At 40.7% G+C, this 288,358-nt stretch overlaps 1 protein-coding gene across 35 annotated transcripts; it reads left to right on the plus strand.

Annotated features, from left to right (window-relative positions):
* Positions 1–40,678: 40,678 nt before the first annotated feature.
* MAP4K4 (mitogen-activated protein kinase kinase kinase kinase 4) lies at positions 40,679–226,597 on the plus strand. Of its 35 annotated transcripts, none has more exons than XM_028103810.2 (32): positions 40,679–40,920; positions 41,272–41,337; positions 123,167–123,223; positions 156,579–156,704; positions 157,928–158,038; positions 162,024–162,114; positions 164,175–164,305; positions 166,811–166,865; positions 168,342–168,420; positions 171,822–171,997; positions 174,359–174,431; positions 175,868–176,078; positions 188,797–188,958; positions 191,779–191,865; positions 192,441–192,653; positions 193,617–193,778; positions 196,348–196,581; positions 197,533–197,639; positions 199,101–199,252; positions 199,925–200,022; positions 201,920–202,095; positions 202,589–202,709; positions 203,806–203,997; positions 206,068–206,185; positions 206,509–206,679; positions 212,343–212,486; positions 218,575–218,709; positions 221,131–221,231; positions 222,806–222,979; positions 223,514–223,673; positions 224,411–224,550; positions 226,255–226,597. In XM_028103810.2, exons 1-32 carry the CDS (start codon positions 40,864–40,866, stop codon positions 226,336–226,338), a joined length of 4,164 nt encoding a protein of 1,387 aa, XP_027959611.1. In that variant the 5' UTR covers positions 40,679–40,863; the 3' UTR covers positions 226,339–226,597. The 35 variants fall into 35 exon arrangements, with proteins under 35 accessions (XP_027959611.1, XP_087882695.1, XP_087882699.1 ...); XM_088026569.1 differs by having other exon boundaries at positions 199,104–199,252; XM_088026573.1 differs by having other exon boundaries at positions 192,534–192,653; positions 199,104–199,252.
* The last annotated feature ends 61,761 nt before the right edge of the window (positions 226,598–288,358 follow it).

Raw genomic sequence — 288,358 nt, forward strand, 5'->3', positions numbered from 1 at the left:
CTTAGTGCTGTCTTCCACGGAACCAGGCCCTACTCTGTGAAAGAGCAATTCTAACCATTTCCTCCTAAATCCTTATTTCAACATTCTAGAATGTCCCTCAATAAAGATGCTCATTTTCTTCTTTTTTTTTCTTTGTTCTCACAATAGTTTAAAGAAAGCTTGTAGGAAGGTTACCCCTTCCTCTGGTAGCAGGGCTGAATCCTGATAACCAAGAGGGGGCCATCATGCGACTGGTGGCTTTGATTGAGTAAAACATCATTCTAGCAAACATTTTGGGAACCACTGAGACTGTGGGCAACAGATGTTCAGAGATGCAGTTAGCCAGGATGGTTCTCTTCCAATCTGTTCGATAGATATTTATTAAGCAGTTAATATGTCCCAGGCACAGGGGATAACAAAGATGAATGACCTGGTCCTTAACCTCTAGGCATCTGCAGTTTGGGGGAAGAGATGTTGTGGCAAATCATATTAATGTCTACCATTATTTGGGTCTTCTCTGGGCTCAGATGCTATGCCAGTATAGTTTCAATCATACTCTACAATCCTGCAAGATAGGTTTTGTTAGTTTCTTTCCCTGGATAAAGAAGCAGAGGCCTCAGGGAGCACAGAAGAGATACACAGAGCCCAGGAGAGCCCAGGTAGAGGCTGCAGTAGGATCTGTCTAACCAGTGAACTGGAAGGGTACATGAGGCCCATAGTGAGGAGCAAAAGAGTGCACAGAAGCTGGGAGTTATGATAAAACAGAGAGGACTGTAAGAGGCAGGCGGAAAGGTAGGCAAACAGCCCTGAGACGTGAGAGGTCTATAGGGAGAGAGTCCCAAATCCATGAAGCTGGACAGATGGAGAAGGCAGCACTTGTGACCAGGAAAGAAGCAAGAGCTATGCTTCCAGGGCAGAGATGGTATGAGCTCAGTCTTCTTTTATTCAGTGTACATCTGTCAGCCATCTTGAAGCTTCAGGAGGACAAACACAAGAAAGACATAAAAGGAGCACGCTAATCTACTTTCCTGGAAGGGTGATACTCCACTGGGAGTGACTTGGCAGAATCACTTCATGTCAAGCAGAGCACACTGTGTGTTTGCCACAGACCAAATACTCCAGGGGAGGGAGTGGGCCAGTGGGCTGGTCAAATTTGCACTGGTCCAAGAGGTTTATTTACCTTTTCCCCCATTTCCCAAAAGCCCTGCTGGTAGCAGTTGAACTTGATCTGTGACATAGGGCGAGACACACTTCCTGCAGATGCTTACTGACTCATCTACATAATGTGCAGGGTTGGACATGCTAATTTCCAAGGTCCCTCCCTGCTCTCAATGTCCACAAACTTAAGTCAGCATTTTGAGAAGACAAATTCTTATACCTCTTCACCCCTATTTGATGAGCTATTTTTATTGCAATAGTCAAACTTTACATGTGGAAAGAAGTATCCAAAGCCCTAAGCATATTGTTACACAAGGGGAAAAAAATTATCCTAAGCCCTAAATGTATTGACAGAATATAGAAAGGTGGGTGTTGAAGATCTTAAAAGTGGCAAGTGTCAAAATGCAGGTTTTAACCTGGGTTCTATCACCTATTGGCTACTGAGCTTTAGACCCACTCTTCCCAAACCCCAGTTTCTACATCTGCCAATTGTAGGAAAGCATCTTACTGTGTAGAGTTGTTGCAAGGATCAAATAAGATGATAAATACAAAAGAGGCTTTAGAAAGACAAAAAGCTAGACAAATGTATGTTAGGAATAGAATTTCCAGTATTAAATTCCTGATGGTCCAAGATTGGGCTGGCAGGCAAAAGACAAGAGGAAATGTATTATGGGAAAACAAGGCCAATTATGGATCAGGGCCCAGTAAAGTGGGGGAAAGAGCTTGCTGACAAAATAAGAATCGGAAAAAAAGGGTGATTTGATTTCATTTGAGAAGGGAGAGAGTAATTGGGAGCAGTAAGAGTACTTCAGAGGAAAGACAGAACCTCATTAAGCAGGTTCTTCTTTATGTAAACGTATCTCCTCCTATGGGAAACCAAGCACCAGGGGCACAAGTGCTGGAGTTCATGTTGCTTCTCAGATTGCTCACCTTGGGATCATCTGGCTGCCCCAACCATGGCATTCAAGGATGAGGAGACAGACCAGGGAAGAAGAGATGATTTACCTGAGGTCACAGGAGTGGGAGCAAACTCAAAGGGCCTAGTGAAGGGAACTCCATCAGAGAGTGAAAGGTGCATTCATTGCCTGAGCTGGAGTCTGGCACTGTGCAGAAGGCAGACCTCACCTAATTCTAAAGGGTAGTACAGGGTCCTACCAGGAAAGGATTTTAACCTTCAAGAGGAGATTTAAGGGGCGCCTGGGTGGCTCAATTGGTTAAGCGACTGCCTTCGGCTCAGGTCATGATCCTGGAGTCCCAGGATCGAGTCCTGCATTGGGCTCCCTGCTAGGCGGGGAGTCTGCCTCTCCCTCTGACCCTCTTCCCTCTCGTGCTCTCTACCTCTCATTCTCTCTCTCAAATAAATAAATAAAATCTTTAAAAAAAAAATAGACTCTTGCATGCAAAGCAGGCCAGAACCAACAGGACACAGATGTATATCTTATGTTGTATCAAGCTAGGTTCAAGGATAACAATGTAAGTTTATATATTACCTACCTCTATACAGTACCATACAGTACTACATGGTAGATTCCTCATGTTATGGTAAAGTAATTTTGTACTCTGTAAAGCTTCTCTGGGCATAGGATGTGCAAATGAGCCACTAACAACTGGTTTGTTGTCATCCCCATTAAAATGGTGGAAATTATTATTTTGTCAAATCATTACATCTATCATGTACTCAGGGCCTTCCATGTGTTCTGTGCTGTGCCAGTATGTATATAACTTCCAATCTGCACAATGACCCAGTTACGTAGGTATTTGCAGATGAGTAAACTGATGTTCAGAAAAGTTAGGTAATTTGCCTGAGGTCACACAGCTGGTAAGTGGCAGAGCCAAGGTTTAAACCCAGTTACGCCTGGCTCCAGAGCCCAGCCAATGTTATTCATAACTACTAGTGCTTGGTGCTCTAGGACAAAGTGATGGCAGAGAAGCAAAGAAGCAACTGCAAGAGTCAAAACTCTGAGTGGTCTATGTAGCAAAATCATTAAATCAACCAAAAGTTTAAACTTAAGTCAGCAATCAAAATCATTATTTCTGCACTGCACCTAACTACTATTGTATTTAGTTCAAGACAGCACTTCCTCAGTTTGGCAAAGACAGCAAGTCTGCCAAGATAGCAGGAAGTCCCATTAACACGGGATCTCAAAGTAGATGAGGATCCATGTCTGTGGGGTGTTGAGCATGCCACAGGAAAATATTTACTCTCGGGTAGCATTAGCTGAGTCAATTCAGCAGGGACTTTTTGAGCATCAACACTTACTAAATCCTATATATACTACCTGGGAAGGGGTGTGACATGGGACCTGCAGGTGACATGTAAGAAGACAACATCATTATATTTGACTAATGCTTATTAAGTGTCTTGGGACTCTTTTTAAAGATAATCTTTATTAGCTGACTCCATAATGTCATCCAGCCAGGTCATATTACAGAAATGATTTAAAGAAGCCCTATTTCTATCACATGACTTAAAGATCTAGAAGAGAAAGAAAGAAAGGAAGAAATTCAAGTGATAAACTTGGAGACATGAATCATTACCTTAGGCAAGATGAAGGAGAAATGGAGTGGCCCAAGGCAGAGCAGTTGTGCCTCCAAGTTGCTATTATGGGGACGTCCAGAGGTACAGGCCACAGTTGGGAGCTACCTACATCCCTTGCTGTCTCCAAGGGCACTCCCCCATCCCCTCGCAAATGTCAGGAACCCCGGAAACGAGGTGGCAGGGAAGCCAAGCTGGAAATATTCTAGTAGGGTAGTACCCTATTTCAGGAACCTGTCCCTTTAAAATTATTCGTTAATAAAAATAATAACATTTATTAATAGCTACTGAGAGCCAGGCACGGTGGCAGTATCTACAGATACTATTTCTCTCTCTCTCTCTTTTACCAACTACCTTGTGAAGTAGATTTTAATATCTGATTTTTGGACATGAAAAAAAACAGAAACTCTGTAAGGTTAACTTGGCTGAGTTTACATATCTAGGATTTTCACCCTTACTTTTCTAATTCTAGGGCCCAAGCACTCCCCTCCATCTCATACAACCATTGTGTTTTTAAGCCAACCAACATTTACTGAATCTTCACTCTGAACAGTCAGAAACTGTTGTGGAGGAATTCAAGAAAGCAACAAATGTACGTCTGGACAGCAGAAAGCTTAAGATCTAGAACAGCAGACAGATTCACACCAGAAAAATAACATCACTACAAGGCACTAAAGAGATAATTAAATGCATGAAAAGAGGGCCTGGTGGCTTGCACTTGGGGAGTGTTACCCTAGGCAGAGAGGGAGTGACGCAGTTCATTCCTGAACTGGTCTTAGAGGAGTGAATAAAAATTAGCTGGAAACAGGCAGGGTTACATATGTTCTAGCAGAAGATTTCCCACAGTAAACTTCCTTGTTCCAGAGAAAGGACTACAATCCTGGTACTTGTGAAGTCTGGGGAGAAGCAGCACGAGCATTCTGGAGACATTTTGAAAGATTTGCTACTTCATTTTAGTTAAAAAAAAAAGTACTGAGGCAAAACTTACATAGAGTGAAATGCACAGATCTTAAGTAGAAATTCAGTGATTTTGATAAATATATACGCTTGTGTAATCACTCTAATCCAAGTATAGACCATATATGTTACCCCAGAAACTTCCTTCATGCCCCTTCTCAATCGCCACTCCCTGCCTCCATAGGCAACCTTGGTTTTGATCCTATATCCATAGATTAGAACTTCATATGAAAAGAATTGTATCTTGTGTGTTATTTTGTGTCTAACTTCTTTTGTGCTGCATAATGCTTTTGAGGTTAGTTCATGCTGTTGCCTGTATTAATTGTTCATTTCTTTTTACTTCTGAGTAGTATTGTATGGATGTTTCGTTTATTCATTTTTCTTTTGTGATGGATATCTGGGTTGTTTCCAGTTTGGGGCTACTATAAATGAAATCACTATGAACATGATTGTTACCCCAGTATCATTTAAAAATCCATTCTCTAGTCTCTTCTCTCTCTCTCCTTTATTTTGTGAGAATTCAGATGACATCCTGCCTTAGACTCTAAAAGACCTAGAGCTCAAGCCCCTTCCCTGTTAGAATAATCACACACACGAAAGCCTTCATGTTCAGATCTACCCATACCAAATAAGAAAGTCAGTATGTGTACTTTGTTTATAAAGATGATTTTAAAAAGATTTTATGAATTTATTTATTTGAGAGAGTGAGAGAGAAAGAAAGAGAGCATGTGTGTGAGCAGGGAGAGGGGTGAGGGGAGGGGCAGAGGGAAAGAGAGAGAGAGAATCCCAAGCGGACTCTACAATGAGACACAGGGCTCGATCTCATGACCTTGAGATCATGACCTGAGCTGAAATCAAGAGTCAGATGCTCAATTGACAGCACTACCCAGGAGCCCCTGTTTATAAAGAGTTTTGATAAACTTGGATAAAATTATTTGCAAGAAGTTATGGAAATACAGTTTTACAGTTCACAACTCATGGAAATTTTTAGCTGCCCCACATTTTAACTACTCTGTGTCTTCCTGAGCAATGTTATAGTAACAATTTCCCCAATATATACACAAGGATGTCCCACCCACTCATCTGTGAACCTATGCTGTTAAGAATGAAAGAAGTAAAAAGAAAATGGAAGCAACATTTCTTTCTCTTTCTTCCATTTGCAACAAATTTGGAGTCAATGAGGTTAATAAACTAGTTAGTAACAAGAAGAAATCTGACCTAGAATCAGAATTCTTTCCATATACTACTTTGGCATTCCCTCTGCAAACCCCCAACTCAACACTAGTTGGCACCCTGCAGATTGTGAGTGCTGAAGACTGAACACCTTTGTGATGTGACCATCATACCACCCCTCATTCATTCACATCCAAGGTGGTTTTTCCTGTCATTTGACGTCCACGTTTGAAGACCTCTCTCATTACCAAGATTCCTGATTCATTTAGAAAGGCCTCTAGAGGAATATCTAGTTAAGTATGGTAGACTGAGTCATGTATTTGTTTCTATTCTCTCCCAAATCTTCCACAAAATAACAGACATGAGTCTAAAAGAAAGAAATAGAGAAAGAAAGAGAGGGAGAAAGAGAGAAAGAAAGAAAATGAAAGAAAGAAAGAAAGAAAGAGAAGCAAACAAACCTACAAGGACACTGAACAAGAGAGGAAATGACAGTAACAGAATTTTGGAGCCTGGAAATCAGATGGGCTTTTGCTGACACATTTTGTACCCTTGAGAAAGCTAAAATCTAAGCTAGCAGAGGAAGAAATTCAGAGGTAGACTGACTTCCAGCAGAAAGCTAGAAAGAGGGGCAACCTGGGTGGCTCAGTCATTAAGCGTCTGCCTTTGGCTCAGGTCATGATCCCAGGGTCCTGGGATCGAGCCCCGCATCCTGCTCCCTGCTCTGCGGGAAGCCTGCTTCTCCCTCTCCCACTCCCCCTGCTTGTGTTTCTGCTCTTGCTATCTCTCCCACCATCAAATAAATAAATAAAATCTTTAAAAAAAAAAAGCTAGAAAGACTCAAGAACTAGAGGCAATAGTACCTTTCAAAGTGGGAGTCCGAGTGAGACTAAAAACAGGTATATACAGTTTAAAGTCACTTTCAGAACTAGTTACACTTGAATTTCCCCTCTATCCTAAGCAACTAGGCAATTGTCCCAACCTTCACTCTCTGGGGAGGAGGAGCTAGAGAGATTCTGGCCCTAAGGACAGCAGGAATGGTGGAGAATGGTGTTACCATACTGAAAAAAGGGAATTAAGTGAAGGTCAACTCTTGGGAGAGTGACATCTCTTATCCCTTCTCCAATCTGACTCCAAGGACACAGACAGCCAGGCTTGTGTCTCCCAGGAGGAAAAGGAGGACTTCCTCCTACTCTTTACATTTGGAGATTTCCCAATAAAACATCTGTCAGATGACCCAATAATGAAGCCTAGCAATCAATAAGCATCACAATCCCACACAGAATTTCCACTCTCAATTGTAAATGGGTCACCAGACTTGAGAAAGTCTAATATGAACTACAAGGGTCAAAACAAAAGGAATTGGGGGTGGGAGGTAGGGAGAAATAGGCAAATAACAGAAGAAAACATATATAATTAATATCCTTACAGAGATAAGTAAAGATATTGCATCCAAGAGACAAGAACAAGAGGTTATAAAAGAAATTTTTAAGAAGGGAGTCCTCAGGAATTAAAAATACGTAGAATTCAATAAAAGGGTTAGAAAAGAATGGTAGTCATCTATATCACAGTCATAGAACAGAGAGAAAAATTTAAAAAGTTGGAAAAAATTTTAAATATTAGTGAATAAATCAAGATGGTCTGATATCTGGAAGGGCATTTGAGAATGAACAAACAGAAAAAGCAAGGAAAGGAAATAAACCAGTCACAGGAAACAGTTTCCTGGAATGGAAGGATGTGCATATACAGATGGGGAGGGTTCACCAAGTGCCCAGAGCAATGGAGGAGCAGCAATGCAAAGGCCACGTGAAATTTCAGAACAGCAAGGACAACAGAATATCTTAAAGGTTGTCAATGATAAAAAAAAAATTAAAAAAAAAAGACACAGTCGAAACCTTAGGAACAGATTAGGAATCAGAGAGGCTCAGACTCCTCCTAAGTGACAAGGATAATAATACACCTTTGAAATTCTATGGGAAATTATTTCAAAATCAAAATTCTACCAAACTGCAGTGGAGGGTGAGAGTAGAATAAAATTTGTAAAACTTAGTCTTACTTTTCAACTCCCATAGTTTTTGTTGTTGTTATTTTTGTTTGTTTGTTTGTTAAGGAATGCTGTGCTCTACCGAAATGAGGAAGTGATCTAAACAGAAGCAAAGATGGGATCCAGGAATAGGTACTCGAACTCAGCTGAGAGAGAAGGGTGTCTGTCCCATGCTGATGGGGACATCCTGTGTGACTTCAGAGAAGCAGGCCTGGAGTGCTACCAGTTCAAGTTGAAACAGGAGGATAAAGGGTTACAGGAGGTATGGCCCCACGGGGGAAAATGAAATTGATAAATTACCTATCATATTTAAACATATTGAGAGGCAATTTACATTCTGGGAGATTAGTGATTGGCACATGAAATCTAAATAGAAAAATTAAGGCTGTTCTTCTCTTAAGAAAGCAAAACAAACAAACAAAAAAGACTGAACAAGAAAGAAAAAAAATTATAGTATATTACATGACTAAGCTTCCAGTAATATTTCCAAAGTCATAATAATATAAATACTAGATACTAATTTGTACTGCATACAAAAGCAGAATATATTTATATGGGGAGGGAAAGTGTAATGTATGTGAGCTAATTCTTCTCTTCCACAGAAGAGAGACAAAAGATAAAATCAAAGTCGAAAAATAAATAGGACCATATGCAAGTTATTTTAAAAATATGGAGGCAAAAATAAAAAATAAACAGCTAAACTAATTGGAACTGGGAACCTCTTAAAGTGGTAATCAAGGGTGAGGAGGCTGGCATCGGGGCTCCTGCTTTTGTTACAAGCTTATAAAATGATTTCACTTTTTATTTTTAAAAGTGATTTCACTTTTTAATGTATGCATATAACCTAAAAATGAGAATTTTCTAAAGAAAAGAAAAAAGATATGGGCTTCTGGAAATCTTTGGTGTCCAGAGACATGAGCACATTGAGTAACACAGGATGTGATGCATATAAAAACCTCTGATCCCACCGGACACAGCCACCCACAAGTCCCCAGGGTGGCATCTCGGCTTATTTAAGGACTTCCACCTATCTCTGGTTCCTCCTTCAAAGTTGTTGTACGGGTCACTAAAGGCAGATTGATTTCTCTTTGGCAGTTTATACGCAGTAACCAGGATGCATGCTATAGCTACAGGATTTAGTGTGTGAAAGAAATGCATAGGTTGCCAGGCGAATGAACTACATGTTATATTTAGCTGGGAAGATAACATATCCCTAATGTTTGGATTTATCAAAACAAATTCCAGATGGCAGGCAAGCCATAGAGAGAGGGGCCATCTGGTAAGTTAAAGAAGGGTTCATTTTTTTTAAAAGGTGAAATGTAGTAAATGTCAAAACTTCCTATGGTTAAAATATCTATCTGTTGCTTATGACTGGAGGAGCACTCCTGAGCCACATGTTTTATATGTGCTAATTTAAATATCTATGACATTATGCTCTTTCAAATACCTGAGTGATTTTTTTTAATGATTCAAAAAACACTTACTGAGGGGCACCTGGGTGGCTCAGTCGGTTAATCGGCTGCCTTTGGCTCACGTCATGATTCCAGGGTCCTGGGATCGAGCCCTGCGTTGGGCTCCCTGCTCAGCGGGAAGCCTGCTTCTCCCTCTCCCTCTGCCTGCCACTCTGCCTATCTGTGCTCTCTCTCTCTGTCTCTGTCAAATAAATAAATAAAATCTTAAAAAAACCCAACACTTATTGTATATAATAAGATTTCATTGTATACCTGCTAAATGTATATTGTATGATGGCAGCCGGAGGCATTAATAAAACCATTTAACAGAGTCTACAATTACACAAATTCTTTGAAAGCATAAACCTGAAACAATTTTTTTTCAAAATGATTTAAGATGTTGCTGCCATTTTTGATTTAGCTCAGCAGCGCTATTTTTAGTGTATTTTTCTGTTTGACAGAATGTTTCTTGCACATATTTTCTTCTCTCTCCATTCCCATTGCTCCCTCTGAAACTAATCATTACATGCCTGTATTTATTCACCAGTTTCCCACCCCCTCCCCCTGGCCCCACTTGCATACAACTTCCAGCTTAATCTTCTTTAAACATTGCTCTGTTTATATAACTTCCTGGCTCAAAAAACAGTCAATACCTCTCCAATGTCCAGAATATAATGTGCAGGCTTCCACTCACTGACACCCCCACCTTCCCCATGCTACCCCCTCCTCCCCTGTCCCCAGGCTTCAGCCAGGCCATCACCCCCCAAGAAATGGAGCTCTGCCCCTACCTCAGTGCCTCTGGTGGGGGCCCTGATTCTCTCTGCTGGGCCTAATAGCCTTCTCCTCCATGAGCTGAATCCAAGATGCCATGGTCAGCATGAAGGTGAAAAGTGCTCTAACACAGAGAGGCTTCTGTGGCCGAGGCCACCTCCAGCAGAGCTTCCAGGGGTGATATCATAGCCTAGATCTTATGTGATGGAAAATGTTGGTCATCCACCATGGTGGCTCCCCAAAAATGTCCTTATCCTCATTCCTGGAACCTGTGAATATATGACCTCACATGGCAAAAGACTTTGCAGATGTGATAGAATTAAGGAATCTGAGACAGAGGATTTTATTCTGGATTATCTCAATGGACCCAATGTAATCACAAGAGTCCTTATAAGAGGGAGGCAGAAGGATCAGAGTCAGAGAAGATGATGTGATGACAGAGGCAGACATCAGAGAGAAAGAGAAATTTTGAAGGTGCTAAATTGTTGGATTTGATGATGGAGGGAAGGGACCATGAACCAAAGAATGGAGGCAGCCTCTAGAAGCTGGAAAAGGAAAGGAATGGATTCTCCCCTAGATTCTCCAGAAGGATCCAGTCCTGCCTACACCTTAACTTTAGCCTAATAAGACTGATTGGGACTTTTGACCTCCAGAACTGTAAGATAATAAATTTGTGTTGTTTTAAGCTACTGAATTTGTGGTAATTTGTTCTGGGAGCTAATACAGCTTCTTTGCAGGCTCTCCTGGTTCCAGCTCCAATAATTCTGGCCTCCGCTCATCTCTCTCTTGGCCCATATTGAAGTCCCAGCAAGTTTAGGTTGATACTAGCGTAGGTTAAAACCTACATTAACCACTAGTCACATGTGGCTATTTATATTTAAGCTTAACTGAAATAAAACATTCAGTTCCTCTGTTATACTAGCTGCATTTCAAGTGTTTACCAGCCACATGTGGCTAATGGCTACAGAACTGGATAGTGAAGATAGAGAATAATTCCATCATCACAGAAAGTTCTACTGGTTAGTGCTTGCTATAATAATATGCTGTGGACCACTAATTTTTATAAGCCACCGAACTCTTGATTCAGTCTGGTTTTACCTTTCTCCCAGAGGTCTGAGATAAATGGTATAGGTCCCTTGGGCTTTCAGGCTATGGAAACAGGGCTTAGAAGTGACTGGAGTGAGCACACGTGGGCGAGTGTGCATCCTGAAATGCTCCCACTGCCTGGGTCAGGGGCGGAGTCTTGAACAAAGCCAGGGAGGTCCCTCCAGGTCTGCCCCCAGTGCTAGGTCTTGGCCCTGCCAGGGGCTGCCACCTGACCTCAGGGAGCACATCTGGTCTTTTGAATTGCTTAGGAAGTCTGTCCTTGTAGTTGATGATACAAATATTCTTCATTATTTTCTTCTAATAAACTCAGAGTTCTTATTTAAAACTTTCTTTAACTCATCTGAAATTTTTGTGTATGATGTAAGGTTGTGATCGAAGTTTATTTTCTCCAATGGATAGCAAATGTCTTTATCATTCCCCCTCTCCCCCATTTTGAAATGTCACTTTGGTCCTACAATAAATTCCCAAGTATAAATAGATGTTTTTCTATTTAGCCCTAAATGACTGTCATCCTACCTTAAATGTTATAGTTTTGCAGTCTATTTTGCCATCAAACAGGGAAATTCCCCTTTCATTGTCCTGATTTTTCAATATTTTGTTTATTCTTGTTGTTTCCTCTTCCTGATGCACTTCAGCATCAGTTTGCCAAGTTTCACCTAAATATCCAGCTTGAAATTTTTTTGGAATTATTTTGAATGTAGACAAATGAGAACACTGACATCTTAAAAATATCGAGTCTCTTGATTTAAGAACAAGATTTGCTGCCACTTATTTAGGTGTTTATTTTTTACTTTTTAAAAAGTATTATTCTTGTTTTCATTTCGTTGTTAGTCAATTCTAAGGCTTTTGTTGTTGCTAATGTGAAAGTTTCCATCCCATGGATTTTTAAATTGCTTAACGTTTTTATACAGGAAACTGTGGATTTTTGTGTATTGCTCTTACCAAACCCTTTTTCTATTTTAATAGTTTTTCTGCTGATTCTCTGGGATTTTCTAGATAGACTATCATACCGCCTACAAACCAAGACAGTTTTTCCTCTTTTGTTCTTGGTATCTCTATCTCTTCCTTCTTTTCCTGGATTCATTTAGTGGAATATCCAGCATGATGTTAAATAGTAGTATCCCTGTATCTTCCTGGCTTTTTAAAGGGAATACTATTAACTCACCATTATGAATAATGTTTACTGAGGAAATTTCTTTCTTTCTTTAATTTGCTCAAAAGGGATGTTGAAATTTAAACCAAATATTGTTTTACATTTGAAACAATTATTTTTTTCTTTAAATTGTAAATGTTGAATTCTAATAATAGATTTCTTAATATTGAACTAGGCTTGTATTTCTGGAATAAGCCCTACTTAGCCAAATACTTTAGAACTAATTTTTAAATACACTGGTAAATTTCATGTTAGTATTTTGTTCGTACTCTTCTTTCAGGATTTTTGCATCTATATTTTTAAATGATGTTTCTTTATAGTTTATTTATTATTTATTATTTGAGTCTTGTCCAGTCAGGTTCATATTAGCTTTGTAGAAGATTTGGGAAGCTTTTTATCTTTTTCTAGCCTCTGGAACCTTTAAATGTCCTAAGTCTGGAGGAACGTCGCTGTAACTGAGACCAGCTGCTTTTTTTTCCCCTTAAATTTTTTTAATGTTACGTTAATCACCATACATTACATCATTAGTTTTTGATGTAGTGTTCCATGATTCATCGTTTGTGCATAACACCCACTGCTCCATGCAGAACATGCCCTCTTTAATACCCATCACCAGGCTAACCCATCCCGCCACACCCCTCCCCTCTAGAACCCTAAGTTTGTTTTTCAGAGTCCATCGTCTCTCAAGGTTCACCTCGCCCTCCGATTTACTCCCCTTCATTCTTCCCCTCCTGCTATCTTCTTTTTTTTTTCCTTAACATATATTGCATTATTTGTTTCAGAGGTACAGATCTGTGATTCAGCAGTCTTGCACAATTCACAGCGCTCACCATAGCACATACCCTCCCCAATGTCTATCACTCAGCCACCCCATCCCTCCCACACCCCCCACCACTCCAGCAACCCTCAGTTTGTTTCCTGAGATTAAGAATTCCTCATATCAATGACGCCATATGATACATGTCTTTCTCTGATTGACTTATTTCACTCAGCATAATACGCTCCAGTTCCATCCATGTCGTTGCAAATGGCAAGATCTCATTCCTTTTGATGGCTGCATAATATTCCATTGTCTATATATACCACATCTTCTTTATCCATTCATCTGTCGAAGGACACCTTGGCTCTTTCCAGTTTCGCTATTGTGGACATTGCTGCTGTAAACATTGGGGTGCATGTACCCCTTTGGATCCCTACATTTGTAACTTTGTGGTAAATACCCAGTAGTACAATTGCTGGATCGTATGGTAGCTCTATTTTAAGCTTTTTGAGGAACCTCCATACTGTTTTCCAGAGTGGTTGCACCAGCTTGCATTCCCACCAACAGTGTAGGAGGGTTCCCCTTTCTCCACATCCCCGCCAACACCTGTCGTTTCCTGACTTGTTAATTTTAGCCATTCTGACTGGCGTGAGGTGGTATCTCATTGAGGTTTTGATTTGGATTTCCCTGATGCCGAGCGATGTTGAGCACTTTTTCATGTGTCTGTTGGCCATCTGGATGTCTTCTTTGGAAAAATGTCTGTTCATGTCTTCTGCCCATTTCTTGACTGGATATTTGTTCTTTGGGTGTTGAGTTTGAGAAGTTCTTTATAGATTTTGGATACTAGCCCTTTATCTGGTATGTCATTTGCAAATATCTTCTCCCATTCTGTCGTTTGTCTTTGGTTTTGTAGACTGTTTCTTTTGCTGTGCAAAAGCTTTTTATCTTGATGAAATCCCAATAGTTCCTTTTTGCCCTTGCTTCCCTTGCCTTTGGCGATGTTTCTAGGAAGAAGTTGCTGCGGCTGAGGTCGAAGAGGTTGCTGCCTGTGATCTCCTTTAGGATTTTGATGGACTCCTGTCTCACATTGAGGTCTTTCAACCATTTGGAGTCTATTTTTGTGTGTGGTGTAAGGAAATGGTCCAGTTTCATTCTTCTGCATGTGGCTGTCCAATTTTCCCAACTGTTTCCCATTTGTTGAGGAGACTGTCTTTTTTCCATTGGACATTCTTTCCTGCTTTGTCAAAGATGAGTCGCCCATAGAGTTGAGGGTCCATTTCTGGGCTCTCTATTCTGTTCCATCGATCTATGTGTCTGTTTTTGTGCCAGTACCATACTGTCTTGAGGATGACAGCTTTGTAATAGAGCTGGAAGTCCGGAATTGTGATGCTGCCATCTTTGCTTTTCTTTTTCAACATTCCTCTGGCTATTCGGGGTCTTTTCTGGTTTCATATAAATTTTAGGATGATTTGTTCCATTTCTTTGAAAAAAGTGGATGATATTTTGATGGGGATTGCATTGAATGTGTAGATTGCTCTAGGTAGCATTGACATCTTCACAATATTTGTTCTTCCAATCCAAGAGCATGGAACGTTTTTCCATTTCTTTGTGTCTTCCTCAATTTCTTTCATGAGTACTTTATAGTTTTCTGAGTACAGATCCTTTGCCTCTTTGGTTAGATTTATTGCTAGGTATCTTATGGTTTTGGGTGCCATTGTAAATGGGATAGACTCCTTAATTTCTCTCTCTTCTGTCTTGTTGTTGGTGTATAGGAATGCCACCGATTCCTGTGCATTGATTTTATATCCTGCCACTTGACTGAATTCCTGTATGAGTTCTAGCAGTTTTGGGGTGGAGTCTTTTGGGTTTTCCACATACAGTGTCATATCATCTGCAAAGAGTGAGAGTTTGACTTCCTCTTGGCCGATTTGGATGCCTTTGATTTCTTTTTGTTGTCTGATTGCTGTGGCTAGGACTTCTAATACTATGTTGAATAGCAGTGGTGATAGTGGACATCCCTGTCACGTTCCTGACCTTAGGGGGAAAGCTCTCAGCTTTTCCCCATTGAGAATGATATTCGCTGTAGGTTTCTCATAGATGGCTTTTATGATATTGAGGTAGGTACCCTCTATCCCTATACTCTGAAGAGTTTTGATCAAGAAAGGATGCTGTACTTTGTCAAATGCTTTTTCTGCATCTATTGAGAGGATCATATGAATCTTGTTCTTTCTTTTGTTAATATATTGTATCACGTTGATTGATTTGTGGATGTTGAGCCAACCTTGCAGCCCAGGGATAAATCCCACTTGGTCATGGTGAATAATCCTTTTAATGTACTGTTGGATCCTATTGGCTAGTATTTTGGTGAGAATTTTTGCATCCATGTTCATCAAGGATATTGGCCTGTAATTCTCCTTTTTGATGGGGTCTTTGTCTGGTTTGGAGATCAAGGTAATGGTGGCCTCATAAAATGAGTTTGGAAGTTTTCCTTCCATTTCTATTTTTTGGAACAGTTTCAGGAGAATAGGTATTAATTCCTCTTTAAATGTTTGGTAGAATTCCCCTGGGAAGCCATCTGGCCCTGGGCTTTTGTTTGTTGGGAGATTTTGGATGACTGCTTCAATTTCCTTAGTGGTTATAGGTCTGTTCAGGTTTTCTATTTCTTCCTGGTCCAGTTTTGGTAGTTGATACATCTCTAGGAATGCATCCATTCCTTCCAGGTTATCGAATTTGCTGGCATATAGTTGCTCATACTATGTTCTTATAATTGTTTGTATTTCTTTCGTGTTGGTTGTGATCTCTCCTCTTTCATTCATGCTTTTGTTGATTTGGGTCATTTCTCTTTTCTTTTTGATAAGTCTGGCCAGGGGTTTATCAATGTTAATTCTTTCAAAGAACCAGCTCCTAGTTTCGTTGATCTGTTCTACTGTTCTTTTGGTTTCTATTTCATTGATTTCTGCTCTGATCTTTATTATTTCTCTTCTCCTGCTGGGTTTAGGCCTTATTTGCTGTTTTTTCTCCAGCTCCTTCAGGTGTAGGGTTAGGTTGTGTATTTGAGACCTTTCTTGTTTCTTGAGAAAGGCTTGTATTGCTATATACTTTCCTCTTAGACTGCCTTTGCTGCATCCCAAAGATTTTGTGTTTTCATTTTCATTGGTTTCCATGAATTTTTTAAATTCTTCTTTAATTTCCTGGTCGACCCATTCATTCTTCAGTAGGATGCTCTTTAGCCTCCATGTATTTGAGTTCTTTCTGACTTTCCTCTTGTGATTGAGTTCTAGTTTCAAAGCATTGTGGTCTGAAAATATGCAGGGAATAATCCCAGTCTTTTGGTACCGGTTGAGACCTGATTTGTGACCTAGGATGTGATCTATTCTGGAGAATGTTCCATGGGCACTAGAGAAGAATGTGTATTCCATTGCTTTGGGATGGAATGTTCTGAATATGTCTGTGAAGTCCATTTGGTCCAGTGTGTCATTTAAAGTCTTTATTTCCTTGTTGATCTTTTGCTTAGATGATCTATCCATTTCAGTCAGGGGGATGTTAAAGTCCCCCACTATTATTGTATTGTTGTCAATGTGTTTCTTTGCTTTTGTTATTAATTGGCTTATGTAATTGACTGCTCCCATGTTAGGGGCATAGATATTTACAATTGTTAGATCTTCTTGTTGGATAGACCCTTTAAGTAGGATATAGTGTCCTTCCTCATCTCTTACTACAGTCTTTGGTTTACAATCTAATTTGTCTGATAGAAGGATTGCCACCCCAGCTTTCTTTTGGTGTCCATTAGCATGGTAAATGGTTTTCCACCCCCTCACTTTCAATCTAGGGTGTCTTTGTGTCTAAAATGAGTCTCTTGCAGACAGCATATCGATGGGTCTTGTTTTTTAATCCAGTCTGATAGCCTGTGTCTTTTAATTGGGGCATTCAGCCCATTTACATTCAGGGTAATTATTGAAAGATATGAATTTAGTGCCATTGTATTGCCTGTAAGGTGACTGTGACTGTATATTGTCTGTGTTCCTTTCTGGTCTATGCTGCTTTTAGGCTCTCTCTGCTTAGAGGACCCCTTTCAATATTTCTTGGAGGGCTGGTTTCATGTTTGCAAATTCCTTTAGTTTTTGTTTGTCCTGGAAGCTTTTTATCTCTCCTTCTATTTTCAATGAGAACCTAGCTGGATATAGTATTCTTGGCTGCATATTTTTCTCGTTTAGTGCTCTGAAGATATCATGCCAGTCCTTTCTGGCCTGCCAGGTCTCTGTGGATAGGTCTGTTGCCAATCTAATGTTTCTACCATTGTAGGTTACATATCTCTTCTCCCGAGCTGCTTTCAGGATTTTCTCTTTGTCTCTGAGACTCGTAAGTTTTACTATTAGATGTCGGTGTATTGACCTATTTTTTTTTTTTTATTTTGAGAGGGGTTCTCTGTGCCTCCTGGATTTTGATGCCTGTTTCCTTCCCCACATTAGGGAAGTTCTCTACTATAATTTGCTCCAATATACCTTCTACCCCACTCTCTCTTTCTTCTTCTTCTGGAATCCTAATTATTCTAATGTTGTTTCGTCTTATCGTATCGCTTATATCTCAAATTCTGTCTTCATGATCCAGTAGTTGTTTATCTTTTTCTAAGCTTCTTTATTTTCCATCATTTGGTCTTCTATATCGCTGATTCTCTCTTCTGCCTCATTTATCCTAGCAGTTAGTGCCCCCATTTTTTATTGCACCTCATTAATAGCCTTTTTGATTTCAACTTGGTTAGATTTTAGTTCTTTTATTTCTCCAGGAAGGGTTTCTCTAATAAGTTCCATGCTTTTTTCAAGCCCAACTAGTATCTTTAAAAATCATGATTCTGAACTCTAGTTCCGACATCGTACTAACGTCCGTATTGAGTAGGTCCCTGGCAGACGGTACTACCTCTTGTTCTTTTTGTTGAGGTGATATTTTTCCCTGGTGGAAGAGCAGTCACCTGACTGTGCCATGGATCACGGTTTATGGCAACCCCAAACTGAGAGCCCCCTCCTCAGCTCCATCTCTGCAGCCGGCTTCCCCGCTTCAATACCTGGGAGCTCTGCCGCACTCAGACACCCCCGGTCTTTCTGTGACCCCAAGGTTCCTGAGACCACACTGTCCTGGGGGGTTCCACCCCCTGCTTAGCCACTGGAGTGACGTCCCTCAGTGGAGCCGACTTCTAAAAGTTCCGATTTTGTGCTCCACGGCTCTATCACTTGCCAGAAGCGGTGGATGGAGGGCCCCTCCCCTGCCGTTTATCCTCCTGAATATCGCCTCAGATTCACTTCTCCGCACGTCCTACCTTCCAGAAAGTGGTCGCTTTTCTGTTCAGAGTTGTTGCTATTCTTTTCTTCGATCTCCTGTTGGGTTTGTAGGTGTTCAGAATGGTTTGATCCCTATCTAGCTGAATTCCTGAAACCTGATGAAATCCACGTCTCCTACTCCTCCGCCATCTTGCTCTGCCCCCGAGACCAGTTGCTTTTTAAGGAGAAATCTTTCACTAACTTTAATTTCTTCTATAGTGACTAGTTTATTCTGTTTTCTATCTCTTTAAAGTCACTTTGGTTCCCATGTTCGTTGCAACATTCATAATAGCGAAAATGTGGAAACAACCCAAGTGTCCATCAACAGATAAATGAATAAACAAAATGTGGTATTTACACTCAATGAGATATTCACCTATTTAAAGAAAAAGTTGTGATACATGCTACAGCATGGATGAATTGAAAATATGCTAAATGAAATAAGTCAGTTACAAAGAAACAAACAGTGTCTGATTCTATTTTTTTTTAAGATTCCATTAATTTATTTGAGAGAGAGAGAGAGAGAGAAAGCATGAGTTCAAGCTGGGGGCATGCAGGGAGAGGGAGAGAATCTCCAGCAGACTCCGTCCTCAGCGTGGAGCCTGAAGCTGGCTTGATGCAGAGCTTTATCTCAGGACCCCGAGATCATGACCTGAGCTGAAATCAAGCGGGGGTGATCCAACCAATGAGCCATGCAAGCATCCCTGATTCTACTTTTATGAAATATCTAGAATAGGCAAACTGAGAGACAGAAAGCACATCAGTAGTTACCAGGGACTAGGAGAGAAGGGGAATGGGGAGTTATTGCTTAATGGTTATGGAGTTTCTCTTTGGGGTGATGGAAAGATTTAGAAACAGATAGTGATGAGAGTTCACAACAGTATGAATGTAATTAATGCCTCTGAATTGTACGCTTAAAATGGTTAAAATGACATATTTTATGTTATCTATATTTTATCATAATAAAATTTTTTTAACCCACATAAAGTGCTTTTTGTTTAAAAAAGAGTCATTTGGGGTAATTTAGATTTTCCTAGAATATCTTGCTTTTCTCTAGATCATTACATCTGTTGGTATGAATTTTTAGTTTTGTCTTTTCCTTAATTTTATATCTTTCCTTTTCTATTGTTCAGGCTTGCCAACAGCTTATTTATTTTATTGTTTTTTCCCCCTCTTCCTCACAAGAAATAGCTTTTGGTTTTATTGATGAAATATGTTGGTTTTTTTTTTCCTTTCCAATTAATTCTTCCTATCATCTTTGTAAGGTTCTTTTTCAAGAGTCATTTCATTGTCCTTTTTAGCTTCTGTTTTTGTTGTGTAGTCCATCCACTGCCCTTTATTTCAAAATAACTCACAATTTTAGTGAAAAAAAATTTTTTTTATCCTAGGGGTTAAACATTTTAAACAATTTATAACAAATTGATTTTTTTTGGCCACCCTTTGGTTGTTGCTTCTTTCTTTTTTTAAGACTTTATTTTTTTGAGGGAGAGAGAGCACAAGCAGGGGAAACAGCAGAGGAACAGGGAGAAGTAGGCTCCCTGCTGAGCAGGAAGCCTGATGCAGGTTTGGGTTCTATCCCAGAGTCCTGGGATCATGACCCAAGCTGAAAGTAGACACTCAACTGACTGAGGCACCCAGGCGCCTCTGTTGTTGCTTATTTCTAATTTTATTGCCTCACAGCCAGAGAATGTATCCTGTGCATATGATTTGTACATTTTAAACTGTATTGAGATTTTTCTATGTGGCCTGATTCACAGGGTGTTCTGAGGTTAACAGAATGCATATGAATATATACATATGTATGTATATGTAAATATGTGTTATTCAATAGTTAATTCTATTATTCAAATCTCCCACATACATACAGAATTAATCTTTTGTCTGTTTAATTTTTCAATTTCTGAGAAAAGTATCTTAAATTGTCCCACTAAGATTATTAACTTTCAAATTTTTTTGCACATTTGCATATAAAGTTGTGTTAAGAGGGCAAAGATCTATGACAATTTGTTTTCATGGCAGATAGTACCTTTTATCCTTATGAAATACCTTTTCTCATTCTGTCTAATACTTTAGCCTTAAATCCTATTTTGTCTGGTATTAATATTGCCATTCTTACTGTCTTTAAATTATGTTTTAATCTCTATAGCTTTTAATTTAAATGAGTATATGGTTTTTAAAATAACTTTACAAGACTTATAATAAAATGAACTTGACTCATCTCTCCCACTGATTTTTCTCTCCTTAGAGACAACCACTTATTACTCTTTTCATTGTTTCTTCTGATAATTGCTTCTACATTTCTAAGTAATAACTTTTCTCATTGCTATCTCTTGCTTTTTCAGTTTTAGGTTTTATCTATTTCCTGTTGTGGAACGTTATTACTTAGCTCCCTTACATCACTCCATCACATTCCCACTTCCATTCCCCACATTCTCCCAACATAGTTATAATTTTTGATTAGATCAATATTCAATATTCATAATGATAGCTATGAGAGTTACTTAGTATATTTTGATTATATATCCTTTTAGGTATAACTTTCTATTTTCCTTGGAGTTAATAAACTTTCCCCTTTGCTTGGCCAAGCATGTATCACTAACCCACTCCCAAATTTTCACCAGGAGTGTACATTTCCCATCCATATCACACAGTCTTTTCTCTGCCCGCTGGTGCCATTGGTTGATCTCAAGACCTACTGCAACACTGTCCTCCTTGGACTTCTATGTCCCCTCATCCCGAGCAACCCTCGGATCATTCTCCTGTGTGTTTATTCTCTAGTAAATCCTATCTTTCTTTTCTTTGTTTTTTACTCCCTTGTTTGGTGGACCATATCCAAAGCTTCTTAGGACATGATACATGAGGGTAGCCTGTCAGAAAATGTCTTTATTCTACTCTTACATTCAATTGATAGTTTGTAGATGTATGTAGAATTCTAGGTTGAAAATCAGTTTTCCTCAGGATTTTGAAAGCATTGCTAGTTTCTAGTCTTGCTGTTGAGACATGTGATGCCAGTGTGATTCCCACTCCTTTGTGACCTGTTTTGCTTCCTGGAATCTTTAAGGATCTTTCTTTTGTCCTGAGTGCTCTGAAATTTCACAAAGAGTTGCCTTGGTATGCATCTCTTTTCATCCACTATGCTGGGGGTTAGTTGGTGCTCTCCACTTAGAGACTCATGTCATTTATTTCAGGAAGATCTCTTTTGAGTTGATAACTTGGTAATTTCTTCTCCTTCATTTTCTCTTGGAAGTTCCAATTTCTCAGGATAATGAGACTGCTAAACTGATGCACTGATCCTCTATCATTTCTAGTCCATTTTCATCCTCTTTCTTACTCATGCTCATTATTCCTTCTGCTTCCTGGGAGACTTTCCCTGATTTATTTTCTTATCCTTTCACTGAGTTTTTCATATGCACTATTATTTTAAACTTCCAAGACAACTTTTGAATGTTCCTTTGTTTTAGTCTATTGGTCTCTTTTTTCATAGATACAGTTACCTTTTTTTACTTGTCTGGAAACAGCTTTATTTTGCTTCTGAAGTGTCTTGTACTTATACATTGTTTCTGTCTCCCCAAAATTTCATTTTTCTCTTTTGTTGATTTTTGTTTTGTTTTCTGCTTGTATGTGGAAGCTTTCTTTGAATATCTGGCAATCCCTAGGTGATTTTTCATAGTCAGGAGTAAGTCACTTAAGAGCTTATTGGAAGCTCCCTATGAGTGGGTGCGGCTTGTGTCCTAGTGTGTACACTATAAGGAGATCTGGCAGGGCAGTATAGTTGGAGGACCCCCATTATTAATATTTGAAGGTCTTTCTCTTAGAATAGTCAGATTCCTGAGAGATCGTCGCCAATGCCTGCAGTAATAGTGCAGACTACCATCGTTCTTGGAGCCAAATGGAGGAAGGAGATCAGGGGTTTATACTTTATACTACTTTATAGTAGCATTTCCCTTAAGCTTACTGAGTCCAGGCTTAATCTAGTTCATTCTCTCTCTAGTCTTCTGTGGAGGTGGGGAGGATAGTTGGAGATCTAACTACATCACAGATGAACTTCAATCAATAATCCCATTTTTAGTCTCATATACACCCCACCTTCCATACTCAGAGTGGTGCCTCCTACTCTTGAAACTTTCTGGCACATAGTTACTTACTTCTGGGTTTCTCCCCCACAGCCAAACAAGTATGAGCTTTAAAAAAAAAATCATTTATCAATTAGCTATCTAACTGCTTTCCTTTTCCTGAGATGTTGTTTCATGTCTTTGTCCTTATGGGTCTATGTCTATATATTAAAAAAATTCCCTTTACTATATCTTTAGTGGGTTTTTGGGTTTCTTCAATCCATTATATTTAACTCAATGTTCTCTATTTATTTTTACCAGCATTTGCTTGCCCTACCTTAGACCATTCCTGTATTTTCCAACTATTTTGTTTCAGGTGTCTCTTACAGTAATAATAAGAGCTAACATTTCTTGAGCACACTATTTGTTAGCTAATTTACATATATTATACATGCATTGAGGTACAGATACCACACATGCATTATCTCATTTAATACTCATAAAACACTATGAAGTAGGTAGTATGCATTATTCTTATGCTCACTTTACATATACCTAGTAAATGGTGTACCCAAGATGGAAATCCAGAGTCTATACTACTGAACTAACCACTGTAGTACTAGTAAAGGCACCTAGTTTTTTTAATCCATTAGTGTCTGTCCTTTAATAGGGAAATTTCAACCCATCACATTTATTGGGATAATTAATATAGATGAAATATATTTTTACTATCTGTGGTAAATTATTACAGAAATGATAATTATATTATTACAAATTTAATAATATTATTGCAAAAATAATATTATTTGCAGAAATTCACTCTCTTTTTCATCTCTGATATTGGGTTTATACATGTCCTTTGTTTTAGCCAACTGAATATCGGTGGCCTAGGGGTGCCTGGGTGGCTTAGTCATTAAGTGTCTGCCTTCGGCTAAGGTCATGATCCCAGGGTCCTGGGATCGAGCCCCACTTTGGGCTCCCTGCTCAGCAGGAAGCTTGCTTCTCCCTCTCCCACTCCCCCTGCTTGTGTTCCCTTTCTCGCTGTTATCTCTCTCTGTCAAATAAATAAATAAAATCTTTAAAAAAAAAGAATATAGGTGGCCTCTCTCTCCTTTTCCCTCTGCCATGAACACAGATATGTCTCAGATAAGGCTGATCCTTCATTCCAGGTCCTACAATAAGAAAAAACATGGAACAGACCTATATCCTCAAATAGAACCATACCCAAGCTATGGCCATCACATAATGTGAGCTGGAAATGAATATTTACTGTCATAAGCTACTGAAAAAATTTTTTAAAAGATTTATTTGTCAGAGAGAGAGAGAGAGAGCACAAGCAGGGGGTAGTGATGGGCAGACGGAGAAGCAGGCTCCCCGCTGAGCAGGGAGCCTGAGGCGGGACTCGATCCCAGGACCCTGGGATCATGACCTGAGCTGAAGGCAGTTGCTTAACTGACTGAGCCACCCAGACACCCTGCTACTGAAATTTTTGGTCTGTTTGATACAGCATCTTTTATCTTCTAAATCCATAAAAACTTTTCTTTTGCTGAAGTATATTCTTCAGTATTATCTTTCTAACAGGTCTTTAGGAACATAAACATTCTTAATCTTTGAATGCCTAAATATGTCTTTATTTTGACCTCCCACTTGAACATTAGTTCGGCTGGGTATAAAATTTAAAATTTGAAGTAATTCTCATTCAGAATTTTGAAATTAGTTTTTAGTTTTTTGCCCCATCCCCACCCTATGTCTATTGTTTCTAATGCCGACTTGAGTTTCATTCCTTTCTAGATAACCTGCTTTAATTTCTAGAAGTTTTAGGAATTTCTCTTTATTCTTGAAGCTTTAAAATTTTAAGATGACATTTCTGGATTATTTTTCCTTTTTTTCTTGCTCAACACAAAGTGGACTCTTAAATCTGAAAATTCATATTTTTCCATTAGTTCTGGGAAATTTTTTTGAATTATTTATTTGACTATTTCTTCCTTTCTTTTGTCTGTGTTACCTTTAGATCTCCTGTAGGAAAAAATGTGCAATTCTTTTCCATGCCTTAGGCTTTCTGTCTCATGATTGACAATTATTACTTTATCCGTTAGAACTATATTGAAGGAGAATTTCTTGGTTGATTTTATACTTTCAGCTGAATCCATTCTTCTATGTATCCCAATTATTTAAGTTTTCATTTCATAAATTATTACTAGGTATTAAAGTCAGGATTCAAATCCAGAGCCTGTGCTATTAACTACTACATTACAAGTAAATGGTATTTTTTCTTTAACCTAATTGGAGTCTTTGTTCTATAATAAATAAATTTTAACCCACCTACATTTATTGAGATAATTGATATGCACAAATGTACTCTTATCATCTTGATTTAAGGACATGAAAATCTTTAAAATTTCTCTGAGGATATAATTTATAAAGTACTTTTCTCCTTTCCTATGTTAAGGCTATTTACTCAGGGTTGTTGTGGGTTTTTTTTTTCCCAACGTGATTTTGATGAAAGGCATCAAAAGTGTTGCTTTTCCACAAATAACTAGGTTAATCTTGGCTATTTGCATTTATATTTGAGATTCTTTCTTCATCTGTCATTGAATGTTTTGCTTTTTTTAAAGATTTTATTTATCTATTTGAGAGAGAGAGAGAGAGAGAGAATGAGCAGGAGGAGGGAGAGGGAGAGGGAGAAGCAATTCCCGCTGAGTAGGAAGCCCAACATGAGGCTTGATCTTGGGACCCTGAGATCATGACCTGAGCTGAAGGCAGATGCTTAACCGACTGAGCCACCCAGGCACCCCTGTCATTGAATGTTTTGATTAGAATAGTTTGCCTCCTTCTGATTGTAAAGAAGGATCAGCATTTGGGATTAGACTGGCATGAGAAGCTTGTCTTCTGGACCTCTCTCCCTCCTAGGAGTTCATTTGTTCTCTGGAGCCCTAGCCACATTACCTAGTTTGTGGGTCTCCTGTGCCAAATTTCCCACTTAGGAGAAGTGTTCTAGTACTTCGGAAGCAAATATGGAATCAGCTCTTTCCACCTCTTTCTTATGTCCTCCAATGTCCCTATGAAGGTCTGGAGGCCCTTCAGACTCCACCTGTATCCTCCTGAACCCCACCATAGTGAATATTTCCCTTTTGAAAGCAGTTCACTGTTGAAAACAGTTCTATTAACCTGGGGACATATGCTGCTGTTACCACTGGATGTGCACAGTGAAAGAAGGGGAAGGGAAAAGACTGCTCCAAATATAGTTATTTAACTTAGTGCCTTCACATTTGTTTGGAAGTCCAGGCCTGTTCTTTGTAATCTTTTATGCTGAGTGTTGAGAAATTTTAGAATTGCTTTTGTGGCCCTGAATTTTAAACAGGATTTTCCTTTTCTTATTTTGCCACCAATGCAGTCCTATTCACCCTTTGTCTTCTAGGAATTCCTAAAATTTCTGGAGTATGAAAATTTCTTATGTTTTTTTGTGTTACCAGAGTTCTGTTTAAGTTATTTAATGGAGGCAAGGATAAATCATATCTTCAGTTCTTCAGTTAGCCAACTTGATTTAGTACTTCATTTTAAAAATACGTTTTTTAGTCTCTTAAACAAAGTAAGGAAAGGGAAAGAGGATACATTTGTGTGTAAATTGCTTCCTCACAGCCACTTCCAATGGGTTTAAGTGAGGGAACTTTATCATCAGTCTCATAGTCCACACCCACTGGAGACTATGATGTCTTGCCAAATCAGTTAACTTTTTGAATTTCTTGGTACACTCCCCCTTTTACTTTTATGTCTTTACTTGCTCTTCTCCCTCAACCCACCTTTCACCTAACTTGAATATTCAGAGTTGTCAAGCAGTCTATTTTCTCTTATATAGAAAATCATCTAAGACATCAGTTTGCGGGGTGCCTGGGTGGCTCAGTCGTTAAGTGTCATCTGCCTTCAGTTCGGATCATGATCCCAGGGTCCTGGGACTGAGCCCTGCATCGGGCTCCCTGCTCGGTGGGAAGCCTGCTTCTTCCTCTCCCACTCCCCCTGCTTGTGTTTTCTCTCACTGTCTCTCTCTGTCAAATAAATATATAAAATCTTTTTAAAAAAAGATATTAGTTTGCATTAAAATGTTAGGAATTTAACATGTTTTCCCTACCAGTAACATGTATACTTTGAAAATGAATGAAAGAAAGCAACGCTAGCAGTGCTCACCCTAAGGGGTTGCTATGGGCTGAATGTGCCCTCTAAAATTCATGTTGAAATCCTAATGCCCAATGTGATGGTATTAGGAGGCGGGGTCTTTGGAAGGCAATTAGGTCATGAGGGTGAAGCCCTCATGAATGGGATTAGTGCCTTTACAAAAAGACATGCTAGAGCTTGCTTCTGCTCTCTCTGCACTTTCTGCCTTGAGAATACCATGAGAAATCAGCTGTCCGCAATCTAGATGAGGTCCTCATCAGAACCTGACCATGCTGGTGCCCTGATCTGACTTCCAGACTCCAGAACTGTGAGAAATAAATTTCTGTGGTTTATAAGCTATGCGGTCAATGGTAGATAGCCCTGCCTTCTACAAATCGGATCCTTCAGCAGCTCTGTTCAAGTGTGCAATGTGAACTGTTGACAGTCATTTATTGTTTCTTAGTCCTTTATAGTAAAAGATAGTAATAATGTTTATTATTACTATTTTGAGCAAAAGTCAGTGAGGTCCCTTGGATATTTGTTGGGGGTAGCTGGTTGGGTAGTTATAAAGAGGCACCTTTGGAAAAATGAAGGGTATGATGGATGAGGGTACAAGGGAGGGATTTCATTTTTACTTCAATGTCTTCTGACTTTTCTATAGAAATGATGTAAAGACAACAAGAATTTCTGAAATCCCTCCTCCCTGCTTTGTGATCTCTCTTTTAAGGAAGTTTCCTGGAAGGAGATAACTCCATTGTGCACACCTGTGGCTGGGAGGATTAATCCACACCAAAGTGGCCAATCTATAGAGCAGTGTCAAATCACTGAGGTATGCACATGAAACAGGATAATTATTTCTGACAACTGCCCCCAATAATTGGATCCCCCTTACATTGGGTGGCAAGGACCTTAATGTCTTGTCCAGATTCCATGCCTTTCCTGCCATTTTGGGGGTTTTTAACAACTCCCTTGATTTTCATTCAATTGCTCTGGTAAGCTTGGATTAGAGTACTCTGATCTATCCTCCCTAATTTGAGGTTCTTTCTTTATACTTCACCATTTTGATTCCTGTCAAACACAGCAGTGTTTTTGTTTTAAGTTGAGGTATAACTCACACTAATCTTAAGTGTACACCATGATGAAATTTTACATTTGTACACAACCGAACAGCCAGATCAAGTTATGAAATGCTAGCCATTACCAGCTAACCTAATGGTTTTACTATTATTAAGTTTAGAATGAGTGAACGTAGCACTATAGTGTCCGTGATATAAAATGAAAGAAAGTTGCACAATCCCATCACAGTTTAGAATTAGAAAAGTCAGGATAACAGATTTGCTATAATATTGCTATCTTTGCATGCTCTTTCTAGAGCCATCTATGTAGGAACACCATGAAAAATATATTTTTAATGTTAAACATGTTTTAATATGCAAATTAAAACATAAAATATTAAAGCCTCCATGTTATCCACACTTTATCACTCATCTTCCCCATAAGAGTCAATTTCAGGGTTCAACATGCTCTTCTCTAAATTCTCCTGGGTGTCCACCATGGTTACTTTAGAGTCACAGAGTCACATAAAACCCACATAGTAGCCAAGTCCCTAAAGAGCTACAGCTACAATTTACTTCTTTTACAAATTATCTCATGCTTCCTATTCTTGCCCCAGTTTAACACTGTATAAGAGAAGCGTCTGGTAAAGTTTATATTGTTGTGTGTTTGTAACATTAAATACATCTGAAATAAATAGGCAAACCTGGAACTACTCTCTAGGTTTTGTTTTTCTTCATTTTTAGTGAATTTAAGTACACATCACACATGATAATCCCTGGCTTTCTGGTTTTGACATTCCAAAATGGCACACGGGCTCACACTTTGGGTTGAGGCCGTTTGCCTTTGTTCAAACCAACAAACTGGACATTGTCTTTGCAGTTATTTAGAGCTCTAAATAGTTGTCAAGAATGTGTAACCAGACATGTGATTGCCCAAAGTGCCCTTTTTCAGACCCCATGTTAACTAAGTGCATTCCCCTCATTTCTCACATTTGCCAGGCTTGTCAGTTTCTCAAGCTTGCTAGCCCAAAAGCTCAGTACTATCTGTGTTTAGGACAGCATCTATGCAGCTGGAATTTAGCAAATGTAGAAAAATAAAGATAATTACTTGTAGAGCAAGTTCAATATAATAGCAAGTATTTCCACTTGTCAAGTGACAGAATCTTTTACATAGAAGCTTTTCTCTTGAGGAGAGGCAGCCTGATATAGGAGAGCAGGACAAGCCAGACATCGTCTAGGCTTCTCTGCATGAAGTGGTGTGACCTTGAGTAAGTCCCCTCACCTAAATCTGGCCATGATTCTCTGCAAGATGCCAATGGTCATAAAGCTGTATCATTTCAAGGCTGTGACAAAGATCAGAGGAAATAGTGAGCAGGAACACACTTTGTTAACTAGTAAATGTCCTGCAATCTTTGCAACTTGCTTTACTTACTGAGAAGCAGTAGTTTCATACTTCTCAGGGATCACTGAACTTACAGCCTTGAACAGGCAGTGTACATCCTCTGTTCCAGCCCTTCTCTGGTAGTCCATGGGTCCTTCTTGGACTCCACTAGGAAACATCGGGAGGCTACCCATAAGGTATGTCTTGAGAAGTAATAGGTGGTCTACATTTCCCCACGATATCTCCTGTACTAGAGCCTGTTACTGGAACTTGAAATACTCACCTTCAAACCTTCCCATCTCAGAATTTGGCAAAGCCTTTTTGGAGAGAGTTTGACAAAATATACCAAGAACTTTACAAATGTTCATAGTCTTTGATTTTTCAATTCCACTCCTAGGAATTTAACTTAAGGAAATACTAGCATGTGTGATATTTAAAACAGTGACTGATTAGAAATAATGTAACTACACAAGATTGGTTAAATAAATCATATTACAGTCAACACAGCTATTAAAAATTAGATTGTAAGAGAATATTTAATGATGTTGAAATGTGCATAACATATGAAGTGAAAAGAAGCAGGTCACCAAACTGCACAATTCTAATTATATTAAACACACGCGCACACAGGCGCACACCCACACACATGCCTATGAAAACAAAGTACATATATTTTAATTATTGTTGGTAAGGATTATAGGTGAATTTGTATTTTTTCTCTGTATTTTCTTCAATGAATATATGTATATTTATAATCAAAAGAATGTAATTTTTAAAAATCCCTCTTTTGCATTAGAGAATTAGATCTTCCAAAACTTAAGTTACCTAAAATTTACTGGTCAAAAGCATGAGTTGTCCACGTGAATCTGGTGTTTAATCCTGGATTTGCTACTTTCTAAAGGTGCAATCACGGCCAAATTACTTAACGTTTCTGCGTTTAGTTTTCTCGTTGATGACAAGGGGACAACAAAAGTACTTGCTACACAGGGTCATGCAAGGCTTAAATAATACAGATAAAGTGCTGAAGTATAGTGCCTGGCACATGGTGAGCACCCAGAAAGTAGCAGCAGCAGGAGAGCCCTGCATTCTGCCGCACTCTCCCCCTGTGACATCAGCACAGGCAGTGAGTCAGTCTGATTTGTGGCTGCCTTCTTGCAGAGTACAGAAGGGATGTTGGGAGGGGAAAAGGTTGAGGACCCAGGGGCCAGAGCTGGAGGGCACCTTCTTCCCATCTGGCTGGGTCAGCCCTGCCAAGAGTCCTGTGCACTCAGTGGGGAGAAGCGATATTCTTTTGTATCCTGATAAAATCTTCATGAGAAAAAAGGGCCCCACTTTAACTTTTCTGACATAAATTGTTCAGAGTAGCCCAATACCAGCTGCTGGAGGAACGACATATTCTAATTTCCTGACTTGTACACAGTAAAGTTGCATTGTATTGACAGAGCCTTGCATTTAATTTCCTTAGCTTTTTAGACACAAACAAAGCATTCCTAACCAGAAAATGGAAATAAAAGGGAATAACTGCACAATGGAATACACATGCTGATTTGAATATCTCATTGAGTCTCATAAATACTCATTAAAATAAATGCATGGATGTAACAAGGGAAATAAATATTTTTGCTTCCAAAGGCATGCAGCAGCAATATAATCATATTTAGAAAATATAAAAAAAGTCATCCTTTTTTTATCCATGCCACAATATATTCCCTTAGGTACAGTATTACGTCAAGGAATTCTGTCAAACTTAGCAAAAGACAGCATCTTTTCAAAAAATTAAATAAACGTGCTTAATTTTCAATTAAAAAAAAAAGAAGCCTCTCCAAAAGCTAGTGAAACAAAAGCAAAAATGAACTTTTGGGACTTCATCAAGATAAAAAGCTTCTGCAGAGCAAAGGAAACAGTCAACAAAACGAAGAGGCAACCCACAGAATGGGAGAAGATATTTGCAAATGACACTACAGATAAAGGGCTGGTATCCAAGATCTATAAAGAACTTCTCAAACTCAACACCCAAAAAACAAATAATCAAGTCAAAAAGTGGGCAGAAGATATGAAAAGACACTTCTCTGAAGAAGACATACAAATGGCTAACAGACACATGAAAAAATGTTCATCATTAGCCATCAGGGAAATTCAAATCAAAACCACATTGAGATACCACCTTACACCAGTTAGAATGGCAAAAATGGACAGGGAAAGAAACAACAAATGTTGGAGAGGTTGTGGAGAAAGGGGAACCCTCTTACACTGTTGGTGGGAATGCAAGTTGGTACAACCACTTTGGAAAACAGTGTGGAGGTTCCTCAAAAATTTAAAAATAGAGTTACCCTATGACCCAGCAATTGCACTCCTGGGTATTTACCCCAAAGACACAGATGTAGTGAAAAGAAGGGCCATATGCACCCCAATGTTCATAGTGGCAATGTCCACAATAGCCAAACTGTGGAAAGAGCCGAGATGCCCTTCAACAGATGAATGGATAAAGAAGATGTGGTCCATATATACAATGGAATATTACTCAGCCATCAGAAAGGATGAATACCCAACTTTTACCTCAACATGGATGGGACTGGAGGAGATTATGCTAAGTGAAATAAGTCAAGCAGAGAAAGTCAATTATCATATGGTTTCACTTATTTGTGGAACATAAGGAACAGCATGGAGGACACTAGGAGAAGGAAGGGAAAAATGGGGGGGGAATCGGAGGGAGAGATGAACCATGAGAGACTATGGACTCTGAGAAACAAACTGAGGGTTCTAGAGGGGAGGGGAGTGGGGGGATTGGTTAGCCCAGTGATGGGTATTAAGGAGGGCACGTACTGCATGGAGCACTGGGTGTTATACGAAAACAATGGATCGTGGATCACCACATCAAAAACTAATGATGTATTGTATGGTGACTAACATAACATAATAAAATTAAAAAAAAAGAAAAAAAATAAAAATAAAAAAAAAAAGCTATTTCTAGCAACACAGTGGGGGAAAGTCACAAAGAATAGTTCAAAGCCAGTAAGACACTACTTAAAAAATATAGCTTATTTACAAATATCCCAACCAAACTGGGGATAACTCTATGCCGAAAAATATTCCTTTTGGCTTTACAACAAGCAAAATTAATTTCTATTTGGACCATTTCCTCTTTAGCTTTTTTCTGTTTTTTTTTTTTTTTTTCTGTCTGTAATATATTTGTAAAGAGGTCTAAGAAATTTGTTTACAGTCTAACTTAGGATAATTCTTTATGGTGATTTGCAAGCTGAAGTCATTTATTATAACATCAGTCTATCTGAAAATTACAGTGTAAATGAAAGCAACTTGTAGCTAATGGTTAGAAGGAAGTTTTGTGTGATTTTTAAATTTTATGGGTTTTACACAGTGCTACGAACTCAGTGTGTGCCTAATAAATACATGTTAGATAAGGAGAGGGATGGCAAGAGAGCAGGTGAAGAAGTCATAGTAAAAACTATCAAAACCACCACTTTTCTAAACTATCCATGTGCTAAAATGGAAACCACCAAATTAGGGTCAGAAAGAATAATGGTCTTTAACTTCTATAAGAAACATCAGAATGGTTAAATTACTGTTATAGGTTGAATTGTGTCCTCCCAAAGAAAGACATGCTGAATCCCTAAACCCCAGTACCTCAGAATGTGTCCTTATGTGGAAGCAGGGTTGTTGAAGATATAATTAGTTAAGATACAGTCATACTGGAGTAGGTGGACCCTTAATCCAATATGACTGGAGTCCTTATGAGAAGATGGCCATGTGAAGACACAAAGGAAACGCCATGTGATTGGAGCTATGCAACTGTGAGCCAAGGAATGCCAAAAATTGCCATTAAACTACCAGAAGTCAGGAAGAGGCAGGGAAGGACTGACTCTCCTACAGGTTTCAGAGGGAGCGTTGCCTACCAACACCTTGACTTCAGACTTCTGGCCTCCAGATTGTGAGACAATACATTTCTGTTGTTTTAAGCCACCCAGCTTATGGTACTTTGTTAGGGCAGCCCTAGGAAACTAATCCAATCACTTTATTTCATTTTCTTTTACAATGTCAGTTTATATTTTTTAATTCCTAAAATAAGGTATGTTTGTAGAGAGAATTTGTAGAACATGTCTTGGAAGAAGGAAAAAATATCATTCACAGTTTTGCCAGCCAAAGAGTACTAAAATTTGATGTATTTCCTCCCAATTTTTCCTTTAAATAGTTTTTAACTTTTGTGCAGCTATGACTATAATCTCATACCAACTTATAGTGATATTTTCAATTAGCGCAATAACATACATTTCTATATTACTACAAACTTTTGGTAAACATCCTTGAAATTTGTCAATATAAGCAGTGTTGCCCAGATTATTTTTGGGCAACTCTATTTTATTATTCTAATGTTTTCATTTTTTCAGTCATTCTATTGGATCTGACTCTAAGAAATTAAAAATCATCTCATCAATTCTCTCTACATTGTGCTGTATGAGAAATTGGAGGTAGGTTATTTAGTAAAAAAACAGGCCATCAAGTAGACCCTAATAGATCATGATCATACTTAAGACAGGAATTCTCAGATCTATGTATAAGAGGTAGTATGAGAGTGAAGCATTTGATAATTAGTGAACTGGTTAGTGACTACTTGGTCTCATGACACCAGGCTGTGACAGTATAGACTGTGGTAGAACCAGAATCTGGTTTCCTGATTCCCACTCCTGCATCATTTCCACTCAGTTCATGGCCATGATTTAAAAATGCCTTAAGTGCTGCTTTGTTTTGAGCTCAGCATAAATCTACCTAACAGATATCTGTGTCATGTGATCATAGAAATCTTGGTTCTAGGTATACCTTAGCTTGTGATTTGCAAACTTTTCTCAGCCATGGAAACCTTATCTTCATAAACTGTTATTCATATTCCCCATTTATAAAACATAGAAAAGCAGAACCCGTGTGATGACAGGGAGGGCCAGGCAACAAGCTCAGCAGTCCTATTACCAATTCCCTAACCGTCCCTTGGGATCCAGGCAGCCCCTGAACTGCCTCCAGGAAACCCCAGGGCTTAGGGAAACACCTTTTGTAAAAGAGAACACATCGTCTAGTTCTTCATCCACTCCATGTGTAAAATGGCTATACAGAAAGGGAGTTTCTTAAGGTCTGTTGTGTGTAAAGAATTAAGTTATGAAAAATAGCTTTTCAATTTTTCCTAGGCCTAGTTCTCTCTTCTGAATGACTGTCTTGTTCCCAGTTCCTGGAAATTTCAAAATGGGTGGTGACATTTATAAGTTGGTTTATGTTGTTGCCATATCCAGAGCATTCCCTCTTCAATTCCTCTTGCCATCTATTGGCACTCCACTTCCTCTGCATTTTCTCCTCTCTATATAACTGAAAAGCTAAGTTGTGAATTCTAAAAATCATTTTTGTGTAACTCTTTCTCCACAAGTACTATTATAAATCTGAATACAGGTAGGCAGCTAATAATGGTAAGTTCAAATGCAATAAAAGATGCGATTCTGTGAGAATAAGTGGTCTTTCCTTTTTGTGACTCTGAGTGGCATGTCTAGGAGCGATAAACACTTTATGCTGATCTAGATACACATTCTTGTCCAGCTCGTCCTCTCCCCAACACCAGGGTCCGCGCTCCCAACTAACCTCACGGATCTGCCTGTAGCCAAGGATTAGGAGAAATCCAGGTGATCCATGTCAGTCATGGCTGGCCTCTTGATCTGGTCCTGATGATATTTCCTGAGTTAGTTGGCCACTAAATATAGAATATACACAGATAAGAAGATAAAGATGATAATTATATTTATTCAAAAGAATAGGAAAGGCCTCAAATTTTGTAATTCATAAATATGGCATTTACAGTTCATAGTTTATCATTGGTAGGTCACCACTTAACCTTTTATTATAGAGCATATTTTAGAAGATTTTGAGAGTGGAATCACTATAATCAACTGAGAACTGCAAATCAATAGCACTGGCCAACTTGCATATCACCAATGGAGACTTGTGGTTCATTCATTTTTAAAGGGATAAACTTGATTATGATTGAACTCCTCTTCAGTGGAGGTTCTGATGCATATTGGCCAGGATCTGATGCATCATATTCAAACTCATGATCCTATTTCAGTTGTGAGATATTAAATGGCTGAGCATTAGAGAGGCCCATTGATTTAGTCACTTCCTGAGATTTTGCTGTATAGAGACTTAGGACACAAATATGTGATCAGTAAAAGTCTGTTATCTCTTTAGCTAGCAGGCCTACCTTGGCCTTTTGTTGGCAGAGCCTGATTCCACTCACTCAACCATCTATCAAAACCAGACATACTTGACAACTATTTAACGTCCCCACCCGACTTCCTATGGCTTGCATCTTGATTTCTAAAGCTAGGGCTATCTCTGACCTCATTTTTGAGGTCCCTTGAGGATTTTGTAGGTAAAGGACTTTTCACAGTGGAGCTTGTTTGAAGCAATCCTTACATGCAAAATACAAATTTACAAAAAGGATAAGTTAAGAGACAGTAATCCCCTTCATAAAACATTTCAAATAGGTGTTCTATAAAAAGCAAGTTCCTCTGCGTTTAAAATATTGTTCCGTTTTTTTAAAAATATGTTTACCAGAAACTTTTCCATGAACACATAAAGTAAGAGGAATCTACATTTTCTTTTTCTAGCTAGCTAGGGACATCTAGCCCAGTTGCCCAGGGTGAAAACCTGCTCATTAACACACTCCTCATTGGCTCATCTCCATGTTTCACTTTTCCTTCTCTTTCACTTGGGCTTCCTGCAATCATCTCTTAAATAAACTACCTGCACCAAATCTTTGTGTCAGGATCTCCTTTTGGGAGGTCTGAGCTAAGACGACTTCCTCATCACAGAAGTGACAGCATTGATAGCCCTGGTAGCTAGGGTAGGATGTTTGTCTTGCTTCTGGTCTGCTTCTTCTTTTGTTGCCCATTTGATCTGCTTCTGCATCCCTCGCCTTCCAGCCTGTTGTGCACTAGAGTACTTGCTTCCTTTTAATTCAACTGATAATGCCGGTCAAAAAAGATTCTTATTCTCTCTACCAATGCTCAAAGATGGCTTTTAAATGACTGAGCTTTGCTGCCAAATCTACAAGTATCCACATGTTCCATGAACTTCCGTTGCTCATATCAACCCCTTTCCACTCTGGCTAAGAGGTATGAGCAGATGTAGGGCTGAGGCCTGGGTTATATAAATGAGAGTCTCTAAGGTCCTAAGAGGATCTTTCAGTCATTTCCATCCAACCCCCTAATCTCACATGTTAGAACACTGAGGGGCAGAGAGGGTGAGCATTTGCTCAACAACTTGTCCATCAGAGAAGAGGAACTCAGATCTCTGACCCCTAAGCCAGGCTTTCCCCTCTCTGAGATTTTCCTGAACACATTCCACCACTGCTTCCTTTGCTTGACTCAATTCCCCCTGCTCACCTCCCTACTTCCAACATTTATTTTCAGGCGTCCTAAGTCCTCACTAACCCTGAGCTCTTAAGTTAATTCATGCAGTCCAGTGTCACAGATCTGCTGCCCTCCTTGCCCTTCCTCATACTGTTAAAAATTGCCACCAATATTTTTGCAACAAAGGAAAAACTAGGAAATAAGTAAAGTGACGTACAGTGGTTGTCATTGACAACTTCTTGCATAATTGAGCTCCCCTCGGGATTTCTGTGACTGGGTGAGATAATTGCCCACTGGCCCATTGTACCCTGGGAAGATGCACACTTATATCCCACAGCCAGCTAAACACATAAGCATCTAACCTGCCACTGGGGCTCTTGGAAGCCAAGGCTAGGCTGCTCCTTCCTTGACTTGACTGATAATTTGGCTTCTGTTTTTGACTCCACCTCACGCATGCCTCAGCTGGGTCTCCCGGTCCCACCTAACCAGTCTAGATTTATCTCTCGGGGTTCTCTGAAATGAGTCCTCTGGCCCAGTGTGGCCAGTTTCCTCATTTTCAACTTCACATTCTTTGTCTAAGCAAGCTATCTTTTCCTCCAGCCTAAAATGCCAAAGTAGCATCTATTTTCCAAATTATTATCTTGATTATCTTTTTGGGTGGGTTTGTGTTCTCAGATAGATTCTTAAGGACAAGGGCCATGACTTAAGTCTACTTCCTGATATTATGTATTGCACATGGCTTGTTATGGACTGAATGTTTGTGTCCCCCTTATATTGAAACCCTAAGCCTCAGCATGGCTGTATCTGGAGATGGGGTCTCTAAGGAAATAATTAAGTTTAAATTCATAAGGTCATAAAGGTGAGGCCCTGATAGAATAGGGTAGGTGTCCTTAGAAGATGAGACACCAGATGGCTTCCCCCATTCCCCCCCCCACCCCGGGTACTAGCACTGAGAAAAACCCATGTGAGGACAATAGTGAAAAGGTGGCTATCTGCAAGACAGGGAGACAGCTCTCACCAGAAAACAAATCAGCTGGAACATTGATCTTGGATTTCTAGCCTCCAGAACTACGGGAAAATAAATCTCTGTTATTGAAGCCACACAGTCTATGGGATTTTATTATGGCAGCCTGGGCTAACATAGGGCTGCTGATTGAGAAAATGGTCCTTACCCTTGGATCTCAAGCAGAGTTACAAGCTGGGCAGGTGTCACTGCTTCTGCGTGAAAAGATAACTAACTTCCCACAGAGTCCAAAACTAAACCTTCTTTTGTCACCACCACTCAACAACTCCTATCCTTTCCTCTGTGCCTGACAGTATCCTCCCAAGTGTGAACAAAGCTCTGGGCCACCAGCAAATCTTTTACCCCCTTGTCTACACTGACTCTGGCATCCCATCAGATGCCAAGTCTTAAGAGAGTCTAATAGCCCAAGACCTTGTATCTCCTTTCTCCAGGCCTTATTCCTTTGGCCTGTGCTCTTGAGATGGCCCCTTCATGGCTCTTCTAACCTCTGATCTTCATCTCGTAAACAGAAGACGAAACAGAGGCTCAGAATTTAAACATGTTCAAGGTTGCACAACTGATAGAACTAGGTTCAAACCTAGTTCCGTTTTGCCTCAAATCTAGCATACTTTCCACTAGACCTGTTTAATGTTCTTTCTATACAGCCAGAATTTATAATGTTCTGCCTTTAACTATAGATACTTGTGAAACTGTCTTATACCCATTATCAAATTGTAAGTTCTTTGAGAGTAGCTGGCTTCATCTTCCTTATATCTTGGGCAATGGCTAAGTCTGTGTCTTGTGCTCTGTAAGGCACTTCAAGAAAAGGTCCTGAATTGAAAATGAGAAGTAACTGTCACAATGATAACATGGGCAATAGCAGTTTAGGAGAGATTCAGAGAAAGCTTCTAGGAAAAAGAAGAGTTGGTTTCTGAGTTGAGCTTGAGGTGATGGAGAATCTGGCCAGGCAGAGAAGAAGGCAGTGGTCTGAGTTGGGCCTCAATATCATGAGTGAACCTGTAGAGGGAGGTTGGCTTGGGGTGGGGGGCAGGGGGCGGAAGGGGCTGCATTTCTGCATTGGGTTCAGCTGTGCACACCAAGCAAGTCAATTAACTTCTTTAAACATTGGTTTCTTAATGTGTAAAGTGGGAAAAATAAAAGTACCTACCATTCGGGGTTAATGTGAAGAATAATGAGATAATGTACATAAAGGACTTAGCACATTTTTGGGACGGAATATGTGTTATCTATTATTAATAATAAATACTATTAAAATACTATTAGTAGTAATATGGTCTGAAATTTCACATGCTTACCAACCTAGCTCTATGAGTAAATAATTATTTACACACAGATAATGCCATTGCTGTGAATACATTAAAAAACAAAATCATTTAAAAGTACTACTAAATTTAGAGCAACATGTTGGTTACCATGATTTTCCTAATCAAAGGATTCCAGGAGTCCCTTACAAGGGATTCTCATAGTTGAAAATCTTGGAAACCAAACCGTTGAGAGGCAGGAGAGTGCTAAACATATTCTGGGTAAAAGATTAACTTGGCTGAATCAGAATCCTGGATTTTCAGAGTAGGCTGACCTAGTGAGAATCCCTGCTCTACTTCCAGGCTGTGCTTTTAAGAAATTTAGGCACATTTCTTATCTTTCAGTTCTTTGGTTTCCTTATCCTTAAAATGTGGATACTAATACACAAGGGCTACAGGACAGGTTAAATTGGGTACTGTACATAAAGCAAGAACTGGTAGATGATGATGACGGTGATGTTTGTGAAGCCTAATTGTGAAGGGCCTTAGATTTTTATCCTGTAAGGCTCTTGTTCCCCAAGTGTGATCCCTGTAACAGCAACGTTAGCATCATCTGACAACTTGTTAGAAATTCATATTCTCAGGCCTATCCCCAGACCTGCTGAACTCTGGAGATGGGGTCAGCAATCAGTGCTTTTACAATCCTTCCTGGTGATTCTGATGCACTTCGGTTTGAAAACCTGGTGTGAGGTAATAGGGAGCCATTGAAAGTTTTTGTACAGTGGAGGGATGTGATAAAAATGACTGTTGTGCACAGACAATATATTCCTTTTAACAGGATCAAATTACCTAACTACCGACAAGCTTCCAAAGTTGCTGGCAGAAGCCCGTTCATCGATCCTTAACGATCTCCAGGCACAGAACGGGGAGTTAGCACTTAGGGCTCCAAACACAGTGCTCACCTACTGAGGGAGGTAAGGAAGAGAGCGCTGTTTTGGGTACTGTTTCCACCGAAAGCCTTGGGACCCGGCGGCCAGGTGATGCTCATCGAATTCCGCACCTACAAGCCTGTCACAAACGTAGCCTGCAAGATAGAGAGGAAAAGAAAACCGTGTAGGGAAACCGGAAATGAGGGTCTTAGGGGTATAGAATCTGATGGTGGGGGAAAGGGATGGGATACGCGGGGGGTGAGGGGAAAGGGAGGCCCCTTGTCGCTGGGGGTGGCTACACCCCCTCCGCGTCCTTTTAGAGCCCGGGCGCGGCCGGCCGGCCGGCGGGGCGCGATGGAGCCCCTCCCGAAGACAAGGGTCCCTCCGCCTCCGTGCGTTTGCGGCCAGGGTCCGGGTCACTTCTGCTCCCTTTATTGTTAGTGCGAGATGGGGCGTTTCCTCACCCTCGGCACCTCACCGGGGACGTCCCGGTCCGTCTCATCCCTACTCTAGCCCTTTCCGCGAGCGCCCCGCCGGCCGCCCGCCGCGTCCCGGCCACTGTGTGCGCTGCCCGCCGGCCGGCCATTGTTCGGGCCCCACCCCTGCTGAATATTCACGCCGCGCGGGCGGCTCGCCCCGCGCCCTCCCCAGCGGGGCTCGGGCTGGGAGTGCGTTTCCGCTCGTTTTTCCTGCCGGGGAAGGAGAGGGGGAGCTGTTTTCTCTCTCCTCAGAATATATTTTCGGTGTCCCGTTTCTCCTCCTCCCTCAGCGCCGCCGCCGCCGCCCCCTCCCTCCCCGCCTCCCTCCCCGCCTCCGCCCCCGCCTCCCGGGTTATCTTTGTCTCGCTGCCTCGCGCTCACTCGCTCAACTCTCGGCGGCGCCGCGGCCCCACGCTCCGGGCCCGTCCTCCAGGCGCGCGGCGCGGGGCGCGGGGCGCGGGCGCCGGGGCCTGAGGCGGCGGGCGACGCCCGGGGGCCTGACGGCCGCCCCGCGCCATGGTGTGAACGCCGCCGCCCCGCGCACGCTCCGTCCGCCCTCCGCGCGCGGCCCGGGCCGGCCGAGAACCGCGACCAGCCCGCCGCCGCCGCCGCCGCCCCTGGCCTCGCAAGGCGGAGTCCCCGCCGCCCGCTCCCGTGCGAGGAGGCACCGTCGGCGGCCTGGCCTGTGACGGAATAAATAGAGAAACAGATAATATTACTGGTACTATTTTGTTTGGTGGCAAAAAGGAAAAATGGCGAACGACTCCCCTGCAAAAAGTCTGGTGGACATCGACCTCTCCTCCCTGCGGGTGAGTGGCCACGACGGGCCCCGCCGCGGGCGCGCCGGGAGCGGGGAGCCGGGGCCGCGCCCTGGCCCTCCGGGCGCTCGGGCGCCGCCGCGGGCAGAGCCTCGGGCGCGGCGGCCCCTTTGTCTGCCTGCGTCGGCATGTGCCGGGCGGCGGGGCGCGACCCTCCGCCGACGCCCCCGCCCCGCCGCGCCCCGCGTCCCCCGCGCCCCGGGCGCGGCCTCGGGCGCTGGGGGACCGCGCGGGGCGAAGCCTGCCGGGTTTGCAGTCGCCCTTTATCTCCAACTGCCCCGCTTTATTTATTCATTGTTGTGCTGCTTTTAAAATTCTAACCCCTCCCCTCCTCTTCTCTAGGATCCTGCTGGGATTTTTGAGCTGGTGGAAGTGGTTGGAAATGGCACCTATGGACAAGTCTATAAGGTCGGTGTGAGGCGCCGTCTTTGTTTCCCGTGGCACGTTGAAACTTCTTGTTGGGGGACGAGGAGAAGGGTGATAAACACGCTGCTGACTGGAGGCCACGCCACTTGGCCAAACTTGGGAAAGGGGTTTCGCCTTGCAGTCCCTCTGTTTTTAAACAGGAGTTTATATTCAGGCTGGCCTTAAAAGACCTCATTTCCTGGCTTTGAGATAAGGAAAATAAGCTACACTCTTAGGCATGCACTTTTCTTCAGTAAAATGGGAAAACATTTTTCCATAAGGCAACCTTAATTCTTTCGTTTTGCCCAGTTCCAGCCTTCTGAGTTTGTGTGTCTTAATTAAAATTCAGTATAGGCAGGCCTGGCCTATGATTATCCTAAACCACTGCCTTGGCCGTCTTGAAAATTGTCCTCGTGTTGCCTCGTCTTAATGTTTGCAAAGTGCTCAAGGTGAGGAGTTTGGTGTTAACCTGGGACTGCTGCTTAACTTTATCATACATGCTGCTGATGGATACATACATATTTTGGGGAAACAGGGAGGGGTGTGTGTTTGGGCACCAGGAGCAGGAAGAATTACAGCATGAGGATTATAAAATCTGAATTCCAGGAATAACCTGTTTGACAGGTGTGTAATAGAAACAGATGAGGGAGAGCCAGGAGTCAAGAGGATGCCCAGATTTCACACCCACCCCAGGCCTGTCTCTTTTTTTAACGCCTGCCCCCCAACGGTAAATCAAAATAACAAATCTGGAGACTATGAGTCTACTCTGAGTAGCTAACACCTGATGTGACTAACAGTACTGTTCATTTTATTCAGAGCACATTCTAGAGCTTCTGAAAGAGCTGTGGGTAATGGAGGCGCAGGCCTTGAAGATTTGAAACAGAATGTTAAATTTCCCCTGTCCTGATTTATTTCTTATTGGTAAACCTTTTCTAAAAGTAATCTGCGCTGGTGGTGTTTTCTGGCTGTTAGTGAATACAAGGGGCTAGAAAAAAAATATGAACAGGGCTTTGTGGTTCACCATGAAGAATTGTCATTGTCTCATTAGAAATGGAGGGAGGGGGTTGGAAGCTGACTGTAGACATTTTCTTAGGCCAAATTAAGTGTGGATCCTTTTGTCTCTTTTATACTTTATGAATAGGGTTTATCTGTCCCTTGAACGCCTCTCCCCAGCTCCAACTTCCCCTGGCCTGGGCTGTGTACCGGCCTGTGCTCTGAACTTGAGTCAGTATTCTTAGGTGATCTCAAGTGAATTAGCATGTGTTTTGTTGGTTAACTGTTGGGGCCGGGGCCAGATTTTTGAATTTGAAAGGAAGCCCTGTTAACTCAGCCTGCTGGGCTCAACTGAATTTGGAAGCCTTTGGAAAATTTTGGAAAAGATTGTGTTGCAACTCACTGAGTGGCCTGGTAACTGGCTCTAAGACATTCTCCCCAGCCCCAGTGTTTGTTTAAGCCCCAGTTGGTTTTTTCTAACCCAGTTTTTCTGGCCAAATCTAAGTGGTGAGTGTACTCTTCCAAGTGAGTTAGCCGAAGCTTGTTTTTGACCTGGTTACACAGTAGTTGGATTGTTTGTATCTTCCTCGGTCAGCATGGATGGATGTGAAGGGTAGTGTAAAGTGAACTAGAAGCCAACAGTCCATTTTTAAACCATAAGAAGAAAGAAAGAATGAAACCTGAATGTTTATTAAGTGGCTTTAAGAGGTGGGCGTTCTTTATGGTAACAGTTTGGGCAGGTTCATTGTTAAATTTTTCCCCCCCTCTTCATTTCCTTTGGTTCCATTCCCTCCTTCCCCCAAGCTTTTGAAATAGATTTGCTGAGCGGTGCAGTTGGGAAGCATTTGGGATACTGGCCGTGACACAGCTCTCTGACTACAAAGTCTGTACACTTGAGAAGAAATTCTCAAATTATGCAAACCTAACAAATTAAGAAATCTTTGCAAAAGTGGCATACACACATACAAAATAGTGCCTGAGATTTTGCTCACCAGCAGTTCTATTTTATTCTGTAAGATTTCAAGCATACACAAGGAGAGAGAGTAGATCACCCGATTTAACAATTAATCAGCACATGACTGATCCGGTTTCATTTATAGTCTTTCTCCATTAGTATTTTAAGGTTAAAGCCTAGAAACCATTTCAACCATAAATACTTCAGGATGTATTGTTTTTGTTTTTCAGATAATCACAGTGCCATTCTGACACCTAAAAAGTTAATTCCATAGTATCAAATATTCAGTCTTAAGGTTTTCCTGATTTTTCATAGATGTTTTCTTACATCACAATATGAACTGATACTGGGAAGTTCAGTCTTGGTAGATGATAGAAATAGGAGAAGCATTTAACATCTCCATTTGAGTCTCCCTTTTAATGTCTAACTTCTAGAATGATTTATATTATGCAGAGGAGTTTATTTAGGATTTGTTGGCGTGATTTCCATGTGGTGGTTTTGGGATTAGATTATTAATATTAGCATTTATTTATTACTAAACATCCACTAGTGTGAATAGCATCTGAGTTGGGAAAATATTTGTGATAACTTGTTTATAAAGAAGCTTGTTTATAAAGAAGCTTTTTTCTTAACATAAATTCAGGTAAAATACCTTTAAGCTGAACAACCTGTAGCCCTCCTTTGTTTCATTGCTGTATCTTCTATTTTCTGTTTTTTCTATGAGCTTTTATTTTTTAGTGATTGTGGTTGCTTATATTGAGAAGGCTGTATTTATGTGAGGCAAGTGTGTAAAAAGGGAGTTTTCTGGGTTTTGCTGTTTATGAAAGTGACTTTTTTAGGGGGTAGTTTATAATTTTCTCTATGACAAAATTGGTAAATAGTCTGGGTATAGTTGAACAGTATATAACTCTTTAAGTATTTTTTAAAAAATATTTTTAAGGATTTTATTTATTTATTTGACAGACAGAGGGAACACAAGCAGGGGGGGTGGGGGAGGGAGAAGCAGGCTCCCCGTCTAGCAGGGAGCCCGATACGGGCTCGATCTCAGGACCCTGGGATCATGACCTGAGCAGAAGGCAGACGCCAACGACTGAGCCACCCAGGCACCCCCGCGAACAGTATATAACTATCTTAGAGAAAAGAGTTGAAACACAGAATATGTCCTATTCAGAGAAATATATTTTTTGCATTAGGTTTCTTAGGGATCACTGGGAAGAATTGCTCATAAATTAAAACTTAAGAAAAATATTGTGAATTTCAGTTTACAAGGTTTCATTCAGAATACCACCTGTTTATAGAAAAGTGTTTATAAGGTGATCTTGTGCATGTTAAGTAAATCTAGTGAATTTTAATTATTTTCATCAAAGGGGGACAGTGACTATTTAAAAACAAAACCAGAAAAAATAAGGTTTGTTTTTGTGTTATATTGGGTTTTATTATTTTTATATTGTATATAATATTTTTAATATTTGACCATTTTTCTTTTTTCCTTGGGGTTATGGTTACCCTGTTAGTTTGTATTTTGTGAGCATACAGTGACTGGTGTTCCATATGTCTTGACTAGGAGAAGGAAAATCCTACATCTGGAAAGGTACTGTAGGTCATGAGAGGGGAAGTTAGGGAGTTTAGAATCCAGCAGGTGCAATGTCTGGGGTCAGGACTTGCTCACAGGAAGGATGGATGCCTTTTTGGAGGACTGAGCATCTTGACCCTGTCTGACCCTGTCTTTGGGAGAAAGGTAGGCTGTAAACCTTGGAAGCTGAGGAGGAGAGTACTCTGGGCCTAAAGGTCATAAGCAGAAGCAACACTGAGAGTTTGTTGCCATTTAGGGCATGGTGCTAAGGCTGTCCCCCTCATTTACTGAAGAAAGGGGGGGAGAGGTATATGTGACAGAAGGGCTGAGGGTGACCTCTTTGGGAATGACAGGAGGTTTAGGGAGTAGTGGGCATCTGGGGAGAGATGATTTGTTCGTGAGTTAAGGAGAGATGAGCATTGAAGGGTCATTGAAAATTTTGTCGGGTTTGGAGACCCCTGGGAGTAAGAAACCTGATGAGATGATCTTGGCGGAAGGAGCAGGTAAGATGGGTGGCCTAGGACAGTGGGCCAGAGGCAAGGAGGTAAAGGCCGGGGCAGTGTAGTGGCAGCGGAGGTAGAGAGGAGTGTTGGGCTGGATTCTGGGACATTCTTCCTTGCTGAGGTCAACCTGCTAAATTCAGTCATTCTCTGCAGGTTTTGGTGTGGCCCTTTAAATGGGTACACTGCCCACTGGATTAGGAAGAGCCTTGGGATCTGTGAAAGTGCTAAAATTACTTTCGATTGCTCAGCAATAAAGTGCTGTATAAATTGTGTGGCTTTTAAAAATCATTAGTCTAACATTTTGGATCAAACAAACTTTTTTGAGGGGCTTCTCTAAATGTTATCCCTTAAGTGTAGCATCTCTTTTTCTTAACTGTGGAGGTAAAGACATCCAGTGGGGCAAAATAAATTTTGAGGAACTAAGTGTTTTCATTACAAGGAGGATTGACTTGCCACTGAATGGCATGTACAGACTTGTTCTGAGACATAGGGCTCCTTCATGCTAGAAGAATTCTGGACTTGGGTAAGGTGGGAGGAAGCCAACCCCATTGAACATGTATTGGTGTGTAGCTCTCCTAAAAGATACCAGCCCTAAATTTCCCACACTTTTCAATTAAATTAAATCATAAAATAAAAGCCTAACAAAATCCAACCACCAGATAAAATCCTACTCATGGTGGTTTTAAAATTTCTTATTGCTTGAAACTTTGTAATAAATATTCATTTGCATAGCTGCAAACTTGTAGTTTTGTCTTTTTTTTTTTTAACCAGTTTTGGATATATACGTATTTCTGCATATTTAGATAATCCAAAAGTATTATCTGGGGGCACTTTTGGTGCAGTGTGTGTGTTGGTAGATTTTGTGGACTGATACTAGCAGGGCAAAGACTTTGAAGTAATACATCCTACTTTTGAAATAATGCATCCCTGAACAAGTGTGCTAATAAGCCAAGGAATAATCATCTAAGGCGTTTCATTCCCAGGGAACTAAAAATATTATAAACTGGAGATGGATGCTTTTACATGAATTTCATCCATGGTTTTTTATTTTGTTTCTTTGCTTTATTAGTAAATACTTGGTCATCTTGCTTAAGCCAAGAGATTGCCTGCAGTTAAGGCATCAGATGTTTTCCATCTCTTGAGCTGTTTTAAGTTTATGATCCCTGTGCTTCCTATCATTAGTATCAGTGCTTTCATTTTTCTATATTCCATCATTTTTTAAAAATTGGTAGAGAGCAATAGGATATTTAAATAACTGCACAAGTGTACTGCTTTCAGGCCCGGTTTGTCCAGACACTGAAGCACAACTGTTGACCAGAGGGCAGCCCTAATATGTGATAACCTGGAAGGTTCACTCTCCATCTTATATATGGGTCTATTATGGACCTTGTACACAAGTGCAGACCCCATGACAGTTGACTGTATTAGAGGCAAGGGCTTATTCCACAGTAAGTTCTTAAAATCAAACAGTATTTATTTCGAATTTCTGATAATTTTAAGGGTTGAAACAATTTTAGGTCACCATCTTGTGAAATCAGTGCTTTAAAAACTTTCATAGATAGTGATCACAGATCATCTGATTAACTACTTGCAGGTAATTGCTTTGAATAGTTACTACAAACAGATTTTTCATCAATTCAAGTTGTTTTCTTACAATACTAGCGTGAATTACCAGTGTTAAAGTGTTAAAATATATTTAATATTTAATTTGGGACCAGTTTATGATCAGGGGTAGAGATTTCCAAGTGCTTATTTAGCTTTTGGAAGATTTGGTTGGCAGTTATTTTGCTTTCATAACATAATAACACCAGAGTTGAATCAAGATAAATATTTTGGACATATGGAGGGATGGCTAGGAGGAGAAGGGAGAAGGCCAGGTGATATATTGCCAGTGACCAGTGTGGCAGCCATATGCTCTTAGGTTTTATAGTGCTATACGACTGTTCACTGGACAGAATATGATATTCTGTTAGGCTGATTCAGTAATAAAAGTCCACTGGCATTATTCAGAAGAGAAGTGATGTGGGAGGCACTGAGTTGGGAGGCAGTTTTTTCATTATTTATTTGACAGAGATACACAGCGAGAGAGGGAACACAAGCAGGGGGAGTGGGAGAAGGAGAAGCAGGCTTCCCGCCAAGCGGGGAGCCCGATGTGGGGCTCGATCTCAGGAGTCTGGGACCATAATCTGAGCCGAAGGCAGACGCTTAACGACAGAGCCACCCAGGCGCCCCTGGAGGCAGTTTTTTCTATGAGAGTTTTAAAAGAAAGGGTAGAATGATAAGTTGTAGGACTTTTGGAAACCCTGACATCTGTGTGGCATTATGAGGAACTTAGAACTAAGTTGGGGAGACAAAATGCAAAACGATTAACGATACAGGCCTGGTTTCATGCCACTTCCAGTTCTCATTGCGCTCTTGCCCAAGCTGGGCCCTGGGCACTGCTCTGCATGTTGGGTATGTATACAGTGGTGAATGAAGCAGGCAGTTGGCTTACCCTCAAGGAACTCAGGAAGGACGGGGGGATGGGCACAAAATGCCAAGCATGTGATATGCACTCTAAATCCAGTAATGCCTCTGTCTCCCCAGGTCCTCCGCCCAGCATACTTGCATTCAGACACAGCACATGCACTAGGGCATGAACTGGCTCAGACTTCAAGTGCGCTTTTTCAGCCTCAGAGGGCTTCTTTGTCCTGTAAAATACAGTACAAACAAATGACTAGAAAAGTGAAAGGAGAAAGTAGACACACAAAATACCAGCCTAAGTCTTTTTATTATTAGAATGAAAAGCCATAATGTTACATTGTTAAATTGCTATAAAAATTTTTACTGTTTTTCTCGATTTCTTGAAATTACCTCCTTGTGTACCCTAGTCAGCAGACCACACTTTGAGGAGCACTGAACTGGCAGGATTGATTCTGGGCTCAGGGCTCTTCATGAACCTTTGGGTTGATCTGCTGCATCAGCAAGCTGGAGAATTGGGGCCATTGTCCAAGCCTAGCAGGTGTCCTCCCACCCTGGAGAAGGAGGGAGCCCAGAGCACATGCTGCCCACAGCTTGGTGCTTAATTTGCCTTTGAGCCCTGGGGCATTGTAACTATCTCAGATAGGGCCCGATGCTGACAAATTATCCTATTAAATTTAAATAATGGAAAAAACCGCACGCTTTTACATTATGACTTAAAAAGTTTATTTTCATTTTATGATAAATAGGGCTTTAAACCTATCAGAGTTATGAATGCATGTGGTTGCAGCCAAATGATACTGAAGTTCTCCTATCAGACCTTGGAGTTTTCCTGTTCCCAAGAGGGCATCTATTTTCAGTTTTTAGTTGCCATCTCTGAAATTTACTTCCGTATTTTTAAATTCTGTGCCCGTGGCTATTTCTTGGTTTATCAGTTTTATGTGTTTGTTGACTTCTTGTAATAGTAGTTACAGTTGTTGAACTATGGTTTTTGAACTTCTGTAGTAGTCGAAGATTAGCTCTTAAACTCACCTCCTCTCTTAAATGAGTATGTATATCATAATTTTGGGTTAAGGTGATAATTGTTTATATTATCGTGACTATGTAAATACCATTTATCTCTGAGCCATGCAGTCTAATATATTTCCTTTTTTAAACATCCCTTCCCCCTTACATTGACATACTTCTTCATTCGCTTAGTTTTCTGTATGCCTGTGATTACTTTCTCCCCCATATGCCCTAAAAAATACATCAAATGCCCAGCAAAGTTAATCCTTTATCAACAGTTTTTCCAAACGCTTAAATACATCAGATGATTTTTTGTTTCGGATAACCTATTGATTCTACTTTTTTTTTTTCCTCTCAGGAGGTACCTCAGAGCTGGCCAGGTATGGTTGCCCCTTAGACCTGGTGCATAACTGTTCCCTTGGATCATTTCTGTTTCCTGGATATGATAGTCTTTTTGGATTTGCTACCTTATTTTTCTGAAGCACATCCTCTAGTAGCTTTATAAGAAAGGGTGCATGGCATGTAAAGGTTTGAAGTCCTTGGATGGCTGAAAATGTCTTTATTTTTCTTTTGCATTGGATTTTTATGTAATCTGGTGGAAAATATTCTAGGTTAAACATCCATTTTTCCCTTGGAATTTTAAGACATTGCTCTTTTGAGTGTGATCTGTTTTAAACTTATTTAGAGAAGCTTATAGGATTTTCTGTTTATTCCTGGTGTTCTTAGATTTTATGAGTATCCTTCATTGTCATTCACTGTTCTGAGTACTTAATTAATTCTTTTTATCTGGAGATGTCCTTTTTTCCCCTGGGAAATATTTTTGTTCTCCCCTCCAACTTCTCTGTTTTCTCTTTCTGGAAGTTCTCTTAGTCACCTCTTCAGTTTATTTTCTTATCATCTCCTCTACTTTTTTTTAGGGGGCGTGCTTTTGCTCTATTATTATGAGATGTCTTTGACTTACACATTTCAGTATTTCTTAACTTTATCATATTTTTAATTTATATGAGCAGCCCTCTTTCATACCTTTTTTTGGTTTTTAACTGCATGTAATTTGTGGATATATGTCATCTATCTGAGGGTATTGAGTATAGGTTTTTTTTGTTACGTTGGTTTTGTTGTTTTCTTGTGCTTGTGGATTTTCTTCCTGTTTTTTCCAGATTTTATTTTTCCTGTTTATTTTGGTCTCTTTTTGATACTAAAGATTTTCCTTAAGTGCCCGGAGATTCGTGACTCTGCTCATATTTAAGAGTAAGGCACTAGAAGTGAATTGGAGGCTCAGTGTGTATGGGCCGGTGGCTGTTGACTGGTGGTACTTCAGTGTAGGGAGGGCAGGTGGGGAACAGTATGTTCCCCATCCATGGGGATGGGGAACCCCATCTCTTGATACCTGTAGATCTTTGCGGTCAGTTTCGCTAAGAAGAACACTCAGCGGCCTTTCCTGCCTAGGGCCTATCCATCTGTTTATTGGACTTCTGGGGTTCAGGGTGGAGGAATGAGGCTGGAGTTCCTGCAGTCTAATATCTTAAGTTTTCAAGCCTGTGCCCAGCACTATGTCTCAAGTCCTCTCATCTGGAGCATTTGTCCTTCAGTTTCTTCAGAGACTAAACCTCTGGTTTCTTATGTGTATGGTGTGATATGAAATAGTCACCAGACTGTGAGATTGAGAAAGAGGTTCTGGGGTATTCAGTCACTAATACCAGTGCTCTGGATTTTAATAGTCATATACTTTATACTTCGTGATACCAGTTGCTTCCAAATGATGATCTTCTCAGGGTTCTGTGGGGGTATATTGCCTCACTTGGTGTCCTGAAGCGGGCACTTAGGTTGTAATGTTTTCCTCTTTACTAAGTGAATTACTTCTCCTTCCATTTTTAGCTGTCAAAACCTGATAGAAATGATTTTGCTCTCGTCTCTTCCCCTTTATCTCTTTATTCTTCTGTTTACCTTACAGTCATTTTGATGGGAATTAACCCTCATGACTCATGTGATCAGTCCACCAGATTAGAAGTTAACTAGTTGTTTTATCTTTGATTTTAAACTTATCTTTGATTTTAAAACTACAGTTTACTGAGGTATTTGCTACTTTTCGTCCAGAACAACAGCAGCAACAACGCTATTGAAAACAGTGCCTTAGTGCATGACCTCTGGACTGATACTTGATTTGGGAGATGCCAGCCCAGGGAGATGATGATGAGGAGGGAAAGTGAGGCAAGGTGCAGAGCAGTGCACTGTTACATGTGTCATGAGGCTTGCTGCTTGCTGAAGAGATAGAATTTTGTTCAGTGGGTTTGTTTGGGTTTTTTTGACAGCTTTCTTGAGGTACATTTTAATATATCATGAAATTCACCCATTTCAAGCTTAGATTTCAGTGATTTTTAGTAAATTTGCCTAGTGGTACAACCATCACCACAGGTCAGTATTAGGATACTTTCATACCCTAGCAGCGTCCCTCATACGCTTTTACAGTTAATCCCTTTTCCAGCCCAGAGCCCTAGACAACCACTTATCTATTTTCTGCCTCTATAAATTTGCCTTTTTTGAACATTTCATATAAATGGAATCATACAGTGTATAGTCTCTGGCATCTGTTTACTTTTACTTTGCATAATGCTTTTGAGGTTCATCCTCACTAGTAAGTATGGTATTTGTTCCTTTTTATTGCTGAATGGTTTTCCATTGTATGGATAATGCTGTCTGTTCACCAGTTGATAGGTGTTCTTGGGGTTTCTAGTTTCTGGCTGTTGTGAGTAATGCATTCAGCAGGTGTTTTGGCCTGGCACCCTGGACTTGTTCAGAAGAGCTATGCAATGGGATTGCACCTTGGAACCTCATGTAGAATGGGGTAGGGATTTACCCGCCTGGGTCTTCCCATTTCTCAGCGGTATAGCCAAACACCTCCTATGACCCTGTGTGTCTCTCTGCTTCCCTGAAGCCTGTACCTTCCCCACTCTCATTATTAGTCATCCCTGGGTTTAAGTCATTTCTTTAAACATGAGTACAGTTTCTTATCTCTGTAAAGACAAACTGTTCACTATCAGTGAGGTCATTGGTAACAAGAACCAGGCTAAACCAGTTTTTCCTTCTCACTGTTTTTTGGGGGGATTCCAATGTGCAATAGCCAGCCCATTTGCCATGTGATGCTAAAGACAGGAGTGTTCTTTTATCTTGGGCAGAAGCTATTGACTCACCATGATTAAAACAAAACAAAACAAAACAAAACAATCTATTATCTTTGGCCAGAGGATGTATACCAAATTAAATATAAGTGATTTGTTATGTCATATGGGGAGAATATGAGTAATCATGTGATTTGCTTCATGTGTACCTTTTAGAGTATTTTTCTCATTTTTTCTACATACTTTTATGATATCTTTTATTAGGGATTTATGCATTAAAATAAAATTAAACTTAATAATGTATATTTTTTGGAAATTCTTGGAGCTTTCATTCTTATCTCCTTATGATGGTAACAGAATACTGTTGACTACCAGACCCTTCCTCCCCCTGCCCCCTCCCCCTGCCCCCACCCCCGCCCCAATCAGGTTTTCTGAGACTCTGTGTGTAACTGCTGTGTAGTTTTATGATTATTCTGTTTTGAGATCTCAGGTCAAAGACTGAATATTACTTGAGTTTGGGCTGTACCTCTCAGGGACATACAATTTATTATTAGGGATCCCAGGTTAGGCACTGAGTATTGCCTGAGATTGAGGATGTGCATTTAAGTGATGCACAGTTCATTGGATGTATTCATTCACCTGCTAAGGGCATGCTTTAATTCCAGGGTCTTTCCTCTTTGAACTTTGCATATTAGAGCATTCTAGCCTTTCTATATACATATAGTCTTTCATCCATTCTTGTTGCTCCTTCCCTTAATTCACAGGAAAACTTGTGCATGTTTACTTTTTACCCTTCAGTGATTTGAGGGCTCAGTATCTGTTTTGTGTTTCATTGCCTGTAGGTAATTTTGAGCCTGCTCTGCTAGGCATGATTCCTTTCAATCATTTATTACTCAAGTACTTAAGGCATACAGGGTATGTGCCAGGCACCATGCGGGGCTTGCTCACTGGTGACAATGAACAAGGAGAGCAGTTAGTCAGCTTATGTTCTTGTGGAGCACATTGCAAGCAAGCAATTTTAAGAAGATGATAATTGCAGATGGGGAAGAGCAGGGCTTATGGGAGTGTATAGCTAAGCTGGATCTGATAAAGTAGATATGGTTATATATACAATGAAGTTTTATAATTTAAATTCAGATTCTCTGGGTGAGGCAAGATGGGTGAGGAGCAAAGAACGGTGGGCTTACTTTGCCATGGAGCTGATGACTCATCATCTTGGTTAATAGAACTTTGAATAAAGATAGGAAGGGGTGTGTTCCATTGATTATGGTAATTGCTGGGCCCTTTTAGTTTGCCTTGAGCCATCTGTTTCTTGGGAGGCCTTGCATCGTACATCTGCTGCTGTTTTTGGTTTTCATTATTGTTTTGCATATTTAACCCCTGTTACAGTTAGGGGTTATCAGCTTATCCATTTAGCACCCTCAACATCCCCATACGAGAGGGAGGGTGGAGAAGGGGCTCTCATCGGACCTCTCAGTATCTTGTGAGCAGCGTCTGGAATAATATCTGGAATATTTGGTGAATGGATGGCCCAGAGTAGGCCACATTGTGCGCTACACTATACATGTAAGAGAGACTACTTTATTCAGCTGCTGGTCCTCCCCTTGATCTTAAGGCTGAAAACAACCTCTGTAAAATAGGAACAGTGGTGTGCAGCTTTGTGATATTCAAATAGTTATAAGCAAGTTTCTGGAGTTTGGCTTATACAAGGAAATGATTTAAAAGATGAAGTTTTGGGGCACCTGGGTGGCTCATTCGTTAAGCGTCTGCCTGGTCATGATCCCAGGGTCCTGGGATCGAGCCCCACATCGGGCTCTCTGCTCAGCAGGAAGCCTGCTTCTCCCTCTCCCACTCCCTCTCTCGCTGTGTCTCTAAATCTTTAAAAAAAAAAAAAAAAGTTTTGCATTTCTTTTCAGGTGTTATGTATTTGCTTTTTGATAATATAGACAAAAGATAATTTTCTTTTCCAGAGCCTCCTCAGTAAAATGGTTTTGTGGGCTTTTTTTGAAAATAATTTAATAGCAAGTGAAATATTTCTAACCTTTCTCTAATCATACTGGAAAAAAGGACTTTTGAAATTATTGATGCTGTCAAGGTGTGAAATTCTTTTTATTTTATTTAAGCAAGGCCTCTGTCAGTCATCAGCCCCAAGATTGAATTAGACGTTTTATTAGTTTCCTATTCAATTAGCTGAAAATATATATTCCCTTTTTTACTTATTATATGAAAAAGTGATTTAAAATCCTAAATTTTATATGTAATTTTTTTCCTTGACCTTTAATTTTATTCTCTGTTTCATTTCTTTCTGGCTCTCAGTATTGAGGACTTGGTCTCATTGGTGGCTTGTCTTTTTCCCTTTTTGCTGCTTTCTTTTGGAATAATTGAGGGTTTTTATGATTCCGTTTTCTGGTTTTTTAACTTTAAACTTTATTTGTATTGTTTTATAGGTTGCTTTAAGGTTTATAGTACACACTTTTCACCTATCACAGTTTACCTTCAAGTGATAGGTACTTCATGTATAATATAAGAACATTATAGTAATACCACTTTCATTCTCCTTCCTGGCCTTATAGTATTTTTGTTATACATTTTACTTTTATATATGTTATAAGTCTTAACATATGTTGGTGTTGTTTTTGTTTTAAACAGTCAACTATCTTTTGTTATTTATTTATTTATTTTTGTCAACTCTCTTTTAAAAAAGATATAAATAGTAAGAATAAAACCCTTATACTTGTACCGATGTGGTTAACATTTCTGGTACTCTTCATTCCTTGTGTAGATCTGTATTTCTCTCTGGTACCATTTTCCTTCTGTCTGAAGGACTTTATTTTTTTTTGTAGTACTGGTCTGTTGGTGATGCATTCTTTCAGGTTTGTATGTCTAAAACTTTTTTTGAGCCTCCATTTTTGGAAGATATTTTTGCTCCGTATAAAATTCTCGGTTGCTGGGTTCTTTTCTCTTCTTTTCTTTCTTTCAGATGTTACTCCATAGTCTTCTCACTTGCATTGTTTCTACTGAGAAATCTGCTGTCCTTGTTATGTTCCTTTGTGTGTATATATACGTGTCATTTTTTTCTGATTTTTAAGATTTTCCCTTTACCCCTGGTTTTGGGTGGCTTGATTGTGATGTGTCTTGATGTACTTTCTTCACATTTCTTGTGGTTGTGGTTTGTGAATTTCTTGGATCAGTGGGTTTGGAGGTTTCGTCAAATTTGGAAAATCTTTGGCTAGTATTTCTTCTGTTTTGTTTTGTTTTCCACCTCCCTTCTCTCTTCTTAGGCTTGGGAACTCCCATTACATGTTTACAAGTCCACTTGAAGTTGTCTCACAGCTGCATTTTCTTTTTTCCTTTTGGGCTTCATTTTGGCTGGTTTCTTCTGCCATGCTGTTAATTAAGTTTTCTTCTTACTGTTGATTCTGCCATTAATCCCATCCAGTGTATTTTTCATCTCAGACGTTGTGTTTTTCATCTTGAGAAGATTTGGGTCTTTAAAAAATATTTTTGAGGTCTTAACTTTTCAAACATATGGGATATAGTTATAATACCTATTTTAATGTCCTTGTCTGTAATTCTAACATCTGTGTCAGTATTGAATTAGTTTCAATAGATTTTTCTCATTTTCATTATGTGTTTCTGTCTGATAACCTTTGAGTGGCTGCCAAACATTATAAATTTTACCTTGTTGGGTGCTGGTATTTTTGTATTCCTATAAAGTATCCTTGAGCTCTTTCCTGGGGGTGCATTTAAATTACGTGGGAATAATTTGGTCCTTTTGTGTCTTAAAGATTTTTGTCCAGGAGTTCTGGAGCAGTGGTCAGTCTGTTGCTAATTACACCCCACTGCTTAGGCAAGTCCTTTCTGATACTGCTTAATTCCCCATGATACATGAGTTTTTCCGTTTGTTTTGTGGAACAAGTACTTTTCCCATCGCTGTGTGAGCACCTGCATTGTTCCTTCTAATCCTTTTGAATAGTTTTCTTTTTTCTCTCTCAGCCTTTGGTAGTTTTCTTAAGATCAGCTGGAGTTTGGCTGAGTATGTAGGGATCCCTCTGCAGAGCTTGGGAGTTCTCTTTTTTTGTATGTGCAGCTCTCATCTCCGGTACCCTCACCTGGAACTCTAGGTACCTTGGTCTACCTAGAGTCCATGCTTCTTCTCCTCAGCTAAGGGGGTCTGCTGGGCTCTGCTTGGGTTTCCTCTCCTTGTGCCATGCCCTAAAACTTTGTAAAGGGAGTAAGTCCAGGCAGTCCTATGGCTTACCTCATTTGTTTCGTGTCTCTCAGGGATCACTATCCTTCATTGCTTCATGTCTAGTTTCTTGAAAACCAAAATTTTCATGAATTATGTATGGGTTTGTTTTGGTTGTTTTCAATAGAAAGGTAATTCCAGTTCCTGTTAACTCCATCTTGGCCAGAAGTGGAAGTCCAGTGATAGGTCTAGTATGTCTGTCTATTCACTGTTCATTCATTGTGAAACATCAGCAACATGGCAAACTGTGGAAACAACTCTTCTCCATCTTCTCATAGGTATAGTGGGGCATAGGAGGGGAACAACATTGAACAATGGATTTTAAAAACATCATTTAAAAAAAAATTATTGAGATACCGTTCACATACCATTTAATTCACCCATTTAAAGTGTACAATTCAGTAGCTTTTAGCATATTCACAGAGTTGTGCAGTCATAGCCACATTTTAGAACACCTTCATCACTTTAAAAAGAAACCCATTACCACAATCCTCCTATGACTACCTCTCTCACTTCCCTCACCTAATGCCAGAGGTTACCCCTAATTATTTTCTGTCTTTATGAATTTAGTTATTCTAGACATTTCATATAAATGGAAAGAAAACAGTATGTGTTTTGTGACTGGCTTAATTCACTTAGCATGTTTTCAAGGTTCATCCGTGTTGTATGCGTTGGTACTTCATTTCTTTTTATTGCAGAGTAATATTCCATTGTATAGATATATCACATTTTATCTCTTAATCAATTGATGGGCATGTGGATTGTTTTTACTTTTGGGCTTTTAGGAATAATGCTGCTATGAATATTTTTATACAAGTTTTTGTGTAGACTGTTTTTATATCTCTTGGGTATATATCTGGGAGTGGAATTACTTGGTCCTATGAACTCTGTCTGACCTTTACAGGACCTGCTAGACTATTTTCAAAGAAACTGTAATAGTTTACATTCCCACCAGCAGTGTATGAAGGTTTCAGTTTCTTCACTTCCTTTCCAATACTTGTAATTATCTGTGTTTTTGATTGTAGCCATCCTGATGATACCTCATTTTGGTGTTTTTAATGTGCATTTCTCTGATGACTAAGGATATTCAGGATCTTTTCATATGCTTGTTCACCATGTGAATTTCTTCTTTGGAGAAATGGTTATTCAGATCCTTTGCACATTTTAAAATTGTGTTGTTATTTTAATATTTGAGTTTTAAGAGTTTTTTTTTTTTTAATGTATTCTGGATACAAGTCCTTTGCCAGAACTTGTTTTTCTCCCGTTCTTTGAGTTGCCTGTTTTCCTTTCTTGACGTTCTCCTTTGAAGCACAATAGCTTTTAATTTTGAGTAAGTCCAATTTGTCTGTTTCGTTGCTTGTGCTTTTGGTGTCATATCTAAGAAACCACTGCTTAAGCCAAGGTTATGAAGATTTACTTCTGTGTTTTCTTTTAAGCTTTACAGTTTTAGCTCTTATATTTTAGTTCTTTGATCTGTTTTGAATTGATTTTTGTACATGATGAGAAGCAGGGATACAATTTCATTCATTTGCATGTGAATATCCAGTTATCCCAGCACCATTTGTTGAAAGGACTATTTTCCCATTCATTTGTTTTGGTACACTTGTTGAAAACCACTTGACCTTGAATTGGAGGGTTTCTGAGCTCTTTGAAATTTCTGGACTCTTAATTCTCTTGATCTCTGTTTATACTATGCTAATACCACACTGTCTTGACTACTGTAGCTTTGTAGTAAGTTTTGAAATTGGGAAGTGAGTCCTCCAGCTTTGTTCTTCAAAGTACCTATTGATTTTGTTAATCTTTTTACTAATGACTGACCCCTTAGCACATACTTGGAAGGAGGAAGCTTTTTTTGTGATTGCCAGACATTTTGTAAATTGGAATGTACTCCTCTCATGATTAAAAGCTTTAATGTTTTGCAGACTAATATCTATTCATACATATGTCTATTACCATACAGATAGTAGGGTTCCCTACTCCAAAGCACATATTTGTGAGAGAGCATCTAAGAGATACTCCTGAATCCTTTTACTCCTGCAAGTGCATTAAGGAATAAACTGATGATGATTCTTCCAGAATCTTAATGACCCTATAAATTAAATATCGTATAGCACAAAAGAGGAAAAAAAAAATCTAAGGAACCAAGCCAAGATACCTAGATGTAAAATAAATCTACCTAGATTATTTTATCATTTCTTACAAAAATTTCACGGTAAAAAGTTTATATACGTAGGTAGCATACCTATCATTTATCAGGAAAGTATAGGGAAATAATATTCTTTAAGGAAGATCAAAGACCCTGGCCCTGAACCACTAAGTAGTAGTTTGTCTTGAACTTCAGTGATTGATTAATCAGAAATTTCTGTGAAACCAAAATCTTTTTTATGCTTAAAATACTTCATCTAAGAGGAAAAATTTGCTTTGCTAACCAGATATTCCAGTATGATGATGGTAAATGAAAAAAGTTCCTAACTCCCATCACCCTCTTCACTAAAAGTAACAAATACTCAAGGAGCTTTCCATTTCAATTGTAGTCCTGAAACTCAACTGACCTTGTGATAAGAGCAAGTTGTTTAATCTCTTTGTTTAAGAACCTCCCTCATAAAAAGAACCTCCCTCATAAAATACAGGTAAGTCTCAGATCCAAGCCCAGAGCATTGTTTCACGAAACACTGGTGACTTTAAGGCACTTTGGAAATCTGATGGTGCTGTATAAATGCTAAATTGTCAAGTCTTGTCAGTATTATACCCTCAAAATATGGTTTTCATTGAACTTTTTCAACTGTTTGTTTATAAATATTAGCAAGAGGAACTACCTAGAACACAGATTTCATCCAGCCAACCTGTTCAGACTAAATTACAGGGAAGGAAGATTTTGCTAAAATACACTTCCTCTGCTTGTGTAGAAACCTTTGTTGAGAAATGATCTTTAACTGAGAAAATTATGTCATCTCTGTGCAACATATTTATACTTAAGAAACATAATTGTCTTTTCATTTCAAAAGAGGTTCTTGGAAGAAAGCAGCAAGAAAGCCCCTCTCCCCTAAAAAGTATAAGAAATATGTTCTACAGCTATTTTATATAACTAATCATAAGGGCTCATTTTTGCTTTCATCAGCAAACTATGGGAAAACTATCCTTCTGTGAAGTTCATACTGGTATCAACCAAGCCCTAATAAAAATGGGAATTAAAACTCCTTTTCAGATCATTTGCAGAACTCATTTGAACATTCTGATAATTACTTCCATGTGTGCTCATTGACTGTGCGGGCTCGGGGGAGGCTTGAAGTTACCTAGTCCAAACTTTGGTAAAAGAATGGATTTAAGATTTATTCTAAAGAGGCTGTAGAGGTCACAGAGCCATCAGTCACAGAAATGAGACTAAAACCTAACTTCTCCTTGTTAAAAATAAGTTAAGAAAATTGCTTGCCACCCAGCATTTCTTCCACGAATTCCTCAATAATTTTTTATTTTTCAGAGAATGTGGTAAAAACATAAGGCCATAAGAACTATAAGAACAGATGTATGTGAACAACATGCCTGTATTTGCTTGAGTTGCCATAGCAAAATACCACAGATTGGGTGGCCTAAACAATAGAAATTTATTTTTTCACAGTTTTAATGGCTAGAAGTCTAAGATCAAGGTGTCCATAGGTTTGGTTTCTCCTGAGGCCTCTCCTCTCACCTAGGTTTGCAGATGGCTGCCATCTCGCTGTGTCCTCACATGGTCTCTCCTCTGTGTGTATCCCTGGTGTCTCTTTGTGTCCAAATTTCCCCCTTTTATAAGGCTACCAGTTGACTCTTAATAGCCTCATTTTAACCTCATCAACTCTTGAGAAGTGTGGTCTCTAAATATAGTCACATTCTGAGGTATGGCAGGGGTGGGGGTGGGTGTTAGGGCTTCAACATACAAATTTTGGGGGTGGGGTGAGGGAATGGCACAGGTTAGTTCATAACAATACCATAATGTGTTTTTTTTTTCCACAGTAAAGACACAAGATAAGTGTGATATAAGGTAATGTTTTATTAACTAGTAAATTAAGACTTTCATTTAAAAACTAAAATTGCATGTGGTCTTCTGAGATACACATACAGCATATTTATTCAACACAGAAATACTACAGACTTGATTTGAGATGATGGAGGTACAGATTAGCAAAAAAGACAGTCTGTGTTTTCATGGAGTTTAAGAAGACAAAAAATATATCAGGTGGTGATAAATGAATGCCTTTTTCATTTGGCCTTTGCTGGGTAACAAACTGCCCCTAAAACAACCATCATTTTATTTGCTTGTGATTCTGTGGGTCAGCAGTTTGGACTGGGGCCAGGCTCTGCATGGTATTCTTTGGCTGGTCTCTCCTAAGGCCCCTCAGGCAGCTGCAGTCACCTGTCGGCTCACTGGGAGCTGGGAGCTGGGAGCTATGAGCTATGAGCTACGCAGTGAAGACAGGGGCTGGCAAACATTTTAAGCACCCTGTTGTTTTCTTTGATCACTGTTTTCTCTTTCATGTCTCAGTTGTGTCTCTTCCTTCCGTTCTTCAATAAGGAATATTAAAAAGGTTTTGGATATTGTGGAAGATTCCATTTGGTGGGGCTTGAGATGGAGATATAATGCTGACCTTTTAAAATATCTTTATTTTTATTATTTTTTAAAGGTTTTAAGTAATCTCTACACCCATCGTGGGGCTTGAACTTCCAACCCCGAGATCAAGAGTTGTATGCTCTACCTACTGAGCCAGCCAGGCACCCCTAAAATATCTTTATTTTACAAAAAACTTCTCATCGCCATTAATTGCAGTGTTATCACATGTCCTGTTTTACAGTTAGGAGTTAGGATTTTTCATCCATTTATTGGATAGGATGACAGTAGCAAAATGATTAATAAGTCAAAGTTTGCTTTGGTTTTAGGTGCTCAAATGCCTCAATTCCTGTATGGCAATGCTAGACCTGCTTTTCTTAGCTCAACAGGAAATAGAGTAGGGCTTGGACCAGAGGAAGTCATGCATACCCAGCTTGCAGTTTGTGGGCTTCTCATTGGTGGTTAGGAGAGTAAGTGAAGTTTATTTCCTTCCCAAAAATGTTGATTATGAAGAGGAAATGAGATCTGTCTACAGGTAAACTAACCAGATTGTATCTGCTGCGTATGTGTCAAGATAGAATTTGAAGATGAGTTCCAGTTCTTAGGACAAATAAAAGAAACAGTGGGATTGAGGTTGAAGTGTCTGAGGTTAAGGCTCTTGTACATTAACTCTTAATTTTTTTATGTGTCGGGAAAAGAACGAACTCCTTACATAAATTATCGGTTACTTCTAAAATTCATAGCTTTCTCTCATTAGAGGAAAAGTTGGCATAGGCTCCATTATGGGGTCATTTTTTAGTTTCAGTTGGTCGGACGTATGGGGAATGAATATCTGGGGTATGCCATAGGCAGCATGCTTTGTTTGAGAGTTGAGGGTGTTTCCACAGTGATTTTGGTGGGTTTAGAAAAGAACTAAGATGAGCTAAGCTCAGTGAGGACTCATTTAGCCTTTGGTAATGTTGTTATATAAATTCATGAAAATTGAGAGGTGAAGACTTAGAATAGAAAAAATGTTGATATGGGAGGCTGGACTGATTTGTGCAAGATTTGGAATCTACATGCTGTAATTGAGTAAGTGAAGAGAGGGCACACCTTGACAGTGTGTTAAAAAAATAAGTTATCTCAAGTTCTGACTCACATCTTTTACATACATTTCCTCATTTTTATCTTTATTTTATGTCTGCATAGAGAGGTTAAGTAATTTGCCTATAGTCACATAGCTAGTAAGCAGTGGAGAAACCAGATTTTAAGGCCTTTCAAGTCTTGACTTGTAAGTTTAGCACTGACCCATTTGCCAGACTTTCCCAGGATATTGACAAGTTGAGTGGATGGGCAGGATGTTTCTAGGCAGAGAGAGGTAGGAGGGTTGGGAACCCTGGGTGACAATTGGAAGAGGGAGGGGAGGGAGTTAGGGTGGGGTTGAACAGCAAAGGAGGGCAGATGTTGCCAGCCCTGGTTTTCCTTTATCCCCCTCATTTTTCTGTGCCTGGTTCAGTGCCTCTCAAACTTGAATGCTCGCTCGAGTCTACTGGGGGCTTGTTGAAGTGCAGGCTGCAATTCACCAGGTCTGGGATGGGGCCTGAGAGTATACATTTCTAATATGCTCCCAGATGGTGCTAAAGTAATTTCACACTTTGAATGCTAAGGACTTAGGCCAAAGAAAAAAAAAAACAAAAAAAACAAAACAAAAAACCAAAATTAGAGCAGGAAGTGTTGGTAGTTAACAGCTGATGTAGACATTTCATTGGAACACAGCTGTAAGAGTGGCCTATTTGGGCTAGGATTATGTCTTATCTGTGTGTTGTATTTGTCTTGTGTATCTGTGTGTTTAAAATTGGTGATTTTGTGAATGGGCCATAACTTGAAGTTGGGATTGTAGGCTCTCTGAGAACCGTAGGATGTTTATGTCAGGAAGGCTGTTAGCGATTATGTAGCCTGACCTCTTAGGTTACAGATGAATAGTGAGGGACTTTTGGCCTGATCAAGGACTAGGGTCACAGAGGTCTGGGGTCTCCTCTGCCCTCACCCTGAAGTGCTTTCTTTCTGGGTGGAAGGCAGTGCAGTGAAGTGCTACCCCTCCCACCCTGTTTGGTGATTTAGTGACATGACAAAAGTCAAAATAAGAAACTGGTTATGATTCTTATATTCCATTTCAGTTTGTAGTGCATTTCTTGGCACAAAAGTGTCTCAGAGAGTGAATGAGTGAATGAATAAAGGAATGAGCCATGGTTTCTGGGTGAGGTGGTCGCAGAGTGGGTCAGAGGCTGAGGGTGGTATCTGAGCCATGGTGGTAAGTTTCTAGTGAAAACAGATGACGCCATTGTGGTGGTGTAGAGAAGATTGCAGACCCAAACAGACAGGCCTTTCAGACGACAGCTGTGTTTTGAGTCAAGAGAAGAAAAATGGGCAGGTGTAAATATAATCGAGTGGATAACTTGGGAAGACTTTTGGGCATGCTGTTTGGTTCATGATTATATGCTCTTTCTTGTGTCTGGGAAACAGGCGGTAGAAGGTGTCATTGTTGGAATTAGGAGATTCAGAAGCCCGGTTGTGAAAATAAGGAAGTTCTAAAAGGGGGACTGGTGGATGAAAGGGAGGAAGAACTTGAAGATTTAAAGTACTGCTGAGAAGCAAGAAAAGATCTGCGCAGGGATGTGTCTGTCACAGTGGTACTTCAGTGTGTATCTTGGGGAGATGGGATAGTGGGTAAGGTCGGTGGTTTTTCTGGTGAAGGCTTGGAATCAGACTGAGTTCTGAAAAGAACTTCAGAGAGCGTCTAATTCAACCTCAAGGACCCAGAGAGGTGGAGGGAGCAAATGGCTTAAGATATTTATCAGCTGTATAGTAAACTGCCAAATGGACTTTGATTTTTCCCTGAAATGACTTGTTGATACTCCGGCTTTCTGTCATCTTACTCATTTTTTTAAAATACACTTTTACTGCATGGCTGTTATGTGTGGGCACTGTAATAAACATTTTTCTTTTTATCATTTTCCTTTGATTTTTAGCTTGTGTTTTCTGAAAATTCAGATATTCAGGCTGATTAATTTAGTAATCTTTTGCTTCTGTTTTCCTGATGTAGGAATACTTAACTACATTTGTCTGTCCTAGGCTTCAGTTTGGAAAGCAGACAGTTTTTGCTGAAACTGGTTTTGGCAGAATTGGTATTTTGCAGTTTGTTGTGTCAGTTGCATCAGGCTGTTCTTTGGAGAATATTTTTAATACTTGATTTTTCTATGTGTCGCCTTAATAAAAACCACATTTTATAATTTGTCCTTTAAAAGAACTGTACTCTAGGGGCGCCTCGGTGGCTCAGTTGTTAAGCGTTTGCCTTCGGCTTAGGTCGTGATCCCAGGGTCCTGGGATCAAGCCCCGCATCAGGCTCCTTGCTCGGCGGGAACCCTGCTTCTCCCTGTCCCACTCCCCCTGCTTGTGTTCCCTCTCTCGCTGTGTCTCTCTCTCTCTCAAATAAATAAAATCTAAAAAAAAAAAGAAAACTGTACTGTAGCTGAATTGCCGTTAGCACTACTCATAGAGCTTTACCAGCATGAATTCAGATCTCAGTCATTTAAAAAGTACAGAAGTTACAGTCCCATTTTACAAATATGGCTTTAAAAATAAATTTCCACTGTAGAACATGTCAATAGGCTCTGAGGTTAAAAAAAAAAAGAGAGTAAAACCTAGAAATTGTCATTATTTCATGGGAGACACTGATATAAAGGTAATCCCCTAAAATAGCCTGGAGAATCTGAAATCCACTTCTGAATGGCTTTGAAGAGGTGTATTGTTTTCCTCTAGACCAGTGTAAAAAGGCCATTTTGAGAGAGGAGGTGGCCCAGACTTTGTGAACTTAGGGGGGTGCTGATGGGTGGGGAGGAAAGGCCCTAAGAGATAGTCTGTATGGGAAATGTATTTGAGGAGTATGTTAAGGATAGGCGTGGCATGTTGCTTCTTGTTTTTATGTGGTAGTTCCTATAGAATATGAGTTTTCTTAAAGCTGTAGTAATGCTTTCCTTCAGTTCCCTAGCAAATGCCTGGCAGGCCGAGTTCCTCTCTCATCTTCTCCTCTTTCTTCCCTTAGCCAGTAAAAGTCAGCAAGACAGTAGGCTCACTTTTGGCTGATAGCAACTTCTCTGTCTAGTTTTATTTCCTAACTCCCGCTGTACTGGCTAAACAGAGGTCCTTCTGAGCACCTTCTTGTGGCCTTGAAGCTCCTGACTCCAGTTTATAGCAGAGAAGCAGATAGTAATAGTGGGAAATCTGAAGCCATAGGCAGGAGGTTCTTCACCCTTATGTACATTGGAATCACTAGGGACCTTGTGAGCCTCACCTAAACCAGTGAGTCCTAGCCTTGCCTGCATATCGCAGTCATTTGGGGAGCTGGAAAAAAAAAAAGATAACTGTGCTGAAACCCCAGAGACTCAGAATTGATTGTCTTGGGGGTGTCACCTGCATTGTGGGATTTAAAAAAAACTCTGTAGATTGTTCTGCTGTTCATTCATACTTACAAACAGGTTGGTCAATGCTTGTCTGGATTTGGTAAGTTTCTGCCCTGTGGCTCTGCTGGCGGTTGAATTTGGAAGTCCTTTGCATCTTTTCTTCTTTCTTTTGCTCCTTCTACCTTCATTTTTTTTTTAAGATTTATTTATTTGAGAAAGAGAATGTGTGAGCGTGCGATCAGAGGGAGAGGGTCTTAAAGCAGACTCCCCACTGAGTGCAGAGCTCTACATGGAGCTCTGTCTTCTGACCCATAAGATCATGACCTGAGCTGAAACCAAGAGTTGGCTGCCCAACCGACTGAACCACTCAGGTGCCCCCGCTTCTACGTTCATTTATAGTAACTCAGTTTTGGAGGACACAGATTCAGTTGATTGTGGAAATTTGCTCCTTAGCTAGTTTTGTATTTGAGAGAAAGAGGTAAATCAGAGTCTGCTTGCTATGTTTTTTTTTTTTCTTTTCATCTCCATCCCTGAATGAAAAGGTCATGAATTACTATTGATTTTCTGACAGACTTAAAGTTTTCAACTAGGTATTATGTTGGAAGTTCTTCCTTTGGGAGTTTGTTATTAATTTTCATGGTTTGTAAAGATTTCTTTTTATAGATAGGACTTCATGTGTAACTTCATTAGAGGACATTTTCTAGGGGACACCTGTATTGTTTTTGGAGGAAGAGGCTATTGAGTCTAAGGACTAACAGGGTTTGAGAATCATGTTTCTTACCCATGTTCTCTGTGTTCTGCAGAATGATACATAATTGAGTTGATCTTGAATATATCAAACATTGATACTAGTAGAAGTATACAGCATCTTATCTGAGGATATTTCCTCTAATTTTTTGCAGGTAATACAGACATCTTGTGTAAACTAGTACACTGGTAACATTTTCTTGTAATTACTTGTAGTAAATATAGGATAGAGTTGCTGAAATTGTTTAGTTGTATATAGTAAAGGTAAGAAACATAGGCTTTGGATAAGCACTGAACTTGGATAAAGCAGATTATAATTTGCCTTTTGCATAAGCTCTGGAAAACTCTTAGACTCACCATTTCTGTGAGGTTAGGCTGAAAGCCTCTGCCTTTGTGTAGCTTGCATGCCTTGTGTAGCCGAGACCTTGGGCCAGAAACCTGATGAATAGAGGCTGTAGGTTTCACATTAAGAAACTTAGATATGATCTTTTGAAGGTTCAAAACATTAACTACTTTTAAATTCTTTGTTACCAGCCTTGTTTTGTTCTCTCAGCAGAGATTGAGAAGAAACCATAAACTGGCCTAGTGAAATGAGCTCTTCTTGATCAGGGAAATGGAGAAGGAGCTTATAGGTTAACTAGTCTGTGCTTCCTCCTGCGCACATTCAAGAAGGCCTCCTACAGCACAGCCTCTCTGGCCAGTTCTTTGTCCTGGTCCCTTGCAAACTCATAGGGACAGGAGCTCCTGGCCACCATTATTTACATAGCAGTTACAAATGTCGGCTGAACTTTTCTTCCTCTTCCTTGTAACTGTTGCCCTGGTGAGTGATGACTAGCCAGATAATGGAGACCTCACTCATGTCTCCTGAAGGCTTCTTAGCTTTAGACTGAGCACTTTAGTCCTCTCTGTGTTTTTATGTTTGATGATCTCTTTGTCTTTGGCATGGTAACTGTGGATGTGTTCCAGTTTGATAATGACCTGTTTAGAGATGGTGGTGCTTAGGAATGGACCCAGTGTTTGTCTTATCTAGCCAGTGTGCAGAGTAGTGTTATACTTGCTTGCCAGGCTGTGTACCCTAGAATAGTCCAACGGAACCAGATAACGGGCAAAGCCATGAGGTCAGTGAGCAGCAGAGCCTCAAGGGACCAGGAGGGGATCCTTCAGTGAATCAGTTGTCTTGAGCTGGTCATTTCATTTCCTTGGGCCTTAGAATTCTTTTCTACAAAAGGAAGGGGTGGGCTAATGTGGGCCCATTTATCGCTAAAATTTTGAATGCTTTCAAAAGCAGCCTTTTTGAAACCTCTAGTACAGGGATTCATTAGAAGGTGATTGATTTATAGGGCACCTGGTTCCACTCAAGGCTATATCCCCAGACAGTGCTTTAGGTCTAAATTGGTTTCTTGGTTTGATATTTTTGTCACGATTTCCACATTCAGAAGATTCTCTTTTTTGAGGGAGTGAAACAAAAATCAGCTTTGGATCTAGAACTTAAGGAATAGTTATATTACAGTTGTGGGAGATTTTACCCTGAAGGATTACAAAACTGATTCTAGTACCTTACCTACACCTACTGCTGAGTCCCAGAAGTCAGCTTTTTTTTTTTTAAAGACTCTGCAAGTGACTGTACAGCCAGTTTTGGGAAATACTAGTTTCCAAGGCATTTGCTGCTTATAAACAGTGAAGTGTTTGCAGATGAAATACATGCCTGGGATTTTACTTCAAAATAGCCTAGCACAAGGAGGAGATGGTTAGGAGCAAAGATGAAACAAGATTGATCATGCATTGATAATTATTAAAGCTGGTGATGGATGCATGGGGCATTGTTCTACTTTATTTTTGTGGTAGGTTTCAAGTTTTGCAGACTAAAAAGGTAAGCAAAAAAAAGTTTTGCATTTTGAAACCATTTACTCTTGCCCATTGCATTCATTCTGTAGTGACGAAAGGTAAATAGTGAGATGAGCATGATGCATACTTTATCTGAGACTTATTTGAATTAGATCCCTTGGATAATCAAACCTTTCCCCCAACCTCTATGCAAGCACACTAGAGCCAATGGGTGTGTTAACTGATGTAACGATGGATTAAAAAAAACTGCTCGTCACCATTTTGGCTTCAAGTCTACAAGATAACATGAAAAGAGACATTCTCTCATCATGTCCTGTGCCAAAATCAGCATCTCAACACTTGGGTGTGAAAGGAAAACTCTGGTGGGTGGCATTTGTGGCTGATGATTGTGGAGGAGCCAGGACACCTGTTGTCATGTGGTACGGCATTCAGAATTCTGCAGAACTTAGCCAGGGAGTTTGTATACTGGGTTTCTGCTCTCTCTCTCTTTTCTTGTCTTTATAAGCTGTTTCTCTGTGGCCACCTCATTTCTACTCGTGGAAGCCTGGGTCAAAGCTAAGTGTCAGACCCATGTAGGGAATTCTTGACCTGTTGTTTTTAGTTGCACAGCCTCCTCAGGTTTGGGTGCCCCTGCTGGCCGGAACTTGGGAGTCTGGCTGAGGATAACGCATTCAGCCATGCCAGCTCTTATATTGGTGACTGAGGACAAACTAGATTGATTTATATGCTAGAGAGTTGCAAATTTAAGACTTTTGAAACTAGTTTTCTGAACTTTGAGGGAGGATTCAGAATTATAAAGGATTTTGGAAGGCTTGCTTTTTTTTTTTTTTTTTTTTTTGGTGGTGATTCAAGAACTTTGGAGGAATTGTGAAAACTGATTTTGAGCTAGTGTGGCATTTACTATCCCAGGTTATGTGATCTGCTTTGGGTAGGTAGGTATTTAGTTTTGATTTTAGTATTGATATTTTAGTATTTTAGTTTTGATATTATTGTTGACTAAACTCCATCAGTTTTAGCTAAGTATCAGCTAGTGCTAGCTACTCATCTTGGAATTAATTATGGGCTTTTAATGGTTGCTACTAAAAAGTCTTTTTTTCAGTTTTCACTTTGCAGTTGGCCTGGCTGATACTGTCACATGCCATCATGAAGGCTTCAAGTTTTACTGAGAACATAAAAAACTTTATTTTGGAGTGAAAGGGCTTTAGTGGACAGGATTATAGAACATGTTCCTTAAACTACATAGGAAAGAGCAAATGTAGATTTGTTTTGCCTGATTGTTTTACAAATGAGATAGAAGAGAACTTCATTTCTACTCTTTCATAACTTTCTAATGCTTTATGTTTGAATAGTCTGCAGGTGATCTGTAGAAACAGAACATTTAGCATTTTCTCATGCACCTGCCATTTTCAAAAAGAAAAGGATTTATTTCTTGTAAGCTCAGTAGAGTATATTTCCAAGGTCTTGAGAGAGTTTACAAAAAATATTTCAACAAATACTGTTATCTCAAAACACCCAGAGGTATCAAAGAACCTTGTATAGTAGGGTGAGATTGTCTTTTGACTGTAATTGTGGAACTTCTTAAAGCCAATTTTATTTATTTATTTTATCTGAAATGAAAACTATTTTTCTCAGCTGTAGCTTACCAAATAAGGCCTGTTTTAGACTCCATATGTTTTTGCAAGTACAGATTAATATAAGATGAAAGAGAAATAGGCATTTAACTGTTGACTTGGCAGTTAGCTCTTGTGTTAAAAATTGCAAAACAAAAAGATTGTGCTGAATACATTTAGGACTCAGTGTAGGAAACATGGAACGAAAAAGCTAGAGCATCATCAAGTTCAGCTTGCCCTCATGAAGTAATAAGGAAACACCCACAATTGGTAACTTTAAGATTACAGCTCAAGTAGTCTCCTGATTTCCCAGCCTAGAGCATTGTTGGGATTTTGATTCAGACATACAATACTGTCATAGCATATTTTTCTGCAGCATATTAGCAAGGTCATGATCAGTGCTTTTCCTTCCCTGGGGCAGTTGCTGAGCCCCACCGCACAGTGTAAAGTCAGTAGATCTAGAATGGTGCTGAGAATCTGTATTTCTAACAAGTTAGTGGGCACTGTGGATGCTGCTGGTCGGAGGACCACATTTCAAGGTAATGTTTGTATATTGTAATCGCCTGAGAAGCTTTCCTCAACGTTTTATTATGAAAAATTTTAAAACCTACAGAAAAGGTAAAAGAACTGTAGAATGAAAAATTGTATATATATCTTTTAGGTATTATAATTAACATTATATTTGCTTTCCCACATAATTATCTAATAGTCCGTTCCTATTTTTAAGACTTATTTTTTAAGACTTTATTTTCTTAGGGTAGTTTTAGGTTTGCAGCAACATTAAAAGAAGGTACAGAGATTTCCTGTGTACCTCCTACCCCCACACATGCAGAGCCTCTCCTATTATCAATAACCCCTACCACAGTGGTACCGTTGGTGAAACTACACTGATACTTTGTCATCACCCAGTCATAATTCATATTAGTTCACTCTTGGTGTTGTACATCTGTGGGTTTGGGCACATATCTGTCATTATAATATTAACACAGAGTATTTTCACTGCCCTAAAAATCCTTTTTTACAAATGAAATGATGTATGGAGGCAGGGGGAAAGGAAAGGATTTTGAGCCTGAACCTGATGCACCCTGTTCCTGTTTTTTGAGCTTACTTTTAAATGAAATAAGTTTTAGTTCCTGTTGGTGGATTTTACCATTCTTCCCTTCCTCCAGAAATGATTGGGAAAATTATTAAGACTCCCATAATCTTCTGTGGATGTACCAATATAGTGAATCCTCCCCTTAATTTTAAATTATTCTTCAGAATTGGAAGGGGAAGCTGGTTCTGCAAGTTTCTGTGTAACGTGTATAGTAAAACCAGCATCAAAGGAGTAAGTGTAGGTTTTAATATAATTTATTATTAATTTAAAACTCAGCGGGAGATGAAATGGGCTCAGAAAGCCCACAGGAGTAGCTGGTGTGTAATTTACTGTGGCCCTGGGGATGAAGTGACCTACACACCCTTCCTTCATAAACTCTCCAGAACTTATTTATTTTATGTTGATTTTATTCCTTTGAGAACTGAGTACTCCTCAGGAGTGTAATCAAGATGGGCTTTTGTGGAGTAGGGCTGAAGGGAAAATGGCGGGCACCCATCTCAGAATGAGTGGTTTTACCATCTTGAGATGAGTAATGCTTAAAAGTTTCGCTATTCAGAAAATGAGATATTATAAAAGCCAGAGGAGTTGTTTCCTCTACCTGGCCTCCTGTCCCTTTCCTACCCCGTGCAACTACATTTCCCCTCTTCTTTAGCTCTTTTGACAGAATGGAAAGCAGTCTCTCCTTCTCAGGTCTTGTAGAGTGGTTTCAGTTAACTGTTACTCCTTCCCCTCCTAACTGCGAAGTGTTGATGGGCTTGGGAAAGACAAAGTGTAGTCTCTTAGAGCCTTTATTCTTTGTGTATTTAGAATCTTGGAGTTGTCAGTCCTCCTGGCCTGGGACCCTGTGTCACTTGACCTCTGAGCCCATATTACAGCATCCCAGAGAGGCATTTCGGGTGACTTCCAGGACTATGGATTGGAACTGATGGGATACTTGTGTTGTGGAATCTCCCACTCAGTGAGCCGCAGTGATCTAAAGCCAGCCTGTTACTTGGAGGCTTTTGGAACACCCCTGGCCCTGGCCTGGAGACTCTGTGTCTGCAGGAGGACAAAAGCAGCTGAGCCCAGACCTGGAGCATGTACCTGAACCTATGTGAGTGAGGAAGGAAGTGACTGTTGCTGGTGATGGTCAGGAGAGGCCTGACTCTTCAGGGAAGGATGAAGGGATGTCTGGAAACCACTGAGTGTAAGGCTTGTAGGAGACCTTTGCGGTCATCTGGTCCGTTAACCTCAGGGGGCCCAGAGAGTTTAAACTTCTTTCACGAGGTTCCCAGCAAGTTGGTATCAGTCAGGTTCTAGCATTAGAACTTGGGTCTCTCTGAAAGCTGGGACTAGAGAGATGGACACTGCACATTAGGCAGTGCTGTTGATCTGGGAGTGGCAGCAGACACAACTCCAATGTTGAGGGAGAAGAGATTGTTGGGGCAGTGAGAACAGGGATTTAGAGCCAGACAGACCAAGATTTAAATATCTTTTCTACCATTTAGTAGCTTGGAAACCTCGGACAAATTACATTCTCTTTGAACTTTAATTTTTCTGACCTGAAAAATGGAGATAGTCACCTCTCCTTCCCTCTCCCAGTTAAGTTTCACCTTGAAGAGGTGTGTGCAGGTGGCCTTGTACAGTGCCAGCCCAGGGTAGATGATCAGCACATAGTTGTCTTCCAATGGCTCACCAGCTCCGGGGCAACCATTTTCCTAGACAAACGACAGGCTCTGCTATAGAAAGAGCAAAGCTTTGGGATGATGTTTCCAAGCCAGTGTCACTTCTATCACAAGCTGGCTGTGTGACCTTGAAAAAGTTACTTAACCTCCTGGAGCCTTTGTTCCCTGCACTGCAGCTTGGGAATAGTAACACTGCCCTCAAGAGGGATGGGTGACTAAGGGTGGATCCAGCAGTGTGTGGCGCATAGTGGCACTTCATAAATTTAACAGAGCTTGCCCCCTGAGAGTGTCTGGTAAGAATTTATCTTTTTTATTCTGTTATTATTGAGATGGTGGATAGAAAAGAGATCCTATGAGTGAGTTGATTCATTATCCATTATACAGGGAATCATATAGTTTCTTTAATAATAGAGAAGATTGAAGTTTGAAATCTGTATAGAATCAGATAGCATAGAAAATATAAAGACAGCAATCACCTGGTAAAATGTTATACCCATCCCTTAGCATCTTAGTTTTTCTTTTACATTGTAACAGCTGATTGTTACATGTACAGAGTTTACTATTGTATTAAAAAAACCCTAAAACTCACAAGATAAATCTGAAGCACATAATTATCTATATGAATGGTAATTTACTGCCAATATGAGGTAGTTTACTTAAAAGATTGAAATTGCCCTTACTATATAGCAAGCCAAAATTTTTATATATATGTATTTTTTCCCATTTCCATTCTTTTGTATCTGTAATCATGTACCCATTTGCCGGATGAACAGCATTTGGTTGTTACCCATTGACTCATGCACACGTTGGCAAGCTCAGGGCCCTGCGTTGCTCTCTGAGAACTGGCCTACCTTCCCTATGCTCCCATGGCCTTAAAGGCAGAGGGTTGGCTGCTTTGACCGTGCAGCCAACCCTTCTTCCTTGCTTGCTTTCTGGTCCTGCTTTGCAGGGAGAGAGGTTCTGGGTCTGTGTGCTGGTCATGTTGTCATGCTGTGGTCTGGCTGGAATTGAAACCTGGGGTGGTTGAGGAGAGAAAGAAAGCTCCTGAGAAAATGGGCTCAGAGTTCCTCAGCATTGGTGGACCTGGAGGAAAAGGAGATGGGAGTCAGAAGGGGCCAGGCGCAGTAAGCTTATGTTCTGACTTGTGACTGTGGGCAGGGTGCTGTTCAGAGACAAAGAGGAGGCATCAGACGAAGATTATACCACCCCCCTTCTCACTGGTCAGAACTTAAAATTGCTCTGTGCAGCACTAAAGCCTTTTGTTTTCCCTTTATGTACGCTAAAGGCTTAACATGCAAATGTACAGTGTAGTGACTGAGTTTCAGTTGCTGTATAAATGAATTACCTGTTAGATGGGAAGGAGATGTTGAGCTGGAAAGCAGGAAAGTTCCAGGGCAGAAAGGGAGAGTGGAAGGGATGAGGGGCTGTCTTGCAGTGACAAATGGGGTTCTCCTTGGCAGACTTACAGACCAACATTTTTGCCAAGGCTAGCCCTGTTTATCTTCATCTCTATTAGACAGGTGGAAGTTGTCGGAGGGCAAAGGTCTTCTATTTCTTGGACAGTGTCTGAACGGAAGGCTCCTTGAATAGCCTGGCCAGGGCACCAAGGAGGCACCATCTGTTTTATTTTTGTAGTAGGGTTTCCTGCAGAGATCAAATGAAAAATCTATAGGTTTTGGAATAAATGCTTCCCATAATACCCTAAGTCACTCTTCTCAGTCATTTGTTGGGGGTGGGGCAGGGCCAAGGCAAAAAGGCAGGCAGGGGCCACCTGGCCCATAGGAGGCCCTTTGCAGCTAGCCAAAGGAATTCAGGTTTCATCCTGAAGCTGCAGGATGAAGGCTTTGAAGCAGCTTGGCGGCGGGGGTGGGGGGGTGAGGGGGGTTGGGCTCGGGAATGAGTCAGGTTTGAACTTGGAAAGAGCTCTCCAACAGCAGTGGGGAAGGTAGCATGGGGCAGAGTGTGGCTGAAGACAAGGAAAACCGTTTGGATGCTGTTGGAATAGGAGCTAGAAATGGGGGTAGAGAGAAGGGTGTAAATTCGAGAGTGGCATGAATAGGATGGCTGACTGGCTAAAGTGTGATTGTGACACTGAAGTCTCAGAATTTGGAATGGTTGCTGACAGATGCTCTTGGGACGAGTGGTGCTTTTTCTGCAGGGGAGAAACCCACTTCTCCAACCTTCTGTTTTCTAATGCTTTTCCCCCCTGTTATACTTTACAGAAGTCCACTCTTTGTAGGTGTTTTGGTCCACCAAAAGCAAGCGAATATTAGAGATACTTTCAAAGTTTAAAAAGTTCTAGAGGTGCTGCTGCAGCTGAGGTCCAAATTCCTTCCCATTTGTTTTCACACAGTCCCTGGCAGTAGCCTTCATCCTAACCTACCTGGCCTCTCTATATCTGATATGTTCCCCACAGCTCAGCTGTAGGGATCTGTTCAGAACAAGAGCCGTATTAGGTCTCCCTCCTTCAGCAATTAGCCGTTGCCCATAGGATGAAGGCCAAACTCTTTAATATGACTCTATGCCCAGGCTGGTCTAGGCCCCATCGTCCCCTCTCTTCTTCATGCTGCCATCACACTGGCCTTCTGTCAGCCCCTACTTCTTGTTTGGGTCTTGCCTGCCAGGCACCTCAGACTTCTGCAGGTCCCTCCTGGATGTCCTCAGCTGGATTCTGGTCACAAAAATAGGCACTTTTAGCACTGTCTCTTGCTGACATAGCTCGTGGCACAGTTGTGTTATTACATTTGTTTGTGTAATATTTGATTAGTGTTAGAGAGGGATCACCACTGTGTGCCCCTTTGCATATCAGAGTGGCCTGGCACATAACTGCTCCTTGTGTTTTGAATTCAGCTCTATTGTATTACAGTGACTAATTCTGTTGCGGATTCTTTTTTTTTTCTTTAAAGATTTTATTTATTTATTTGAGAGAGAAAGAAAGAGACAGAGCATGAGAGGGGGAGGGTCAGAGGGAGAGGCAGACTTCCGGCCGAGTGGGGAGTCTGATGCGGGACTCGATCCCAGGACTTCAGGATCATGACCTGAGCTGAAGGCAGTCTCTTAACCAACTGAGCCACCCAGGCGCCCTCTGTTGCAGATTCTCCATCATTCAGGAAAGTTGTATCAGTGTGTTTTTTCTGATAGTCCAACATAAGATAAACTCCATTGCAGCTTGTCCCCCAGTACCCTGTTCTAAGTTTGTAACACTCCTTGTTTTTGTGAATTGTTGTTCCCTACTGCTAGGATGTAAGCTTTATGAGGACCACAGAATTGCTGTTTGTGACACTTAAAATATTTGGCACCCGGTGGGTACTTAATAAAGGTTTGTTGACTGAAAGTACGCTTTAGAAAGGTATCCATTAAAATAAAAGTAATGAAAGCTTGGGCATCAAAAAGATTAATCTTTCCCTCCTTCTCCAACTCTTTCTTCCTCTCTCTCTCCTTCCTCATTTCCTTCCTTTCTCTCTTGACAAGTCATTTTTACTATCTCAGTATTACTGCTTGCTGCACCATCATGAGCTGTCCACACACAGGAAAAAGGGGCTATTGCGTAATTTGGAATTTTGATTATGAGAAGTTAGTCACTGTGAAAATTTATGAAACCGGATGATAAAGCTGCTAATAAAGTTTAATCTTGCATAATTATTTGTCACCCAGAAGAACTACCATTCTGACATTTGTGCTTTTTCTCTCAGTGAGGTGTGTGGGTTTCTGTTGGTCTGACATGTTGAATGATGTCTGGTTTCTGGGAGATGTGAAGGTGGGGCCAAGGCTGTTGGTTTACTGTAGCAGTAGTAAGCTGCCACCCTAATTTGGGGAATGAGGGCTATGCCCCCTTTTTAATTCTTGGATTAAATTAAGTTGGTTATGGGCGCCTGGGTGGCTCAGTTGGTTGGGCGGCTGCCTTCGGCTCAGGTCATGATCCTGGAGTCCCTGGATCGAGTCCCGCATCGGGCTCCCTGCTCGGCAGGGAGTCTGTTTCTCCCTCTGACCCTCCCCCCATCTCATGTGCTTTCTCTCTCTCTCATTCTCTCTCTCTCTCTCAAATAAATAAATAAAATCTTTAAAAAAAATTAAGTTGGTTACATGGTTCAAAAGAATTTATGAATGTACATTATTGCTCTGGATTACTTAAGTTAATTAGGAATTATCTGATGTGAGCTGTTTTTTTGTTTTTTGGGTTTTTTTTCCCTATTACTAATTGTTGTCTCTGATGGATCTGAGATTGGGAAATATTCAGTAGTATTATCTGGAAAAGAAACAGGCCTGAAGTAGTCTGGAGCTAGGGCTGCTTAGTGTTTTATTAAACATGCTGATGAGTGCACACATTAAAGATGATGGGCGTTCCTTTTCCTTTCTCTGCCACTCCTTTTGAATTGCTCAAGGCCAGGAGTCTATGTCTGGAACAGGTGACTCAGATGAAAGAAAGTTTGAAAAGGAAAAAAGCTGTCATTTTCTGGTTACTCACTATCATTCAGGCCCAAATTATGCTTTTCTTTCTACTCTGTCCCCCATTCTTGCTCCTTCCTTTAGATTCCTGTCTTCTGGCTTTTTAAAAAGTTTGCCAGGAGTAAATGAATGTAGAAAGGAAGGCTTTGAATTAATATTTGTTGATCCCCTGCTCTGTGGCAGGCTCTGGAAACATTATGAAATTCGGATAGGTTACCTAACACATCGACATACTGTAGCTCTCAGGTGGTAGAGAGAGCTGGGCCTGGACCAGGGACCAACTCACAGCTTGCTTCTGGACCATGGTGCCTCCCTGCCTTGTCACCACGACACATGTGCTTCAAAGTCAGCAGTTGACAGCTGCCTGCCCTATCCCTGCAAAAACTGTTGAAAAAATTGAGACAGTACCTTTTTACTTCTCTGAAGTCACTAAAATACAATCCTAAAGACTGGGATCCTCTCTTAATACATTGAACAAAAGAAATTAGAAAAACAGCTCCTGACCAGAAACTGACTTGGACTCTTAATGAACACAGGGGCCAACCTGAGAGATTAAAGCATTTTAGACACGATATACTGAGAAAGAAATGCTTGCAGTCAGTACTAGAAGACTTACATGCAGACTTTTCTGTTTTTAAAAGCAGTAGGATGTCTTTTTTTATACTGGGCAATTAAAGTCAGTTTCCATTGAACAAAATTGATAGTAGTTGCCTCTGGGAGGTGATTTAGTGCTTTGAGATTTGTAAAGTGAAAGAAATAGGATAATGATCTGCAGAAGGTTTTTTTTGGTTCAGTGATTTTTTTTTTTTTCTAGACCTCTTGAATCTGTCTTATTTCCCCACCATTCTCTTGTACTTTTGGAGTACCCTAGGGACTTAGCCTCTGGTGCTTTTTGCAACATCTAATGACCTCCCTTTCTTTTTTTGGCCCCTGTGGCTCTGCCTTGCTTTCTGGGTTCTCCTGTCTTTGTGCCAGTGTAGTTTACAGGAAGTACCAATGGTGGACAGTTTACTGTCTGCCTGGGCTGCCACCATGTTGGAGGGGACCTTGGGAAAGTGAACCTAAGAACCCATTTTTTCATCTGTAAATTATGGTGAATGACGATAGTGCCTTTTTCATAAGGTGGTGGTAAGGATTGTCAAAGATGAACAGAGTCAGACACTAAAGTAGTAAAGACAGATTTTAATCTGTAAAAACTGTTGCAATAGGGAAAAGAGTCCAGCATGAACTGAACTTAACCGCAGTCTATACAGAGATGACTGGCCCTTTAAAGGGAGAATGAGGGAATAGGGAGTGGGGTGAGCAGGACCTCTGTAGAGTCAGGAAAGTGGAAGGTTGGTCCCTGTGACACCCATCTGGGTTTGCTAGCTAGCCCTTACTGAAGTTAGTCTCCTCCCACAGAGACTGGGAGACAGGGGCCCTTTCTTCAGGTATCACCTGGAACTATCCCTTCTTTTGGCAGCTTGAGTTTTCTCAGGAAAGTACTTTAAGGGAAGGGGGGCTATTCATCTTAGGGATGTGCCTTGAGCTGTTAGAAACTGTTTGAGCTTGTTTGAGTCCGTAGGTTAAGTCCTGGTTGAGAAGAGAGTTTCAGAGGAGCCTGGCTAGAATTTATTCAAGGAGAGTATCTCCCAATTAAATGAGATTGTGTTTATAAAGTGATACATGTAAGCATGATTGCTGGCCATCATATTCCTTGGTACTTCTGGCAGGACATTTGCCTTACTCTTTTTTTAATCATGGTTGCGTCCTGTTACATGGTAGTTCCTGGAAGGTGGAATTTGTGGCTCAGAGATGGTACTGCATGGTAGACAGAGTAGGCAGTGAAACCACTCCCGATAGTCCCATGGTAGCTGACGGCAGTCCCTGCAGTTGACTGCTGAAACGAAACTGGCATTCAACACAGTGCTTTCCTTCCTTGCACGCAGTTGATGTTCAGTGAATAGACATTAAATCAGGAGGGTAGTTCTGTTTTAAAAAGATCAGTGAGGGATATAGATTTCTGTGTGGCACCAAATCCTGCTGTACATGAACTCAGTGGTCCAGCCCCTAGGACTCTTTGCTTGTGGTTCTCGGTACTGTTGGTTCTAGTGGGAAGGTGTTTTTTCTTTTGCCTTCTCTTTACAGCATGGATGACCCAAAAGGAAAAACATTTATGAAGCCATGTTAATATAGGATGTAAATGACAGTTGTCTTTTACATTGTTAGGAGTCCTCAAGTGGTTTTTTTCCCCCCTGAAATATCATTTAGTTCTAAAGATTTTGTTTTGTTTTTGTTTGTTGTTGTTTTTTGCTCTTACTTTTCTAATAATTAAGTACAACTTAAGAAATATAAAGCAGAGGACACTTCTGTAATAGTTGGTGCACTGTTGTGGGTTGTTCTTAGTGGTTGTAATTTAAGTTTCCTGGAGGTTGCCAGCTGCTTTTTCAGTGCCTTATTGGATTAAGGTTTAAGGTTTGTTATATAGATTAACTTTGCATAAACCCTGTGGACTAAATAAAGGTTTAAAAAAACACGTAAATAAACCTGACTCTGAAAACTTGTTTTTTTTTTTACAACATGGCACATGAGGGAATTTTTAGGGACTCTCAAAATTAAACCCCAGAAATGAATTCAGAATTCACTCTGATAGATTAGGGTTGTTAATAGATTAGGTTTCTTTGACCATCTTTAAGAAGTCACCTGTAGAAATATTGAGGGAACCAGCCTTGGGACTGTCAGAATGGATTCTGCCTTTTACCTGTAAATAAAGAGGGCCCTGTCAGTCTTTTGTTAGCAGGCTCCTTATGTCTGAGACTCTGGCCCTTCCTATGTTATATGTGGATTATGGGCCCTAGGCAGGAGACATTGAATATCCTGGGAGGATAGAAAATACTATTGGACCTTCAGTAGAACCTCTGCCCATGCCTTTGGCTTCAGAGGTGATTTATATTGCCTTGATTTAGTTTCCTCTAACAGAATCTAAAGTCTACTTTATTGTCTTGTGCTTCTGACTTATATAAATTGGACTTCCACACAATTAAGGTCATTTACTATCTCTAGCAGAATCAGGATTTGAAACAGTGCTTTTTGACCTTAATACAAGGTCAAAAGCAGTAGCTGTTCTTTTCAAGCTTGCTGTAAAGACAGAAAGGAATGTTGACATTCAGATGGGAAAATAAATATTTGAAGATAGGTTTTAGTCTTCTCAGTTTGCCCTCTCAGCATAAGCAAGCCCCTTCCCTTACTCACTTATTTTTAGAGTAAGGGAAGGAAACACGTCTGTTCAGAAAACCTTGCTAAGTTTTGTGGAAGTGGAAAATTCTCTCCTTGGTCCTTCTCTTCTTTTCTATAGCTAATAATAATCGTAATGATTACAGTCAGCATTTGAGTGTTTATGCGTTGGACACTATACTGCGTTTTCTACCCTGAAAATACCCCCATAGAGGTTATTTCTCCCACCTAAGACCAGGAAGAGTTTTTTTTTTTTTTTTCAAGGGACCTGATAATTAAATCCAACTTTGTGTTGCTTGAGGACTCTTAAGGACTCTTGAAGACACATTATTTTATTATAAACGTTGTAGTTTCGACTATCCAGCTTATACAGGGGAGTGTAGAGGCAATAAATCCTTTTTTCCCTTGAGCATATCACAGATTCCGTGCTAATGAGGGATTCCTTGCCCATTTGCTAAGTTGGATCAAAGGAGTCTTACTCTTTTTCTCTCCCTCCGCCCCTCCTTTAATTACTCAGTTTTAATTTCTAATGTGGTAAGTATTGATATAATCCTCCTAAACAAAAGCTCTTTCGGGTTTTTGATTTTTATGAATGTAAAGAGACCCTGAGACTAAAACATTTGAGAACCACTGGCCTGGTGGTTAAAAATGTAGGCTTTGGGTTCAGCTGTCCCTGTTCTAGCATTATTAACTGTGGGGCCATTGTGAAAGTTATTTTTCTGAATTTCAATGTCTTTAGTTGGAAAATGGAGCCAGTAAGAGGGTTGCAAGCTTAAATAATGCATGCCAAGTGTTACAGGGTCGGACGCTCAGTAAGTATTGTCGTTACTGCTGTACTAGTGGGGGTGATGCAAAGATGAGTGTCTGCCAGTCTTCAAGGAGTTCACAGTTGTTTTGAGGGAGGCAGACATGTAAACAGATGAATAAATTTGTGTTTGTAGGTGATGCAGTGAGCTCTCTAAGAGCATGCTCTTTGTATTGATCTTTAGCTTGGAAGAGATATGTTATCAAATGCATAGGAGTGTTGTAAGAAGGGTTTCACATGCCTCAAGGGTCTTGCCATCTGGGCAGTAGGAACGTTGTTAAGGACTCTTCAAAGTCCTGCACTCCTGGGTTGGGCTCATCCTAACTGTGGAGGGACTGTGCTGCCCAACAGCAAATCTGAGCCCTAACTTCCGGGCCCCGGAGTCTTGCTTAGAGGCCTCCCAGGCAGGTACCAACAGGTTGACCTTGATTGGTTTGGGCAGACTGAGGAGGCCACAGCCCAAGGCAGTGGAGCGATGGACCCGAAGCTGATAGATAGGTAACCTAGGGAGTGCCTGTTCTCTTCAGCTACCTCTTTGGACTGGTACTTTTTCCTTAAGCCTTTAAAATAAGTTACTTGTTTCCTAAGTTTTTGGCTTCCTGTGCCAGTCCTTCCATCTCCCTTTGTTCCACCCGCCCTTCTCTCCCTTCCCTTCCCTCACCTTTTCTCCCCCACTGTCTCTGTCTTTTCCCTCCCTCTAGGATGTTTATGATAAATAAATATGTGCCAAGGAGAATGAAGCGCCCTTTAATTTAGTGCTAGCTTTGGCCTGAATAAAATGAGAAGTAGAACTATTTATTTAGTACTGCTTTCTCAGCGCTACCTTCTTTATATGGAAAAAGTCCCACCCCTGGTTGTTTTTCAGTAGCTGGCAACTGGGAGAGCTCAGAGGCTTTGCTCAATAGCCTTCTTCCTGCAGTGATAGTGAGACATTCAGGGTTTGCCAGGTAAAAGAGAGGGAACACTTACCAAGTACTTAGGACACACAGGCGTATCACTTGTAACTGTATTTTATGAAATGGGTGAAGGAAGACTTATGAATTATTATTATCTTGGAATGGGATGGTGAGAACTAGCTTCCACCTATACCCCCCTGGTATATAAGTTATAATTTAGAAGCCTGAAAGAACAAACCCACTTTTCTCCAGTTTTTAAATCTAAAGTGAAATGAGAGGCTTTCATCCAGCCCAGCACACCCCCCCCAAAAGAGGTTTTACTTAAATAGATTTTTAAAAATAGAAATCTGTTTACATCCAGTTCTAACTTGGCCTCAAGTTTTGTGTTTGGAGGGGCTCTTGGGACTAGAGCAAGGTAAACTCGGACTTTTCCAAAATTAGAAGAGCCTGAGGGATGTGTGAGAGGGATTTCTGTTAACCTGATGTTAACATATCTTGGGGACAGTTGAAAAGGGGAGGCTGCCTTAATTTTTAAGACTGGAAGGTCAGATGCTTCTAAAATGTATATACTGACCTGAGAGGCTTTTTTAGGGTTTTCATTTGGTCAGCACTATTCCTAACATGGGGAAAGTAACAAAACAAAGAGTTCTTCATAGGAGAACTATGGACCTCGTCTCAGTAAATGACTTGTAACAAGGAAGAGCGTTGATTGGGTCGTTTTTGGATCAAGTGTTATTAAGGCCCCAACTCTCAACAACAGTGATCCTTTTCAATAAAAGTGTTGTCTATTCCCTACCCATGTGACAGGACTGCCCATTAAGCTCTTCATGGGGACTTGCATTTCTCTGGCAAGATGCTATTACTCTTTATTTCTACTCTACCCACCCCCACCCCGACACGATAACCATTTTTACTGGGAATAAAAACACCCCACATTTTATACCAGGCTTAGAAACAAATAATACTTGAAAGAAGAAAACCGTGGTGAGGGAAAGGGATGGTTTGTTTTGCTTAAGGTGTTTTTCTAGCACTTTTTTTGGTGGCACTTGGCTAAGAACTGTGAAGAATCTGGCTGTTAAAGCCAGTGTAAAATTTGTCAGTGGAATTTCTCTTAGCATATTAAAACAAAAGAACATGGAAGTCTAGAGGTGACCTCTGAAATTAGACAGAGCAGATTTAGCAAATTTGATCTTTTTATCACTTTACTGAAACTTGTTTAGTTTTCTTTTTTTCTACTTACTGAACTGTAGATGTTGGATTTGCTGAGCCTACTTTTTGACAGCACCAAAGGGTTCAGATGCCAGAGGTTTCTGTGAGGAGGTAAGGAGGCAAGGAGGCCTGAGCTGGTCTGTGGCCTTTTCCGTGGCCTGGGGCTGCAGGAGCGCTCATGCCCTTGACCACGTGGGCTCTACCTCCCCTCACAGAGCCTGCTGCCTCTCGCCTCACTTGAAGACACAGTGGTGCAGAGGGCATTTTCTGGCCATCTTCTCTTTGCTGATCCTTCCCAAGAACAGAGTTGGGTGGCCACTACAGTTAGCTTATGGTTCTGAACCTCTGAGACCTGTTATTTGAAAGAGGCAGGAAATGAGTTATTCTGAGTAGTCAATTTTCCCAGAGAGCAACTCTTGCAGCATCGGAAGTTTATTTAGTAACTTCTATGGTGGGAAGAGTTCTAGTACTTCTGTCATCTCTAATGGGGTAGTAGTTTTGTTTTATTGATAGTACAATACTACGTTTTTAATATTCTCTCTCACCGTATGAGTAGCTAGTACGGGAGATGTGACTAGTGTGAAACCAAGAATTGGACATAGATGAAATACAGCACGTGCTGCCTATAAAGATAGCAGCTCTGGATGATGTATCGCAAGATTTCTTCTATAATTACATTCCATATTATAAAATCGGTTGAATCAGAGAGATACTAAAGGACGGAAAAAAGTGAAAACACCCCTCCTCCCCCCTCCCCCATAGTACTCCCCCCTTTTCCTGCAGACAATACCACTTCAGTTAGAGTGGGTGTTCTGTGGTAGTTTCTTTCACACAATGCTGAGCATTATCGTTTGCCCCCAGGTAAAAAACAGAAGTAATAGAACCTGCATCTTCTGACTCTGAATCCTGAATCTCTCCTATATTACATAGCTACCTATGGGCCATGAGTTCTGAGCTTTTCCTCACTGTGTGTGTAACTCTGATGTGCCCCCTGTTCCCACTTCTCCCACTCACAGGAGCCTTTTAGAGCTTTGGGTCTTAAGCACGTTCCAGTTATGAACACTGACTGTGTACACACATGTAGCCATCCATAGCCATTAAGTGCTCAGCTGAACACTGTGTGTGAAAGTGTGGTTGAAACGACCTTTCTGGTTGTGAGCTGCCAAATTGATATTTGGAGGCATTTGCTTGGGAAACAGAGCCCTAGAGTGTAAATAAACCCTCGACTTGCATTTGTTTCATTGCCTATTTTTTCCCTTTTAGGTAAAATTGGCCCCTACTTGGTTTCTCTGCTGTTGTTGCTGCCAATCATCTACACATACCAAATTTCTTGAGATCCTATATTCACATGTCCTTTTGATTTTTTTTTTTAATTAACATGTAATGTATTATTTGTTTCAGGGGTGATTTTTTTTTTTTTTTTAGTAAACGTGTATGCTGGTATTTTTACTGTTGGCGTGATAAATGAATATGGTTTTCATTGTTTTAGAGAACCTGTGAGAAACTTATATTTTCAGTTTCAGAAGTGGCTTAATTTGTGGTTTAATTTGTTGATACACCACAGTAATGTATATTATATTCACGAGAATTGACTGCTTCTCACAACTGAATCACAGGCGGGCACCTGATTTCTACATCCTGTCTTTTGGAATTCTAATTTTGTGGGATTACTTCTCATTGCAAGATGAGAACTTGCTATAAAAATGCTATTTTGTGGATCTTGTGCATTTTGGACTATGCCTTTAACTATAAACAGTTATTTAAAGAGATTAAAACTCCTATTAAAACTAAATTACCTTTCACTTTTGAGAACATTGCAGACTTTTGTGAAAAATTATTTTATGCCAAATGTGGACCTGTTTCCTGAAGTTCCCCCTCCAGCACCCCCCATTCTCTTAGGTAGTTTTGAATTTTAGATCCATCCCATCTTTTTTTTTTTTTTCCTTTCCCCAGTTCTTTATAGAAACCTGAAATTTGTAGCATGGGGTGTATTGTTGCCAAAATGTAGGTAATATCCTCAAAGAGTTATTAGCAATTAACTACCTTAGATAAACGAAATGTTATGTCTCCACCTTTTTTCCATCAGACACATTTTGAGGTTGACAAGATGGAAGTAACTGTGAGAGTTTAGGATGAGACCCTAGGAGAGAAATCTTAAGGTTTGTCCTGGGGCTGCTTTTATGTCAAGACTGGTGTATGTTTCTGCTGGGTTTGGTGAGGGGAGAGTGATGAATCTGGTCCCCATGGCAGGGGTAGGCATTTCAAGGGTGGAATAATTAAAGACTTCTTTAAAGAATAGATATTCCTACCTTCTAATTAGAGAAGACCTGCACCACAGGTGACCACAAATTAAAACAGCTCAGTTGGGACAGAAGATTAGATGCTAAGTTACAACAATCTTAGGTATCTCTTCCCCCTTCTAAGATTTTTTTTTCCCCTCTACGCCTTCGATAAGGGATTAGGACAGTTGTCTGAGGAACAAACTAACCAACAAACAAAAAAGTCCCAGTGTTTCATTTCACTACTAGTTGTGCCCGAATTGGTACAAGAAGTGGGCTTGGTTCATCTTTGCAGCTGGCTTTGAAAATGATTGGAAACAGTAAGAATGTGAGGCTTTCACTTGAGCCATTTCATCTTGTGATTCTAGTGGAAAACGTTTGGGAGGCAATTGAGAAACGGGAGTTGTGATTAGTAATAGCACTACCAAAGTGAAGGGTAGAGTAATTTCCTTCAGAGAAGCAGAAGGGCTTTTTTTTTTAAGATTTTTATTTATTTATTTATTTATTAGAGAGAGAGAGAGAGCACAAGTAGGCAGAGTGGCAGGCAGAGGGAGAGGGAGAAGCAGGCTCCCCACTGAGCAAGGAGCCCAGTGCAGGACTCGATTCCAGGACCCTGGGATCGTGACCCGAGCCGAAGGCAGACACTTACCCGACTGAGCCACCCAGGCACCCCGCAGAAGGGCTTTTAATGTTTTTTTAGCACATTGATATGTTGGGTATATTGTAGTGTGTTTTCTAGATTGTATAGTTCAAAGGAGCAGCTGCAGCCTGAGTCTTTGGTGTAAAACAGTATTTTATGGGATTTCCAGAGAAAGTTGGTGGGTATAGTCTGTCAGTAATATACCTTGCTTTTTGGCTTTGAAGAAGAGTCTAGAGTTCACAAAGTGAAGCTGTTCAAAGCAGGGAAGCATCGGAAATGGATTTCCATTTGAACACCTTAAAAAACTTATGTGCAGGGGTGGGGTGTGTGTGTCTGTGTGTGTATATGGAAGTAACAAATGCTTCTGGTATTTGCCTTTTAAAAGCAAGCAAGCATAATAGCAAAAAATAGTTACCACTGTTTTGCTTTGGGATTGAAACTAGAATTGTTTACTATCACATGATGAATTTATGGAAGAGCTTTCATGTGTCCACTTAATTTCTATTTACCATTTCTTGACTCTCAACTTGAAATGCACAGGACTGCTTTTCAAAATAGGGAATGAAGAGACATGTCCAGGGTCAGCAGGATGACCTCACAAATAGGGAGGGATCCAGGTAATGTTATCTTCTGCCGTAAGCTGTCTTTTATCTTTTCATTTGACTTCCTCCTGGCCCACAGCTTGGGAGAAGCTCCATGGGCTTGTATTGATTCCTGCTGCTGGGAGGGAGGGAGCCTTTCTTGTTTCGTTTTGTGTGCCACTTCTGCCTCCCTTGTTGGTGTGTTGGGAGAGTGTGACAGGGTTTTAATAACAGCTTCTCAGTTGTGAATTAGCATTTCTGCAAAGAATTCAATGTTCCACAGTTGAACATATATATGTATTCTTTTTTTTTTAATTAAAGATTTTATTTATTTATTTGACAGAGAGAGAAACAGCGAGAGAGGGAACATAAGCAGGGGGAGTGGGAGAGGGAGAAGCAGGCTTCCCACTGAGCAGGGAGCCCGATGTGGGGCTCGATCCCAGGACCCTGGGATCATGACCTGAGCCACCCAGGCACCCCATATATACATATTCTTATTAGATGAAGAAGCGTGAAATCAACTAAAAAAGGAAAGGAGAAAACAATTCAGAAATTGGTAAACTTCCAGTAGAATATATTAAAAAGGCTACCAACTTTGTGGAAACGTTCTTTTCTTTCCCACCTTTTTTTATACAACTGAGAGGTGGAATGCTTGGATGAGAGACCTGTTCTCTCCATGTTCTCATTGCTCCTTCCTCTTCCCAGCTTTGTGGGACAAATAGTTTAACCCCTAGAGTCTAACAAGTCTCATCTACAGAATGGGGCTCAGAGAAAAGATCAGAACAGATGATTGCCTGAGGTCCCTTTAGTCATTCAGCAAATATTTATTGCGTACATACTGTGAGGCACTCGTCCCTAGGTTTTCAAATCCAAGGAAAGGAATGGAGCAGGTAGTGTGGTACGGAGCACGGGCATGAAACAGACTGCTCCTAAATCAATGCTGATGTGGCCTGTAGGTTGAGGTACTGTTGGAGGTGCTGAAACTTAAACTGGTTCTGGCTTTTACTTAGAGATAGGTGAATTGTCCTTAGTTAGGGACCCAACCATAGGCAGCTGCAGACAGCTGACTTAGAAGCACAGTGTGGAAGCTTTGATGAGCATCACTACCCTTTGAATGTGTGTGTATTGTCCTGGTTGGACACCCAGGGTTTGCGTGCATCTGAAATGTCTACAATCTACTGTTAAAATCAGAGGTGTTGCTAGGATTCTCAAGGTTGGTCAGTCCTAGTCAAGTCTGTAACTTCTATCTAGGTCACTTTTGGAAGGTTCCTCTTTTCCTGGCAGGCCAATTAGCTTTTAGCTGATGGACTTTTTGGGGTAGACTTTTGCTGTTGTTGATTTGAGGCTTGATCTACAACTTAGGGAAAAAAACATTCACAGCTTCAAGGATAGTTCTAGCCAGAGAGAATTGTCTGGAGGCCATGAAAGTTGAGATACTTGTGCTGAAATTTGCTTTGGAGTGAAAATGTTGCAGCCTATGGAACTGTAAATCCACATGGGTAAAAGGGTTTTCTTGTCACAAGTCTGCAGACAGTTTTATGTGAAGTGTCTGCATGGATGGTGGGCCCTGCTTGTAGCCTGTGGGAAGTCCCCACCAGTGAGAAAGGACAGGGCTAGGCATCTTCAGGCCAGGTGCTCATGTTAAGAGTCTTTGGGTAAATGACAACCTCTTAAGTCTCAGTTTCTACACTGGACACGGTGAAGATGAAACCTCTGACCTATGTGCCTTTCAGAAAATTGACCAGAGGACACAATGGAGGAGCTTTTGTAAGCAGCATCGATGTGTAAAAATGATCATTGCTGTCTGTGGCCAGTCTCTTCAATGTCCTAGGGTCTTTGGTGGTAGTGGTCTAGTAGTTCCCTTCATTGTTACAAAAGGATAGTGATACCCTGCTGGTTCTGGGTCTAGCAGTATCAGCAGTGGTATGTCTGCTTTGTGTTCATGTGCTATTTCTTTTAAGTCTTTACTTTAAATAGCACAGGTTCAAAGCATATTTCTGAGGAATAACCCATGGTTTGGTGGGGCTTGGGGGAGGATACCGTTTGTGAGGCTTGAGTGGACTGTAGTGAGAACATCACCAAAAGCGTCTGTTCTTCTGACCAGCGAAAGTGTCTGTTGTTATGACTCTTAACCTCTGAGCACCGGATCCCTGGCCTGGTACTTCTGGATGAGCAGTTCTTAAAGCACATTCCTTTCTTTCTCACGTCCCTACTTGCAGAATGTGGGAGAAATGGTTAATGGAATAGGCAACTCCTCTTTCTCTCTCTCTCTTTACCCAGCATTTAAAAAAAAAAAAAAAAGTTCTTTATTACTTAGCTTCCCCAGAATGGGTTAGGAGGGTGTAGGGTAAAATTTGAACAGTGAGGGGATAACATCGAGTGGAGAAGGGGGGTGCATTATAACTGATTCAAAAAGTACCCTTTAAATTGCCTTTCATACACTGCACTGTTTGAATCTTCAACACCCTCAGATGTATGAATCTTGACTACAGTCTGGACAGTGTCTATCACATTCATTCTTATACTTGGGCCTTTCATTTATACTGGATTCTACCTCAGTTTGGTCCCAAAGAAGCCAGCACTGGGGGCAAGTGTCAGCTGTTAGGCCACTGTTTCCTTATCAAAGCTTTATAGACTAGTTGTTTTCACTGGTCAGGTGACCTCAGGGTCTGGAAATTGAGCCATGTGAACATTCCCTGAAGATGCTAGAGAACAGCACTTTCCAAACTTCATGGTGTTCACTACCCTATTTATTTTTTGTTATCTTTTTCTTCTGAAAAAGGATTGTAAAATGGATTAAAATGATTTTTATATTGAAATTGGGAATTTTCTGGCATTCCCAAGGATAAATGAAGTTTTACCTCAAGGTATTGAAAACCTGGTCTGTGAATGAAAGATTACCTGAAAGTCAATGAAAACAAAATAACATAGGGATTACATGGCCACAGAGGTATAAATTTCACAGGTTATGTTCACAGTACACCGGCTTGTCTTTTATTGAACAGTTAGTTTCTCAGTGATTCATGCTCTTATCTGAAAGGTAGCATTATCTCTGTTAGTCCAACTGTGTGTTCATTCTTGGCTCCGGAGAGAATGCCACTCCCTGTATCAACCTACATTTTCTTATGTCTTTATTCATATAACACCCAGCCCATTTTCTGATTATCACAGTTTGACAAGCTCACACCTTATGCCCAAAGGCACTTAGATTAGGAAGTTACAGGATAGAGGAGGAGAGAAAGAAAGGGTGATATTTATGGTGCACTGAGCCAGGCACTGTGCTAGTTTTTCACCTGCAAGGATTAATTTAGTCAATTTAATATTCCCATTTAGCTGAAGAGAAGCCTAGGGTAGGCTAGCAAAGCTAATTACCTGTCTGTGATCATAGAGCTGAGTTGGAACTCAAACTCATCATTGCACTGAACTGCACGAAGCAGTTTTCCCACGATGTCCACATCATTCTCACTGCCGGCCACTGCCCCGTGTCTGCTTGTGAGACCAGGTCAGTCTCAGGAGACCCAGTCTGGTCTCCACTGGTGCCAGGCTCCAACTGCAGGGAGTCACAGCATTGGAGGCCAGCAGCAGACCATAGGACAATGCCGGTTCTGTGCTTGTTGCAGAGTTAAGTGATGATCGCAACAATACCCAGCATTTATTGCATGTTTTATGCATGCCAGGAATTACTTAGCTCCAGGAGTAGGGCGCACTTAGACACACGCTATCTCATTTAATCCTTCAAATGAATGCCACAAGGCAAGCACTGTTATTATCTCCATTTTTTAGATGATGAAATTGAAGTTTAGAGACATTTTTGCAACTTGCCTGAGATTATATAGAGCTAGTCAGTGGCAGAGCTATGATTTGACTTCCTTGTTAAGCTGAAACGCCTTCCCAGCTTTGCCTTTGATTAAAACAGTTAAATCAGTTTCTTGAGTGCACTCTCTCCCCAAGCTCACCCTCCCCCCAAATGCTTTTCAAAGAAAATCTTTGTTTTAAATAGAAGTTTTTGAAATTTGCCTTTGGCATTTTGAATATAAACATTCTCATTGTGCTGCTTACAGGAGATCATGCAAGTGCATTCCCTCGAGGACTTAGCAAAATAGGGTAGATACCCATCTTTTTTGTTGAGAAATCAAGTCAGCGACAACCTAAGGTTTTCTCTAGCTCTGATATATGAAATAGTGGTGTGATTTTTAACAAGTGTGTGTACCACTTCTTAGCATTTTGATGTATTATCCTTCCAGACATTTTAGTCTGCAAGTATCCGCCAAGTTTTGTTTAATCTGAATGCATGACTATAGGACACCCAGTGGAAGCATTTCCTTGCTCCAGTCTAAGAGGCAATCCAGTTGTTTCAGACAATATTGATTTCAGAAATTGCCAACACATTAAGGGATTTTGGTGATTGCTTTGGATTTAATCCTGTTATGCACCTCTTAGACAGTTTTTTGTGGCCTAAAGAGTTAAGGGCCGTTCACACCAAGATGGATCAACTCTTGAAACCACAAAAAGTTGAGGCAGAAGTTTCTTGTGGGCATCTTAACTCCTGCTGCTTAGAGATGTCTCTGTGGGCCTTGCAGGAACCACTGAAGTACAGCCCATAGAAGGGTGCACAGCGCTTAGGGGATTTTTATTATTAATTCCTATTTGCAGTGAAATGAAGAGGAGGAGATGATTCACCAGCCAAGTAAGTGTGTGTGGCACTTGTTTTATTTCTACTAGTTGAAAAGCCTCAAAGAATGAATTGCTTTTGTTTTTTAGTGTTGTTAATCTAAAAATCTGCAATCTTCAGTTTATGTGAATGTGAAATGCTTTCAAAGGGAGAGATAATCTGCAGGGCATCTCTTAACACTAAATGTGTTTCCATGTTTCTCACCAGATTCAGGAACTGGTTGCTGCCAGATTCTGTGGGAAATGACTTTCAAGGTCGGCTTTTGATGTGCTTCTATTCACAGTATATTGGAGTCTCTTGAGTTGGGGGAAAGCATTGTTGGTGTAAGTTTTCGCTAAGCAGAGTGAATTAAAACAAAGCCTCAGAAGAGAGTGTAGGTGGCATTTGGCTGGAGCTAAAAGCAGCAACAACTTCTCAGTGCTCAGTAGCTCCTTGTTGGAAAAGGAAAGCCTGATGACTTTTTTTTTTTTTTAAAGATTTATTTATTTATTTATTAGAGAGAGAGAATGAGAGAGAGCATGAGAGGGAAGAGGGTCAGAGGGAGAAGCAGACTCCCTGCTGAGCAGGGAGCCCGATGTGGGACTTGATCCCTGGACTCCAGGATCATGACCTGAGCCGAAGGCAGTCGCTTAACCAACTGAGCCACCCAGGCGCCCAGCCTGATGACTTTTTTGGTTTTGAATTTTTATGAGGGAAAGAAGGGTATGGAGGTAGGAAGGGAGGTTGAAGGATGAAGGGGAAGGACCCAGAATATTGTTTGTAATGGCTGCAAAACCCCAGAGACTTGTATGCAGTCCAAAGATTAATGAACTAACATGGTGTAGTTCCATTATTATTTTTTTAATTTATTTACGCCTTGCCCCAGGAAGAACTTACGGGGACTATTTACTATCCAGATGAACCTGTTGAGGTAGTGAAACAGGGACAGGCACAGCTACTCCCTTGACATTAAATCAGCTAAGAAATCTTAATGAGAAATTGACCTGATTTGCAAGATATGGAAATCACTAATGACTAAGAGTGACAAGATTTGTCATGCTTTTTAAAATTTAATTTGTTTTGATGTCTTTTTTTGAAAGCAGGGTGAAAAATTCTAGTCTAAAATTCGTAAAGGTTTTCTTGTGGACTTCCTAGTAAAGGCTTTTTGTGTGTTACACATACTCTGAATTCACATGGCCACTGCTGGGGATAAATAAGTGCTTAGAGGCCGCAGAGGGAAAGGCAGGGCCCATCTTCTTGTTCTTTCCATCCTTGTTTATTCCGCAGCCCTGGGCACATCTTTCCTATTCCCCATCCCATGCCCTGCCGCACATCTCTCCAATTATCGCTGTCCTCAAGAGAAACTTGAAGAAAAACTTTACTTTGTAGGTGGCTTGTCCTGAGACAACTGTTGAAGGAACAGAAACTCCAGAAAACGATACTTTGAGATATTTTGAGAGAGAGAGAGAGAGAGAGACCACATTCACATAACTTTTAGGAGAAAGATTTGATTGCAGTACATTCTTAGGCCCATTTTCAATAGTGAGAAGAAGATAGTAAAATACAACTCAGCATTTTTTGTTGGAAGGAAAAATATTTGCCCTTACAAGCACTCTGGAGCTTTAGACCTATATAAGCACACGCATAAAGTAACATTTCTTGGCACTTTGCCTTAGTTCGTTGACTGAGGTAGTCATGAAGCAATTTTAGGAGTATTACTTTTCCCCTTGCTTCCCCCTGAAGTGGCTTGAGTAGTGGGCCTTCTTGGTTTCAGCACTAGATTTACCACATGATGAGGGTGTGTGTGGCTGGAGATCTGTCTTCTTTTTACTCTGCTGTACTGGGTTATGTCCTTAGGCTTTCTGGGCACATAAAAGTAATTTCCTGGGTTTTGCTTGCCTGGGAGAGCTTGTTTAGTTTTGGTTGGGGATGTAATGTGGAGAGAGGTAGTTTCATTTTGCTGATGAGGTTTAAAGTAAGCTCACAAAAGTGAATAATTTTGAGTAGAAAGATATGCTCACTTTCAGCCTAAGTTATAAGTGGAATAATGTACACCACCTCTACCTGTTTCTGGCTCAGCTGTGTTTCAGGAAGTTATAAAGACATCTTGATTTTAATGAAACCATGGGATCCATTGCTCCTCCTTAGGCCTCCTGTAAGATTTCAGTGTGAGCCTTAAAAATCTGATTAAACTAAGAGGGAATCTAGAAGCTGGGTAGATGCCATCTAGTTCAACCTGTTCCTCTTTTACAACTGGGAGTATCAGCACCTGTCTCCTAGCAGTTGAAAAATACTGTTGAAATATTGTTGAAAGTGAGAGATGAAGATGTTGTTAGTGACAGGACTGGTCTTTAACCTGTGTCTTCTGGATCCCAGTTTGCCTTTACTACTGGTGTGTTTTATTATTGAATGTCCACTATCACTTACAAGTTCTCCTATTCTGCTGTGAAAAAATGTTTAAGTATTTTCTTGGTGGGTTGTGTTTGGGTAAGATCCTTAACGCCAGTGTTGTTTATGCTTCCATTTTACTTCATGCAGAATGCAGTGGTACAGGCTTGTTGGACTTTTAAGATCTCATTCAACTCTTGAGATCTCAGAAGTTATGTGTGTGTCCCTTTGGGTAAGGGACACGCACGAAGGAAACTTCTTTCACAGGGAAAGCTTAGGGCATTAAGAGCCTTGGGGCTTTGTTTTATACAATTAGAGTGCCATTAGAAACATATTGAAATAATTACAGTTTGACAAATGCTTTTTGAGATAATGATATATTTATTATTTTAGATCATCCTCTCTTTATAACCTCAGAATACTTTGTACAGGTTACTATATATACTATACTATATGTAAACTTTCTGTTTTTGCCTCTCTTTCTATAAAACTTGAGAACAACTTCCTGGTAAATAATGGGTAAATAATAACTAGTAGGCGAATAGATTGGATCTGCAGAAAAGTAATCTGTACCTTGCCAATAGGAAAATCAAGACTTGAACCCCAGTGCAAGAATTTTTTCCCAGTAAATCAGATATATAGTAGTAGTGATAAGTCCTAAATATACAGATAGCAGGAAAAACAAAACTTTAAAATAGCTTTTATAGTAACAAATATACTCATGGAAACTTCTTTTTTTTTTTTTAAAGATTTTATTTTTTTATTTGACACACAGAGAGAGATAGCGAGAGAGAGAGAGAGGGAGAGAGCACAAGCAGGGGGAGCGGCAGGCAGAGGGAGAAGCAGACTTCCTGCATGAGCAGGGAGCCCGATGTGGGGCTCGATCCCAGGACCCTGGGATCAGGACCTGAGCTGAAGGCAGCGGTTTAACCAACTGAGCCACCCAGGCGCCCCAGTCATGGAAACTTCTATTCTTGGAAGAGGATAAATCAGGGATATCAGCGTGTCAAAACTAGCCAGCTATTTCATATCTTTTATTTGAAAAGGGATGCTACAGGGGGATTTTTAAGGACACATCGAACATTGTCAGAAACATCTTATTCCTCATTTGTTTATGCTTCAGATCAGGTTATTGATCAAGGGCAATAAAGTTCTTTATTTACTGAAATTTTACCAGGATTTAGGTTTTTCAGCCTCTCTCCCTTGATCATCTTAACCCTGACTGATCCCATAGATTTTCTTTAGATGCTCATCCTTTTAGGAGGAAATGTGCTTTAAGAAAGGAGAGCAGTCTGGCAGAGGTCGGTAATTTAGACATTAGAATTAATCACACTTATACCTCCGGTGGCATGTTCTCTTGGGGTTAAATTTGATCTCCTGGGAGTTTGACACTATAAAGCAGAATGGCCATTTTAACTTTAGATATTTTCGAGTTTTTGTTTTAGTTTTTATTAGACTGTAAAGGCTCATTAAGTTAGGTTAGACTTCTCTCTGTTTGAATGAAATTTGCTTCCTTGGGTTTCCTTGGGCATTTTTCTCCCTAGAAAGAGGTCTTATCTATTTTCCTTTTCTTGAGGGAGTCTTGTATGACACCATCTCCTTGGCATTTCCTCTGAGTTTGTTCTCAAATCGTGTAAGAGGAAGGGGTTTGTTTGTGAAGGGGAGCTGTGATATAAGTGAAAATTAACTGAGCTTTTTCTCTAATTCCTTTTTAAAAAGAAATTCAGACTCTTATTTCACTTAAGCCTTTAAAATATTTGTTGGTTTTCATACTATCTGGGTTCTTAAGCTGGCTCTCAGACATTCTGAGACATCTAAATAGGAACTAGAGAAGATATTCTTCTACTGAAAAATCAAAGTGGTGGAGAGGCTGTTAGAGTAATACAATGGAGGGGGCTCAAAACTGATTATTTTAACTTGTTGGCAGTTAGATAATAAAGACTAGACTGAATCCAAAGAACCAACTTCTTATCTTTGGAATCTTAAGTCCGCTGGGAACAAACATATTTAAGCAATAATAACTACAGTTTTAAAGTGAAGTGTTTGTGTTTTATGAACTCGGCTGTAGAAGTTAAAAGTACTGTTACAGCGGTGTGGTTTTCTTTTCACTTGGTTTTGGTATAAATGAAGTACTTCCTTTTTAAGGTTATGTAAAATAAGATTTGGGGGGTTACTATTATTAGACATATTTTTTTTCTTTTATGATTGTGTAGATTGTGGAGACAGTGTTGCTTGACCTTTTCCAGTGACTTGTCTGAGATTTTGCTTGGGCTCAGTCATCCGGCAGACACTGACCCAGTGTGCTTTGTGTGTCTGGCATTGCGCTGGGTTCTGGAGATAGAGTAATGAGTGAGAGAGTCAACAACCCTTACCCTCAAGATCCTCTTACTTTGTAGGCAGGTAATTAAATTACAGTGAGAATGGGAGTTCTGGGGAGAAAGGGACACTATAATCCTTCAGCTGTAACTGTTTCCCTCTGTCACCGACCGCATGCCCCACCGGTACAGAACCAGGGCCTCTGCACACCACTTTCTTTTTAATGATCAGTGACAAGGAGGAAACATGGTTGGAAAAGAGTGGGCTAGATAAACTGTGAGTTAGGAGCCTTGGGTTGACTCTCAAGTCAGTGGGCTAGTAGGTCTGTAAGCTTGGGCAAATTAATTAGCCCCTCTCAATTTGTTTCCTTGTCCAAAAAATAGGGCCAGGAGTTCCCCCTGCCAAGCTGGGTTGTTTTTAGGATTAGAAGGTGTACGGAAAGTGAACTTCCAGTTAAGCATTCAGTAAACGGTGTTGTTATGATTCAGGTGATGACCTTTGGCACCAGGAGTTGTGTATCCTACATTTAGAGGTACCTCATTTTAAATGTCTGGGAGAAATTGTCTCTGAGAGAATATGGAATCTGGCAGATTGCCGTGTCTTGATAAGCTACTAATCTCCCCTGACTTCTCTGTGGTGGTGAATCCACGGCTGACACAGGTAGCGCAGTTGGTCATGTGCCCTGACCCCAGCCCCTCTGGGCAGTGAAGGTTTTCCCTTGCAGTGATTTGGATTTCTGGGATTTAGAATGCCAGAGGATTTTCAAAGGAGGTCCTTCTGAATAGGACCTCTGTCCGGCCCAGGCTCTCATACTCCCATTCAGGCCTGAGTACAGAAGTACTTTTGATACTGTCTTCTGAGTTGTCAGCTTTTGTGGAGGTAAAACGGCTAAAGTGGCACAGGGGAAGATTATTAAGGGCATGGCCATCTAAATGGGAGCTCTTAAATAAAAGTCTGAAGTAAATGGAATTTCCTCATTCTCAGTTGCTGGTGAGGAAACCTCCCAAGCATGTGTCTCACAAAGCTTTACTGTTGTCTTACTGGGGGCTAGCAGAGGGCTGGGAGGCTTTCCCTCTGACTTGGTAAAATCCCCTCCTCCCTAGCTTTGCAGTGCTCCGTTCTCCCTGTGTGGGTGTAATTGGAACTGGGTAAAGAAAGCGTTATGGAAAGCAATAGTCTGCTTTCTGCTAGTTTCCGGCCGCTGTTTTGGGCTTGTGGGGGCTGGGTGTTGTGGAGAATTTGAGTGGCTGCCGTTTGTGGGAATGTAGCATCTGATCAACAATTGATAGGTAGTTTAATGGGGTTCCTTGAGGCAGCCTATCTGTTCCATCTCCTGGGGATATGAAGCCGAACAGAGTCATGGCTCAGGGCCCAGACTCTGTAGCCCCAGACAGCTGTGTTGGAGCCCTGCTCTACTACCACTTACTAGTATGCCCTGGGGTGGGCTACCTGGGCAGTTGTTAGGGAGCAGTGAGTCTACTTTTTCAGTTACTACAGAACTCCAGGAAGAATCCTGTGTACTGAGGGACTTAGGTAGCAGAACTTCCAGAACTGTTTTTCTCATCTACCGCTTCACCAAAGGATAAAGGCTCTGTTCTCAGGGCTGCTATACAGTTGGATAGGAGTTAGGTCACGGCAGAACCACTTTGCGGAGTGTAAAGCACAACACAGTGATTGGTATTACCTCTTTACAAAGTAACCCAAGTCAGTGGGCTTATAAAATAAATTTTTAATTCATTTCTTTCTGATGGGAGAATGACCAGAGTTGTTATGAGAATGTGCAAAAATGTGCACAAGTCCTTCCTTGCATTTTCTAGTTAAGGTAACAATTTGCAGATTTTAAATCCAATGGCATGAGGGTTCACGGACTCTAGACCGCTTAGTCTCCTCAGAATTTCTATGAGAAGCACAGAATTCTGATATTTCTGTAAAATAGGGTTATTTTCTGATTTTGGAAATACCTTTTACTTAAAAAAGAACCCTCCTGGTGCATTTAAAATGCATTCTGACTTAAGTAAATTCAATGCCAGTCAGTGTCCAGCACAAGACTGTGGGTGAAGAGAGGCTAGAGAGAATTAGACCCATGGAGGCTGGGTCTAGTTCTGCACACACAATGATGTTTTGCCTTAGAAATGGGGATTGATTTTCATCAGAGCTGTCATATCTTTTATTCTTTGTCATGTGCGGCTATCGTGACAACTTTATGTGGGAAGTCTGTGTAGGATCGATGTTGCTTAAAGAGGATTTATTTAACATACTTATAGATACTGTTTACTCAAATAGAGGAACAATGAGATTGAAAGAACTATATGTATTACATGTATATATGCATATGTGTGATACTATACATATATAAAATATGAATGTATTCTTATAGTTTTACACTGTGGTACCACATGTAATGTTGTTTCTGAGAAATTGTACCCAAATTGAACCCTACTGTTAAATCATAGCTCATTTTATTAGAAAGGTTATTGTACTAGTGTCATATGACTTGGAATTTAACCTTGGTTTTGACACTAACTGTGATCTTGGCTGAATCACTGCCTTTGAGTTCAAATTCCCATTGGTAAAATGAGGATGTGAAAATTCTTGCCCTTCTTATTTCCCTGGGGTTGTTGTGATGATCCACTGTGTGAGTATATATATGGAAAGGCATGTTTGGAAAGCATCTAATGACTCGGAAGATGATGTTCCATACATACTGCATTTTTAAATGTATTTTAATGGTACCTGAGGAATTAGCTGTGTGGATAGTTTTGCACTATTATTAATCACTAGCTAATTGTGTCTGCCTTAAAGCTCTTAGATTTTTCTAAAGGAGATTATACATGAATACCTCAAACCCCTCATTTTCTGGTCACATTTGTCATTCTTAACTTAGGCTAATTTACTCAAAGTAACCCAAGACCCCGACTTCTACATTTTGGCTCATCTGTTTCCCTGATTTTTGCCAATTATTCCCTCTTTCTTTTTCCTGTATTCTCTTTTACTCATTTATAAACATCCATAGAGATCCTAAATGCTTTTAAGTAAAATAATTTCAGGTTAAAACATTTATCCCACTACATAAGTGATCGAGTATAGGATCACTGATAGTGGACAGCCTGACATAGCGTAATCCCTTGCAATGCTATAGAAATATAAAGTGTTAACTATGAAATACTGTTCCAAAAAATGTTAATCAAAATCTAAGGTAAAATTGGGGATGGAAGAACAACAACAAAATAATATCAGGGAATAATCAGATAAATCCAAAATGTTAGCCCTTCTGTAAAGCAGCTGGTTTCATTTCTTCAAAAAGTCAATGCCATGGCTGTCAAAGGAGTGTTGGGAGGGATTGTTGTAGGAACAAGTTAAAAAAAAAAAATGGGGAGGGGGGATTAGAAACCTTTGACTATGGACTAGGTATTGGACGATATGGGGATTGTTGTTTTTCTTAGTTGTAATAATGGTGTGTGATAATGGCCAGAGAATACTCTTACCTGTATTTAGAAATGAGGTTTTTTTGATGTCTGTAACTTACTTTGAAATGGCTCAGGAGGATATCTATCTTAATAAGAGAAGTAGATAAATGTGTCACATATTAACAAATGTTGACTCCAGGTATTAGATATTCATTATATTTAGGACCATCACTTCCTTTTTTCTTTATGTCTAGTGGAAATTTCACAATTAAAAAAAGTAGAAAAATAGTATTTCCACTTTTGAGGCAGTCACTCTGCAGCTTATATTTTAAAATGTAGGCACACAGGAATTCTAAAGGTGTCTTTTTGTTTTTGTTTTTTTTTTTTTTCCATATCGACTTTTGCCTCTTTTCAGCTTGCTTGTTGAATCTCTAATGATAAGAGACTGCATACCCTACACCCTGGCATGGGTGGTTGGGGAGGTGCTTGTAAATGCTCTTGACAGACTTGGCACTGGCCTTGTGGCTGTTTCACAGGCCCAGCTGTGTCTTGGTCAGAGTATTGGACCTTCTTTGTCCTCTACTGCTTCTGGGGAGACTTTCTCCTTCACCTGATGAATTAAACTGACTGTGAGCACCTGGCATCTATGCTCTGAGTCTTGAAGTTATGGAAGAATGAAGTTATTGGAGTGATTGTGCTTACTCTTTTTGAGTGGGTAGAGGCTGGACCTCAGGGGGAGCTGGTGGCAGTCACACAGGCTTAGTGGGAAGGAAGTTATGTGTGGGGTTTAGAAATCAGGTAAATTGATTTGATTTTTGTGTTATGATTAGCATAATCTTTTTAAATGTCTTATAGTCAGACTGGGAGGGCGCTGGAGTCTTGGGGTAGCCCTTGGCTCAGTCTTTGGGGTGTGGCTCAGGCTTCTTGCAAGTTACTTCTCTGTATAAATACAGATACAATTTGAATTGACTGGGTAATTTTGAAGGAGAGTAACCTTAAGCCTCCAATCTCCAGCCGTAATCAGATTTAGAGTCTTATTGTCTAAGAGTTGTTTGTTTAAGTTTTCTTTAAAAAAAAGTTAAACCTTGCGTATTTTTTCCTAACTTGTTTCTGGCTTCAGGATATCTAAGCTCATTACCGTTATGTTTCCTGCACTAGGAAATAATTCTTTCAGACTCTGGTCATTTCTTTGAGAGATTTGTTGACAGTAAACAGGGGATGGCTAAGTGGAACAATGGGTAAGTGGCCCAATCTGGTGAGAAAAGCCGCCGAGACATATTTGGGATACTCCTTTAGGAAGAGTAAACCAACAGCCACACATACTTTGCAAACGAGTTACCTCACTGGAAGTTGAGCAGAGAGGTCCTAGAATTTAACCTGGTTTTTATTAGAAATTTTTCAAAATTCCAAAATTGTAAAGAGCTTATCTCTTCTCCCACAAGTACAGTTTTTCAGAAGCTCTTCAGTTTGGAATTCAGAGAAAGGTAAACCTGCTCTTTGAACACAGAGGTTCTCCTTGGGGCAGTTTGCTTTGGCATGTCTTTGGCTTTTGATTTTGTTGTAATCCATTATGTCCGGATTGGCCTTGTCCTTTAATTCTCAGACCTCAGGAAAGTACACGGATACTATGCATTTGGTATAAACAAACATCTCACCTTTGGAGATGCTTCTGCCTCTATTTTTATTCAAACCAAAGTCTTCACTGGGCAGAGTCCTCCCAACTGCTGTCTCCAGACTGATCTCCCAGACGGAGATGTTCCCCTCTATGTGGTACTGTTTGTGGGGTGCATGGCAGCTTGGCTTAGCCTTTAATTAGGAAATTTGCTTTAATAATTGCTGTAATAGTTTGGCTTCCTAATAACTGGGTTAGAATGAGCTGTAATATTCTGTTGCTTGTACTCAGACATGGTTTTTTGGTTTTTTGTTTCCCCTTTTATTTTACTTTCCTGTAAATAAAACTGCCTTTTGGATTTGGAGGCTTACTATAAAGCAGTACTGTTCAAATAAAAGATTTGGAGAAACTAATTGAAACACAGATTTTCTTTATTTTGTTTTCTTAATCGTGCTTCCTTTTTACACGTGGCTTATTGCTGCAGTTACTTACGCTGCCTAAGTATATGATTATCTTGCATTATAATCACAGTAATATTTTAATATAATGAGTTGGAGGCATCAAGGTTTGCATTTCCACATCCAGTTAGGGGGTATTTGTGCTTTTCAGAAAGATTTTGATCTATTTCTTCTATAATTGACTAGTGGGCTTGGGAGATAGAGAACATTATTGTATTTAATACATGCTGCTTTTCTTTAATTAGCAGTAACTGCTTTTACCAGAGAATTAAGTGTTGGATTAGAAAAGACAAAGTTAGCTTCTCAAGGCGCAAAAAGTACTTGTTTTGAAACCCACAGTGGGGTCTTCAGTGTCCAGGTTTTGGCTTCGGTATTGTATGCTTTTGGTTTAGTCCTGACATTTTAAATTTTGCTTGCTTTTCCTTAATGTTAGTGTCTGCACGAACCATATAGTCCACTTTTTTTTTTGGTGTATACCTTGGGATACTGTGGTAGCACCTGTCTTGCCTACTCCTCAAATAATAGTATATAGCACTGCATGCTTCTTTCCTCTGTTAGTGGAAGGGTAGGTGGGTATGGGCTTAGATGGGCAGAGAGATTTGTTCCACAGCCAAGTGTATTTCTAATATCTAGCCAACATCATTGATGTTAGTATTTCTTGGGCAGTCTAAATCTAGAGGTTTTAGGAGATAGTTAAGTGTCTGATAAGATAACTCCTTTTTCTGCCCTTTCAGTGTTGCTTCTTCTTTTATTTTAATTAAAAAAATTATTTATTTATTTATTTATTTATTTATTTATTTATTTAAGAGCATGAGAGTAGGGGTAGGAGCAGAGGGGGAGGCAGAAGCAGACTCCATGCTGAATGTGGAGCCCGACGCAGGATCCCACAACCCTGAGATCATGACCTGAGCCGAAATCAAAAGCCGGATGTTTAACCGACTGAGTCACCCAGGTGCCCCTGTTGCTTCTTTTTAGCAGAAGGCACAAATGCCTTTTGTTTGCTCTATAGTGAAAAGATGCCAGTTCTTAGGTACAGGATGTCAGTGGCCGCAGTTGGTATAAGCCTGTTCAAACCCTTCTAATTTAAACTGTAATAGTGTTTGGTTATAAAACTGAAAGGAGAAGAATCTTCGAAGGTCTGGGATTTTACTTATTATGTACTAATTTTGTAATTATAGATGAAAAAGAAGATCTTTGCCTTTTGCTTTTGCCAAAATCTTTTGCATATGTTTGATATGTGTCTTCTTGGAAAAAATTATAATTCACTAAATCTTAAGTGGTATTATGTGACTTGGCTTTTTTTTTTAATGTGAAATTAACTGCTTGATTATTTTAAAGTCGCATTTATTCCTATCTTATCATTTTAAAGATTTTATTTATTTGACAGAGAGAGATAGCGAGAGCAGAAAAACAAGCAGGGGGAGTGGGAGAGGGAAAAGCAGGCTTCCCGCCAAGCAGGGAGCCCGATGTGGGACTCGATCCCAGGACCCTGGGATCATGACCTGGGCTGAAGGCAGCCGCTTAACGACTGAGCCACCCAGGCGCCCCAGTAGCTTGTCTTTTTATCTGGTCTCATTTCTTAAATAGAGGATGGGTCTTCATGTCCCAGTAGTCTCCTTACCTAATCTCCTTGGATTGGGCTAAGAAGTCTAACTTGGGATTCTTAGAATTGCTGATGCTATCTTGTATGGCAGCCGGCCAGCCACAGGACCCATTATTTCCCAGTGGGTATTTAAGCTGGAGCAGACAGCTGTCACCAGGTGGTGCCAAATTGTGGCAGGATCCAAGATGAATGTGGATTGCACATATGGCTCCTTCTCTCCTCACTCCACTCCCACCCTCCCATGTGGAGGAGATGCTGGTACTTAGCTGAGTGAGTAGCAAAGGGGAAGGAGCAAAAACAAACCTTGCACCTTCTTGGGGTCATGATGGTCCTGATTACCTTGGTGGGGAGAACTTTTCCTAGACCAGCAGCATCTGCAGTGAGATGTGAAGATGGCATGGCCGTTTTTAAGTTACATCTCCTTTGCTGTATCACTTACATTTAGGCCCAGGTCTTCTTTAAGCATGCCATCCCATCCCCTGTTGACCCGTCCAGTTCGGCAAGCCCATTCTCCTTTCACATATCCTTCTGTGCCAGCTGCTCAAACTCCGCTGAGTTTTAGGAGCCTACTGGAAAGAACAGGGAGCATTTACCACCTAATATTGTCTCTAGCCCTTCTCTCTGGTTGAATTTCATTCCTACTACAATATTTTTAACTGCACAGAGGCCGTGCAGATGGCAGTCAAGTAGTTTAATTGGACTCTGGCTCCACTCAATGAGGCCAGATTCACCATTGCTGTACCATCATTCACATGATGATTTGAGATGCACGGTGCTCCAGGGTGGATGTCATTATTTGAAGAATTTGAAGCTATAATGAGAAGATGCCCGATTAACCCATCCACTGTCATTCTTTAAATAGAAGCAAAATCCCTTCTTAATTTACTAAAATCCAAACACAATGGCTGATACCTTGTGATTGGTGGTTTGGAACTTAACTGCTGGTGGTCCTGAATTGTGGTTCATAGTGGGTCAGCAGGGCTTCTTTTTGGGCCTCACGTCTCCCACAGCATAGTAAAAGCCAGGCCTCAGGCAAGACCTGCTGTCCCTATGCTATGTGATTGCTCTGCTAGGGTTCAATATTCTGTCGCCTAATTGTGTTGAAAGAATGTTGTCCCAAATTGTTGCCCTTGGCCTCTACTTGAGTGTACCCCTCCCTGATGGAGAGGTCTGGCGAAGAGTCCCACAGATTTGTACTCAGCATCTCAACCACCTGCAGATCATTCAGAAACAAAGTCTTTGTTTCTTACTCCCTGAAAGGGCAGATTGTCTCCCCAGGACTTAACAGTCCACTGTCTCCCATTTTAAATAAATCCTGTAATCGAAGTTGTAGTTCACACAAATGAAAAAGGACACCCAATAAAATTTCTTCAAACTTGATGAACTTCAGTGACTTGCAAAGAATTCTTTGTTCTAAATACCAGCTTTAGGAACACATCTACTGATTGAGAACACAGCTATAGAAATATTTGTGTGTACATGAATTTTGTTCCTTTTAAATTGTGGATTGTTGTGACTCCTTTTCCAAAGATCAGATGTGATTATTTTGTGTGTTTCCATCCAAAAAGGACGAGAAAGAAAAGTTGCTGCTGAATTTTCTGTTATCCCCCTAGTCTGGAATAATAGTGTGCTTCACTTTCAGTGTTACGTGGCAAAAGTAGTGCACAAAGCACAACTTAGTGAATGAAGTTCCATCTGGCATCTGTGATACAGAGGTTTTCGTCAGTTTCATATAATGAATTGCTTGTGCAATCATGCTGTTTAATGCTTCTTTATATTAGCATGTCCTGGGCACTGTGCTAGGCTTTCCACACATATCCTTACATTGGTCCTTGGCTTCTCCCTGAGGCATAAGTGTCAGTGAGGGGACTGAGCTCCTGAAGTTGAAAATTTTGCTCACTGCTTTATTTAATTACTCTGCTTTGCTTTTATCTGGGTTGGCCGTGTTCATTTTCTTTGCATTGGGTTTTCAGAAGGTGAGTGCACCTTCACATTGGTGTAGGATAGTGCTTTGTAAATGCTGCAGAATCTGTGATCTTTCCTGCGCTTCCTTGTTCCCTAGCGGGCCTGTGGTAGCCCAGCTTTTTCTCCTTGATAAGTAGCACGTGGGGTAGGAATTATACCTGCCCTTGTATCTTCCTAACTGGAGATTTGAATTGTAAGTTTGTCGCATGACAATGTCATAGGACTAGGAAAAGTAAAGGCCAGGAGGGGGAGGAAGGGAAGATAGTGCCAACAAAGCAAAATCCCTAAGCGGGTATGTTTGTCTGTCTGAGGGGCCCCTCACTGAACAAACAAGAAAAGAGGCTGAAGGTCCCAGAGGAGTCCTGGGTTTTGATTATTTTTGCTTCCCTTCAGTATTTAAATTTTATTTTAAAAATTGTCATAAAATTGACTTTTGGTTTCTTTTGGTGTACAAGTCTTTGAATTTTAACACATGTATAAATTTAACCACAGTCAGAATACAGAACAGTTCCATCACCCCTGAAAGCCCCCTTTGTGCTATTCCTTTCAGTTCAGATTTTGAAGGAATGCCTTGGTGCTGAAGAGACTTGCATTCTTACTAGGCAGGGGACCCAGAAAGGGGCTGTCGAGGGGCACAGGTATGGCAGAAAATGGGCAGCCCCCAGTTCTTCCCAAGAAGCCTGGAGTGTACTCTCAGGTATGCTGGAGGCCTCTCCCAAGGAGTCTGTGATGGTGTGCGTCCATTCTAGGTCTCATTGCTCATTGTATCACACTTCAGTGTTGTTTATCCTTCTAATGAACTGGAGTTTCCTCTTCCTTTAAAAAAAAAAGTCTGGATGATGATGGTTGTAGGCATTCATGGGTTTTGTAGTTGGATTTCAGGACTTCCCGTCAGTCCTAACCCTTCAAGCTTCCTGCCTATTGTTGAGTGGCTTTCCAGGGCCAGTTATGGGGGTAAGTTCCTGAGGGCAGCTGACGCACATCCATAAGGAACAACACAGGGTACCTAGCCCTGGAAAAGGGAGAACCCTGTCTACCCCAGAGGCAGGTTGGGGAGAGTTGGCACCTCAGAAGGAAGTCGACTTGGGTCCTATTTGGCCTCCTCCATTTGTTTGTACTTCCTGTGAAGAATTTGTATCTGACCAAGTTTATTCCTGTATGGTCTGTTGAAGTAGGGACTGCTGTGGTAGACTTGCCAGGAAGCCCCTGGGGAGAGATCATCTGAGCGATCTGAAGGTTGTACCTCTTCTTTGAGATTGCTTAAAGGTTGTGTTTACAAATCACTGAATAGATTGATCATGCCATCTACCGCTCATGACTTGGTCTTCATTGGCCTCCTGAGTATTCATTGAAAAACCATTATTGAGGGCCTGCCATGTGCAGGCACTGTGTTAGGGATGTGACTTTTCCTGCCTTTAACTTAGGATCTAATAATTAGAAAGTCACCACCTGGGTGTTTGTTGTTTTTGTTGGTAGTGGGGTTTTTTGGGGGGAGGGTGGGTGCTTTCTTCCTTTAAAATAAAAATTCTTGAAGCATGGTGCAGTGAAGGGAGGGGGTGACCATACCTTCTGTTTGTCCAAGGCAGTCCCGGTTTACATCTGCTGTTCTAGCTTATGACTAGTGCCTCATTCATTCTCAGGTGTCCTGTTTGGATGATAAATTAATACAGTCATTGCAGTGAAGGGGAAAAGGAGGGGAGGGCGCTTGCTTGGGCAGCCGCTACCTGCTTGGTGTTTTTGATGGAGTACATCTGTCGTTTGGGCTTCTTCCACGCTGTCTTCCACGCTGTCGGGGCCATACCTGTTTGTTTTACATGCCCAAGAGATAACAACCTTGCATTTGTTAGCTACCCCACAGTGCTTAACTTATCCTAACAGGGAATCCAGGGTGATGGTGTTCTGGGGCTTTTTATTTTTTATCGAGAATGTGGGTTTTGTTGGTACAGGCCAACAAAGTACTGGATACTGGGGCTCAGGCCCCAGTCCTAGGGATTTTGATCTGGATGAAGCCTAAGATGTATAATTACAAACAAAACAAAACACCCAGCAACAACAACAAAAATGGTGACTGATTGTCAGCTAGGGTTGAAGAACCACTGCTCTAGTCTCTGATCCAGGACACTTGGCCCATGGTAGTACGAACATATGTGAGTATTCGGAGGAGTAAGGGCTGTGGGGATTGCTGGAGAGCTCCTGCTGGCCTCCTGGGCAGCCTCTGCTCAGTCCAGCTCTACACCTTGTTTCCATGGGTCTAGGGACCCAGCTTTAACAAATTATTTTTTTTTAAGAGAAACGTAAAACTTAATAATCTGGGTTTTAGAAATGTGCAGTCTCTTCATTTTTGGAAAAAAAGTACCCTCCGCTACCACTATAGGAAATGTGATGTCCAGTTTAGCCAGTGAATTACCAGGGAGAAGAACCTTGCTATGTTAGCATCTAGAAAGTGGCTTCAGGTCTTCGAACTCAGAAGAATTGCCTTTATAAGATGCCAAGATACTGTGAAATGGCAGAAGCACAACCACAACAAGACAACACACTGAAGCTATGAATATGGCTCTGGTAATAGACTTTTGTTATTATTCAGCCATCGATTTTTGTGACCTCACAGCCCAAGTAGTCTCATACCAAATGTTAGTATGCAGTGATGTGTGCACCATAAACTTAAGGATTTAGTTTTCAGTTAAAAATCTGTTGTGGTTTTTTTTCTTCTTGTTGTTGTTGTTTTCCCCTCTTCCTCTGAGTATTGCCCTTATAGGAAGAAGGGAGACTTTGCTTTCAGTGCCTGGTTAGATAGTCATAATCAGGCTCTGCCAACAGAGACCTTATACCTCAACCTTGAGGATGGGTTTTGCTGAAAAGAATCTGTGCAGTCAGGTGGAAAATGGAGAAATCTTGCAGCTCTTTTTGGTCCAGAGCCTCTGGTTTTGCCTCTCGCAGCCCTCTCTCTCTAACCCAAGCCTGAGCTTTGCAGGAGGAAGTAGTCCATACTGAGAATGGTTTTGCTTGCCCAGAGAAAAGGTTCTGCCACTAGATGTCCATGTATGCTGGGCGGTGCCTGTTTTCACAGAGATGTTCTTGGGGCACTCTGTCTGCTCTTGACAGGAAGGAGTGGAACGTGTTGCCGTTATTGGAGCTTGAATAGAGCCACCATGTTGCCTACAAGCCGCAGAGGATGCTGCCCTGGCTAAAGTAGTAGGGCTAGTGTGGCATACCCTGGGGCGCCTGTGAGTTTTTCTTTGTAGATGAATTCTGGCTCAGAAGGTCCTGCAGGGCAAGTAATTCATCACCTTCTTTGGCTCTTTGCCCAAATGACTGGATATCAGAGAGGCCTGCCTCCCTGACCACCATTATAAAATAGCAACCGCCCCCATCCTGGCACTCCCTCTCCTCTTCACTCTGCTAGGTTTTCCCTGTAGTCTTTTTTTTTTTTTTTTTTTTGCATCAGAACATACTCACAACAGCAGCACTGGTGTGTTGCTTGTGTCCCCTCTTAGAATAAAGAACACAGACTTTATCTACTTTGTTCACTCTTGTATCCCTGGATTGTGGACCTCAGAGCCAAGAACATTTTATAGTGAGATGACCACACTTCTGAGAAGTTAAGTGGCTCATTCAAGGTCATAAATCTGTCTAGTGGCAGAGTGAGCAGTTGACTCAATGATCAGAATTTCGTTTACTTCTAGTATCTTGGGTTTATCTTGGGAAAGCAAATTTTGGTGTATTTGTGGCTTGAAGAGTTTCAATTCAGTGTTCTCTTTCTAACTACAGTTCCGTAGGGTAATTTTGGCTGCCTGTGTCTGTAGGTTGAAGAGAATGACTTCCCTGGAGCAGCACATTCATTGCTTGCTTAGAGTCTATGAGACCTTGTTTCATCAGGGGGTTGTTCAAAGGGAGGGGCTGAACCACAGGGAGGAAAGAGTGGCACTGGGCATTCTCCCCCATCTCAAGTTAAACATGTTGAAGGACAGAGTTAATTAGGCAATTACATAGATTGTGAGTGCTCACGGTCACTTATCCTGGATTTGTTTGGCCAGCAAACCATGTGAGGACATGGCTTCTGATCCCCTAGATGGTTTGGATTCAAAGTTAGGTCTTTTCTCCTTTGTATCATTTTTCTGAGTCCTGCCCTATTATACTGATAGTCCCAGGCTTTTTGTAGATGTCAGTACAGAATCCTGCAAGACAGGCACTGGGTAGGAGGTGTCTTGTGGGGGTAGCAGCAGAACTTGGGGTGGCTCCTTGGCAGCTGTCCAGTTTCTCAAGGTGCCTTGATTGTGACACCTGAGGCTGTGGAGTGAGTAAGAGGTTGACTGAAAAGGACTTAAGAAGAGTTGAGAGGGCTTTGATAAAACAGCCCACTGAAATCTTCCCTCCGCCTGAGGGGGCAGGCAGGGAAGCAAATAAACTTGTATGGAGGCACATACCAGCAGCCCCTGACTGACCACAGGTGCTTCTTACCACATTTCACATGCCAACTTCTGCTGCTGGCTATTGTCAGTTACTGAGATGGGAGCAGGTTCTGGAATGCAAACCTTTAGCTTTAAATTGCTATGGCCTGTGAGGAAATGTGCTGATCCAAATCACTGATTCAGGTACCTAGAGCTTTGAAGCCGTTTTTCCCTCTTTCTAGCTGTATGACCTTGGGCTAGTTTTCCAGTCTCATGGAACCCCATTTCCTTTCTTTCTGTAAAATAGCAATGGTTTTCTTCTCTGTAAGGTTGTTGCAAGGACTTCTTATGCTTTATATTAAAGTACTTGTATATTTTTTAGTGTGCCAGGCACAAAAATACATATTATTGAAAATATTGTGGAAAGAATGAACACACAGTATGTGCTTATTTACCATCCTTTCCTTTGTGGGATGGGAGAAATTTATTTGTTGGTAGGAAGAAGGAAGAAAGGAGGAGACAGAAAAATAGAGGGAAGCATAAATATCACAATTTCACTTTGCCTTTTCATTGAGTTATGCAATGTGATCATTGCATGGCCTTGTCTTACAGAATGGTCAGGGAAGATGGTCAGAACACTGCCTTTATCAGCCCTATGGAGTTTATGTAAGCCCTAATAAAGTTCTAAAACTTTTTTATTTTATTTACTTATTCACAGAGTCTTTCGTTGTGATTCTAATTCTGAGAAAGCTATAATGGGTGTGCACAACTCAAAAAGAAATGGTTATATAACAGGAAAATTCATCTGTTTTTATAATATAGTTCTTTGTAGTAGATCATGATTTTTAACAAAACATGCTTTGAGGAGAGAATTTTCTTTTTCAAATGCCAAGGCAAGAGTTCTTCCTGTTTTCTTTGGAAATATCTTTTAAGCTATCAATAATCTTTATTGATTTTGACCTAGTTAAATTTTAGATGGACATGGTATGAGTTTGCATGAGCATACTTTGACTTTGAAAACTTGAGTTGATGGTATGAATGCATCATTTCTGGTAAGAGATGCTATCAAATGGACCTCAAAGGGAAATTCTAAGGGTGGGTTTTCTCTCAAATCTCTTTTTTTAAGGAAGAATAGGAGAATTATGTGGAATGAATCAAATTCATGAATATGCTTATGAATATTCAGCACAAGCATATTAAGGGTTGGATACAGACTTTGAAAACCAGAAGGAAATAAAAAGTATGTCAGAGACCACATGAAGGAAGAATTATGCCGTCTACACTGTGTCAGTGCTGAGGACACAGCAGCAGAAGTAGTTGAGGTTCAGAAACTAGGTTATATTTGTATTTAGAAATCTTTCAGGGAGACATGAAGCTGCTTACAGGATGATGTCATATGAATACTGTAAATATATCCGGGTTCAAGGGCAGTGTTAGTGTCAGCTTCTTGAAGTGCTGAGAAAAGGTAAGGAACAATTTGAAAACCTGAATTAAAGGTTGGGTTGGTGATAAGTAGGAAGGGACCATGGGCGGATCAGGAGCCCAGAATGGAATCTGAACCCCTTGCATCGTTTAATCTCTTGCCTCTTCTCTTCTCTTCTCTTCTCTTCTCTTCTCTTCTCTTCTCTTCTCTTCTCTTCCTCTTTTCTCTTCTCTTCTCTGCTCTGCCCTGCCCTTCCCTTCCCTTCCCTTCCCTCCCCTCCCCCCTCTCCCCTCCCCTCTCCCCTCTCCTCTCTCCCCTCCTTTCCCCTCTCCCCTCTCCCCTCTCCCCGCGGATCAGGAGCCCAGAATGGAATCTGAACCCCTTGCATCGTTTAATCTCTTGCCTCTTCTCTTCTCTTCTCTTCTCCTCTCCCCCTCCCCTCCTCTCCCCTCCTCTCCCCTCTCTCCCCTCCTCTCCCCTCTCCCCTCCTCTCCCCTCCTCTCCCCTCCTCTCCCCTTTCCCCTCCTCTCCCCTCTCCCCTCCTCTCCCCTCTCCCGTCCTCTCCCCTCTCTCCTGTTCAATAATCTCTACACCCAACATGGGACTTGATCTCATGACCCCAAGAGCAAGAGTTGCATGCTTTACCAGCCGAACCAGCCAGGCACCCCTAATCTCTTGCCTTTTGATTTGTGTCTGAAACTTTCAACTTTTTTCCCTGTCAAGGCCAATGAGAAGAGTTCAGTTTGAGTGCTTTAGTGATGCGTGAAATGATACTTCAATTTTGAAATTGTGCCGTGGGTAAATACTGAAAATCTGGTGTCCTGTGGGTTATGGGGAGAAACGTAGGGGAGCTTTTTGGTGGAGTAGGGGGTTAGTGATTGGAGGAGAAGGAAGGGAACCCACAAAATTCTGTGTTTCGTCTTTTGTTGTGGGTAAACAGACATTGTAGTAAATGAGCTTTTCATTAAAATTCACTGCTCTGTGTATGATGCCTCCTAGAGTCTTACAGGAATCACAGGAATCCTGGAACTCTGGGCTTCAGCACTATGTCTGCTCTGGCTTCACAGTGGTTGGTGTAGTTGAACCCTTTTGGTTGTTATGCTGTGCTTTAACACTGGGCTTCCTAACTGGTCGGTCAGGTCACAAGGCCGCAGTTCCCTTCTCTGAGTCTTTCTTATCTCCTCATTTGAGAAACTAAAAAGTTAAAACTATATATAAAAAAATAAAGACAGGGGCGCCTGGGTGGCTCAGTTGGTTAAGCGACTGCCTTCGGCTAAGGTCATGATCCTGGAGTCCCGGGATCGAGTCCCACATCGGTCTTCCTGCTCAGCAGGGAGTCTGCTTCTCCCTCTGACCCTCTTCCCTCTCGTGCTTTCTATCTCTCATTCTCTCTCTCTCTCAAATAAATAAATAAAATCTTTTAAAAAAAATAAATAAAGACAGGATTTCCTGCTTTGGAGATAGGGACCTGTGGTCACCTTACATAATACTAAGGGAAGGCCAAAGGAAGAGGAGTTCAGATTGAGGATTATGTTAAGGATAAACATGGATCATTAGTATTGTGGTAATTTAAAAAGGAAGTGTAGTATATGATGTGGTTTTAAGTAAGAAAATATTTCAGTGTCTAATAGTAGTTATAGGTACTGTTAATTTGTATGGGGTCTCAAGAGAAAAATGCTGGTTGTATATTTTGTTTGAAATCTGAATGAATAGACATTAATTACTTTGTGATAGATTTGTATAAGTAGGTTTATCTCTCCTTCTGCCCAAAGATATTTCACATTGGAGGGAAATATCTAGGATGACCATGGTCGTTTTGAAATTGGGAAGGTTTGACCTTGAAGGACCTGCCCCCTACCTTGAAAGCTCCTCAGAGCCATGCTCAGCTGTGCTGACCTGTCTGCTGATGGTGCTGATGGCACTGCTGCCCTGCTGGTGCTCCCAGTCACGATACTGCCCCTTGGCACCGGGGCTGCCGCCTCGTGTGTGACCTATTGCAGAGGGTTGTGACTGTCACCATTTCACACAGGAAGCAAATGATGTCCAGAAGAGGTTAAGTAACTGGCCTGAGGTCACCCTCCTAGTGTGTGTGCTGGACTTGGGCTTCGGATCTAGGCAGTGCCTGCTTTGGGTGCCATTCTTCTGTAGTATTTAAGTATCTTACTGTGTGAAATAAGAGGAACTGATTTTTAAATTTTCTTATTTTTCTCCCTTAAAAATATTAATAGAAAATTTTATCATAACAATAGCAATCGTATAGAAAAGTAGAGAAAGGTGAACTCACCATTTTTCGTAGCTTGAGACCGTCAACAAATATGAAAATAATGTTCATTACGTGCAGTTCTTGCTGTGAGAGCACTTAAGTAGGGAATGTGTGTTCTAGGAGTTGTGCATTGTATCTCCATTGGTCATTTTCTTTTGTCCAATGCTTAGTTAAAATACCGTCAGGAGTATGGTATTTTAATGTATCTTGACAGAGTCATGCAATCAAATTTCAGTTCTAGCATTACCACATTGACTACTTAGCTGTTGAATATAGCATACCATATCTCATAGTGGCTAATAACTTTATGCATATGTTTGCCTATAGTAAAGGATATGGAGTTTGTTATGCTATTAGACATTCTTTTGTTATTTTAAACTAAAATTGCTGAATCTGAAGTCAGTTGAGTTTTTCAGATAATTAGGGGGAAAGGCAGTTGCATATGTGTATTAAAAGTTAGTGATAGCTTGTTTGCAGAATCCCAGATCTCTTGTTTTAGATGCTAGGATTTGAAGACTTTCCAGTGCCTTTTCTTTTACTATTAATCTAAGAATAGATATGCTGATTTTTTTTGTCCTTTGTATTTTCTGAATGCTTACTATTGGTGCTTTTTAAATTTTCCAGTTTCCCTTTTAAAATATGATTCCTCACACTTGGTACTGTAGTCCAGCCACTGGCTCACGTGTGTACCATACCACGGGGCTACTGCCTCCTTTGAAAGGGGCACTGTCCTTTTTAATGCAGCTTCATTAGGTGTCTTTAAAAAGCAGCTGCCCTTTCTTCCCACCTGACCCGCTACCCAGCCATATCCCTCCGTGTCTTTGAGGGAATTACACATAAACTCTCACGGCAGCATTTCTTTTCTTGCCCCTTTCATGTATGTGTCCCATCTAAATTGTTTCCACTTCTCAACATGAAGGTGCTTTTTGCTACAGTGCTGGCTCACCTAACCGGAACTTGCTTGCTGTCTGTCCAGCAAACACCTGCCGCCCGCCCCGCCAAATCTGTCCTAGAACACAGCTGAAAAGGACAGAACAAGCATGCAGAACTCAGATGACTGGGCCCTTTTTTGTAGGAGTCAGAATATTACCACCTTACGTAATGTTCCCTGAGGCTGTCACTTAATTGCAAGGACAGGATAGTAATTGATGTTGATAATAATTTCCCTGAGCCATTAAGAAAAGTAACTTTAATGTACTCAAGATTTCAGGGTTTGGAAAGATTTCCATCTAGATTGGGCTCTTAAAGAAAAAAGATGTATGCATCAAAACAACTCATTTATTGGGGAGTGGGCACTAGAAAACAGTTTTTCATGCTGCTTATTTTGATTGTAATTCTTAGTAGATGTTAAATCTGTACATTTTCTGCTATTGAGGCATAATTGTTCTTTTTTTTTTTTTTTAAGGATTTTATTTATTTACTTGACAGAGATAGCAAGAGCAGGACACAAGCAGGGGAGGTGGGAGAGGGAGAAACAGGCTTCCCGCTGAGCAGGTAGCCTGATGCGGGGCTCAAGCCCAGGACCCTGGGATCATGACCTGAGCTGAAGGCAGACGCTTAACGACTGAGCCACCCAGGCGCCCCAGCATAATTGTCCTTAAAGGGAATGTTGTTCCAGATAAGATAGCTCCAACCTAAGACATAATTCTATATTGAGGTCTTTAATTTTAAACTCTTGAGGGAATAGAAGCACTGTCTTCTTATTAAATTGCAAGTCTGGACTGATCTCCTAACGCTCACATATTCCTGTGCTTTCTTTGCCCTCCTGCTCATCCACAGCCCTGATCATGGAAGGGAAGAAGAGGCAGATAAACAGTTGTTGACTGTAATGAGAAATATTAGTTACAAGGATGACATGTGCAAAAATATGAACCTGCTTACCTCATACTTGTTTGGGCTCTGGAGAAGTGTGATGGGAAAAGCAGGTGTCGGTGGGGATATGTTGCCATTATTCCTGCTCTGTTGTAAGGAGGTGTTTAGAAGACTGAGGTGTTTCCTGAAGTGCTCTGAGCTGTCTCTCTCAAGTTAATTATGTGGTTCCTTATCTTAAATGGCTTATGGAGTGCTGTCTGGGTAAATATGCCTCTCCTCTTTGGTTGAGTTTTGGAATTTTCACAGACACTTCCTAGAAAAGAGCACTCAGGAGTGGGGGGACTGTGGTTTTGGGTTTACAGTGCACAACCAGTGAAGCTGGTCTTTGCCTTTGGGGTGGATGGATGTGGAATCTTAGAGTGGTCAGTAGATTTCCCAGTGCTGAGCTCATGCCATTCACACATGGTCATGTAGGTTCATATTCATATTTGTCCTTTAAAATAAGGAAATAGGGACGCCTGGGTGGCTCGGATGGTTAAGCATCTGCCTTCGGCTCAGGTCATGATCCCAGGGCCCTGGGATCGAGTCCCGCATCGGGCTCCCTGCTCCTTGGGAGCCTGCTTCTCCCTCTGCTTCTCTCTCTCTCTCTCTCTCTCTCTCCCTCTGTCTCTCATGAATAAATAAATAAAATCTTAAAAAAAATAAAAAAAATAAAATAAGGAAATATAAGGGGGAGCAGATTGGAATTTAAAAAAATGTTTTAATCTTTATTAGGGCAGTTTTAGGTTCGTAGCAAAATTGAGAGGAAGATACTGAGATTTCTATATACCCCTTGTTCCCACATGTGCATAGCCTCCCCCATTATGACATCCCCCACCGGAGTGGCACATTTTGTACAATTGATGAATCTACACTGACATGTCGTAATCACTCAGAGTCCATCGTTTACATTAGGGTTGCGCTTGGTGTTGTACCTTCTGTGGGTTTGGACAGATGTATAATGACCTGTTTTCATCATCATGGTATAGTACAGAGTAGATTAACTTCCCTAAAAATCCTCTGTGCTCCGCTTGTTCACCCTCCCTTCTCCTGTTGGAATTTTTAAGTTGAACTCTGTGTGATGTAATAAGGCATCCTGGGGAGAAAATTGGCACACCAGGGGCATAGCCCCCCTGGTGTACGTCCTTCCTGCTCTCCGGGTGTACTTTCTTGTCTGTAAAATGAGCTGTTTTGTTAAATAGGCTTGCCTATCCTTTCAGCTCCTGGACATTGCAGAACATAAGGTCTTTGTTTTTATTGTAAACATATTTGACATTTCTTAGAATTTACGTGTTATAAATCTGACCTTCACATATCAAAACCCCCAGCTAAGACAATGAGTGTATATGTTACTATAAGTAAATACTGTATAGTCCAAAAAGGATATGAGAGCTTGAATTTGGGCTTTTTAATACAAGCTTGGAAAAGTGATTTCCAAACTTCAGAATGCATAAGAATCACCAGAGACTGGCTTAAAAAGTCATGGATGCCTATACCCCACTTAATGGAATTCTCATGTGTTGGTCTGGGATGGAGCCTGGAAATCTATACATCATGGGTGAAAGTGAGTGATTTTTGTAATTGAATTTGACATGCTTAATAGAAATACTTAACATCTCTCTCTCCCATAGTAAACCTCTTATATCTAAAATATTACATCTGCAAACCAGCAGAACACCACTAAAAAATCATTAAGATCAAGTAACAGTTCCCAAGTTGGATGGGAATGAGGAGCAGCTGGCCGTTGCCTCTTCTGCAGCAGGCACACACATCACCCCTTGATGGAGTGCCCTCTTCCGACTTAGTGGGAGACTGGCATCTTCTTGCTCGGGTGCAGAGTATGAAAAGCTCCTTTTGTCCTTCTGTTTGGAGAGAGGTGATGCAGTTTTGTGACAGATCTAGTTCTGGGTGAGTCGCTGAGTTCTCCCCCTTCCTCTTGGCCCGTTGATACCTGTATAAACTGTCCCTTTTTGGGATTTGGTAAGGAGTATTTGCGGTTCAGATCTCAAGGGATCCGCATCTTGTCCTTTGATGATCTTTGAGAGCATCAGGGCAATCCTTGAAGGCCCTGCTACAGCCTCCATGGTGGGTCTACACTATTAGCCTCACAGTGATGATCCCTTTAACAACACCTTCTGCACCTCGTGCCAGAGCAGACCTATTGATGTCACACTGTCCTGTTTGCTAAGTGTTTCTGCTACAGAGTACAGTGTTTCTCTGTCACCATGTTAGTGCCCCTTCTTGTGGATTTTTTTTTTATACCCCACTAAATTATAAACTTCCTGAGGGCTGATGTGGTGTTTTATCTCCCCTGGAAGCATAGGGCATGTGTCCTGGGCACTGGTTAAAAATAGTCAGTCTTCAGTTTACTGAGTTTTGGTGTTGATGGGTTTTTCTGTTAAGCAAATAGAAAACCAATATAAGGAAGTTAATCTCTGGAGTTTTTGTTTCAGGTTAAAGTCAGCAGAAAGGAAAAGCATTCTGATCTCCAGTATTTATTGAAAGAAAATTTATGGTGATATAAAGGAAGCAACAAACAAGCCTGTTAACGAGTTTCAGAAAGCCAAGGGTGAGGGGCTTGAATGTGTTCACATATACCTTCAGATTCCCTAAAGAATTCCTTCAGGATGTTCTTTCATTGACTTTTCCTGATTTATCATAGGAGAGTAAAGTCAGATTAAGAGTAAGTTTTTATTATTGGTTACCACATTTCCATGTTTGATTATAATCACTTAAAATATTTATGTTACAGAATAGTATACTTGGTAGCTCCTATGTAAGTTGGTTTAATGGGACGTTTGTGGTCATTTCTATTTTAAAGTTTACAGCCTGGTATAGGGAACAAGTCTGGGTATGAATCTTGAGCTGATTAACTTAACCACTTAATCTTCTCAAAGCTTCAATTTCTCTATGAAATGGGGACATTGGTACCTATGTTGGGTTGTATCAGGAGTAAGTGAAAGTGCATAGAAAATGCTTTGTTCACTACATGCCCCAAGAGTGGGGACATCCTGGTGCCTTGTGTCCTGTTCTTACAGTCCTGTCTCTCATACTGGAACGCTTCCAAGGTGTCACAAGGGTCATACTTGCTGGAGTTCAGACTGTAATGTGCACCCCTCTGGGTTGTTGAGGGAAGAAAATATTTGTTGTTCCTGAATTGTGTTTACTTATCTTGCAAAGTGTCATACATTTAATAGAGTTTTCTTCTCTAATAGTCTGTCCACTCTCAGGCTGAATGAGTACAAAAGCTTTATGATTCTGTGAAGAAAGGTCAGAGTTAAGTAGGAAGCTCTGAGTGCAGAAAAGGAGCTGCTAAGTTGCAGTGCACGTCCTTGTTAAGGCATGCGATGCTGATGCCATACAACGACAAGGGATGATTGGTGTTGAACAGCAGCATGACCATCCTCGAGGAGACGAGTCCTGAGTTAAAGACTTGGTCTTTCATTTCTTAGATTCATTTGCACCCCCTCTAAGTTTCCTCTTGTGGATGAGACCATCAGATTTTGCCTCTCAGTAAGCATATGTATTCATTAAGTGTGTTTTAATGGAGTTACCTGGGTGTCTAGGTAAAGATTATGTAACATGAGTTAGTTACCTAGTAGTTGGTGATATGTCATCTTTTTCCTCTTGGGATTTAAAAACTTCCCTTGAATGCTGTTCCTTCTGCCACTAGGCTCCTTTTTGTGGATTAGGGACAGACTTCATTAGAGGCAGACAGGCAGCCACAGTGCCCTGCATTTTAAAATTACATGGTGTGTGTGCGTGTTTTTTTTTTTTTCTTTTCTGGAACATGTATCATAAATGTAATGAATATTTGCAGATGAGAGGTGGCAGTTTCGACTCTGTAAGAAACATGAAGGAGAGTTAGAAATTTAGGGAATTTTCCTTAGCTTGAAGGTCACCAAGAATAGTTTGAGTTTTCCTTTTTAAAAAAGAAACATTCATTTCCCCCATTTAAAGACCAAAAATGAATCAAATGCCACAAAGGTTGCTCTACTAAAGGGGACAGTTCTGGTTAGTGTGAGTCAGTTTGGCTTTGTGTGAAATAATATTTATTGCAGCAACGATTTTAATTACAAATCTTGGTAACTCTTTAAGGGCTTTGAGGGGAAATAATTTAAGCTATTTCTTTAAAAACAAAGGACCTCAATAGCAGGAATTTGACAATTTGGTAGAAATGGTAGGAGTCCATCTGTATTGGTCCAGTTGTATTGTCCGGCTGCCATTTTACCATGGGCAGATAGCTTAATAACATTCACCTCAGAGTTCTTTATCTGTAAAATAGGGTAATGGCCTGTTTTGCTGGCTTTCATAAGATTTTTTTTAGGAGCTATAGCTGTGAATGGTATTTGGGGGCTTTTCCTCATTGGGTGCCTCATAAGTGCATTAATGTTCACATGATGCCTCATATAAAAAGCCAGGGGCCTTTAGTCTCTTCCTTCTGGCATTTTATAACACTGGATGGGACACCGTGTCCAAGAAATGAGGCAATAGGTCAAGAGAGTCAAGTTCATAAATGGATTTTAGGTATGTATATTTAATGCTGACCAAATCATATAATGGGGTGTTCTAAAAGTGGATGATACAATGGAAAGAAAGGTCCTATTAATATTAAGTTCCAAACCTCTCCCTGCACAGGCTAGGCATTTCAGTGACACAGCATGCTGGATCCAGACTCAGATGAAGGAAAGTGGTCATATTGATCATCTCTAGGGAGCAAACTGCATGAAGCAGCCTTTAGGAGATGGTATAGAGGTCAGAGTGGAATGATAAGAGTACATGTGAAGCCTCAGACTTCAGTGAAATAATACCTTTGCTTGTATCCTTGAGTCGCTAGCGCAATGCAGTTGGTTATGATTATGTGTATTTTCTCTTCATGGACTACTGAGGGCCGTTTGTTACAGCTCTAAAGTCATGCCAAGGGAGCGTGGGTAGGACCTCCCTGATGGGTGGGGGCACCTGGCTTTTGTAGACTTAAGCTTGTAACCTAACCCGAGACTAACCTTTAATATATTCTCTCTGGGGTAGTGTTGAGTAAATCATGGACAGATTTTTTTTCTTTCAAACAACTCTTCATATGACCTCCTTCGTGCACAATTACATGCATATACATGTTTGGTACATTTCAGTCCCAGCTGTAGTTTTTCTCCTTGGGCTGTTCGCCATTTTGGTTCTTTTTTGCAAAGATGACCTGAGTGGATAGATTATTATTTGTTTCAAATTTAGAGGTTTTCTTTTTATTTGTTTCTTTTTAAAAAATAATTAGGGAGGTGCGTTACTTTAGTACCCTAACTGCCTTTCCCCATATTGGCCATGCTTTTTGAAAATGAGAAATGGACCTAAATTGACTAGGGTTAGGGTTGTGGCAAAGGGAATTAAGGAGAAAGGGTTCGCATAGACCTCTGGTGGGAGTGGAGAGAGGAAGACTCTCTCATCTTAGAGCCCACTCTATGCCAGATATGATGGCCAGAGCTTTATATACTTTATGCACTTTATTTCTAGCCTGCCTATTCTAAAAAGAACATTGGGATCCTACAGTGATCCTAGGAAGCTTTCCCAAGGAAATATATAGTAATGAAGTGGTAGCAGAGAAATGAAAGCCAGAATCCCAAATCTCATTTCTTTCAGTATGTTGTCTTCTTTCTTAGGAGGGAGACAGAATTCTTAGTTTCCTGATTTAAATTTAAATTTGAAATGGACCTAATTTTGGAAGACCTGGTATGCATTAATGAAGACTAATGCTTTTGCATGGTCTACCCTCTGACACAAAAATAATTGATTAGTTATTAGGTCCTGATTCTCTAATCCCTTAGTAAGGGAAACTCATGTTCTGTGTGAAACAAATACTGAGTGAATTCACAACTCTAAGCTTTTATGCCACTGTCAAACTGCTAAGTCTTGAGAATACTCCTGTGGTCTTGCGTTCAGGCATAGAGGGAAATACTGCTACATTACATAAACATCTGGAGTGGTTTTTTCCATAGGCCCACGGATTTTCTTCATCTGTAAGGATCTTAAGTTACCATATCAGATACTCAGAAGACCTTCCCCTCCCCCACACCTCCCCTAACACATTCCCAGCGCAGTGCTATTTATTTCTTTAAAAAGAACAAAAGCTGAGGGGCAACTCTTGTGACATTTTCTCTCATCATTTGGTTCTGTCAGCAAGAAATTTGCTTTAGTAATTTGGAAAGAACCCCACTGCAGGAAGAGTAATCAGTATGTGTTTCCAGTTTTGAGGGCTGCCTGGATGCTATGGAGATAGATGATCTTTGTGTCTCTTATATAGAAAGCACTGGAAGGTTACCTAGTACTCTGTTCTCTTACGTTCTCCTCTTTGCTCTTGGATTTAAGGAAATCGTAATTTGGCTTCATGGTTCTGTTAACCAGTCATAGTCATGGGAGTTGTTTTGATACTATGCTAATAAATTAATTTTCTATCTTCAGTTCAGGGAAACAAGGTCCAGTTGTATTTTATTGCCATATTTATTAATTTATTTATCATTGATCGTGTGTACTGCACTGCTCATTGCATCGTAGTTATTCTTCATGATAGACCTGTGAGTGCAGTGGGCACCGTCGTACAGACAGGAGGCTGAGGCACTGTTATGTTACCAAGTGGAGGACATGAAGTGTGGACACGGTCTTGATGCTGGAGTCCACGCTCTGGGTCACTATCCTGTAGCTTTAGGATCCTGCCAATGCCCATGACATGAAGGACAGCTCAGTTTCCTGTGTATTAGTGCTTAGTACAGAGCTGGGGGTTACAAAGCTTAAGAAGGCTGAGGTTACAGATTCAAAACACACATAGGCAAAAATTTTGAATGAGTGATTCAGGAGTGGGCATTATGAAAAGATACTGACTCTTGGACAGACAGGTAGTAAAAAATGGCAGTAGAATCAGAAATATGGGAGCCCATATAACATTTATAAATTACTACTTTCCTGACACACAGTTGTATTCCATTCTGTGCGTCTCTGAGGTGGAGCTTCTGTAGATGTCAAATGGCTTCTTAGATCATTTTGTGTGCTGTATGGTAACACACATACAGGGAAGCATTTTCTTTCAGGATTATGGGTTACTCAGCTGTGAATGCAGAAAGAGTGCCAGACTGTTCAGCAGGGCTGTGTGACGATGTTGGGGAAGGTGTGATGATGGAGTACTGAAGCCACAGTTGAGGGGACAGTTCAGATCTGCTGAGGCTGGCCATGCTGGAAAAGCATGCTTGTGGAATGGTAGCTGGGAAATAGCTGACAGGGCAGGAGGCAGTTCCTTGGGCCATGGACCAATGTGGGACAAGCCTGCTCCCATCAGAAGCAGAACTTGAAACTGTCTAAACTGCAGGTGTGTGTGTTGTGGGACGTGGTGCCCCCACTTACACGGAAGCACTTTTGAAGACGAGGAAGGTAGTTCACTTTAGAGGCAGGTGGTGGTATCTGTGGGTCGTGAGAGTTGGGATGAGGTTCTTGGCCCATGGATTTTATTTGTCCTGGTTACTTGTATGTTACTTTGTTGTGTAGTTCCTGCTCGTGAGCTGCTGGGCCATTGCAGGACTCCATGCCACCGTGACCTCATACAGTTGAGATGTGATTGTAATACAGTGTCATTTTCATGAAGTTGTTTTGTCCTAGATGTAACTTGAGTTTCCGGGTAAGCTTCCCAGACTAAATGAAGAGCTTTCCTTAGATTTCAAGTTCTGAAGTTCATAACTGTTCATCATGAGACCACAAGCGAGGCAGGAGGCTCTTGGGAGATATGGTGATGTTCTTTCTGTTTGACATTTGGTGAAAAAGGACCATTGTCCACAAAGTCCTGGGGTAGATCAAGCCCAGGAGATCTGGGTAGCTCTATGTTACTCGCTTGAGGAATGGCCAGCAGAGCACTGCAAAGACTGGATGGAGAGATGCAGGGCTGACAGGAATTAAATGTAATCCTGTTCATCTGGGTGAGAGATTGACCTCACATTGGTTTGAAATGCCCAGGGATAGATAATGAGTTTTAGGTCCTAGGTCAGGAATTATACTGTCACTGTAAGAAGTCTCTCTCTCTTTCTGCATCATCCCTGTCTCTTTGTACACTCCCTTATTCTGGGTAATTATTCTCCAACTTCCCTACCTTGGGACTGCAGGAAAGCTTCAAAGAAGACTGTCAGTATAACTTTTGTAAAATCAAGTAATGGGTCTTGGGAGTACACTAGGGAAAAATGACTGCTATCCATTCCTGAAAATAAATAGCAAGAGGCTTTTTTGGGTCATTTCATTCACGCAGAATGTTAAGAAAGAAAATGTGGTCAACTTGATGTATAGAGGAAAATATTAGTTAAGTTGCTTAGGTTGAGAGGTAATGATATGCAAATTGAACCTGAGAAAGAAAGAAATTGATACTTTATCAAAACTCATTGGCTCTATTACTAGTTTTGTTTATTAAGTGGGGTTCACTGGTATTAACAACCCATACTGTTCTACTGGAGAGCACGGGACTATTTCATCATCACTTTTGGGAAAAATTACAAAAGAGATAATTTATTGAAACTTAAGCCATCCTGTTCTAATGATCATGCAAAACAGTGATGCCAATTATCTTTCTTTTCTATTTTTCAGGGTCGACATGTTAAAACAGGTCAGCTGGCGGCCATCAAAGTTATGGATGTCACTGAGGTAAGGTTGGGTCACAGATAATTTTAAAGAAATCATTATATAAAAGACAAGATCCTCGTGTCCCTCAAACCCCAATTTAATAATATTGTTCTGTTTGTAGAATTGATCTTGAACAAATTGCCCCCCTGTGACATGGTGGGTTCATAAGGTCCAGCAGACTAGTTGGCTTAAATTGTTGCAGATGGTCCCCAAGTAACTAGAAATCAGTAGCATTTTCTTTAAAAAACAGAAAAACAAACAAACAGAAAAACTGAGTGATGTCATCCTTGGCTACTTAATGGACCATAATTGGAAACATCTTCTCTAATGGAAAAGAAAAAATTTGAGAAGGGATCATGGAGGTCACATGAATAGGGAGATCGGGGGGTGTGGGATGGGGAAAAGCTTCTCTAGGGTATTAGGCCACATTTGGGCCATTTCTTTTATTTTTAACATGGGGAAAGAAAACAGATCCAGCCCAGTTCCCAGAGGTTTGAAAACAGAAACATCTGCTAGAATGCTGAGCAGATTGTTGGCAAAATTTAGTAGCAAAAAATAGTTCTTGAAATGGTCACATGAGGATTTACTCTGTAGCTTTAGATGGGAAAGAGGAGAGGTTAACTCACACAAAAGTAAGTGTATATGTTCCTGAAGTCCATACTTAACTTTTTAAAGATAACCATGGACTGTAGTGAATGAAATCCATTTTACTTTATTTTTATCTGAAATTTTACTTTTTATTCTCATGGTTGCTTCTAACTTGCCTAATTATGAATAAGATTTACCATGATATATCACAGATTTTAGAGTGAGTTAGCAAGCAGCCATGGGGATCTGGGATATCTTTTTAAAATTTTTTTTTATTTTTCTTAGAGAGCTCATGAGCACCCTTGTGCAGGGGGCAGGGGAGGGGCAAAGGGAGAGGGTGAGAATCTCAAGCAGTGGCTCGATATCACAACCCAGAGATCATGACTTGAGCCAAAATCAACAGTTGGACACTTAACCGACTGAGCCACCCAGGTGCCCTGATTTGGGATATCTTTAAATCAAGCCATAGTCTACCCCAAATCTGGGGTTGGTCTAGGGAAATAATGGCTAAACCGGTATCAGGTGTGCAGTTGAGCATTCTAGAGAGGTTTCCTTCTCCGTCCTATTCTCCCCTTGGTCTCTAAGAACATGCTCATCTCCAGTGTGCATATTTGTTAGTAAGAATTAGAAAACATTGTTACCTATCGACTACGGGACAAATGATAGAACTTTATACAAATATTTGAAGACGGGACATTTTATGAGATGGCTGTTCTTTTTTTTTTCTGCCAAAGAGAATCCTGGAGACTTTATAATGAAAAGGGACCCATTGCTTGGTTGAATGGCCTAAAGATTCTTGTAACCTACTGAGATAATGGACTATTCTGTCACCTTATAGTCACCTTATCTTGGTGTACAACTCGGGGAAATTGGATGCTTTCCAGTTAAATATTATTTTTAAGATTATTTTAAAGAGTGGTTAAGGAACAAAAATTGTAACTTAACTGTGATTTAAATACAATAGGTTATTTCTGAAGTGCCCTCCATGAATGGGATGATGGATGGCATGTTCCTCTCAAGCCTCCATTCCTGCCACCGTGCATGGTGCTGGTGCCACAGTGGGAAATGGTGTAGCTGGAGCCTGTGTTCTTTGGCATTTATTAACACACTTCCTGACTTGTTTATTAGCAGACTGGGCATCATTTTAAATGTAAGCTTTTGGAATTTTATGAAGCATCTGGAAGTTCTGAGAGTTGCATTCCTTTTTTTTTCTTTCTTTCTTTCCTTATTGATTGAGAGAAAGAGGGAGAGTGCGAGTACACACGTGAGCCGGGTTTGGGGGGGAGCGGGGAAGCAGAGGTTGAGAGAATCTCAAGCAGACTCCCTGCTGTGCACGGAGCCGCTGCAGAGCTCGATCCCAGGTCCCTGAGACTGTGAACTGAGCCCATATCAAGAGTCAGACGCTTAACCAACTGAGCCACCCAGGCGCCCTGAGAGTTGCATTTCTTTTCTCACTTCAGCCTGTGCTGTCCTGGCTGACAGAGCTTTTGTCACCAGCCAGGCTGTGCTCCCTTCCACATCTCAAATGGAATCTGAACGAGGTTTGTCTTCTCCAGAGTGACCCTCTTCCCCTAAGCCCAGCTCTCATGATAACTGTGCAGTATATAATCACTGCTTAAAAAAAAGTGTAAGAGAGAGGAAAAGATATATTTTTTAATTTATTATTTATTTGACAGACACAGCGAGAGAGGGAACACAAGCAAGGGGAGTGGGAGAGGGAAGAGCAGGCTTCCCGCTGAGCAGGGAGCCCGATGCGGGGCTCGATCCCAGTATCTGGGATCATGACCTGAGCCGAAGGCAGATGCTGAAGGACTGAGCCACCCAGGCGCCCCTAGAGGAAAATATTTTTAAAAATTAAATCTTTATACTGCTACGTTACAGTAACCGCTGTTGCTTTGGTTTATTTACTTTTAATTATCTTTCTAGGAGCATAGCTATGAAATACATATCTACATGTGTGATAGATGCTTTTGTATTCCACTTTTGTTGAGTTGTATACGAAAGGTTTTTCCTTGCCTGCAAAATCAGGCAATGTTGGACAAATGCATTTTCAGGACTCCTTTAAAAATAATTATGCAAAACCCATGTGTGCAGGTAAAATGAAAACCAGATGGTGAGTCTTCAGAACGAATACAAACCCAATCAGCCGTTTAACCGTATTGGCCTCTCAGTAATGTTTCTTGTGTGCTGTTTTCTTACAGTGACCCTTCTACAGAGTAACTTCTGTGCTGTAGCTTGGGGGCACATTCAGGCCCCAGAGCAAGTGTTGCTTATGGAGAGAGGATATTGTGCAGCTGGTACCCTGGAAAACATGTCCTTGCCACCCCTCACTTCAAGGGCCTCCAAGCTCTTGCCAAATTTTAGGCATTGGCCCTGGGGGGGGGGGGGCGGATCTGGGAGCAGGAGGGAAGCAGGCTGGCATGAGGGGAAATTTGCGGCTGATGTTTCTGGTTTCAGCTCCAGCAGAAGGGGCTGTTGGAGTGGTCCTATTGATGAGAGGAGGATTCTGTATGGTTCCTGAATTCCATTCAGTTTCTTCTCAGGAGCAAAAAGTGTGAATGCTTATTCTTCGGAAAAATCACAGACGTGTCCTGACTCTTGAGCCTCTTTCTTAGATGAAATTGAGAGGCAGTTACCAGCCTTCTAGTTATTCCTCGGGCTCAGAAGGCCAGAAAAGCAGCAGACGTGGGGAGGTAAATGGCATGGCTGTCCTTCTCCCCAGCTGTCAGCTGTTGGCATCCCTGAATGAATGTGCTCTAGGCTGGCTGCACCGAGTCCTCATCACCTCTGTACTTGATTTTGTGATCCTGGAAAACGGAGCCAACTGAAAATTCATATTTCACCCTGGGTGAAGTAAAGGTACTATGTAGAGAAGTGAGTAGTCTAGACGGGCGGCGTTTATTTGCAAGAGATGTAGGATCTCTTTGTATGTCTTCTCAGACTTTGATAGTTTTAAGAATTGACTATCTTTAGGATTTTGAAGAGCTATTTTTAAAGAAAGCTTGTCATTTATCAGATTGGTTGTGGGAAAGGGTTTAAGGAGCAGGTTAAGGATATGTTCAAACTGGAGAAGACCAGGACATGAGATCTATAATGTGGTGTTTTTGTTTTTGAAATAATTATAGATTCAAAGAATTTGCAGAAAATTATACACGGGGGGGCGGATCTCATGTACCCTGCACCCAGTTGTCTGCAGTGGTAGCATCTTCAAAACTGAGGCCCTTGCCCAAAATCAAGCAAAGCAAACAGTTGCTCTTAACAAGTTAAGGATTTGACCCATACTCTGATGTTCGATTATAGCAAATAAGCCTGCACTGTTATGCACGTCTGCCAGCATTGCTTCAGACAGTGCAGGCCACCGGCGCTTGGCCCAGATTCAGCCCATAGAGTTTGTTCAGATTTCCCTGGTTGGACATGCACTCCTGTGTGTATATATGTTTTTGATGTGTTTTCAGGGAAACTTGATTGAAGTGGTTGTTTGGATTCTTGATAAATTCCTTCCTTTCAGTCCTTGTGTCTTAACGTGAGGGGCTAATAGTTTGTTTCTTATAGTTTTGGGATATCCCATTACTTTGAGTTAATGCTGTGGAAGGTAAGAAGATAAATTAACTTACATGAATAATTCTCAACTTGGGGTCCATAAACTCTCAAGAGTAAGATTTATCTCCCAAGAATTAAATTTTATGTTTTCATTTTAATAATTTCCCCCGAACTTTTTACTATGAAAATGTTCATAATTACAGAACTGTTGAAGGAATGAACACGCTCTATCCCTTGCTTAGATTCAACAGTTGTTAATATTTTGTGTATGTTATATGTGTATTGTTGTGGCACCATCATGACCCTTCACTTGTATGAGTGTGCTTCTCTTAAAATACGGTCTTCTACATAATCATAATGACAACTAGAAGAATTAATGCTTACAGAATTTCGCCTGATGTTCAGTCTATATTCAGATATCCTCAAATGTGCCAAGGCTTGTGCATTATATTTGGTTATCTTTTGACTCACTTTTTGTCTAGATCAGTTCCTATCTGTCCTCCTGGCCCTTCCCTTCCCTTCCCTTCCCTCCCCTGTGCTCCCCTCCCCTCGTCTATTTTATTTTTAAGAAATTGACTTTTGGAAGAATCCAGCCAGTTGTTTTGTAAAATATCCCACATTCTGGATTTGACTGTTTCCTTGTGTTGTATTTTAACTAGTCGCTCCCTCCTACATTTCCTGGAAACTGGAAATTAGGTTGGGAGGCTTGATTAGACTCTTGATTAGATTGTGTGTGTGTGTGTGTGTGTGTGTGTGTGTGTTGGCAAGAATGCCTCATTCGTGGTATTAGATCCTTCTTGTTGTATCACATCAGGAGGTACAGCCTTTCTAGTTGTCTCACTATTAGTAAAGCCAACTTCAGTCTTTGATTAAAGAGGGAGCTGCTAGAGCTCTCCTCTCTCAGGATGCACTGTTAGCTTCGTACTTTGTAAACAGTCTCCAGGGTGATACTTTGGCACTGTGTGAATATTCTGCTCACCAACAACTTTTTAACTAACTGTTTTGGCATTCATTTGGTGATGCTTCCCTGATTCAGTTATTATGGTGAAATGATGATTTTTAGATTCTGTTCTCTATATTAGTTAGCATTGGTCTATAAAGAAGAATTTCCTTACCTAATACCACCCTTCTTTGTTTTCTCTCTTTTTCATGGACAATTCTATTTATTCAATGTGTTTCCATCAGTTAAAGCTATTACTACTTACTTAATCAAATTGTGCCTCATCTGGCCATGGGAGCTAATCCATACCCTTTGACAGGACTCCTTTAGTTTTGAGTACTTCTGTGTTTTCTGGCACAAGTAGGTATTTGAAGCTCACTGGCCAGAATTTGGAATCTCTTCCGCTCAGGAGCCTTAGTTCCTTTTAGTGGGAAATATATTTAGAAACCAATATCTGAATGCTTTTTCTCTGAAGTGTTTGTCCTTAGAATATACCTCTTAAGGATTTATAGTCAGAATGCTATGCTCAGAGTTACTTGAAATAATTCCTTTCTCTTCATGGTTCATAAATTTGTTATGCAGCTTGGTTCAGTTTCTGTTGAGTCATTTGTAGGGCTTGCTTTTTCTCCGGATTAAATTTAATTTTCAAATGTGTAAATCACTTACATTGTTCAAAGTCAAACTGTATAAAAAGATACGCATTTTGATAAACAGTTTTTAAAAAGCTTAGTCTAGGTCATCTGGATGATGGACCTACCTCATTCCCAAGTATTGCCATGCAGTTTCAGTGTCCTGATTTGTGTTTGTCATTGCTTTGGGCAACATAGGGCTAAACATTTCTTGGGGTGATGCGGAGAGAACAAAGGCAAACTTAGTATGTGGTGTTTCATGTCAAACTGAGATGAAATGGTGCTCTGTGGAATGATGTTTCGTTGCAGTTCATCACCATGGAGTGGGAGAGTTGCATCCACTCCAGTCTTCTGGCCAGTCCCATAGTCTTTTCTCCACTTGGCTGTTTTGGCATGGGATGGGGTTAAAATAGATTCTCTAAGTATAGTTTCTGGACCTGCACCAGTACTTGGGAACTTGTTAGAAATGCAGTGTCTCAGGTTCCACCCAGACTACTGCATCAGAAATTCTGGGTTGGGGCTAGGGCCCAGCAATCCCCCTCTTGGGGATTCTGCTGTACACTCAAGTTTGAAAACCCTTACTTTAGTGGAAGCTTAGGAAAGAAGCCTCATATCTATGAGTGAAGAATTCTTGCTCAGGATTACATTGCTAGTTAGATTACAGGGATTAGAACCCAGATCTTTGATTCTCAATTGAATGAGCCTTTGAAAGTATTAACAGTTTCAAAAATTAGGTTCTAAGTAGAACTGATTTGATCTGGACCTTAAAGATTGGATGAGTCTTGACCATTTTTCTCCTTTCTAAAGTTTGTTTTTAACAAATCAGCCGGAGCAGACTTTTTTTTTTAAGTCTTAGGACCAAAATGTTTGTGGTTGGTAATCGTGGCATATTCCTTGGAGGAAGGGAAGATGCTGGGCCTGATGCTCGTTGGGGTGCAGGAAGCCAGCCAGTTTATTTTATTGAGTACCCTTCGTATTCCTTGCACTGTGTTCCTAGGGATGTGAGAATAAAAGTTATGTAAAAATACGGTCTTGCCTGGAACAGCCAGTAAAAACCTAGCCTCTGCCCATCATCAAACTGGAGAGTCAGGAGCCACAGAAGGGGCCCATTGCTAAGCAGTGTACATCACATCTGGGAGACAGTGTTTGAGCACCATCTGAGCTAGGTCCATGGAAGAGGAGGAGGACAAATTTCTTGCTTTTCAGAACTTGTTCTCTGACAATAGGGAGCAAAACAAACTTACTCTAGTGACAAAGCAAGGCCCTGTCAGCCTTCACAATTTTATCTCTTTTCATTTGGAGGGGAGCATAATATAATGAATGTGCTGTTCTTGTCTAGACTAAAAATAAGAACAAAAGGAAGGGAGGGAGCAATCTCTGTGGACTGTAGGACCTGTTGTTCCTCAGAGACCAGTGAAATGCTTCAGGCCTTCTAGCATGGTACTGGCTTCTTCCCTTTCAGGCAGCTGCTGGCTCTTGGTCCCTGCCCTTCCGTGGCTCTGGCCCGCTCACCACAGCACCACTGAGGGTTGTCAGGAGAAGCCGGCTGTGTACCCGTGAGGCTGCGTGTGCAGCTGTCAGTTTTCATAGCAGTTGGGTGCCCTCCTCCGCCTCCCCCCACCCCTGCCCCAAATAGTCTGTCTGTCCTTGTTTTCTCTTTTTTACCTTTCTTAACAAACTACCTTCTCTCTTTTTGCGCCTGAGACAGAAACTGATGTGCCAAGTTTATGTGATGCCAAATTTCCCTATCTGGCATTTTCTTACCTTTGATAACTTCTAACTTAATTTAAATGATCTTGATCTTAGATTGCAATTCCTTAATAGGATTGTTTACCTTAGTCAGCTTTTTTATAAAGATCAGAAGTTGTACAAGTTGGACCTCTTTTATTATTATTATTATTATTATTAAGATTTTATTTATTTGAGAGAGAGAGAGAGAGCACAAGAGGGGGGAGGGTCAGAGGGAGAAGCAGACTCCCTGCCAAGCAGGGAGCCCGATGCGGGACTTGATCCTGGGACTCCAGGATCATGACCTGAGCCGAAGGCAGTCGCTTAACGGACTGAGCCACCCAGGTGCCCATTATTATTATTTTAATATTGGTACAAGTCCTTGAAGAAAAGCTCTTAAAGAAATTGACTAAATTTTGATTTATTTTAATTAAAAAGTATGATAGTGATTTTGAGAACTAACAATTCTACTGTATCCTCAAAAAATATAGCAGTATTTCTCAGCCTTATTTTCATTATCACCTCCCTAAGAATTAGCCTTTGAAAATATTTTTTCCTAATCACTCCTTATGGAATTTTAAAATGTCTGTATATCTGTTCATGTTCTGTATGTATATCTTTATGCTCTATACATAAAAGTGATAAGTTTTTTCCTCCACCTCGAACTACTTTTCATCCCTGTTGGAGAGGGGGATGATATCACTCCAATTGAGAATACCTGGTATATACATAATGAAATAAAATTTAAAAAAATGAGAATACCTGGTATAGAATAAGATAAATAAACAACCTTATACAAATAAGCCAGAGTTAAGGATTATGCTATTTCTAATATTTTCTTTTTATAAAAAAAATTTCCTAGATATTAGAATTCATCTAAAGTGATGAAGAAGGGATGCCTGGGTGGCTCAGATGGTTAAACGTCTGCCTTCGGCTCAGGTCATGATCCTGGCTCAGCGGGAAGCCTGCTTCTCCCTCTGCCTCTCTCCCTGCTCATGCTCTCTCTCTCTCTCTCTCTCTGTATCTCTGTGTCTCAAAAGAATAAATAAAATCTTTAAAAAAAATAAAGTGATGAAGAAGATCTACTGACTGGGAAAGTATAGAGTGCATGAAGTGAACTAATACATGTTTTTAAGGACTTGTGCCAGCCATCACATATGGTATGGTACAGGCACTTGCTTGAATTCACACAGCAGACTTTGAGACAGAAAGCATCCCTCTTTTTAGAAAGAAAGAACAAAGCCTGGGACTCGTTTCCAAGCTTTTCTGATTGTAAAGCTTGTTCCTCTTTCTTCTGAATCCATCTATCCTTCTTTTCCCAAAGTAATATGAAGGGTGAAGGTTGAACTTCTCAAGAAATAGGTACCTGTTGAAGTGTTTTAAAAATAACTATGCTGCTGGTGATATGATAGTGAAATTTTTTAAAGGATTAGTTTTGTTTTTTTTTGGCAGAGATAGAATGTATTTCTATTTTAGATTAATGGAATATATTTCTATTTTGGGTTCATTTTAACTTAAGAATGTAACTGGATTTTACATAATATCAAAAGTCTTCTACTTATCTATTTAATAAGTAAATAAGCAAAGAAAGATTAAAACTAAGTCAGCTATATACCTCAGATATTTTATGTTTTTCATGTTGAAAAGCCTTCATTTTACTTATGGATGACAAAGGCAGTCTGCCCAAAGTTTCATAGCTTGTTGCCAAAACAGCATCCCAGTCTTCCTTTCATTGCACTATGATATCTCCTGGTTCACATTAGGAGCATAGCGTAGTGGTGTTCTGTAGTTGGGTTCTAACACAGTAGCAAATAACAAGTTGCAGTGCCTTGTAAGTTGTAGGTACTCAGATCTTTGATGAATTGTATAGGATGGTCTATTTTTGGTGGACACTTGGAGAAGCTTATAATAGATACGCAGTATTGTTTCACTGTCCAAGAAAATTATAGTAATATATTGTTACCACAGAAGACTTTGAAGATACGATTCTGTTTTATAGCATTCTCAATCTTTGTAATAAAAAATACTAAAAATAATCATGGATGTTATACATTAACCATTAATCTCAGCGATGCATCATCCCAAGCACCAATTCAGTGCCTGGCATATATAGAAGGCATTTCATGAAAGTTTGTTGAGTGAATGAATAATGTCAGTTCTAGGACACATTAGAAATCTACCAGAGTGTCCCTTCTTTCTTTTTCTATGTGAAGAACCCAAAGCCTATATATATATATATATATATATATATAGTTATATATAGTTGGTTAATGGTTTTGTATGAGTGTGTGTGAACACATATGCTTTTGTTTATGAAACTATTTGAAAATTAAACTTTTAATTATATATCCTGATACACCCTTTGAGATGTGGTAAAATGGTGAAGCAGTACAATTGGAAAGAACAGATTTCAAATATCCTGTGCGCATTCCATTTGAAACACTTCACCTTTTAAAATGGTAACCCTTTTCTATAGTCTTTTTTTTTTTTTTTAAAGATTTTATTTATTTATTTGACACAGAGAGAGAGAGCGAGCACAAGTAGGCAGAGCAGCAGACAGAGGGAGAGGGAGAAGCAGGCTCTCTGCTGAGCAGGTAGCCCGGTGCGGGGCTTGATCCCAAGACCCTGGGATTATGACCTGAGCCGAAGGCAAATGCCCAACTGACTGAGCCACCCAGGCGCCCCTGGTAACCCTTTTTTAAAAGGACCTCCTCAACGTCCCCAGCCATGTTTTTCTAAATTTAATTCCAATAGCTGCTTTCCAATTGAAATTCTTTTTATAGGCCCTGAGTATAAATTCATAGACTAAACTAAAATGCCTGTATAATAAAACTTACTGGAATTGCTTGTTTTCTTACTCTTGTCAGTGTCCAGTGAAAATCCACAGTAAGAACATACAATGTCTTAAGTTGCTATGACAACAAAAGAGCTTTTAGAATAAAAGCTTTGTTTAACTGGAGAAAGCTCACTGCCTCCCTTCCCTTCAGCATCATATCCCGAGAAAAGAAAAGTGAGAAATCTCTAGTGACAGAATGCCTATCTTCTAATTATTCTGACTTTTGTACTTACCCTATAGAAAAGAGTGTTGACTTTAGTGGGAATGATCTAAAGTAAGATTAGAGAAACAGCTAGTTGTTTGGCTAAGTTTTTAGCTTCCACAGCTGCAATATTGTGGGTGCACTACTAATCCATACATGGCCTTGAAGCAGTGCAGGAAGCTAAGTTCTCTCTACCCCAAGGTAGGAAAGCTGTCCTTTGGTGCAAGAGCAGACCCTGAGAGAGCACCCTCTCTTCCTATTACTCCGCATGACAGCTCGGCTGTGCTACAGATGAGGCTCTGTCCCCTAGATTTTTAACTCTACACGCTGATGTGGCATGACAAACCTAGATTATAACTGTAATCCTACCCCAAAACTTGTGTTTGTTTTAATTATTCACTTTTACAGATTCAGATTTGTCCCTTTGAACCTTGGGCATTATATTTATTCAGTATGTGTTAGAGGTTTTCAGTGATCTTTAGGATCATTATAATTGTTCAGCTTCTATTCAAAGCCATGGTGAGGTGAAAGAAATTGACCTGTTGGCTCCTCTCCCTCGTACTCACTGCTGCTAATTGGTCTCCCACTCTGACACAGAGCGCAAGCCCTGAGTAGGTGTAAACCTGCCTCTGAACCCGGACTGCTCCTGTGATCTGTGATCCAGTGGTTGTCACGGTGTCTGGGGGCTCTGAACCCATGCCAGTTTTTATCTTGTTTCTTTTATCTGGACATTCTCAGATACCTTTTTTCTTTCTCCTTACTATACCTGTGCTGTAGCAATGTGTTTTCAGGTTTGAAAAGGTTTGGAAGAAGCCACTTCTCTCAAGGGTAACTGTGTCTACTTGCCTTGTCTGTATGTGAAGTATAACATGAATACAGAAAAAGGCATACATTATAAGTTCAGTGAATTTCCAAAATGTGAACACATCCACTCATGAACCAGCAACTAGATCAAGAAACAGAACATTGCTAGCTCCCTAGGAGTGCCCCTGGTGCCCCCTTTCAGTCAGTAATTCCTCCCCCGCCAAGAATAAGCAGTATCCTGAGTTCTAACATGAGAAATTATTTTTGCTTGTGTTTGTACTTGATATAAATGGAACCATACGGCACGTTAGGTCTGGCTTCTTTCACTTAACATTATGTTTGTGAGATCCATTCATGTTGCTAGTTTATTTATTTTCATTTCTTTTAGTATTCTGTTGTGTCTCACTAGCTTCCAAGTGAATTCATCTCTCCAGTTGGGTGTTAGAGCTGGCCATGCAGCCTAGCACCATTTGGCACATAGTAGGTGCTGAATTGACTTGCTGCAGAAATAGAAGGAAATTTATCCGGTGTAGGAACTTCTCCTTTAATAGATAAGAGATGCTGAAGTGTATGTTATAGGGACACTTTCACTTCATTTCTCATGTTTGGGTATGATTAAATATTTAACCTCTTTCCTGATTTAATATTATTTGCTTAACTGCAAGAGTCATGAGAAAGAGTGGGTAATGTTGCTAACTTTTGATGACTGGAAATAAAGTATTATTTAGGAACTTCTTTGAGAACTCCCGTCTTCACTGGAGACAACTTTTTCCACTGTCACAAGTCTTCAGCAAAGAGTTTTTTTAATACGTGCCCTTGGGGATTCTTGTTTGGCTTGGGTCTTAGCAGTGATGTCACACTGTTGTTGAATTTTCATCCTCTTTGTGAGGCTGGTTGGCTTTTCTGCTGACCTTGCTGCACTTGGAGCATGTCCTCCCCACCTCCCTTAAGGTGGTGGAGGTTTGGGGTGAAATAAAGATAGGGAGATGAAACCAAACATAAAATTCCAAGCAAGCCTGTGTTCTTGCCCCACCCTACCCTGCCCAGCTCCCTCCCTACATCGGTCCCTCATGGATCTTCAGGTGAGAAATCTCTCAGGGTCTACTCCTCATTTCTAAAGGACAAGAATGATTAAAACAACAAAGTCTTTGGTGTGACATTCTGTCATAATTAAGAGTGCAGCAGTAGCTGTTACTGTTAACAGCAGTAACTATTAGGATGTGGGAATGTGTCATTATGTATTTCCTGGTGGTGAATCACCTTCCCATGAGCCCCCTTGGTGATCACTTCTCTTGTGAGTGAGTGAGTGAGTGAGAGGAGGTGTTCTTATAAGAAAAGAGTGGACAGATACTTTCTTTGTCTCTGTTTCACTTTTAATGTGCCTGGGCTACATCCAGTCTCCTCTCACGTTTGTTCATTTACTGAAGATGCTGGATTTTTTTTTCCGCCTGAGGCTAGAACTAAAGATTCCCTGGTTATTTGTTCTTCCCTAAGTTGTTTAGATAGAAGAAGAAAATCGCTACACAGATGTTTTTGTTCCAAAGGGGAAAGGAAGAAAAGGCTGTTAAGATAGAAGATATTGAAATTTGGACCTGCAGGGTGAAGCAGCAGCCTCTCTGGGTCTTTGTGAGAACTGTGGTGTGATTGGACTCGGTTACTTTGTGACTTGGTACATTGGAGTGATACTGCTCACACAGTTCAAGCAGACTTTTCTCATCTTTTCCCTTCACTTTCTTTAAACTAACAGGGCACTTCTTCACGATAGTTTGAGTAAGTAGACCAACATCGTGTCCTGCTATATTGGTGTAAGTGGTTTGTAATGATACCGTGGTTCATAGGGGGTATGTGTGTAAGGTAACTGCCATTATCATTTAGTCAGTCCAGAGACAAAAGGGACAGGAAGGTGGTAACATTGTGATCAAAGATGCATCTTCATAGTGAAGTCCAGCAAAGTGAGTTCCAGCAAAGTGAGTTGTTATTTTCAAGATAAGCCCCACTGCCTTACGTCTAGTGACCACCAGTTCTAGTTCTTTTCCTCTGTGTGTTTTTATTTTCCCCTCTAGGTGGATGGGGAGTAGATCTCCATTTCTCCTGACTTTGCCAGTAGGAAATAATTCAAGATGAGTGCTGTATGGTATGGGTGCAATGTGTGTTAGGGGTTGTGGCCTGGGACCTCATGGAGAAGGGTTGTTGGCTTCATGCAGACAGATGCAAGGACTCTGCATCTTCCTCTTAACCCATGGAGCCGGTGGCTATGGCCCCACTTGTGGTTTGAATACAGCCAAATTTATAGCTGATGTTGCTGCAGGTAGAGCTGAGGTCATCACAGATGGTGAATGTTTTCCTAACTGCTCTCATCATGTTAGCTTAGAAGTTCAAGGTCTTTGGGGCCTTTTAGTTTTATTGGTAATGCTTATCTTCTCAATGGTAAGAAAATGAAAATTTATCCTCCCCTTCCTCTAAGAAAAGATTAGCATACTGATAGTAGTATATGTTTATATTTAAGTTATAATTTTATAATAGATTGTATATAAATTAGATACATTTGTGGTATATAAATTATAGCTCAGTAAAACGAAACAAAAATTTAAGTGACTTCTGGACTATTGTTTTTGTTTTTTAGTTTATGAAATGTAGATAATCTAGAGAAAATAACAAATAAAATGATGAAAAAGAATTTCATAATTCTGTCGCCTTGGCTTAATTATTAACATGTTAATGTATGTTTTTCTAGTTTTATATATATATATATGCTAGATATATACATATGTGCCTATATATAAAAAATTATTTTTAAATGATAAACTGGCCCTTTTTCTAACATTAAAAGTAATGTACTGTCTAGAAAATTGAAAGATGGAATACCTTTTTCCTTACCCTGCCCCTGTCCCCTTCCCTCTGCTGCTGCCTCCCCCAAGATCACTACAGATGACTTTTTGGTGTGTTTCCAATCTTTTGTGGATTAAAGCTATTTCTTATTGCTGCTAATTACTCAAGGAACTTCCCGCTGAACATGTGTGTTTATTTATATGGCTACATTTAGTTTAAAAATAAGTTTGTTTTTATTCTAAGAAGATTTCTCCTAAACAGTTTAGATCAGTACTTTACTCTTACGCAATCTTAAACATAAACTTAAGTCACTGCCTCACAATACATTTCTGTCTTTAAGCTTATTAATAGTGCGTATATACTCTTTATTTTCATGTAGTGGTTACTTTTTCTGTCCATATACTTCGTTGGGACAGTGTGGCCTTTAGATTGTAAAATACTGCAGAACAGGCTAGTTTAAGTAACTTCATAATACTGTGCGGCTGGAAGCACTTTTTTATTTTTAGTTGTTTTTCTCACTGGCCTGGAAGATATTGAAAGGTGGGGATGAATCGCCACTGTACAACATGGTTACTTAATCTCAATACATTTTCCTTGATAGCTGCTCCATAAGTGACAAGGTATTTGTCATTATCTTTATTGTTTTAACTTATCTGAATATAAAGAAAACTGGAGTTAGGGAAAGGAAGCAGTATATGACTTAGGAAAAGCCTAACTATTTGAAACTAATGTACTATTTTTAAACTTCTTCGATAGATTCTATGTATTTCTGCTGATACTTGAATCAAATCTTCCATCAGTTGCTTAATTGAGGTAGTTTAGTCTCTGTATTTATTTACATACTGTCTTCAGCATCTGTTGCTTCATTTGTATGGAGGGAAGATAGCCGGCTGCCAGCCCGTCTCTAAGCTGGACTGTGACCTCATGTCTGTGATTGATGGTCACAGCTGTGGGGTTTCCATGTGTGCTTGGCAGCACCAGCACCCAGAACATCTGGTCTAAGAATGTAGTTCTCATCTGCAACTATATGAAAATTATTTGGTGCATAATGGAATAATACTAAGTATCCTTACTCAGTATAAAAGTCACAACAAGTGACTCAAGATGGCATTCTTTGTAGACTTGAAGATTTCATTGAATTCAAAGTATCATTGTCTTATTGAGTATGTAATTATAAATCATCTGGTCCAGTGCCAGTGGATACATGCTACTTTCCTTCGTTCTGAGTTTAAGGAATGGCTATTTTGGTATAATAGGTAGCAAAAACAGCAGTGAAGGTTTTGGCCAAACAGAGTGAATTTAGTTTGATTCAAATCTCACAAGGATTGCTGTGTCTGAGATGCATTTCTTAGCAGCTCCTGTACATCTTTAGTGAGGATATTGAGGCAAGATTACATAATAACACTGTGGGGTTTTTCCTTTATAGAGATAGTAAATGCATGCATATTAAATTACTTACTTATATATTATACATTTATATATACTATAGTTTATATACTTAATTAATATGTAACCAGTTAACCTCTCTAGCCCTTGCCTTGGCACTTGTGGGGAAGTCTTATTGTCTGGATTGGCACTTGTTTTTATAGTATCTGAAGAGTTCCAGATAACCATTTAAAAACACAAAGCTCTCCAGAATTATGTATCTCTAAGATATTATGATTTTTTTTTTCCTCTCAAGGAATTAAGGATGTTATTATCTTCAGTTAAAATTAACCACTGAGGGGATCTGAGCTCTGTATAGCAAGCCCCAAATTAACCCATTATTTACTTTGGACTCTTAAGTCAAGAGACCTTTCTTTTTTTCCCTGTTGATTTTGAGGTTTCTCTTTTAAAGATTACAAGCCTTAGAGAACTTTAAATTTTTTTTCTCTTTTTTTTAAATTTTATTTTATTATGTTAATCGCCATATATTACATCATTAGTTTTTGATGTAGTGTTCCATGATTCATTCTTTACATGTAACATCCAGTGCTCCATTCAATACGTGCCCCCTTTAATACCCATCACCAGGCTAACCCATCCCCCCACCCCCTCCCCTCAGAACCTTCAGTGGGTTTCTCAGAGTCCATAGTCTCTCATGGTTCATCTCCCCCTCCAATTCCCCCCCTTCATTGCACATATCCTCCCCAATGTCCATTACCCAGCCACCGCATCCCTCCCACCCCCCACCACTCTAGCAACCCTCTGTTTCCTGAGATTAAGAAGTCCTCATATCAGTGAGGTCATATGATAACATGTCTTTCTCTGATTGACTTATTTCTCTTAGCATAATACCCTCTAGTTCCATCCATGTCGTTGCAAATGACAAGATTTCATTTGTATTGATGGCTGCATAATATTCCATTGTACATATATACCACATCTTTATCCATTCATCTGTTGATGGACATCTTGGCTCTTTTCCATAGTTTGGCTATTGTGGACATTGCTGCTATAAATATTGGGGTACACGTGCCCCTTCGAATCACTACATTTGTATCTTTGGGGTAAATACCCAGTAGTGCAATTGCTGGGTTGTAGGGTACCTCTGTTTTCAACTTTTTGTGGAACCTCCACACTGTTTTCCAGAGTGGTTGCACCAGCTTGCATTCCCACCAACAGTGTAGGAGGGTTCCCCTTTCTCCACATCCCCGCCAACATCTGTCGTTTCCTGACGTGAATTTTAGCCATTCTGACTGGTGTGAGGTGGTATCTCACTGAGGTTTTGACTTGGATTTCCCTGATGCCGAGCGATGTTGAGCACTTTTTCATGTGTCTGTTGGCCATCTGGATGTCTTCTTTGGAAAAATATCTGTTCATGTCTTCTGCCCATTTCTTGACTGGATTATTTGTTCTTTGGGTGTTGAGTTTGAGAAGTTCTTTATAGATTTTGGATACTAGCCCTTTATCTGATATGTCATTTGCAAATATCTTCTCCCATTCTGTCAGTTGTCTTTTGGTGTTGTTGACTGTTTCCTTTGCTGTGCAAAAGCTTTTTATCTTAAAGTCCCAGTAGTTCCTTTTTGCCCTTGCTTCCCTTGCCTTTGGCGATGTTTCTAGGAAGAAGTTGCTGCGGCTGAGGTCGAAGAGGTTGCTGCCTGTGTTCTCTTCTAGGATTGTGATGGACTCCTGTCTCACGTTTAGGTCTTTCAACCATTTGGAATCTATTTTTGTGTGTGGTGTAAGGAAATGGTCCAGTTTCATTCTTCTGCATGTGGCTGTCCAATTCTCCCAACACCATTTGTTGAAGAGACTGTCTTTTTTCCATTGGACATTCTTTCCTGCTTTGTCAAAGATGAGTTGACCATAGAGTTGAGGGTCCATTTCTGGGCTCTATTCTGTTCCATTGATCTATGTGTCTGTTTTTGTGCCAGTACCATACTGTCTTGAGGATGACAGCTTTGTAATAGAGCTGGAAGTCCAGAATTGTGATGCTGCCGGCTTTGCTTTCCTTTTTCAACATTCCTCTGGCTATTCGGGGTCTTTTCTGGTTTCATATAAATTTTAGGATGATTTGTTCCATTTCTTTGAAAAAATGGATGGTATTTTGATAGGGATTGCATTGAATGTGTAGATTGCTCTAGGTAGCATTGACATCTTCACAATATTTGTTCTTCCAATCCATGAGCATGGAACGTTTTTCCATTTCTTTGTGTCTTCCTCCATTTCTTTCATGAGTATTTTATAGTTTTCTGAGTACAGATCCTTTGCCTCTTTGGTTAGATTTATTCCTAGGTATCTTATGGTTTTGGGTGCCATTGTAAATGGGATAGACTCCTTAATTTCTCTCTCTTCTGTCTTGTTGTTGGTGTATAGAAATGCCACCGATTTCTGTGCATTGATTTTATATCCTGCCACTTGACTGAATTCCTGTATGAGTTCTAGCAGTTTTGGGGTGGAGTCTTTTGGGTTTTCCACATAAAGTATCATATCATCTGCAAAGAGTGAAAGTTTGACTTCTTCTTTGCTGATTCGGATGCCTTTGATTTCTTTTTGTTGTCTGATTGCTGTGGCTAGGACTTCTAATACTATGTTGAATAGCAGTGATGATAGTGGACATCCCTGCCATGTGCCTCACCTTAGGGGGAAAGCTCTCAGTTTTTCCCCATTGAAAATGATATTCACTGTGGGTTTTTCATAGATGGCTTTTATGATATTGAGGTATGTACCCTCTATCCCTATCCTCTGAAGAGTATGGATCAAGAAAGGATGCTGTACTTTGTCAAATGCTTTTTCTGCATCTATTGAGAGGATCATATGGTTCTTGTTCTTTCTTTTATTAATGTATTTTGTCACATTGATTGATTTGCAGATGTTGAACCAACCTTGCAGCTCAGGGATAAATCCCATTTGGTCGTGGTGAATAATCCTTTTAATGTACTGTTGGATCCTATTGGCTAGTATTTTGGTGAGAATTTTTGCATCCATGGTCATCAGGGATATTGGTCTGTAATTCTCCTTTTTGATGGGGCCTTTGTCTGATTTTGGGATCAAAGTAATGCTGGCCTCATAAAATGAGTTTGGAAGTTTTCCTTCCATTTCTATTTTTTTGAACAGTTTCCGAAGAATAGGTATTAATTCTTTAAATGTTTGGTAGAATTCCCCTGGGAAGCCATCTGGCCCTGGGCTCTTGTTTGTTGGGAGATTTTTGATGACTGCTTCAATTTCCTTAGTGGATATAGGTCTGTTCAGGTTTTCTCTTTCTTCTTGGTTCAGTTTTGGTAGTTTATACATCTCTAGGAACGCATCCATTTCTTCCAGATTATCTAATTTGCTGGCATATAGTTGCTCGTAATATGTTCTTATTATTGTTTGTATTTCTTTGGTGTCAGTGGTGATCTCTCCTCTTTCAGTCATGATTTTATTTATTTGGATCATTTCTCTTTTCTTTTTGATAAGTCTGGCCAGGGGCTTATCAATCTTATTAATACGCCCAAAATCTAGTGTGGCACTGATCTATTCAACAGCCTGATCATATTTGATCATATTCTTTTTTTTTTTTTTATCTTTTTCGTTTTCTTTCTTTCTTTTTTTTTCTTTTTTCTTTTTTCCCTTTCTTTTCTCCCGGTTTCAGGTCTCTTCTGATTTGTTTAGTGTATATTTTTCTGGGAACATTGTTACCCTGTTAGCATTTTGTTCTCTCATTCATCTATTCTTCTCTGGACAGAATGACAAGATGGAAAGAAATCACCTCAAAAAAAAGAACAAGAGACAGTACCGACTGCCAGAGACCTAATCAATATGGACATTAGTAAGATGTCATAACTAGAGTTCAGAATGACAATTATAAAGATACTAGCTGGGCTTGAAAAAAGCATGGAAGATACTAGAGAAACCCCTTCTGGAGAAATAAGAGAACTAAAATCTAACCAAGTCGACATCAAAAAGGCTATTAATGAGGTGCAATAAAAAATGGAGGCTGTAACTGCTAGGATAAATGAGGCAGAAGAGAGAATTTGTGATATAGAAGACCAAATGGAGAATAAAGAAGCTGAGTAAAAGAGAGATAAACAACTATTGGATCACGAGGGCAGAATTTGAGAGATAAGTGATAGCATAAGACAAAACAATATTAGAATAATTGGGATCCCAGAAGAAGAAGAAAGAGAGGGGCAGAAGGTATATTGGAGCAAATTATAGCAGAGAACTTCCCTAATTTGGGGAAGGAAACAGGCATCAAAATCCAGGAGGCACAGAGAACCCCCCCTCAAAATCATTAAAAATAGGTCAGCACCCCAACATCTAGTAGTAAAACTTACAAGTTTTAGAGACAAAGAGAAAATCCTGAAAGCAGCTCTGGACAAGAGGTCTGTAACCTACCATGGTAGAAACATTAGATTGGCCACAGACCTATCCACAGAGACTGGCAGGCCAGAAAGGACTGGCATGATATATTCAGAGCACTAAATGAGAAAAATATGCAGCCAAGAATCCTGTATCCAGCTAGGCTGTCACTGAAAATAGGAGGAGAGAGAAAAAGCTTCCAGGACCAACAAAAACTAAAGGAATTTGCAAACACGAAACCAGCCCTCCAAGAAATATTGAAAGGGGTCCTGTAAGCAAAGAGAGAGCCTAAAGGCAGCATAGATCAGAAGGGAACAGAGACAGTATACACTAACAGTCACCTTACAGGCAATACAATGGCAGTAAATTCATATCTTTCAATCATTACCCTGAATGTAAATGGGCTAAATGCCCCAATCAAAAGACAAAGGGTATCAGATTGGATTAAAAAATAAGACCCATCGATATGCTGTCTGCAAGAGACTCATTTTAGACACAAAGACACCCCCAGATTGAAAGTGAGGGGATGGAAAACCATTTACCATGCTAATGGACACCAAAAGAAAGCTGGGGTGGCAATCCTTCTATCAGACAAATTAGATTTTAAAACAAAGACTATAATAAGAGCTGAGGAAGGACACTGTATCCTACTTAAAGGGTCTATCCAACCAGAAGATCTAACAGTCGTAGATATTTATGCTCCTAACTTGGGAGCAGCCACTTATATAAGCGAATTATTAACAAAATCAAAGAAACACATTGACAACAATACAATAATAGTGGGGGACTTTAACACCCCCCTGACTGAAATGGACAGATCATCTAAGCAGAAGATCAGCAAAGAAATAAAGACTTTAAATGACACACTGGACCAAATGGACTTCACACATATATTCAGAACATTCCATCCCAAAGCAACGGAATACACATTCTTCTCTAGTGCCCATGGAACATTCTCCAGAATAGATCACATCCTAGGTCACAAGTCAGGTCTTAACCGGTACCAAATGATTGGTTTCATTCCCTGCATATTTTCGGACCACAATGCTTTGAAACTAGAACTGAATCACAAGAGGAAAGTCAGAACTCAAATACATGGAGGCCAACAAGCATCCTACTAAAGAATGAATGGGTCAACCAGGAAATTAAAGAAGAATTTAAAAAATTCATGGAAACCAATGAAAATGAAAACACAACTGTTCAAAATCTTTGGGATGCAGCAAAGGCAGTCCTAAGAGGAAAGTATATAGCAATACAAGCCTTTCTCAAGAAATAAGAAAGGTCTCAAATACATAACCTAACCCTGCACCTAAAGGAGCTGGAGAAAGAATAGCAAATAAAGCCTAAACCCAGCAGGAGAAGAGAAATAAGAAAGACCAGAGCAGAAATCAATGAAATAGAAACCAAAAGAACAGTAGAACAGATCAACGAAACTAGGAGCTGGTTCCTTGATAACCTTAAATTTTAAAGTCAGTTCGTCCCCCACTCTGTGTCTGTGGTTAGTTAGGCAAACAGATCAACCTAATTAATTCTGCAAACGGAGGCTATAGTACTCTTGTGTGTCAGTTTTTAGTTCAAGGCTTAGGTATTTAGTAGAAAGCCTAGCTATTGAATATACACTGGTGTGTAAACATCCATGCACAGTGAGTGAGCACTGTTGATGAACTCAGATATGAGGTTGCCAATTTATACTAAGCCTGATAGGAAAAGAGGGAATTTTCTTGATTTTTCTTACAGATTTGTTTTATCGATAACTTCGTTTAGGCTCAGAGAATTTGAAAGTAGTTTTGCTGGCCTGTGAGTGTTGTTGCTTCATCCTGTATGCTACGTGATTCCTCTTGTCTGAATTTCTTTTAAACTGGCTTCCCAGCATCCTTAGGTCTGTAAGATCTGCCCTACGTGCACCCAGGAGATCTTTTCTCACCCTCCAGGGCAGCTAGTTGCCCTTTTCTGGCTCTGTCACTTGCCTTCGATTTCTGCATCTTGTCCTGTGTCTCTCTCTTTCCAGTACCTTCACAGTGTCTGTTACAAAGTGGGCCCTCAACATGCTGATCGAATACATTGGTACCAGTTGATGGGCATACATAGGGATGTGGTTCTTGCTAAAAGGCTGTTGAGAAAAGTGACTTAGCAACTTCCTAGTCTTCATTTTTTCGGTCATGGTAGGTGCCAAATTTAGCAGTTTATATTGCTGGGTAGGGGTGGATGAGTTGGGCAGGTTCCAACATGGTAACATCCTTCTTTGTTCTTAGAGGAGTTTGGGTTGGCGAATGACCTTTCAGGATCTTCACTGGACAAATTTATTTGAACATGTAACTAAACGAATTGCATTTTGATCTCTGTAAATCAGTGTTTCCTTTCAGAGGAGATGCCATTTGAGGTACTTACTTTGTGTGTTCTGATGGTGATGATTTACTTTCTTTTGTGCAGAAATCCATCCATCTCCCCCTCGCCCCCACCGCAGCCTCCCCCCCGCCCCAAGTCTCAGGAGTAGGCATGAGCTAATTGGTGGTCTTTTTTCTTGCCCTCTGTGAGAGTTCTAGTTTTAAACAGTTGCTCTTACTTGGGAGGCTCCACACAAACACTCACCATGTGTTTTCCTTCCATGTCATTCAGAATACAGGGAGCTAGTTATCCCAAGAAAGGGAGGACTGCCATGTTCTTTAGGGAGTGGCACAGTTTGACCTTTGCCAGACGAAGAGCATCTGTAGTGTCCTTAGGCCTTCCTTTCAGATCTGTCTTCCGGTGATTCCAGCCTGCAGTTTAATTTTTCATTGTGTGTGGGGGTGTGTGTATGGAAGGAGGAGAATGGATTAAGGAACATGATCTCAAGTTAATGAGCTATTTTTAGACCAAAATGACTTACTACAATTTTGTGAGATACATGTAGTAGACTGCTCTAAAATTCTACATAAACTGATTAATAAGAAAAAATTTTGCTAATCACTTATCTTTCTGGTGATGTAAAAAAAGAAATCTCTACCTTTCCTTTGCTTTAAATAATTGCTGTACAGCAGGCTTGCTGCTGGTTGGCGTGGTGGGGGGACTATATGAGGTAAAAGAAGCAAGGTTAAGATAGGATATGAATTTGTGTCTTCAGAGTTTGTGGAACCTTTATTTTGGTTGGCCTGTTTAAATTGGGTTACTTTAATCCTATTTTATTGCCTTCCATTCTAAAAGATTTATTTTGTGGAAAATACTTTTTATTCCTATATGCAATAGAATTTACATTTTAAATAATAATCCTGTATATCTTTTAAGATCACATTTAAGGAAAGATTTTCTGATAAAATGCAAATAGTACTCAATATCAGCAGTAATATATATTGTGTTCAGAACATGTCTCAGAACGAAAATATTTGAAGTTGAGGCAGAATGAAGTGCCCGTGGCAGTTGTAACATTCCTTAAGCCTTGGGAGTATATTGATTAATACCAATCACAGAACAAGTCACCTTATTTCTAGTTAAATTGCATATTGAAGATAATTGGTCATCTGTTCTCTTCAGTCTTTGGAATCTGGATTTTGGTATCTTTTCCTGTTTTTCCAAGAGGAGCACCTGCAGTTTATCACCATGTCCTTGTGTGAACAGAGGTAACTGCATATAGGCTTAAGGACACCTGTTGCTAATCATTCTTAGTACTAGACCTAACCTAACTATAGCAGTCAGAAAGAAAGTAGGTTACAGTGGTGTTACCTGTTTTAATTGCTGGCTGTTGGGTTAGTTGATGGCTGGCGTCCTTGCCTAGGCCTTCTTAGCCTGTCACAGCAGTGAGTCGGTAAGCCTGGCAAAGTGTGTGCTGTTGAATGTCCACCTACCTGCTGCCAGAGGCAGGTGATGCCAGAGATTTATGTGGTTTGAGTTCAACTGGGCTTCCTCTTTGCAGGCTACTTTAGGAATGCTTTGTGTGAGTACCTACTATGTGCTAGGCACCATGAGGGTCTTTTTTCATTCACCCATCCTGGCTTGTGACTCAGTGGCCAGGAACGGCTTAGGGTTTCTCATTGTACACGCAAGGACGCTGAGGCTCAAGGATTTACTCTTTCTTTTTTTAATAGATCACCTATCTCACCACACACTCGGTGTGATAGGCACTGTCAGGGTACAGAGATAAAGAAGATAGAGTCCCTGTCTTTGGGCTTATGTTCTCATAGAGAAGATAGATTTTAAACTAATCATTGTGGAGCAGTGAACAGCTATGAAAAGCAATAATCTGTCTCCAGAGCATGTGATTTCTGAATGTTTTCATTGCCTTTCTGGATTCTTCTAGAGCTTGAGACTTGCAGTTGGCATGGGGCAAAGCTAGAGTGAGACTTCTAGAGAGGAGGGGTTTTCTTCAGCTGGGAGTCTTGGGGACACATTTTGATGAATTTCTGTGGCTATTATGCAGTATACTGGTGTTTGGTTCAGAATAAAACTTCCCTTTGGGGTTTTATTAAGTGATGTGGGGTCAGTTTACATATCTAGTCCAGTGCAGATGGTGGTCCTGTGGAATCAGATCCCCCACTGGCTGGTCAAGTGTAGTCCTTTTTCTGTTGGGGTTTCGAAGCTTCTGATTCCATATTCTCTTTTCAGATGATCTGGTGTGTTTCTAAAAAGTAGAGAAAGGTGGGAGGGAGACACATTTTAAATGGTTTTCCTAGTTGGAGTTGAAAAATAGGGAGATGAATTTTAATTATTGAAGTCATTATTTCTGGTGCCATTCTGTAGCTTTCCTCTGCACCACAGTAGTGAGAAACAATCACACAGATTTAAGTTTTGATTTTAAGTGTTGGAGTGGTCTCCATGTACGTGCTAGTAAGTTCCATCTTACCCAGAATGTGAGTGGATGCCGTGTGATATTGCCAAATGAATGATCTTAACCTGAATTGTGTCACCTAAAAGCTCTTAAATGGGGGATGTCTGTCAGCAATTAGAATGTCTTGATTCTATTTTCTGTCTTGGCCAAAGATATTTGGAACTTAATCATTGTCTTCTTGAATCACTTCTATGGTAAGCATCTTTGAATACTCAGAGCTAAGGGAATGGTTCTAAATATGTGGTTTCCACAAGGATCTTCCAGAGACTTCTCCAGACATGAGAAATGTGTGTCAGAAGTCGCTCAATTGTATTTGAATGTAAACTGCCATTTCAGAACAAAGAAGGGAATCCCTTTCCAGATATGCAAATTATCCACAATGAAGAGGCTTATTTGAAAATAACAAAATGGTAGTATACACACCTTTAAACTGGAGCTGCTTTCCTTTTTGTGGTAATTGGCACAGTTGGTCTCCAGAGCTTGCTGGTGCTCTCTGTGCTGCTAGCTCTCTCTTCTCTGGTCTTTGTCCTGCCAACTCCAGCTGCCTAGTCTTCCCAGCCTCTCAACTCAGAGAATTGCCTGGGCTCCTATTGGGTTTCCTCCTTCTGGGAGAGACCCTGAAACCTCTCTCAAGGCAGTAAACTGGAGCAATTATAAAGCTTCTCTGATGTTTCCCATCTCTCAGGGGTCAACTATCATTCAATCTCTGATGTCCAGGGTCTTAAAACTTTTTCATATGTTTTGTCTATTGTAGTTGTCCAGTGGGAGAGTAAATCTGGTCCTTGATAATGCATCTTGGCCAGGAGCAGAAGTGCCCATCATTCCTTTTAACTGAAGACATTTTTCAGAACCCAGCCTTTATCTGATTTACCATGTCAGATATGAAGCCGGAGCCTATGTGTTTGTGAGCACACAGATGGATCCAACAGGAAATGCACAAACACGTACCACTTAGCATAGCCATACCTTCCTCAGAGCTGTGCCGCTTGTTGCCATTTATTACTTGGGCCTGATTTTAGGGTTTTAAGCAAGACTATATTCAGTGTGCACAGTATTCTTTTCTGGCTTGACCCATGGGAAGCTTCATGGAGTTTGCCACTGGCTTAGGGAAAAGTATGAATGGACTGGGGCAAGATTCTTTTTAAGCCATCCTCTGGAAGGTCAGGAAGGTGAAGATAGCATGATGGTTGCTCCTGAACTCCACTTACCTTCTCCTTTGCTCTAGGATAAACTTAAGCTTGAAAGATCTTGGTCTCAAGAAGTTACAGGTCTGGATTGGTACCATTGTAGAAAATAGTAAGAAATGACTGTGAAGGCCAGAGTTCTATGCTGCAGCTGACCCAGTAGAAGGCAAGTTAATCAACAACGTTCTGGTACTTCAGGCTCCCATCAGTTTCTCCTCACAACTGACAATTGGTGGAAGGGAGATTGGCAATGACTCTTGAACAGCGTGGAAGGGGTCAGGACCCTTATTCCAGGGAGACAGAGGGAGCCAGACCATGCGAATTGCCAGAACAAACTCATTTTGAATTCTTACGGAGCTATCTCTGCTAACCTAAAGTCTTCTCTTAACTTTTCTTTTTCTAATTAGGAAAATAGACCGTGTCAGTTATAGAAAAATAAGTAAGTTAAAGAAAAAAATATCTGTAATCCAGAGATAATCTTTGATAACATTTCTTTTTTGCTTTGTGTCTGCTCCTTAAAACATGTATGTAAATACCTAAATATATTTACTTGTGTTGTAAATAGCAAAATGTTGATGTCAAGAATATATTTTATCTTCTGAGCATTTGGGATTACTGATCTCTTTTTGGCTTCATAATAAAATTGCAAGTTTGATTATATAGGGGAGAAAGAAGTCTTTCCTTCTGTCCTTCTAGGTTCTTGACTAATGCCCCTGTAACAAAAGATAGATTAGCAAGAGAGAAACAGAAGTGTATTAATGTGTATCTCATATATATTAGTGAGCGTCTTTGCAAGAAAAATGAAGACTCAGAGAAATGACAAAACCCAAATGCTTTTATACTAGGTTGAATAGAGAGAGGCAGTAGTGGAAAAGTAACTAAGATATATGGGGAGGCTAAAGGAAGATACGAGATATGTTAACGAGGTTTGCTTGAATCAGAAGTCTCTTGGCCCCAACTCCCTGGATAAGAATGTTTTTTCCAGTTGGTATAGGAAGGACATCTTTCACATGGGAGTGTTATCTCTTGCTTTTAGGAAGAAAAGGGGAGGTTAGCATGCCCTTCTTACACCTGCTGTTTTTCAAGTGCCCTTAGCTCAAAATAACCCTTATGTCAAAGCAGCATATTTTGGGGTGACATATTCTGGTTTCCTTCAATTATAGTAAAGTGTTTGAGTGGGGGATTTTATTTTGGCCACACTGAGCCTTATCTGGCAGATTGGCTTTCCATTTCAGTCAGAGTCTAGGTTTCAGGTCCTGCTTTAGGTTCCTATACTTTAGGGTCCTCAAGAGCAGGTACTCCTGTTGTGTGTGTATCTGTGTGTGTAGCTAATTCCCTCATGGAGGAAGAAAATGGATGGATTCTGAAGTTCAGTACTACCATGAACTGTTTCAAGTTACACTACCAAAGCCATTTGTACCCATGGTGTTATGTCCTGTAGATTGGAGCTTGATGCCAACTGTTAGGGTTTCTGGGTTTTGATGACAGCAAACTTTGGAAAGTTATAATGGTTTCATTTAGGTCCGAGAGGAATCGTGATGTGTCTTATTTGACTTTCTTGTTTGAGTAAGAGCATCATGTTTATTTGCCATGTTGAGCTCTTAGATAGGGGGTTATTGCAGAGATGTATTTTGGCCTCCTTGTGGTTCTTGGTGTCAGTCTTGGAAGCATCAGTCTCCCAAGGCTGTTCATGAGTGAGTGATGGGGAAGAAAATGTAGTGAGGTGTATTCACCATCCTGCATCATCTCATCACAGCCTCAAGTTGTCCCGCATCACTCACCCCAGCATGTCCATCCAGGCGAATGGTGCTATTGTTTCATTCTCTTCTTTACCACACACTTTCTAGGTACCAGTTGAGTGATAGAATCTCATTGAAATACAGCTAGTAAAGTGGCTTGACAGACTTTGTAGAAGACAGAAGAGCTAGAGGGCTCTGTGAGTACTTTGTTGTGCCAAGTAAAAGTTCTGTGTGGTGCGTGTAGACACAAAAGACAGAGCAGGTTAAGGGCCTTGGGGCCATTGCCCTTAGACTTTGGAGTCCCAGAAGAAGTTCATTGAGTAGCAAAACTAGAGAGTGTGTCTTTTTGTCTAAAATGGGTCCAAAACTTTTTTTTTTTTAAGATTTTATTTATTTGTCAGAGAGAGAGAGCACAGGCAGGGGGACTGACAGGGAGAAGGAGAAGCAGGCTTCCTGCTGAGCAAGGAGCCCGATGTGCGGGACTCGATCCCAGGACCCTGGGATCTTTACCTGAGCCAAAGGCAGCAGCTTACCCGACTGACCCACCCAGGCATCCCAAAACAGTGTTTTTTCTTGAGTAAAATGTCTCAAGTGTCTGATTTCCATTTTGGTTATGTTAATTTTGTAATTTTTCTGTTGGATTTTTATTCTGGGACTGACTGATCTTGGGAGAAGTGGCCTGATTAATTTTAAAAAACATTCCGTTCCTTTCTCAACCTACAGAACCAGATCCTGTAACCTTTTGTTCCAGAATTTTGCCTACATCGGTCTGTTCACTTTTGTTTGGTTGAGTTGTCAGTGAATTTAAGTTGTATAACTTTTTGTGTGTCTGAGTAAAAATAATGTAAAAATAATAACTTTGATTAATTCAGCTGGTATGGTACTGAATAATACTCTCAGGTGTAATTGGGATTCGCCTGTGAAAGGTCATCTGTTCTCATTTTTCTACTAGTTCACAGTCACAGAGGGTTTGGTAAGAGTTTACTAAAACAAAAAATAGATAAAACTAGTCTTTTTTATTTTCTTTTTTTAAGAAATATGCCCCCCCCTTTTTTAAAGATTTTATCCATTTATTTATTTGACAGAGAGAGGGAACACAAGCAGGGGGAGTATGAGAGGGAGAAGCAGCCTTCCCGCTGAGCAAGGAGCCTGATGCGGGGCTCGATCCCAGGACCCCAGGATCATGACCTGAGCTGAAGGCAGACGCTCAACCAACTGAGCCACCCAGGCGCCCCTGGTCTTTTTTATTTTCATTCTAAGTGTATATTCATTTTTACATTTTGATGGTGAAATCTGACAGATATTTGTATATCTCATTTTATCAGCCCTCTCTCCACTGGCAAAGATAGAGTGAATAATGAATTACCCTTTCTTTTTTGTTCCATCTATTATTAATGGGTAGATCTAATTCTGTAAAGAATTATGCTGGGAAAAAAGATGATTACTCAGAATATTTCCCAGTCCTCTGGGTTGCTCCCAATTAACTTATCTGAAGTCTGCCTGTCTCTCCTCATATCATTACTGCCATCAGTGGAAGGAAAGAATTTGGGTAACAGTTTAAAAAACATTTTAAGGAGTCAATTTAAAAAAACACACTCATAATATGTACTCCTCTGTGCTCAGTTGGTGGAGTGGGCAGGGTTTGCCCTATGACTTATTTACAAATCCATAGCTGCTTTTGAAAATTACCACTATTCAGATGTTTCCCCCTCCTCCATCCTCTAAGCGGCCAAGGAAGGCAACAGAAAACTCCTTGCCTAGTCCTATTCCAGTTGAAGACAAAGACCTTTTCTGTGAGAGTTGGCTCTCCTGGTTGGAGTCCAAAATGCTAATTGGCATCAGCTGCATTAAATCGCTGAGTGGAGCCTAGCAGCTGCCTCATCATTGGAGAAAACCGGGAGGGAGCCTTCCTTTTCTCACCAAAATGTCCTCTTTCCTTTCTCTAGTTACCTTTAGTTTAGTTTAGTTTTGCTTTCATCTGTATATGACTGTGCCCTTCTAAAGAGGAGAATGAAGGGCAAGGTCGTTTGGACTTGGCCTAGACAGATGGGATATATAAACTTAGGTCGTGTTGTTTTGTCCATTCCACTTTCTTTCATATATGGGGTTGTTGTTGTTAAATTTCAGTTCTAGCCTGCCCGGACTCTGTTTTCTACTGTATTTTCTCAGGCTAAATGAGGTGTGTGGTGGTGGTGGTGGTGGTGGTGGTGACATATTTAAATGAATGAGACCACCAAACTTGCTTTTAACTAATGACCAAAAGGAAATTTGAATTCAGAGGTTGGCTCATTATTACCCCAAAGACAACATGTATTATATACATTAGTCATAATTAGGATTCCGGATGTAGTTGGCTCAGAGCCATTGGCAGATTCTGCATTTCTGATGCTTTTTCTCCAAGGTGGGCACTCTTAATTAGTATATGACAATTAGTGGTGCTAAATATCCTTTTATTTTATGAGATGTCTAATAGTCATTTTTAAATCATAGAAGCACGAGAAGGAATGTTCAAAGTATGTATAAACTAGTTCCTAAAACACTAATTTGAGAGGACAATATGTTCCTCTTGATATTTTTGGTAGTTCAATTTCATACGCTTCCAGGATTTGACTGCTTAAACCTCAGAAATACTTCAGCAAGTGGCATTAATCTGATTACTGTATTTCCAGATGATACTTGGATGTTTCAGTGTATTGCCAAACTTGATTGTATTTAAGTTGTTCTTATATTTCATTGTTTCTAATATGTAGCCCAATTTAAAAAAAATGTTACAGTGTATGTCTATGGTTCATGGTGAATCAGTTTCATTAAAGTACTTCAGTGTCTCTATCTAGTGGCATCTTGAATTTAAGGAAATTGTGCTGTGATAATCTGCCAGAATTATCTACCATTATGCATATTAAGTGTCTTTCACACCAGTGACTAGCACTGAATTTAAGCCTGTGACAATTTTTAAATGTATGAAATGCACAAGAATTTCAACTCCATGGGCTCTGAAAACATTAAGTGCCTCTGGAAGCTCTTAATTCTTAGAAAAGAATGGTGAACAAGTCAGATCCTAGAAGACATTGGTTTGTGTCGCTAAAAGAAAAAAAAAATCAAAACTAAACAAAATACGTTGTGATCCTTAATTATTGCTCAGGAAGCTTCTCATGGGAGAATTGTAGGTAACATTTGTTTCCTCTCAAGAAGTGAAATGTACTGGCAGAGCATCATATGGAATAATGACCCTTGGAATAATTTAGCCAATATGGGGAGTGGAGGGAAGTAGTTAGGGATGAATCGATAAAGCAGTCTTGAAACCCAATAAGATGCACATACTGCATGGCATAATTGGCTACAAATACACAATTAAAATCAATATTTTTATTTCCCTTATTTTAGTTCAACATTGTTCTTTTTGCTTGCTTTTCTGTAGTCTTTGTACCCCAGATCTTTGTACATTGACTGATTTTGGATAAAAGGAAAAAAAATCAAACCTTTATCTAGTTGTAGTCCAGTGGAAGGAAAATGGGATGTTTAACTTTTCAGGGCCCAACATGTTTAGCCATAGGCCTGAATCCAGGAGTGACACTGCATGCCTTTCTGCTAGAGAATATTTATGGCCATAGTCAGGTGCTTTTTGTTAGGAACCTGTTGGTCTTGACAAGTCCCATTAGAGTTGTCCTGGGCTGCTCCCCGATACTGTTGGGAGTAAGCTGTCAGTTTTGGTGACTCAGGACAGAACAGACTCCATGTGCTTTGTGCCAGCAAGTTGTTGTCATTACACACTGTGCCTGTGATGTGAATGTATGGAAAGAGCACAAGATAAAGCTTTAGGTGAATTGGGCTTTCTAGTCATGTTTGGGGCATGCTTCCTTGTGCCTTACGTTAAAAAAATTGTCACCCTTTTATGTTTTAGTATAAAGTTCCTTTGAAGAAAGGTCCCAAATAGAAGTGTGTTCTTTTGTAATACTAGCCAGGCTAAACACTGCCTGTCCCCCTCCCCAAGGCTAAACACTGCTTTTGTTTAGGATTAAGACAGTTTTCCTAGTTATTCAGTATCTCAGTTTTTATTGCTACTTTAAACATGGCCATGTTTAAATCAGATTGAAATGATACGCATGTGGTGTATTTTCATATATACAGGGTTTGAATGAGAATTAGTGCACACAGACTGCTATATAGACTGTATGTGTCTGTGTGACTTTGCTTCATATTTGCATCTACCATCTGCCAGAGTCATGTGACAACTATGCCTATTAATATGCTGTAATATTCTGATACTTATGTCTAGGGACCAAACTGGAGGCCACCATCTTAAGAATCACTGTTCTAAGATGATTCCATGTTTTGTTACATATTGTCTCTAAAGCGGTAGTGTACAGCTGAAAGTTGTATTTTAAGAAGACCTTTTCTTTTTTCATTTGGTCTCATGACTAATATCTAATTAATGATGTTGTAGCTTTTATCTTAACAGTATTTTCAAACCAAACTTACTTTAGGTCTATGAGGCCTTATGAATGGTTTTTGGAGATGCGAGTCTGCAAGACTTGGTTTCTTCAGCTGTGTGCGTCCACGTGGATACACTAGCTTTCACATGCACAGTCTTTCTCTTTTTCTCTTAATACGCGCACATACAGGCATCTTGACTGCTCAGAAACCCTGTGTCTTCCTGCAGAAGGAAGAACATCAGTTATAAGCGGAATCAATGTGCCAGTGGGGAGAAGTGAGGACATTGTGTGGAACCAGTCATTAAAGGGAATTCTAGAGATCTGATTATCATATTTTTCTTTAAGATTTTTATCTTCCCTCAAACGTGGCTTTTCTAGCCAGAGCTGGTTTTTCTCTTTTCCTCCACCTTCTCTCCTCTTCACTTTAACTCTGCTTTCCCCTGGTTCTCATGCTATCCATAAATCTTACTTATTAACTCTGCAGGTCGTGTGGCAGAGCCCTCGCTGTGTCATGTGTCTGCAACAGGGGACAGAATGCGCATGCTGTTGCAGGTTCTGCCCCGGGCGTGGATGAGAGAGAAAAGTGGAGACTGGCAGTCCTCCCCATTCACAAGGGCAACTTAGTTTTATTTTCCAGACCTGTGTCTCCATCTTTTATTTCATCCCCCTTCTGATCTGCTCACACAAACTCTATTTCTTCTTCTGCTCATTTTACTTTAATAAAGCAAGAGGCTGGAGGATGAGCCAAGTCTAAAACAACCTGCTGTCACTGAGTGATGTTTTATTACTGTGGGTCCACCGGACTCACCTGAATCTCTTTTTGGGGTAGAGGATCTCATTAAGCATGCCATCCATCCAGGGCTTGCGGTACTGGTCTGTATTCAGTAATCTGCCTGTGGCCACACCAGAAGGTAATGTTCTGGTACAAGATTGTCATAGGTGAAACTTCTCTGCCGTAGCTGTGCCAGATGATTTCTATTCACAAACGTTTTCTAGAAAAGAAACAGCCTTTCCTTGTAATTAGTCGAAAAATAGTATCAATCGGTTCTTTTTTTTTCCCCCATTTTTACAAATGAGCAAATTGAGGTTCAAAGGTGTTAGTGATGGGAAAGCTGCTTCATCTACCTCTTAAATACCTCTGTAACTTTCATACTTATGTATTTCTTGCATAGCTTATAACAGCATTTCAAAGGAGGAGTCCTGTTAAAGTCCCCAATTCTTGTCACGAGGATAAAGTGAATGTATCTTCCACTCTTGCTGGAGGGACTGGGTACTTGTGTTCTTGCCCATGGGTGGGGAACTTAAAGTCATGCATGACATTCAAAAGCCACACACTTTATTTTTTTATTTTTTTCTTAAGGATGAAGAGGAAGAAATCAAACTGGAGATAAATATGCTGAAGAAATACTCTCATCATAGAAATATTGCAACATATTACGGTGCTTTCATTAAAAAGAGCCCTCCAGGACATGATGACCAACTCTGGGTAGGCCAGTGTTTCCCAAGCATTTTGTGTGGTTTCCTCTTTGGTGGTACTCAAAGGACATTAAGGACCTTCTAGAGGGAAGGGAGAGAAAAGCAAAGACAAAGGGGGTAGTGCCTGTTATCTTCCTTGGCCTTCTTAGTTAAAGGTATACTAAATGTTTATTTTTATGTTGATTTCACATTGCATGGAAAAGAGTTAACTTTATGTTTCAGGAAGAAAATGGCACGTTTTAAAAGGAATGTAACCAAATAGCAAGGAAATTAGCTTGAAAAATCAATACAGTAAAAACTTTATGGAAATTAATATGGAAGTGCAACTAAATGCATCTTCTTTACAACCTGGAAGTAAGGGACAAACATATAAGTATTAATATTAATGGTAACAGTTAATTGAAAACAGTAAATTCCAGGGAAATTTCTAGAATTAATATAGGTGCAGTCTTATCTCTTATTCAGCCACATCTATACTGACGATGATGACACTGAGATGCTGTCAGATCTATGGTTAGCACATGGGTTTTGCCAAAGGTACTGGACTTATGAAGCAGGAAGATAAATACTTTTTCTAATTTTTTTAAAGCCATTATAGAAAATTTGTAACATTTTGCCTTAATTTTAACCTTTATTTTCATTGCCCAAATCCAACCAAAGTTAAAATTTTAAAATAGCTCAATTTAGTTCATTTTCTAGATATTTAAAATACATACGTGTGTTGATGTTGTGTAAGCATTTAGGTATTATAAATAATGTATTTTTAAAATTATGTACTGCTTAAAATAGCATTTCTCTGAATATAAAGTAGTTTGAGAATCATAATGTGTGAAAGAGGATATCTTTGACTCTGGCAAATAAGAACAGATGTTAGAGTATCTCTATCAGATATCTGATAATTGGGTACTGATTAAGGACAAAATGGTCGTCCCATGCCCATGTACTTAGGAGAGAGGAGGAATACTTCAGAATCTCTGCACTGGGGGATGTGCTGTAAAATATCACAAACTCTTAATCTCCTGGACCAAACATACACAGTGAATAAATTGGATGGTGAAATGAGCTCTCAGTAACTTGGATGCTTCCAAAATGATCATGTACCCACATCTTTAGGAAAGGCGGAAGGAGTTAGACTCTGCTTTCCTGACTAATGTCCACTGTATATTGATCGTGGGGATGCTCTTACTGGTTGCTGGGATGTGCTAGTCACTGCCTGTCTTTTCTGCCCTGTAGCTTGTTATGGAGTTCTGTGGGGCTGGGTCCATTACAGACCTTGTGAAGAACACCAAAGGGAACACACTCAAGGAAGATTGGATAGCTTACATCTCCAGAGAAATCCTGAGGGTAAGGAGAAGGTGTCCTGTGCATGGTCTTGTGTTTCCATTTTCATTTTCCTAGCCCGAAATATTTCTTTGCATTAGTTATAACTGTATAGATTGTTCTGTCATGACAGCCAAGGGCTCTGTATAACTAGCTGGCTTTGATTGTTTAAGCTACATCATGGTTTTGATTGTGACAAGTATCTAAAGAAAGTAGACTTAAACAAAAATAGTTATTTGCCTTTCCTTGAATTCACCCTCCAGGTGTTAAAAACAAAATCCAAGTGAAGAGATATAGTCTCTGACTATTGTTTTTATAGGAATCCTTTGTCTAAGCTCATGAATCAATATTAATGTTGTCAAACGCTGGCTTTCAAAATCATCTTATGGACTTTGGCATTAACTGTTAGATTCTGTTGCAGTATTAACAAGGAAAAGTTCTAATGTTTAATGTTGTTTACAGCCAATTGGAAAGCCGGTTTATGATGTTAAAGTTTCTGAACTAGTGGTTTAGCAGATTCTAAATGATTGCTTTCTGTAGTAGAGCTACGCTGACACTACAGGCAAAGGGTCTGTATTTTGCATTTGAAAAGTGCATGTGAGTTACCGGTGAGCCGCTTTCCTTTGGCCAGCTGTCCCAGTTTTTCTCTCTATCCCTTAATTACACATTTAAATTACTTGGTTGGATTTCATTTACCCACCACATTTAAAAAATAAAGACTCTGGAGTTAAACTGGAATCTAATTTTTATGTTTCTCTCACTAATAAAAAAACCTGTTACTTATTTTTTTTACTTATAGGCAAATATACCCTACTTTTATATTTAAATTTCACAGAGGACTGTAGGTTTAAAAAGTGCCGTTTAGAATTCACAGAGATGAATTTTAATTCCTTTTTATTTAGATGTTTTATGAAGCCCTTGAAAAAATAAGCAATTCCCTTAAGAAAATTAGTTGTAGGGGGTGAGGTGGGAGAACCCTCTTTTTGTAATCACTCTCAGATTTCATTATTAAAACATGAGGGTCCTATCTTTTATGGTTATTATAGGAGGCAGAGTCTAAAAGCGCAAAACTAAGTATCCTGCCCTGCACTACTGTGAAGGAGTTCAGCAAGTGGGCAGATGTATTTATTATGTTAACAACTAAAACTCTTGGCATGGTCAGCAGGAGAGAATAGTGGTTAGAGTGAGTCAGACATGGGTTTGAGTCCTGCCTTTGCTACTTACCTGCTGCATACCCCTGGCAAAGTTACTCCCCTTTCAGGACTTATTTTATTCTGTAGAATTTAGATACCAATCCAGTGAAGGAACTACCACTGTAATGAGAATTAAATGAGTTGGTATGTATGAATCATTTAATGTAACATGTGGGTACATCACTGATGGTCGGTAAATATAGTTGTTGTCATTGTTTTCCATTATAAACATATACTTACACACATACCTTTTCTATATATAATTCCAGTGTGGGATTTCTCAAGTGGAGAACTAGATTTTAGTATAAATGTCCTAGGCATCAAATGTGTTTCGGCCATCAAAGACAGTTTACATGTTTTTTATATATACAGGCAAGCATTGTTTACCTCTCATGTAATAGGTGTATATTTAGCTATTTTACTTGCATTGATCTCAGGCATCATTTCAAAGATGCCCAAGTTGTTTGAGGCCCCTGACTGTCTACCTGAATATAATAGCTTAATGGACATCGTTTAGAGATACATCAAATGTTTTCCACCTTGGTGGAACCTAAAAATAAGTGTTTCCTTTATTTGCATTTCATCTAGAATGGGGTTTTTTTCCTACGACGAAAGTCTAAGTGAACTAAAACAAGCCTCTGGAAGAGTTAGTGTGTTATAAGCTAGTGTGTATTTTTCACAGGAATCGCTGAAAGTCCACTTTGGTAAAGAGAAAGCAATCTGGTAAGAAGGGGGTGAGCTGTTGGAATGGAAAGGCCAGCCCAAGTAGATAACCTGGTTCTCAAAGACATTGCTGGGTTAACTCTTTTCTGCAGTGGCAAAACTTGTTCTCATCCTTTAGTAGGTGTTAGATTCACATGCCATTACTATGTTAGGATCCTCAGAAGGTTGGGAGTCATGAGCTTGTAGGCTCAGACATAAGCAGGAAAGCTCTCTTGGTCTCACCCACTGAAATCCTTGAGACCAGAGGTTTACCAACAAAGTCAGTGCATTCATCCCAGCCCACTTCCACGTTTATAGTCTACACAGCCATTGATTCGTTTTAGTAGAAACCGATATTCATACTGAGTATGGGTACTTAACAGTGTTTCATAACCAATACTGAAGGACAGCCTTTGACTGTTCCTTTGTTTGATGTCCATGAATGAGATAGAGTTACAGGAAAAATGTCTTCTAGCTTTGAAACATTGATGCATTTGCTCTAGGATGGTATTTAGTGTGTATTTTTATCTGGACTATCTCTGCTAAGGAGACATAATTGTGGCTTAATTTTGGCATGGGAATAGTTGAACATACAACAGTAGTTGAACATACATTCTTCATATAGGGAAAGATGTACTCATTTAGAATAATCATAACTCAAGTTCACATTGCCTACAAGGTATTAGGCACACCTTGAGTGGTTTCACCTAGAGACACAGCAGTCCTTCAGCAGTAGGACCAGGAAGTAGATGTTTCTTAACATTTATCGCTCAATAAGAAACAAGAGTGCACGCAGGCCACATTGTTTGAGAAGATGTGGATACTTAAGTTTGTTGCTAAGATAATCCTGTGAAAGTATAAGAAGGGGGTTTGGGAAGGTTAGAGAATGTAAAATGAACTGAAGGTAGTAGAAGTAGAAATTATGAAAGAATTAGGGAAGCTACTTTTTTTTTGTTGCTTCTTTGCTGCTCAGAGTTATGCCATGCTGAAAGGAGAGACTTTCTTCCTAGCTATAACACTAACATACCATATATTTTTAGTGCTTTTTCCCCTAGTTAGTGCTTTGTGGTATAACACTGCACATCCTGTGTGGTGGAAAAATAAACAGAGCCATCAAGTACGCTCTATTCTGCTTTATAAGCAGACTAGTAAATTATTGTTTAGAAACCCCCCGTGTTAGAAAAATCAGTGTTCTAGAGCAGCTGTTACATTTAATGCATATCCTGCACAGTAATGATAACGATAGAACCTCACACAAAAAATCAAACAGGAAAATTAAACCCTTGCTTCTGATCTAGCCTTTTTGAATTGAGACATTTCAGAATAGATAGCTTGTTTGTATGTTAAGGAGGCAGGCTGTAGATTTGGCTTCTCTAGCTAAAGACGGAACAAATACAGGAGTTGTCTCTCAGTTCATAGTTGGATGCAAAATGTGGTTTTGTTCTTCCAGCACCTCTTATAAGAGACATGCTCTTGAGCTTCGTTCCTGATACAAGGTCATCAGAAAGTGCTGTATGCCCGGTAGGGTTTATTTCCTTGGGAAAGAAAGATATTTTATTTGAGCATAAAGCTCTTTCGATGGCAGAATTGTTTTACACTTGGGGTGGAGGTAGGATTGGTCAGCAGTTAGCAATTTGTCACTATGCGGTGGGAAAACGAGGCCGTGTTCAAGAGCCAGACTTGAAACCCCACTCTGGCTCTTTGTTTTTTCCCCTGGGATGGGTCTAGTTCAAATATACCCACGGGGTCACCCACTGAAAGATGGACGTGTAGCGTGGGAAAGGAACCACCCTATACACAAATAGCACAAATTACAGCAGAGAAACTGCAGATGGTAATCTAGAGTATGTCTTCAAGGAGCAGCTAGAAACTGGTCATATTGCTCACACGGGGGACCTAACCCGTTGGAACTGGGAGGTGGGTACTTCTTTCTGTTTGTGTGGTACTATTGGTGATGTCTTCCTGGAAATGCACTAAGACTGAATTGTAGTATGCTCTAAATATGGTTCATAAAACTTGTGCCCTGCATGTGTACTTTGTTATAAAAAGTGTGTTCCAGGCTCTTTATTTGCAGCAACAAAGAACTAAAATTCAGACCTGTCTCTCCTCTTCAGGGCCTGGCACATCTTCACATCCATCATGTGATTCACCGGGACATCAAGGGCCAGAATGTATTGCTGACTGAGAATGCAGAGGTGAAACTTGGTATGTGACGCATGTGCCACATGACCTAATACTTGCCCCTGGTGCAAACCAGCAGCACTCCCTACCTCGTTGGCATTTAGCTAAAAGCTCTATTACCCACATTTTCTCTTTCTGTTCTATTCAGGAAGTGGGAAGTGGGCTTATTGCTTTGTCTGTCTCCAGCCTCCCCCCCTCCATGCTTCTCCCCCCCGCTCTGCTCTCCATATAGTAGACAGACTAATGTTTAAATCAGATCACGGCACTTTCTTCTTTAAAGACCGTTAATGGCTTCCTATTTCACCTGGAATAAAATCTGCGTTTCTTACCATGGCCCATAAAAAGCCATGGCCCCTGCTGCTTTCCAGCCCCATTTTGTGACCATCCTCACCTCTCTCCTTGTCCAGTGCACCCATTTTTTGACTTCCTTGGAATGTCTCACAGGGTCTTTGCACATACTGTTCCCCATTGGGAACAGCTTTGAGGTTGCAATTTTTTTCCTCATCTTCAGAGGCCTTCCCTAACACTCTGATCTGTATTCCGTGACTTTTTGATCTACAGCTTATTTCCTCACTCATCCTGATCACAATTTACAATTATACAGCTATTTGTTTACATATATTTCTGATCTATTTACTAGAATTTAAGTTCTGGAAGTGTTAGAACTAGGGTGTTTTATTTACGAGAGCATTCTTACCTGGCACCTAGCACAGTGCCTTAAATGTAGTAGGTGCTCAGTAAATTTATGCATGGATAGATGGAGTCCAGAGTATCTTCCTGGAGATGATTTTATAATGGTTCTTCTATATTTCTTGTTTCCTTTACCTGGATTTGAACTTTTTTCAGTCCACTTTTATATATGGTTCTGTCAAATTTTTAACAATTACCATTAAGTTTTCTTCCACTAAGGCATCACACAAAAAAATTGTTTATGCTTATGAGAATCTAGTCCATCTTTCAAAAATCTTAGGCACAGTAGTTACACCTTAAAAATAAAATCTTCATTATTGCCTTCTTGCACAGTACCTTCATTTATTGGCCATCTGTGGAGGAATAGTGTGCCTATTGGGGAAATCCCCTCAAAGCTAAGCTAAGAGGCACTTGAATTGTTCTCATTCCCAGTGACTCAGTAAGCTGTGTATGTTCCCTGTGCTGGCCCCCGGGTGCTAGGACTGTGATGGTCCTTCTGTAATCACTTGGTGATCACTTGTGACTGCTGTCTGAGTTGCTGCAAATGGCATGTATTGCCTGGCCCAGGTGTCTCTGTGTCAGGACATGTGAGCCCAACTCCTGGCCAGTTGGTTTCCTGAGAATGTTCTGCCTGCAGAAGTTGAATCTATAACCCAACCCCTGTGAGTGATTTCAGCCCTCCCAAGGCGCTTCTGCAGGAGCTCGTCCACCATCCTGCAGTCCTCCTAGCGGTAACGGCAGTGTGCATAATGATGCCGCAAACATTCTGTTAGAGACCCTGGTCTTCCTGCCAGCTCTGCCTCCCAACCTGAACTTTCCTCTAGACCACCGTCATCGTTCAGCGGAGTGGGATGTAGGGGTCACTCTGAAAAATCAGAAGTCCTGGGTACTTTGAGGAGTGTTTCTTAGTGTATTTGTGATTTAGCCTGATTCTCTTTATTGAATTCATTACCATGTACTTTCCCGAAAACCTTTGTGGGTTTTTTCTCTTTCTGTGGTTAAGTGCTGCTTAAGCAAAGTCACGTGGGTGTTAGTCAGTTCTCCCGAACTTGGAGCTTTCTATGACTTGATCTTGTTTGTAGCAGGCATGTTTCCTGCAAGCACTGAACATCCTAATTCATCCAAAAGTCCCACTAGTGGTCACTGTCATGGAAGCTCAGGGAAGTAGCTGGGTCCAGGCCGCCCAGGAGCCAGCAGGCTGGGAGAGGATTTTGTCATTTTGGCAGCTTTGCCCTGGAGATGGTGCTCCTTATCGATGCTGGTGACCTTAAGGAGTTTGCATGTCCATGAAGTATTACTCTTTGAGTTTACACTAAAGACACCTCCTCCTCACATTTCTTCGTCTTGTGGCTTGTTTGTTAATTATGTTCTACTCCTTTCTCTTCCTCCCACAGTCGATTTCGGTGTGAGTGCTCAGCTCGACCGGACGGTTGGGAGGAGAAATACCTTCATAGGTACGCCCTACTGGATGGCTCCTGAGGTCATCGCCTGCGACGAGAACCCAGATGCCACCTATGATTACAGAGTAAGCCTGTGCTCCGGGCCTTCACCGGGCCCCTCGTGTTCCTGAGGGATGGGCACTCTGCTTATAGATAGCACAGCCCTGCTGGTTCAGTGAGGAAGGCTTGCGAACCTTGTTGCAGGTGCAGATTTTCCAGGGCATTACTGAGATGCTGTCTTGTCGTTCGTTCCCTGTCACCTTTGTTCTCCTTACTAAGTAATATACTGCTTTCACAGCAGTGTGAGTCACTGTCTTGTGCATAGAGCTTTTTGTCATGAGTAAGTTAAATACTCTGCCCTGTTTGCTGTCCTTTTAAACTTGAAGAATATATTATAACCAGATATTTATTATACTTTTAAAAATATTGTTGGAATATATAGCAGTAGCTTCATCTATGTGAAATTTTAGAGTATTGTTAAAGAGCTTTACAGCTTGATTTGGTACACAAATATATTTAAATTATTAGAGTGACCTCTAGGGACTTATATCAATAATGCACTTTTTTGATCCCACTGTAAAACCCATATTTGATCATCAGATTAGGGTTGAATATGTTTGCAAAAATTATTTTTTTTTAAAAATTGTTTTGCCATAATTAAATGAGTCAGAGTGTTTATGTACCTGTTAATGTTATTCAAACTTGAGTTCATATCTTTACACTCTCCAGTCTATTTTAGTATTTATTATAAATACACAGTTAATGAAACTTATTTTAAGTTTATGGTATGGTGGAATTTTTATTTTATTTTTTCATATGCTGGAGTATTTTAAAATAGATTATATAGACTGTATGGCTTTTTACTCTTGAATATGTCATTTTGTTATCTCCAAAATTTGAAAACATCTTCTAGCATACCCAAAATATTATCATGCTTAAGTAAATGAAATGAAAAATAATTTCTTGGGGCACCTGGATGGCTCAGTTGGTTAAGCATCTGACTTCGGCTCAGGTCATGATCTCCAGAGTCCTGGGATCGAGCCGAGCCCTGCATCGAGCTCCCTGCTCAGTAGGATGTCTGCTTGTCCCTCTCCCTCTGCCCCTTCCCCTGCTCGTGCTCTGTCTCTCTCTCTCTCTCAAATAAATAAATAATCTTAAAAAAAAAAAGAAAAGAAAAATAACTCCTTAATATGGCCTCTATAATTAGTCCCAACTGGTTAGTATCTGACTTATCCAAACAAGTGGTTGTATTTGACTGTTTGGCTACAGAGTATATTTTAATCAAGGCTAACCAACCCCCTCCCCTTTTTTTCATGACACTGACTTCTTAAAGAGGCAGTATTCCACCATCCAGATTTGTCTTACCATTTTTGAATTTTAATTTTACAATCTTTGTAAGGCATTTACCTTGTTTCTTATAAACTGGAAAAATTCAATTAGTATCAAGAAAGAACTAAAGCAAGATTGCCCCAGGAGATGGGTATGGTTTGTGTTACATCACACCAAGTGGCATGTCCCACCACTGATGCTGCTAAGATTCGTCACTGGGTCAAGTTGGGTGAAATCCCTCCTTTGCGCTGTATAGTAGAGAAAACCTCATAAAAATAAAGGAGAAATTTGTGGGCCTATCCTTCTTCTTATAATCAAACGTGTTTGAATTGTGTAACATAATTATAGGTTATTTAGAAAATGCTTAAGCTGAGCAACTTTAAGTAATTCTTTCATTAGAATAGTATATAAACAAGAGAATACTAATGATAATAACTACCCATTGTCTACTTTTAAAAAAATCTTCCTTGGATTTTAAGAAATCAGCCAATGTTTGTTGAGTGCCTACCACATGCCAGTCACAATTCTGGGGATATTAAGGTGAATAAAACAGACAAAAGTGCCTGCCCTCATGGAACTTGTATTTGAGTGGGGAGTGAAGTTAAAATTCAAATTTTAAAATTAATATTACAGGGGACTCAGAAGGAGAGATTCCATGCACAGAAAGACAGCTTATTGCTCACCCCTTATTAAAGTTTGATGGGAGAGTGGAGAGGCTCATCAGCACTGTGATTCAAATTAGTGAACTACAGTAGATTTTATTAATTCAGCTGTTGGACCTTTTATAAAAGAGTGCTTTCTTTAAAAAAAATTTTTTTTTATTTCAAGTATAATTAACATACAGTGTTGTGTTAGTTTCAGGTTAGCCTTTAAAATTTTAACATCTTAATTAAATTTGAGATAGTAACATAAAACATAAAATTGAACATAAATCTGGGCCAGGGGTCTAGGTTAGTGAATGTAAAGAAATATACTGAGCAGCAGAGCACGCAGTGGCAGTTAGAAAGAAGCTTTTCTGTGGGCCACCTCTAGTTCAGTCGTAGATGCGAGTGGTTCTAATTAGCAAACCAGTTTTACCTTTATTTTTTCATTCATTCATTCATTCATTTGGAAGGTATTCTTACATATGTGTTTGCTTTTAATTTCATGGCAAACTTCTTTTCAAAAATGCCTTTATATCATTTGTGTGAGTAGCCAGCTGTGGTAAGTTAGTAGTTTCATATCTAATCCGGTACCTGTAACATACTGTTTTATTTTTGCAGAGTGACCTTTGGTCTTGTGGCATTACAGCCATTGAGATGGCAGAAGGTGCTCCCCGTAAGTAACGTTCTTTCCTTTTTAGCCCAGTTGTTATATGTGACTTAAACCTAGTCTCAAGGCTTCAAACAGAACGGCTTCATGGGTAAAGCCATTCCTGGTGGGACATTCAGATGAAGGAAGCATAAATACGGTGAAGTTTTAGATGTAAAATTGGCATCCACTGTTCCTTTTGAAGATCCCTGAAGTCTGTAGGTTACATTTTATCTTTTTTTAAGTTGTATTCGGATGTGTGACCTGATTACGCTGACATCAGAATAATAGGCAGTAATTTTCATTTTACAATTTAAACTTCAGTGAAACTAAATCCTAACACATGAAACTGGTCTTGACACATGAAATTTTAGTAATACTTCTGTTGACTTTACCAATAGAGGCATAACTTTTTATCTGTAGAATAAGGTCTGGGTGTTTTGTGGGGTTTTTTTGTTTGTTTGTTTTTTTGTTTTGTTTTGTTACTTGTGAAATTTGCTTCTCCTTTGGATTAACTGAACACCAACTTCATAAAATTGATTTTTGAGCAGAGACAGGGGTAGAATTGCAGAGTATAGAGATAAAACAGCATTATCTGCTGGTCCCCTTAAAAAAGGGGGGTATACAAAGAATGTATCTGCTGCCTAGTTGCTGCTGAATAAATATTTGTTGAATGAATGAAAAAAATTTCCAACGGCTGAAATTTAGTTTGCAGTACAAGAAATAGATGTCAGTCTTGACCACCATGTGTTTCCTCATGTTTCCATCTGAGGAATTGAGACAGGGGCGTATTGCCAGATCCTTTGTTTCAGTTTTCTTTCACAGTGGGAATAGATTGTCTTCTTTGGCCCCCATTTCCCAGCTGCCTTGTAAGATTCCCACGAAGGTAAATAGACACACAAAAATGCACATTACCTATTGTGACACATTAATGCGTGCACCTGACATAGCTTTATTGTATTATTGTATTGTAGAAGTACAAACGGTACTTGCACAGAATCAAATAGTCTGTTTTATTCTCTCATCTTTGCTCCTTCCTAGCACTACCGCGAATGAACAGTTAACATTTCTGCAGGGCTTCACAGCCACTTACTGTGTTTAGGCACTGTATGAATGCCTTTACAAGCAGTGTCTGATTTAAATCCTCACCACGACCCTATGACAATAAAATTATTTTCATTGCGATCTTATAGATGATTTAGAAACTTAAGCTGTTCACTCCCTTAAGACTGTAAATCTGTATTTACCTTTGATTTATGAAAACTTTCCAGTGTCAGTTTGAAATTGTATATTCTTCTTGTTGCTCTTGACCTCCTTATATTTTGCTGTGTTTAAATGGGGAATTCAGGTTATGCCCTAGGGTTCATATCTGAATGTCTAGACCGCTTGACATAAAGATTGTCTGTCAGGTGATGGGACAGCACATTAGATATTTTGAGTGAGCCCTAGAAATAAAAAATGAGTAAAAAGTGCCATACTGACGTCACCGTCTCCTCTCCCCAGCTCTCTGTGACATGCATCCAATGAGAGCACTGTTTCTCATTCCCAGAAACCCTCCTCCCAGGCTGAAGTCAAAAAAATGGTAAGCTGTGTATGCTTTGTTGTTGTTGTTGCTCTTTTCCTTTTTACAAAAAACTGTTCCTTTTCAGTTTCACTCCAATACAAAATTTTAGTCATTCCAGTTCCCAAAGAACATAAGAGCCAGTGCCCTGAAACACCAGTTAAAAAGTATCTTTTTTAAAATGTTTTTTTCTTAATAAATTCTTTTAATTACAAAATAGTAACAAGTAACCATAAGAAACACTGTAACATGGTTAAAGAAAAAAGTTTCATTTTAATATTTAAGCCCTCTTTTAAGTAAAATACATTTCTAAGCATTTTCACATTCAAAAGCAAAGCTGTACTGAGTTTGAAACTCCTCAGGTGAAATGGGATTGGAATGTTAATGGAGGCATTTACTCTAATTGTTGTAAAACATTGAAATTAGGTGCATCTTTTTTCATTCCAGAAATGAAAAGAATGGTCCTGTCTTTGGGCTGCCACCTTTCTTGCTGCGGCCCTCATGTATTTGCTCCAGAAAAGTCACTTATCAGTGACGGGCAATGATGGTGACCTTCCCTGGCGAAAACTTTTAAGAATTGTGGTGGTGTGGGAAAGTGTTGATTTGGTTTAGTTGTAAAAGTGTTGAGGGAAAGGGTAGTGCATTGTTTTCACCTGAGAATTTTGCTTACTTATTTCCTCTTGAACTTTTTTTGAGTGCTTTCCTCTCACTTCTGTGTCCACTCAGGCTCCTCGTGCAGGTGGGCCCTCTCACCTTCTGTTCCTGTTTTCCTGGGCACATCGGTCTTATTAGTGCTCACACCTACTACCATGGTGGTTTTTTCCCCTTCTGTAACTATTCTCACTGGGTTTCCAGTGAGTGTTGTCTCTTCTTGGGTTTTCGACTCTAATTGTGAAATATGCAAAATATCTCAATTTCAAGCCTTTTTCTCTTCTGGATTTGGTCTTTTAGCTCTTGCTGTCTGCTTTTCTTCTTGGTTGCTCATCTTCTGATGTCCTGTAGTTCTCTTTTCCCATCTGTGGGCATTATACGCACACATGTATTTTTACTCTTGCTTCTTTCACACTTCTCCCTGTTCCTGACTGTCTCTCCCCACCTTTTGTTTGCTGGCAGGATTTTTCTCATTCTTTTTATACTGTCTTTAACCACATTCAACTCCAGATAACTGAGCTTATCTAGTTCCACTTACCAGGTTTTAGAGAGTTCTCTAAGGCAGTATGGTTGCCAAGATTTTAGCCCCACTTGGTCTCTTGTATTGAAACTTGATAACTCTGGACATCTATGGTGGCCAGCCCTAGGGAAACCAAATGTATATAGTGGGCATCACCAAGGAGTAAGCTGTGGGGCTGGCCAGCTAAACAAAATAATGCTATTTTTTTAAAAATGGAGTTTATGCTCTGTCTTCAGGGTACCTCGTAATTCACAAGTCTTGTCAGCTGGCCCCACTCTGATTATGCTGTCCGTTACTTGCAGTTTGGGATTAACCACTCTGTGTATAATACAGTGGTGTAAAGAGACAGATGTAGATGACAGATTCTTTCTGTGTTTTTACATGAAACTTTCTTTAAACTTGATTAGATGCATTTTCATCCATTTACATCATTGCTCTCATTTTACCCAAGTATTCTGAAAGGATGAGATGATTGCATACATAATGTTCTTCCTCCTTTCTGATTGCTGTCTTCCTGTCCACCAATGTACTACTGGTTTTGGAGAAGTGATCAGCGAACTCTCTTCCAGCAGAACTTGACAATTGATTTTAAAGAAGATATTGTAGATCATTGATTCTCAAATGTTAATTTTTAGACTTGGTAGGTAAGAACCCCTTTGGAATCTTTTAATTTAGGGTTTCAGCCTTTGTGTTTCTGGTTTGTTAGGTCCGAGGAATGACCCAGGTATTTGTATTTTTGTTAAACTCCTCAAGTGGTCTTTGTGGGCAGTGGAGTTGAGGAATCTCTGTGTTAAAAACAAGGTCCACTACAACATTCTCATTAACCACAGGATAAAGTCACAACTTCGCTGAATGACTTTGAGAGCTCTTCTCTGAGCTGACCCTGACCTATTTTTCTGTTCTTTTCCACTATACATACTAGCATCAGAAAATGATTCATTACTCTCTAGTACTTTTCTACTTTTGTTCATGTTGTTCCTTTCATTCTGGAATGGTGGCTTCTCTCTCCCATCTCTAGAATATCAACTATCCTACTTTTTTTGATGTCTAACCTCCTGTAGCAGTAGTTCTTTTCTTTCTTCCTCTGGCAGTTTGATAACACATCTGCTGTTGTTTGTACATAGATTTCCTCCACTTTATTTCCTATGTGTATTTCTTACAGAGCCTAGCATAAACAAATGTAAATTGTTGATATATAAATATTTGTTGAATTGAAAAAAAATGGTAAGCTTGAATGGAAATATAAGACAGTAGACATGATTCTTAAAAGCAGTGAAGTAATTGGGAAGAACTGAACTAATGTTCTACATCACATTTTTAAAAGACTGAACAACTCATTCATTCAACAAAAATTTATTACATACTTCTTGTGGTCTGCCCATGCTCAGTTTTGGGCATTGCCGACATTGAAAAATCAGAACCAATTCCTGACTTCTACCTCAGCAGAGGAGACAGAAACATAAACATGACATGTACAGTCTATTAAATGCAGACAACCTAGAGGAAAGGCTCCTAACTTTGGGGATGTAGGGGTAGACTGTTGCCAGAAAAGCCCTACCTAAAGAGACGACGCCTTACCTGAGTCTCAAAAGATAGGATGGGTGAGTGTCTCGGCCAAGACCAGGGATGGGGGTCATCATGAGCCAGGCATGGGGAAACAGGCAAAAATAGTAGTAGCTGGTAGGGTAAATGTAGGTGACAGAATCCTTGCCCTCCTCAGAACTATTACATATTTCCACCTCTGTACATTAAGCATAGAGAATTGATAGATAAATCAGTTGGAAACTGATAGAAATGTCTTATTAACAGGTTTAAGAGCCCCAGCATTTGGTCACGTACCGACTCCTTATCTCTGTGTCCATCCTTGTCTTCCAGGTTCCGGACATCTGCTGTCCTCTGTCTGCCTTCGTTTTCACAAAAGCCTTCCTTTACCCCCTTGCTTTCTCCACCTCTGTGATTCAATGATGAATAAGCAACATTACATTTAAACCCAGTTTGTTTAAATCTGACTTCCTTCAAAGCTCTCTGTTGGTGATTTGTTGTCGATGATGTGGCATAACTCTTAAACCATGCTTAAGTGATGCTTCTTATCCACCATGGTCCTGAGTTCTAATACTTTCCTGTGCATTTGCAGAATGTTCACAGTGAAATCTGAAGCTCTTGTGTGTTTTCAGACTAATAATTCACTCATATTATGGAGTCTTGCTCTTTGCAGTGGAAATTTGATGATCTTTTTTACTTCCTCTTACAGGTCAAAGAAATTTTTTAGTTTTATAGAAGGGTGCCTGGTGAAGAATTACATGCAGCGACCCTCCACAGAGCAGCTTTTGAAACATCCTTTTATAAGGGATCAGCCAAATGAAAGGCAAGTTAGAATCCAGCTTAAGGACCATATAGACCGGACCAGAAAGAAGAGAGGAGAGAAAGGTATTGACCTGTTTTTATTTTCATCTTGAAAAAATAATATTTTAGGTTTTTGCCACTAGAATAGGTTACTCCTTTTCCACCCAGGAGTGTGTGCTCCCTTGGCCAGTGCTGGAGTAGCTTGTCTCTGCTCTGCAGGTCGGTCATGAGCCTCAGGTCCAGCCTGGCTCAGGTTGAGCTGACTGGAGCTGCGTGTTGTGTCACCAGGCGGACACCAGATAGAAAGCGCTGTGGCTGGTCAACACGGAGGGGAGTTTCTCTCGTTCCCCCACAGGAGCATGTCTTTGTGCTGCTCTTTTTACTTCATTATGGGTGTTTGTGTTCTGAATACATCACTCAAGGTTTATTGAGCATCACCTGTAAACTTCTGCATCGGTATGTTCACCCATTTCTCTCCTGCTCAAGAACCCTCTGGGTTTCTTATTGCTGTACTCTGTGCAGGTGGCGTGGTCACCTGACTACTTTTCTCTCATTACGGCACAACATGAACATGCCCTTATGCCAATTATTTAACATTCCTTTCTGTTCCCAGTATCTTGGTTTTATATCTTTACATGTTCTGTGTCCACCTGCCTGGAGTGCCCTCTGTTTACCTCTGTCCAGCAAAGTGCAGTCAGGCTTCGTCACCGTTTTCACAGCCCTTCCTCTAAGGCCTCGAGCTCACAGTGATCAAAGAATTATGAATTTATGAATTCTTACCATAACTTTACAGAAAGACATTTGAATACCTGGCATCTTGATAATGAATTTTTCTTGACATTCAAACTTCAAGGTCAAAGAAAAAACTAAAAAGTGCAAGTTCAAGGCGATAAAAGAGTTGTTCACAGTCCTCTTTGGAGGTCTGTTCTAGCTTTTTACATGTTCATTTCAGTCTTCAGAGCTAAATCATCAGTGATGCTCACAACTTTTTCGCCCTCTGATAAATTCAGTTATAAACGTAATTAAGCTTTGTACGTTAAGCCATGCAGTTACAACGAGTGAACTAAAGTTTGAAAACAAAGCTTGTTCTTGGGAAAAGGTTATTTGTACATTGGATCCTTTTCCCAGTATGTATTTTCTTAATAATAGCTCACAGTCCTGGAACATTTGCTGTGTGCCAGGCATTTACCAGCTACTCAGCCTGGAGTCTCGTGCACATTTGCGGGTGGGAACAGTGGAGCACTTTATCTTCATTTTTTAGTTTTCAAGTCACAGTGGCCTTTTTTCCCCCTTGGCATTCATTTACCTTTCAAATACCCTCATCCCCTTGTCAATAAGGAATAGCTTATAGTACAAAATTTTAAACATAACAGAGTGTACTATTTAAAGGAGTCCAAAGATTATTTAGGTTGGAATTTCCTTTGGAAGATAGGCTATTTTAATATTCTTTAAAATTACATAGTTTTGATTGTCTAGCAATGAAAAGAACTAATGTCATATATAGAGACTGATGAATTTGTAGAAATATTTATGTATAATTATATATGATATTGACTGGAACCCCATTTTAAGTTCTCAGATTTGTTTTTCTTACCAGGACACTGATTTTCAACTTCTGTGTATCTCTGAAAAAAGTTGGAAATGTGTTTTGTGAATAGATTTGTTTTGTAAATCTCTTCAACCTTTTTAGTTTTGATTGCTCTCTGGAGTGCAATGCTCCCTCAAAGTTGGGTACTGACATTAGGTACAGGGTCCAATAAGATGGGCTGTTACTTTGGGGAAAATGGCATAAAACCTGTTGAAGTGAAAACAGGTTGCTCATGTTGAAACTTGTGCTTTATCTGGTGAGAGGAGAGCAACTTTTCTCTCCTTTTGCCATATTGTTTCTGCATCAGTTTTTCCCCGGCTTCATCTTTGTAAATTTGTGGGAACATTTGATTTCATGTCTTTAAGCTCTGAGTGCTTCCTGTGTTTCACCTGTGTTCAGGCCTGCAGACCTTCTTCTGGGCTCTAAGTGGTTCCCTGAGTGCCAACAAAAACCAAATGATGTCTCCTAGTTGCCTTGGTTTGGGCCGTTAAATCTCTTTCTTTTGCATTTTGGCATCAGTGGGACTTTCCGAATTTCCTGACGCTTTGGGGCCACTTTTCTGATGTGTCAAGAGCTTGAGAGCCCCTCTCACAGCCCTGGACCCCCTCCCCAGTGCATCCCATAGGAGCTGTCTGGAACGCAGTAGAATCCACTCTTCCATGCGGAGTAAGGGTAGCCTAGGGAATGCTGCCATTCACTCTGGGAATTGGATGTCATACTCCTCCTCCTTCCAGGTTCTCTGTACACGTTATTAGTTTCATAAAGGACATATTGTTTATTTTTTGCTGTAATGCTCTTGGAGATGCATGTATTATGATTTGTGAACTGTCCCATTTATCTTGCCCTTTTCTTTATAGATGAAACCGAATATGAGTACAGTGGGAGTGAGGAAGAAGAGGAGGAAGTGCCTGAACAGGAAGGAGAGCCAAGGTAATGATAAAGCTACTCACTGTTCAGCTTCCTGCCTATGAAGAAATGGTTTTATATTGATGCCAGGATTTCAAGAAATCTTCAAGTACCTTGAAAGTGCCTTAACATCTTCATTCTTCTTTATCTTTTGAAAGATTCCTATAAACATTTCCCCCCTCAGGATCCTCGCATCCAGTGGTGCTTCCCCAAGATTGCATTGTTCCCCTCCCTCTGTCATCTGGCAGCGTATGGGGCTGTGTTTGGTTCTGGGGACGGGGAGCCTGCTGCTGGCGCTTGCTGCTCTAGGAAGCGTGAATGGTACACGCTGTGCAGTGTATAAAAGAGGCCTGCTCACAAAGACTCGTCCTGCCCAGGGGCCAGTCGGGCCTCCGTTGAAAAGCACTGCAGTCTTTCCCAAAATGTTTTTTTGTTTTGTTTTGTTTTGCTTTTCCCACAAGTGTGGTTATCAGCAATACAGTTCTTTTACTTGTGTACGTTCTGTCCTGATCCATCTTACAGACTATGTTTTGGGTGTCTGTGGCTTCCTAAGGTACCGTGAAGCAGAAGGTTGAAGATTTGGTAGTATGAACCTTAGAGTAACTAACTATTCAGAGAATAGGGGCTTTTAAAATTTTAATAATGGTCTTGCCTGGCAGTTCTTCATGCCTTCAGCTACACATAACTTGACTCATTGAACAAAAAGAGCCTGGAAGGGTATCTTGAAAGACCTGTGGAGACCTATGTCCAGGCAAGGGGAGTTTGAAGAGAGCAGATGAAGAGATAAGAAAATGTACTGTTAAAACTCCATATGTTTTTCTTATTGCATAGGAGAATATTTGAATCCATTTGAGACTAAGTATTTTGGAGTAAATTCATGAGCAGTGTAATTGTCTTGGGTAGGAGCATGATACAAGGAAAGAGGCAGTTTCAGGAGATTGATTTGACATGTTTTTCTGGGTATCGAAAATGGAGCCATGGCTCTCAGCAGGGAGACCAGCTAGCGGTGATGCTGTTTATCTGTGCCGCGGCTCATTCTTGAGAGCCACTTGGGCTCAGCTGCTTACTCTGGAAACAGGCAGTGGGAGGGCATACGTGGTAGGACTTGGTGGGAAGTAAGGTGGTCAAAGAGGAAGGTGGTTCCACTTCTACTCATCAAGTGGAAGAAGGGGATTTCCACCTTTCCTTGTACAGAGTTTGAGTTGATGTGAGAATCCTGAGTAGAGATGTCTTATCAAGCAAACATCCAGGATGGAGTTTGAAGATATTTGTGAAATGGATAAAAGATGTAATACTATTGAATGTAGATACAGTTATTCCCATGGGTTTATTAGTTGAGCCTCAGAGAGGGAGGAACTCATTAGGAGGATGAATAGAATAGCAGGCTGAGGCCCCGGTCTCACCTGGAGGGCAGAGTGATCTGTGCGCACCCCTGAAAGCCCTGCGTCCTCCTCCTCCAGCTCCATCGTCAACGTGCCTGGTGAGTCGACGCTTCGGCGGGATTTCTTGAGACTGCAGCAGGAGAACAAGGAACGTTCTGAGGCTCTTCGGAGACAGCAGTTACTGCAGGAGCAACAGCTCCGGGAGCAAGAAGAATATAAAAGACAGCTCCTGGCAGAGAGACAGAAACGGATTGAGCAACAGAAAGAACAGAGGCGGCGGCTAGAAGAGGTGGGAAAAGGGAAACGTCCACTTGGTTTTCTCTTTCTTTATTCACATTGGTAGCTAGACACTCAAATGGATGTTTTCTGTGGCCTCCTGACAGAATACCTTTCCCCTGGCTTACCTGTTCAGGTAACTTTGGAGGGAGAGCTTACGCTTTTGGACTGGCAGGCCTACACATTTCTTGTGGTCTTCGAAATGTTTTCCTTGCTTGTAAAAACTTAAGGACCTGCCCCACAGTTACTCATCAGCATATTGTGCTTAGATGCAGAACAGCAGGGGCCCAGAGATAGCATCATACCAGTTCTGCAAAGGCTGTTTCTGTTTGTGGTTTAAGTTGGCAAGCTCAGGCTTGACCTGATTTTTCTTCTCTTGGCCTCTGGGTCCAAGTTCATGGGTACATATTTTTCTGAAACTTCAGACTTTTTCACAGGAAAACATTTTTTCTAAGAATGCCTTAAATTTAGGAGTTTTGTTTTTTTGTTTTTTTTTAATAAATGCCTCAACTGTAGCTCTATTTTAAGAGTAGGGATGAAAGGGGCACCTGACTGGCTCAGTCAAGTGGAGCTTGCAACTCTTAATCTCAAGTTGTGAGTTCTAGCCCCATGTTGGGTATAGAGGTGACTTAAAAATAAAGTCTTTAAGAAAAAGAGTAAGGGATGAGAAAAGAATTACACTGGGTATAATGTACCTGCTCTTCTGTAATCTAGTTGTTAATGTAGTGGGATTAGTTATATTCTGCAGTGGGAAAATACATTTTGTACTACCTGCTCATTTAATTCATTAATACTATTAACATTGCTGCTCTGGTTACCCACAGCATTTTCGTTTATAATTCATAGAAACGTCATTTCTCTCTATTTCACTTGGGGCTCAAAAAAAACCTTTTGATTTTTTTTTCCTTTTATTATATATTTCACAGCTCCAAATTTCTCATTCATAGTAGTTTCTGTTTCTACTTAATTCATACACCTTGATTCATATTTCTTACAGCAGAAAAAGAACCCAAAACAACAAGAAAGCCCTGTATTGATATTAAACAGTGGAGTTTAATGTAAATAACAACACATGGTGTATTACCCAAGTTATTTAAGAGTATTTTGGGGTTAGGGGGAATCTTTGTGTGTTTTGTAGTGTGAATCTGAAAACTTTATACTTTGTTCCTAGTTTAGAAAACTAGTGCCTTTCTAACTAAGGAGACTGGAAATATTCAGCCCGGGCTTATGGAAGAAAACATAGGATGTAACCTTCCTCTGTAGGAGGGACAACATTGCTGTTTGTGTAACCCTTTTTGCAGTTTATTTGCAAACTCTTTTGTAGTATTTTTAAGACTCTTCTCAGTGCTCTTTGAACATAACAGAACCCAGAGTGGCCCAGGGTTTATTGAAGTTGAATGTTGACCATTTGAACTTCGTATGTGAGAATGCTTGAGTGTTGAGGCTCTGGCTATTTCTAGTACTTTATGCAGTATTCTCCACTGTCCATTTAAACTCTGGGCTGTACTTTGCCTAAGGACGTGATACAGGTTAGTTTGATGGTTTATAACTTCAGCTCAAGCTCATTTGTAACACATGCCACGGAAATTGCTTTCAGGCCATGTGGTAGTGAGACAAATGTCCATTATCCAGCATCTATAGGGAGGAGGATTGCAAAGTGAAGGCCAGCACTGGCTAGAGAAGAGAGACTGAAATTGGACAGCCATTTTGTTTTATTAGTTAAAACAAAGACTAGAGGATTAAGGATGTCTGCTAAATGAGAACTTTGGACTTTACTTGCTTCAATTAGCCCTTTAATTTCAGCTTCTCAGTAAAAGCTCAAACTCCGAGTCACCTCTTGGCACCTCTTAAGCAGGAAAGATGGAGCTGGGTATGAAAGAGGGAACATTTGCATGAATAGAATCCACTAATTTAGATTCTTGGTGATCTAGCTTCTTTTTACTAGCCTGGGGTAATTGAGTGTTATCTACACTCTAGGTCCCAGGAGGTAATTTGGGAATATTTAAACCATAAATCATTTTTAGCTCTTTATTGGCATTAAAGCTTCAATCAGAACTGTTTGGAGAATAGGGATTCCTTTTGTTATTAACAAAGTAGATAGAGATGGTGAGCCTAAGTCATAAGATAAATGACAATTAAAACTGAAAGGAGAGGGGCGCCTGGGTGGCTTGGTCCATTAAGTGTTCAACTCTTGATCTCAGCGTCATGAGTTCAAACCCCACCTTGGGCTCCACGCCAGGGTTAGAGTCTACTTAGAACAAACAATCAAACAAACGAAAACCCCCCAAAAATGAAAGATAACAAGTATTTGTCAGTGACTGACAAAAAGAAATGGCCCGAAAGTCGGTTGCAGGAAAACTGAGTACAGATTTTCCTTTCTTTGCAATTGCCACAAAAATCAGGCTCACTGGGGCTAAGGACTCCTGCCATCCCTGAGCCCTCTTTGCAAGTGAGTGCTTTTGTCCCTCATAGGTCCTTCATCTTTAAGAAATCAGTATGTGTGGGGCACCTGGGTGGCCCAGTAGGTTAAGTGGCTGCCTTCGGCTCAGGTCATGATTCCAGGGTCCTGGGATCGAGCCCCACATCGGGCTCCTTGCTCAGCAGAGAGCCTGCTTCTCCCTCTGCCCGCCGCTCACCCTGGTTGTGCTCTCTCTCTCTCTGACAAATAAATAAATAAAATCTTTAAAAAAAGAAATCAGTATGTGTGTATACTCCCCTCTTCCTTTGCTCCTTGAGATGTGCTGCTGCTAGGATCCCTCTCCTTTATCTTCCTCCACTTCCCTCTCAGCTCCTGTGTGAACTGGAGGTCTTAGAAGTCTTTGCAGATATTTTCGGGCTGTCTCTCAGTTTTGCTGGAAATGAGGTTTCTGTTTCTGTTTTCCATTTTCCTTGTTGCTTTTGGTTGGTCCCAGTCTGCAAAGGGGAGAATGCAGAGCTCAGGCAGCCAAGTTCACACTGGCAGCTTCAGTCCAGTCCTTTCCTGGACCTCACAACCCCTCAAGTGGTTGAGTCTGCTCCCCAGGCTTTCTCATCAGGACCCACTCGGTATTCTCCACTTACTGAAGTACTGCATCCAGATTCAGAACCCCATGTGGTAATGACCCCCGAATCAAAAATGTTAATATGACTGTATTACCTTTCATATTTAGATGCATCATCATACCTCTGCCTCAAATAGAATGTTGCCTCTAGCTCATTTTTTTTTTCCATAAAAATTTTTCACAGGCCAGCTTTTTCTCCCATTCCATGCTTTCCCTTTTGGGAGGGGAGCGGCACAAATGAAGAATATTTAATTGTATTGTCATCTTATCCTAATGGTTTGTGCTCTTGTTCCATTGAGTCTTGATTTGATATCTATTAACTGTTTCTCCCTACTCCCACAACATCTACATATTTGATTAGCATGTTTTCTCATTCTTCGTCTATTTTTAATACAAATATTAAGAGCAAAAGATCAGTGGTCTAAGTTAAGATTGCTACGTTAGTTGGTATACTTGGATATGTTTTTGAACATATTTTGATATGTTACATATTTAACTAAGTTTCTTGACTAGTCTATATACTTCTTCATTTTGACCTCATGGAAACTTACCAAATTATTAGTAAAAGCAAGACATGCTTGTCTGTGGTTTGTTTGCTACTTTAGTAAACTACAAAAAAGGACAATTTCTTAGGGAAGATTTGTTTTGAGCAAGCCTTTGGTGCCATCATAACAACAGCACCTTCTGGTTGGGTTATTTTAACGGTGTATAAATGATCTTTTTAGTATATATAGGAGTCAAAAATCAAACTTTTCGTTTAAGATTAGAATTTGTCCTTTCCTTTAAAGAAAAAAAAACAAACCCCAATTCCCTATCTCTTCCCAGTCTTACCCTTTGGGAAGATGACCCTGGTGCCTGTGCTCCATAGACTGTTTTAGCCCTGGGGTTGCAGTTGTCACTCGGTGATTTTGGTTGCCTCAAGTCGGGAGTCAGTGTTAGTGTCAGCCCCAGCAGTTTCTTTGCTTTTTATTCCACCAAGAGGACACATGGTTATATTCATTTTTAGCATTTCTACCAGTTCCAAAATGACTAAAATTTTAGAGAGGTGGGTGGAAGTGGAAGAAATTAAAAGCAAAGGAAAGTAAGAGAAAAATGAGATCTGTACTGAAGCTAAATTATACCACGAGGAAAACAAAGTTTCTAAGAAAAAAATGAATAAACCGCCCAATGTATTTGTTGGCTTTATCTTGGAAGGAAGACATGGTGGACTCCTTCACCCCTATAGGGTCTCCATGTATTGTAAAGAAAGAGGAACCATTTCCTCACACCTCTTTGCCTACACAAAGGCCTTTGTGTGGCAGATCATGACTATCTCACAGCAAGAGTACACACTAGCACAGTGCTACCTTTTTTTACAGTTCAACCTGTGATACATGCATTGGGGCATGCAAGTGCGCCTACAGCCCAGGCCTTGCTTTCTGTCAAGTTGGCAGCTCCAGGTTTTTTGCAGGGGGTAGCTGTCTTGTCTTTCAGAACTCCATTTAAGTTCTCAGGTGTTCTTTTGACATCCTAGTCTAGTGTTTGGTTATATTTACAGCTAAATTTTGTAAGAGTTAGCTTAGTTCAGCAAATGTTGCTTGTTGCCTGAAGATGGGGAAGAATTGTCTTTGGGGAGAAGCAAATAGTTTTTCTCCTAAGGCTTCATCAGAATGTGTTCAAATAAACCTCAACGATTGGTGGTATATCTGTGCAGTAAGTAACATGACCTCAGAAAGTGCCTGGAGGTAGCTGAATGTGAAGAACAGACTGGTTTATTAAAGTCAGTTTCTGCTAAGTCCAGTGGAGTGTGTTTAAATGGACCTCACTATTAATCATTGTGACCTATTTAGAAAAGTTTTTAGAATTGTGAGATGAAAGCATTACTTTTAAATACCAAACTACAAAGGGAGCCTAATTAAAGCATAGCTGGAAAAGTACATACTTAGGCATGCTTGGGAAAATTTAAGGAATAGGAAATCTCTTTACAATTTGAAAGATTTGGAAATCACTTTACAGCATCATGCAGTTTTTCAGTTTGTTTGATTTTGTTTTCAAAGAGTGATTTAAGAAAATAATGATGACATCAGTTTGCACATGCTTCACAGGATTATATCATGTTAATCATTCCTAGTGGGGAAAGCCTGAAAAGGCATGTCTGTTAGAGTCTCCTCGGTTTTGGTATTTGAAATCACAGGCATAAGGTTAATCCAGTATGAATTGATGTTACTTAGTTGATGGTTGACGGCATGTGTGTTTTATTTTTGGCTACCTTCTTTTGAGGTTCTATTGCAAGAGGACAGCTTTTCACATTAATCATCTATTAAGATATATTTACTAAGGGCTTTCTTTTAGTTTTAATCATCCTTCCTCCCTTAAATTGAAAGCCTGTTCTGAGTTAGGTGGTTTTTATGGTTGATAGTTTAAAACCTTCCTCTGGGTCCAGTTTACAGTTTCAAATGTTAAAGCATAATGTGGAAGAGGAATCAGTAATTGCGTTGTTTTTTTACTTTAGCCTCAGTCTTGTCAACCAGTTGGTTTGCAAACCAGAACTTGCTTAGTGGGCTATTCCTAGGAAACTCAGCACTTTCCATATTATTGTCTTGTGGATTTTTTTAAAAGTGTATGGTTTACGAGACTTGAAGGAGAGGGACTGTCTAGTTTACCTTTGTGTACTTATCATGGTGCTTAATATTTCTCAAATGGATGAATTGGTCATTTGTAGTCCTAGATGCATCTCTGGAAAGAAGGGACTTGTTCTTGAAGTTTATGCCCATTCTTAAATGGACTTTGGGGCTTGAGATCTCTAATTTGAGTTCCAGAGACACCTTAAAGTACTTTAATGGACCTTATAGAATATCCTGAGGCATGAAATGTGTTGTAAAAAGTCTGAGGCACTATCCAGATGTAATCATTATTGTTTAAGGCTTTATGTACTCAACAAGTGATTTCAAAAAGATGGCTTTAGGATTTGATTGGATCTTGTTAGGACATAGAGATACGAATGGATTCTTTAGTCTTTTAGTACTCTAAATGCTAAATGGCATCCAAGACAGCAGTTTTGTCTTGGATGCCACATGTCCGGTGTGAGAGTTAGATTCAACTCAGAAAAGTATTTATTATGATACCTATGACAGAGTGAAAAAGATGAGCAAAACATGATTCCTGCTCTCAGGGAGTTTATGGTCTTTTTTGGTGTGTTGATCTTGTAACCAAGAGTATGGTACTTTCATAGGGAACAGAAGAAAAAGCCTTTTGGAGGTTTTCATTTGACAATTGAGAACATCAATTGTAGCCTGTTCTTGTTTGTAAGATGTTTGCTTACTGTTATTTTATGGTGTGCATTTTGAATTAAACTTCTAATAATTTTAATTGTGTTGATTAAATTAAATAATTACATAATAATTATATTGACTTTGGAAAACAGTTGAACAAAAACAACATGATGCTTATCTCACTTCCACTGAGAAATCCTGGTAAAGTGACAGAACAAACAAAAATGGTATAAACAACAAGGACAAACGAGAACAAGGAAGGAAACCAAGTTATGGAAATGAGATAGTGCATGGAAGAGTGAAGACTGTAAGAAGGCTAGTACTGCAAATTCTGGAAGAGAGTCAAAAATGAGAGGCAACAGGTGAGGTGGAAAGCATGTGTACAGTTAGATTCTGTGGACAGTTAGATTCTCCTACCCCAGGCAGCCAGGCTGCTGTGTTCCTTGTCTTCGGCTGGAGCAGATACAGACATCCTAGAAAAAATGAGCAGCAGAGCATCAGAACATAGAGAACTCCAGCACAACTGAGTATGTGGAGAGAGGGGTACTGGAAGCACTCTCACCTTAGCTCCCATAGTGCTGGCAACCACACTTATCACAGATGCCACCTTCTTTTCCTACACCTGCTGCTCAACCCAGGCAGGAGATTGGGAGGATGCTTAGAATATTGCAGAGATTCCTCTGTGGAGATACCAACTAGCCCAAGGGACACAAGGCCCCAATGAAATGACTATACTGCCTCCCATCACCTTGCTCTAAAGCTTAATAGTTACCAAGTACTCTCCACAGCCCTTATAGGTAGCTTTTTACTGTCTTACATGTGAGTTGGCAGCCAAGATTGTGGGCACTGAGAAAAATCTTTAACATGAAAGATTCTAAGACAAATGGAAGAAGGACCTTGAAGGAAGTAATGCAGGGAACAGAGTAAATATTTCACACATATGCACATGCACAGAATCTTAATATCCTTAGAATGAGAAGAACATATATTCATGAAATAATGTTCAGAAAATAAGAATTTTTGAAAAGTTTTTTATAAACTAAAACTCCCAAAAAGTAGGGGTGGGTGGGTGTGTGTGTTGGGGGAGGGGGTTAAGTTTATGGGGAACAGAGGAGAAACAAAACAATCCAGGGGCTTTAACTTCCATTTAATTAGATGGTCCAGGAAATAATTACTATAGGGAGAACTATGAAAATAATTCAAGGAAAGTTTCCATAACTAAGAAATAGAAATTTCTGGACTGAAAGATGTACTGAGTACCCAGCACAATGAACAAAAAAAGACCCATAACGCACATACATCATCTTGACATTAAGAATGTCTGGGATGAAAAGAGGATCCCTGAAAGCCACAGTGGGGGGAGCCAGGTAGAGGGGTGTGCATGGGTCTTATACTAAGTATCAGGCATCTGAGTGGTCTGAGATTCTCTAGGAACACCATCAGAAACTAGAAAATGACATGGCCATACTTGTGGAAATGTGAAGGAAAATTACTTCCCTCAGCCAAAATTGTGTGTACATTGTGAGGGTAAAAATTCTGTGCCCTGGCCTGCAAAGTCCCTAAAGCCTTTGGCCTTGTCTTCACTCCTCCTCAAGAAGCTACTGGAGGATGTGTTCCCACAAATGAGGAAGAAGGTGACAAGGACTCTAGAAAAGCAATCCTGTACAGGAGAGAGTTGAGAAGGGCTCCTAGTAAGTTGGTGGACGAGTACATACAGGATGCCTGAAGAGCAAACAGTGTTGGTTGGCAGAGGGGAAGAGAGTGCTGTGAGAGTAATCTCTAAGACGAAGGAAAGAATACCTGATTGACTTTGACCATATTGGAAAGAGGTCTGTGGGGGTATAAGACTTGACAGATGATTTTGTGATGGACCCGTAGAAAGCCAGTGAAACAGACAACGACAACAACAAAAATAAGGCAATTAATAGCTTCCCAGAAAACTCAGGTTTGCCTTGCATATGGTTTTCATTTCACCAGAAATTGTTACAGGACTAGACTGGGAGCATAGGACGGTGCTGTATGATGGATATTCTTTAGGAGAAATCATTAGGTGGTATCTAAAGTGGAAAAAAAATTTTAAATAGTTCTTATAAACATTATTTAAAAATCAGGTTGTAAATACCATGGGTAAAGCTTAAAAGCATTGAAAGTGGTTATACCTTGGGAGTAAGGAGAAATGGGACACCTTATTTTTGATATAAGCCTTATATTCTTCCCTGACTTTTTAAAGTACTTAGTACTTTAATTAAAAAATTAAAACGTAAGGTGCGCCTGGGTTGCTCAATCAGTTAAGCATCTGACTCTGGATTTCGGCTCAGGGTTGTGATTTCAGGCTCATGAGATTGAGCCCCGAGTCATCGTGGAGCCTGCTTGAGATTCTTTTTCTCGCTCTGCCCAGCGCCCCCCAGGCTCTCTCATGGTCATTACTCCCAGACCTCAGCATGGCAACATCCAGGACTCCATGAAGTTGTTTCCCTCCTGGTTCTCTGGAGGAGTCCTTGCTCATAATAGCCAGAGCATCAACAGAGATGCGGATGGCTTTGCTTTCAAATTAAAGAAAATTTTTTTTGATAATAAGAGGAAAAAGCAAGTGCAGCCTGTGGCTTTTCTTTCTGTTACTGTGATACCATGGGTTTAAGTGGGGACCTTCACTTCAACATCATATCTGCAAATTAAAGAATGTTTAGTAGTCTGCATGGTATATAAGGAAATGACAGTAAGCATATCTGTAAGGCTGTTGTGGGTCTGTGTCTCTGTGGTCATGCGGCATTTCTTAGAACAATACAGTGGCCTGGAAGGGTCTTTAATCAGCATCCATCCCAGCAGTAAAAGAAACCGAAGACATAAATCTGATAGAGATAGATACCCTTATATACCCTTTCACTGAGTGTGTATATTATAAAACATGCAAAAAGAGCTATTTTAAAAGGGTGAGCTACAAATATAAATAAATAAAAGTTCAGTGTTTTCTTTTCCTAGACCTCCACTGATTGTCTTGCTTACTTTTAGAGACTGCTGATATAGAGACCTACCATCTTAGTTCTTCACTTCTCTCCTTCTTTCTTTTAATCTCGCTGTGTCAGGGCACTCCCCAGGGTGGTGTGGTGGGCAGGGAGAGGAATGATTCTCTTACCGTTCATTGCTTATGAGCTCTGTAAAATTTTTTTTCACACTGTAGACACCAACTGTTGATTTAAAAAACAAAAAACAAAAAACACCCATTGCAAACTCCACACCATGATGATTGCTGACATAGACTGCCTCCCTCCCACCCCCACCTCACACACCTCTGTTCTGACAAGTCAGGAAATAGGCTCAGGGAGGGGAAGTAGAATCAGGACCACAACCTCTGTTCCTTGAGTCATTTCACTTCTCTTTCTAGGACTCCATAGTGGACTACAACTTCTCAAAGGACCCCTCTAACCCATTTTGGCTTCTTTGTTGTCTAAAAGTTGTAAAATTCGGTGTCCGTGTATAAGGTTCTTTGCCTCCTCTGACCTGTTCCTGTTAATCTGATTACTTGGAACCTAAATTCTCAGAAGCTAAGGGGGAATTTTAAGGGTGTAGACATTGCTTTCCTTTCTTTTTGTTTCCCTTTTCTTCATGCTCCTGTTTTCCTTTTGTCTAACTAACTTGGAAGAAAATTATGTACATACCTTATTAGGTAGCTTTCTGTTCAGCTTTGTTGTAATTGTGGGTTCTTTCTTTCATCCAGAGGTGGGGCCCTTCTTGCCTGGCCTGCCAGGTGTTTGCTAAATCCAGTGTATTCTAGCAAGTCATTTCTCTTTTATAAACCTGAAAGTGTCCTGATTATTGCCAGCCTTGCCCATGATTGTTCTCAGAACTAAGCAGTGCTGAGTCTCTCTGTAAAAATCATAGAGTACATGAAACCACTCTCACTCCTCAGGATGGAAGCTTCCACAGAATTTCCATGTTCATGTTCACCCCTTCAAGGAAAACATACCATTTTAAGCTTTCAAACTGATTGAATGAGAGATTCTTCGTGTTTTAGGTTTATTATAATGGAGGCTTTTTGTTATATTTTGAATGTCTTTATATTCAACAGAGAAGTTCTGAAGCTAGGAATACCTGAAGGAATTAAATAATTTCTATTTAAAGCAAAGAAACCAGTTTCCCAATTGGTAAAACATAATGATTTTTATGACCAGCATTAGAAAAATGGTTGTGTTAGCTACTGCATATTTGTTATAAGCGATGTACTGGTAAAAGCCACTCACTTCTTTTTGCTCCTGTATAGAAAAGGCAAAAGATAGAAAATAAAAGATCTAACTTAATTTGCTTTGAAGTAGAAAGGCTATAGTAACACTGCTTGAATGAGATTTTCATATTTCTTACCTCAAGTTTCTGTGTTACATTGCTCATGAAGTCCTGGGGCTGGGGGAAGTGGTTTTGTTTGTTTTATTTTCTGGTAGCTGGTTTTAAAAAAGAAAGACCTCCCTCCCAGGGGTGCAGGGCAGTGCTCAGGCCCGGTGCCCTGAACGCACGCCTCACCATGGCAGTAGAGAAAGGCCTTGGTACAAAAAGCCCTCGATCCTGAGTTCTTTGGCACGTAGGCAGTTGCTCTCTGTTGTCCTCCCTAGATTTGATTTTGAATAGGGTCCTCTTTTTCTCTTTTTTTAAGATTTAAAAAAAAGTATAAAGGCATTAAGCCAGCAAATGACAGGCAGCAAGCGCATTGTATGGGGCAGTGTAGGTGTTTGAATTTAATAAAGATGCCTTGGCCGTTTAAGTTGTAATTTCTAAACAGGAACTCAGTTCTTTTTATGACCCCCACCCCCACCCATGGGAACTGGTGCATTTTTGTGCATTGGATTCTAAGAGCACACAGTGTGGGGAAAAAAAAACATTGAAATGTATGGAATAAGAGAGGAAGGTGAGCCAAAAGCTGATTCGGGACTGTATTGAGAGTAGTGGTGATGTATGTACTCAGCCGAGAGGGGCCAGGTACCAAGTGATCCTCTCTCTCCAGGGGTTCCACACATAAGACATTTCTGTACATTTCTCAGGAAATCATTTTAAATGTCTGCCTTCAGAATGAATGCTTGTGGGTGGGGATGGGGGTGGGGGCGGACCCAGAAGGAATACTGAAACTATAATAAATAACTACTTTTATACCCATTATATATATTTGCATCTAGTATCTCCAGTAGCTTTATCCCAAACTTTCTTACTTAATAATCTCAGTATCACATTAAAGTTTGTGGTAATAATATCAGCTTCCTGTGTCTTATATTCGGTAGTTGTGTATTCTTCAGAGCTTTGTGGTCCAACATAGTAGCCACTAGCCACATGTGGCTATTTAAACTTAAATTAACTTCATTGAGACAAAATTGAGAACTAAGTTCCTCAGTTGTGCTAGTCACATTTCAGGTACTCAGTAGCAACCTGGGGCTAGTGGCTCCTCTAGTGAATAGTACTGAGAACATTTTCATCATCCCAGAGAATCTGTTGGATGGCGCCAGTCTAGAGGCTAACATTTTTCATATTTGTGAGAAGAATTGGTTAATTTATGCTTCATACTGTGGAAGTGCTTTATTGACAGATGTCTGGGGCTGGATGGGACAAGCAGCCAGACAAGTGCCCAGTGTGTCCCAGTGTTCTCTTCTGTGGGGTTATATAGGATAGCCGGGATTAGGAAGGGCCATCAGAGTGAGTCTGGTGATGAGTAGCACCAACCTCCCTGTTGATAGGATGCACGATTGGGTCTGGTTAGTGCTATAGGCATTAGAGGCAGAGTGGCCCTTCTGGCTGGGGGCTTGTTTGCTGGGTGACACTGGGCAAGTCACTTAACTCTTCTGAACCTGTTTTCTCATTTGTAAAGTAGGAGTGAAATACCTACTTCCCAGGTTTGTTTTGGGAATTACATTAGGTAACGGAAATGGAGCAAAGACTATCTGACAGCACAGGGCAAGACACATAGTAAGCATGTGTGCCATAGCAGTTTCTTACGTTCATCGTAATAATGCTGGCATTTCTTACCCTTGTTGATGTCCGTTTCTCTTTTTCCTGATACATGCTTCCTTTCCTTCTTTTTAATTATTTCTTACCTTTCTTTGCTCTACTTCTATTCTCTTTTATTCCTTTGTCTTCTTTTTCTTTGGCTTACTACGGGCCCTGTGTAATTCTGTTAGTGATATGCAAGGATAAGGAATTTCCTGTCCGTTGGTTGCTCTTTTCATACGGTGAAGAATGGGGAATAGTTGATATCAAAATGGAACCAAACCGTGTAAAGATTCACAGAAATACACCACCTTTGACCAACATTTATGAGGTTGCTAGTACATAGTGGCCAAGGGGCAGTGTGGAAATCACTCGCCGGTAGAGCTCCCCTCATTAGCACCTACCTGCTACTGGTCAGCAGACTGTCATGAGAGGTGTAGGGGAAGATCCCTGCTGATTACTGTCTTCGCTCCCGTAGCAACAAAGGAGAGAGCGGGAAGCCAGAAGGCAGCAGGAACGTGAGCAGCGAAGGAGGGAACAAGAAGAGAAGAGGCGTCTGGAGGAACTGGAAAGAAGACGTAAAGAAGAAGAAGAGAGGAGGCGGGCAGAAGAAGAAAAGAGGAGAGTTGAAAGAGAACAGGTTAGTTCACAAAAGAATGTTCCACCCATGAATTTTTGAGGTTTGTTGCTTAGTTTAGAGTTGGGGGATTTGGGGCAAAAAGTACACACATGTGAGTGTACACACAACCCATTCAGGACTTCAGAGGTTTCAGAATGCTGAAGCACAGTTGGAAGCACAGCAACAAATTGAGTCTCATCTTTAAAAACTGATGGATAAATCTTTACATTTAGAAACCTTGAAACCAGTTGAGTGGTCTCCAAATAGTGTGATACCCAAAAGATTTCTGAAGATTATCTTCTTGGGTTTGGCTTAAATGCTTTGAACCCCAAATATCTGGATGATAATTAACCTTTTCCTTAGTGAAATTAAAAACCAACCACAAGAGATGTTTGAAGTACCCAGTAGCTAGGAATATTGTATTTACCCCTGTAAATTGAAAATATTGTTTACAATGAATATTGTAATAAACATATTTGCATATAATGCAGTGTATGTCTCTAGCATTAGAAAAACTAATAACACTGTGGTTTTGTTTAGCCAAAAAAGATCATCCATGTTTTGATAATACTTAGAGCATTTTATTGATGCCAGCTATAGTTGTCTTTAGAAATCTCTGTGCCCTGAATCACCTGTGCAAATAAAACCTGACTGTGCTTTTGTGTCTCTGCCGTCCCTGTGAGCCCCTCAGAGCCTCTTCAGCTCTCCCATCTTTGAATTGATCGTTCTTTGTTATGAGGTTTGGGTAAAAGAAAAAAGATATGAATGGGGACCGATTTAAATAATACTTGGAATTCATCTTAAGATACTTATGAACAATGGCATTAACTTGATTATTCAGCCACTGTCCTTGATACTAATCATATGCTTCTGGTTTTTTGCATGTTTACCAGTTCTTCCTGGGAATTTAAGTGATACTTTTTATTTGTTACCTTATTGACATTCTTGGCCAGTTGACCTTGGTGTGTGTTGGGGTTTTTTGTTGTTGTTGTTGTTTTTTCCACATTGTAATTTTTACTTGGGGACTGCAAAGAGGTGTAAAATGAGCTTTTAAAAAATTAAATGTCCTCAGGATAATTCTTGCAATTCAATGGTGAGAGGTGGGTATGAGAGTAATACTTAATCTTTGATGTTTTAGGGGCAGTCATTAGTTTTTGTGTACAGCAAGTATTCTTCGCCTCTTAAAAAAAATAGCATCAAAGTAGTTTCATTCTGCTCTCCTTATTCTTTTGCAAAATAGTCCCCGTGTTAACAGTGCTGTGAGAAATGTGTCATTTCTGCATTACGTGTGCATGTTTGTGTATATGTATAATTGTATTCTGTGTGCTCGTTATACATTAGGAACTTTGTGATTTGGATAGATGTGAATTTCCTGGTTGTCCTTGTGTTTTGAAGGCAAAAAACCCCAACTGTGCTAATTTGATCTTTCAAGTTACGGTTCAGTGCTGTCTAGTTCCAAGAAGAGATGAGTTGGGGTTCAGATCCCTTTCTCAGCCGTTGCAGGGCAAGGCCACATGTCACACTAGGGCAGTGCTTGGCATAGCATGTGCCATGGATGGTTAGACTTACAGGCACGGGGCTTGGAGCCCAGGTTGGAATCAGATTGACTTTTTTGGGCGAAATTTATTTTGTAAGATGAAGGTTTCTAAGGAAATACATATGTCATGATTTGTGTTATCCACCATTCTCTCAACCAGAATTATTGCTGAACTAAAACTTCTGTCCAGCCCAGATTTATGGCTATTTTTAATTTTAAAGTGTGCACCATAGTATAAGTGGATGGTCAGCATTAGACACTGTAAAGGCATAATCTGAATTTCAGATAAAATTTCTTATAGACCCTTTAGTCTACTCCCCTATGGAGTAGTTAGCTTTTTTCCCTGTTGAAAAGGAAGGAAACTTCTTTTGTTTGTGTTTCAAAGTTGTTTCATGTCTGTGTCCTATTTGAGCCTCACAAAAAGTCTTGAGAGTTGCAAGAGAATATTCTTGACATTCATTTCTCAAATGAGGAGACTGAGAAAATGGGAGGGCTTTCTAGAGGTCATTGGTAAAGGTTTCTTGATTTCCTAGTCTCTTAAATATGCATGCAACTTCAAGGTTGGATTTCTCCTCTTTACATATTTTGGGTGTGTTTACCTGTTTTCATTGTTGCAGAGACTTGTTTTCTTCCCCTTGAAAATAGGCTTCCCCCAACCCCCCCACCTACCCTGCACCCCCCCAGACACACACACACACTCTGTCGTAGTCTCATCATGAAGAGCCTGGACTTGTTCATTTGTGAGAAACCACCTGAGTCTGGTGCCCACAGACCATGGCTTTCAGAATTAGTCATTCTGTGTACCTTCTTTGTCATCAGAGGAAACACAAATCCTGTTTGCTCTGTTTTAATATTAAACAGGTTTCGGTTTGGGGTTTTAAAAATTGGCAGTCCATCCTAGTTATGAATAATGACTATAATAAAGAACCCTCTGGGGCAATGTGAACCCTCTGGTTTATCTAATTAAACTCTTGATTTCTCTGGAGTCTACCATCCTTAAGAGGAATATCATGGTCCTTTGAAATCCCGCATTTGTGTTTAACAGCTGTGTTCTAACAGAAAAATTTTCAGATACTTTAGTATGTTTCAGTGGAGTGTATATCATCATTTGTTAGACTCTTTAGATCTTGGCCAATTTGATGATCTTGGGAAAAATCCTTCACCATATGCTTTGTAATATATTCATCACTAAGTGAATTACCACTGAAGACCATTGGGGGCAAATGGTTCTTGGTGCTCCATTCAGGTGGTTCTGATGCTTTCCTTTTGGATAAATTGATTGCTGGGTAATTTCTGTGTGACAGGAGTATATCAGGCGACAGCTAGAAGAGGAGCAGCGGCACTTGGAAATCCTTCAGCAGCAGCTGCTCCAGGAGCAGGCCATGTTACTGGTAACGCCCTGTGTCTGTCTTGTTCCATAGCATTAGGGCTCGTTTAGCTATCCCTCCCCTGAGCTTTGGGCAGACCTGTGGTGATCACCAGACCATTTTGGTTAGTGCTGTGGACTGACAGGCTCAAATGGAGACGTCCTCTGTGGTCATGCTACTTTGGGCAACTTTTCGAGGTGGCTTCTATATATTTATTTCCTGTTAAAGAGTTAACTGTTCTCTTTGGTAGATAGCAAGGTTTTGAATAGAACTTGGCATTCTGTGAACAAACTAGAATGCTAAGGGCTGAAAGCTCAAAGCACACGCCATAGGATTTTTGTCTAGTATATTCTGACTTTTGAAACCACCGAAAGCAACTTTTAATTGAATTCTTTCTCTGTCCAGTGATATTATGGTTAGCAACAAGCTGTCAGATTTTTCCACAGGTAATATGCTATTTAAAATCCCAGTCATTTTGCTCTGTTATCAAACAAGGGGGACAAAGGGCATTATCTTTTTAAAAAGTCGAGAATGAATCCAGAGAAGAGGCGAGCTCTGCAGTGTCCCATAGATTTAGTATTCTCCTCTCCCTCTCCAAGGAGTGCCGATGGCGGGAGATGGAGGAGCACCGGCAGGCAGAGAGGCTCCAGAGGCAGTTGCAACAAGAACAAGCATATCTCCTGTCTCTACAGCATGACCACAGGAGGCCGCACCCGCAGCAGCCCCAGCCACCGCAGCAGGAAAGGAGCAAGCCAAGCTTTCACGCTCCCGAGCCTAAACCCCACTACGAGCCCGCTGACAGAGCTCGAGAGGTATTTTTTCCTTCGTTGCTTGAACATTGATCCGGTGTCCATTGTTCCCTGGAAAGTAACAGAATGACGCTTAGGAACTATGTAATATTAAGGCTAGAATGGGGCATAGAGACCAGTTGTGAGCCACTCTCTTGGTTTTCTAGCTGAGAAGTTGTGGTTCAGAGAAGTGAAAGGACACTTGCCCAAGGTCTCTTATCTGCTTAGTGGTTTTTCCATAGACGACTAGAGTGCCTCTGTTAACAAATCGCAGGGGAATTGAACACTAAACTAAACAGAGAGAAGATTGTATGGCAGAGTCATTCTTGCAATGTAAACAAAGGGAATGGTGGCCTGGTTAGCTATTTTTCCAAAACCATAATGAAAATAAAGTGTGGCTGTAGCCCAGTTTACTAGCTTTTCAAGGACTGTGATTTGTTACTGAACTGGCACATTTGGGCTACCCAGAGCCTCACAGTAAGGATGTGGCAAAGCAGTAACTGGGGATAACAGGAAGAGGGGGACCTGGGCGGCTTCTAGAGTGTGTTTAAACCTGGCCTATAGGTGGCATCCTTCTGCCATGTCTCACCCTGATTCTGGGAACAAGTATTCTGCTGATTCTGGAATGCCTTTATTTTTGGTAGAATAAAATGTGTTTTGGCTTCCTGATGATAATCTTTTAATCTGTTGTTAAGTTTGTTGTGACATTAATTTCTTTTTTCCTAGTTTGTCATTATGTACAATCTAAGAATTCTTGCCAGGAGATTTTAAAGGCTTAATTTTTATCTTCATAAGTATTTCTTTATCTCAAGTCGAATTTTAGCCCTATTTTATTTGTCCCCTCTCTTTTTAAGCCACCCCTCTCTTTCCTCATAGTTGGAGAAAAGAGAAAATTTCTCTCTAGGGCCCTTCCACTTTCAGGCTTTCTTCAGGATCTCAGCTTTTCCCTACTAACACTGAGTTATGTCTTCTAATTCTCTGATGCAGGTGGAAGATAGATTTAGGAAAACTAACCACAGCTCCCCTGAAGCCCAGTCTAAGCAGACAGGCAGAGTATTGGAACCACCAGTGCCTTCCAGATCAGAGTCTTTTTCCAATGGCAACTCCGAGTCTGTGCATCCTGCCCTGCAGAGACCAGCTGAGCCACAGGTAGCAACAGCCAGGTGGCTGTGGGCCGAGGAGACTCACAACGTAGCTCACTAAGCCACGGGCCTGCTTGTAACGTTTACAGTTTGGTTTGTTACCACATTTAGAAAGAAAAGAGATTAGCAGGAGTGATTTTCAATTAACATACAGGCAATATACCCTCAGTTGATAGAGCAAAGGAGGGTTTTTTGTTTTTTGTTTTTTAAGATTTTTGTTGTACTTGCTAAGAATATCTAGACTCAGTGATTTCTTCTTTTAGTCTTTTTGTCTTCCCTATCTCAGATATTCATGAACACGTGCCTCCTTTCTCTAATACAAAAATTTTTCAGTTTAGGTTTTGGAAAGGTAGTATAAGTACATAGAGGGAGAACCAGAACCTTTTCTTAACCTTTGGTCCTTGGCTCCTGGCCAGCTCCATGAGTGGGCTTTAGAAAACCAATGTCTGCCCTGAAATTGCATGTATAATTTCTTGGTTTTGTCCAACTGTGCATATTTTTCTGGGAAAAGGGGCTTTTATTAGATTCTCCAAAGGTTCAAGAGCCAAAAGAAGATTCGCTCTAGTAGGTTAAGTGTGCATTCCCCTGAAGTAGGTCAGGGTAAAGGTCATGACTTTTCATTGGGTTGGCCAGAGCATTCTGCCTCGTCTAGGTGAGGGAGAACCCCCTCTGAGCTGAGTGCTGTGTGGTTAAAAGAGAACCCTCTGTACTATCCAGAGAAGGAAGGCAACAGCAAGGATTGCTGTCTGAATGATCCTTAAAACACAGATTCCCATTTTCTTACTGAAAATAAGTGACTTTTAGATATTTTGCTCCTTGAAGCTGTGTAATCCAGGATATTGGGAACAGGTTCTTAAGCCTGAGCTTACTTGTCACTGATGTTTGCAAATGTTAGGGGACAAAAGTTCCTATTCTTGTGATAGAAGTAGTTGTGGTGTTCTGAAAAGTCCAAGTGAGGATTTGAACATGCTTTACAATCAGTAATCCCAGTGTGGAGGAGTTGTTAAAAAAAAAAGAAGAACCAGACCTAAACAAAGGGCATATTTGTGGGGTTGGGGGTTATCGGGGGGCAAGGAGATACTTACATGGGGTCTGCAGTTTCTTGATTCACACAAGAGCTGACCCACAAGCCAGAGAGTGAGGAAAGCAGGACAGAGGGAAGGCAGAATAGGTTTGACAGCACTTGTATGCAGAGTCCAGGACTAAGACCTCTATTCTGAAAGTTAAACTTACCGCAAATTGAAAATTTTTATGTTTGCCCACTAAAAGTTTAAAAAAATAGGAATTCCTGAATTATGTAGGCTACTTCTATATTAATTAACTAATGTAGTGTCTAGAGATAGTTTCCTTTTTCCTCCTTCTACCTAAAGTTGCTTTGGGCTGAAACCTCTTCTTACGAAAACATTCTTTGAGGAGACTAGGATTCTATTTTGAAGCCCATTTTTTATTATAGTTACAGATAATACTTTCATTTTCAGATTTTCCCCCCTGAAAATTTTAAACAGTTTAGCACTCTGAGATTATTCCACTCTGAGATTATTCCACCAATAAGTGTAATTTGTCACTCTCCCAGAAGTCATAGAAATCATGACCTGGGACTTATTCTGAATCCTGCATTTGGAGAGGTAGAACCAGTTGTGATTTGGATTTTTAGTTTTCTTAAATGTGTTGATATAATGGATAGCATAGCTAGAATTATGTAAATTGCAATCTTGAACACTTATCTTAAAATGATAAAATAACTAAAGAAAATACAGATTATTTCAGAGATTGCTTTACCAGCTTAAAAAGCAACCAGATTAACTCAGGTGACAAGTCGTTGTCCTGTTTCTTCACTTGTCAGGTAGAAGGCATATACTCCAGTAGCAGTCAGCAGAGGGAATGATAGTACTGAATATTCGTAAAGAAACCAAAATTCCTTTTCTCGTAACTACTGTGAACATGTATGGAGATCTCCAAGGTTTGAGCGTTTTAGGACTTGGGAGAAGAAGGAGGCAAAATCGTGGGTGTATTTGAAAAGTTGGCTGTTTTTAAGTTGTATTACCATAGTCTGCCAACACGCAAGGGGTTTGTCTTTGCTCATGAATGTGTTGTTTTGTGATTATTTGGTCTGAAACCTTACACTGCCAGGTGCCATGAGGATGGATAGCTAGGTCTGAATGCATGGCAGTGTCAGTCTTGTGATTTTTCTTTCCTCCCTCTCTCTCTCTGCCTGTCAGCTCTGCTTTGACATGGATGTGCATGGAGCATGTTGTCCTCCCTTTTAGGACCGGAGGTCTACCAGGGTTTTTTGTTTTGTTTTGTTTTGTTTCATTAATCTTCATGTTTACTGCTATCTGTAATGTTAGTCTGGATATTAAAAGTTTTCCTTATAAATGTACATTTGGTTTTTTCTATATATTATGTTCCCCAGACTGCTTTTTCACTTAGAAGTGTAACTGTTCCACTGCTTGGCTTACCTAGGACTGTATTGCCCCCTTTTGCCTTTCCCCATTTCTTGGTTTGGATTTGGTATTGACCGGAAAAGCGTTTTATGCGGAACGCATTGAATGTTTTGTGTTTTGTTTTCTTGTAAGGTACAGTGGTCCCACCTGGCATCTCTCAAGAACAATGTTTCCCCTGTCTCGCGATCCCATTCCTTCAGTGACCCTTCTCCTCCCAAATTTGCACACCACCATCTTCGCTCTCAGGACCCATGTCCACCTTCCCGCAGTGAGGTGCTAAGTCAGAGTTCTGACTCTAAGTCGGAGGTACCTGACCCCACCCAAAAGGCTTGGTCTAGATCAGACAGTGACGAGGTGCCTCCAAGGGTAAGAAGCAGAAAGACAGATGTGTGCTGCTTTTTTCCTTTTTGTTATTTTTTTTTAATTATTTATTTTAACTAAGGGTATGGTGACTTCACCAGAATGAAGGGGCAATGAAACTTCAAAGGAACTTTTTACAGTGGGGAAAGTTCCATAGTTGCGCAGTTAAATTCAGCCAGCAGCCAGTTAGCTTTTTATGGTTGTCATTAACTCTATACTTAAGCACAAAGTAACAGAATAATATATGAGTAAGACTATAAAGAATATACTCCTAGAACAAAAAGAATAGAATATATTTTAGCTGTTGTCTTAAGCATTTATACAAAAGCTACAAATTATTTTGCAATATTAATATCAAAATTTTCAGAAAAGGTTCTTTTAAGAAAAATTTTACATTAAAATTCCAAAAAAATGATTTTTTTTCTTTTTTAAATTGAGGGATTTTTGGTTTCCTTTTCAATTTTTTGTTGTGTTGTTTTGTTTTGGTAATTACTTAATGGTGAAATTAAACAAAAGGCGCATTTTCATTTCATTTATTTTTCCTCCACTTGGAATTTGCTTCCTCTGAATATTTTCTTGCTTCCTACCAGTCTTTGTTTCCTACTGATCCATTTGTAGACCATTGTTTGATTTCTTTGAGCTTATTTTCCTGATTCTCACATTATCTCAGCAAAATGCTTTGTATGTCCCTTGCCATGAAGCTTCAGTCCAAACATCATTTGAATGGTACAGAAGCATAGAAAGGCTGTTTGTCCTGGCTCCTTTGATGCCTTTGACTGAATTTTCTCTATCGTATTGTATCAGTGGAGGGCAGAAAAGGATCAGGGATGGGGGGGTGGGGGGTAGTGATAATAAGGCTCCCATAAGTAGGACTGTTCTAAAAATATGTTTTGGTAAGGAAATCTTTTTTCTTCTCATATTTTCAATAATTTAATTGCTATGTTTTTCTACCCAAAGGTTCCTGTGAGGACAACATCTCGTTCCCCTGTTCTCTCCCGTCGGGATTCCCCACTGCAAGGCAGTGGACAGCAAAATAGCCAAGCAGGTCAAAGAAACTCCACCAGGTAAGAGAAGAGGGAAGCTTGAAAACAGATTTACTGCACAGCATATTACGTCATGTTTGTTTCCATAAACATGGAATGTCTGAGGTAAAGAGTTGGTCACTTTATAAAAGAAAAACTGCCAGAAAATCCATTATCGTGAATAACAGCAAACTGGTCTCTAGTGAGTCTGAATCCAGTTGTGTATTTCAGCACTTTTAAGATGAAAACTCTCTGGCTTTCTAAGAGCAAGTGGATGGAACAGCAGGGAAAGGCAGGGGAGAGATTAAGAGAATTGGAACCTGAGGGAGCTTATCATCTAAAGGATGTCCCAAGTGCTTTGGACTGGTACAGAAATCACAAATAGGCTACTAAAGAAAAGTCAGTGGTTGACTTACAGTCTGTAATAAACTAGTGAATTAACCAAGTAATATTTTTAGGTTGTAGAGCTGTTCTGTGTACTATACAGTAACTGTTAGCCACATGAAGCTACTTAAATTTAAATTTAACTTAATTAAAATTCAATAAAATTAAAAGTTAATTTCCTTAGCTACACCAGTCACATTTCATGTGCTCAGTAGCCACATACAGGCATGGCTGCCATGTTATTACCAGTCAGCTATATATATATATATATTCATCCTGTCAAGTGATTTCCATTGGCTGGTGCCATCCTAGGGGAAGGAAGGAGCACTGTGTTGACTATTTTGTACTTAATCATCACTGAACCTCTGAAATTAGCCTTCTGCACGTGGAGTCTTGATATAACTTGGAGCACAAAGATGGATGACAGACCAGAATCTGCAGAGAGCATTCTTAGTCCTTAAATGATGAGGGTGCACTGTGGGATTCTCCTGTGACTGAGCCTGTGTATTAATTGTGTTCTAGCAAATTCATGCTCTGGGTGTGTCTGTGGCCAGGGAGCATTGTAGCCTATGCTCTCTGTTGCATTTCTAACTCAGTTCATACAAAGGAGTATGCTGTGTAAGTGTCAGCTCTTAATGGCATTGGTGGACAGTGAGATCAGCAGCCTAGGAACAGCATAATTTTGTGTGTGACTATATAAGTGGAATTTTTTTTATAATAAGAAACTGAGTTTATAGCTGTGACAGGAGTAGTAACAGTAACACTTTTCGACTGAGCAGTAGCATTTCCTGTCAGTTGTGATGAAGATTTGGGGTCTGGCTAATGGTAGCCTGTTATTTAACATTTTTGATTTAAGCTTATCTGAGATACTTGATATACCCAAAACTAATGTAATGTTGTATGTCAGCTACAATTTAAAAAAGGTTATATGAGATAAAAACCCATGAATGATGTCGTTGTAACTTTTGATGAATTTAATGTTGAATGCTGTTTGTAGGCCATTTTTTCCCTCATTTTACCTACATTTCAGAGACACTGGTGGACACATCATGCATCTGTTTATAATTTGATACTACATCTTGGGATAATGCATTAGCTGTTCTCTCTTCTTTCTAACAGCAGTATTGAGCCCAGGCTGCTGTGGGAGAGAGTGGAGAAGCTGGTGCCCAGGCCTGGCAGTGGCAGCTCCTCGGGGTCCAGCAACTCAGGATCCCAGCCTGGGTCCCACCCTGGGTCTCAGAGTGGCTCTGGGGAGCGCTTCAGAGTGAGATGTAGGATACCTTTGCTTTTCCCTTTCCCCGTTAACGCTATTGGGCTATCTGATCAGTATATTGGAGATCCTTTTTAATCATGTAAAAAGGCCTGTGGTTTTTTTCACAGCTGCATATCACAAAACAGTGTTTCGGTGCAGGTTGCTAATGATACCATAATCTTAATAATACAGAGTTCACTTTTGAGAGCTTATACCTGCCTAGCACTGTGAGCACTTTATATGCATTATCTCATTTAATCCTTAAAAGAACCCCATGAGAGAGAGAGAGAGATGTATTGTGTCTCCATTTTACAAATTAAAGCAACTTCAATTTAGTGAGCTTAAGTAACTTGTCCAAGGTGATTGGCTAAATGTCCGTAGCTGGGATTTGAACCCACTTCTTTCAATATGGATTCCCATCAATGCTGTCATTATTATTGATTATTTTAACCCTCAAAATAATAAGTTAATGAAAATTCCCTCTATTATATTATTGACATAGTGTAACAAGGTATTGTGAATACATGTTAAGCAGAGTCAGGTCTGCGTGTGGAGACCTGCCTTGAGTGGGGCTACCAGAAGTGGGCGGGAGGGAAGGGGAAAGAAACAAAGGCTGGGTGGGCTAGGTCAGATTTGTGACACACTTCTCTGTGCTTATCTGTTCCTGCCTTTCTTGTCTTGAATTTCACAGCATCATCCAAATCTGAAGGCTCTCCGTCTCAGCGCCTAGAAAATGCAGTGAAAAAACCTGAAGAAAAGAAAGAAGTTTTCAGACCTCTCAAGCCTGCTGTAAGAATTATACAAAATCAGTTTTATTTATTCTAAGCTTGAGTGAGTGAGGTCTTTCTATTAAAAATATGTAGTCGAGAGGCCTGCAGTCGTTTCTGTGGCCACCCCCTCCCCCCCACCCCCTCACAGATTTGAGGAATTAGAAGGAATGCCATATCCTCAGACACTTTTGTGTACATTCCCACCCACCTCGCTGTTGTAGTAATTTTTTTTTTTAAGTACAAAGGAGAGAAGAAAAGCCTTTTTATTTTTATCTTTGCTGAGCATTAACCTTGACATATTCTTGATGAGTTGGGCATTTACAAAACTGGTTTTTAGAGTAAGTTTTTTTACATTCCCTTTTTCTTCAGCTCACCTATTGATTTAACTTCTGCCTTTTATTACTGGGAGCGATGGTTGTGACTTCCTCATACTTGGCCTGTAGTCCTTGTTGCATTAACTGACCATGTAACTCTGCCCATTGTGGGGTTGTAAGCCTTTTGGAATTTTGATTTCCTGCTTGAATTGATTCCTGTCCTTCCCCTCACTCCCCTTCTTTCTCCCATGCTTCCTTGTGCTGTGCGTTCTTCATCCCTGATGGCTTCTCCGGCTCAATGAAACTGCTCTGCGCTGAAGGGCGAAGTGGTAAGCCCCATGTCTGGAAAATGCAGCCGAGCAGCATTCCAATTGCCTCTTAAGCTTAGATTGTAGTCCATCTACATTTCCTTTCCTCCTTCAACTTGCCTTTTTTTCTTTTCTAGAATTCAAAAGTTCTAAGCTTCTGCTTTATCTTTTTTAACATAGAATGTGCTGCATATATTTATTATTATTATTACACAGAACTTCTAAAAATAACTTCTTAAAAAGCCACAGTTGTAATCATGAAATAGTAAGACTGAAGGTCCAATACTCTGTTATTTCAGAGGCTCAAGCTCAAAGAACAGCAACATACTCATAACCGTGGAGAAGGAAACTCCTTTGGAACTGCTAAAAAGAGAAAGGAAAAATGACTATGTAGCCCGCTTTTTTTTAAAAAAGTCATTACTTTCAAATATAATGCCCAAGTAGAAACCTTGGACTTCTGCATGAAGGTGTAGAGTATAAATAATAATCACGCTTGAAAATTATCTGTGGATAATTGCGTATTAAAATATCTCAGTATGGAAGAATCATGGGAAATGAAGCTGCTTTTGAATGATGTCTTTTAAAGTAGATATCCTTTCTGTCTGATGTTCATATTTGTTGGCAGTATTGCAGGAAAACGTGGGTCAGGTGGTGCCAGGGAAGCACCTCACCTCCTGCCCACAGCAGCACATGCTGCGTCCACTTTCTCACTTCCTGTGTCGTGGACCTTCTTAGGAATGTGGCAAGTTGTTCACACTCTGTGAGGCCAGATATACTCACTTTTTCACTTTTCATAGGTCTGAAATTGTTAAAATAAAAGGTGGAGTTAAAAATAAGTTCACCAAAGAAAAACTTACAGTCAGCCCAATTTAACTAAAATCTTGCTTTCTGGATAATCTCTTTGAAAGAAAACTTTGTTATATAGGCAGAACTCCAAGGATTTTCCTTACGACATGTGTTGATCTAGAATTTTATGTTAGGGTTTTTAAGAAGCACTATTAGCCTATCGTAAGCAGATTATGTTTTTTATTGTTGTGAGATTTGAACTATGTACAACATTGGTAGCTTTTTATTTTTCCCCCCTATCTTTTCACATTTTTTGGTCTTTTCTGCAAAAGCTTTAAGAGCTCACCTTCCTATGTTACTGGTAGATACAGAATAGCTTTACAAAATGGATGTCGTGGCTATTTTATCAATAGTTAAAATGAAGAATGTCTCATAATTTGCTGTTTTCTTCCCAGTACCCCTGGCGCACACCCCTTTGCCTTACTCTCTTTTCTGTCCTGTGCATTAGGATTTGACTGCACTGGCCAAAGAGCTTCGAGCAGTGGAAGATGTGCGACCACCACACAAAGTGACAGACTACTCCTCATCCAGTGAGGAGTCAGGGACGACAGATGAGGAAGACGATGATGTAGAACAAGAAGGGGCTGAGGAAGCCACCTCCGGACCAGAGGACACCAGAGCAGCGTCAGTCCTTGGTGTATTTTAGAGCGGCTGAGAGTGTCTCCACTGAACTCTTTTCATTTAGAACCAGTTTTTTCTAAACCTATCCTGACTGTATGAACATTTAACATTGAGTTCTCCTGGGTTCAGCAACAAGCAGCCTTCATGTTCTTCCCCCTTCTCTTTGTCTGTGTGCGCGGGTGTGTCAGTGCTTCTCCCCAGTACCTCAGTGTATTTTATTTTTTTCTTTTCAGTTTGACAGTATGACAAAAGGGAAGTTTCATTTCACTTGAACCATGTTAACCATGAGAATTCATTTAGATGTTTTTGCTCAAAAGCAGACTGTACTGGCAGACAGTTCTTTGTTGAAGGGGGAGAGCTAAATATTTGTTTTCTTTGAGGAAACTCTATCTGTAGCTTGATCTCGTCTTAGGCCTTTGGGAAGATGAAGAATCTAAACAGGATGTCCTCGACTCATGGGATGATAGCCCTTCACTTCTGAATTTTGTCTCGATAGGTCATCTCTGAATTTGAGCAATGGCGAAACAGAGTCAGTGAAAACCATGATTGTCCATGACGATGTAGAAAGTGAGCCAGCCATGACCCCATCCAAGGAGGGCACTCTCATCGTCCGCCAGGTACCTGTGTCTTCTCTTTGTGGTTAGAGGCAGAGCTTTTCCTGTAGTCATTAACCCACTTGCTCATTCACTCACTCATGCTGTTTCTACATCATCATCTGTTTTCATGTTAACAAGACCCAGAGGGTAGAGTGTTGGGGGCTAAGGAGGCAGGTATGTGCTGCATGCCAAGAAGGTAGCTAGCAGTCTTTCACCCCACATTGCTGCTCCTCTGCATGTTGTGCGGCAGCCCTCATTCGAGCACCACGCTGATTCTCACAGTCTGTGTCTGAGTAGTAGAAAAGCCACAGGGAGTCCCTTCAGCAGGCTCGCAGAGTGAGGAGGCAGAGCCCAGTCCGGAGCAGAGCAGCCACGGAGGTTCTGCAAAGAGCTCCCAGCTCTGAGCATCCGCCGTGCTGCAGCAGGAGCAGCCCTTAGGCAGGAGCAGTGGACGAGCGGAGGAGCTTCATCAGTTACAGGAGGGCCTCGTGGAGCAGAAGGGTTGGGAGGACTCTCTTGCGTGTTCTAAAACGTTAGTTTCCTCACTTGTTGAATATTAAATGTGTACCACCCCGATGTGCTCGGTTCGGATTACTCAGCTTTACAACTGTCTGTTCATTTCTTAGCTTAGAAGACAGAGAAGTGATGCGCTTCCCATGACATAGAACAGGCGCCTTTCTAGTGTTTTGGACTTTTCCTGAGTGTGTTTCATGCAATGGCAATGCATTTGGATAGAAAGTGGGAAGAACGTGGAAAAGACCAGGATTCAAAGAAGCGACAGGGTACTCTCTAGAGCTTTAGACAAGAAGATGTTTTAAGAAAAAAAAAAAGGGTGAGTGGTTTTGGTGACAACAGCTAGTGTGGCAGAGAAACCAAATTAGGCAGTCACTGACGCTCAAGTCCTGTGGCCACCAGATGAGGTACTTTGAATTCTGTTGGCTCAGTCGAGGCATTCGGTGAGGAAGTGTGAACAATTCCGACCAGTTTCCTGTGGTCTTTCCTTGATTATTTAACAGAGTTTGAAAAGTCACACAGCACCTTTAAGTCAGTTATCAGTAGGGTCATAGGGAATGTCAGCAGCGCTTGAGCGAGACGAGTGTGCCTGTTTTTTCTACAGAGTACAGTTGACCAAAAGCGCGCCAGCCATCATGAGAGCAATGGCTTTGCCGGTCGCATTCACCTCTTGCCAGATCTCTTACAGCAAAGCCATTCCTCCTCCACTTCCTCCACCTCCTCCTCCCCATCCTCCAGCCAGCCGACACCCACCATGTCCCCACAGACACCCCAGGACAAGCTCACTACTAATGAGGTATGTCTCGCACCACAGCTGGCTGCTTTCCTAGGGTTTGACCAGCACTGCCTAGTAGCTAGTTTGCAGAGGAGACCTTTCCCACGCCCCTCATCCCTCCCTTCCCACCCGCTTTCTTCTGTCACCTACCCTTCTCCCCAACCCCAAGTAACATGTTTCAGATCTGCATACAAATCCCGTAACCCTAGATCAATGTCCCTCCACCTTGCCAGTTCACTGTTTACTTTTCTCTAGATAAGTGTAGTTGCATGGCTTTCTTTATTCAGTTTATTTTTTTAAGTCTAAATAAAATGATTGCTGTGTTCTCAGATCCATTATGTATTTGGCATGAAATTCTTGTAGTCGTTTGTGGAATCTGCCCTTTTCATTCTTTTTATCTGACAAATAAAATATAGAAAAATTTGGTTAAGCAGACCTGGCCTTATCTGGACACGCTTGTTATCTTCTATAGGAATCTCCTTCAAACAGGGCTGGATTGCTTTTTTGTTTTTGATCGGGGGAGATTGTTGGTTAATCATTTGTTTTCACCAACCCTGTTAAAAGGACTTCTTTCCTTGAAATTCACAATCACTCAGAGTTTAAGAAAAGGCCAAATGATTTTTAGGGAAATCTAGAAAATTAGGATGCTAAGAAGAGCAAAGGTCCGAGCATGCTTTTAATTTAAAATTTTGAATGGGAAATCCTGTGTGCTCGTTTGAAGGCTTGGCTGTGGTGCTCGGTCTGGGTGCTAGGTGGGTGATGCTTTGATCTTTGGAACAAGATGATGCCCCCAGTGCAGTGACAGAGTCCCCCTTGAGCACCCCGTACTAAATTAAACAAGTGGTTTGATTTCTTGGGAGGTTTGGTTTAAATGCATTTGCCTAACAGTTGAAGGAGGTTGAAAGTGGCATGGAGCTTCAGCCAATCTTGTTAATGTAAGCATTTAACTGCGAGCCTGTCTCTACCTGCTCCTATTTTGGTTCCCTTTTTAGAAAGAATCAGAATAATCCTCTCCCCCTGAGGAGCAGGGCCAAGTCAACTGCTTCTAAGGTGGGCTTGCCTAAGATTGGCCATTGGATGGATTGGCCATTGATCATAGGATAGGGTGGGAAGCTTGCCAGTAGGCAGCTGTGTCAAGTGGAAGGAGAGAGCCTGGGAGCCTAGGCGGGCTCGGGCTCTAGGATATGGCGACTTTTAGCTGCCCATGGAGGGCGAGAAAGGTTTCAGGACTAAAAAGCACTTGATTGGAAGTGTTCTTTTTTCTCCAGTGATATATCCCACCTACACTCACATTTCTCCTTATATTTATATTTAAACTTGGCTCCATTTTGCTCTAATGTACAGTATTTACTATAACCCTTAACTCACTAAACTGGCAAGTTTATTTTTCTGTTTGTTTTGTTTTTAATTGTCATTACATTTCCACTTAACAATTTGTTTCACTTTCTTTGTGTTTTTTTTGGTCTTAAGTTACACTATTAACCAAAACACTAGTGCTCCTAAAAGAGCAAAAGTATGTGCCATATCTTGTCATTTGCACCTTTCACTAATGAGCCCCTGTTCAATACGGGTTTCCTGATGATGCGCCTAAAATGGTGGTCGCCAAAGCTTCTGTAGCTTTCTGGCAAGAGGCTCATGTTAAAATGAATAATACGAAGTAAAGGTTTGCCAATATTCCAACAGAAGTTAATTGGCCTTTTTTGGGCAGAAGAGTAAATTCAGAAATTGATGAACTGAGATAGACATCTCAAACCTCCTTTAGGAGTTTTTATTATGATTATTTATTAAAAAATAAAATAAAATAACCAGGAGCCTGAAGTATAGATTTTGTTGGTAGCTCACAGCATTCCTCTTAGATGAGCAGTATTTCTAAAAAAAGATGTAGCTCTTTTGGTGGTTCCAGGTTGAACAGCCTGTTGGTGGGGTGTGTTGTGCACATGCAGAGGCACCCCTGAGAGTATTTGGGGGGAATGATGCAGGAGGGATAGGGCTTCCTAGTGGGAAACCGTGCAGTACAGAAGTGGATTGAAATGTTTTATGTTCATCTTTTTAATGTCATTTGTATTAATAAAATTGAAATTTACATTGCAGACTCAGTCCGCTAGTAGCACACTCCAGAAACACAAATCTTCCTCCTCCTTTACACCTTTTATAGACCCCAGATTACTACAGATTTCTCCATCTAGTGGGACAACAGTGACTTCTGTGGGTAAGTAAACTAGCAACAAGAAAGCAGCTGACAAACAGGACTCGGTCACTTTGTGTTGCTCTTTCTGGTGGCTTAGGCATGGCACGGTGGTGGTTTGCAGGCACAGACTTCAGATACAGAAACACCCATCCTGCTTTCATTGCCTTATTTGCAATGAACTGCATAGTCAGTTTCCTTTTTCCATATACATTTCGTACAAATTTCTTTTCCTTGACAAAGAGTTGGTTATAACATGTGAATACTTACTTGGGGTGTAGTCGGGGAGGGAGGCAGATGCAGTGTTTGTGTGTGCAGAAAATAATTTCAAGTGTACTGTATTCTAGTTGGATTTTCCTGTGATGGAATGAGACCAGAAGCCATAAGGCAAGATCCTACCCGGAAGGGCTCAGTGGTCAATGTGAATCCCACCAACACTAGGCCACAGAGTGACACCCCGGAGATTCGTAAATATAAGAAGAGATTCAACTCCGAGATTCTGTGCGCTGCCTTATGGGGTAGGTATCTTACTCCTACTGTTACTGTCATTGTTTTATTTTCCGGAAGGGTGGACTGGTCGTTTAGAGAAGGTACTGTTTTGGACAGTTCGGGGGTTTTGTAAAGAGTTGTTGACAGATAAGTGGGAAGACTTCCATGATACCCACCCTTGTTACCTTCTCCTGCAGAAACATGCAGGTGCGTGTGCAGGCTTGCACTTGTTTCAGCCACCGGGTATTGGAATGAAGGATTAAGGTAGATTGCTTTTTAAATGTTTCCGCTGAACATTTTTGCCTTGCTCTTCATGATTTGGGCCTAATGTGGAAATGAAGCTTTTAAAAGCAGTCTGCCACGGGCCAGAGTGTGCAGAAGGAGCCTGTGGTGCCATCTTCCTGTTCCTTCTCCATGGTGGTCGTGCAGCCTCTTCACAGCTTAAGACAGCACAAGAGGCTATACCTGGGGAGGCTGCCACACGAGGACTCTGCCCTCTCTCATTTGGGGGCTGGCCTCTCTGTCTCCCCTGAGCCATCAGCTTCCTCACTCCCACAGATAGACCCTCTCTTGGCTGTACCTTATCTTCCAGTCCCACACTTTGTTCTTGTTCTCCTTCTGCCTAAACCCCGAAATCAGCTCTTTTTAGCAGGGACCCTCTTTCTAGTCCGTTTCTTCCTCCGAGGAAGTGCCAAGTGGACAGAAGACATGCGATCCATTTTGGTTTAAGTGCACAGCACATTGACTTCAGCGTGCTGTTTGTTGGAGTGTTCATGATGGGCTCTGTGTCCCCAGTGACCAGATCAGCCCTCCTGTGCCCGCCCACCTTACCCCTCACCCTCAACCCCTAACCTAGCTAAAGCCTTGAGGCTGACGTGAGGGCCTCAGTGCTTACCTCCTGAACCTCAAGATGTTCCTCATTCCTGTTGAAGGAGAGGGTCTGTTACTTGTTAAAAGTTCCTCTTCGTCCACCTTTTAGACTTGTATGTGTCTGTTGACTTCTCTTCTGCTTCTTTCCCAAGCTCCTGCTCAGCCTCTCCCTCGGGGTTCGGGAGAGTCTTCTCCCCTCTGCAGACATACCCACTTTCTCTTTCACTCTTGCAGCTCTGGATTTCGCTCCTTGTCACCACTGAGTATCTTTAGTCCCCTGATGATCATAAGGCCTTTTCTGTATTAACCTTGTAGGTAAAGGTAACAGTAGCCACTTTGAGGGGATTACCGGGCTCGCGTACGGCAGCTTAGTCACCGCAGGGCATGCTGAAGTGTTGCTCTGGGAATGCCAGTTGTGATCACATCACAGGGTTGAATTCCACCGTGTTTGGTCTTTCGGAAGGCCTTTCGTGGGGAGTGTGTATCATCAAAATTCAATACATTACAGTTTGTATAGAAATTAAGTTAATTCTTTTGAAATTGCTGAAGTAATTTTTATCTAGAATGTTTGCACTTGGTAGCAGTCTTAACACTGATTTTATATTCCTCTACTGTCCTGCAAAGTGCTGGACCCCATTTTGTGCCATTAAATGATTTTTTAACTAAAATTCTTCTTTTTCCTAATTAACTTCTTTAATACCTCAGAGAAGAGAGTATCTCGAGCTTGTGTTTTTAAAGATGCAGTGGAACTTCCCATTTTATCAGTAGGTGGAAAGGAAAGATAAGCAGATGACATAAAGTTGAAACCTGTTTCTGTAAATTGGTACATTTGAACTTTTTCTTGGCTCGGGGCACATTGGTGGTGGGTTTCCTTAAACTGCCTGTGATAGCTAAGCTGAAAGGTAAGTTTAAAAAGTAAGCCTTTTAAGTTAAGTTTAAAAATAAGCCTTTCAGAGACTTATACCTAGAAAAGTTAAAACATGTACTGTAAGAGTGGTAGACCGACAAGGGGAGAAAATTCAGAGGACACTGTAGTATTACTTTGAAATGGTGACACATTTAAGGTCTGCTGACCAGTGTTAGATAGGTTAGGTAGGTTTTTTTGTGCCTTCTTGGAACATGCTAGCCTCAAGCATTCTTTTTTAATTGTGTTACATAACTGACTTTTGTGAGTTGCTATATATTTATTATATTTTTGTAATAAGACACCTTTCCCATTTGCAGCCAGGATTATTTGAACATCATTGTTCCCACCCTTTTTTTTTTTTTTTTTAATTTTTTTAAATAAAATCTCTACAGCCAACGTGTGGCTCAAACCTGTAACCCGGAGATCAAGAGTCACATGCTCTACTAACTGAGCCAGCCAGGCACCCCAGTTCCCACTCTTAATAGTAAACTGTCTGCAGTTTACTACAGAGCTTTGCCTGTAATATCATCATAAAATTTAAAGGAAACTTTAAATCACATGTTATAGAGCTCTTAGCCATTTTTCCCGTCAACCTATACCAGATTCCTGTGAATACAATTGCAGTGCCCTAGTACAGCTTACCTTTGAGCAATTAGCATTTAAAGTTTAATTATATCTAACAGTTGAAAGGTTTAAAAAACACATTTATAAAAGGTTATTGCAGCATGCAACTTAATTTTTTTCGTAGGCCCATAATTTCCAAGGTGATTATTTTCCAGTGACTGTCAATATTCCTTTGACTGCTAACACTCAGTACTTCACAAAATTACACAGTTCTTGGAAATATATAATGGAGAATTACAAGGAGTGTAAGTGCCAAAATGTATGCATTCTTTGTGTTTATGAATAGACTTTTTCAGCTTTGTCTTTTATTCCTTCATTAATTCATTACTGTAAAATCTTGATTGATGTTTGGATGCTATTTATTTTTGGAAGCCACAAATAATAGAAAGATTTCAAAGGCTCATGCTTCTGGTAGTTATTACCAGATTCTTGACATGGATTTTTTCAGCTACTTGATATTGAAGATTGGGAAAATACTGACATACTACACGAAATGGAACCTTTAGAATGGACTTTATCTAGTAAGCAACTCTGTCAATTAATGTTTTGTTTTTCTGCTTCAAATAACTGAAACTAGTTAAAATTATCTCACCTAGGTGTATGGAGGGAAAACACTAAGAATAATGTCCTATTATAGTTCTGCATTTGATAGGGAGATAGTCACCACAAAAAAGTAAAATGATATGAAAATGAGTGGAGCATTACATAAATGTTAATTTCTCTTACAGTGATGATAAATGAGTTTTTAAATTGGACAGCAATTTTTTTCTTAAAATTCAGTCATTATCTGTTGTGTATGATATTTCTATTAAAAAAGAACGTTTTTGTGGAAAACATGATGGCCTGCTGGTAAGCCTTAAAAAAGTGTGAGGACGTGAGCCCCAGTTCAAAGCCACACTGTTATCTGGTGAGTAAAATGTCAGTGTCAACCACAGCTGCACTGGCTGTTATGACAACCACTAGTCTCATGTGGCTGTTTAAACTTCAATGAATTAAAATAGAAAATTGAGTTCTTCAGTTGCACTAGCCATATTTCAAGTGCTCAGTAGCCACATGTGGCCATTGGCTAACGCGTCGGACATCAAGGTACAAAGTTCTACTGGACAAGGCTGGTCTGGATAGCACATTCTAAAAATCTTAGTTATAGGTGATAGATGGAGCCATATGCATTCATAAGCCTTTTTCTTTATCTGTGCAAATGATCATATTTTGAGGGTTTTGTTTACTTTTAAGGATCACTCTAGATGGATAGTGAATACTCAGATTTTTCTCTTTTCCCAAAAATTCGAGAGGCTTCCCTCAAATTTTCGGAAGCTGTTTCATATAGTATGCCAGGCTCTAACAAGTTCTCACTGCCATTGTACTAGATGGAAAGCACCTGTGATTTGGTGGAAGTGTATGTGGGGCAGCATAGACAAGGATACTCTCATAAAACTTAGACTGTGTCTGCAAGCGCAAGACGGAAAGCTGCATCATATGCCTAATAGATTTTTAATGGGGTACTTTTTTCAGGTCACACTATTACCGGAAACTATAGATGTCTAGAATTTATGGGCACCTCTTTACACGTTTTACGTGTTTTGAGGATTCCAGGGATTGTGTTACGTTAGCTTAGAGCCTAAGAGTGCTTCGGCATATTGGTAACTGTCGTCCTCATGAGCCTGGCACTCTGTTAGTTGGTGAAGTTCTTATTTGAGTTTGAATGGCAGTGATATTAACTGCATATGTAAATTCCAGGTTCCCAGCCTCCCCAAGATCCCAAAAGTTGCTTCCAGTTTCCTCAACAAGAATTGCTTGGGTAGATTCTGTCCTCCAAGTGTTCGGGTTTCACTTGCTCAGTACGGAACAGGCACAGAGCTGAGTGGGGGCTGGGAGAGTGTTTCCTTGTTGCCTTCACAGTTGTTTGTCATGGATCCTGTGATTCAGGAAATACATGCTATTCTTTCCTATCTCTCCATCTATCTGAAACTATTGATTGAACAGTTTGTAAAAGCACAAATACTTTATTCCTGTCTCAGTGAGTTTATTAGCCAGTTTAGGGAATCAGTGCAAACATGTATGTGCCCAATTGTGTAGGAGTATAAGGTGATCTGTACTACATGTTACAAAGTTGGTTTAGACAATGAAGGTTAGAGGTCAAGGAAACAAGGCATTTAGGGAAATAAGGGAATGATAAAGAGAGAAAAGTAAGTTGGTTCAAGGTATGGAGAGATTTGAATGCCAAATTGAAGCTTTTGTACCCTCCTATACAGAATGTATAGTTCTAAAAATATGGTAGGACCTAATGAGTATTGTAAGAAGGTTAGGATTGTTTTGATTGCTGCCATGAGAAGGTAGAGGGGGAGGGTGTTGTAACAACCTCTGTTAAAGTCTCTGTCCATCAGTAACAAGGTGGCCAGTGCCTCAAGTAGGGTGGGAACAGAGGAAAGGGAAAGGAAGGAGGTCTCCTCTGGTTCTGGTGGTAAGTTTGGCTGGTTGTATGGAGCAGGTGGTGGTGCTGTTACAGAAAAGGCAAAAGTTGAGAAGTTGGTCTCAGTAGAAATTTATAGCAGGTAAAAAAGCAGGTGGGGTATAGAATTATGAGTTGATGGTTCTGAGGTGCTCCTCCAGCAGACAGACAGCAAAGGAGAAATCTGTGTTTAAGAAGCAGAGAAGGTGCGTGCAAACCAGGAAGGAGACCCAGTGCAGCTGGAGAGTGGGAAGACCATGGCAGCACATCGAGAAGCCAGGACTGCTCCCATGGTGCGGTCACGGTATTTTAATATTCCTAAGAAGTTCAAGGGACGGAGGACTGAGTGCCATTGTTTCTTTTTTGATGATGATGGAGAATGGTCTTTAAGAAAACCTTAAGGTGAGAGATGGATCAGTCATAAACTGGTAAGGATTTGAGGTGGCTATCTATAGCTCGTGTCAGAAGTTTGCTGATGAAAATAAAGACAGATAAGCACAAAGAGGTCATGGTATCCGACAAAGGTTTGTTCAGGTGTCTCATGTGGCTAATGAGATACAGAATCTGTAACACCAAGGAGATGGTGAGCTCAAAACATTCCAGGGAAACTGGTGAATTATGCAGGAGATTGAGGGGATGTGGTGTGCGTGTTTTCTCTCATATCCTTTTTAGCCTGTCACTTCTCTGTTTGTTGTCATTTGGTCACTTTAACCAAGCATTTCTTTTTGTGTGTAATTAAGGAAACCACTCTTTTCCAGATAGGTGCTGTTATCCTTTCCATACATCCAGACTGTTTCCCAAGCACAGCATAAAATTCAGGTCTTTCTGTGTCCTTGAAACAGGAGTGAATTTGTTAGTGGGTACAGAGAGTGGCCTGATGCTGCTGGACAGAAGTGGCCAAGGGAAGGTATATCCTCTGATCAACCGAAGAAGATTTCAGCAGATGGATGTCCTTGAAGGCTTGAATGTCTTGGTGACAATATCTGGTAAGTGTTCATTTAGTAAAGCAGGATTGCTTCACAGCACTAAACTTCCATTAGTTCTTTCTTTCTTTCCTTTTTTTTTTTAAATATTTATTTATTTGAGAGAGAGAGTGAGCTAGAGAGAGCACAAGGCGGGGGGGCAGAGGGAGAAGGAGAAGTAGAAGCAGGCATCCCACTGAGAAGGGAGCCAGACATGTGGTTTGATCCCAGGATCCCAGGGATCCAGACCTGAGCTGAAGGCAGACCCTTAACCAACTGAGCCACCCAGGTGCCCTTAGGTCATTTTTTGAAGTAATGGCTAAATGAGGTAAAACGATAGCATGGTTTTACAATAAGGTGATAGAAAAATGTATTCAGATATGACTGACAAGTACACCCTGAACCTGTGGCTCCTCTAAAGAGCAGTCTTGACATGCACTGTCTAGTAGACCTCTCCCACGTGACCACTCTCTGCCCTGGCGCTTGTGGGGCTTAATGTGGCTTCTCCAGCGTGTAGGTTTGTGCCCGCTTCCACCCACAGGACTCTTTCATGCAGAAGGAACTCTGCCACAATGGTAAAAGTGCCATATTATGTTTTTTTTCTTGTATCAGTTAACACTTAACATAAGTTGCTTTTTTTTTTTTTAAGATTTTATTTATTTATTTATTTGACAGAGAGAGAGAGACACAGCGAGAGAGGGGACACAAGCAGGGGGAGTGGGAGAGGGAGAAGCAGGCTTTCTGCGGAGCAGGGAGCCCGATTTGGGGCTCGATCCCAGGACTCTGGGATCATGACCTGAGCCGAAGGCAGACGCTTAACACCTGAGCCACCCAGGCGCCCTCATAAGTTGCTTTTTAGGAAAGGGTATTTTTTTCATATAAATTATGTAATATATGTTATTCTAGAAAATAAGAAACCAGTCAGAAAAGCCAGTAGGATAAATGAAATGTAAAATCATCCAGAGATACTATACCAATTGACTCTTCAGTTTTTAACTTCTCATCTTTAAGCGTACACACACTCAGTACAGACTTAAAGGGGGAAATTCTGTGTAAAAATGGTTATGCAACATTTCAAACATACCGAAAATAATAATGAGAGAATAATTACATAATAATGACACCCACGAACTGATGAGTTACTTTTAACAGGTGTTAAATACACTCTTGTACTTGCGGTTAGCATCCCCTGCCCCATCTAGCTGCCATGGTAACCACTGTAGTGAAGTGAGGGTGTATCTTAATTCATTCTGATTTGTCCAGATCATGTGGCTTGCTCTTTCCATATTATTAAACATTTCTCTATGACGTCTGTTTTACGTGGCTATAGAGTGTTTCTTTGCATACATACTCTAAAATTTATTTACTTCTGTTGTCTTTTAGTTTAGCCCTTTTTTTCCCTCTCGGGTAAACATTTTCACATACATCTCGTAACTTACTTAACCATCGTGCGTACATATCTGTGTTGCATAGATAATAATTTCCTAATAATTTATTATTATTGCTGGAGTCAAGAGTATGCAAAATTGAAACACTTAAAATAGGTCTTGTAATAACCAGCAGCAATTTTGATTTAATCATCTGCTAACTCAGCTTCTTTGTTTATATGTAACATTTCTCCAAGTTATTTTAGTTTTCAAATAGGCTTTTGCTTGTAAGTAAAAGACCTTTGTTGAAATGCAGAAATTTCTCCATCCATCTCATACTTAAATGAGAAAGCAGCCATTTACAGCTTGAGTGTTGACGGGGAGTAGGTTTAAAATTAGTGGAAAAACAAATCTGCTAAAAATGATTTAAACTTCATTTTGTGATCCAGTGAACAAGACGATTTATGGGGATCACTGATCAGCTGACACCAGTAAAAATTTTTTGGTCTACTTTTCTGTATTATTTTCCTTATTTTATTTTATTTTTTTAAAGATTTTATTTATTTGACAGAGAGAGCAGGAGAGCACAGGCAGGGGGAGCGGCAGAGGGAGAGAGAGAAGCAGACTCCCCACTAAGCAGGGAGCCTGATGAGGGGCTTGATCCCAGGACCCTGGGATCATGACCTGAGCCAAAGGCAGTCACTTAACCAACTGAGGCACCCAGTTGCCCATCTGTTCCTCTTTTGCAATGGTTTCTACAATCATGAAGGTAATATGTTAATTTTGGGAAGCTTTGAAAATAGAAAAATCTTAGGAAGAATAAAACAAAATGCTACCCCATCTCAGAGACAACTCTTGTTGACATTTTTTTATATTTCCTCCTCATTTTTTTTTAAAAGATTTTATTTACTTATTAGGGAGAGAGAACAAGCAGGGGGAAGGGGAGAGGGAGAGGGAGAAGCAGGCTCCTGCTGAGCGGACCCTGGGATCATGACCTGAGCCGAAGGAGATGCTTAACTCACTGAGCCACCCAGGCGCCCCTCCTCCTTCTCATTTCTATAAAGATTTATCACAATATGGGAATGAAACACTATATACATAAAACTACATGGTTTTTGTTTCATTTAACATTTTATTGAATATTTCCCCACATTCAAAAAGTCTTCAAAACCTAAAAAAATTAAAGTGTAAGATGTAACAAAGAAAGTGCACAGATTATAAGTATATACTCAGTGAATTGTCACAGTTAGAATCCATCGGCTCAGGTCATGATCCTGGAGTCCCGGGATCGAGTCCCACGTCGGGCTCCCTGCTCAGCAGGGAGTCTGCTTCTCCCTCTGACCCTCTTCCCTCTCGTGCTCTCTATCTCTCATTCTCTCTCTCTCAAATAAATAAATAAAATCTTTAAAAAAAAAAAAAAGGAATCCATCCACCTAGGATCCATTCACCTACCCTGGTGAAGAAATGCAACAATCTCAAGTAACCCAGAAGCTCCCCTGCAGTACTCACTCTGCTGCCTCCCAGTCATTGCCCGCCCTGCTCCCCAGAGGAAAGCACTGTCTTTTAAAATACCTTAGGTTGGTTTTACCTTCATTGAAGTGAATTGATATAAATGGTAAAACAGTAAGCATTCTTTTGTGTCTGGCTGCGTTTTTTTTTTAAAGAGCACCTTTAAGTTTACAGAAAAGTTGAAAAGAAAATATAGACAATTCCCATATTACACCCCCACCTCCAGTTTTCCCTATCATCTGCATTAGTGTATCACATTAGTATAGTACATTTGTTGTAATTGATGAACTGATATTAACAATATTATTATTATTAAAGTCTGAAGTTTACATTGAGGTTTACTCTTTGTATTGTACAGTTCAGGGTTCTGACAAACAAATAATTATCCACCATTAACAGACTAATTTCACTGCCCTAAAAATACCCTATGCTCCACCTATTCATCTCTCCCCCAAAGTCCCTGGCAACAACTTGATTTTTTTTTTTTTTTAACTCTCTCTATGACCTTCTCCAGAATGTCATAGTTGGAATCATGTAATATGTAGCCTTTTCAGACTGGCTTCTTTCTTTAGCAATATGTATTTAAGGTTCTTCCATGTCTTTTCATGACTTGATTGTGCATTTCTTTAACTGCTGAATAATTCGTTGTGTGGATGTGCCACTTTGTTTATCCATTCACTTATTGAAAGACCTCTTGGTTGCTTCCAAATTTTAGCAATTATGAATAAAGCTGCTATAAATATCTGTGGACAGCTTTTTGCGTAGACATAAGGTTTCAACTCATGTGTTTAGTTAAAAACCTAGGAGCATGATTGCTGGAGCATAAGATAAGGCTACATTTAGCTTTGTAAGAAATAGCCAGCCTGTCTTCCGAAGTGGCTGTATCATTTTGATTTTCTACAGACCTCAAATGAAGAGTCCCTTTTGCTCCACATCCACATCAGTGTTTTGTGTGGGTCTATTTCTGGGCTCTCTGTTTTGTTCCATTGATCTGTTTTTCCTTTGGTAATACCATATTGTCTTGATTATTGTAGCTTTATAATAAATCTTGAAGCCACATAGTATCAGCCCTCCAAAGTTGTTCTTTTTCAATATTGTGTTGGCTGTTCTGGCTCTTGCCTTTCCATATAAACTTTAGAGTCAGCTTATCAATATGTATTAAATAACTTGATAGGATTTTGATTGGGATTACATTGATTCCCTAGATGAGTAGAACTGATATTGTAGCAATATTGAGTTCTGTCCATGACCATTAAATATATCTCCATCTGTTTAGGTCTCCTTTAATTTCTTTCTTCTTCAGAGTTTTATAGTTTTCCTCATAGAGATCTTATTTAGGGCTCCTTTGTTAGATTTATAACTAAGTATATCCTTTGACTTCGGTGCTTTTTTTAAAAAGATGTATTAATGTTTTAAAGAGAGGTGGGGGGAGGGGCGGGTGAGAGGGGGAGAATCTCAAGCAAACTCTCCATCGAGCGTGGAGTCTGACACAGGGCTCGCTCTTACAACCCTGAGATCATGACCTGAGCCAGCATCAAGAGTAAGACACTCAACTGACTGAGCCACTCAGGCCACCCCTGTTTTTAGTTTTTCTGTAGATGGTGCTGTGTTTTTAATTTCAAATTTCCAGTTGCTTATTGCAAGTATATAGGAAAGCAGTTGACTTTTATGTATGAACCTTGTAACTTGCAACCTTACTATAATCATTTTATTGGTTACAGGATTTTTTTTTTAGCCAGTTGTTTGGTATTTTCTACTTACATAATCCTGTATTTCTTCCTTCCCAGTTTGTATACTGTTTATTTCCTTTGTCCTATTGCATTAGCTAAGACATCTACTTTGATGTTTAGGAGTGGTAAGTGGAGACACCCTTCCCTTGTTCCTAAAGAGGAAAGTATCTAGTTTCTCACCTTTAAGTATGGTATTAGCCGTAAGTTTTTTATACATGTTCTTTAGCAAATTGAAGCAGTTCCCCTCTATTCGTATTTACTGTGAGTTTTCGATCGTGAAATGGATATTGGGTTTTGTCAGATGTTTTTTCTGCATCTGTTGATATGATCATATGATTTTTCTTCTTAAGCTTGTCAGTATGTCTATAGTTTCTTTTGTTCAACATCATTTTGTTGTTGCTCATAGAGCTATTTTGTTCCACTTCATTTCTTTGTATGACTATACCACAATTTATTTGTTCTGTTGATACGTGTTTGTGTTTGCTGTTTACAGCTCTTAGGAACAATGCTGCTATGAACATTCTCATTTGTATTTGGGGGCTCATACACAGACATTTATATTAGAGAAATTGCTGGATCATAAGTAGGGTATGCATTTATCCTACTTTATTAGATAATGTCAGACTTTTCAAAGTGCTTCTAACAGTTAACACTAGTTTCTAGTTCCTCCACACCTTCCCTACTTTTAGTACTGTTGTTTTCTTTTGCCTGTTGTAGTCGATAGTCGATTGCCCACTTTTTCTGTTGGGTTTTCTCTCTTCTAAGTGATTTATAGGTGGTGAGTCCTCTGTCAGCTCTGTAAGTTGTACAGATCTCCAGTTTATGGCTTGCTTTTTGCTGGATTTGAGTCCCTGCCTTGGGGTGATTTATTTAATCTTTCTATGCTGTCTAATGAGAAATAATAGCTATTCCAGAGAGTTTTGAGAATCAGAGGACATTATACTTGTGAAAGCGCCTTGTAAGTTCTATGGGTTGTATTGCTGTGTAGGTGTTTGTATTACTTTGTGGTTTATGAATACTGACTGTTTACATAAGTCTAAGTTCTTTATTCTTTTAAAACGTTTTCTTTCGGGGTGCCTGAGTGGCTCAGTTGGTTAAGCCTCCGAATCTTGATTTCAGCTCAGGTCACGATCTCAGGGTCGTGAGATGGAGCCCCGCATCAGGCTCTGCGCTGGGCGTGGAGCCTGCTTAGGATTCTCTCTCTCCTTCTGCCCCTCCGCTCTCATCCTCTCAGTCTCTCTCTCTCTCTCTCTTAAATAAATAAATAAATAAATAAATAAATAAATAAATAAAATCTTTCCTTCTAACTCAGGCCTATACTTGATAATAATTCTATAGGAATTTTAAAGTCCATCTGAATAGCTTAAATTGAGGTTCTAGTAAAACTCATAGAGATGGTTCCCTTAGAAGGATATTCGTTGTTCATTGATGTTTCTTTGGCTACTATTATTAATGATGGTATCTACTTTGACTATGCATGTAAAATATTTATATTTGTTTTGATAGGCAAAAAGGATAAGTTACGTGTCTACTATTTGTCCTGGTTAAGAAATAAAATACTTCACAATGATCCAGAAGTTGAGAAGAAGCAGGGATGGACAACTGTGGGAGATTTGGAAGGATGTGTACACTATAAAGTTGGTAAGTTCCAGGAGGGCCATGAGATTTTGTTTTGCAGGGTTTAGTTAGTGTTGTTCCCGATCCCCCTAGCTCATTTCTGCGATTATGTTTCTAAGGCATCTTCTAATCCTGAAGTGTCATCTAGACTCACAGTGCACCTTTTAGCATAACACCATTCATTCCTGCTGCTCACCCTGTCCTCTGTCCGTCTCATCCTCACAGTTCATCTGTAAGCGAGGCTTTTCACCCTTCCTCTTTGACAGTCCACATTCTTCTCTGCAAGCTGTGGCCACAAGAACCTCTCTAAGGAAACCTTGCCAAAGGAAAGCCAGCCAATTTGGATTCTTGCTTTGCACTCCAGTCCTATTCTCCATTTAGAGGACTTTGGGTTCTTGGCAGTCACTGATAGAAAGTTTGAGAGTTTGACCAAAGAGCTGTGGCTTGTCGTTTTGAATGAAGTGCACTGTGCAGAGAGCTACTGTGCTCTAACTACTAAATGAATCAGGCTGGTCAGCCAGTGTTTCATAGCAACTGTCTTGTTTTTTTTTTTCTTTTTGGCTTGCATGCTGTGGTTCTTATGTAATAAGAGCTTACAAGAACAAAACTAAAACGAATTTTTTATGTATGAAGAAAATCAAAATACTAGTACTAATGTTGGAAATAAAGGGGAAATAATGGAACTTAGCCAAATTAAACTTCTATGGGAGAGATGATATATTGTAATAGAATTTGAAAAAGCAACAAATGGTCTCTATATACCTATGACTGACTAACGTAAGGGTCCTATTATATACTGATTTCTGCTAGTATGTTTTATTTTTTCTATGTTTATAAAATATATGCTGTAGTCAGTTCCTCTGCCTCCAAGAATATTACAATCTTTGACATTTTCTTCTTATTGATGTAATCTGTCTACAGCTCTCAGCGCATTGATTAATAATGACTGCAGGAGCCACCCCAATATTGGAGTGATTCTGTATTACTAAAAAGTATTACTATCTCCTTGATTAAATTTTGGGATTAGGATTTTCTGTGTTGTGTTTATGTGAAAGAATTCTTGAGGTGTAACCAGAATCATCTAAGTCTAAATTTAATGAAACAGATCAAAACAGGTGAAATGTACAAGAATAGATTATCCTACAAGGGGAGCTAGAGGCAAATGTGTTAGGCGGCGCTGGGCTTTTCGTTGGAACAAAACAGCAGTCCTCAGGCCTGGCATTCTTACAGGATGAATCAAAACATTTTCTGAGATAAGAGTGTGCAATACCATTCATTTGTTGTCTTTATACTTTCAGGAAATTATATTCTGTTTATCAAAACCTGTGCTGTACAGTATAGTTGCCATCAAGAAGAGGGCCTATTTAAATGTATATTTAAATTAGTTAACGTGAAATAAACTTTAAAATGTAGTTCCTCAGTGGCACTACTACATTCCAGGTGCCCGATGGCCACATATAACTAGCGGCTATCCTATTAACAGTACACACACATAAAACCTTTTGATCATTGCAGAAAGTTTTATTAAGCAGCACTGGTTTGGACAACCTCTTGTAATCCTTTGTGTCTTAATAATGTCAGTGATTTATTTGAATAGTGACTGTATATGGAATTTAACAAGGAGAGTTACCAAGTTAACAAGTCATCTCTCATGTACAAAGTACTCAAGTAGTAGTGTGACATTGGATAGCTTATAAAGAAACTAATAGAGCTACATTTGTGGTCACAGCCCGTCAGAGCATCTGGGGTTTGTTTGTTTACAGTGCTGTAACCACACTTATTTTTTATTTATTTTTTTAATTTAAATTTTATTAGTTAATGTATAGTGTAGTATTGGTTTCTGGAGTGGAAGTCAGTGATGAATCACTTACATACAACACCCAGAGCGCATCTGTTTTTAAGTAGAGTTGCCTGGCTGCAGGAGAACCAAAACAGCTATGTGAAGAAGGCATTTTCAACTATATTTCCTTTACTACTGCTGTTTTTGTACAGAACTTTAGGTAGACTTCAAGTAGTCACTACCTCTGTAGATCAAAAAGTGGTTCAAAGTGATACTTAACTGATTAACCGCACTATTATCCTTTTGAAGTAATACTGAGCCCTTAAGACTTCAGAGTGGTATGGCTGGCATTGTCCTTGATTATTAAATACTTACAATCTAAGAAGATTAGAAACATTAGTGAAAGTACTCACTGATAGTAACCAGAGTATTGGAGTTGATTGAGTCCCATACATCATCAAGAAAGTTGGGAACAGCCTGAATCGTACATAAAAGTATTGGAAAAGGAAACTCTGAGGTTTGATCACTCAGTATTTTTCTCCTCTTGGTCTGAATGATTCAATAGAAGGCATATTTATAAAGTTTGCAAAAGACAATTAACAGAATTTGGAGTTCCAAGTTGATTCTGACTTGTGCTTCTCTTGTTTTATGTTTGTTGTTTTCAGTAAAATATGAAAGAATCAAATTTCTGGTAATTGCTTTGAAGAGTTCTGTGGAGGTCTATGCGTGGGCACCCAAGCCATATCACAAATTTATGGCCTTTAAGGTAACGGCATCAAGTGTACTTAAAAGTAGCATCAGCCATGCATGTGTGACCAAGAGCCAGGGGATAAGTTTAAAAACTATAAACAGTTAAAACTGATCATTCAAAAATTATGTAATAACACAGTGTATAACTTTATCATAAGAGAGGCCATTTCCAATGTAGTAAGCCTCACTGTCGGCTTTCTGAGTCTTCAGAGTATGAGAAGGAGAAAGCTAAATATTTGGTAGGCACTTTGATTGATATGTCAATATGGTAACAGAAGAAAGGACAAAATAACACCTTCTCTGTTTAAAAAGTAGACTTTGACCTGCTACCTGAAGTCATGCATGTGTATAAAGATTTAGGTATGTTTTTGATAATACTCCATGCCGACAGTAGGCAGCTTGAAGGTATAGCTATTCGATAGAGTACTAAAAATTACAGAAATTCTTCATGACACAAGGAATATGTATTATGCATTAAATAGAAAAAGTAAGTTAACATGAATAATATATCATTTTTGTTTAAGGGAAAAACTGTAGAAAGATCGTAGCAGTTTTCTCTGGGTATTTTTAGTATTTTTTATAATTCTAGAGTTTACATTAGATACAAACTTAGGAAATCCTTAGTTAAAATGATATTACTCTGACAGTAGATATTATAAATAAGTTAATAACCTCATTTCCAATATTAGACACAAAACCTTAAGCATAGCCCTGAGGCTGTTTTAGCGCATATCAAGAAATTAAGAATTTTTCATCCAAAATGATGCTATTTACTTATTTTTTTAAAATAGTTTTTGGTACATTTTATTAAGGGTAAGCTTCAAGTATTTGGAAAATTGACATATTTAGATTGCTTATTGCTTGATTCCCCAGTAAAGCAGGATAAATGGGGTTACCATGTTTGCTTAAAAAATAAATCCACATATTATTGACCTAAAGTAATTGGTTGTGAAATTACGGCTGTCTTCTGAGATCTGGTCTTAATATCCTTTATGTGCCAGGTGTACTCTCTGAGTTGCTTTTATAAATATATTAAGTCTGTCTTGTGAGCTGTAGGTATTGATACTAATGAAGAACTGGGGTCACCCAGTCCATTATAGGTCATGCAGGCTCTTCCAGTACAGCTTTTCATCACTGTATCACTCTAGTCGAGAAATGAAAGTAGAAGTCTGTGTGGTGACTATGATGACCTTACTGAAAATTCTCAATATGTGACTCCTACAACTCCTCCTCTTTCTCCATTGCCTGCATCTGACTAGTTGAACAGTATACTACAGAAAGTCCTGATTATTTCACTTTAGATGTATTTGTCACCAAGGCAAACAACAGAGTGGAATTCTTGGGCCAACTAGGAGGAATTTGTCATGTGACTTCCGGAAGAATTGTCTTTCAGATGCTGATTGACAGACAAAATCATAATAAATTCAAAAAGACTTATTTTCTAGAGTATTTTTGCTTATGGTTGTTGCCAGAGTAGCTCAGTAATTGAATAACTGATTACCTTGGGTTTGGCTTCTCTAGTTTGATCTATCAGAAATAAGTTCTACTCTGTCTTACTGCTTCTCTACTCTGTCTACTACTTCTTTATAGTCATTTGGAGAACTGGTACATAAGCCATTGCTGGTGGATCTCACTGTGGAGGAAGGCCAGAGGTTGAAAGTGATCTATGGATCCTGTGCTGGATTCCATGCTGTAGATGTGGATTCAGGATCCGTCTATGACATTTATCTACCAACACACGTAAGAAAGAACCCACACTCTATGGTTGGTTGACTGGCTTCATTTTGTTTTGACTTTTTTCTTTACTCTGCTTAATGAACTAACACAAGCAGGGATTCTTGCTTCCCCTTGGTATGGGGGTGAGTATTTAAACGATGTGCCATTTTCAATAGCTGCATGCTCTGAGACAAGTGGAAATCCATTCTCCTGGCTCTCTGAGGCCCTCCTGAAAACCTCTTAGCCCTGGCTTTGACTAACATGGGATGGATTTGGGGCAGTTGCTGGCAGGCCAGAACTTCCCTGGGTTGGGAATGGTTTGGGGAACAAAATGTCTTAATGGAGTCCACAATCCAGATGTGTTCCAGGGGCCTCAGAAATGTGAACTAGTAGAGTATATGACCTGTAAAAGCTAGTCTTTGGGATATATACTGCATGGGTTTTCCAAAATTTTATTCAATTGCTGTATTTATTCACCAAGAATATTAACCAGTGCCTTCACCAAGACAATCTTTTGAGCACTTTTGCAGGGATAGAAATAACCACAAACCTACTTCCCTGTACTTTGTTCCTCTTCTCTAGATCCAGTGTAGCATCAAACCCCATGCAATCATCATCCTCCCCAACACAGATGGCATGGAGCTTCTGGTGTGCTATGAAGATGAAGGGGTTTATGTGAATACCTATGGAAGAATCACCAAGGATGTGGTTCTGCAGTGGGGAGAGATGCCAACATCTGTAGGTAGGTATCAGAGGAAAAGGTAGCACTTGTAAAAGTGGGGCCTTCTCTAAAACTGCATATATTTATCAGACAAGTTTTACCTGTTGTGTAGACCTTCTGGTCATTTAGCAGAATGGTTGGCAATAGATGGTGGCAAGTAAGATTGTAGACCATGGGACTGGTCATTGTCTATTTTAAAACAAAATCCAAGTAATTATTGAACATTTTTTAAAACTCTTGTCATTTAATCCTTAAGACATCCAGGGAATAGAACAGATGTTGACTGATTTGTAGAAAGTAAGGTGAGACAGAAAAAGTGTAAGGGACTTGTTCTTTTGAGTGGCAGAGCCACAACTAGAAACACAGCCTCTTGATCTTCCAGCGTGCATTCAAGAATAAAGAGGCAGAAAGGTTGATATCTGAAATTTTCAGTTTATATCCCCGACTTCTGGTTTCTTTGCAGTTAGTCACTGTCTCTCTTTATCACTTCTTTCTGCCTTCTTTACGACTAGTTTCATAAAAATAAGAGCTCAAAACTCTGCATCCAGTGGGTCATTGCTAACGATAAGCATGAACCATGTCAGGAATTCAAATTACCACTTCCCAGGATAAACTTTAAAAGGTTACAAAGGCAAAGTTCCTTAAAAACAAAAGTCCTTAAGTGCTAGACATGCAGGTATGTGTGTATTATAAGAGCAGCATCTTTTCATGGCTGTTTCCTTATCTAACAATTACATGTTTTCCCCCTTCTCAAAAAGCATATATTCGATCCAATCAGACGATGGGCTGGGGAGAAAAGGCCATAGAGATCCGATCTGTGGAAACTGGTCACTTGGATGGTGTGTTTATGCACAAAAGGGCTCAAAGACTAAAATTCTTATGTGAACGCAATGACAAGGTAATGGTTTCCTTACAACTTCTTTTTAGCTACTACTAGCTTTAGTAATGGTTTATTTTCCATGGAGTTTGGTGAAGCCTTTTCTTGGGGTTTTGATAGATTCTGAAATAAATTCATCAAGCAATGTTTTAGTAGTGACTTTTTAAACCTGTTTATGGGGGATGGAGTATATTCTGTGTTTGCTTATAAGAGGACAAGAGATACTTATCTCCGCCAAAATCATTATTTGTTGGTTTGTTTGTGCTGGTTGTTTTTAACCCCATTAGGTGATCTGTGTGAGCTATGTTTGGGTTTAGGGACAGGAAGGGTTAAAGCTGCCATTTTAAATGAATGGGATTCTTTTGTGATTGGAAGGAACCCTCTTGCAAATTTGGGTAGGTAAAAGTTTCCTCTCCCCTGATATGCATCAGACCACTTGTCTGCTTCTGAATAGTAAAATAACTTTATAGTTCGCGTGTCAGCAATACCTAACCACATAAGTCATTTTACGCAGAAGCATGAACACCTCCTGCAGCTGAGACCCCAAGGCTTCAAAGCCCCATTTAAAACCTTTGGTTTTCAAAACTGGCCACATCCTTGTCTCATCCAGGGCCTACTTTGTCCCTGGAAGCCCCTCCCTAAGCCAGCTTTGGAGTGAAGCAGCTGGATGGCCTTGGGTGTTGACCCATCCCACCTTCCTTTGAGAAGGACCTCCCGGTGGGCCTGGCCTTTTCCAAGCCCAACTTTCTTTCTCATCCGTCCACCTGGATGGAAAGCCTCTGCCCACCTGGGGCAGCCCATTGCAGCCTTAGGAATTTGCTTCTTAAGAACGTTTCCACCCCTTGCTTCACATTAAAATATATTAAATATCCTAGCCACTGGCCCACTGATTGCTCAGATTAAATTTAAAAATTCAGCTTGATAAAGGAGCTGTAGATCTGTCCTTGGGTGGTCCTCCTGCCTAACTACTTGCTCACTAAATAAGCTGCATCACCACCAGCCCACTTTCCTGCAATCCTATAGCTCATTTACTAATGGAGTTCACATTTTTTTCTAATAGTATCTCCCAAATTGTTTACCTTGAAACCCCATACAACCTCTGACCCAATACAGGATTTTGCCGGCTTTTTGGCTTTCCTGAGTATATTTAATGTAGCCATAACTATAATATTCTTTGAACTTCAGGCATTTAGATATTTTTATTATTTATAATGTTACATCCCTTAAAGTCTATTAATAAAAGGCCCAAAAGTAAATTGTCATAATTTTGACTATAGAGTCCTATGAAATAACTAATACATTTTAGCCTAGTTTTTTAAAAGAGAAAAAGCAGGTTGGTGAGGAGTCCTCTCCATTGCTCATTGTGTTTTCCCAGACACATTTATCTTTTAGATATTATTAGCAGTGGAGGTAAAAAGAAATTGCTCAATTTCAGAAATATCAATTCCTTTCTTTTGAGTTCTCACAGTATGGTAATGTTAGCCTTCTTAGTTGTAATAAAAATTGCCTACAGAGATGATGACTACTTATGTATGATAAATTGATATCATCTCAGATTTTCTTTTGGAAAGGGCCTTTGGGCTTAAAAGCTTCCTGCATTTGGAGCTGTTGAGGTGGCAGTGGCTCTAGGTTATCTGCCTAGGAACTATAGGAAGCATTGCTCCCGAGGACTGGGTTGTGTTTTCATGGTAAATCTCTCCCTCTCTTTTTCTCTTGCTTTTGCAGGTCTTCTTTGCCTCTGTTCGGTCTGGTGGCAGCAGTCAGGTTTACTTCATGACCTTAGGCAGGACTTCTCTTCTGAGCTGGTAGAAGCAGTGAGATGAGGCTTGCTGGTCCCCAGAGTCTTCAGGATCCTGAGAACTTGGAATTCCTTGCAACTGGAGCTCAGAGCTGCACCGGTGTGGTCCAGGACAGCTATGTGTGCAGACACCATGTGTGGGGTTTTTGTTTTGTTTTGTTTCGTTTTGTTTCCTTTCTTGCACCTCTTACCAGTTTATCCCCCTTCTCTTCTTTTCCCTACTCAAAAATAAATCAAGGCTGCAATGCAGCTGGTGCTGTTCACATTCTACCATCAGGTGCTATAAGTGTTTGGGATTGAGCATCAGACCAGAAAGCAAATGCCTTTCCTTCAGCTCCAGAATTCCTTGTCTCTGAGTGACTCTGTCTTATGGGTATGGAAGGTGGAGACTATGAACATGCCATTGGTTTTGTTGGAAGTGGGCACACGGAGGTGTAAAATGGTGGTCTAACGAGCAGTTTGCTGAAGCAGAGAGCAGATTTAATATAGTAACATTAACAGTGTATTTAATTGACATTTCTTTTTTGTAATGTGACAATATGTGGTCAAAGAAGAAGGTGCAGGTTTAAGAAGTTAATATTTATAAAATGTGAAAGACACAGTTACTAGGATAACCTTTGTGGGTGGGGCTTGGGGGGCAGGGTGGGGTGGGTTAAGGGGGTCCCATTTTGTTTATTTGGATTTTTTTTTTTTTTTTTTGGCTTGGCCAAAAACTCAGTCATTTTTCTGTGTACCAGGTTTTGCCTAAATCATGTGCAGATGGTTCTTTAAAAAAAAAAAAAAGAAAAAAAAGATAAAGAAAATGTGTGCATTTGTATAATGGCCAGAACTTTGTTGTGTGACAGTATTAGCACTGCCTCAGTTAAAGGTTTAATTTTTGTTTAAACCTAGAAGTGCGACAACAGTTTTACCACAGTCTGCACTTGCAGAGGAAAAGAAATTTTTCAACCACATGTTTGTTTTTTTGCCTACCTCATTATTTGTAATGCATTAAGAGGTGGTTTAGTTTCTATGTTTTTTGGAGGAAAACATTAATGTTTAATTTAATCTTAATACCAAAACTATCAGATTGAAGTTTTGACTGTTAATTTTGTCACAGGTTTCAGTAGGCACAAGAGAAATTGTCCCTGAAGATGGGAAATAGCCATATGGCTTCATCATGCTGACAGATGCAATCTGTTTTCTAAGTTCAGAGAGCAGAATGCTTTGTTTTCACCAGATGCACCATTAGTGGTTGATGGGCAAACTATGGCCTACAACATAAGAGGCCTCATTGTTCTCAATTCGGGGTTTGGTAGCAGACGGATGGTCATGTTAGAATAGTCACACAAACTGTTCAGTGTTGCAGGAACCTTTTCTTGGGGTGGGGAGGGGTGGTGTTTCCCTTTTCTAAAAATGCAATGCACTAAAACTATTTTAAGAATGTAGTTAATACTGCTTATTCATAAGATGGCATCTTCCTGTGTTTTAGTTGTAATATCAAAGCCCTGGCTTTTCTCCTCTCACTTGCTCTCTTGTTCTCTCTCTGTTTTTTAAACCAGTTTTACTTTATGAATATGTTCATGACATTTGTAATAAATGTCTTGGGTAATAATTTGTTTTATGGCTTCATGGTCACTCGATTCCTCTGAGACTATTAATCTCTTGGTAAAGGAGCAATGCTCGGTGTCCTGGCTCTGCCAGCTTACTTTCCTCTGGTTGAGTTTGGAGTGGGAATATTGCATGATGGTGGCTTTAAACTTTGTTTACCAAACAGAACTTGGTGTTTCCTAGGCTTAATCCTCCTTTGTGGTTAAGTTTCTTTTACAACATGGAAAAGGAGGATTTTCCTCCCAAAAAGATAACAGTCATTTGCACCTATCTGTCAAGGCTTTGCCCAGCATTCTTATCCTATTTGGCATCCACTTTGACCCCTATCATTCTCTTCCTCCTGGTTCAGCATCTTTGCCAGAGGTTGTCTGGAATTACAAAAACCTAGCAAGAAATAGATATACTCACAGATGCAGAAACAACACAGACGTACCTACCCACAAAGACAAGCTGAGAAAGCCTTGCCCTCTTTTGAAAAGAACAAGACATTGGAAAAGGTTTTCCCGTCTCTAAGACTTTGGAGTGATGCTCATGTCCAAAGCAGAGAGGACTAGTTCTTTTCTACTAATTTGTAGTTAACATAGAGAAGATTGAAGACTTAATCCCACCTATGGAAGGGACTTTTGAGATGGGCCAGATGCCATCACCACAGGAATTCAGTCAGAATCAAATTACTGTTAGTGATTTCCTGCACGTTTCGGCTTTTCGAGTAAGATGAAATGTGCCACAGTGAACATGTGTGCACGCCGAGAGAAGAAATAACTCGATGGCTGGGTTGATTGTAGCCTCTCCCATGACTTCACGTACAGGTAAAGTTGAGCAGGTGTCTGGAAAAAACAACAACAACAACAAAAAAAACCCCACTAAACTTATACCAATAAGGACGACAGAAAAGACGGAGGCATCACAGTCTTACGTATGCAGACTTGAAAGACTTGAAGCTGTAAGCCAAGGTGACCAGATAAGACAAATGGTTTTTCATTGGAATTACTGCATAGTTAGAACTTGACAAAAACTGGATTTCCTTTCCGAGGTGATGGGGTCTGAGCTCAAGCCAGAATCTAGCCTGTCCTGCTCCTGCAGCAGCAGGAGGTCCCCCGACGGCACTCTGGTGGTGTTTGCATGGAATGCTATCACGACCGTCTCTGGGCTTAAGTCACCTGAGGTCAGACAGCCAAACGGGGGCGGGGGCGGGGGGCAGGTTCCTGGTGCGTGCTTTCCTTGCCTTCCCAGCCTTGGCACCTCGTAAACCAGGTTGTGTTGCTGCAGCTTCATACAGGTGCCCAGTTAGGTTTCTCCATAAACGATTATGAACAGGTGAAATGTCATTCTTCTAGAGAAGGGATGGTTTTTTTCCTTTAACAGGGTAGTGACTTCACAAAAGTGCCAAGATGGCAAAATTACAAAAGAAAACAGTATTATGATACCATTAAATATGGAACATTAAACTATTTATATTTAGCACTGCTCTTCAAAACAAAATACAGATATGTCTGTAGGTGTAGTCAAAGCTTTAATAAGTAATACTTTTCTGTATTTAAATCAGAGTAACTCTGTATTGAGTGCAGTGTCTTTTTCCTCATGCACATGTTATGTTGAAGAAAATGTTTACAAAAATGGTTTTGTTACACTAATGTGCATCATATTTATGGTTTATTTTTAAAGTGATTTTTTATTTTATTTAGGTTTTCGTCTTAGTTGTAGTCCGTTTACAGTGATTCATAATCCCTAATTTTGCCAATTATAAATTTGCTAAACAGTAATACAAATGACAGACTGCATTAAATTTACTAATCCTAGAGCTACAAAGCAGACTGGTGGCAAGTATGTGGCCTCCCCCCCACCCCCCCAGTGCTAACTTGTCTTATGTGTATTATGAAAATTACTGTTGGCCCCTCCCCCCCTTTCTCTTTAAATAAAATAAAAATGACACCTATGTTATGTGGCATGAGTTTCAAATATATTCTGATCCTTCAGAATGTTTCCTTTGCATATGAATCCATATTTTATGCATACCTCCACCCCTCGCTAGAGTGGGTGGCTCCATATCCTGCCATCTCCTGTAACAGGGATGTTTGTTAAAGGTGAGCTCTTGATCATCATGTTCTTGAAGCCAAGAATGGGTAAAGCTGATCCCTAAAGAAGATACAAGGTTTTATTTTTGCAAGTCTGAATTGAATCAAAAAATAAAATAGCATGATGTCTGTATCTAATAGGACAATTGAAATAGCCCTTTCTCAAATTGGCACCATAAATACTAACTTACGCCTAGTAATTGGAAGGCCTTTGTGGCCAAGCCCTTAGCATGTGCCCCATTGATTTCCCCCAGAGACCTGGTAGGCATGATCCCCACTGGGTAGATGTGGGACCACATCACCATGATCAGCACCTTGGCCAAGCCTCCAGGGTTGCAGAGGGTGGCCACACAACATTATCATAAATCAAATGTTAATAACCAGCTCCTTTGTGCTTCATATTAGAAACGTTATTTCTTTAAGGTGAAAATAAAACTGTAGGTCCAAATGAGTATGTTTTTTCTTTTCCTACTTGATATTTGTTGCAGCTGGTGGATGATTAGGAATAAAAATCTGGTGGAGGGCTAGTTGTCTTGGGACCATCATTCATCCCTCCTGTACCTACCTCATCCTCCACTGCTGTGGTCTCACTTAAAGCAAGCAACCAGGATGAAATCAGCCCCTATAACTGACACCAGCTCAATGTTTTGACATCACGTTAAGGGTTCAGTGAAATTGCTACCTTCTTTGCCATCTCTGACTTCAACAACAACAGATGCCCGTGTTTCATTTGCTAAGTACAGTGTACTCTTGAACAACATGGGAGCTGGGGTCACCGGCCCCTTGTGCCATCCAAACTCTTGAGTGTAACTCGACTCCCCCAAAACTTAACTGTCAGTAGCCTGCTGTTAATTGATCGGAAGCCTTACCAATAACATAAACAGTCAGTTAACCCTATTTTGTATATTTATATACCATATTCTTAAAGTAGGCTAGAGAAAAGAATGTTATTAAAGTAATAAGGAAGAGAAAATACATGTGCATTCATGTACTATAAAAAATCCACATGTAGGTGGATCCACACAGTTCAAGCCTATGGTCAAGGGTCGACTGTAGTTGTTAGAAAGTAAAACTGAAAAAAAGAAAACGGAATTAAAAGTTGGGAGAAGTTGTTACTACATTTTCTTATGGGAGAAATAACAGTTTCAGTTATAGGTTCTCATACCTGGTCTACTTCTCCTTTCATCTTAAGGTTAATCCTATTATATCCAGGTTTCAAAATCTTGGTGAAGCTGTCCCATCTCTGCCTCTGCCTTCCTTACCTTGTCTATGCTTACAGTCAATAACCTCTCCTGGTCTCTGATAACTGGACACAGGATTGTTTTTGCTTACTCTTTATGTCTGTCTGAATACAGAGCCTGCATATGAGCTAAAGTTGGCTCTCAGGGTTGACTCCTAACTGCTTCTCCAAAACTACCAAACATGTTGCTGGCAGTGAACAGGCCCTGTGGTTTGCTTAAGTAGCATGAAATTAAAACCCTGATGTTAGTCCAAGGGGAAACCAGCGCTCCTATGCCCTGTGGGACTTGTGAGGAAGTGCACTGGTGTACACAGGTCCCAGGAAGGGTGTGGAGCAGTAGCTTACTGGGCACAGCACAAGGCCACCCAGTGCTATAACAGGCCATAATACTCACCGGTCCCTGCTGCTGCAGGTTGGCTTCCTATAATAACAGGACCCTTGATTCCTAGGTCCTATCTCCTAGTTTGCTTGATTATCGGAAATTTGAATTTGATGGTCCAGCTCAAAATGCCCCCTAGAAGTTCTGTGGAAAGATGTCAAGCTTGAGCAAGGCAATTCTGCCCCTTCCTTAAATTTGTTGAGATGTCAGACATAACTACAAACCTTAGAAACCAATATTACACAACTTTTTCATAACGAATGATACTAAATAATGCCTTGATTATTTTTTAACAGCTTTACTGAGCTATAGTTCACATAACCGTACAGTTCAGTGGCTATTAGCCTATTCAGACCTGGGCATACATCACTACCACAATCAATTCCTAAACGTTTTTATTATCTTTGCTATTATCTCCTTGTCACCCCACCTCTTCATCTCCCTAAAGTTTTAGGCAACCACTAATCTACTTTTCCAATATGGATTTGCCTTTTCTGGATGTTTCATATAAATGAAATCCTACGATGTGCGGCCTTTATGACCCGCTTCTTTGATTTAGCAGAATGTTTTAGTTACAGCATGTATCAGTACTTCATTTATTTTTATTAGCATCCTTGGTTTCTTCACCTTTGTCACTGGTGCCTGCCTTCAGCTTTTAAAACCAACCACCTACTTCACTGATAGCCAACCACGTTCTAGCCTCAAATGAAAACTGCAGAGATAACCATCCACCCCACAGGGGAAGCAGGTGACAAGTGGCTTCAGAAATGGATTCCTGCTAAGATGTGTTTTCAGTTTGAATTCTTAGAAACACAGTGATCCCCTCAACCACCGCCCTGGAGAGATCTTCATGCTAAACATCAGGCTCATCACAGGACAGGTACAGGGTGGTCAAGGTTTGGAATGGAGGACTGTTTGGGAAACACTCTTACCTGCCCACAGACAGCAGCTCTCCAACCCCCAGGAAGGTTGGGACTGGTAGGTGTCCTGCTTGTGTCCAAGGCCTGGATCAGGGTACTCAGCTTGTCCCTCTAAGTTTTGTGTGCTCACTCTTAGGAAGGGATACAAAAGCTGGTATTGCTGAGCCAGATCCCTTTTTTGTCCTGGGAGAATACTTAAAACTCACATTTCAAAAGGGTCTTTGTCCAGTTGGCAGCTCTTTTGTATCTTATTGGCATCAAGGACGTTTCTTTGGTGTTGCCTCCGGGGAGGCCTTCTAATTGTCCTCAACTTTCCCTTGCAGTGTACATCATTGAGTAAGCGTGGACACTAGTAACTTCTGGGAACTTGGTGGCATTTTGGTCAATCTAACAAGTTGAGCAACCACTGGGTGCTGAGCAGTCTTGAGGTATGGCTCTCTTTGGGGAAATGGAGGGGAGTTGTCCAAAGGGCCAACTTTGAAAATGGTGCCTAGTGTATTCTAGATGTTGAAGCAGGGCCTTTAGTAATGGTACATATGAAAAAGATTTACACTTACTAGCTTAAAAAGAAAAAAAAAGGCAATGTGGCTGCCAAAGGGGCTGGTGTGAGTTCGGACTGTATGGCTAAAACAAGTGAGAGAAGGTGATGCCCCCGTTGCGGTGAGGTCATATTTGGTTGGATAACGCTCGTCATGGGGTCTGGACCAGTTGCAGCCTTGGCTTGAGAGAGACCTGGGTGGGAAGGGCTCCATAAAGTTCTCATTAAGATTGGCTTAAAGAAAAGATATGTTCTCCAAAAATAATTGGGAGAAGTAGTTCTAGAAACATCTAAAGATTGTTCAACTAATCAATCCATTCTAGTTTTTTGCTAACAACAACGACAGTAAATATTTTGTGTGTATTTGCTATGCACCAGGCATGTTCTAAGGACTTCTTACATACATCCTCTTAACCTGTAGAGGAACATATTCAAGTGGGTACCCACTTGTTGACTTAAATTTATTTGGAGAGATAACAAATGCAGGATAGGTTGTTCTGCAAGGTGCCAACTGGTAGAGCTGGAAAAGGTGGGTTGAACTGTAGAGAGAATTTGTCTCCACTATGAAAGGCACCATCACAATTGTCCAGTAGAACAAAATGGGCACCTTGGATGCCTGGCCAGGCACATGCCCTTGAGGCTGTCTTTGTTGGGATGTAGAGGAGGCCTCTTGCGTTGTTTTGGGATTAGATACATAACAAGGCTGGTTAACAGTCCATGAGCCATTTGAGAACATTCTTGAACCCACATACAAAATGGCTTTGGCACTCCTTGTAAACATGAATGCATTTTTCAAGCAAGTAGATATTTAGGCAACAATCCTGAGTTCCTCTGGTCTGTGGCAGAAATGGGATAGGTAGCGGCAGAGACGGGAACTTTGTCCAGGACACACTGATGTGTTCGCTGCCTCACAGAGCTCCTTCTCCAGGGCTTCTCCTGTGGAAGGTACACAATGTTTGATTCCTCTTTCCCAGTAAGTGGCCACCCCAGTGAACGCTACAACCATCACTTAGGACTCCTGCAGACTTTCCCACCTCAGAAGTGGGCAGGTTCTGCTGGACCTGAGACCAGGCAGTGTTGTTCTCTGTGGTCTTGGAGGGCTTTCTGCATTTAGGCAACCCTCTAGGCTGCGAGGTCCTGGTCTGTCTTGGGTTTTCATCCTTACCTAAACAGTGGAATGCCAGTATATAAAGCAGAGAAAAGAGGTGTCGATTTTAAATTCAAATTTATAACGTCCTTCAAAGATGAAATAATGAAAACTGATACTGCTTTGCTCTTGGGGTTTATGGATCATAGCTGTCTGTCTATATCACATTTCTTTTTCAGTTCTCTAATAAGCTCTAATAAGGAGCTAAATCTGATGCCGGCAGGAGTATGATTGCCAGTTTTAAACAGCCTTGCAAGAAAACAACCCAAAAAGTGTATGAAGTCAACAATTTGGGGACACTTTTTAGTGATTCATGGGTAGCAGCATAAGATGTGCACAAAAATAGGTGAACCTGGCAACACCAACTATTGTTGTGTTGGTCTCCAGTAGAAGATACACAATTGATTGTGCATGTTTATACACTTGTAATATATTTTATTTAACTCAGTATATTCCAAAACACAATTTCAACACGTAATCAATATTTTAAATAAAGGTATGGTTTGCATTCTTTTTTCATACTAAGATGGTGGGTATTCCACACAACACATCTCAGTTCTGAATAGCCCCATGTGGCTAGTGGCTGTCATTTTGGATGGTGCAGTGCTAGAGCCTATATATACCTTATCATGGTAAGAATCTTTTGAGGTAAATATTGTTGCTACATTTTACTGGAGAAGAAACTGAAGTTTCTAAAAGTTAAATAACCTACTGGGGGTCATCCTGGAGAGTATGAATGGAGGAGCAAAAATTAGGACCTGGTCTGTTCATCTCCGAACTCTGTTTTTTTTTCTTTTTGTAATACATTGGTGCACATTATTTTGATTTTTAAAAAGTAGTTTTAAAAAAAAACCTTAATTTTTGATTTTTTAATTTATGGTTGTATTTTGATTTTGATTTTTTAAAAAATAATTAAAAAAAACAAATTTTTTTTTAAAGATTTTATTTATTTATTTGAGAGAGAGAGAGAATGAGAGATACAGAGCACGAGAAGGAAGAGGGTCAGAGGGAGAAGCAGACTCCCCGCTGAGCGGGGAGCCCGATGCGGGACTCGATCCCGGGACTCCAGGATCATGACCTGAGCCGAAGGCAGTCGCTTAACCAGCTGAGCCACCCAGGCGCCCAAAAAACAAATTTTTTTAAGACAAAGTTCCACAAAATGCTACCTGGGAAGAGGGGTTCTGGTCTATTTCACTCATTTGTATTTTCATCAAGAAACCTGAATTTTAGAAAAAAAAAATGGAGCACTGGTTGTTATACGCAAACCAACGAATCATGGAACACTACATCAAAAACTAATGATGTAATGTATGGTGATTAACATAACAAAATAAAATTTAAAAAAAAGAAAAAAAATGTTTTTCATTTATAAAGCTTTTGTTCCCTGGTTTATTAAAACAAATGTGAGATAGTCAAAGATAGGCAGACTACATCATTTGTAAAAATCAAGGGGCCAATTTCACAGTGTCTGATACCTAAGAAGACCTCATTCTTCCTGTGAGACCGACTTTTGGCATGCTTTGACTTTCAAAGTCTCCCTGCCTTGGTGTTTCCTTCATTTCCTCCAGTTCATGGCCAAGGATCTCAGTGAGGTTTTTTGCATTGCCTACCCCCTCCCACCCCGAGAAGTCGCATGCAGTGGGATCTGGGCAGCTGGGTGGCTGCTTTTCCTGAGGAAAGTGAGTGTTTTACACAGAACACCCTGTCTGGTGCCAGGAAACATGTTCAGTCAGGAACCTCTGAGTCATGTGTCAGGAGTGACTAGGGCCTCATCCTGCTGAGAAATGAAGCTGTTAGAGATTTCTTGTAGTTGTGGGGAAAACCAGTTCCACCTTTATGTCCAGACACTGGTTCCTGCCATTGTGTGGTCCATAAAAGAATGGGACCCGTGTGGCAGAAATTGAGAAACAATGGTAGCTCAATAATGGTGCACTCCTGGCATACTCCTGTACAACCTAGTCATTGACAATATTTTGAGTGTTCCATTCTTGAGTCATTCTGTTCTGTCCCAAAAATTTAGGATAGGTAGGTATCTCCTGAGCATCCAGGTCATAATCTCCCTTGTGCTGAACTACAACCCCTTGCTTTAGTTTATACTCTTAACGCTTTGATGCCATTCTAGAGAATTTAGGTGCCGGTGTTTCTACCACATTGTTTGTGTTGAAACCGTGGTTGTTGTGAATTAGATGTCACATAAGAGAGTGTTCATCCTGGAATCTGCCAGAATTAAGGGCCTACCATGTAGGACCAAACCCCTAGACCATATTCCTCAACATTATATAATCAAGTTCAGCTGTCTGAGGGCATATTTCTTACCTACATAAAAGTGAAGCATCTGCTTCAAAGTAAGTGTTTTATAGATGCTTCAAAACACATAAAACTTTATAGTTTTATGCTCTAAATAGTTTATCCATTAAAATGTATTTATGAAGCACCATGCTTTGTACAAATCACCGTATAACATACAGAGACTAGTAAAAAATGAAGGAAGAGGATCTAATTGTAGCTCAGGTTCCCAAAGGAAGTGCATTTTGAGGAACTAAAAAGACATGGCAGCCTCCCCTAAAGTGCATGCAGACCCTGAGGCATGCTGCAGACCGTGAACCTCGGGTTTCTGTGAGACAGAGAGAGAACAGCAAGGCTGTGCTGCCCTTCCAAGATGTGGACAATTCAGTCATCTAGATTAGCGGTACCAGACCTTGAGCATGCATGCAGCAGATCATCCAAGGGGCTTGTTAAAAACACAGACTACTGGGCCTTATCCCCCGAGGCTCTGATTTCAAAAGCTCTGAGGTGGGGCCAGAGAATTTGCTTCTCTAACAAAGGTCCAGGCTGATGCTGCTGATCTAGGACCCCACTTTGAGAACCACACTGTTCTACAGAAATTGTTAAAACTATTGAGAACTAAGGATAGTGACAAATGCAGATGATCAGCACAGGAATTGGAGCCAAATTCCAAGATCAGATAGAAGCACAGAGAATTCCCAGAGGGGAGGGTTCAGACCAGAGGGGATGGAGGCTGTCACTTGCCCACACTTATTAAGCCTCATTAGAAAATTCCTTAGTAAGAAGGAATCGGAGATTGACACCGGAATCTTTTGTCACCCCTGTGTCTTACTTTGTATATGTACATGTATTGATATGATATCTGTTTTGCTGTATCTGTTTTGGCTATGAACTGAATTGTGTCCTCCACAAAATTCCTATGTTAAAACCCTAACCCTCAATGTGACTATATTTGGAAATAGGGTCTTTCTAAAAGTAATTAACATTAAGTCATAAGAATGGGGCCCTAATCCAGTAGGACTGGTGTTCTTGTAAGAAAAGGAAGAGATACCAAGTGCCCACACATGGAGAAAAGGCCATCTACAAGCCAAGCAGAGAGGCCTCAGGAGCCAGCAAACCTGCTGAGACCTTGATCTTGGACTTCCAGCCGCCAGAACTATGAGAAAATAAATTTCTCTTGTTCAAGCCGCCCAGTCTGTGGTCTTTTCTTTTGGCAGCCTGAGCAAGATAATGTAGGGTGCAACCAAGGTGAGAAGGTGAGCTTCCTAGAGCAAGGGAAGGAGAAGCTTGGAAGGGGGCTCTGCAAGTGGAGACTTGTCCAGCTCCCAGCAGGTGACAAGAACTCTGAAGAGGTGAAGTGTCATGGGAAATGAGCACAAAAAGCTGAGGTCACGGTAGGCAGAGCCAAAGATCCCTAGGTAACAGACTCCACAGACTTGAACAGTGACTATCTGTATCGGCTGAAGACTCAAGACCTATCTTCCATTTTCAGATGACATATAAGCTCCAAAGATTCTGGTGAAGGGAGCGCCTGGGTTACTCGGTTGGGCATCTACCTCTTGATTTCGGCTCAGGCCATGATCTTAAGGTTGTGAGATCAAGTCCCTACTCGGGCTCAGCTCAGAGTCTGCTTGAGATTCTCGTGCTCTCCCTCTGCCTCTCCCCTGCTTGCTCATTCTCTCTCTAAAATAAATCTTAAAAAAAATGTGTCACTTATTGCTCTGAATGTTGTGATTAAATTCATATCTACTTTGTGATGTATGAATAAACGATAAGCTAATTTCAGTATATACAAAAATAATAGAAAGATGGATGCCTGTGTATCCATTATGGTGCTTCAACTATTATCCATTTATAGCCATCTCTTTAATTTATTCTCTCACTCCACTTTACTGGTGGATTATTTTGAAGTGGTCTGCAGGCACCGTATTGACTTACAAATATTTCGGTATCCATTTCCTAATCCACAAAACCATTATACCTAAAAAGCTAACAAAAGTCCCTTAATGTCTTAAAATATCATACAGTATTCAGATTTCCCTGATTGTCTCAGCGATCTTTAACCATATGTTTATATCCGGGTCGATGTAAATTTACAGTAATTGGTTGATACTTTTTTTAAAAAAAAGTCAGGATTATTGATGCTCAAATGGTTCCGGCTTTGGCCAGTGTGAGCCTCTTCATGTTGGCCCCTGGGTGTTCTATACATAACTGTAATGGTCTGTGATAGTTTTGGTTTCTGGTATTAGTTAAGTTTCAGGCTCATTTTGTTCATTTTCTAGCTTAGCTCTGGTATCCCACATCTCTCCAAAAGATATGAACTCCTTTAACTGGGACATGCTATTTTGTGACCAAATATGGTGCTGGTGTTGTGCATTGCTTCAAAGCTGGGCACTTTTGTAGGTCTATTCGATAGAAATAATTTTTTTTAATAAGAAAATATATCATGAATTCATACTGAAATTCAGGACAATGGGTTATTTAATGTCTTCCATCTCAAAGTGTGTATCTCCTTTCTCCCATCCTGAAAGTCCTCACCAACAATATCATTCATTTGCTACAATGTATACACCAACGGCTCAGAATAATAACGCCATCACCAACAATATGAAAACAATTCAAGGTTTGTTTGGAGGTAGGTTTTGTTTTTGGTTTTTGTCCTTAGAGCAGGCATGCCACCAACTTGATTTTATATTTTGCTTTGGATTTGGGAGGATTGCTTTAAAATTTTAATTTTTTTTTGATAATTATGTGGAGTATTACCTTGTTACAAGTGAAATATACAAGAAAAAGTGTGTTCAGAGTTTCCTCCATTCAGTTTCCCTTTTCCTTTATAGTAACCATTTTGGTTAGTTTCTGGTTTATCCTTCCACTTAAAAATATATAGGCAAATGTGTTTGTATATTTGTATTTATCCCATGCCCCCACATTTCTCCACCTTGCTTTTTTCATTTAATCCCAGAGATCATGGCCATATAATTAAAATATTTTGCACTCTTTTAAACCACCTTTTTGAGGTGTTATTTACATACCAAAAAATACACCCATCTGAAAGTTACAGTTTGATGAGTTTTAATATATTTATGCAGTAATGCAACCATCACCACAATCTAGTTTTAGAACATGTCCCTTAGCCTAGAAGGTCCCCTCCTGCCCCCTTGCTTGTCAGCCCACGTTGATGTCAGCAAAGATGATCTCTTTCACGTTGCTATTGACAGCTGCAAAGTATCCCATTGTGTGCATGTACCATCCTTTATTCAGCCAGCCCCTACAATCCTTCAGTGAATAGCTTTAGGCATGTGTTTGAATTTTTGCCAGTGTATCTTTGGAATAAATTCCTAGAAGCGTTTCTGAGTCAAATTGTCAGTGAATATGCAATTTCTCTAAAAAAATGCCAAGTTTTCCTTTTGAAGTGGTGGTTCTATTTAGCATTACCACCAATAATAGATGACAGTGACCATTTCCCTCCAGCCTCACCAACTGAGTAGATTGTTAAACTTAGAAATTGTGTCTCAATATAGTGTTAATATTCATTCCTCTTCCTAAAAGAAGGCTGAACATTTTTTCAGGAGTTTAAGGGCCTTCTGCATTTTGTGTGTGTATGAGATGTCTGCTTTTATTCCTTGTCCGTTTCTCTATTCTTATTATTTTTAGAATCTTTATATATTAGAAATATTTTTGATAAGTTGCAAATATTTTTCTCATCCTTTTACATTGCTAAATTTTTTTTGATCTGGATAAAACATTTTATTTTTATGTGGTCCACGATCAGTTTTTCCCCTTATTTCTTCTGGATTTTGAGTCAGGAAAAGCTTCCCCTGCCCTGATTGTGGGGGAATTTGCTCCTCTTTGCTTCTAGTATTGGTATAGTTTATTTTTAAGAAATTTTTTTTTTAGATTTTATTTATTTGAGAGAGAGAGAATGGGAGGAGTGGCAGAGAGAGGGAAAGAATCTCAAGCAGATTCCCTGCTGAGTGTGGAGCCTGGCACAGGGCCCCATCTCACGACCCTGAGATCATGACCTGAGCTAAAATCAAGAGTTGGACACTTACCCAACTGAGCTACCTAGGTGCCCCTCCTTTTTTTTTTTTTTTAACATTTTATTTTCTGATTTGTCTGGATTTATTCTGATGTGCGGTATGAGGAACAAATCTGATTTTTGTCTTTTTCTGTATGGTTATCTTGATCTCTCATAGCACATATTAAAAAACCCAGCTTATCCCCAATGATCTGACATGCCATCTGTATCATACACTAAATTTTTATACATAATTAGGATTATTTATGGATTTTCTGTTTCATTCTATTTGTTTATGCATAAATGCCACACTTTTAATGGTAGAGATTTTATAATTTGTTAAAATGGTTTTTTCTTCATTTATCAACTTCAAATATTTATCAACTCCTTGTTAAGAAAAGCAAGGCTTCACCTCATTAACCTCATTTCTTGTTCCTCCGCCCAGCTTTTCAGAATATATGTTTTTATCCTTCTATCAGTTACATTTTAAATTTAAATTAATGGTTAATTCTAAAAAAAAAAAAAACCACTTTATTGGGATATAATTTACATACACCAAAATGTAAACATTTTAAATGTATGCTTTGAGGAGTTCTGACAAAATTATATACCTGTGTAACTACCAGCACAAAATAACATGTAAACATCACATTTTTTGGTTGCAGCAAATTTAGTCAGTATGTGTTAATTTCTCAAGGAGTAAGATGAGGGCATTAGTCCCATGCCCTGTCCTTTGCCACTTTTCCTTCTACCTCTCAAAGTTTATATGTATATATATATTTTTTTTTACAATTTCACACTTAATAACATTTGAATTGTTACTACACTGAAATATTCCATGCTTTGTCTATGGGTTGATTATGATATTTGAAAAATAGACATATAGTATTTACATTATTCCAACTCTAAATCTTATTCTCTGCCTAGTCATGGGGTTGCTGAAACTCCTTTTCCCTCTTCACAGTCAAATGTTAGGACCTTGATACCACTGAAAACACGGTATTTCTGGTATCTAGATCAAATGGAATATCTTCTTCAGTCCTCTATTAATTGCTCAAATCATGATTCATATTTTAACCATGGTTTTTCGAGATAGAATGTTTTTTCTAGAATCCTGAAGTGCCTTTAAAAAAAAGTCTCATCTTCCAAAACATCCAGGCTTTCATTGATACCAACTACAGAATGCAATCTGCTTTTCTTAGAGATATCCCTTGTAGACCATCACAACTTCCTACTCTAGCCTGGATTGGTTGCTATCTAGGACTGCCAGCCAATTCTCTGTCTGGGACTTCCCTTCACTAATCACTGCCCCTCCTCCTACCTGGGTTATACTAAGTGCTTTCTGGATTTCATTTCCTTTTCTTGTTTTCCTTCCTTATTTTCTTGAAGCATATCCTTAAGTAACTTCCTCAGAAAGAACACATGGGAAGAAAACTTTAGGTCTTTGTCTTTCTGAAAATGTCTGTATTCATTCCATCTCATATTTGATTGATAGTTTGCCTGGGAATAAAATTCTATACTAACAAATTTCCCTCAGAATTGAGAAGTTATGGTTCCACTATCTTCTATAATTTGATTATTGCTGATGTGGGAACCTGTATCAGTATGATCTTCATTCCTTGGTATTTAAAAGTTTCCCCCTCTGGAAGCATCTAGGATTTTTCTTTTATTCTTTGGTGTTCTGAATATAGTAGATTACCACCACCAATCGGTGATTTCACCTTCCATGGTCAACTGCAGTCCAGAAGCAGAAGATCCTCCTTCTGACGTATCACCAGAAGGTCAGTAGTAGCCTAATGCTACATCACAATGCCTTACATCACTCACCTCACTTCATTTCATTGTGTAGATATTTTATCTCACATCATCACCAGGAGATGGGTGAGTACAGTACAATAAGATTTTGAGAGACCACATTCACATAACTCTTATTATAGCATATAATTGTAATTGTTCTACTTTAGTATCAGTTATTGCTGTTAATCTCTTACTGTGCCTAATTAAACTTTATCATAGGTATGTATGTATAGGAAAAAACACAGTATATATTGGGTTTGGTACTATCCACAGTTTCAGGCATCCACTGAAGGTCTTGGAATATATTCCCTGCAGATAAGGGCTGTGGCTACTGTACTCATGAGTCTTCTTTCATTTCAATTATTCATTTAGTGGTCCCTTTCAATCTGAGATCTGGGGACATTGTGTAACCCTGGAACATTTTTTTCTATTATTTGGTTTTCTACTTTCACTAACTGACACTACAGGAACTCCTATTAATTGGATGGTCTATGGTAGATTCACGATCTCATTTTTTTCTTTGTCTTTTTTATTAAAATATTTACATTGCCTTTCTGCTTGCTTACTAATTTTTCTTGACTTTCAGCCTGTGTGCTGATTTTTTTCATTTTAACAATCATGTTGTTTTTCTAAGCACAGGTAAAGGAATCAGGTAATGATGGAATAGCATGTTCCAGAACACCGAGAACAACTAGAAATGCTATAAAAAAAATACCAGTCAAATTGGTTTGAAAGCTATTTAATGCAGACAGGACTTAAGGGGCCATGATGCTATAGAGAAGGAGTTGCATATAGGTGAGCCCAGTATTCTTAGGCATTTGCTAATTTGAAAATGGTGTAACTCCAAAAGCAGAAAGTCACTACTGAGAGGCTGGGAAGTTGAGTTGAGCCTTTGGCAACCTCTTAGTAACTAGAGAGAGAAAATGTAGACGTCAGAGCTACCAAAGTAGCCAAGAGTCTAAGGTCCCAGAGAAAGAGAAGCTACATTGACATGAGCTCAACATTTTTTCCATGTTTACCTCAGACATTTGCTAATTCATAATTATAGGCACAAGAAACTAAAAAGCTGGAAGACTAAGCAGAGCTTTTGACAGTTTTAGGAGTCTGGGGAGGCAGTTCAGTTAATGGCCCACTAATTAAGAGAGGCTGGTAAACATCCCAGGCTTCCAGTGGTACCATGGAAAGGCTACACTATAGGATTAAGAGCAAACCAGAAAAAGACCAGTCTTCCCAAAAGACTAAAACCTGACTTTGAATTAATCAAATTTCAGACTGGATAAGTTGATGTGTCCCTACTCTAACTGCCACCAGAAAGCAAACTATATTCTCTGTGGAGGAAGATAACATTAGTGGATCTCAATTTTTGTCTCCAATTTTTCTATATACAATGTTCAGCATGAAATAAAAAATTATCAGACAGTTCAAGAAATAAAAAATAAACCAAAGTAGGAAAAAAATTATAGAAAGACTTACAGATGATGGCAAATATTGCAGTTATATTGGACTATTATCCTGTTCAGTGAAATAGGTGAAAAGATTGAAAATTTCTGCGGAGAACTGGAATCAATGAAATAGAATCAAATGGAAATATAATAACAGAAACTACTGCTAAAAATTCCATGAATAAATAAAACTACCTACAGAATATGAGAAAATATTTGCAAATCATATATCTGATAAGAGGTTAATAACCAGAATATAAAAGAAACTTTAGTAAATGAATAACAACAAAAAAACCTCAATTAAAGAGTGCAAAAGGCCTGAATAGATAGTTGTCCAAAAATACACAGATGGCCAATAAGCACATGAAAAGTTGCTCAACATCACTGTTCATCAGGGAAATGCAAATCAAACCACAATGAAATATCACTTCACACTCATTAGGACAGCTACAAAAACAAGATAAGAAACGTTGTCAAGGATGTGGAGAAACTGGAACTTTAATGCATTGTTGGTGGGAATGTAAAATGATGCACCTGCTGTGGCAAATTGTATGATAGTTCTACCCCCAAAATAAAAATTATCATATGGTCCAGCAAGTCCACTTCTGAACACATACCCAAAAGAATTGAAAGCAAGGTCACAAATATTGATACATCCCATATTCATAGCATTATTCATAACAGTCAAAAGGTGGAAGCAACCTAGTATCCATTGATGGATGAATAGATACACAAATGTGGTGTATACATAGAATGGAATATTAACCTTAAAAAGGAAGGAAGTTCTGGCACATGTTATAACATGGATGAACCTTTAGGACATGCTAAGTGAAATAAGCCAGTCAAAGACAAATACTGTATGGTTTCACTTATATGAGGTACCTGAAGTAGTTAAGTCCATAGAGACAGAAAGTAGAATAGTGGTTGCCAGGAGCTGGGAGAATGAGAGAATGGGAAGTTATTGTTTAATGTGTACCAAGTTTCAGTTTTGCAAGGTAAGAGCTCTGGAGATTGTTTGCACCACATTGTGAATGTACTTAACATTATTGAACTATACACTTAAAAATGGTTGAGATGGTTAGAGAAAAGGGAACCCTCATGCACTATTGGTGGGAATGTAAATTGGTGCAACCACTGTGGAAAAAATATAGAGTTCCTTTAAAAATTACAAATAGAATTACCATATGATTCAATAATTCCACTACTGGGTACTTACCCCAGGAAAAAAAGCAAATAATTTGAAAAGATAAGTACAGCCCTATGTTTACTGCAGCCCTATGTTTATGATAGACAAAATATGGAAGCAACCTAAGTGTCTATTGATAAATGAATAGATAAAGAAGGAGGGGTATATGTATGCAATGGAATATTACTCAGCCATAAAAAAGAAGGCGATCTTGCCATTTGTGACAACATGGATGTATCTAGAGAGTATTATACTGTGAAATAAGAGAAAGACAAATAAATCATTTTGTTTATATGTGGAATTAAAAAAAAAACAGAATCATAAATACAGAGAAGAAACTGGTGGTCACTGGGACGGGGGGGAATTAAGAGGTACAAACTTCCAGTAATAAAATAAGTAAGTCATGGGGATGAAAAGTACAGTGTAGGGAACATAGTCAATAATATCGTAATAAGGTTGTATGGCAAAAAATGGTGACTATACTTATTGTGGTGAAGATAGCATAATGTGTAGAATTGTTGGGTCTCTATGTCATACACCTAGACATAGGTGTTTTGTTTACATAAGTAAACAATTTACCATATGAAAATATGAAAAATAGTTAAGATGTTTAAATACTAAAGAAAAACAAAAAACACACAAAAAAACCCACAGTTGAATTTAATGGCAGGTTAGATATAGTAAAATAGAGGTTTAGTGGTGTGGAAGATAGGTCAATAGAAAATATCCATAATTAATCAAAGAAGAGGCATGGAAAATACAGAAGCGAGCATATGAGATATATGGATCAGACATAATGTAGAAGTCTAACAATCATGGAGACTGGAGTCCCTGAAGAAGAGGCAAGTGAGAAGGGGGCACAAGCAGTATTTGAAGAGACTGCAGGTAATGATATTCCCAAATTGATAAAAAGATGTTAAGTGACAAAGTGAGGAAGCTCTATAATCCCCACACAAGAAAAACACACCTAGGCACATTATAAACCTGTTGGAAACCAGGTAAAGAGAAAATCTTTAAAAGAGTAAAAAAAAAAAATTACACTCCATCTTCATTATTTCTAATTTCCATATTTGTGAATTTGCCTCCTTGTTAAAATTCATTTGTAACCTAAAAGTCCATATTCATGTTGCTTTTACAGACATTCATAGAGCAGCAAAATATTTGAGTCATCCCAATGCCCTAAATGTCTTAGAAGCACTAATGTTTTTACTGTCACCATAGTTTTGCCTTTTCCAGAATTTCATAGAGTTGGAATCACACAGTATATAGCCTTTTCAGACTGGATTCTTTCACTTAGTAATTTCAGATTCCTCCATGTATTTCTGTGGCTTGATAACTCCTTTCTTTTTATTGCTGAGTAATACTCCATTGTGTAGATGTACCACAGTTTGTTTAGCTATTCACTTTTTTAAAAAAGATTTTATTTGAGAGGGAGAGGGGGAGGGGGAGAAGCAGACTCCTGCTGAGCGGAGAGCCTGACGTGGAGCTCAACCCCAGGACCCCAAGATCATGACCTGAGCCAAAGGCAGACACCCAACCAACTGAGCCACCCAGGCACCCCTAGCACCTTCTGAAGCACATTTGAGTCATTTCCAATTGTTGGCAATTAAGAATAAAGCTGGTATAAACATTTGTATGCAGGTTTTTGTGTGGAGATAAAGTTTTCAATTCTTTTATGTGAATACCAAGGATCATGGTAGCTGGATTGTATGGTAAGAGTATTTTTGGCTTTGTAAAAAGTGCTGAACCCTTTTCCAAAGTGGCTGTACAATTTTGCATTCCTGCCTGAGATGAATGACAGTTCCTATTGCTGCACATCCTCATCAGCATTTGGTCTTATCCGTGTTTTGGATATTAGCCATTCTAATAGGTGCATAGTAGTATCTTGTTTATAGTATTGTGTTTTTAATTTGGGGTTCTACATACTTGCTTTTTGTACATAGAAATGTGATTGATATTTATGGCTTACCTTGTATCCTGCAACCTTTGTTTTTGTTTTTTTGTTTTTTTAAAGATTTTATTTATTTATTTGAGAGAGAAAGAGCATGAGAGAGAGTACAAGCGGGGAGGAGAAGGAGAAGTAGGCTCCCCGAGAGGAGGGAGCCCAATGCAGGGCTCAATCCCAGGACCCTGGGATCATGACCTGAGCCAAAGGCAGATGCTCAACAGACTGAGCCACCCAAGTGCCCCTATCCTGCAACCTTTGTAAAGTCACTAGTTCTGGAAGGTTCTAGAAGGTTACAGTGTAGATTCTCTGAAATTTCTATGCAGAACAACCATGCCATCTGCAAGTAGGGACTGTTTTATTTCTTCCTTTCAAAAGTTTATGCCATTTTTTTTTTTAAGATTTATTTATTTGAGAGAGAGAGTGTGAGTGGGAGGAGGGGCAGAGGTGGAGGGAGAGAGAGAAGCTCAAGCAGACTCCCTGCTGAGTGTATAGCCCATCACTGGGCTTGATCTCATGACCCTGAGATCACAACCTGAGCCAAAATCAAGTGTTGGACACTCAACTGACTGAGCCCCCAGGAGCCCCTCTGCCATTTCTTTTTATAGACTTATTGCAGTGGTTAGAATTCCCACTAATATACTGAATAAGAGTGGTAGAATGAACATTCTTGCCTTGTCCCTAACCTTAGAAGGAAAACATTCAGCAGTTTACCAAGTATGGCATCTGTAGATTTGGTTGTAGATGTTTTTCATCAAGTTGAATTAGTTTCCCTTTATTCCTCACTTACTCAGAATTTTTAAATCACAAATGGATGTTGCCAAACCAATGTTTACGGGGGTGAAATGTGGTAATGCTTATATTTGAAAAGAATAATGTTTCAGGGTACCTGGGTGGCTCAGTCAGTTAAGTGTCTGACTCTTGGTTTCAGCTCAGGGTCCTGAGATCAAGCCCCACATGGGTTCCCAGCTCAGCAGGGAGTCTGCTTGTCCCTATTCCTCTCTCTCTCTCTCTCTCTCTCTCTCTCTCTCTCTGGAATAAATAAATGTAATCTTAAAAGGAAGAAAAAAAATAAAGATTCTTCCACTCTGATTCACTGGAAAAATAAGAATGAATTAAAACCAAAGCATGTAAAAGGGAAAAAAATGATAGAAGCAGAAATTAGTGAAATTAAAAACAGGAAAAAAATAGGAAAAAATGAAACAAAAACTGGTTTGTTGAAAAAAATAAAAATTGATAGACCTCTAGCCACACTGACCAAGAAAAATAGAGAAAACACAAATTCCCAATACTGAGAAATAGTGTATATCACTAAAGACCTTAACTAACATTAGAAGCTTGACACAGGTGTTCTATAACTAACTCTATGATGGTAAATTTGACAACTTAGATGAAAAGGACCAATTTTTGAATGACAAAAATGGCTAAAACTCAGGAAGAAATAGTCCCATACCTACTAAAGAAATTGAATTTGTAGTTAAAAACCTTCCCACAAACCAGAACAACCACTATAGAAAAACCATAGAAAGTAATACTCTCAAAATCACTATAAATAAGTCAAGATAAAGTTTTTAAAAATACATAACCCATTAGTAGGCAAGAAAAAAAGAAACAGAAGACCCAAACAAAAAAGAATGAAATTGCCCAAAGTGCTAATATCAATGGTAACCTTACACTGGGGTCCCTGGTTGGCTCAGTCAGTAAGCATCCGACTCTTGATTTCTGCTCAGGGTCATGAGATTGAGCCCTGTGTTGGGCTCCATGCCCATCATGGAGCTTGTTTAAGATTCTCTCTGTCCCTCTCCCTCTGCCCCCACCCCCCCACTGCTTCCTTAGACTCTCTTAAAAAAAAGAAAGAAAAAGGAAACACACATATATGAGTACTTATATTTATGACAAAAGTCCAGAGTGGTGGGGAAAAAGAGTTCTCTTCAGTAAATACAACTGGATCACTTCTATAGTGATATGTGAAAAAATACCCATTCCTCACGTAGTACACAAAATCAATTCCAGATAATTGTTCTTTTGGTGAAAGTTAAAGCAATTCTAAAGCATAATATGGAAGAATTTTGAGTTTAAGGCAAGTAAAGATTTCTCCAACAAAATACATAAAGCATTATATATTGTTTTCTTGAGCTCTTTACAGATTTTCACAGCATCCTCTACTTGTTTTATGGATGTAATACCTTCTCCATAGTGATATAAATTCAAATCTTTTAACTTAGGTTTCTTGATTTTCCAAGACTACCTTTTTGCTTGTTTACTTTTTCACATTCCTGGTGTCCACATATGTCTGATGGTTCTAAGTTTTCCTAGGACTAGATGCTTACAGGTGGCAGATGTAAGTTTCCTTTGCTGTTGTGTAAGTAGGTTTGTTTCTTCATTAGGTCTGAATGGGAAAGCTGATGGGGAGCTCTGGGTACATGGCTTGATGGACAGCCCTTTGGCTGGGAATCTCCAAAATGTCAGGATTCCTAAACCATTAGCCTGTCATCACAGAACCAGATCCATTTCTCTAGAAACGCTCCGGCTTCTTTCCCTGGTGATAAACACTGGACTGCCAGGCCCTTGGAACCTTGCCACCTCTGGGTCCAAAGCCCCCTAAGTTTATCCAGGGATGTCTCTTCCCTAGCCCCCTGTGGCCCTCTTTTGTATAAATTTGCCTCTGGCTTCCTGCACTGGACTTCTCTCAGCATCCTGCTCTCATCCACTTCTCTTCTCCTAGAAGAATGTGAAAATCTTTAATCTACTGAATACCCCCTTCCTTTATTCATTTCTTTTGTTATTATTGTTGTTATTCAGTGGTAGCAAGTGGAGAAAAATAGATTTTGTCAAATTACCCTCTTAAAATGGAAACTTCTAACTTTTAACTCACTTAACTTAGTGTTTGCTAAAATTACTTGGACATAATATCCTATTAAATTCCAAATGGAACATATATTTAGAAACAGTGTTATATATGGATTTGAGGGGATTATGGGGAGGTTGATCAATCTGACTATGGGAATAAAATTTCTTGTGTCCTTTATGATGAAAACCATGTCAGGATCCCCATGTGTAGAATTTTTTTTTTATTGTACTACATGTTTCAGTAATACAGCTTAGGCATCCTGGTGTTCACAAGCCCTGGGGTGTGAAATCTTATAACTGAATACTTTCCCAAGTAGCAAAATGAATCTAAAAATGTTTCAAGGAAAACCCATGTTCTGTCCACTGGTACTCAAGTCTCTTTAGGGCAAGAAGCCTGGTTAACCTTCACACCCTTCAGAAAAGATTCCCAACTCATCTGTTCACTTATCACTTCTCTTCATTGATCTCTCTGCCTTCAGCCTGCCACATGGAAAAGCACAACACTGGGCTCTCCTCAGAGAATATAATCTCAGCCTGTAAGCTATGCAACTTCTGCTCAAAATCCAGGCTGACTAAAAACAGTCTGAAGGAAGATCATCTAAAGTAGTGTTTCCTAAACATTGTTCTGTGAAACACTGGCCCTACCAGATATCAGCAGGTCCTCAAGGATCAAAGAAGTTCCATGATTAACCAAATGCACAATTGCATATTAAAGGATCTGAAAAGGAAAGCCCCATAGGAACCACTGTGTTTAACTTCTGTTAAACCAGACTTTCCCCAACAGTATTTGACTCTGGAACCTTTCCTCAGGGGTTTTTACCAGAAGCACACATAAGAAATCCACTTCTCCATTTGTTACACAATGTTGCTGGAAAAAAATCATCTCTTGTGATACTTGTTGTCCAAAACACTCCACAAAACAAGTGTCTTTCTGAGTTTGTGTGAAGTGGGGGGTGGGAACAGGGGCACTTTACCCTTTCTGATGAGCAGAACCATGTAACTTGTTCCCCTTTTTTCTCAAGGAAACTCTGAGTCAAACTTGATATTCAGTCTTAGTAAAGATATCAGTTTCTGTGATTAGCATATTTTCTTCCTTCCTCTTTCCATATTCTTATTGTTTTGATTCTGTTTAATCCTGTTACTATATCCTTTGGTAAACCCTCTCAAAAACATTCTAGGAACAATTAAGACCAAAAAGTGTTTCAAAGGGCTAAGAAAGAAAACCTGCCCAAAATGACATTTAGTGTTGATAGATGATAATGTAATATTTATGATCATATAGATTCAACAATACAATCATGTCTAATCACACATTGTGACAACTTTCCCAGGACTTCAAAAATTTTTATGTGGATTTCAATTGTAAGAAAATATTTGGCTTTAAAAAAAATAATTACTATCATGTTGTTGTGCCATGGTGAAATACTTGATAACAAAAACAAAAACCTCAGGGAAACTATAGTTTTATATTTCCATTTCATGGGAGGATGTGGACACATTTAAGAATAGTTTAGACAGGTTTTATTTCAAAATGCAAATTCATCATCGGAGGGGGTTGGCTGTTTCCCTAGGCTTCTTTTGAACATATTACCTCATCTAGGACACATATGCTGTTCTTAGGAAATGTCTTCAGTTGGCTTTTTAAGTGACAATGCACAATCCTGTAATGGGGGAAGGGAAGGGACGAGGGAAGAAGAAGATTCAGAACTGAGGTCTTCAGTGACACACATCCCTTAGAATTTATGTTTAGTTATAATTAAGCCACTTTCCCCATAACATTAATCATGGTGTATGGGTGGGGGGGAAACTAAACACCTGGTAGTATGATACTAGTTAAATAAGTTATGGTGGAATACGGCAAAATCAAGAAAACTGATTTTTAAAAAATACTTAACCATTTTAATGCAGCTTTAAGCACTTGTGAATTTGGAATCAGAAATATTTAATCTTTTGATTTTTGTGTTAGTCAACATTTGCCATCTTCAGTTAGAGATACTAAAACAGAAAAGTTAAATTTATTATTCTGAATTCAAAACACTAAATAGGTACAAAAGAAAGTTAAATAAGGGCTGTTATTTTATAAATTTATAGGTGTATACTTCTACCTTTATTAAAGCTCAAAAGACTTTTTTCCTTGCCTTTTTTTTTTTTTTTTTAATAGGCTCCATGCCCAGTGTGAGGCCCAATGTGAGGATTGAACTCATGGCCCTGAGATCTAGAGTCAGATGTTCAACTGACTGAGCCACCCAGGTGCCCCAAAGCTTAAAAGACTTTTAAGACTCCCTGTATTATTTATTGAGTAGTACAGGCTACTAACATTATGTACAAGTTGTTTCAAATTTTCTAAAGCCTAACATGTATGTCTATATAGAAAAAAAATCTACAGAATTATAATGATGCATATTTACAAAGCTTTATTCCCTGTTATGGGATGTTTATTTTCTTTTTCATGCTCTTCTGTGTTTTCTACATTTTCTACAGTCAACATATATAGAATTTTTAATATGGAAAGAAAACTTAAAAATGGCCATGTTCTGGTTACCTGCCCTTTCTCCTTCCAAGCTGAATAGATTTGGTTTAGGTTTGTGACCCCACTTGATAGGTTGAGGTTGCCCCATCTGCCTGCAGGTGGACGATCGGGAATGGGTATAGGCTCACTCTGACAAGGAGACTGGTGGGCAAGTTTCCTGGAAATTTCTGAAAAAAAGTGTCTTCACTTTTGAGCAAGAGCTGCAGGAACAGACAACTGCTTTCTAGCTGAGAGGCCTGCTACCATGGGATGAAGCCAACACACAGAGGAGAGCAGCGGGAGGGCCTCAGGGAACAGGCCAGGGCTCAGGGTCAGCCAGCAGGGGGCTGCCTGACTGCTGGCCGCCTAGGCAGAAGACCTGACACCTGTCATCGTGTTTAAGCCCATTCAAATTGGGATTTCTACTCCTTTCATCCTAAAACATCCTGACAGAAGAGGCTCCTTCTGAAATCCTTGCTGCTGTTGGCCATTGGGCAGTGTTTTCCTTCTTTGATCCAACCTGTCTGCTCTAGCAAGTGAGCAAAGCTTAGTTGATTTGAGACCACTAAGCTCAGGCTACCAACTTAGAAGGAAGGTGTTTAGCTTAAGAAGGACTTCTAAACCCCTAGGATGTAAATAAACTTCTCTAACTATTTTTCTTGGATTTGTATTATTTCTTACATTTAGATTTTAATTCATCAGGAGTTTATTTTTGTATAAGTGTGTGAAAGGGGGTTCAGCGTTCTTTTTTCCCAGGTGATAGGTAGTTGTGTTAGTAACTTCCTTTACCAATAGTGTGAATAACATTTTAAACATCAATAAAAAAAATATTTCCATCTAAGCATCTGCCTTCGGCTCAGGTCCTGATCCCAGGATCCTGGGATTGAGTCCCACATCAGGCTCCCTGCTCGGTGAGGAGTCTGCTTCTCCCTCTCCCTCTGCCCCTTCCCCCCATTTGTGCTCTCGCGCTCTCTCTCTCTCATGCTCTCTCTCTCTCAAATAAAATTAAAAAAAACTATTTCCTTCTATATTCATAGGAGGCATTGGTCTATTCTCTCTTTTTATTGTTATTATTGTTATAAAGTTTGTGTTCAAGTGATGCTAGATCTGTGAAATAAATCGAGGATATTGCCACATTTCTATAGTTTGAGATAGATTAAATGAAATTAGAATTAACTGAGAACTGGGACTCAGTTGGGACCATCTGGTCCCAGGTGCTCTTATTAATGGTATATTTTTAATTGCCATTTCAGGTTCATCTATGGTAATTGATTTATTCAAGATTTCCACTTCTTGGTTTAATTCTGATAATTTTATATTTTTCAAGGAAACCATCTGTTTCCAAGTATGTTGCCTAAGGTTGTAAGTAATATTTTTACAACAGTCTCACCTGTCTCTGTGTCCTCGACTTTCTGATTTTGTCTTTCTATTTTTGTATGCTTTTGCTGTTTCTTTTTGCCTTTATCTGTCTCACAAAAGTTTACATTATCAGTCTTTTCAATGAAATGCTGTTGGATTTGTGTATCCTTCCTATGTTTTCTTTCTATGTTTCTATTACATAGATTTTAGCCTTTACTAAGTTCTTCTTCCAACTCTTTGTGCTTTAATTTATTGTTCCCTTACTAATTTCTTAAAATGAGAACTGGTATGAGTTGCATTGTGTCTACCACCCCACATAATATGTTGAAATCCTAACTTCCTATACCTAAGAATCTGACTTTACCTGGAAAGAGGGCCGTTGTAGATGTAATTAGTTAAGATGAGGTAATACCGGAGTAGGATGGGTCCTTAATGCCATATGACTGGTGTCCTTGTACACACACAGCCATGTGAAGACACAGAGGCAAAGAGAGAACAACATGTAAAATGGAGGCAGAGATTGAAATATATATGCTTCTACAAGCCAAGGAACATCTGTGCCTACCAGAAACTGAAAGAAGTAAGGACGGATCTTTCACTGGAGGTTTTGGAGGGAGCATGACCTGGCTAACACCTGATTTCAGACTTCTAGTCTTCAGAAGTATGAAATAATAAATTTCTGTTGTTTTAAGCCACACAATTTGTGGTGCTTTGTTATGGCCACCCTGGGAAACTAATACATGTACTAAATTCCTTATTTATTTATTTTTAGTTTTTCATCAACAAGAAACGTATTTGAAATTTTAAATATGGATAATAATTTCACTTTGATTTTTTTTTTTGATCCAAAGTTTATCTAGCTCTGGGTTTCATAATTTCCAAGTAAAGAAATTAAAAAATTTATGGTTTTATTAATTCTAATTTTATTAAATTATCATTATAACCCTATCAAATTTCTAATTTTTAAATTTCTTAAAATTTTCTTCATACCTAAGAAATTAATCAGTTTTGTCAGTGTTAGATAGGCAAATGGGAAAAAAAGTATGTTTTCTATTTAACAAATGTGACATTCCATATGTATCTACTAATTGACTTTCTTGATCAGTTTATTAAATTTCTCTATGTCCTTACTCATCTTAACTTGGTTCAGTTTTCTAAAAATTATTTTAGTATTTCCCTTTATAGTGGTATTTTAATTTATTTTTAAAACTTGTAATTAATTTTTATTTTTATTTATTTATTTTTTATTTATTTTTATTTATTTTTTATTTTTTTATTTTAAAGATTTTTATTTATTTATTTATTTGAGAGAGAATGAGAGAGAGAGCACATGAGAGGGAGGAGGGTCAGAGGGAGAAGCAGACTCCCCACCAAGCAGGGAGCCCGATGCAGGACTCGATCCCGGGACTCCAGGATCATGACCTGAGCCGAAGGCAGTCGCTTAACCAACTGAGCCACCCAGGTGCAGGCGCGAATTAATTTTTAAAATTTAATTTACTTGTAGATGTACATACAATTATACGAAAGAATACAGAAGAGTGATATCACTGAAAATGGTGGAGTAGAGACCTCCAGGACTCTGTGCCTGTGTAGAAATAATAAGTTAACAAATGGTCAGATTCAACTTTCATAGAATTGTGAAATCCAGTCAAAAACTTACAACAAGCAAGGAAAATCTTAATAAAGAAGTTGCTTTATTGCAGTAAGAGAGCACTGTGGTTCTCTTTAAATTTTCTGTCTGTCATCCCCCACTACCTGATCAATGGTGGCCATGAAGCCCTACAATCTTAATGCAGGTATCTAGTGCCAGGGGCACCAATACAGAGCTTATTCTCAAGAATTGCCATTGTGTGTTTTGACCTGTATGGCTGTTCCCTGAAGGACTGGTGTAAAGATTTGTCTTTATTTTGCCCATCTCTCAATAGGCAGAAGAAAGAATCAGATAACTTGAATGTAGATCAAGTGAGATTATCAAATCTGAGGAGTTAAAAGATGAAAGAATGACTTGTGGGGATCCATCAAGTGTACCAGCAAATGTAAAATGGCAGTCCCAGAAGGAGAGGAGAGAAAAAAGGGCCAGAAAACATATTTCAAGAACTAATGGCATACAATATCCCAAATTTGATGAAAGATATGAATCTAAATGTCTAAGAAGTTCAGTAAACTCCAAGTAGGATAAATTCAAAGAGATCCACAGCAAGACACATTATAAACTGTCTTAAGACAAAGGGAAAGAATCTTGAAAGCAGCAAGAGTAAAGCAACTACAGTAAGATTCATAATCAAATTATCTTGGAGAAACCATGGAGACCAGATGTCAGCAGAATGACATATTTAAAATAATGGAAGAAAAAAAGCTAACAAGGAAGTATCCTATATATGGCAAAACTATACTTCAAAAGTGGAAGAGAAGTTAAAACATTGCAAAATATACAAAAACTGAAATAATTTATCATGAGTTAACCCGACCTAAAAGAAATGCTAAAGAAAGTCCTTCAGGTTGGAATGAAAGGACACTAGACAGTAACTAGAAACCATACAAAGGAAAGAAAAAAAAAAGCAATGGCAACTATATAGGTAGATATAAAAGCTAGTATCATTGCAGTTTTTATTCGTATCTCCTACTTTATTTCCTAAAAAATGTAAAAACCAATCCACATTAATGGGTACATATATATAAAGATGTAATTTGTGAGAATGAAAACAAAGGGGTGGATGGAGGTATAAAGGAGCAGCATTTTTATATGCTATTGAAACTAAGCTGGATTAATTCAAACTTGATTGTTACAAAGCTATCAATTGTATTCCCCATGGTAACCACTAAGAAAAAAATGAAAAAGTGCATAGAAAAAGAAAATGAGAATAAAATCAAAATTGTGCACTAGAAAATAATCACAAAAGAAGGCAGTAAGGAGAGAATTGAGAAACAAAAATGATATGACACAGGAAACACATAGCAAAACGGCAGAAGTAAGTTCTACCATATCAGTGATTACTTCAGATGTAAATGAATTATATTCACCAGTAAAAAGGCAGAGCTTTGTAGAATGGGTAAAAAAAACCATGATCCAACTATGTGCTATCTATAAGGGACTCACTTTATATCCAAAGGCACACAGGTTGGGAGTGAAAGGATAGAAAAAGATATTCCATATAAATAGTAACCAAATGAGAGCAGAGGGTGGATATTCTAATATCAGAAAACTAGACTTTAACACAAAAATTGTTACAAGAGACAAAGGATATTATATATTGATAAAAGAGTCAATTCATTGAGATTTAACCATTATAAACATATATAAGCCTAAAAAGAGGAACCCACAACATATGCAACAAAAACTGATGGAATTGAAGGGAAAAATACACAGTTCTACAATAATAGTTGGAGACTTTATTTTTTTTTAAAGATTTTATTTATTTATTTGACAGAGAGCGAGAGAGCACAAGCAGGGGGAGCAGTAGAGGGAGAGGGAGAAGCAGGCTCCCCGCAGAGCAGGGAGCCCGATGTGGGGCTCGATCCCAGGACCCTGGGATCATGACCTGAGCCGAAGGCAGACGCTTAACCATCTGAGCCACCCAGGCGCCCCTAGTTGGAGACTTTAATACTCCACTCTCAATAATGGATAGAACAACTAAATGGAAGATCAGTAAGGGACCATAGGACTTGAATGACACTACTAACCAACTAGACTTAATGAACATAGAACAATTCACCCAAGAACAGAATACACATTCCTCTCAAGGGTATATGGAACATTCTCCAAGACAGACCATATGTTAAGCCACAAAATGAGTCTCAATAAAATTATGAATATTGAAATCACACAAAATATCTTCCCCAACCACAATGGAATAAAATTAGAAATAATAGAAGATAAATGGAAATTTTGCACATATGTTGAAATTAAACCACACATTTTAAAAAACAGTGGTCAAAGAAATTACAAGTGAAATTTAAAAAGAGACAAATGGAAAGAAAAAGTCAATATAACTAAATTTATGGGATGCAGTGAAGGTAGTGCTCAGGGAGAAATTTATAGCTGCAAATACCTACATAGAAAAAGATCCCAAATCAGTTACCTAACTTTACATCTTAAGGAATTGGGTAAAGAAGAGCAAGCTAAACCCCAAGCTGGCAGAAAGAAAAAATTATAAAAATTAAAGTGGAGATAGACAACTAGAAAAATAAAAAAACAATAAGAAGAATTAACGAAATCAAAAGCTGGTTTTTGGAAAGATGAACAAAATTGACAATCCTTTAACTAGACTGACAAAGAAAAAAAGAGAGAAGACTCAAATTGCTAAAATCAGGAATGAAAATAGGAGATACATTACTCCAGACCTTATAGAAATAAAAGAATTAAAAGAGCATAAAATGAGCAATTGTATGTCAAAATTTAATAGTTTAGAGAAAATGGACAAATTCCTAGATACACACAAACCACCAAAACTGGCTCAAGAAGAAACAATATCTAACAGACATAAAAAGTAAAGAGATTGAATCAGTAATCAAAATCTCCCAACAAAGAAAAGACCAGGACCAGAAGTCTTTTTTTGATGAATTCTATAAATCATTTAAAGAATTAACACCAATCCTTATCAAACACTTCCAAAAATGGAAGACTAGGGAACAGTTCTTTTATTTATTTTTTTAATTTTTTAAAATTTTTTTTAGTAATTTCTACATCCAACGTGGGGTTCCAACTCACGACCTTGAGATCAAGAGTCACATGCTCAGGGCGCCTGGGTGGTTCAGTCATTAAGCGTCTGCCTTCAGCTCAGGTCATGATCCCCGGGGTCCTGGGATTGAGCCCCACTTCAGGCTCCCTGCTCAGCGGGAAGTCTGCTCTCCCTCTCCCACTCCCCCTGCTTGTGTTCCCTCTCTCGCTGTGTCTCTGTCAAATAAATAAATAAAATCTTAAAAAAAAAAAAAAAGAGTCACATGCTCTTCTGACTGAGCCAGCCAGGCGCCCCTAGTGAACAGTTCCTTTAAAAAAAAAAAAAAAAAAAAAATTATTTATTTATTGGAGGGGAGGGGCAGAAGGAGAGGGAGAGAGAATCCCAAGCAGACTTCCCACTAAGCACAGAGCCCAGTGCAGGGCCCGATCCCATGATCCCCCAGATCACCACTCCAGCAGAAACCAAGAGTTGGGTACTGAGCCACCCAGGTGCCCCAGGGAAGATTTCTTAATGCATTCTATGAGGCCACAATTACTCTGATACAAAAGCCATATAAATACAAGAAAAAAGCCTCCAGACCAATATTCCTTATAAATATAGATGTAAAAATCCTCAACAATATACTAGCAAACCAAATCCAGAGCAGATTAAAAGCATTATAGATCATGATCAACTGGGATTTATCTCAGGAATACAAGTGGTTCAACATGTGAAAATTAATCAATGTAGTACACCACCTCAGTAGAAAAAGGGGAGGAGAAAACACATGATCATCTCAATTAATGCAAAAAATAATTGGACAGATTCCAACACCATTTTATGATAAAACGCTTAACGAACTAGGAATAGAAGGGAACTTCCTTAACATGATATAGGGCATTTATGAAAACCCACAGCTAACCTTTACTCAATGGTGAAAGATTAAAACTTTTTCTCCTAAAATCAGGAACAAGACAAGGATGCCCACATTTGGCACTTGTATTCAACATTGTCCTGGAAGTTCTAGCCAGAGCAATCAGGCGGGAAAAAGAAATAAAAGGCCTAATGCCAGTTAAATTTTTTTTTCCCTATTTAAGTAATTGGATTTTTCTGTTTGGAATCCCATAAGATGTCCTCTTTGTCCATGGTGTTTTAGCAGGACATGCTTGTTCATGTATCTTTCTTAAGCAGTCTTCCCTGTGACTCACTGAATCTTCTCATTGCACTTATTCATATCTTTTTTTCAGCTCAAGGAAATGATTCTTCACTGTTCATTGCCTCTCACCCTCCTGCTCCCTTTCTTCATTCAGGAACTCCTATCCTGGATCTGTCTTCCAGGTGTCTTTTGTTTCCCCTTATGACTACATCCTTCTGTATTTTGGTCCTACTGTTTGACCTGTTTCTTTCATTTGATTTTCCATAGCACCACTGGTAGCTCACATACCCAATATCTCAACAGTGGCTGTAACAGTGACACCTGCAAATTGTCTACTCCACTTTTGGCTTGAAAATATTTTTTTAGGTTCTAAGATATTTTTCTCTTCGTTTTCTTTTCTTTCTTTTTCTTTCTTTTCTTCCCTCCATCCTTTTGCATTGTTCCTGAAAACATTGAATCACTCATTTCTTTTTTTGTCCAAGAGGTAGCATAGTATAGTGATTAAGAATGTGGGGTTCTGGAGCCAGAAAAACTGCCTGAGTTCAAATCCTAGCTCAGCCTCTTACCAGCCATGCAACCTTTGGCAAGTTACTTAACCTCTTTAGGCCTCCATTTCCCCATCTGCAAAATAGGTATGATAATAATGGAGTTGTTATGCCAAAAACTATAGCTTCTTCATAATCTCAATTTTGTGCATCTTACTCTATGACCACAAGTTTCATCTTTCCAGCTGACACTCTATACTAACACAACCCTGATTATACTTTGGCCTCACTTGTCTTCATTCCACTTGTAGCTCCTACTCAGCTTCAAGATTACTGTAAGGAGTTAAACCCCTCCTTGCATATACCTTTCATTCTCTTGCTCCCTTTCCTTTTTAACTTGCTTTACAAAAGCAACAACTCTGGTTATCTGAAACTCCCCTCTCTTGCACCTGTGCATTTGACCATGGGCGCAGGAAAATCTATATCCAAGCTGACTGGTGTCCCTCTAAATCCTATGCACAGACCTCTGTGGACCCTGCCTGCTGCCTTAGCATTCGTCCTACATTTTCCTTCACTTTTTCTCCACCCTCACTTCTCACTTCTGGCATAATCATCCACAGCAGGGAAGCTTCCACTTCAGTTGAAGCTGGTGAACTAAGTACCATTGTTTGTAATTGAGTTCAATTTTGGAGCAATTCCAGCATCCTAGGCAATTTGATTTTGCCACCAAATCCTGAAAAGGCCTGAGATTAGCAGAGCGCTTAATCCATCTAGGTGCTTGATTCTTTAACTTGAACAACAAAACATGTTTTGAAAATTTCTGTGCTCAGCAACATTCCTGACCGGATCACTCCTGGTCACGCTCTGGGCTTCAAGCAGCACATGGTGATGGGTCCTTGTATCAGCCTGTGCATTGTGTTTGGACCATTTTCATGGAAACGTTTCAAAAGACTTATATGGGCAGCAAAACCAACAGATGGTGGGGTGCCCTGCCTTACTAGGAAGAAAGACGAGGAGCTTAAAATTAAATTAGCTCTGCCATACAAATGTTCCAGTGAGTGGAATGTGTTCTCCAAATCCAGGAAATAGAATTTGGGCGTGGAATATTTCTCCCGCTCTCTCTCTGAGAAAGGAAAGTCAAGCCTTGAAATATCTAGACTTCTTAGAACTAGGAGGTCATGCTCATTGACAAATGCATTTTTACAATGTGATTTTTTTCCCTTTGTAATCCTTACTGTTTCCCAGAATTCCTCCACCAGCAGGCCACTCCCAGTTGGAAGGGGATTCCCTGTGTATTCACAGCGGTGTCCCAGAAATGGTACTAAGGAGGAGGGAACAGCTAGACCACCTTGGGCAAAACTTTCCAGGGACTTATGAAATGCAGGCAGGTTTCCAGGGAACCTGGGACTTACTGGGCACAGTGACCTGACTGGTTGAAGCTAGTTCTGCTGAATGAGCTCTGCGGAGTGAGCAAAACTTCTAGTTACAAATGAGTCGCATGCAAAGAGAAGCCAGGTTGTTGAACTGAGGCAGGGGTAGTGTCATGGTAGAGCCCTCTCCTGTTTTAGCTGTTGTCACTAGTGAGATAGTTTGCGCCTCACAAAGGGTTGTTTACTTGGGTGGTTAAGGTAGAATTGCATGTACATCTGGGGGCTGCTGGAGATGGATGCATCCATTGGCCCTTGCCAGTATCTCTCAGGCTTGAGTCCAAACTCAGTGACCAGGAAGCAAACATAGAGAACATCAGTGAGCCACATGTCTGTCAACAACTCCCAGTAGCCAGATGCCAATATGCTCAGGTGGTAAAGATGAGAACTTACAGCAGCGCATCAGGAGGGGAACGGAAAGAAATCCTTCTCCTCCTTTGGACATTTGCTAGAAGAGAGTAATTCCATTCTGAGCTGTTTGAGCACTGGACACTCAGGAGGCTAGTTGAACCTAGGTTTTCTCAACCCTTGGGTGGCTTTAAAAAATGTGTTTGCCAGAGTCCAGTGAACTTGTTAGGTAATCCCAGGGTGCAGTCAGAGAAGGTTTTCTCAACCCTTGGGTGGCTTTAAAAAATGTGTTTGCCAGAGTCCAGTGAACTTGTTAGGTAATCCCAGGGTGCAGTCAGAGATGAGAGCAGCCAGGTTGCAGGCACGGCAAGAAAAGATGTCTTTCCAGCCTGGTGGGAACTGTGAGTGGAAAAACCAGACAAAGGCAGAAGTTGGATTCTCCAGGCCCTATTCCTTTCTGTTGTTTATTTTCTCTCTCCAACTCTGCATGGACAGAGTGGCTTTAAAAACAGTAACATTATTCCCTCATCCTTACCTTCCTGCTCTAGATATCTGCAGAGAAGTAAGGATCTGCAAAGCGATGTAAGAACCCAGGATAACTTTCTGGCACCAAACAAGGGAGAAAAGGTAGAAACATAGATTTCCAGTGCTTGAAATCTTTTGTCAGATTCTCTCTACCTCCTGAAGGCTGTGCACCAATGGGTGTCTCCCTACCCTATCACTTATCTCCTCTGTGGAGATGGAGGGTGGGTGGCAGGGCTGTTTCTGGAGCAGAGGTCCTTTTCCTGGAAACAAGAGGTCAGAGAAAGGAGATTGCTGTGCCTCCCACCCCCAGCATTACTGTTGTACTTTAAAGAATATACAAATATTTATAAGGCCTATATTTGGTTCATTCTTAAACTGATCTTTTCATAAGACATGACAGTCTCCAAGGACTATTCAGAGGTTTATTGTACACAAGAGAGCACATGTGTAGGTGGACACTCACCTCATATACACTCATATAGCCTCATCACAGTAGGTGCCAAGTTTTAAGGCCTCAGGTGACTTACCCACCTTGCCCATTGCCCGGCCATTTGGCCTTTGTAACTAGGAAAGAACTGAGGAGGTTTGGAAGGAAGGGTGAATTTGGAAGATGACTCCAAAGCCCTTCCCACAAACTCCCGCCAAGCACCTACTTCCTCTCCTAAGCCAAGCACCAGTAAGAGCTGGAGTTGGAAGGTGGGATAGGCCTTGGTTCCTCAGGATTTTTCCCCATTGGGCAGGATGAGAGTCTGGGGACTAGAGCCAAGAGCCTTGGGCAAGGAGAGAGTTGGTGGGTGGAGATCCTGGATTTCCCAGGCGGGCAGTGATGGCTAAGTCAGAGGCTGGGGAGGACCTGTTAGTCACCCTGTCCCCAAGTCCTGGCCCTGGGGCATTTGAGACCCTGAGGCTTGTAGAGTTAAGAGGCTTTGCAGCTAAAAAAATACCAGTACTAAATCTCACTTAACCATGATCTAGGTAGGAACTGTGCTAAGCACTTACGTTGCCTCAGTAATTGTCACAACAACCCTATGAAGGAAGTTCAATTATTTCATTTTACAAAGGAGGGAAGTAAGGGACAGAGAAGTTCAGTGATTTGCCCAAGGTCACACAGATAGCCCTTGGCAGAGTGGGGATCCCAATTTGGCTTCTAACCACCATGCTATGTTGTCCTTCTGGGCCCCTTTGTGATTTAGTTATTATATGCTACTGGCACTACTAGTCACTTATCAAAAGAAAATGAACTCTGTCCTTACTCCATAGTCAAAAAGAAACTCCAGGTAAATGCTAAGTGTAAAAATAATTAAATAAAAAATTATGAAAAAGAATTTAAGCAACTATGTTTTACCTTTAGGATAGAGGAGAATTTTTAAGCCAAGACAATAAACCTGGAAGGTATATTGGAAATGAGAGATGTACTTGATTACATAAAATTTCCCAAATGGTAAATTATACTATAAGTGAAGTCAACAGTGTAATGATAAAATGGGTGCATGTGGTGGTAGTGGGGGGGATATTTTCAATGCACACTGAAAGATGGCTGAAAAAGCTTTTAAATTTAAGAAAAAAATTAGTAAACAAGTAGGAAAATGAGCAAGATATGTGAACAGGCTATTCGTAAGAAAGCAAATCAAGAGGCTGATGAATATATGAAAAGATGTAGAAATTCATTAGCATTTAGGAAAATGCAAATTGGGATAATGTGATTATAAAAAATTAAGAAGTTATATTCATTACTGACAAATATCAGGGAAAAGATTTCATATTATTGGTGGAAAGTGAATTGTACAGCCTTTTGAGAAAAAATTTAATAATAACTACTAAACCTAAAAAATATGACAGACATTTCTTCCCAGCAGTCCTACTCCTGAGACTCTATGTTATGGAAATGAAAGCACCAACATGTAAGGATTTATCTATAAAAATGGTGCCAAAATCTAGACACAAGACCAGTGCCAATGGGTGGAGAATGCTTGAATAATTTTGTTCATCCAGATAAAGGGATGTCATGAAGCCACTGAAAGCATGCATTAGATTATACTAATCGTCAGGAGAGATTGTCATGATGTATTCCTTTTTTTTTTTTTTTAAATAATTGCAGACCTTCTGGAAAGTTGGTCTTTCCGGTATTTCCCTTCACTCAGATTCCCCAGTTAACTTTTTACCACATTTACTTTTTCCCTTCTCTTTCTTAGATAATTTTTCATGATTCTTCTTTTTGCCTAAGTATATCAGCATGTGTTTCATAGAAATGAGGACATTCTCTTGCAAGTAGCAATTCAGGAAATGAACATTGTTATAATACTATTATTTGTTTTGCTGCCAATTGTACCACTGATGTCCATTACAGGAGAAAAGAAAAAGGTCTCTAGGATACAATCCAGGATTAACCCAACTCAGGATCCACATTGCATTTACTTGTCATGTCTCTTTAATCTTCTCCAGTCTGTGATACTTCCTCAGTCCTTCATTGTCTCTCTTGACCTTGATGTTTTTAAAGAGTACAGACCAGCTATTTCATAGAATGTCTTCAATTTGGGTTATCTGATGTTTCCTCACGATTAAATGTAGGTCATGCATCTTTGACAGGAATATCACAAACACGGATAACTGTTTTGATGTGATGTATCAATTCCATGGTTTTTTAGTACATTCACAAAGTTATACAATTCTCATCACTATTTATTTTTTAAAAGATTTTGTTTATTTGAGAGAGAGAGAGAGCACAAGTGGGGGGAGGAGCAGAGGGAGAGAGAGAAGTAGACTCCCCCCTGAGTGGGGAGCCAGACATGGGGCTTGATCCCAGGACCCTAAGATCATGACCTAAGCCAAAGGCAAATACTCAACCAACTGAGCCACCCAGGCACCCCTTGTCATCACTATTTAATTTGAAAACATTTTCATCAACCCAATAATAAACCCTCATCTTATTTAGCCACCACCCCAAGTCACCCCATGCCTCTAGCTCTAGGCATCTACTAATCTACCTTGTGTTACTATAGATTTGGCTTATTCTGGACATTTCATGAAAAGAAAATCATACAACATGTGGTCCTTTGTGTGTCTGGCTTCTTTTAATTGCTATAATATTTTCAAGGATCATCCATGTGGTAGCACGTATCAATACTTTTCAATATAACTCCAGGTGGGAACTCAGCATCCCTCCTCCTAGTTGGTATGCTTGTGAGTTTGCTAAGGTAGGGGCATATATATTTCACTGAACTATTTGTTGCTTGAGTCATATCTTTAAATGCTTAGATTTAAAGTATGTAGGCCTCCATTTGTATCTTGCCCGAGCCCTGCATTGTTAAGTGTAGGCCAAGATGTCTTCATGGGAATCCTTTTCTTTGCAGCTTTCTTGAGATCAGCCCCCTATTTGTTGGCTCACATGCTTATCCATTAGCTTTCACTGGGTAACAAACCACCTTAAAACTAAATGACTCAAACAACCAAGATTTTGATTATTTCTTACGATTTCATGCGGTAGCTGGGTGGTTCTTCTGGTCTGGGCTGGCTCAGCTGAGGCTCCTGTGTCTGGAGCCTCAGCTGGGATGACCGTGGTGGCTGGTTTCTCTAGATGGTTCAACATCCTCTGGCAGGCCAGCCTGGGTTTGTTCACATGGTGGTGGAAGAGTTCCCAGTGTGACAGCGGAAGCTGCAAGGCCTCTTGAGAACTACGTTTGAAAACTCTTTGTTATTTCTGCCACATTCTATTGTTCAAAACAAGTCACAAGGCTAGCGTGGTTTCAAGAGTGGGGAAACAGATGGAAGGAGCTGCAAAGCTGTGATTTTTTTTGTTTTGTTTTGCTTTTGTTTTGTGATCTATCATAACACAACTTCTTTTTTAATTTATTCCCTAGTTCTACAAGAGCACAAATTCTAGTAGTTTCTTCAAAATGTTGATATGACCACCCAGCTACCTCATGAAACCAACGATGTGATTTAGTGTTAGGGCTAGCATACCCAATAGTCTTAGTGTGGAGACTGCCCACACGGGAAAGACCAAGAGTGGGATGTGGGGCTGAGGCTTTCCGTCATGCCTGGAGGGACTGGGGGTAGGGCCCCAAGATCAGCCATGTGAACTGATATGCCCACGTAATGGAGCCCCAGGAAAAACTGGACAGTGAGGCTCAGGTGAAGCTCCCTGGGTAGAATTACTTCATGTGTATCATCCTATATTGTCCCTGGGAGAATAATGTGTCCTGTCTCCCTGGGGAGATGACAATAGGATCCCTGTGTTTTGTACTTTTTCTGGACTGTGCCTGATGCACTTTTCTCCTTGGCTGATGTTAAACTGTAGCCTTTCCCTGTAATAACCTGTAACGGAGAAGAATAGCTTTCAGCGAGTTCTGAGTCCTTCTAGTGAATCACAGAAACTGAGGATAGTTTTGGGAATCCCTCAGACTTGAAATTGGTCTCAGAAGTGAGGGTGGCCTTAAGTGGACTGTATCCACTAATTTGTTAATTGGATGTTCATACAGTTTCTCAAGAAATCTTTCCTGTTCTCTGATTATTCTTTTCTCTCAATATCCTATTCTTAGAATATATACTTGAGGGTGGGTGCAATAGCTTTTCTTATTTCTTCAAGGACATTCTAGGGTTTTGTTTTGTGTTTTCTCCTGTTCCCTATTTCTTCTCCTTTCAATTTTCTGTGAATTTGTTTGTCTCTTTTGGTTCCTCTTTTTCATGTTGGTCACTTTCCTGAAATGTCTAATGATTCATCACTCTCCATTCATGTTTAAAAACGAGGCATGAAATGGCAATTAGAAATCTCATATCCTGTGCAGGCCTTGTGGTCTGGGACTTCACTAGGGTGATCAGATGGTTGGCCTTTCCATAGGAGGATTCCCAAATATGGAGATATGTTTTCTGGGAATTTGAGATGTGTTGAATTTTTACAAACCCTCTGTTTTCTTGTGGTAGATGTGACATAGGAAACATAATTTGCCTGGATCAGATTAAAATTCATTTCTCCTGTCTCTGGCCATGAATTTTTACTACTCTCAGTATCCCAGAGTCTGGTACTTCCATGGTTCAATTTTCTTAGAGACTATACCTCTTTTGATTGTGAGTGGGGTTGGAGGTGGGGATGGGAGTGTAGAGGAAGAGTAGTCACCTTGCTGCTTGAAATGGAGGAAGGGGGCTGACATCCTTTGTAAGATGCACTCAATTCAGCCCCAGTATCAGACAGATACTGCCATGAGCTGTTCCCCAGTGGCTTTGCCGTATCTTGTCTTCTCAATGAGCGTCATTCAGTCATCGTATTTATTGGGATTATTTTAGGTATCAATATTAGGTCAAGTGAGAAAATATTAGGTCAGAGAGAAAAGAAAAAGTCCCTGTCTTCAGGAAGGTTAGCATCCTGTGAAAAAGGATAATTGCATGCAAATAGCTAAAATATCATGTGTATGTCCTATCTGCTATAGGAGAGAAATAAATATGAAGTTGTAAGAGTCACAGAGAGAACAGAGTGCTTCCAGCATGCCACCAGGAAATGTTTCCAAGGAATTTAGATCTGACTGTGTTTTGAAGGGTGAGTTGTATTTCAATAGGCAGAGAAGGGCACAAGGCAGAGTGAGGATTGCAAAGAGAAGGAAGCCTACCAGTCTCTTTCCAAATATTTTTCCACCTGGATCATCAGCTTTTTGTTATTGTTGCCATGGTGTGCACCTCGGTCCTGGGCACATGCTGGGTGTTTACATTAGGACTGGAGCAGGCTCTAGGAGAGGTCCCCAGGATTGATTCCAGAACAATTCTGCATAACTGGCTTCTGCTCCCTGGAAAGGTGGGAAATCAGGAGAGCACCCTGGGAACCATTGAGTTAATGGCTTGTCACATAGTTTGATCTGGGAAATAGGAGGCTGTCCCTGCCCCTACTGCAACTAGCTCTCCACACTCATGAAGCTGGTGAGTGGTCCCTGGAATGATTTTCAGGAAAAAAAAAAATTTCTCTATGGTCTTGCTTGCCAGTGGCAATAGCAGAAGCTACTGGAAAATGGCTCTGCCATCCTTTGACCTCCAGTACTTGATGGGACCTAGTTTGCATCTAGAACCCTAGTAGCAAAGGCTTTTAAATCCACAGTACAGGAAGGCAGGTGTGGGTACCAAATGTCATCTTATCATGTCTTCCACATATCTTAAAAATAATGCAATTGGTCCCAGACCTCTGGGATTACATTAACAGTGTTTCTTGCAATACCCACTTCAGCTTATAAAGCATATTTGTGGTGACAATCTAGATGATGATGGTGGTTACTTATCTGGACTGATCTCTAAGCAGAATGCTGAGACTCTCCATCTCACCTGTTTCATCTTGAACAGTGGATTTGCTCAGGGACAGGGAAATGGTGCCTTTAGAATTTGTGGCAACTGTATGGGGTGCCAACCCTGGGGTGGGAGGAAAACACATGTTGTTAATATACTCAGGATACAGCTTTGGGGGCATCTGTTCAGAAGAATGAACCAACCACATGTCAGAGGTTCCTCCAACAAGCCGTGCTATTTCTTCTGCCTAGAAGAGCAGCTTCGTGCTATTTCTTCTGCCTAGAAGAGCAGCTTCCTCCACTTTGTATGTAATTCCTCACTCTTTAAAGCCCAATGACCTTGGAAAGCCCAAGCATCCTATTGTGAAGATGAGTCTTGGCAAACCAAACAGGAGTTGGGGTTTGCTTGATCCAGTGACCCCTTGCTACTTTCCTCTTTTGCCCTCCTTGAAGGGCTGGAAATTGGTATTATCAGGGGAAATCGTGGGTTCCCATGGAAGAGGATGTTTTTTCTGAGATGGTCTCCAGTTGGCTCAGCCACTGGGGAAAGAATGGGGAAGGATCACCAGGGTGTTCAGCCTGACATTTTTGCCATTGGTCTAGCCCAGGCCAGAAGTTGCTTGAGGGCTAGCTTCCCTCAGGCAGGCAGGCCAGCAGGGTGGCTGAGACATTCCGGGGTCTTTGAGAAATGGAGAGCCATCTCCAAGGTTATCTTAAAGGTGATGCCCCTCATTTGACAGGGGGAGAAACTGAAGCACAGAGAGGTTGTGACTTATGTCCAAAGTTGTTCGTTGAGTTCTTTTTTTTTTAAATTTTATAATGTTATGTTAATCACCATACATTGCATCATTAGTTTTTGATGTAGTGTTCCGTGATTCATTCATTGAGTTCTGCAGAGCAAGAGCTAGAATCCAAGGCTTTGGATTCTTTGCATTTCCCCCCAGTGCAAGGACTAAAGGCATATTGCTTTTAGCTGATAAGATAGTAAGGAAGATGGCTTTTATTTATTTTATTTTAAAGCCATTTGTAGAAGCTAATGCTGTCCCCATGGGCTTTGTATGCCTTGAGGTAGTACAGATCCACCCAGACACTCATGAGTTTCCTGGAACGTTGATATCTTGGAACACAGAATTGTTGGCTGTGCACTTTGCAGGTGAGAAGGTGAGAATCCAGGGAGGCTAAGTGATCTGCCCAAGGGCATACAGCAAAAACAGGATCAGTGCACAGTCTCTGAGCTGCCTGCTGCCACCTTCTCTCCCTGGTCACATGTGCTCATTCACTCCTCTTCTGAATGTAGAGCTTCCTAGAAGAGAGCCAATATTTTCTCTGGAAAGCCTGGACCAAGGGCCTTCATCACAGTGTCCTGGGAGAGTCTATGAGCTGACCTCAGAGCCTAAGGAATTTAGGGGCCTCAGAGCCACTGGTTAGGCAATGACGTGGCAGACAGCAACATTTCCCAGGACCCCCTCCTGCAGACTGTTCCCTGGAGCTAGGAACTAACTGTGGCCACCGGGACTCTGCTTAGTGGCATTTCACAACGAATTTCTGTTTTGTATAGAGTAAACCACATGCTGTTTCTCAATCAGGCAGAGAAGTTCTGGCATGGCTTCTTTGCAAGCAAAATACTGTTAGGCAACCCTGTGTTGAAACACAGGACAGCTTCTAAAACAAACCCCGGGGGTTCTGGCTTTTGACCTGAAGGCTCAGCCCTTCACATGCAATGGGTGCAGACTATCCTGAGTTTGCACACAAAGAGGTGCCCGTGTAGAGAAAATAGGTAGGGCCGTGCCACTTACCAGTGAGGGACCTCGGTCCAGTCACTCACATCTTTGGGGTCTCAGTTCCACGTCTTTAAAGTGGGACTCAAAGTACACAACTTGATGAATGTTAGACTACTAAGTGAAATAATAACTTCAAAGCACCTACCTCTGCCCACTCATCCTGCCTTCCAACCGAGTGAGTTCCCCAGTCCCTGCCCCACAGCAAAGCAGAATTAACCAAGGTGTCTACCGCTCGGTTGGGCTAGAGAGGGGGCTCTATCACACAAACCCGTCAACCACAAACCAACTGAGATTAATCCAGAGGAGGAAGAGGAGAATTATTCACGCTGTCCCTTCCCCTTCTTGCTGTGAACAATTCTAGAATGAAGGCATTCACCTGGGTCATTAAGAGGCCTTGTGGTAAAATCCAAAGCTGGATCTGGAAATCAGAGACAAGGTTATTTCTAGTTCTGAGGCTTGGCCAGACCTCTTGTGTCAGCCAGGTTTGCAGCAGGAAGCAGATTATGCCTTGTGTCTCTACAGGAAGGCTATTTTCCAAGGTGTGGGCAGGGTAGAGGGACCACGGGGGTCTTTGGGGCTGCCAGGGGCTGCCAGCAGTGGGAGCTATACCATCCTTTGGAGGTGCAAGGAGAGAAAAGAGTGTTTCCTGAGCCAAGTGAGAAGCAGAGCAAGGGAGGGGGATGTCCTCCCCGCCTCCTCCCACCTTCCGATCTCCTGCAAGCAGGCCTTCCCAGGGCTGAAGAGAAAGCCCACATGGTGTCGTGTGTGGGGCTCGGCCTCCAGGCCTGGAGCAGGGCAGTGTGTGTGCACACGTGTGTATGTATGTGCATGTGAGTATGCATGATGGAAAATTCCAAGCTCATCCCTGGACAGCTCTGAACTTCACTTATAAAAATGGAAAAACAATTCCCACCCTGCCTACCACTCAGCTTGGTTCTGTCAGCTCACAAGCCAAACTTCTTCAGCTTGCCAGCTAAGGCACTTCTGCCAGAAATTGGGGTGCAGAGGCGGTGGTGAGAATGTAGCCCTAAGGATGAAGCGTGAAGTGTATTTGTCTTCTCCCATGTTAGCTTAGAAATCAGTATGAAAATCCGAATCCAGTTGCGTAATACAATCCGCACTCGTTCTCATTGTAAATGATATTTTCAATTACTTACTTGAGTACCCTTGGCACTCTGGGGAATAACACATGTTTGGTTTATGGCTTCATGACCTTCTGTCTCTTCCAACCTAGAGTTTTGCCAGGCCTTCTCCTAGGCTGCCTATAGCAAGGGGGCCACAGTCCGAGAGCCCTGCTGCTCGTTCTCTCCCAAAAGTGGAACTTGGAGCAACCTCCAGTGTCACACTGGCTAGCATGAAGTAAACCCTCATCCTCCATGCGCATCAAGGTTAGAAGTCATGTAACACCTCTCAGGGGGCCCGCATCTGTCAACTTCAAGCATCGCCCCCCCCCCCCCCCAGAGGTGGGAGGCTCTGAGGCAGCAAAAGCAGGACTCCAAGGTTTGGGGGAATAATCCCACCCTGTCTGGAGAAGACAAGGTGAGGCTAGTTTACCCTGCCAGGGAAATGGAATTAAAAACATTCTCCCAGCCCAGAAAATCTCTCCACAGAGATAGAAGAGAAAGAAAACACTTTTATTGTTAAATAAACATTGAACTGTAATGTGACGGACACCACAAGCAATCTGCTAAGAGATGGCAAAGCAGAAAGAAATGTCAACGCTTACCTTGCCAAGCAGATATAACCCGTTTTATACATGTTCTCAAGATAAACAATAACTAGTCCTCAAGTAAGAGGACTTGTCAGCACCACTTGTCATGATAGTTCATCCAAAATTTACCTGGGAAATAAGGTCACTATATGTTTTAGTTCATTGGTTTTTATACAAAGAAAAGATAAACTTCTGGCTTTATGACAGTGGAGCAGGAAAGATGTTAGGATTTGGAGCTGATGGCCAAGAAAGAATTCTTGAGATATCTTCAGTGCAAAAAGGTGATTTTATTAAAGCTCGGGGACAGGCCCTGTGGGCAGAAAGAGCTGCACCGGGGTCACGAGGAATGGCTGATTATGTACTTTCAAGTTGGCATAGCGTAAGTCTCTAAGGAATTTCAGAAGCAAGGTTTCCAGGACCTCGAGGGGACTAGCCCTTGTTGGGAAAAGGTCATATGTTACTGAGTCCAATAAAACCTTAGTCATGAGATCCTTCAGATATACATCAGTGGGTCATATGCTTGGAGGATGACTGCCAACATGTATCTTGGGAGGTAGAGCTAAATAAAGTTTCTAAATGAATTTTTATATGTTACGGTAGACTCACAGGATTCTGAAGATGGGGCCAAGATTGCCTTTTGTCTTTAGCAAAGTATTAACATGGAGGCAGCTGAGTTCCGAGAGGAATGTCACTCTGTCTGTTTCAAGGACTTGTCGGTAGGCTATAGGTAGTAAGGAAATTTAGTTTTCTCTTTTGCCTTTGTTTCCCACCTCAACAGGAAGTAATTTTGCAACTTGGAGCCAGGCACCTGCTAACTAACATTAAGCTCCTGCTCTCCCAGAGAAACCCAGAGATAGGCTATCTCCTCTGATGTTTATATTTCAGGTCCCGGAGAAAGACATGTCTGGGTCATAAATCTAGCAGGAGACTTCTTTAGGTTCTAAGAAAGGTTTACATACATTTCGAAGAGAAGAAAGAACTTTTACATGGTTTCTAAAGTAAAGAGAGGGGAGAAAATCTCTTCCCTTATTTTCAACAAGGAGAATTCAGCTCTTGTTTTGAATTTGCATTTTCCTTTCTTAAGTGGGAGACAAATAGTGAGTTCCAAGGTGAGGGGCACCACTGCCCAGCTAGCTGGTCTCTCTTGCACACTGAGGGGACTTCAGTGTGTGATTTACACTACAGGGAGGTGGACAACTGGGGCCAAGCTGATGTGTGCCTGAGGGGCTTAGGGGGTAATATTCTTATCCAAATGGGAAGACAGTGCTCACAGGCCTGTGAGCAGCTGAGAACCTGGATTCCCCCAGCCTGAGTCCTTCACTGAAGGACACCAGCATGCACCAGACCTGGCTCTGTCCCAGCTCAGCGGCTCAGGCCCTCGTCTCATCTGAAACCATCTGCTTTCCTCATGCTTCTCAATGTTGCAGGTACGGCTTTGGGCTGGAGACTCGGCGGCAGGAGGAGGGTTCGGCCTAAACCTGGGAGGAGGGAAGATGGCTTTTAGCCTGTAATCCCTTCTTCCTAAATTCTCTTCCTATGCCCTCTGGGCAACACCTTGGCTTCTTTCTGGAAAAAGCACACCCATTTGTTTTTCCCATGGATTCTGCTCCTTTCAGATGGGTTTCTTTGTTCTTTCTCCCAAGACACGAGAGAGAAGAAAAGGGGACACACACACAGACACACACACAGACACACACACACACACACACACACACAAGGGGAGTGAGAGCCGGAGGCTGACTCAATACTTTTCTTGTGGGTCCAGGACAGTCTATTTTTTCTCACATCTGGTTCTAGATCTACATCAGACTTACCTGGGCAGGTCAAAAATACAGATTCTCAGACCCCGTGCACATCCAGAACTGGAAACTCTGGGGGTGGGGCTCAGCCCAGGAATCTGCATTTCTCACCAGCCTCCCCTGTGCTTCTTACCCTGGCAGGAGCTTGAGGAAGGGGCTCTTCCAGGGACAGCCTGCCCTGGACAAGGGTGCTGTCCTTTGAATCAGAAAGGCAGAACTGCCACTCCCTGTGTGGGTGACCTTGGGCAAACTACCTAACCTCCCTCTGTCAGAGAGAGACAACACCGCACAGCAGTGTGGGGATAGTTACATGAGAAAATGTAGATATAAAAGGTCTTCAAACCGCAAAGGGCCAGCAGCAGTAGAGTAGGGTACTGTTATTACTTGGGAATGTCCCCGGCCTTTAAGGATCCTCAGGTTTGCAAAACACTGAGTTCTCTACAGCATCAGACTCTCTTGTCCTACTGGTTGGGTCCACTGCCAAGTTTTCCTTCTAAAGATGTTTGGAGGAGACTTCAAAAGGAATTGCAGGACCAACCTGTGCTGCTTGGCAAAGTGCACCAGCCAAGCCCCGTCCTCCTAGTCTGTGCATGCTCCAACCTGAGCTGCTCGGTGACGTCTTCGACACTTCGTCCACTTAGGAAGGAGTCCTGTCTGCTTCCTCTACTAGGGGCGCCACCGAGGCCTCAGTACCCAGACTCCTCTGGCTCGGCTACCCATGTTCCCCCAGGGTCTTATTTGGACATTAAATTGTCCAAATGAGCAATTTACATAACACGAGGAAGTAAAATACAGGACCACACACTCATGGGTCCTGCATCAAGGATATGCTGACCTTCCCAGTGGGATTCTAGACTTGAGGTCAGGAGGCTGGGTTGAATATTGTCATTTCTATTAATACTTGGCAGAATGCTAAATTGACACTTAATAATTCTCGCTGGGTTGAAGAGTTTATTTATTTATTTATTTATAAGATCTATTTATTTGAGAGAGAGAGAGAGTGTGAGGGGGCGCGGGTCAGAGGGAGAGGGAGAGAGTCTTCAGCAGACTCCATGCTGAGCGCAGAGCCCAACGTGGGGCTCGATCTCAAGGCTCTGAGATCAGGACCTGAGCTGAAACCAAGAGTCTGACGCTCAACCGACTGTGCCATGCAGGTGCCCCTGGGTCTTAGCAACCTGGTTTTTCAGATCTGGCCCTGTGGGGATCTACTAAAATTAATTTTTAATAATTTTAAAAATTACTAAGAGTTTACTATAAGTACTTATTATAATCAGACACCAAAGCCAAGTGGGTTATCTATGAATTATCTCCTTTAGTCCTCCCAAGAGTTTGTAAGCAGGTACTATCACCTCTTAATCTACTGATGAGGCAATGGAAGCTCATAGCTGCTAAATCAAGTGGCCAAAGTTACACAACTGTCAGTAAAGGGGCTGGCATTTTTACCCAACCAAAGTGGGTCTGCTCCTTGGTGACGACACCAGGTGGAGCTGCCTCGCAAGGTCATCTTTATTTGTAGCAAATAAGGAGATCACAGGGAGGAATTTCTAAAGCTGGTAAGCAGGTTCTTTTTATTAGGGCTTGGGTTGAATATTCAGAGGGGATTTTTTTTAAAGATTTTATTTATTTATTTGAGAGAGAGAGAATGAGAGACAGAGAGTATGGGGGGGCGAGGGTCAGAGGGAAAAGCAGACTCCCTGCCAAGCAGGGAGCCCGACGCGGGACTTGATCCTGGGACTCCAGGATCATGACCTGAGCTGAAGCCAGTCGCCCAACCAACTGAGCCACCTAGGCGCCCTCAGATGGGAATTTTAACACTATAATGAAGCTGAGGTAACTGTGAGCATTTTCTGATTCAACTGTTCTGGCACAGTTGTCCTCAAATGCTTCTTTTCCTGTTCCAGCAATTCATTAGTTAGTTTCTAAAAGATGAAATTGACAGGCAGAAGCTTCTAGGAGTTTCCTGAGTTTGGGAGGTCAACGGGTGTTTGCAAGCACGTTACAAAGACTCACATGTGAATTGTGTCTTTCCACAATGTCAGCTTTATTTAGCAAGGTTAACACAATTGTAAAGCAGGTTCGGGATTCCAAACTCAATGACATTTCACTACACGTTTAACATAGCTTCTACACGTCACACAAAGTGAAGCACAATACCAAGTCACACAACAAGCAAGATGCAACGAGGGGGAAGAAGTTAACAAACCCAACTCCAAGTCAGTCCCTGCGTGCACAGTTGAGATGAGGACTGGGTCTGGTCTGGGCCAGCTCTCAGCACTGACTGCTTCTCCTGTTCAAACAGTGGAGGATCTGTTATGTTTAGAGATTAGTCAGGCAGAGCCTTCGGTGGCAGCTGCCTTTTGATGTGGTCAGACGTGCAAGGGTCAGCGTCTGGAGAGTGACAGTTTGCTGCAAAAGCCCTCTCTTTTAAAGGGTATTTATTCAGTATGGGCCTCTGCAGGTCTCCTCTGGTTCTTCTGGTTATCAGTTCTGGGTGTCTTTAGCCTGTGCTGGTTTTGGCAATATCTGGTCTTAGCTGTAATGCCCTTGGCTGCTTAGGTCACTGCTTGACATGAGTCACTGCTTGATGTGAGTGACTCCATCTTGCTCTCTACAAGGGGGTCTTTCTGCTGACAGGATCAAATGCAAGTCAGTCCCTTTCCCTGATTCTCTCCCCCCTGAACTAATGAATAGTCCTTGATAAGATGCAAATGCTGTACAGTAATGGCCACTGCCCTCACCCCTAAGCCTCTGCAGAAGAATTACGGTACAAAGGAAGGTGGCGCTTTGTAAGCAATAGTGCCTTCTGTGTGCGTCTTTGGTTTTATTTATTTGGGGTTTATTTTTTTAAACCCTTTTTGAAGAACATTCACCAACTCCATGGGATTTGATCCCCATGTCAGCCTGGTGAGCTGTTCAGGCTGCATCTTCTTTGAGGAAGGAGGCTCAGCAAATCCAAGTGATTTGCCCAAGGACCATGGGCTAGGAAGTGGCAGGATTGGGGCTGGAATGGGATGCTGCTCACTCTAGTCCCAGTGAACTCAAAGGGAGCCAGAGACCCTCTTGCAAGAGGGGGTTGAACTTGGGTGGACCTGTGTGGTCTCAAGGTCTTGGGTTGGGGGCTCAGTGGCTGGTAGCAAAAAACTTTAGTCTTCTACTTGATAACAATAATGGTGTTTGGACTATTTATTAATTTATAAAAGATGTAGATACAAAAGCCACAATGGATGCACCAATGCTTTCAATGAATTTTTATTTTATGGATCAACAATAGAATCTCCATACCCTTGGTGAATGGTAACTTATGAACATAAGAATATTATTAATTTACTCTCCTGATAACGCCTAAGGATTTTAGGACCTCTTGCAATTCCCATTTTCCTCATTCTCCATCCCTGCTCACCTCTCCCCTACACCTCTCCTCCCAAGTTTGTAAAGAAAACTTCAGAGGAAGACTCATTTCAAGGCCACCTACCAAGGTGCTGGGAATAGGGCCTTCTGTGGGTCACCCTGGAGAAAGATCTTTCAGAATAGAGCCTCCGTTGCTGTCTATCTTACCTGAAGGGCAAGCTCGGCAGTGGGAATCAGCATCAGGTGGAGCTGCTGCAGTGACCCAGAGCAGGGATAAGATGGGGTTTGGATAGATGGTCCTGTGCCTGATATACCAGGAGAAAAGGTCTAGATGATGGAAATTTGTGTAGGGTGCAGGAAGGCTTGGGAGGGACTGAGGTATTCAAATCCTTGTTACTTAATTTAATTCAATTTAATTTAATTTTAGTTTTAATTTTTACTTAAGTAGGCTCCATGGCCAGCATGGAGCCCAACACAGGGCTCGAATTCATGACTCTGAGATCAAGACCTGACCACCCAGGTGCCCCTCAAATGCTTTTTAAAGAAGGGTTTTTGGGTTTTTTTGTTTGTTTGTTTTTCAGTTTTTGCCTTCCACAGCCTTCAGTGACCAGGTGACACTGCTGATCACCCATGCTCCACACAACCTTCCTACCAGATGGGAGGGTGTGTTAAGTGTGACTGTCTTATTCTCGCCTCTGTAGAGAATGAGCAAGGTAAGGTTTCTCTTCTCTTGGGTACCAGTAGGCAGGCTAAGTTTTTGGATTTTGAATTCTAGCCTCTCCTGTTGTGGCAGGTAAACAAATATTTTATATCCTGTTGTGCAGGACATGACCTTGTGAAAATAAGCGAAAACTACCCAAATGAGAACAGGAAAAGCTATGTATTCAGAGCTGGCTCTAGGGAGTCAACCACCATCACTGGTTTTCGCAGAGACTGGAACGCAGGCGGAGGAGAGGCAGAGCTTTATGGTGGAAACAGCAGAGGTTTTGGGTGTGCCCTGATTGTAGATATTTGGCGTGGGGAAGCTGAAGGCAAATTTATTAAAAGCTGGGCATCCTATGTGATTTGTGTGCATTTGGTTTTCTCTGGCTGGTCTTAAACTAGAAGTGCTTGGGAGAAGGGGACAGATATTAGGGCAACTGTCAGTTACAAATCAAGTCCTAGCCCTATATGTCTGGCTATTGTGTGTATATTCAGTTTCTCACTTCTGTCCCCCTCCAGGGGATTTGGGCCCATTGCGGGACTAGCCTAGATTGACCCAGATGAGTGTGCGATGGGGGAGCAAGGGTAGAGCGCAGTGAGATTTGTGTTGAAGAAAACAATGTTGGGGCACTTGGGTGGCTCAATCAGTTAAGTGTCTGCCTTTGGCTCAGGTCATGATCTCAGGGTCCTGGGATGGAGCCCCGCATCGGGCTCCCAGCTCCGAGGGGAGCCTGCTTCTCCCTCTGCCTGCCGCTCCCCCCTGCTTGTACTCTCTCTCCCTGTCAAATAAATAAATAAATAAATAAATAAATAAATAAATAAATAAAATCTTTTTAAAAAAAAGACAGAGACAATGTGTTTCAACAGAAAACTTCTTCACTGTTTTATAGCCTTCAGGGTTGGGTTATCAGGGTCTAGCCAAGTTCACCACCTAGGAGCCATTGTGCAACTTGGAGATCATAGACATGGAAATTCTGTCCTGTCTGGTTAATTGGCTTCCTCATAGCCCTTAGAAAACCAATTGTGTCTCTGATGTAGTTTTGGAATGTTGGTAAGGTCCAGAGCTGACAGCCAAGGAAGAGTTCTCGAGATGTCTTTGGTGCAAAAAGGGTGATTTTATTAAAGCACCGGGACAGAACCTGTGAGCAGAAAGAGCTGCGGCCCTGGCATTGGGAGGAGCAACTGATTATATACTTTGGGGTTGGGGAAAGAAAGGTAGGGGAAGTTCTGAAGGGTTTTCATAGGCTAAAGAAGACTCACAGGATACCCGCTAGCAAAGCGTTAACCTTAAGACAGTTGGAAGCTTCCTGGAGGAAGGTTATACTCTGCCTGCCTCAAGTCCTTGTCAATGGGCTGCAGGTTATAAGGACATTTTATTTTATTTATATTTCCTTCTACCTTTGTTTCCCACATCACTATGGATGGGTGGGTGATGTTAGAGCTCCAGGAAATTGAGTCTATGGGTCTCTGGAAGTTAGGCTATTGATAAGAATGCTTTTTCCTTGTAAATCACTAAGATATTTGTAAACTCTTTTTTTTTTTTTTTTTTTTTTGCACCAAAAGTTCTCAAGAATTCTTTCTTGGCCCTTGGCTCCCGAATCTTACTTCAAACCCATCATGATGAGGCAAATGTCTCGGCTGCTTGATCGTGGAGGTTGGTCTGGGCTTTTGGAGAGACTTTGTGCAGCTTGTATCTGCACCACAAACTCACTCCAGCTCCAGTTGATTGGAGTGTTAAATAACACACTTCAACCAAATCCATCTGAAGGTCGAATTGGCTTTATTAAGCAATTCATGCATAGGGCGGCCTCCCATCTGGCAAGTAAAGGGGAGAACCAAGGAGTACAAAATATAAGCTGTTTACTGGAAGGAGGGTGGGAAAAGAGGGTTTTTTCAGGCAAGGTCACCTTCCCTTAGGGGGAGGGCAGGAGATCTTAAGTGGATCACCTCAACCTGCTTTGAGAGCTGGAGAGGCTCCTGACTGTGTCGCAGAGGCCCAGGTAGCCTCTGTGGTACTGACCAGAAAATTCCAGACCGATTGGCTTAAGCTTTCACTCCTTGAGAGGTTGAAACTACAATTAAGTCTAGGTTTGCTGTCTTGGGGGCAAGTGACTCCACCTTGGGCCTGTGGCCTTCTTTTTGCCAGAGAGAAGGCAAGTTTTGGAGAAGGCAGGTTTGCATAAGGGGCATGGAAAGTGATGTTAAGGATCCTATTGCAGACTCTGATGCCAAGTGGCAGCTACAACAATCTCACCACAAAAGCTTCCCTAAATAAAAACAATGCACTTCTGCACACCAGAAATGGGGCGTGCAGGGGGTGAGGGTGTGAGGAGTTGGGGTGAGGGTGTGAGGAGTGAGGCTGGGGATGTGGTGATACGGTCCTGCCCAGCCTGGGCCTGACTCCTGAGATGTGGGGGGTGGGGGGTAGGGCCCCTTGTGCTGCTGCAGCAAACAGTGAGCTACCAGCCGCGCACGGGGGTTTCTGGAAGGACAAGCCACCCTTGCGGAGGTGGGCTGGAACCTCAGCTCAGCGGAGCCCCTGGGAGAATCGGCAGCTCTCGGAGGCCCAGCTATGCTGGGGCTAAGGAAAGGCCCCAGGGCTCTCGGTGCGCCCCGTGACTTCGGCTGGTTGACTGAGGACTCAGACACACACCAACACACACCTGGGGGCACCTAACCATGGACTGGTTGTTCTAGCTGCTGAAAAACCTTCCAGGTCTGGGCTGATGGTTGGGACTTGAGATCACTGGGTACGGGCAGAAGGTCTTCGGTCTTGGAAATGGGGAGACTGAATATATCAATGGACAATGGCCAGAAAATAAGTAAAAACAGAACTCTGAGCCACAGTCTGCACTATGCAGCCCAGGAAGCCAGGCTGCCATCTCCAAGGCGGCCTGGGAGGAGGGCAGAGTCCTCCTCTAGCAACCAGTGCAGGAGGCCACGCAGTAACCCTGTAACAGCCCGGGACAGCCAACTCGGCAGCCCTCACCCATCACACAGGATGCCCGGCTCCTGATTACGGGAGCCTACGGGCTTCTTCAGCCAACACCCTCCAGCCGGGGTACCCCCTTTTGTCCATTATAGAGCTTTTCCCAAACTCAGCCATGGTGGCTGAATATAGCCACCCTTTGCTATAGCCAGCTCTGAATAAACAGACTTTGCTCGTTCTCATATGAGTGATCTTCATTTATTTCTACAAAAGCCTGGGTCTGACCCATGAAGAATCCTAACCCAAAGTGGGTAGGGCTAGCTCCTGACCCAGCCCTCCTCCCAGTTCCCTGAATTCCTGGAGCAAGGTTTAAGGGGGCATGGAGAACAAGGCTTGGGGAACATTTTTAGGGGCTTCCTCCTAGGCCTGATGGCCGGGAAACAGGAGGAAGTTTCATAAGAGTGGGGGTCCTGAGTGATGCGTAAGGCTCCTGGGAATTTCAGAGCAGGGTCCCCCTAAAAGCCAGCTGCTGAGTCAAGGGGTCCCTGGACCTTGGCAAACAGGCACGTGTGGCTGACCTCAGTGGGTAGGTCTGGGCCTGCGAGGTGGACACGCAGGCCCGTGAGCAGATGAGAAAACCGGCCAGGTGTGCCAGGTTTTTTAACTTAAAAAATCACTTTGGTATATTTTGCATTTAGAGAAAAGTGGCAAAAATAGTAAAAAAAGAATGTTCACGTTGTTCACCCAGATTCCCCAAATGTTAATATATTATATTGACTTTGCTCTCCACTGTTGCCCACGTGCGTGCATGTGTGTGTGTGTTTGTGCATGTATATGTGTATTATTTTTTCCTGAATCAATAAAGAGTAAGTTGTAGGCATGTCCCTTTATTCCTAAATATGTAGGGGTGTATTTCTTGAAGATAAGAAGTTCTCTTATATAACCACGCAAAGGATCAAAACTGGGTCATTCCCACGATATCATTATCTAAGTTACAGACCTTAAATAGATTTCTTTACTTGTCCTAATAATCTCCTTGAGAAAGAAAGAGAACCCAAGATCGTTTGTGGCTTCTGGATGCCCACTCTTTAGTCTCCTGTAATCTGGAGGAGGTTACAGTCTTCCTGAGCATTTCACAATACTGATGCTTTTAAAAGAAGAGTCTGGATTCTATAGAAGGTCCCTTGCTTTCTGTCTGGTATTCGCTTGTGACTGGAATCAGGTTGTGCACCTTTGGTGGGACGCCCGGGTGAGGCTGAGCTCCTCTCCTCTCAATGCCTCAGACAACTGACCTTGAAACCACATAGGCATCTCCATGTGCCTTCATGTGTGGTTCTGAGATCAAGCTATGCCCAGGTGCTGCAGCATGGGGTCGGGAGAGCTCAGGGTCAGCACATCCCCCAGAGGAGGCTTCCTGTCACCTCTGTCTCCATCAACAACTGACAGTCAGAATGGTCTTTTTTTTTTGGTGAAAACAGTGACCCGCTAATGTGCAATTTAGAAACCAATTCTCATCTCTGAGATTAAAGGCATTTGAGATGTGTGACTAAGATATTGCAGAGAGCCTTTTTCCATTCTTGCATAAACAGGCCATAAAAAAGCCCCCTTAGGGATGAGCTCCTGTCATCCTGTCTCCTGTCCAGGTTCCTGGTGGATTCCTGTGGTCTAATGCTGGTTTGGCTTTTGGCCTGAAGGACTATTTCATGCCAGCTGGTGGTTGGAGTACCACAAATGGAAAACTAGAACTTTTTGAGCCTCCCCAATAAGGTAGATAAACATTTCTTTTTTTGTCCTTTCCTGCTAGTGAACATTTTTAGCTTAAAAATGTCTCCGTGTATTAGGCAAAAGTTGGTTTTAGCCTCACTTTCTGCCTAATGTGGTGCCAAGACTATGGAGTGGAATCACCAGCTTCAGACTTTCCCAGCTAATGTTCTCTCTCAGGTCAGTTTGCAAGTGAGGGAAAGGCCTTCAGTACTCTCACTGAGTGTTGAAGAAAGCCAAGAGCCCCTTTTTAACTTGTCATGCAGAAAATTTGGATGCCATCCTGCATTTGCAAACTGAACACACAGCGATAAGAAATTGAGTCCTGCTCAGAGCATAGCGGGGTGATTCTTCAACTCAGCCAAACATTGCAATTCCCTTGGGCATCGTTTAAATATCTGATGCCCAGGCCCCAACCAGGGACATTCTGATTTCACAGGCCTGAAGTGTGGTCTGGGCATCAGATATTTTAAAGCTCCCAGGTGATGATCAGGTGTGGCCTGGGTTGAGAAGAGCTGGAGGAAGAAGCCTGGGGTCCCACAGGAGATTAGATGTCTGGGACCTATCTTCCTGCCACCTCAGAGAGCAGGACCCACCAGGCGGCCAGGGGGAGACTGGAATGTCCTTCTGGGGGTGGATGCCAGGCCAGCTGGGGAGCTGGTGGTGCCGTGCATGCCACCTCACTGCCCCGATCACTTTGGGGTACCTCCTCCTGTTCTTCTCTTGGCATCTTAGAAAGGTCTAGGTGTGAATGTGGAGGGAGGAAAAGCTCTGACAAGGAAGGCCTGGTTGGAGATTTGGGGGGGGGGGCAGGACGGGGCGGGGTGAGGGGGGTGATTGGCCAAATTTGTCCTCACACACCTGAAGGGCTGTAGCACACTCAGCCCTCCTTCCCTTGGGGCAATGGGAGGAGAACTAACGTCTCCATGCTGGTCAAATTATTTTCCAAGGACAGGCTGTTGAGCTACCGCTTCCTGTCTGATTCTTAGGCCGATAGGAGGGACCGAAGGAGCAAACGCAGCAGTGTCTCCCTTCACTTGTTAAGGGAGGTCAACAGGCATTGGTGTGTAAGTTCTGGCTCTCTTTTACATTTCAGGGACAAAAGCCCCTTTGGGACTCATTTGGGAGAGTAAGTTCACTGTGAGTGGTTCACCTGGAGGGGACTTTGTTTGAAGAGGCCACCACTTGGGAGAGGGAGGGAGGGGAACAGCCCAGCTTGGGGAGCAGGGGGCCTAGTGTTGGCCGGGGAGGGGTAGGTATCTGCAGGATGAGGGCCTTGCCTGAAGGTCTGGGCCTGTGGTTAATGGACAGGACGACTGAGGCCAGTGGACTATGGTGGAGAGTGGCGGCCCTGTGGCGAGGTCTGTGTCCTGTTGCCACCAGGCCATATCCTGATTTTGCCCATGGAAGAGACAGCCATGGACCTCTCTCACTAGCAGACTGGGACCGAGTTCTGGTGTGACCCTGGTCACGCGCTCGGTAACTGGGTGCATTCGGAGAGTCTCAAGCAGCCAAGACCTTCTCTGGAACCACAGAGGGCTGCTCTGAATCCTTGACGATGCACAGAGTGTAGAGACCCTATCTTGCTGCCGTGTGTGTCAGCACCCGTGCAGACCGATGGCCCATTTCCCATCTGCCACACTGAGCCTCGGAATTTGTAGGAGCCCTAATGCTTAGACGTCTCAGCTCTGTTGACCCAGTGTGAGCATCCAGTTATTAAAAGCTCAATCCTGTGAGAACCAGGGCTCAGAGGAACGCAGAAGTGACCGGACTGGGGAGAGGTGTCACTCAGAGATGGACCTGCCGTCCCCTGGCAACTGGGAGCAGTCAGTTCTAGAAATGGTCAGCAGACAGAGGCCAGGCAAGGGGCCTCCATCCCAATCCACACCAGGAAGCGGGGCAAGGGGGCTTCCAGGGCAGGTCTGGCAGAGAGGGGCGCAAGCTTTCCCCAGGATTTAGGATCAGGGAGCAGGGTTTGGTGTTTAGAGGCACCCCTGGATTGGCGCGTCAGCTCTCTTCCTTACCGGCTGTGGGAGGTGGGCTCGCTGCCCTCCTGTTTCCTGGTCCTTGGTAAAGTGAGCTGATGCCACGTAGTGACTTGAAATGGAGTGGTGCCTGTTGTGTATCGAATCCAGTTCCTGGAGCACAGATGGGCTTCATAAAGATCAGCTCCCTTTGTCTCCTTCCGCGTGAACTGGGGTGCACGGTGAAGCTGATCTTGAGAAAGAAGTCTAGAGCTCTACCATCAGAACCGGGGATCTGGGGGTGGGGACTGCCTGCTTCCTTAGGGGCCATTCCCCCAAGGCCAGGCAGCCACAAGGAACCAGGATTTAGGAATACCTCTGGAAGGGGAATGGGTCCATCTTACTGGACTTCCCTCCTTTCCCCGCCCACCTATTTCCCACCTTACTCACCCTTGCCTTCCACAGGTCTCCCTGCCTTCCAAGCATCTGGACAAGTCCTGGCCTCTGACCTCTCTTCCCCCAGGCGCTGGCCCTAGATGCCGATGCACAGCAGTTCCTGCAGGTCCTGGCCTGCCTGGGGAGAGGGGTCTGGCAGAAAGAAGGTCAGCAGCCTGGCAAGGCTGACTCGAAACTGAGCCAGTAGCCCAGGGCTCCCTAAATTCCTTCTGACTGCAGTAGGCTGGTCCCAGCACCTAAGGTGGGGCTGTGCTCATGAGCCATGCCAAGAGCCCTGGCAGTCAGGGCTGGGAGCAGGGCAGGCCCTTACTCGGCCCTTGGATAAACAAGGAGCTGTTTCTAGGAGGATTTCACCTCGCAGACTTTCTGGGTGCCTCGTGGTGTTAGCTTCGGACCAGGTCTTCATGTCCAGGGCATTAATGAGTTGGTGTTAGTTTTGTCGCAGTTGCTGATGTTTGCTGAGTGCTTTACTTTGTGTAGAGCACTTTTCTTTGTGCTGGTTTAAGGTCAAACAACCCTAGATAGACAATTATTGTCTCCAGTATACAGAGGACAACACAGAGACACAGAGAGGTTAAGAATTGTGCCCAGGGCCACTAACTAGGAGACAGTCAGACTCACCTTTGCACGTCAACTCCTTGAACTCAGCAGGTGCTTAATAAATGTTTGGTCGTGACTGATCGCGCTCCCACTCTTGCTCACCAGTGCATTTGTTTTTGGGGTGGCTGTTCAAGATCAGTGGTGCTGACTGTAACCTCGGGCAGGGTGAGGGCTCTGCCTCTGTCAGGCACCCCGAGTCGGCCCCCACTTCCCCCCCACTCCGGTGCCTGCTCTGAGACCCATTGCTGACCCCGAGGTGTGGCCAGGCTTGAAGGGAGTGGCTTCAGAGAGGGCCTCTCGCCTGCCCCACCTGGGAAGGCATTTTGCCTCTAGAATCAAACACTTGGCGGTAGTAGCCAAGTAATTAACTTCTTGATGGAATGTGATAGGTTCAACTCCCAGAGTGTAATATCAGCTGGAAAAAGAAAGTGGTAAACACCAGTCTCATCTCTGCTGGGTACGTGACATTCTGGATTGAACCGTCCTGTTGCTACATGCTGGGGAGGCTGGGGACAGTTTCAGTCTTGGAGATGTTTGCCTTCCCCATCATATCTTTTCATCTTCAGAGAACGTGGCTGGCCGGTCAGGAAATGTTGCGCATTTTGTCTTTGTGAGGTTCTTAGCTTGTCTCCTCCACCACTGCCACGGGTGATCTACAACGTGTCCTGGCCCTGAGCTGGCAACTGTCCCCTCCACAGTCACCCCGTGGGATGGTGATGGGAGCAAGGGCTCTGGGACCAGAGGTGTGAGTTGGCATCTCAGCTCCAGCACCAACCCCCGGGGTGTATCGGTTACCACCAACTGGGTGGTAGTTTAGAATAACAGCTATTTATTGTCCCGGTTCTGGGTGCTAGAAGTCCCAGATCAAGGTGTTGGCAGGCCCACACTCCCTCTGATGGCTTTAAGGGAGGGTCCTTCCTTGCCTTTTCCAGCTTCTGCTGCTGCCAGCAATCATTAGGGTCACTTGGCTTGTAGACGCATCACACGGCTGTCTTCTCCTTTTGTGTGTCTCTGTGTCCAGATTTCTCCTTTTTAGAAGGACACCAATCATACTGGAGAGGGCCTGCCCCAACAACCTCATTTTAACTTGATTGCCTCTGTAAAGAGCTGATTTTCAACTAAGGTAACATTCTGATGTCCTGGGGGTTAGAATCCCAACATACCTTCTTTTGTTGTTGGAGGGAGACACATTCCCCCCATAACACTGTGTTACCTTTGACAAGTTACTAATGTCTATATGCCTCAGTTTCTTTATTTGCAAAATGGGGCTGCCAATACACCCTAATACTTACCTCCTCTGGCTATTGGGATGATGACGGAAGTGGATATGGGAATAAAGTGCTTGGGACCGAGGCAGGCCCTTAGTGACTGCTCTGTGAGTCAGAGTATCTGTTACCGGGGCTCTCTTCTTACAGTTGTGGAAATGCAGACCCTGGAGGTTAACACGCTTGCCGGGGGTCTGAGTCTGGGTGATGAACCTAAGTCTGCCGGAACCAGAGATGGCTCTGGGATCGGCCCCCCGAGACCAGCATTCTGCTGGGTGGTCTGTGCCACCAAAGGAAGGAAGCCAACTGCACCCAGAGAGCACAGAGCCTAGTCTGGAAAATGTTTTCTCCATCTCCTTTTTCAAAGCATTTTAGTCTAAGGCAGCAAGGCTCCAGCAGCACTCAAGTACCCGTTGAGGGGGTGGATAGGGGATGGCTTCTGCCCTCAGTCTTCAGCTTGGGTGACATCCTATCATAAATCCTTTCCTCATCTATGAAGGGAGAGGGTGGCCCGGGGTGGCCCTGAGCCTCTTCTTACTCCAACAATTGGTACATCTGTGGATCTCCACGTATGAGAACCAAACACATGATGGTGTAAGCTCCTGTAATCATTTCCTTAGTTCCACTAGTATTTAGCCTCAAATGGTCCCAAAGCTCCTTGGGGCTTGTTAGAGTGGGCCCAGCTGGCTCCTTCTGTCTTTCAGGATCCAAAGGAGCCAGAGCTTAGGGCCAGGGAGCACTTGGGGTTCTAAATCCGCAGAGGATTCATAGTTGGATTGACTGAATCCTAGAGCTAGCTGGCAGATTCCTCTCCGCCCCTCAACCAAGGCTATGATAAAGTCTGGAGATAGAACTCCTTTGGGTACAGGCCGAGGAGGGCAAGTCAGGTGGGCATGTCTGCTTGTGTGTGATCCTCACATTGTCTTCTTGATCACCTGAGTCACTCAGAGAGTGGCCAGGATGACTGTGGGGTCATTCATCTTCCCGAGGCATTGATGGAGGTGACAGGATTAGCATTAGGGTAGGGGCTTTTATTTCTGCCTGCAGAAGTTGGAAGAAAAGGTATGAACCCATGATTTCAGAAAGAGACCATTTACTACCTTATTTGACTTTCATTGTTTTGAGAAGCAGATTAGTTTGAATTACTGGGGAATATATATATATTGCAGTTGGAAATTTGTCAAGTACACTCTGTAAATGGATCCAGGCTAACAGAGTGTTCTGAACAGAGATGCCTAGAGCGAATAATTATGATTTGTTATCAATGCATCATCCCTTTATGGTGTGTGACTATTTTTCCTAAGAATGTAATGTGTACTCGCTATAATTTTGGTTGCTTTTTTAATTAGCAACCCTTTATTTTAATTTAAATTTTATTTATTTATTTGTCAGAGAGAGAGAGAGCAAGCACGAGCAGGGGGAGAGGCAGGCAGAGGGAGAAGCAGGCTCCCTGAGGAGCAAAGAGCCCAATGCGGGGCTCGATCCCAGGACCCTGGGATCATAACCTGAGCTGAAGGCAGACACTTAACCGACTGAGCCACCCAGGCCTCCCAGCAACCCTTTTCAGTACAGATA

This window comes from Eumetopias jubatus, unplaced genomic scaffold (assembly GCF_037043125.1).
Source record: "Eumetopias jubatus isolate StellerSeaLion01/CBP00866 unplaced genomic scaffold, mEumJub1_p1.0 scaffold_9, whole genome shotgun sequence".
Taxonomy (NCBI): Eukaryota; Metazoa; Chordata; class Mammalia; order Carnivora; family Otariidae; genus Eumetopias; species Eumetopias jubatus.

Bases quoted from the DNA above. Each gene is read 5' to 3' on its own strand.
- MAP4K4 (XM_028103810.2), top strand. From the start codon at position 40,864: ATGGCGAACGACTCCCCTGCAAAAAGTCTGGTGGACATCGACCTCTCC. The intron at 222,980-223,513 runs GTTGGTTGACTG...CCTCTTCTCTAG, and splicing joins GAAAGAACCCACACTCTATG to ATCCAGTGTAGCATCAAACC. The intron at 223,674-224,410 runs GTAGGTATCAGA...CTTCTCAAAAAG, and splicing joins AGAGATGCCAACATCTGTAG to CATATATTCGATCCAATCAG.